The sequence below is a fragment of the Nomia melanderi genome, chromosome 7 (genome assembly GCF_051020985.1).
Source record: "Nomia melanderi isolate GNS246 chromosome 7, iyNomMela1, whole genome shotgun sequence".
Taxonomy (NCBI): domain Eukaryota; kingdom Metazoa; phylum Arthropoda; class Insecta; order Hymenoptera; family Halictidae; genus Nomia; species Nomia melanderi.
The window spans coordinates 16,858,567-17,135,570 of NC_135005.1; the positions used below are offsets into that span (position 1 = coordinate 16,858,567).

General features: G+C 45.9%; 9 protein-coding genes and 1 long non-coding RNA gene across 38 annotated transcripts; 6 read left to right on the top strand and 4 right to left on the bottom strand.

The window, feature by feature from the left end:
- Positions 1-10,792: 10,792 nt before the first annotated feature.
- DIP2 (disco-interacting protein 2) lies at positions 10,793-61,254 on the top strand. The gene is made up of 18 exons (XM_076369467.1): positions 10,793-11,014; positions 13,623-16,132; positions 16,668-17,581; positions 22,802-22,873; positions 29,392-29,583; positions 36,074-36,211; positions 42,602-42,796; positions 44,243-44,735; positions 45,576-45,912; positions 46,113-46,926; positions 47,560-47,990; positions 48,613-48,844; positions 49,965-50,095; positions 50,734-51,120; positions 51,354-51,689; positions 51,761-52,057; positions 52,139-52,692; positions 52,816-61,254. Exons 2-18 carry the CDS (start codon positions 15,240-15,242, stop codon positions 53,066-53,068), a joined length of 6,669 nt encoding a protein of 2,222 aa, XP_076225582.1. The 5' UTR covers positions 10,793-11,014; positions 13,623-15,239; the 3' UTR covers positions 53,069-61,254.
- A 2,535-nt stretch (positions 61,255-63,789) lies between these two features.
- On the top strand, positions 63,790-134,573 carry Ae2 (anion exchange protein Ae2). 12 transcript variants are annotated; one of them, XM_031972437.2, is made up of 10 exons: positions 63,790-64,290; positions 96,419-96,612; positions 119,336-119,522; positions 120,119-120,200; positions 120,636-121,004; positions 125,852-126,539; positions 127,525-127,587; positions 128,785-129,379; positions 129,483-130,593; positions 131,111-134,573. In XM_031972437.2, exons 2-10 carry the CDS (start codon positions 96,559-96,561, stop codon positions 131,781-131,783), a joined length of 3,822 nt encoding a protein of 1,273 aa, XP_031828297.1. In that variant the 5' UTR covers positions 63,790-64,290; positions 96,419-96,558; the 3' UTR covers positions 131,784-134,573. The 12 variants fall into 12 exon arrangements, with proteins under 12 accessions (XP_031828297.1, XP_031828300.1, XP_031828304.1 ...); XM_031972440.2 differs by lacking the exon at positions 63,790-64,290 and adding an exon at positions 64,456-64,743; XM_031972444.2 differs by lacking the exon at positions 63,790-64,290 and adding an exon at positions 77,374-77,535.
- A 430-nt stretch (positions 134,574-135,003) lies between these two features.
- On the top strand, positions 135,004-136,561 carry Mos (proto-oncogene serine/threonine-protein kinase mos). 2 transcript variants are annotated; one of them, XM_031972476.1, is made up of 4 exons: positions 135,004-135,231; positions 135,294-135,481; positions 135,563-135,945; positions 136,005-136,561. In XM_031972476.1, the coding sequence occupies exons 1-4, from the start codon at positions 135,158-135,160 to the stop codon at positions 136,308-136,310; spliced, it is 951 nt and encodes a 316-aa protein (XP_031828336.1). In that variant the 5' UTR covers positions 135,004-135,157; the 3' UTR covers positions 136,311-136,561. The 2 variants fall into 2 exon arrangements, with proteins under 2 accessions (XP_031828336.1, XP_031828337.1); XM_031972477.1 differs by having other exon boundaries at positions 135,390-135,481.
- Positions 136,344-137,041, bottom strand: LOC116425164 (U6 snRNA-associated Sm-like protein LSm5). The gene is made up of 3 exons (XM_031972495.2): positions 136,853-137,041; positions 136,576-136,772; positions 136,344-136,458 (listed from the first exon to the last, which is right to left on the bottom strand). The coding sequence occupies exons 1-3, from the start codon at positions 136,896-136,898 to the stop codon at positions 136,426-136,428; spliced, it is 276 nt and encodes a 91-aa protein (XP_031828355.1). The 5' UTR covers positions 136,899-137,041; the 3' UTR covers positions 136,344-136,425.
- A 158-nt stretch (positions 137,042-137,199) lies between these two features.
- Positions 137,200-175,364, top strand: LOC116425155 (uncharacterized). 10 transcript variants are annotated; one of them, XM_031972468.2, is made up of 7 exons: positions 137,200-137,661; positions 138,785-139,513; positions 158,307-158,415; positions 170,135-170,467; positions 171,513-171,745; positions 172,496-172,813; positions 173,404-175,364. In XM_031972468.2, exons 2-7 carry the CDS (start codon positions 139,215-139,217, stop codon positions 173,627-173,629), a joined length of 1,518 nt encoding a protein of 505 aa, XP_031828328.1. In that variant the 5' UTR covers positions 137,200-137,661; positions 138,785-139,214; the 3' UTR covers positions 173,630-175,364. The 10 variants fall into 10 exon arrangements, with proteins under 10 accessions (XP_031828328.1, XP_031828331.1, XP_031828330.1 ...); XM_031972471.2 differs by having other exon boundaries at positions 137,205-137,223; XM_031972470.2 differs by lacking the exon at positions 137,200-137,661 and adding an exon at positions 137,670-137,765.
- A 1,619-nt stretch (positions 175,365-176,983) lies between these two features.
- Positions 176,984-185,690, top strand: LOC116425163 (lipopolysaccharide-induced tumor necrosis factor-alpha factor homolog). Of its 3 annotated transcripts, XM_031972493.2 has the most exons (5): positions 177,049-177,133; positions 183,369-183,421; positions 183,769-183,922; positions 184,632-184,776; positions 185,111-185,690. In XM_031972493.2, exons 3-5 carry the CDS (start codon positions 183,787-183,789, stop codon positions 185,211-185,213), a joined length of 384 nt encoding a protein of 127 aa, XP_031828353.1. In that variant the 5' UTR covers positions 177,049-177,133; positions 183,369-183,421; positions 183,769-183,786; the 3' UTR covers positions 185,214-185,690. The 3 variants fall into 3 exon arrangements, with proteins under 3 accessions (XP_031828352.1, XP_031828353.1, XP_076225241.1); XM_031972492.2 differs by lacking the exon at positions 183,369-183,421 and having other exon boundaries at positions 176,984-177,133; XM_076369126.1 differs by lacking the exons at positions 177,049-177,133; positions 183,369-183,421 and adding an exon at positions 181,666-182,090.
- A 253-nt stretch (positions 185,691-185,943) lies between these two features.
- On the bottom strand, positions 185,944-187,323 carry awd (nucleoside diphosphate kinase). The gene is made up of 3 exons (XM_031972562.2): positions 187,052-187,323; positions 186,426-186,527; positions 185,944-186,341 (listed from the first exon to the last, which is right to left on the bottom strand). The coding sequence occupies exons 1-3, from the start codon at positions 187,229-187,231 to the stop codon at positions 186,102-186,104; spliced, it is 522 nt and encodes a 173-aa protein (XP_031828422.1). The 5' UTR covers positions 187,232-187,323; the 3' UTR covers positions 185,944-186,101.
- A 439-nt stretch (positions 187,324-187,762) lies between these two features.
- Positions 187,763-204,350, top strand: sxc (O-linked N-acetylglucosamine (GlcNAc) transferase sxc). 3 transcript variants are annotated; one of them, XM_031972560.2, is made up of 12 exons: positions 187,763-188,368; positions 191,268-191,418; positions 191,498-191,741; positions 191,898-191,966; positions 196,809-197,005; positions 200,110-200,199; positions 200,277-200,457; positions 200,572-201,174; positions 201,491-202,005; positions 202,089-202,542; positions 202,629-203,005; positions 203,115-204,350. In XM_031972560.2, exons 1-12 carry the CDS (start codon positions 188,245-188,247, stop codon positions 203,311-203,313), a joined length of 3,204 nt encoding a protein of 1,067 aa, XP_031828420.1. In that variant the 5' UTR covers positions 187,763-188,244; the 3' UTR covers positions 203,314-204,350. The 3 variants fall into 3 exon arrangements, with proteins under 3 accessions (XP_031828420.1, XP_031828419.2, XP_031828421.1); XM_031972559.2 differs by lacking the exon at positions 187,763-188,368 and adding an exon at positions 190,116-190,692; XM_031972561.2 differs by lacking the exons at positions 187,763-188,368; positions 191,268-191,418; positions 191,498-191,741; positions 191,898-191,966; positions 196,809-197,005 and adding an exon at positions 199,054-199,548.
- A 328-nt stretch (positions 204,351-204,678) lies between these two features.
- Positions 204,679-235,646, bottom strand: LOC143174715 (uncharacterized). 4 transcript variants are annotated; one of them, XR_012998956.1, is made up of 3 exons: positions 233,104-233,990; positions 232,845-232,969; positions 204,679-206,219 (listed from the first exon to the last, which is right to left on the bottom strand). XR_012998956.1 is itself a non-coding variant. In XM_076369127.1 (3 exons), the coding sequence occupies exons 1-3, from the start codon at positions 234,045-234,047 to the stop codon at positions 206,012-206,014; spliced, it is 366 nt and encodes a 121-aa protein (XP_076225242.1). In that variant the 5' UTR covers positions 234,048-235,646; the 3' UTR covers positions 204,679-206,011. The 4 variants fall into 4 exon arrangements, 3 of the variants coding, with proteins under 3 accessions (XP_076225242.1, XP_076225243.1, XP_076225244.1); XM_076369127.1 differs by lacking the exon at positions 233,104-233,990 and adding an exon at positions 234,015-235,646; XM_076369128.1 differs by having other exon boundaries at positions 233,154-233,990.
- A 23,329-nt stretch (positions 235,647-258,975) lies between these two features.
- On the bottom strand, positions 258,976-260,322 carry LOC143174704 (uncharacterized). The gene is made up of 3 exons (XR_012998929.1): positions 260,036-260,322; positions 259,827-259,966; positions 258,976-259,709 (listed from the first exon to the last, which is right to left on the bottom strand). It is a non-coding gene; the product is annotated as an uncharacterized LOC143174704 (long non-coding RNA).
- Between the last annotated feature and the right edge of the window lie 16,682 nt (positions 260,323-277,004).

Consider the following 277,004-nt stretch of genomic DNA (forward strand, 5'->3'; position numbering starts at 1 on the left):
CCACGTTACACGCCGCGCGCATCGGTGTGATCGTTCTATAAATAGTGAGAATATTATCGCCGCGGAACAGGGTGGTAGTTGTCGAGGATCCATAAGCAAACAGGCTAGGCTCTTCTCTAAACCCACGAATTCTGGAGCAAAGCCGCTCAGCGTGCCCACCTTCGCTATTCTCATACAGACCGTCCACTGTTTACCGGATCCTATTAGCTCAACGATTTCCGCGTATCAGGCGGAATCTCGATCTCCGGGGAAACCGATTCGTATTATTAAGTCGTTCAGCAGGTAGACCTCTCCCGCTTCGCTCCTTGCCGCGCCTCGACTTTTGTAATTCTCATTGGGGTCGGTGCAGCGGGCCGCTAGCAGACCGGGCGGATTTGTCCGGCAGTGGGCAGCCAGCTGAGCGTACAGGGAAAAAGAGTAGAAAGCGATTTTAACGTACGGTTTCGCAACGACCGTGTCATTACACGCAGTTAACACTAGAACTACCAGTTCAATTGATTTTTTTACCTTTTTATAGAAACCCCAGTAGTGCATCCGTCGCGATTCCGATTGGCTTACAGTTCAGTTCGCGTATCGTCGAATCGATTCTTAACTTTTCGATGGTCGCGATAGAAGAAACCTGGAATGATTCATCTCGATCCGTTCGGCTTAACGGCGACGTGGACCTCTGTCCAAACAGCATGAATCATTATCCCGCGGTTGCCCAATGCAATCAGCTTTTCCTTCCGCGGACGCAGAAGCGCGATGGTTCTCGGCGAGCCGGGGAAACACGGTTCGTCGGCGGACCGGCGACGTCCGGTGAAAATCATGTCTTTGTCACGATGCCTGGACAAGTCGGGTAACGAGCAATTACGGGCGTCGCCGACTTGCGCCGCAGCCTCATGAATAATTCGCATTGTAGCTAATAGCGTTCGCTCGTTTTCGCCGCGAGCCAAAGATACGCGGCCGATCAGCTCGGCCGTTTTCGTTGTAATTGGCCGCGCGGACCGGCGGGAAAAGAAATCCTGGCCGGCTGACGCTCGAGACCGTGGATTATTCACCGCCCCTCGTGATTCATCCTTTTGGTGTCCCATCACCGACCAGTTTGGCCGTCCTATTTCGCTCTATTCGGTTTTATTTCGAGCTCGCCGCGACCTCTCCGTCATCCCGAAGGTTCCTCGAACCCTGGAAAGTATGTGGAAATGGTCGGGCGCTACCTCCTCCATGGGCGAGCAGTCGTGATCCTGTTTTATCGCGCCGAATTCGGCGGAACGATAGTCGGGAGTACGTCGGGACGTGGTCGGACTGCGAACGAACGCTTCGATAGTTTCCGCTCGTTTTACATTTCTTTGTGTTGTTCGAACAATGGTTCGGCTAACTAGGGCAGAGTCTTACACGATCATTCGTAAATCACGTTTCAGTGAATTTTTTACCGTTGTCCGGTGGGTTTTCGAACCGAGTCCGTTTCGTTTCGACATTCTTCGGTAATATACAGGTTGAAAGGAGCCACCGCCTTGGGAAATAGAAATATTCCTGAAAATCGACGCGTTCTCTTTTTACACGTCGACTCCGATAGCGTTGAGAGCTGCTGGACGGATCGTAGGTATTTACGAGCCCTTCCGACGAGAAGGTCGCTGACCCAATTCCAGGGCAGAATTAAAAAGGCATTCGGGCCTCGATATAGCCGGTCAACCTTTCGTCTGCAGCGATCAAGTGTTATTGGCCGCGCTAATCTTTATATCTTTTAATTTGTCGCTCGACGGTATGCGACCGTCCGATCTAATCTGATCCGTTTCCTCTCGCATTATCGGCGACGATTGGGGATTTCTGTCGGCAAATAGAGCTTTCGCGTTACAGACACGCCGCGTACGCTCGCGTCTTAATTCTCACCGATAAAAATACTTTTCATTGTCCCACGGAAAGAATGTTCCGACAGAATTTTCCTTTTGCATTAAACAGTCCCCGAGCGCGTTAGAAAACCGGGCGTCTTCGTACGTTGCTTAACCTTGCTTGACCTTGAGCTCGGGGTCGTCGACCTCGTCGTGGGTGGAGATGCGGCCGTAGGTGTTCGAAACGCTAATACCTCGAACAGGGTTTCTTCTAGGAATATCCGAGAAAGCATTTGAAACATTTGACGGTTAGTCTTTCGAGCGCGTCGAAACCGAAAGCGTCGAGGAATCACGAGTTGATCGATAACTTAGGATAAATTGAAACTTAATAATTCTCCCTAAAAATTCTTGAGTATCCATTCGTCTGTACCGTTAGGCTCTGAACCAAACCGAAGATTGAAGCGTCTAAACTTAACACTAAAACTACCGAGCAATTGAATTGACTAGAAATTCCTCTTTAGAAACTTCAAGAGTATCGAGACTAATCGATTGAAAATTCAGTTTTCGTATCGCTGAATCAATATCGTTAATAAGTTTTCACAGAGACATTTGTTACTTTTTAAATCGTTGTAAGAAGAAATCAAGAACAGCTCATTTTGACCCTTTGGTAGTTCTAGTGTTAAGATATCAATAACTGCGAGACAAAAAACTCTCGAAACCGATCGTTTCGACTGGTACGGTAGTCCTAGTATTAACAGGTTGTTCAACAGCGCGGTGAGTCGTCGAGGATCGAGAAATCGGGCACCAGGTACCTACTTAGCGTAACCTACCAGCGAGTTTCGCGCATCGTTCGTCGCCGATCGGCGGCTGCCGCTTCTCGATTACAACTGGTCGACGCATTATCGGCGGGAATTCATCGGAGCGACGAGAGGCGCGTGGAAATCAGCCGGCCGGGGCCCACCGGCCCTTCCGCTGACGTCAGTTCTCGATTACGAAGTCGTTACGACGATTTACGTCGCGCATTCGATCCGAGCCCGCGATTTCCGCGCGGCGCGCGCCGCTCGCGAAGGCTAGATCCGCGTTTGGGCCGATCCTCCCGATACTTTCCAGCGTCTTCGCGGAACTTTCGTAATTAAACGGACGTTGGGCCGGCAATAACGGGGATAATGACGATAATGACGGGTTTATTACGTGTCAGAGTTACGGCAACTAGCGTGAGCTGACCCGAGCAAACATGGCCACACGGTTTTGTTTGGATAACCCGCGGCGAACAATCCGCGGCCGGGAGAACCTCTGCTACGACGGTCGAACGGAACGGCCTCGTTAAAATCGTCGTCAAGCTCCGATGGTCAGGGTACAGAGTTAAAAGCCGGGAATTTTATTATTCTAATAACAAGAGATTAATATAAGTTTCGAACACTTTCGGAAATTTCGCGTTGCCGTCGAAGTTTTCTAGTTCGCTCGGCGGAAAGTCGGTTAACCCGGTTTCTCTTTCTTCTCCCTTGCTCAAAACGATTTGTCCTTGCCGTCGCTGGAAAGTATCGAAGCCTTGGTTAATTGGCTCAAGGCTTCTTTTCATTTCGGTACGTTCGTCGCAACGAAAATGATCGTTTGTACCGTTGGAATTCCGGAAAAAAGGGACAAAGACGAAAGGCACGGTCGGTTTGTACATTTCGTTGCGCGTGTCGGGGATCGGGTTTCGTAATCACGCGAGGATTCGCCGCTGTCTCGCGTATTCTGTCGTGGGCTGGGACGCTTTTTCACAGTCAGGAGTTACGCAATCCGGCGGTGTTTCGGCGAACGAAAGCGGACGTCGTGCTCGTAATCGCAGGGCTAATAACAAGTTCACGAGACATGCGCGCCACGAAGGATCCTCGATCGGCTCGATTCGTCAAGGGAAATGGCGCTATTGCGGCGCAGCTCCGCAGCGCATCGTACAATCAAAACAGACGCGATAACGTCGTAGATTCCTATCGGGAGATTGACTTTGCTAGTCGCTATCAATCCGCAATGTCAACTGTTGCAGTGGGAACAAATTTTGTGCGACACAACGCGAGATATCGCTGCTGTTCGACTAGATATTCCAAGACCTGATATTTTTCACGGATCGTCCGCTTCGAATAGCCTTAATGACTCATTTCTCTCGTACACTCGATTATTAAAGCTTTAAAAGGAATGAAAGCGACGTTCGCGATTACAGGTTATCCGGTAAGATAACGGGGATGATGACGGATAAAACGGGCGAGGTTCAGTTCGCTTTAAATTCTGTCGTTATTAACGCTAGAAGAATCGAGTATACTATATTAACAATTAAAACAAACAGTGCGACTGCTAAGTAGTTCCAGAGTTAACCCAGCCGTAGAAGTTCTTGTTGAAGTACGTGACGATAGAGCGTTTAGAGCGACAGACAAATCTAACTGAAACCCGAAGGGATTGACGAAGGGTGGCGAGAGATGATAGTAAGGGTTAAAGGTGGTCGCCAAAGGTAACCGGAGAGGTTCGAGGAATAGGAATTAGAGACGGTCGAAGGGGTTCAGCAGGGACGAGCGAAGATGGCCGAAGGGGTTGCGGAAGGGTCCCGAAAGATGGGCTGAAGGGGTTGGCGAAGGGTGGCCAAAGATGTCCGTAGGGGTCGAGAATAATGGAGCCGAAAGTGTCCCAGGGGGTGCAGCAGGATGAAAGCCAGAGGTTGCAGGAGGAGTTCAGGGGGGTGCGGAAGGAGTCTGTAAGGGATACGGAAGAGTTGGCCGAAAAAATCGGGGTTTTCATGCGCGGAGCCGAGCCAAGGGGTGCTCGAGTTCTTTGAACATAATTTATCATATCAAAGCCATCGAACAGTAGCTCCTCAACCCTTAGGTATTGTTCGGATAATTATCATATGAATATTCTACGAACGAAAATGCATCAACGTCGCCGCTCGATAAAAGAAGCTTGCTTACGTCGTAGAGTACATTAAATTAATTGGTGCATTTAGTAGTAAGAAAATATGCTTTTACAAAATGAGCAATATATGCTTATTGGAAAAAGTAACTAGTCAATGATCGAGAAAGGTTCTCAAGCGTTAACTGTTTGAATCTACGATTTCAGAAAACTACCCAAGCTGCACAGAATTCGCTACACAGTCTTAATCACAACAGACCCAACCTACCTTTCGACTCGTATAAATTTGTTTCCACTTATTCACCGTTAGTTCCTAGCATTGCCAACTGTATGAAGTACTTAAAAACATTAAACTCTATACGAGTAATAAAATGCTGAACAAAGGGTGGGACAATTTTCAGCCCATCCAAGACACTCAAGATAACGTGTACGCTTCTCGAACGAAGCTGTCTGGTTAAAAGTAACGTTTGTTTCGCCTCGTCGGAGCTATCTCTCGCGAACAAAGCGTGTCTGATATACCCACGAGAGCGTCGTTGTCCGGCCGATACCTTAATCCCGGGTCTACGTTCGAAAGTACAGCGACACGGGAGGAGGGCGGGCAGGAAGGGGATCGAAATCGATAAACGTCCGATGGAAATGAAAATTTTCCGACAGGCGCGGACCGCGCGCGCGCGCGCGCACAGGTGCAGTTGCACCCGGCCGGAATGCATCCATCGGTGTCGGTGCAGCTGCTGTCGCGGCTCGCTCGTGGACCGTTTGTAAGATCAAGGTCGCCGGTTTCGTGGGTAAACGTCCTCGAGTCGCCTTGAGTTGCACGTTGCACCGACGCGCGTTGCATGCACGCGTCGACAAAGCTTATCGGCTATTATGTCCCTCCTCCGCGCCTTCTGACGGTACCGATGCACGATAGAAACCTTCGGGTTCGAGCCGTGTCGCCTTTTATCGATCGGCCGGCTCCCCGATCCACTGTTTATCGATTCCACGCGATTTCGTTCAGTTTTCTACGCGCCCGATCGGACTTACAGCCTTGGAGAAAAAACGTTCGACGGTCGGGAAACGTTCGGAAAACTGCGTTACCCAGCCGCGATCGGTTCATTCCGCTTCGAGGTACGATCTCCCGTAATCTAAATCGTTCAGAGTCTTACCCGCGAGCGCAATAATTCGGATTCCTGTTGCTCGGGGCGCGTACGATCGAATTTTGCATACTCGCTTCGAAGAATTCTCGATTTCCGTGGACCGTTAACCGTCCAATTAATCGGTTGCCATGCGATTTCTTTCTGAACTTTCGTTTTGTTATCGATACTAGAACGCTAGCAGTTGAACCGATTTTTAAACGTTCCTTTTATAGAAAGCATAGAAATGCGTTGATTATGATATCAGTTGAGTTATACTTTAATTTGTATATCAGTAGACCAACTGTTTTAATCATTTCTCGAAGAAGCATTCGTATGTTTCCAATAATTGTGAAAGAATAAACGAGAAATCGGTCGTTTTGATGCATCCGGTAGTTCTGGTGTTAATAATTTATTGAAAATCAGAGAAAGTTCTAGTCTAAGGTATAATCATCGATAACAGAGAAATAACATATAACTTACATTCGAACAGATTGAATTATAATTATACTTTCACCGCAATTTTAACACGTCACAGTTAAATACACCAAATCGATTTTCCGTGGATCTTTTGCTCTAAAAAGAAATGCGCGTCTAATCGTTTACAGAGAACGGTGTTACACCCTTTTTCACACGCATTTCCAGCACCGATATTCGGTGCAATCGCGCAGTGATCAGTCAATACGATAAGCAAAACTTACCGAGGATACTTGGCTCGCCTTATAACCTTTCCTATAAGCTCATACTACTCGAATCCGCAGCTCCCCTCTCGTTAAATCCGCGAGGAATACTTGTGTCGGGTATTTTTGGGCTAAACGGACCGCAGGGACTCGTCCGTGTTCCAGGAACCGCGAACAGCTCGTACGAGCAAAATTAGAGAGGATCGTAGCGTGATCGGAGACCGTCCGGCCGCGGTTTTCCGCGCGGGCACGTCCGACGCGATTCTTACTCGGCGCAATTCTGTTTTTTTTCGAAAGCGGGTCGAAGAAAAATCGCGGAGGCGAGCGGGCGAGCGAGCGAACCGCCTCGGTACTTTCGCTGAATCGTGTTCCCGTGGCTCGGTGTATCGGAAATAATTGAAGGTTGCGCCGGCACGCGACGCTAATGGAAAGCGAATCGTCTGTTAATCCTCGGTCAAGTTCTCAAGAGTGCATCGACGAGGAAACGTTCGAACGGCGCTCGCTCTCCCGGCGATCCCCGGTGTTGTCCAAGGTTCATCGGCTGCGCGAGCGAAGGCTTTATTCTCGTCGCGATCGCGAAATCGATCGCGCGCGGATAACTGTGAATGGCCGGCTCGCTTCTCCTCGTATACAGACCGAACAATTCATTTTCTCGGGGAACTTGTCGGGGAAACCTGATTTCCTCGGACCCGTGAGCCGCGGTAAGGTCAAGAGAGCAATCGCTGTGAAAGGTCTTGACCTTTCGGTGGCTGTTTCGATAGGAATATTGCGCCGATCGTATGAGTTATTCGACGAACACCGATCAACGTGTTAATATACCGAAAAATTGGCCCCTAACGATTCGGCTGAAGGGTCCCTTATCTCGGCGATAAGCCCGCGGAAGCGTGGAGAGGTCGGACGACGCGTGATTTCGATTCTGGAGTGGTGTGGTCAGATTATGTCATCGATTTCGAGGGCGTGTGCTGGCTACCCGTCGACGATGATTCAGTTCAGAGACCCTCCGCGATACTTCACGAAGTTTTTATCGTGTTTACAGTGGCCTCCGGTGTCCACATTTTGAAACGTTTAACTCGTGCAACGATATCTTTTCCGATATCTCTGTCGCCCTCGTGTTTTCACTCTAATGTAAATCTTAATGCGCTTTTACCGCGGCCAGCCTTCGAACAGCCAATAATTCACAGTCCGCGGGACACTCTCGAAACTAACTTTCCAAAATTACGATCGAGATACCTCGCGTTTCGTCGAAATATTCAATTCCCTTTCCACGCCACGCCTCGATTCTCCGGGCGAATCGGCAACAAAGTTTTGCTCGCCGATTTCCATGGTGTCCGGCCGAGGGTTCGATTTCCTCGCCGGATCCGTGCTACTTGCGCGGCGACGATCGAGCGTGGGCGTACCAACTTGTATTCGTGGAAAGTACGAACGCTCGGCGATGTTCTCTTCCTTTCTCTCTCCCCCTTTCCCTTTTCGCTCCGTCCCCGGCCGTTGGGTCCGCGGCAGTTAAGGGCCCGTGGGCTAGCGCGGCGCGCAGGGAGTGGGAGGTCGGAGAGCACCGAGCAATCAACCCGTCAATTTAAAGCTTTTTTTCCTCGTAAAACGAACGTCGATGCTGCGAGCCGCGCGTTACGGTCGTCGCTCGCGGTTCCGATTCAAATTGGAAAAGGAAAGTCGTCCTGGCATGCGGAGAGACTTCTTCCCTCGGAGCGCGCGTCGTTGGGGTTTACCTCCGTCCCCTTCCTTCCTTTCTTTTTCAAACGTTTCCCCGATTACGCGTCGTTACAAGCGGATTTATAGCGCGTATCGTTGTATCAGGTCGGGCGAGAATGTCCCCCGGCCGAGGCCGCTCGGAACGGTCGCAGCGTAAAGAATCGATGCCGTTCGATTCGAGCGTTATCGGGTCGGAAAGTAAATTCTACGTGTTGCTCGGGTCTTATTGATTCGCGCGAAGGTTAAGGCACCCGTAAAGGATGCCACGCGAGAGTAAGGTTTACGAGGCCGGCGTAGAAATACGCGGGGCTTCGTATTTTCCTGCGGCCTCTTCGCGGAAGAACGTCGCGATCGCCTGTGAACGTTAAACCTTAACTCGCTGGTGGTTTTTCACTCGCTGAGCCTTTAGAATCATTCATGGAAATCGTCTCAGCTGTGCTGTGGAGCGCGTTGTAGGTTCCAGGGATTGTAAAGGTCCCGAATACAACTGTTCGGTTGTATAACCAACGTTGTATCGATGTTACATCCGTATTTCGCTCCTGCGATCCCTTCAGAACCAAAAACAAGCAATCTCGATGGGGACTCGGTGCTTCTGTTATAGGGATTGCGACACGTGGAACGTAAGCGTGTTAATGGCGCTAACGTTTATTAAAGCCATTATTTCTTCGAGTTACGCAGCCGAGAAGACGCCGCGATCACGCGTTGTTATAGACACGTTTGTCGGTTTTGAAATGCTACAGTACTTTGTGCAACGAAATATTCGACTCGGAATTGAAAGTTGCCACATCGAGAGGAAACCGCAGTGTGTTAAAATAGCGTTCGCGGAGGAGGGCCGTATATGGGACGGGGTCTAAAATATTCATACTCGAGAACAGTTGCGATCTATTCAGTTGATACGTTAAACTTAACGAGTGAAATGAAGACTGACGCTAAATAGGAGCACGGGATGAAACTGTTAACCGGCTCTTAGACGATATCGCGAGTACGGAGTGGTTCCCGGTTGGTTGCGGGCGTCACGCATTGCGTGTCACGGGGGCCAAGTAATAGGCAAGCCTAGGTCGCAAACCCCGGGACACGCGTTGCGCGAGTCGGACACGGCGCTGGAATCCCGGATGGGAAACTGGCAGACCTATTTTATATCAGTGACACACCATGGCTTCTGCATGGCACGGGGCGTACAAGAATAACTTGGGACCTGCCGTTCAACGACAATTGAGCTACTAATTTACCAAAGTGGCCAATTCCACGAGAGTATACAGACATTGGCTGGAACTTGGCGAGCAAACAACCGATCGAATGTCTTAACCCCTTAACTGTTGATCTTTCTATACAAGTCATCCAGCTACCCAGCGTAGCTTTACAAATCTCAAGCCACCGCGGACTGATTCACGACTGGAACGATGCTATCGGAGAGCTGTCGTTGCACGGTCCGACTAATGTTTAGTAACACACCGCGGAGACAATGCTACAAACGACCCCGACGAACGTTAGGGCCACAATCCTACGTCTGTCGGAGCAACGATCGATTTCCAACTGGACGCCGTCGAATACGCCGTCCAACCGCGGTAACCGCGCTGCCTGCCGAAAAAAGCTCGCGAGGGCATCACACCCATCGCTGGAGGATTCTCCGTCCGATTCACGGATCTTTGCGAGCCCGGCTCCGCGCGAGCGAAAGACAAGGCGATGCGAGGCAAGGCAAGGCAAGGCGGTTGCATGGGTGGAGGCAACGTGGCGTGGTCTCGCGATCGGCCACGACGGAACGGGACGGAGAGATCGGACGTGTAGCACGAAAATGAGAAAGAAAAGCCAAGAAGAGGGAGGTCTCTTCGGGAACACGCTCGCCTCGCGTACATACAAGCTGAAGAGATCTACGCGGTGGACGGAGAAAGACCTTCGCCGCTAGAGTCGGAAGGAGACGAACCTAAAGAGAAGGGAAAGGGACGGCAAGGGGCATCTTGGAGAAAAAGAGAGGACACGTGTATCGGCGGAGGCGGTCGAGGGGCGGGAGGGAGCGAGGGACACTGATAGAGAGACAGAGAGAGAGAGGGCCAGTTGGAAAGGGAGACGCGAGAGAGAAAACGAAGGGCACGCGGAGGAAGACAGAGGAGAGGCTAGAGAAGGTTGGAAAGGGAGCAGAGAGGTTGAGAAGGAGAATGGGATGCTGCGAGAGAGGAGAGAAGCCAGAGAGAGGAGAGCCCGGCGAGTTGTGCCGGCGAGAGTGGACGGACGGCATACCACCACCAGCTCCTCGCCTCTCTCTCCTCCCTCTCCTCTCTGTCCGTCCTCGTCTCGCGGCGTGACTTTTATTCGCGGGGGCCCGTTGCTTCCCAGGCCGCACCGTTGCTCCTTTCTCTCTCTCTCGCTCTCCCTGTTTCTCTTTCTCCTTCTCCCTCTCCCCGTATCTCCCTCTCCTCTATCCGACTCGCTCGCTCCGTCGGTCGGTGTGTGTTTGGTCGAGTCCGTGGTGGTTCTCGTCTCGTGAGTCAGGGAGAGGTGCAGCGGCAGCGTCGAGAGCTCGCGAAATGCCAGTGATTCGACGCGACTTCAGCTACGCGCACTACGAGAGTTTTTCTCCTCGCGAGACGAGGGGACCGGAGAACCGCCGCCGCCGCTGCCGCTGCCGCCACCGCCACCGCCACCGCCACCGCCGCTGCCACCGCTGCCGCCGCCGCCGCCGCCGCCGTCGCGCCTGCCTGCCTGCCTCGCTGGCTGCGACGACCGCCAGCTTCTTGCCTGCTGCCGCCTCGCTGGTTCCCCGGTCCTACGTGCCGACTCTGATAAGGGTGGACCCGCGTCGCGACGACCCGCGTCTCCTCGAGTATACTTGGTACCGACACTAGTGACGGGGACCAGCTGCGGATCGGTGATGGCCATTTGAAACTGTCCGGAGGTTTTTATTACGCTGTGGAAAGTCGAATCGCTGCGAGCGTGATCTCGTTCTATGGATCTATCGAAGGTCTTGGCCAGATTTCAGGGGAGTTTTGTGCTTGTTGTTCGCGTCGGCGAGTTCCGCGGACGCGGATGGCTACCGGTGCGATCGAACGTGGAGACGATCACCGACACTGTGATGCTGAGGAGAGTTGGAGAAGGTTTCAGAGCCTGATGGCTAGCTGTCCTTTTCCGAGTAGCTGCCGCGAGCTGCTCTAGGAAGCGTTTCTCGCAAGTGGATAGCGAGAGACTCTTTCCGGAGCAATCGATTGCAACTGGACACCTAGCTTCGGCACCTTCAGGGTCTCCTTGCAGGACGTTCGTGAGATTCATAGAATCGAATTGTACTCGCTGCGATTCGCATCTTTCACAGATTCGAACCGATTCGAGATGCTTCAAGGTCCATCACTGCTGCAGTACCACCTCTCGCTGATCCTGGACCGAGGTTCCCGCTATCCCTCCTCTCTCTCTCTCTCTCTCTCTCTCGCTCCCTTGCTCCCTTTGCTTCCTTCGCGTTCTCCAACCGTCGAGCAACGTCACTCTGTCCGTGGTTCCCTCCATCGGTCCTTCTCGCCAGTTTTTCATTCGAATCTCGCGATAGACGCGGTGTTTACGTGCGCTGGATTATTCGGCTCGGGGGGACGCCGAAAAGTGGCGTCCAGGTTAGAGGACGATACGAGTCTTGTGTCGGGAAGGATACGCCGCGCGTCGGAACCTTGGATTTACGTGAACGCGAGATCGAAGCTGCTCGAGTGAAAGAGGACCCTGTAACCGGCGCGACTCCCTCGCCGGGGAATTACGCGAGCTCCAGAGATTTCTGAGGAACGCGGCAGGTAGGTGGAGGAGCCGAGCGGGATTGGACCAGTGTTTCGTTGCTCGCGTCGATCTCTGTGCCTCGGGATACACGTCTGATCGCTTGGATCTTTCGCTAACTTTCGTGGAAACTCGTGTTCTTTGATAATCTCGACCGTTCTATCGATAGTACTCCTTCTCGAAGAATCAAGTAATCTTTTCCATGCTCCAAGCCGACTTGTCGACTACAAAGAGCTCTGTTGCGCAACGAAGCTCGGTCGAGATGAAAAAGATTCGAAAATCGTAAGCGTGATTGCATATAAAAATTCAGTCTAATATCATTCACGCGTCGAGTGAACGTATCGAAGCAGCTGACACGGGAAATAAGCTTCTACCAAAGGAAATTCGCTGTTTTCGCGAGTTACACCTAGGAAAATTTTCTTTTCGCGTACGCAACAACAATCGACGCAGCGAAACGTACGCGTAAACTTGTAGAATTTCATTCGCCTCGCTCAAAGACGTCGACCGCGTCCCACGAGCCGCTATTTACTCGGGAAAACAGTGGAACATTGGTCCAACGATGCAGGCCTCTCCGCCTGCGCATAAAGTTTCACCGGAATCAGAGTGGCGCGATGTTACGCGACGTCCTCCCTGTCGTCGTGAATGTGCACGGAGCAAGCGTAACGCGAAATCACGCCGGTCGACGCAAACGTTCAGATTACTGGCCGATGTCGACGACTGGGCCATCGACGACAACAAATTTCCGATACATACTCTTCCACCGAGCAATACTTAGTAACTTCAAGTTCGATTATTATCACGAGAAAAGGTTTTACAGACGAAAAATCGAGTTATAGAGTCCTCGCGCTTCGAGTTGCGGAGGTTTTCACAGAAGAGTGGAAACGAGCGAAGAAACTCGACGAGTTACAGGAATTTTCGTGTTAGAGGCTCGACCGTATTATCGCGGGGCATAAATTTTCGTGCCGGTTGAAATCTCGGCTTTATTTACGAACCATCGACGCCACTAGACCTTTCACTTAAAGCGTCCACTCGAAATTGTTTCTGCTTTTCAGTCACGATACCGTTTATCGCCTAGCCCGGCGAGCGCATTATATTATCTCTTTATAGTTCCTGTTAATTGACCATGGAATTGCCCCTTATTAAAACCTCGTGGATGTAATCCGATAACCGGGCTCGCTTTGCGCTATTTTTCACCGGTGGTTCGATGAACCGTGCAGCCCCTCGCGCGATCCCCTCTGCCTTGACAAAGTGAAATTTCGCTTAACGCCGGTGATCGAAATTCGAACCGCGACGCGGGACAACGAGATCGTACCAGATTAATGAACCGCGGACGGTGTATTCTCGTTTAGAAAAAAAAAGAGAGAAAAACGATCGGCTACAACAGTGAGTTACGATAGAAATCCGGTATCGCAACGAACGTTTCCGTTGAAACTTCTGCTCTAACGACTTTCGTGCGATTGCTATAAATCCGTAGAAATCGTGCAGCGATTCAGCAACGTTCCATGAATATTTATGAAACGGCTAACACTCCGACGACCCGAGAAACAAGACTCCTCTAATCGGCGAAAGAAAAGAATCGAAAGAATCCAGCGGCGAACACCGCGCCGGGAGATTTCGCGTTCCCCAAAAATGGCGGTGCGTCGAGCGTGCCACCGAGGCGGACCCGTGTGACCGCGGTTCCTTCGTGTTTCCAGTGAGACCCCGGTGTGTTGCGTGAGGTTCACGGACCGATCGAACGAACCGTCTTCCACGAAGACGAGAATCCTCGGAGGAAGGACTGGCCAGAGTCCGATACGCGGGTGCATCGCGTGAAAGACGTGAAGGAGCGTGTTGGTTGCGATTCGTCACGTTTTGATGGTTCTACGGTGGTGCAACGTTGGCAACGTGTATCGTGCAGTTTCGATTTTTCGATCGGCCGGTGTACCGTGGCGGCGTCGCGTTTCCCGCCGCCTCGAAATAATAAACACGGGACGAGCCTTGGGCGGCGGGACGAGGGGAGGCCGAAGAAATCGGTGTCGTAATCGTTCGAGGGCGGAGAAAGTATCGTCCAAGATCTTCTCAGCGATCCGAGATAGTTTCGAAGGAGGCGCGTGCACGGAGAACGGTATCGCGGCCCGCTCGGCGGATCGAATCTCTGAGAAAGTGACTAAAACCAGTCGCTAGAAACGAGACTGCCGCGCGTCGAGTTTATCCATTGGACACAGTGCCGGAGGCTCGCGAAAAACGGAATCGACGGAACGAAAAGTCGGCGATCATCGCGAACGGAAACGCGTCGTGTTCTCGAGGGGAAAGAATACAAAAGGGGCCCGGATAGATCCGCCCGGAGCTGTGTACGGCTGATATAACATCATTAACTTTCGAAGCCGCGAGACAACGTTGCAATGTGAATCGGATTCCCTGGACGCGGAACCAACCGGGGAAGATGATTCCACGCTGAAACGCGGCACATCGTCGCGAATCGCGCTTAACGTCGTTTTCCATGCGGCAAGCCGAGTGCCGAATCGGTTTTTGTCGAAGGAGGATCCTGGCTGGCCGCAGGGCGGAGGGAAGGAAAGCGACCACGGTAGCGGGAGCAGCAGAAGCACAGGAGAAAAGGGAGGAGAAGGGCGATGAAGAAGAAGGAGGAGGAACGGCGCGGCCACGGCACGTCGAAAAAGGAAAGCCACGTTGATTCGCGACTGGAAGGCCTCGGTGTTGCACCTTAAGATCGCAGAAACGCGCAAGCGTGCTCGCCCGCTCGCTGGAGAACCGGGATCGAGAGAGGAACGAGCGCCGATACGAGCGGATGAGAGAGAGAGACGGCTGGAGAACCAGTGCGGAGAGTGCTCGCGAGGTCTCTCTCGCGTTAGAAGGACTCCGGGAGGACGCGTGGCTCGCTCGAAGGGCCGGAATCGAGTCCCCGATCCGCGAGGAATCCTCCTTCGGCCGACTCCTCTTTCGGATTCGATCCCACCGGCCGATAACTCGTCGGATGTCCGAATAATACGGGGGAATCGGTTCGAAATTTATTGCAACGAATGTACCGCGGCGCGGTCGGCTCCGACGAGATACAGGATCGTTGTCTTCGGTGAAACAATCGGGACGACCGGTCTCCAACGAATTTACCGAAAGCGGAAACCGATCGATCTCCGGTACGACGTCGCCTGAGGAATTCGAGGTTCTCGTTTCCGTTCGGTCGCCGAGGCTCGCCGCACACATGAGATCTCCGTATTCGAAGAAAAAGTCCCGGAGACGCGCGAACGGCTCTCCGAATGGCAGAAACGCGGTGACGCGAGCGGAAGGACACGTCTGAGCGACGAAGGGCCGAACCCATGAGGCCATTGTCCTTCGAGAACTTGAGGAGGCTCGTGGGCCGCAAGAAGGACCGTAACGAGCCGTCCTTCAAGCGCAGCGAGTCCTTCAAGCGGATATCCATCAGGAAGAGCTACCTGGACCGAGGCAAGCGGCGCAACAAGCTTCAGAAGAGCCTGGAGCCGACGGTGCCGCTCGCGGTCGATCCGAACTCGAACAACGAGAAGCCGCTCGAGAGGACGATCATCAAGGAGGATATCATTAAAAAGGAGCCGAAGAGCATCGCGGCGAAGGACGATGTCTCGATAAAGGAGCAGCTGAAACCGAAGAAGCTGCAGGACGATACTCTGAGCCGCGAGTCGATCAGCTACGACGAATGGCTGCAGGGCGTCAGCTCGTCATCGCGGGAGAAGCTCGACGAAGATCAGCCGCAGATCAAGTCGCAGCAGCAGCAGCAGCAGCAGCAACAGGGGAGGAACAAGAACAGCAGGCTCTCGGCGAACTCTCAGAAGTCGAGCGAGGCGGCCGACCACGTGGCCGAGGATCTGAAGGTCCTCGAGCTGGAAGCGTCGCCCGTCTTGCCCTCGAAACCGTTCCGCGCCTCGAACGAGGCTGTCCAGGAGAAAGGCGGCGAGCAAGAGATTCTGCAGGCGCAGGAGCCCTCGGTCGAAGGACCCCCCAGCGTCAGCATCAGCCTAGGCAGGATCTGGAGGGACGCGGTGCCGGTCCCTTACCCTTCCCCCTCCGGCCCGTCGGTCCACCATTCGCTGGACAGCGCTCTCAAGGAGAGGAAACCTCAGCCCACGGTCGCCAGGACCGTTTCCGCGCCGGAGAAGACCGTCGCCGGCAAGGATGTCTCGTCCGCTTTCGGCTTCTCCCTCAGGATCGCCAAGCTGGCCGACTTTCGTGCAGGGTTGTTATCCGTCGTGTTCTATTCTCGTCGACGATGAAATTGCTTCGCTGGCCGGGTCTGTTTTCAAATTTCCGTGGAACCCCTCTCTCGGGGGAAACCAGTCTCGTTCTTGTTCGAAGGAAAGTAGAGGACGGTCCGCGCGATCGAATGGGGAATTCAGTTCGCGACGGGACGTTCAGTGAACGCGGTAATCCTAGCTTAATCGACGTAGGCTTCTCCAGTGGCATCGAGAGTGAGGCACGTCCAGTGTGAATGGAATCGAGGGAAAAGATCAGAGTCACTCTGCGAACCGGCGAGAGAGCGACTGTGCATCGATTGCGCGGGGAAAAACGCGTCTATTAAGCGAGGATGACTGTGCGCGTTCCGGAGTGCGGGGAGGAAATTGAATTTTCGATTCGATCGGAGATCGTCCGGCAGACGCGCGGACGGCTAACGTAGTGATTTCTCAAAGGAACCGCGAAAACACTCTCGGTCCGGCCAATTTCATCGTTCGACTCGCGTTCGAATCGAAATGGAATGTGTAACGTGGCTACAGGGGCACGAGGAACGGCTTCTTCAATCGTCGAGCGCAGAAGCCGGCGCCGAGCGTCAGCGCGGACGGCTACTTCAAGCGGACGAACGCCTCGAGGCGGTCGAGCTCTCGGCGCCGCGGGAAGCGGACCTCGCAGAGGACGAAGAAGACGCAGAAGCAGCAGCAGCAGCAACAGCAGCAGCATCAGCAGCCGACTCGTTCGAACAGCCCGGTGTGGTTCGTACCGCCGGAGAGGCGGCGATCGCGTCGTCAGCGACGAGTCTGGCGGGAGATCAGGTACTTCCCGGAGACGGAGGACCCGGTGATCGAGAGGATCGACGACTGGTCGTCGAACCTCTCCGACGACCAGTTCGACGATCTGAAGCTCCTGCTTTCCGGGGACTTCAACGACAGGCGGGACGAGGGCGCGCTGAACTCGCTGGTCTCGTCCTCCGTGGGCTCGTTCTCGGCCACGTCCTCGTCGTCGTCGGCGACGGCGACCGCCTGCACCGCGCCGAAGATCAGCGACTTCAACGAGGACAAACTCTTCTCCGAGGAGCTGCGCACCAGCGGGCTGCTCGCGCGACGTACCACCTGGCAACCGGCCACGTCCAACTACTTCGCCAGCAACCAGTTTCTCAGCTTCTTGTCCAAGGGACAGGGCAATCTTATCGGCAAAGAGAAGAAGTCGCGCACGGAAGCGACGTACTACAGGTGTCTGTCGTCGACTGATACCGATACCGAGACCGAGGACGAGCCCAGTCGCCTCGGCGCGGAGCGGAGGAAGAGTTCGCACGCAGCGCAGAGGCAGCAGCATCTCAAGAGGCAGAGGTCGGGATTGAGGCGGAGGCCTCTCAGACGGAAGTCCCAGCTGCGGAAGGCTTCCGGTCAGCCGGTCTTCCTCGTCCGGAAGTGCTCGTCTTTGAGGAAGAGACCCAGTAAGGATTAGAATGCGATTGATCGTTGCGTTGATCTTGGGTTGGGATCGATTGTCCTTGATTGTCTGAAGAATGATGCGACGTTCGCGAAGCTATTCTTCTTTTCAAAAGTATCTCCTTTTTCTCTGAATCTTACATCCATTGGGTGGAAAGAATGATTCCTTCTAGAGCCAGCCTAGCTGGATCCATCAGCGACGAGCGCGAACTCGGCCCAGTAACTCGGAATTTCCACGTGTCTCCGGGCCGTCTTTAAAACCGCCTGGCGACCCGTCCCCCGCTGCGTCGCCAGTAATTAAGTTTTTATCGACTCTCGAATTAGTTGCGCAAGCACCGAGTATCTCGGGCCGCCTGGAACAGTTCCGTCGACCGTAACTTCGCGAACGATACCCGCGAGCCTTCGAGTAAACAGTTTTAGTGCCCTGAATTAGCATAAACACGTTCCTCGCGAGCGGACAAACGCTCCGCGAGACGTTCCCACCTAGCGACAGATGCCGGCCGGCCTCGAGGATCGATCTGTCCGCCTCCGTTGTCTCCGATTCGACTCGCGATCGGCGTTAATTACGCAACAAGCCGGTCCGGTTTGGCTCGATCGCGGTTTTTGTCTCGCGTGGACTCGATTCGCCGCGCGCGCGCGCGCACACGTCCTGCTAATCGGCAACGTTCCTCCACTTCTTTCGACGTATTTTCCCGTTGGACGCGACACACTGCCCGATCGCCAGTCCCCCGCACGAGTTCGTTCTCGTTTGAATCAGGAATTCACGGCTGTACGGGGGTTGGATATGCTGCGTTGCTCTCTTTCTACACAACAGACTTTCTTCCACAAGCAATTTCTCTACAATTCGAAGAACATGGTTTTCGGAAAATCGGTTAGATCGAAATGTCCTCGAAACATTCTTGCTACCAAGCAAGCTACCACTATCCTCTAACCCTTTGCAGTTTGACGTGCTCGTTTCTCACTTTGAGGTTTACGTCGACAGTTCATTCAATGACAGCTTAACACGTCAAGCGCCATGTCAGTCACTGGTGACTGACGCTTCTGAATGACTAAAAACCAATCGTAACATACAAGGTAACCGATGTGAAATAAAAATGTTTAACAACGCAACTAAGTTGATAATAGTGTAACGCCAACGGTTCAACGCCGAACAATTCATAACTATTCCTTCTTTTCTTTGCTACAAAAGACAAACTCTATAGGAAAATGCTTAAGATTTGGCGCTTAACGTGTTAATATGACGCTCTATTTATTTATTCAAGAATATTCGGAAGTCAGTGAAATGTTACCTTTAAATGGTACAGTTGTGACGCTACAAATAAACATAGAAAAAATTGTTAAAATAGAATGTCGAGTCTGACTCGACACAGGACTGCCAAGGGCTAAAGTATTCAGCACCGAACTATTCGAATCATTTACCGTTGATCCTCTTCCTCTTCGACGTCCGCGCGCTTCGCGAACAGGGAACGTCGAAACGCTCTCCCCGCGTATGCAACGTAAACAGGAGAGAAGCCGCGCAGCGAGCAAAGGGTTAATCGTCTATCTCGATGTCAATGTCCTAGCCGCGGGTTAAACGGGCAGCTTGTGCTTAATAGGCGCAGGATTCACGCGCGCTCGGCAGAAAAATTCTTCATCCGCGCGCTGACCATAACTCGACCGTGCAATAATTCCCTTCGACGTGTGCGCATTCGTGGGCCCGACCGCCGCGGAATATGCACTTCGCCCGGAGGACCAGTCGATCCGCGTACCGATAATTTTAACTAGCGGCTAGATAGCCCGACGAGCTGCAGTCCCGAGACGCGCTCCGAGCCTGGAGTCCTTCGTTCGGACTCGCGTGGAACCGTCGCCGCGCCAATTGCCCCATCCTCTATCTCGAAACATCGGCTTGGGACTTTGAATTAATAGAACTAACGAGCATTTAATATGATGGATATCTAATGATTATAAAAATTGTAGCAGTGGATTATTTTCAGTTTCTCGAGACGTTCGTTGTAGCATACGAACCTATTTATGTTTGAAATATATGCTTTTAAGATGTCAATCACTGTGAAAGGAAACCGAGTCATTTTGATCGGTAGCTCTAGTGTTAATCTGCTGATTTTCGAAAGAATTCAGTTAAATAGTCGCCGTTGTTGATAGATTTACGGACAGGTTTCAACAGTTTATTTGATTGTCTGAGAGAAATAAGAAAACAAGAGATAAACGAACGAAGGAAGCAGAGAAGACAAAAGGCAAACTGTTGGAAGGGGAATGGGAATTCTCCCATCGGTTGATAACGCGTTAAGATGCAAAATAACCGCGCCCATCTCCCGGGGGAAATTCCATCGGGCAGATTTCAGTTAATTCGATTCCCTTGCCGATCAATGCGAGGATCGCGCGAAAGCGCGTATGTTTTCTAAACGAATCGAGCGATAATGCCACCGCGTGGCCCAGTTCCGTTCTATGCCGGTGCTCTCGCACCTGGAAAAATCGTGTCTCGGCCGTTAGCCGATCGATCCTAGGCATTTTCTCGAGTTACGAGGCGTGACGCCGGCATGCCGACTCGTTTCGCGTCAGCCGAGACACGTGGGCAAGCTTGTTGCGCCCCGTAGCAAATTTACAATGCGTATTTCCCTCGGTTGAATTTCACGAACGAGAAACCCGTTCGTTTCTTTCTCGCGGAATTAATCATAGTTCCTTGAATCGCTGGCCGGCAGCGAGCACGGGATCGAATGCCTCGGAAACATTCGCCGAACGATCCTCTTAAACGGATAGCACCGATCCCTTATGCTTTACGCCGCATTCTTCGGGAGCTGTTTGCACGAGTGTTGGCGCTAGATCTATCGTCCAATTAGACCGACTTGTCCGGGATATCTTGTAAAAGTTCGGAGAGTTTATTTCCCGGGATTTCAGTGCTTGGTCATTTGAACGTGTCGGGCGTTGAGAACTTGAAAATTTGAGAGGTTGAGAATTTCGAAATTTGAGAAGGTGAGAATTCAGAAATGGAAGAGGTTGAGAATTAAATTTGAAGATCTGAGAAGTTGAGAATTTAGAAATTTGAGAAGTTGAGAAATTAAAAACTTGACAAGTTGAGAATTTAGAAATCTGAGAAGTTGAGGATTAAAAAATTTGAAGATCTAAGAAGTTGAGAACTCAGTAACTTGAGAATTTGAGAATTTAGAAATTTGAGAAGTTGAGGATTAAAAAATTTGAAGATCTGGGAAGTTGAGAATTTAAGAATTTGAAGCTTTGAGTGGTTGAGAATCAGGAGATTCGAAGATTTGAAACGCGAAGAGTTTGATCATTTGAAAATTGGAAATTTTCAAATACAAAGCATTTAGGCGATTAGAAACTTCCATTCGGCCCGGCATTTCTCCGGAGCTTCCGAGTATACATTTCAAACGTTCCATTTAGCCGCGAATGAAATAGATACTCCATGAAACTTTGTCGTGGAACTTTGCATCTCGCTAAGTCATCCACGGTATAAACGCATAAAACCCCAACGGCCTGGGTCATAAATATTAACGCTTGCGCGCGCGCGCGGGGCAGATAGATTCCCGGCGGAAAGCTGCGCGCTCGCGCTCGCGCTCGACCCTTCCTTTGGAAGCGCATTCTTCTCTCCTTTCGCGAATCAAGAATCTAACGGCGATTCCTCGAAGCGGTCGCGCCGATATCGGAATTTCAACAAATCTCGCGGAGTGCTTTCGAGTATTCCGAAGTTAATTAGAGCCCGTTTCTGCAACGCCGCGCGGCGGCTCGGATTCCGATCGGCGAAACCAGTTTCCCCGTCGAATCATTGAATCAGAATCGGCTCGGATGATATTAATTGTCATTGGCCGGCGGCGGAACACGTCGATCGCTTAATTAATACGGTAACTGAACCTCTGCTTCTTCGCGCTTTGACACGGTTACCGTCATCTTGGAACAATTCCGTTTCCATTCAGGGAAAAGCTCAACCTTGACGGATCATCGAGTTTTACCTATCTCCATATCTGTTTCTCAAATAGAAGACATTCATTTTCTCAATTTTATTTCTTAACCAGACTTCCTACCGACTCAATTATCAATTAATCAACTCGACTTCGAATCTCTATAGAAACTTCCAGAATGCATCTACCGATTCGATCGATTTAAATCGATCTCCGTTATAATTCCTCGGAGAATCATCTGTTCTTTTCACAAATGAAACACGAAATCAAAACCTAAGCAACAAACTCGAAGACTTATAGTAACCGATCAGGTAATACGCAAACTAGACAAGTCGATTGAAATCCGAACAAAATCACTCTTACAGTTTCTCTGAAACGATTGAAAGATCTCGATGCAACAGAGCTCGGTGCTTTCATCGTTAACAAGAAGAAAAGCCTCGCGATGAACCTTGATCAAAAAGTGTTCGATTCGAATCTGTACCGCTGCGTCGAAGATGTTATGCACCTCCAGAGATTTGCTCGCTCGGATCAGCTTCTCCGTGCCCCTTTCGGTCGGCCCAGCCTAGCCGGTCGTCGTCTCCTTTTCCGATCGTCGAAACCGGCGACGATTTCCAGCTGCGAGCGTTCACCGATCGTCCTCGGGATTCCTCCCGGTACGCGTCGCAATGCGGCGACAAATTATCCTGAACGAGACCGGCGCGAGTCTATCGAGAGGCAGGCGTCCTTTTTCGGCGTCGATGGAAATCAGCGCGGCTTGTTGAGAAATTGGCGTCTCTCTATTTAACCGGCGGGTCGAGGGCGAGATAATCCAGTCCGCGGCGATCCTCGCGCGTTCCCGCAACATTCTGAGCGTGTCGGGATCCAGGAGATGGACCGTAGCTATAGTTTGTACATAGCGTCCGTCCACGGTGGGTAGTTCACCCTCGATTAACGCGGCGAGGTAAACTATTTCGAAGCGATTCCATTTCTCGGCAGACTATAGATTTCCATGCTACCTTGCGAAACCGCGATGCAACTTCCGCGTGAATTATTCCGGTAGATCCCCTGTATCAGACTATAGAGTATTACTATTTCGTTATGTTTATAGACAATGGCTGGAAAGATATCCGAGGTAAACCTTGAGATAAGGATTTCCTTGGGACAACAGGTTTCTTTCCCTCGTTTCTTAATCTGTTGCTCTACGATTCGTTTTACTAGCGAATATAATTACTCGGTTGCCAAAAGTTTGGTTATTTGAAATCTTGAGTATTCTATTGCAACTGAATATTCTACTGTTTATCGATGCACGTAACTTGACTAATTCTGTTCTCTTTCCAGGGGACATAACGCAAAAGGGCTACGAAAAGAAAAGGACACGTCTACTTCAGCAGTATGCCTCGAAGCAGCTGGGTGAGTCTGAAGTTTCCCGTAGCTCGCAGCATATAGTCTAGCCTACTTTAATGATCATTGCTCATCGTCATCTCATTCGGCAGGCCAGGCCGAGCAAACGCGCGCGCGCGCGCGCGGACGAGGAGCCTCGCGAGACGAGACCGTACACCCGCGTTTCTCTGAGGCAGTCCGCTTCCGCGGCGCGGATTCACGCGCCGTTTCCTTGGCTCGTGTTCGCTCGGGTTTTACTTTTACCGTGGAAAACGGAGGCGCAACGACGCCCACGGCCGCCGGAAACCGTCCTACCTCGCGTCTCGATTCCATCGAACGATCGTTCGCAAGAACGTTGGCCGCGGTTTCGTCGTTGCTCGCGCTAACGTTGCAGGTTCTTATCTAAACTCTTTCGCGTGCGCGTCAGGCGTACGGATAACGTCGATGTAGACGCATCGGCAGAGCGATCGACGTTCAGCTTTCCAAACTCTAACCCGAGATAGCGATTCTATCAAATCTCTCAACTTCTCTATCATTTCGAACTGAGCTTCAGGTAGACGACGATCGAAACTCGGAGGATCTTTGAAATGCTTCGATTCCGTTTCAAAGTATCCCGCGACGGATGCTAGTGTTTCCGTTACTAGAACTACCGAGCAATTTTTATATAGGAACTCTAAGAACGCTGACATTTCAATCGACGATTCGATTCGCGTATCAAGAGATCAATTTCCTTAGTAATTTCGCAGAGCGTCTGTTCTTTTTAATAACCGAGGAAGAATTTACGAGTAGGTCGGTTTCACGCGTTTGGTAGTTCTAGCGTTAAATTCGGTGTCCAGATCGGTCGAGTCTAAGTTCGTCGATTCGGGGCATCGATTGTTCGATTCCGGCGACGACTCGCATTTTCGATTCGTTCCGAAAGGCTCCCGTCCTCGCGCTCGGCCGCGATAATCTCGAGGCGGCGCGCGTTGCGCCTGGACGTGGCGCAACGCGGCCGGCCTCTCCCGGCGTGGTTGGCCGTAATATTAATCGCGTTCCGATTCTCAAGAGACACGGGCTCGCTTTCCGCGGCGCACAATGCCGGCAGATGCAATCGTAATGGGAATAAACGGAGGAGCGAGCGGACACGACCGTCGTTCTCCGTTCGTCGCCAGCCACCGGTTTTCCTCTGTTGCGCAACCGTCGCAGCGCGGAGCTTATCGCGCAGCGAGCGCGCGCGCTCGGACCTCCGTTGTCGCCAGCCATCGTTCCGAACACTTTTCCGCCGACTCAGCGACCGTGTCGCGCGCGACCGCCATTGTTGCGCAATTCGAGAACGATCGAACGCACCGCGGATCTCCTTTTCCTTCCTTATCCTTGGATGCCATTCGGCCCCCGACGACGCACGCTTCGGTTGGGTTATTAGTCATAGTTCTGTTCGAGGCTTTCGCGCGAGAGCCGTGTCCTGGAAGAAATTTATCCGAACGTTTCGCCACTATTGCAGCCGGCTTCGTTGAAAACGCACCGGCGACGAGGGTCGCCGGTCGTTCGCAATCCTACGTCGAGCTATTCGACGTTGAATTTATTGGAATAGCTAAATAGTCGATGGATTTTTATCTGTTGTGTATCATATACTCGTAACAATTGGAAATATCAGTCCTCGAGCGTTCCCCGCGAGAAAGCAACGTTCCGTTCACGTAGTAGCTCTCTCGCGGAGGTTCAAATTATATCTTCCTGCCCTCCCTGACCCTTAGATACCAGCTGGTCTCCGACGATCGCATCTTTCCTGCTATTACAGATACGTAGAAGATAGAAATCTCCGAGGATTCGGGATCCACCGCAGTCCCCGCGAGAAAGCTATGCTTGCGCTCGCGGAATAGCTCTCTCGCGGAGGTCCCAATTATGTTGCTAACGCTTCCCGAACCACCGATTCTTATCCGCGTACACTCTTCCGTTTCACGACAGCTGCAGTTAATGACACCACTTTCCTATCGGGAATTTCACAGGCGATTTCCAATACGTTATCAGTGACACCTTTCGTTACTTTACCTTATCATCGGTAATTGCGAAGGGGTGTTTGTTCCGCTTGAACTTCAGATTGCAGTTTCCTGTGTATAACGTGCAGGGAAAGATTGTAACAGGAGCGTTAACCACCGAGTTTCAGGGTTTTCGAGGAAAGTTTAACAATTATCAGTTGAATCCAGTGGGTTTTCTCGACGTAAAATCTGAACAGCGATCGAATCGTTGGAACGGTTGAATGCGCCTGTTAGATGCGTTTTCTTCGTCGACGTATTCTCCGAAATAGTTCGATTAATAGATCAGAATGGGATACATTACACAGGGTATCCCACAATTTCTTTCAAACCGAATGGAACGCAGAATCGTCAGATTTCCAGCGTGGCCGAGCAGCGCACTGGCTAGCCGCGAGCACGGTCGCGGTTGCGACCGCAGCTGCAATCGTTCGAACCGCTGCAATCGGTTGCAGCCAACATACTGTTTAACTGTACCTGCATGCGGAAGAGCCACTTCCGCGTTATCCGCTCGTTATACGCGGCATACATCTGCTATTGTTGCGTACGCGACACGAAGCAATTTTCCAGCGAGCCTTCTCGACGCGTGCCGAGTTTTCCCTCGGTCTGGTCACTTGGGTGATCTAATTATCGATTCGTTAACCCCTTGCTTCGTAATAACGCGTCAGTCTCGTGGTGAAGATTCCAAACAGAATGTTATTCGATTCTTTCCAATTGAAATTAACCCTTTGGCTAAAGACTATTAATAGATTCCTCGATAACCCTACTATATCGAAAAATAGTTTAACCATTCCTAAACAATAATCCTAAGAAAAATTATTGACAACTCCTCGGTTAATTACTAATCGTTAGAAGACTAGATACCAAATAATCGCAGCAATCTTCTGTAATCGATCATTACGACTTAGAGCAAACGTGAACATAGTATATGCTCAGAATTCTTCTCTTCTCGATGAATCGTGAACGACAAAGTAGTTGAGAAATAGATCGCAGAGCAAGGGGTCAATCATTTCCCCAATAGTTTCCTCGGCCGCGTTATCTGCGATCTGCTCGAAACACATCGTTGCTCCTGGCCCGTTCCTCTTACCGGGACTCTTCGAACCGTACCGGTTTCATTGTAGCAACAATGCTCGGGTCGCAGCTCGCTGAATACACTTATTCGACTATTATGCATTGTTCGCGACGATGGGAACTAATTCGATTATCGTTTTTAAAGACTGCCAGCCAGTTCCGGGCCGCCGATACCGTCATTAAATCGATTAGGTGTCTGTTGTTCGAAATCGTTTAGCCGATAGCCTATTACGGGTTACAAACGCTGTTCAAATAGAGCCGGGTTAAGAACTCGTTAACACGTTCACTGGCACAGGAATCTTGACCGTTTAATCTTCTATTCTTTCTCGGCGAGGATCAACAGAAACAATCGTTAATTATATGATATCGAGACTCTTCCGTTACACTGTTATCTAGTAACTCGCTCCGTTAAACGCATTTACCAGACGTGTAATTGTTTCCGAGCGAATCGCTAACTGCGATCATCGATTATCACATTAACAGCGAACGGGTTAACGAGATACTGTCCTACCTAGTATCAAAAATCATTTGCATCGTGGAAGCGCGCGCAAAAGGGAAGCTGCCAACCGATTCCCGCTAACGGTGTAGAACATTAAGAGCACGTCCGTACGACGAGCATACTCGCGTTGTTAATCACTTGGGTCGGAAGCTAATCCGCGCGTATTTCTGAAAATAAATCTATTTCGTTCTCGTAATCACGTTAGTGTAACAGTAATCTAATATTCATATTTTCTTCGCGCAAGCAATCGAGAAGATCCGGCTTTTAGCAGTCGCATCACGCGCGAAATAAGTAATTCCAAGCTAAGTGGCTGAACAGCGTTCGTCACGCGTGCTTTTCGCTGAAAATTAGTTGGATATCGAGTTCAGACGAGACCGTTGAAAAACGGTGCCGAGGCAGATGATTCCATTTCCCCGACGAACCTCCGGAATTTCAGTCCGATGATCCGTAGTGCCTGTCGCGCGTGTTCCAGCGGGCGCCATTTGTACGGGATCGGCGCGCTCTTCGTTTCGACGCGCGTATACTCGCTCGGCGCTGTTCGCCGTTACTCGAGCGGGCATCGAAAAACGCGCCGACGGAGTCGAAGCTCTCGTCGATAGTTTACTCGCGATCCCGGCGATTGGCTGTTGTATACTTTCGTTTCTCGAGCGCGGACGCCGTTCGGGCCGGCGGCGCGATGTGGAAATTGTTCGCGGCGCGTCGGACCGCAAAGCGTTAATTGGCGGGGAATTAAAAGATGCAATTAGAAGGTAGATTTCCAGCCGATCCGGGGAGAGAACGAGCGTCCCGCGGCCGATCCCGGTTTGATTCACGAGCGTGTCCCAAGACGACCACGTAACCGCGAACAAAAGAGCCTCCACCTGACGACGCGTCCGACCGATGATTATCCCGTCGCCCGCCGTCATTGTGCTCGGCTGATCGGTTGCGGCAACCGGGCTCTTCCGCGGTCGGTCTCGAATGCTTGGCACCGGGCCGGGTCAACAGTTCACGTTTTGCACGCGACCGGATCGCGTTCCGCGGCTTACGAAACCGAAAAAAGAAAGAAAGAAAGAATACTGGAATTGTTCGTCGCGCACGCGAGTCGCGGGAGAGGGGAACAAAGCAACGCGTTTCCAGCGGTTCAACGGATGCTCGTTCGCCCGTTGAAATCGACGTAACCGTGCCATGCTGTCTGCTGCGTGCTTCAGTTTGTCTGTAAGTTGGAAATGTTGTTTGGAACGTTGAAACGAGATTCGAGGATCTCCGAATTCTCTTTGATTCGAATCATCCTGGAAACAATAATGTCTTATCTTCTGCACTGCTCGGTTCGTCCATTGAAACATTAGAAAAATTGAAACGCGTAGATCGACAATTTTTATAGTTCCCATTCGAATCATCCTGGAACTAGAGACGCGATTTATTCGAAACAATGCATGTGCATTGCTCGATTCATCTACACGTTTGAAGCATTGTCAAAATTGAAACGCGTAGACTGTTAACAAGCTTCCTGTAATTCCCTCCGATTCGAACAACATATTTTGCGAATGACTCGAGCAAGACTGGCGATACGAAGGTAACGAACACGAGAAAGTGATGGCGTCCACGTTCGCCCGTAGAATCGAGCGACGCGCCGTGTACCCGAGGAAACGAGGCATTTGTTCGTGTAAATCAATTCCGTCGATCGAGCTCGGTCGCGTACGCGGCCGCTGAATGGACCGAGAGTTCGATTTACATTGGTGGTCACGATATTGTCACGGTCCGACCGCAGCCCGCTCGGACGTTATTAAATTCCGTGGAGCGTGACTTACGCGTGAACATTAGCCTATTCTAATAGCGTCGAGTCAGATTCGAGCAGACCGTGACCGCAACCGTATTACGGGCATTCCGTGGCAGCGAGCAACAACGGTATAACGCAACACGCCCGGAGAGCGCGCGCGTTTCGTGTATCGTTTTCCGATAGTTCGTTCTTCCCGCTTTTTCGTTCTAATTGCGCGGCACGATCTCATCCGCGCGAGCACCAGCGCGCGGCCCGCTCAACTTTGCACATTCGGTTCGCCGATATTCCCCTCGTTAACCTTTGCGCCGCGAGCCGATGACTGGAAATTTTACATCCGAAATTCGCTACTTTTCCGGCGAGGCTTCGCGGCTCCGCCCCGTGAAACTTTAGACGACGGCTCCGCTAATGGCAGTTCCAAATGGACTCCGGATTCGTTTCCCCGCGGAATTGGAATTCCAGATTGCACGGGGAAAGTAATTATCGGGCCGCGGATCTTCATGCGCTTATGGCACGCGTGAATTCGTAAGACACAAGAAGACGTTTAATTCGACTGAGATTGATCGCTCGTCGAGTCCATTTAGATCGAGCTCTGAATTTCCTTGCTCCCAACTGCTTCGCATTATTCTATTTGAATCCTTGTTAACGCAAACGTCGTCGTTATCGTTCGAACGAGCGCACGCGATCGAAACGAAAAGTCCGTTGACCCAATGGAAGCAACGTTCGTTTGACACAGAGAAACCATCGAGATCCTCGATCCATTCCCCGGCGCAATTGATGAATCCCGACACCTGTCCAGCATCCCGAAGAACCTCGGTCTCGAATGCACGAGGAGCGCAACCCCTCCGAGGGAAGGACCGTTCGAGGGAAGCAGCGAATTTCCCCGTGGCGCGCGATTTTAATTATTAAAGCTCTAAAAATATAACCGGTGGCTGGCGTAAACGCGCGGAGCGGAAAGCGACGCCGCGCGTTCCCCCTTCGTCCGAGAATCGGAACGAGAATAGGTGGTAGTCGGAGGGTGAGAAAAAGAAAGAGAGAGAAAGAGAGCGGCTGCGAGAGGAACGCGAGAGGGAGGAGGAGAATCGACGCGCGAGTGTGCGAGAGGGGAGCGAAGGAGAGAGAGAAAGAGAGAGAGAGAGAGAGAGAGAGAGAGAGAAGGAGAGGGAGAGAGTCTGGAGAGGGTGGCTTTTGCATATATGCACACGTGTGTGGCGCACAGGGGCTGGAAACGATGGAGGAGGTGTCGGCGTCCTCGGTATCGAAAGGGTCGAGAGAACCGGGTATGGAAGCGGTGGCGGAGGCGGTGTTGGTGTTGGTGTCGGCGTCGGTGTCGGCGTCGGTGGCCGACCACAGCCACGTGCACGCCGCACGCAACGCCGTGTCACGCACAACGAGAAGCGCTATCATTCAGGTAGCGCGACGCATTGCACGAATCAGCGTGTAGTTTACTCTACTTTCTAGTTTTCTTCTCTCTGTTGTTTTTTCATCGTTCTCGTTTCATCTTTCTTTCGTTTCTCTTCTTATTTCCTTCTTGTTCGTTCATGTTTCTCTTCTTTTTTTTTCTTGTCTACGGTAGGCATCTCGCGTCTCGGCCGGTTACTAACCGCGAGTCAAAGGGCATAGGTGCGAGGAGAAGCGTGTCCGCTCGGTCTAGCGTTGTCTGCCACTTGAAGAGTGTTCAAACCGAGAGCTAAATTCACTTTTCGAAATGTCTCTGTGGAAACTAAGTCCATCTATTCAGAATTTGATTGATTTACAGTTCAGTTTGATGAAACATCTCTTATCTATTTAAAAATTGCGAACGGAAGAAGTCAGGAATCATTCTGACCTGCTTGGTATTTTTGTTAATCGGTGAATATTCATCTTTCTCGTCGTTTTCTATGTTAATTTGCTGTTCGACTATGTAAACAGATTGACGAAAAAGGGAGTATTGCTCCTGTACCGCATAGGTTTCAAGTGGTAGACAGTTACAGCAGTGACCCCTGGGTCGAATTCGTATTGGTACAGTTGTACAATGAAACGCTGGAGAAAGAAAATAGAAAGCGAGATGCATAACGGAAAATGAAGAAACAAGCTAGAGCGAGCGAACGATTTCCCTTGCACTCTGCACTTTTCGCTTGCGACCTGTCGGCCAGGACGCGGGAGGTCGACTATACGTTGTTTCGTTTGTTTGATTGTCCGCCTCGTTAACGTCACACGCTTAGAGAACTTAGAAGCGTTCTTTAGAAGCTGAGGCTGACGGAGGCACACACGCCCGTACGTCTAACATCGTTCGTCATCGTTCATTCATTAGAGACACCGCTAATAGTGCCGTTCATTTGTCATTTTTCCGTTTCACTCCTCCGTGGTGACACTGTGGTCGTTCCGTTGCCCGTTGGGGATGCGTTTTGCCATGCTCACCGAGCAGTGTGCATCTTTCACTGTGTGGACTCGACACTGTACACGTAGCTGTCCGTTTCAACTGTTCGTTCGAACCTTCCTTGTTTCACTACCTCTCTGTCGATTCACGTTTCCTTTCGTTTCTGTTCGTTACGATTCGTTTTCGATCGATCGCCGCGAAAGCTTCCGTCGGTTACTCGAAACCGTTCGAAATCTGGCTTCCCAACCGAGAAACGTCTCGATTTACTCGTTGATTGAAATTTTACGGAAGATTTATAGTTTAGCGCGAAATATATCGTTCTAAAAGGTTTATATATCAACCCTTTGCCGACGAATGTCGTTTCGAGATGAAATGTTCATAGAAGACTAAGTCGCAAATGATTTAATTACTCGAACGAGAGATCAGTAGCTTCCCGTTCTATTAACGAAGCGAGTGATATATAATTTAGCTTCGTCTGTTTTGTACATTTCAAAGAATCTTCGTCTGCAAAGGGTTGATTCGTTTATTTATCTTGTTCCCGTTAAACTTGTTCCATTACAATGGGGTTACGAGCGGAAGAAGTAAGGAGGAAATTAGTTGGCTAGTTGAAAAGAGTCGTCGTCGGAGGAGCGACTCGCAGAAAAGCGAAAGAGGATCGGTTGTCTTTACACGCGACGGGAAGGGGGCGAAATTGTACGGGAAAGGCGAGCAAACATCGGACCGGGAGCCGCGAATCGCTGTCAGCCCGTCGAGCACTCGTCGTGTAATTGCGATGCCGTTGGTCCTCGTCTTAATTAAGCGCACGCGTGGACCCTCGGGCTCCGCGCGCGGCTCGTTCGCGAATTTTTCTCGCGACTGCCATTCACCGGTGGGTTTTCCTTGGGGAAACGCTTCGAAATTACGTCGCGTGGAATCACTCCGCGTCATCTTTTTTTATTCGTCTCTTTTTCTCAATTAAATCCTCAATCGGGAAGTCAGATTTCCAGCGGAAATTGTACGTATCCGATATTTCCGTCGGACCCAAACGCGAATTACTAAGTTAACCCAGTTATGCCTGCATTCCTTTTTTTCAACGCTAGAACTACCGTTCCTAATCTCATCCTTCATATTTCTTACAAAAGTACACGTTCCTTGAGAAATTACCGGACAAATATAAATCAATTAAGATCTCAATGAACGCGCGTTATTTCCCGGAAGAGACTGTAAAAAAAAAGTCAGTCGAAACGCTCGTTAGTTCCAGCGTTGAAGTTAATTTCGAAGGTTTCAGTAAACAGAAATGAGATCCGCGCGTTATCGTTAGCCAGCTTTCAAAAGAGCACGGTTGAAAGACGAACCGTCGAAGACTGAAAAATCGAATTGCCTCTAAATCGTTGTACCGGAAGCGTGATAGGCGTATCTGGGTTAATGGACGCCGGTGTGCCGCGAAAACGCGTGTAAATAGCGTGCCAGAATTTGTTTCTCGATCACCGAGCCTGTGTTGTGAGTGTGCACGGTTTAGACCATCATCATCATCATCATCATCATCATCATCATCATCATCATCATCATTATTATTATCATCATCATCATCATCATCATCATCTTCATCTTCATCATCATCATCATCATTACCCACGCACGTAGACACATCATGTACAGTAACCATTGGTCGTCGACCGACCAGCGAAATTTCGTTTGATCGTGTTTTCTCCAACGTTTCAGTTTGCTTTCTCCTGTCCCCGGTTCGATTCGCGTTCGCCCAGCCCGTGCCTCCTCGGCGAAAGATTAATTCGCGGAGGATCACGGGACGCGGACGGCGCGTCGTAGCTTAAGCCATCATCATCTCACGTTTCACGATTCATCCCGTAATTAATCTCAGTAATCCGTAATCCGTAAATCATTCATTCTCATCAGTAGTTGATCAAGCGTACGTGTGATTCAACCTCTTCGCGTCCTGTACGACTCATAGAGCCGGATTCACTTTTAGCCGGAGCTTCATCCTTATTCTTAGAGTTTACGTCCAGCTGTTAGAGCGAACTTCATACGTCATTGTTCATGTCTCATCTGCAACGATGTTCCCTTTCTTTCTGCCCGAAGAATAGATATGCTAATCTTTTTTCATTCTTTGTGCTCGGGTGGTCCTTTGCTGGTGGAGTTATCAAATTTTCACATGGAACATGATCATGAAACGTATTCACCTGATCAACAGAATAATCCAGACCAGTATCGGAAAATCTAATTTCTTGATTACATCCATTAACACGCTTATTAAGAAATTAGATTCGATCACCGTTCAGCGAATCGAAACGAATCCGATTTCCTGCATCGGATCGATCTCCATCGGACCACCACCAATGGAACGCCCTGTGTAGTTTGGCCCAAATCCTCAACAACCTTGCGCCGAGAACTCGACTCGACGCCTAGTTATCTAGATTAACAGTTACTGTAATTGTATGTAAATTACCACACGTTGCCGTTACATAGAGAGTAGCACTAGAACTTAGATGTTTGCATCATAAACACAGCGACAGAATTTCAGACCGAGATTCCGTAGATTCCGCTGCGTTCCGCTGGCGACCAGCAAGAGCTCTGCGCCAGTCGACGAACGCGGGGGACGCTGAACTGAAACGACGAAAATCCACCACGAGAAAAAGCGTCGCGTCGCGTCGCGCCGCGCCGCAAACCGCGGGGTTTGAAGAGGTTGACACGTGTTCCTTGATCGTAGCTCGCTTGCTTGTAAATCCCCCGCGCGTACCGATTCGAGCGGAGACGCTTTTACACCTTAGATACCTTTGTAATTCGACTTAGCCGGGACCGGTTGTTCCACCTTCGAGATTGCAGCCCGGCCATTCGTCGGCATTCTTGCGACTCGGCTCGACTACGCTCGACTCGGGTCGGCTCCGGGCCAGAATCTCTCTCTCAGCCCGGAGTCGCGGATCTTACTCGGCCGCGCAACACCTTCATTTTTCCGCGACGGCCATTAGCCCTCCCGCGGCTCGGCCGTTGATCGGGATCCAGATAAATTCCCCCCCCGTTCTCGGTGAACGATGATAATCCCGGGGACTCGTGATAACGTTGCAACGATGGCTTATGAAATATATCCAACGTCCCTCTCCTGTTTCTTCCTTTATCTTCCAGCTTTTTTTTTTCGTCTCTTCTTCCATTGACGCAATGATTTCGTGACCAGACTGGCTAATGCTCTGGATCAGGGACTAAATGCGTGACTTTGTATCCTCTGAATGGGATGGTAAACGACGGATTCCACGGAGAACGAAATTGCGATCGGGGGAGGAGTGTATTCGTCGAAGTAATCCAAACTTCTCTGAATAAGATATGGCGAAGCTTGAATTGTTCGGGAAAAGTTGTTCCCGCTTTCGCAATCTTGTCCCCCGTGGAACTCGAGATTCGTACGGCGTGTTCTCGAAGTCTGATAGGGAATCAAATATTAATAGTTTCCGCTCCGCTGGAGATAATAACGGCGTGGGAAGGAAAACGCAGGGGTTACTCGTTTAGCGTCTATCCTTGACCTCCATCGCTCCGCGTGGAAAGTCTGTACCGCGTTTTTCTAGACCGGTGAACGCGCTCCGCAGATCCGATTGTAACAGTCGACGATGAAAATCGTCAGACGATCGTATCGTTGCACGCGTACCACTCTCGTCTCGTAGATCGATGATCGTAACGATCGAATCGACGTTTCTATCATTGTCAAGCCCGACGCGTTTCCTGGAATAATTCCCTTCGCGAAGCTCCGATGAAATTCCGTTTTGCTTCGTTATTCGCCGTTAATGTTCCGCGTCGATCAGAATACTCCGAATATTCAGAGAAATAAGCTGTAAACAGGGGAGAAAAAAGCCGAGTGGAATTCCATTCACGTTTCCACGTTATTCTCTCTCTGAAAGAGTTATGAGCGCGTGAAAACCGCAGTCTAGTAATAACACGTTGTTGCGGTCGCATTTCGAGTCGCGTTGCATTCTCGTAAGATTTTTCTCTCGCGCCGTAGACTCACTGGGAAACTCGTTAGAACGCAGCTTTGACTAATCGATTACGTTCCACGAGGTTCCAAACGGATTCCAGTATGCCAGCATAGAATCTCCGCGGAACAAGTACAATTCGGTGAAACGACGTGATTAATTAACCGTCTCACTGAAATTCGAGGACATTCGAAAGCCGGGGTTAACCGGTTTGACCCGCGAATGACTCGTGCGTCGGTGTAGGCTCGAGTCGACGCGTGTCTCTAATTTATTTTCAATTTTCGAGCGTTCGAGCTCGACGCGTAACACGAACGCGACAGGACGCGAGGGGGTTAAACGCTGTCGAAGTTGAAATTACGCGTGGGAAGTCGTTGATCGAGTCGCGCGTCACAGACCCACCTCCTCGTCCGACCCTCCCCGCGCCACAGAGAGACCCAGGGCTGCGAACAATCGATAAAAGTGAAATCGTCGTCGCAGCTTCCGAAGGTGGAACGACCGATCGTCGTGGTCGTCGTCGTCGTCGTCGTCGGCGGCGGCGCCGTCTATGGCCGCGCCTAAAGAAACGATCCCATTAAAATTCATTGCAGCCGACCGGCCGCGATTGCGCGTCTATTTCGCCGGTGGATCGACGCGCCGGAGAACGTTTCGGCTCCGCGGTAAACGATTCGAGATAAATGGCCCGACCGGCCGCTCATTCCTGCCGGAATAACGCGTTTCCGGTCTGTCGCGCTTCGCGGAGGAATCGCTTGTCGGATCGATGTCGCTTTCGCGTGAACCACTCGTCGGCCGAATCAATGGCCGACTGCTGATCAAAAAGTAGAGAAACGTCGTTCGGTATACGATCTTTGAAATTTCCTTTGAAATGGGAGATCGAGGTTATGGAGTATTTGATTGTTTTACCGGATATATCACGAAATTCAATCAGTTATTGTAGAGAGAGTCAATCAATTATAAGATCTGGAAGAAATCTAGAAAGTTAACTAGGCCGATGAGTAGCTTATACATCTATTAATACGGTAGTGTTACTAAGCGCTGCAGAGCTATGAGCTATAGTCAAGAATCAAGATTCTCGAAAAGTAATGATTCAGTGATTAGTATTCCATGGGTGTTGGTTGGAGCCCTCGCTAGCCCACGCTTTCGTCAGTGAAAACAGAAAGTCATTCCCCTGTCTCTCTAACACATCCGAGTAGAACCATTTATCTCGCATCGTTCTAACAAAAACACTCCAAGAATCTAACATGTAAATAACCTAACAGCGAGCCTCGGATTAGTGTAACGACTGTCCCCGGATTAGCGTTACTCGAACCTTCCCCGTCACGTTCTTTGCTCACCGATCACTGCCAGACGCACCTTATTCGTCCCTTATGCAAAGAGTGTCGAAGGAATCTTGAAACCGTCCCCGGTTTAGCGTCGCCCGACCTCCCCCGATATCGTTACACCAATCCAGCGAGGCGACCGCCTCGCGGCGTCGTTTCTTTAGGCTGGTCCCGTCGCAATGTCCATCGAGGGGACCGAACACGTAGCACCCTGCCGATCCCCGTAGCGCTCCTTTCTCTGTCTATGTGGCGTTGTTGTTGTTGTGTTGCATGCAGGAGGCCGGCTAGTACCTGGCGGGATCGCTAGTCCCCCGGGATCTGGCGGCTCGACCGGAAACACCGGGAACTCGAATTCGGCGGCTGCGAGACGCGGCAATCGCAGACTCACGCGCAATGAGAGCCGCTATCATTCCGGTGAGTACATCACAGCTGGGACGATCGAAACGGTCCGATGCGGCGATCAATGAGGAAGGGAGAAAAAGTATATTGACACGTTCAATGCCGAGGAAAAGATCGGTTACTCGTATCGTTTCATTGTCGACCGGAAAGACCGGGAGAAGTCGAAGCAACTAATCGACCAAGCAATTCTAGACTCTTTCAACGAAATTAATCATCGAACGCTTACGAAAGAAATCCTTCATAGACGATTGATTTCAATGATTACCGAATACATTCATTAGAATTCATAAGCTTTCGATGGTTTTTCTATAATTCCGACGCGATCTCGTTACGCTCTCGTTTGTTCGTAACGTGCACCGCCAAGGTGTCTCGCGCGGCGAGATTTCCCTAGGAAAATCGGCGCGCATCGCGGCGGTGCACGCGGCACTGAACGTGTTAACGGGTCCTTAACCCTCGGACGACGCGGGCTCTTAACCGTGTACTTATTCAAAGTATAGAGAGCCCGCGGGACGATTCGCGGGCCGTTTCCCCGTTACCGTCGCTCGTCGCAAAACCGGCTTCGTCCTGCCTCGCAGTTTTCCGTTTCGTTCTTTTCCTTGGAGATACGCGCGCGTCGCTCGCCGATTATTCCGCGATTACGCGGCCCGTTAAACGATTACGTTAACTCTCGAACGGGGAGGGGGGACACGCGATTCATCGAGGTTTATCGGACCGACGATTCCCGCGTTGTTTACGAACGCGTATCTCGCGCCGTAAGCGCGGATTCGAGCGAAGCCGAAACAACGCTCCTTTTCGAGCGTTAACGTATCGTGTTCCACGGCACACCCTGTGTATCCGTCGATTCGCTTCGCTGTTTCCTCTTTATCGTCGCGACGGTGCATCGTTGTTGTTTCACCCCGTAGATCCGCGAGGTCGAGAGAGTAAAAATCGGACGGACGGGCTACGGGGGCACTGTTGTTCTCTTTTATTTATAAGATTCGGAGTAGCCATTTAGCTCGCGTCCCGAGCGGGATGATTCTCGGAGCGCGCTCTCGAGCCTCGCCGAGGCGAGGCCGCTTCAAGATATTCAAATTTTATGGAAGAATTAGCAACGAGGCCGCCGGTGTCCAAGGGTTGATCCGGAAAACGGGAAACTAGACTCGGCGGATCCACGATCAGTGAAACGCGACGCTGTTTTTTTCTCGCGATCCCGTAATATCTTGCTCTAGAAACGGAACAGTGGTGTCGCAATAACGATCTGTCGTTCAATCGTGGAACGATAGCTGTAACGGCTCGTTCAATTACGAGAATCGCGTGATAATAGATACGATTGGCAATCGTTTCAAATAACTCGGAACTCTGTTCGAATCTCTAGAGTCTCGTATGGAATCGCTTCCCGAAAACTTCCAGCAACGAATGCACCGAGACAGAGCCGCGCAGTTCAATAATGATTCGTTGCACGCATGATCGCTCCGAATCTCGAACAACCGTTAACGTTCTTGCGGGCATTTAATTCGCTCTCGCACCGGTCCCATTCGAGCGCGGCTAGATTCGATTATCGATGGCTTATCAGCGAAGCTTATCAGACTGATCGAGGGTCGGTCGATCGGGAGATATCGGAAGGAGTCGCCGAAGTTGAAGTTGCTCGGGAGCTTATAAACTTGCGGCGGATTCCGCCTCGGATCTCGCTTGTTCGGGCTCGCTCGGGAATCGCGACTCGCTCGCTGGCCAAGTAATTGCGCAACATTAAGCTCGATTAGCTCGGCACACGGAAACATGGTCCGCGAGTGCGAGGAATGTGCTTTCGGCGCGAGTGCTTTCTGCTCTGATAAAGCGTTTCCTGCGCGCGTTAAGGCGTGCAGGCACGTTCGTTCTCGGCCGAGTCGCGGCGATAGCCGCGGGACGCGAAAGAAACCGGCCGCTTTTCCCGGGAATAATGCACACCGATCCCCGTGAGATCGTAAATCCGGAATGTTGCCTGTAATTGCACGAACCCCACCGTCTCGTAAAAACTTGCAGCACAAAATTCGTTTCGACCCGTGTCTCACCCCCTTAATCGTTCGATCGATGTTACACTGTTTTTCCCTTGGACGTTCCTCGACCAATTGTTCACCATAGGATTATCGATAGTTAATGTCATTGTCGATTAACCTTTCAATTTTCATGAAGAGTTCGTCGTATATCGTACAGCATCGAATTCGTTCGATCTTCTCGTTCTAAGCGAGGAGAAAATATTTTATTTTTTCAGTACTTCCGTTCTCGATGGAACTTCAATTTAACACGTTGAATGCCATGGGTGTCACCGGTGACCCCAAGCAAATCGAATTACTATAACACTCAATGAAACGATGATTATTCGCACACATTTCTGTATTATAGATAATGCTATTCATTGCTGTGACATTCAGTTTGATGAACGTGCAATAATAATCCAATTCACTCAAATGATTTAATATTGTACTTCGGTGTTTCTTTTACTTTTCCATCCTTGGTACCATACGCGAGTCTGGAATATATTGAACGCGTGAAACGAAGATTCCCTTCGCGAGTAGATTCGACTCGCAACGAAAATCAGCGTCGAACTTTCCGAAGTTGGTATCTTCTACGGCGCGGTGCTCGCCAGAACGGAACGAAAACCGAACGGTTCTCCGTTCGGTGCGTAAAAGTCCGCATAGAAACTTCATTTATCCAGAGGCAGAGCGAAGGCAATCTCGCACCTGGTGCACCGTTACCGGTCGAAGAGGACGAACATAGCTCGCGGAAGATAAGTCGCTGCCTGTCCGGGGAGCGTCCTCTTCCGCGGACACACACGAACACGCTCGCTGGTCGATCCTTCGAGAAAGAAGCTGCTCGAACGATTCTTCCCGTGCAGCTCGTTGCCGAAGGATTTCACTGATTCGGCGAAAACGCTCGGCGAGAAACAGAAAATAGTATAAGTCCGTTTCCCTTTCGCAGAAATATTCTCCAAACTATCATCGACGCGTTGAACGCCGCGCGATTTCACAGAGCGAAATACGGAAACGTGGAACTGTAATATTACATCATTCTGGTCATCACCGCGTTAGGTAGCATTATTTACAATATAGAAATATCTTCAGATAATCATTTAATCGAGTGAACTATAGTAATTCGATTGGTCACCGGTGACCCACGGCGTTCAACGTGTCGAAACTTTCGAAATTCTCGACAATGGACAACGGTACAAAGTTAATCAAGCTCTTAAGTTCCTTTCGTTTAGAATATCCGAAGAGAAAATCGAGGATTACGAGTCGTGAAATCTCGGGAACGTCGGGAATCCCGATTCGCTTCGATTCCATAAGAAACCCGGCCTCGCGAAAAGAAGTTCGAGTCGTTATCGCACAGCCGGTCTCATTACACGTAATAATCACGGTTCCGCGGCGGTTTTTCCAGTTCGGGAAATAAATGAAAGTAAGTTCCAGCGCGAGATACGCCGGGGCAGGGTCGATGGGGCAATAGTTGCCGGCTCGAGTGATTGATGGTGTCCGTGGCGAGCCCCGTTTCTACGGTTGCTGCTCCACTGGTTCAGATTTGTGCGAGGTTGATTTAAGAAACTTCCGTCGCGTTACGTCCACGGCGAACCGCGGGAATTCCGCGCGACACAATGCCTGCCGCTCGTTCGACGATTCGCGCGCGCTGAACCTCGAAGTCAGTCACCGTTCCGCGATAGCCTCTCGACAGTTCGAAACAGTATCCTCCTGATTTCGGCGAGGAAACGGGATTCGCGCGAACGTCCGCGGACCACTCGTGACTCTAGGCTGACACGGAACGCGGCTGGCAGCTATCTCGACCGATTACCGGCACCGACCCGCGCGAAAACGCTCGAACCCTTTATTTCCCGGGGATACTTGAATGTACCGCGTTCCGCGAGACGTCTGCGATGAATCAAATATATTTAGCCTGTCCGTGGACGTAATTCGAACCTCTCTAAACAAATTCTATCTCTAGAAACGTAACACTTGTATCTACCATGCAGACATGCTATTCGAACACTACCTCTATTCGAAGTAACGGTGAAAGATGAATATAGTCTATCAAACGCAGAGTTTACGAAAGCGGTTATTAAAAGAAAGCTACACAGCGTCCGAGCGGAAAGAGAAAATTGGCAACTATATTACGCGTATCCGATCTATTTCCAATCGCCGAGATTTTCCGAAGAACGACGGGAAGCTAGAAGAGAAACAGTGTTTCGTAGATCGCCGAAACGTTTTCCCAAGCGCAACGTCGATAGAGAATATATAGAAACCGAAGCGCGGCGCGGATTCGGTGAGCGGATCGCTGCATTTCCGGTCGGGGCGTATTTGTATCGTTATTACGACATCGGGCAACATCGGGACGCGGTTTGTTAGGGCAGGCACTCGCGCGATCGCACGCCGGAGCGCAGCCGCGTGCAGCGACGGGAATAAGACGATTCGACGCGGTGCTTCCCTGAAAAATTCCGGAATAAATTGTTCCCGGACGCGCGGCGAGCCTCGATTCGCGGGACCGTTGAATATCCCGAACGCGTTGACTGCTGCGTCAGCCATCCGCAAGCGGCGATCGCGGATTATTCTCGCCGAGGAAACGGCTGATCTTACTCGGAGCTCTCTTCCGCCCGGCGGAATTGCAACACCGGGACGAGTGAAGTCGAATAGACGCTCCATGGGACGCGGACGATTGCAAGCGGGGGATTCCTTTCGGACGATTGTTCAACGCTGGAACTATCAAGCTGCCTCGAATCACTTGTTTAGAGAATTCGAGAACGTTGTTTACCGCGGAGTCCGATAATTGACGACGAGAGTAACGTTCAATCGGTATTCGGGAGAATCGAGTGTTCGTGCTTGTTAACCGCTTGCGCTCCGACTTTCCTCTTGGAATTTCTATAACGAATGTTTTTATTACGATGTCTCCTTTGAAATGCATTTGAGAATAGTTCGTGGAGAGCGGTGTAAACGATTGTTGCTAATAACATCGAAGATAACGTATCTGTTTGGAAAATATCTTGACGAGGAGTCACACCTGCGAATAAAACTGTCGAGTCAGGTTCGACGTAGGAGCGCAACGGGTCAAGTTTCGAAACGACTTTCGCCGTCTTATCTGTATAGACTGTTTTATCCACTTCTCGCAGTGACTGCTCGACGATTTCAATAACGGCCGGAGCAGTCTGAAATGGGTTATTTTAACTATGACGTTTGGTAGTTCTGCTGCGTTAGATCTTTTACGAGTGTCCTCCACGGGCGTAAATAGCTGGCTCGCTCTCCGCGTTTCCTAGATGTTGCAATTTGCATTCGCACCGGTGCCTCTACCGGGTGTCCCGCTCGCGAGACGTCAGATTCTCGACGCGTTCACTGAAATCTTTTTCGACGAGGTACACCCTGACGCGGAGGGTAACGGATGTAGAGCATTAACGCGTCAGCAGTCAACCTGTTCGGGATTCGTCGAGCAGCTGGCTCGGAAGGTCCGGAGATAAATTAAGAGAACCCGCGTACGTAGAGCAAGTAGTCGCCATGAGCTTGAACGGCAAACGGAATCGTTGTGTCTTGCGTAACTGCTTGGACGCGTAGTTCAAGGTACAAGCCTCGTGTACCTGAGGATCTCAGTGTTGCGCGTTACACGGAGTCGAGGAGCTTCTTCCTCTCGTCTCCGTGTAACATAGGTTGCCCTGCGAGTCTCTTTCCTACCGGGCAATGCATCGATGACGATCTTCTCACTCCGAGTGTTCCATTACGGTTCGATCTTACGTGAAACACGATAGAAATCTCTCTATCGTGCTATACGAAAAAGAGTTCCCAATTTACTACCTTAACTCTAATCTAATTTCTACTTAAGTTTGATTACTTCATATTGCATTGCTATAAGTTTCCTGATTTTTAAAATTTGGGCCCTATAAACAGGAACAATAACATTTTAATCATTCCGTTAACACGTTAAGCGCCACGAAAATTTCAAGCATTTTCCCATAGAGTTTGTTTGTAGCAAAGAAAAGCAGGAACGATTATGAATTCTTTGTCGTTGCAACGTTTGCGTTACACTATTATCAACTGAGTTGCGTTAAACATTTTTATTTCACATCGGTTGTCTTGTACGTTACGATTGGTTTAGTCATTCAGAAGCGTCAGTCACCAGTGACCGACACGGCGCTTAACGTGTTAATTCTCGTAAGTCGCATCGTGGCATTCGTTTCGGAAGCACGTGGTTAGGGTTAAAATTACTATATACATAACACCAATTCCATCTGATCAATCGATCGATCACGATCGCCGCGAGCATGCAACGAACGTACCGAGATAAAAGAACCTTCCGGGGCAACCTACAACGCTGATCTGCTCGAACGAACGTAAGAACGTAAGAGCGTAAGAACGAGCGTACGCGAGAGGAACGTTTTAGAGATGGTTTTGCTCGGCTGATCGTTGGACATTGAATGCACAGAGGTGCGGCAGGAGGCGGTACAGCAGGCTTTGGCAGCGATGCAGGGCCGGCCGAAGCCGTCGTTGCCGATGCCGTCGAAGAGAACCTCCGTGATGGCCAGGAGCCCGGACCGGGAGCGCCGCGACAGCGGCGAGTCTAGCAGCGACGAGGACAGCGTGGTCACCGAGGAGAGTCCCGGTGCTGGTGGTCCGACGGGTATAACCTTCGAATCTCAATTTTATCCGGCTTTCGGCCCGTGACCGGCGCGTCCCTCGTAAATATCGTTCGGTTCCAGAGTCGGCCCGGCCGGCCGGCTCCGCCTTATTTCGCATCCGCGTGCGCGGCGGCGACCGGATGGAACTGGTCGCGCGACTATTTTCATCGAAGCAGCCGCCGCTCGGTTTCGGTTTATATCGGTATCGTTAATGCGGATTTGCCCGTTGAGATACTGCGCTCGTCCTTCGGCGCGCCCCCCCTTCCCCGTTCCTATGCTGGACGATCCTTTGAACCTTTCAGTCCCTAAGCTACTGATGTATGCAGCTTCCGGGTACCGGCTGGGACTCAGTCAGCCGTTAACGTCGGGAAACGGGACACCTACTTGACGCTTTTAAGGATTTCCTCGTCGGACTATACGGACGAGCGTGATTATTACGATCGCGGAAGTAGAGGAATGCTGTTGTTCGACACGGAGCTGCTCGAACGTTCGGTACAGCGATGCTCGCTTGGATTTCAGAGAATCTGCTCGGCTAAATTCCACTGCATCCTCCTTAATTCTTCGTCGCTGCCTCGAGCTTCGGGTAACGCGATCTCGGTAGATAGGCGTTGAGAATTAGCGAAGGAGCGGAAACGAGGTAGACGCAGATTTGGAAGCGTAAACGTGTAGTAAAGGAAACTTCGGTTGCAATGATTTTCACCTGACATTCTTAAAATGAGCCCAAACACGACGTGAATCGGTTTCGATGGAAACGAACCTTTCACTCTTACATCTACTCGATAAAATCCTCCGATTTCCATCGTGTTTGTACTCACTGTAATCACCAGAATCTCAGAAATTCACTGTAATTAACGCATTGCGTACCGGTAACGAGAAATCTCGTTTCTATGTAAAGATACTTAGCTGTGCAACTTCGCTAATTACCACAGCATTGAAAGAAACAAAATTTAATTCGAATTGATTATCCATTTAAAATATATTACATAACAATTTGATATCTGAGTTTTTCTATAGTGATATACCTCAGTGAAAACTGCCATCCGCACAATTCAGTTTTCCGAAAATTAGCCGGTACGCAATGTGTTAAGCATCCAAAGTTAAACTCAGCTTCATCGATTCTCGAACTGTCTACCCCGCGTCCACTCGCGATATCTACCTTTATCCCGCTCGAGTCAACTCTAAACAGACAGCTTCCCCCGTTCCTGCTCGGCTAAATTTCACCGCTCAGACCTGAAGGAATTCAAGCGAGCATCGCTGTACCGTTTCGTTCTCCGCGAGGATCGCGTGTTCGGAGCCTTCAGTTCGACCTCACGACACTCTGTCCCACCATACAAGCTCCAACCGTCGTCGACCGCGTCGCAAGACAGTCCTGCGTCCCTGCGATTACTCGGGAAACGATAGTAGAGGCATATCGCTTGTCGGTCGAGGACTCTACAATGGACTTTTAGGCACAGGACTGTCGGACACCAGCAGCACCGGTTCAGCGCGGGACACGCCCCCGCCCCCGAGACCACCGGCCAGGAGACCTCCTGGCGCGGACATCACGGACATCGCGGAGTACACGCCCCATGCCTACTGCAACATCCAGCCGCCGGACGTGACGCACACCAGCAACACGCCGGCCGCGCAGCAGTCGACCAGGCGGCCGGGCGCCGATCGCGTGAACCGGTACCACGTGGTCGAGGATCAGAACAACACCGGGACCACCGGCCGGTGGAAGGTGTCCGCGAAGATCCAGCAGCTGCTGAACACGCTCAAGCGGCCGAAGCGGCGGCCGCTGCCCGAGTTCTACGAGGACGACGACATCGAGCTCGAGATCGCGGCCAACCCGAAGGACCCGAACGCGCCGAAGCCCGAGGGCGGATCCATGACCTCCGCGGTTGGCGAACCTGCCTCGGTGCCCGCGGGTTTGCCTAGGTCCCTGGAAGCCGCTATACAAAGGTGAGCCGACCGGTCGCGGTCCTCTCGATCTCGACGCGAATACTAATGCGGCGGCACCGATCGGAGAGGAAATCGCTGTTCGAATGTTTCACGTGTCGGTGACGGTAGGAACCGTTCCGGAGAACTGAAACGAAGTTACCGATGTACCGGTATTACGTATATCGGTCGTGTAACTGTTGCGTAGATTGGGGTTGTAACTCGTGTAAATTAGAGGCTCAAGATCGGAGTACCTGTTTGTTTAACGCTAGAACTACCGAGCGTATAATACGATTGATACGTATGAGAATTCTAACGAGATTATTCCGAGTTTCCTCGGACGTTTATTATGGCGTTCGAGTGGAACCGTTTGGTTCGATCGTTTCGTATATTCGATGGTTCGAAGGTATCGATAATTGCGAGAACGGGAATCGGTTGTTTTGATTGATACGGTAGTTCTGGTGTTAATGAAATCAATCGGAATCGAGGAACACTTATGAAGTAACGTTTACGAGAGTCCGGAAAACTAGCGTTAATCGAAGCAAGAAATTAACGACTCGGCCCGTTAGATCGTTTAACGCAACGGCGAATGCAACAGTGAGTTCATTAATGAAATCGCCGGCGAGTCGACTATAAAGTGACAATAGTGAGATAAGAAGTGACACTCGTTCGTTCGACCAGATAAACTTCGAGTGTAAATAAACTGAAGACGAGACGCTCCGCCGCGATCGAGCCGAGATAATGCGGGCTCGCTGAATGAACGGAGTCGTCCGTTTCTAATATTAAATCGTCGATTAAACTTTCCGACTCTTACGCGGACATGTGAATAGTACACTGTAAGTTGACGATACTTTATGTATCCAGGTACGGCACGGCAACATGCAAAGCGCCGGTCGCAACGGTCCTCGACCCGAACGGCAAGTTCTGCGTGACGCTGACCTACGGGAAGCTTTTAAGCCGTTCCCATAAAATAGCTTACACGTTGCTGAACAAGGCTCTGAGTCGCAGCGGCGATTGCTGCCTGAAGCCCGGCGACAGAATCGCTCTAGTTTACCCGAACAACGATCCGATAAGTTTCATGTGCGCCTTCTACGGCTGCCTGCAAGCCGGCATCGTACCTGTGCCGATCGAGGTTCCTCTGACGCGTCGGGACGCCGGATCGCAGCAGATCGGCTTCCTCTTGGGAAGCTGCGGCATTCAGGTGAGACGAGACACCTTCAGAAACTGCCTTCCATCCTCATTCTTGCTTCCCTCGAAGCCTAACCCAAAACGGGATGGAACATCGTGAGAACATCCTTGCATTCTCATTCCTTCGTTCTATCAAAGAAAATCTAAGCCAATCGTCTTTTAGCGTCACGGCCCTAACGATAAACCTATCCTGAAGTATCTATTGATTTCCAGGTGGCATTGACCAGCGAAGCCTGTCTGAAAGGGCTGCCGAAAACCGCGGCCGGCGAAGTAGTGGCGTTCAAAGGCTGGCCGAAACTCCACTGGTTCGTGACAGGACACTTGGGCAAGACGCCCAAGGATTGGCTACCTCCGCCTCGGTTAACCGACGACACCCCGGCGTACATCGAGTACACGACCGACAAAGATGGCTCGGTGATGGGCGTGACGGTGACCAGGTCGGCGATGCTGACGCACTGCCGCGCCCTGACGCAAGCCTGCGGCTACACGGAGGGAGAGAACGCGGTCTGCGTGCTGGACTTCAAGCGGGAGGTCGGTCTATGGCACAGCACCCTGACCAGCGTGTTGAACGGGATGCACGTCATCTTCATCCCGTACGCGCTGATGAAAGTGAACCCCGCCAGCTGGATGCAGATGATCACGAAGCACCGGGCCAGCGTGGCCGTGGTGAAGTCGCGAGACCTTCACTGGGGCCTCCTCGCCACCAAGGATCACAAGGACATCTCGCTGTCCTCGCTGAGGCTGCTGCTCGTGGCCGACGGGGCGAACCCCTGGTCCCTGTCCTCTTGCGACCAGTTCCTCTCGGTGTTCCAGTCCAAAGGATTGAGACCTGACGCGGTGTGTCCCTGTGCATCCTCCAGCGAAGCTTTGACCGTCTCGGTTAGGAGACCAGGCCGCGCTGGCGTCAATGCTACTGGCCGAGGAGTGCTGTCCATGTCCGGGCTCAGCTATGGAGTCGTCAGGGTGGACCAGGAGAATTCTCTCACTTCTCTCACGCTTCAGGACTGCGGCCAGGTCATGCCTGGCAGTAAGTTTCATACTCTTCGCGTATTATAAGCGCAACGGTTTCCAACCTGTATGCTACTGTCTTCCTAAACGAATGTTCTTCTCGCGCTTACCTGTCTTTCAACCTTGCCTCGTGGTGAACATTTTGAATAAAATATAAATATTGGCACCTCATGTGGCAATAGTCCAGACTCAGGTTGGAAACCGCGAGTGTGAGATACAGTGGAGGTCGAAAGTTAGCTAAGCCTTCCTTTGGTTCAGAAGTGAAGTCCCCTTGCTCTTCACTTTTAACCCTTTGCACTGAGAGCCTTTCAGTCGCCATTTGATTTGACCCAAGAGAATGATGAAACTGAAAATTCAATATTACATTTTTATATAACATTACAACACATGGAACATCAAAATAAAATAGTTCTGTCACTCTATGCAAGGTACTTCTTTGTTAGTTGTGAAAAGTATCATTGATATTTCATCAGAAAATGAATATTTGCTGAGGAAAATATAAAAGAGTAAAACAAGTCCCGTTTCAAGGGGCATTTCGAATGGAATATTGAAATTTCCCAGTGCAAAGGTTAAACTAAAGGTCGTCCAACCCGCGACTTCCACAGTGTCTGTGTGTAACGTTCAAAGATATAAACGTGCGTGTTTGCGTCAGGTATCGTGGTCGTGATCAAAATGGAGGGGCAGCCGTTCATCTGCAAGACGGACGAGGTCGGCGAGATCTGCGTGCACAGTTCAGCAACTGGGAACCAATACTGGGGACTGCAAGGACTGACGAACAACACGTTCAAAGTGTCTCCGTTGCAAGCTGACAGCAGCCCGCTCGGCGACGTGGAGTACACTCGATCGGGACTGCTGGGATTCCTAGGTCCTGGCGGCCTCGTGTTCGTCTGTGGGTCGCGTGACGGCCTCATGACGGTCACGGGAAGGAAGCATAACGCGGACGATATCATCGCCACGGTTCTGGCCGTGGAGCCTATGAAGTTCATTTACCGCGGGAGAATAGCTGTGTTTAGCGTGCGGGTGTTGAGGGATGAGAGAATATGCGTCGTTGCGGAACAACGACCAGATTGCAGCGAAGAGGAAGTATGTTTTTCGATGGTAGCGAGAGTCTTTTAGGCGAGACGCGGAACTGTTCAGAATCCGAGCGTTCCTTCGATCTCTTAACCCCTTGGCCTACGAATTCCTTCTCAACTCTGACTGATACGGCTACTTTGTCGTTAATAATTTATTGGAAAAAGAGAAAAATTCTAAGCATGTGTTATGCCTATATTTCCTTTTAAGTATGATAGTTGATCACAGAGGAATAATATTTACTTCGAATTCGAATGAACTGAATAATATATTCGTTGAATCATGTTGAAAATCTTCACCACGAGTCTCACTCGTAGGGCAAGGGGTTAACCGTGGAATCTTCTCGATAAACAGTGTCATTCGGGAACATAGAATTACCCTTTTAGCTACTACTACGGTGGATTTAGTCATCAATAGTTGTGCACATTATAGTCTAACACAATCATAGAGTGGAGAATTATATCTGAAATGCAGTGATACGAAGAGAAACATTAGTCTCGTTTCCCATCTGCTTATGAACTGTTGCCATTCGATTCATGTGTCGCGCCTAAAAGATCTCTAACGTAGCAACTGTTCGCAGATGAACGTTGACGTTGTACAGAACGAATGTCCGGTACGAGTTGTCTCGTTGCAGAGTTTCCAATGGATGTCGCGCGTCCTTCAAGCGGTAGACTCGATCCACGCCGTTGGTATCTACTGTCTAGCTCTGGTACCGCCTAATTACCTGCCGAAGACGCCTCTGGGCGGTATACACCTGTCCGAAACGAAACGACGTTTCTTAGAGGGTACCCTACACCCGGCTAATGTTCTGCTTTGTCCGCACACTTGCGTTACCAATCTACCGAAACCACGCGAGGTCCATTCAGGTAAGCGGTCGCACATTCATCCGCGAGTACTATGCCCCCGAAACCACCAGGTATTACCGATCAAAAATTCACCGACCGTCAATGAATTACATGAATGTCAGCAAGTACAAGGATTTATATACACTTCTTCTTCTCTTGGTTGTAACGTTTACACCACGTTTTATTTCTGTTTTCTGCGCAATCGAAGTCGGGCGGCGGACCCAAGGGGCCGGCGAAAGATCCCTCCGACCGGTCGCGAGAGAGGCGATTCGCGGGGAACAGGGTACGAGGCAACACGGCGAGAGTCTCGCGCCCTCTCCGCGCGAAAACTTTTCGCCGGTTTCTTGGCTCGCGTCGCCCGGGTGTTTATGAGAATGATTAATGAGAGAATGAATGGAGCAATTGTCCGGACTCGATACATCTCGAGGTCCTCGATTAACGCGGAGGAACCGTGTAACACTATTTTGCGCTTCTCTATTCTCGGAGAGTCCGTCAGTAGGCTTCTAGCAACTTAGCACAGATGTACAAAGTATATAACCGTCTCTTGCTACATATCATGTATTGTTAACCCACCCTGTACCACCACGTACCACATTTTACTTTAACGCTTCGCATGTGTTTCTATTATTTTTCGCCCTTCTTTCTTTTGGCTGAGCTCCGAACGCCCCCAGTAGTAGCGGTCCAACGGCTATAGAAGAATTGTACATAGCGATGTGAGATTTTCCTCGAGCAGCGCAACACTAACGAACCGACACGATTCGATTAACGGAATCGTGGTTTTACCATGGACGGTCTCTCTCTATCTGTTCGCTTCGCTTTCCCACCGCTTCGATGATGAATTTCACATCGCTAACGCATCTGTACTTCTCGAGAAGCACTGAATACTTTTTTCTATTCCTCTCTTGACCTATTTCTCTCCGTTCTTTTCGTTTTAACCGAGTATGTACAGTCCACGGAATGCTCCGGGCACGCCCGTACAAGGACGTGGCTTAACCGCCTTCCGACAATAACGAACCAACCAGTTCACGAACCTATATAGCTTTGATTTTCCGGCCTCAGTCAGGGGAGAGTGTGTGAGCTACTCATTATTGGGTTGAGTGTTTGTGTTGGTTTACTAACGGAAAGGTGCGGGGGCGTGTAGCGGGGGATTCTGTTGCAGACGTTGGTCCGGCCAGTGTCATGGTGGGCAACATTGTTCAGGGTAATAGACTGGCCTCCGCCCAAGGACGGGACATGGGCGTCTTGGACGAGGACAGTGATAACGCTAAAAAGGTTTGTACCTCGATTCATGCTCACCTGGATCCTCTAACTGCCAGTCAAACCGAACGAATATAGAAGAAACTTTTCGAATCGAATTTAACGTTTTCAATGGAAATTTCTGTTTAATCCATTTTATCCTACAAACAAAAGAAACTGGATCTTTCTTATTGAATATAATTTTAGAGAATCATGCATTTCACACTAGATTTACATTTATTCTACTTTATTCTATTGTTCTTAAGTACATTGAGGAACAATGTTATTTTATTTCAATATTCTTCGAATCGATTAGTTATGCAGGGTGTAATATTAAATATCGAATTTTATAGTTTTACTGTATGAAATCAGATGGTGAGTCACCTCTCGAATGCGAAAGGTTAAAAAACTCAGTATCCGTGAAATTGACGGGTAAATCTAGTGTTAACTGTTTTGAAAATATTCCTACACGTTCATTTAATAAATAGTATTTAAAACTAGTAGTATTTAAAGTAGTATTGCTAGTATTTAAAAAATTAGAGTAGGTTCGGTTAGTCGAAAAATACAAAAGAATAGGACGTAACATAGTGATACTGTTCGGAGTTTGTCATTCTGCTTTCACAGAATATTCTGATTTCTGTTTCATGGCTTGTCATTGGTCTGGCGGATTTCAGTATCAGTTCATCTCGGAGATCCTACGATGGCGGGCAGTCAGCACCTCCGACCACGTGATATTCACGTCGTTGAACTCGAAGGGCGCGGTCGCTACCTCTTTGTCTTGCTCGCAGCTGCACAAGAAGGCCGAGCGGATCGGGAATCTCTTGTTGGATCGCGGCCGGATCAATACCGGGGATCATGTGGCATTAATATTTCCTCCTGGTACGGACCTGATATGCGCGTTTTACGGCTGCCTCTACGTTGGAGCCGTGCCAGTTACTATCAGGCCGCCGCATCCGCAAAATCTCCAGACCACTTTGCCAACCGTTCGCATGATCGTGGACGTTAGTAAGTCGGTGCTCGTGCTCACCAATCAGAATATCCTGAAACTCTTGAAAACAAAGGTACATCCATGCACTGTCGTTTAAATTGCGTTCTCGATAAAGGGCGGTTCATTTACCAAACACGAATAGAAAGAGACTTGTGTCTTCGTCGAATGAGAAGCGAAAGATAAAGGACAAATCTATGAGAAAAAGCAGTTAGATTATTTGTAAATGAATCACTCTATTATATTCTCTTACGGTTTATCATTAGCTTCTCTGAATACTTGCAAATAAACATCACCACGCGTTAACAGGAGGCGAACAATGTGGTCGAGATAAAGAGCTGGCCGACGATTCTCGATATGGACGACATGCCAAAGAAGAAGCTACCTGTTATGTATCGAGCCCCGACTGCGGAGATGTTAGCTTACTTGGACTTCAGTGTTTCCACCACGGGCATGCTAGCAGGAATAAAGATGTCCCACGCGGCGGTGACGTCTCTGTGCCGTGCCATGAAACTCGCCTGCGAGCTCTACCCTTCCAGGCATATCGCTCTCTGCTTGGACCCTTATTCTGGCCTGGGATTCGCTCTATGGTGTTTGAGCAGTATATACAGTGGACACCATTCTATACTCATACCGCCATCAGAGGTTCGTCCCATGAATCATTGAAATGATTTAACATTCGAAAGAGCTACTTCTAAACACCTCAATATTTACAGGTGGAAACGAATCCAGCGTTATGGCTGTCCGCCGTCAGTCAGTCCAGAGTAAGAGACACTTTCTGTTCGTACGGCGTGATGGAGCTATGCACAAAGGGTCTAGGATCTTCCGTTCACGCTCTGAAGGCGCGCGGCGTCAGTTTAGCCTGTGTGAGGACATGCGTAGTAGTAGCCGAGGAAAGGCCACGGATCGCCCTCACCTCGAGCTTCAGCAAGCTCTTCTCCGCTCTAGGACTCAGTCCTCGCGCTGTGTCGACCTCTTTCGGTTGCAGAGTGAACACAGCCATCTGCTTACAGGTACGTACCCCCTTGTTACCTCTCGTGGAATGTATTCTTCAATGAGGAATCGAGAATTCGAAGAACTGACATTGTCGACAGGGTGCATCGAGTCCAGAACCGTCCACCGTGTACGTGGACCTCAGAGCTTTGCGCAACGACCGAGTGTCCTTGGTCGAGAGAGGCAGCCCTCACTCTCTGTGCCTGATGGAATCAGGGAAGCTGCTGCCCGGTGTCAAGGTGATCATCGCCAATCCAGAGACAAAGGGGCAATGCGGGGACTCCCACTTGGGCGAGATTTGGGTGCAATCCGCCCACAACGCGAGCGGGTATTTCACGATCTACGGCGACGAAAGCGACTACGCGGATCACTTCAACGCTCGCCTCGTTACCGGGAGCACGAACGAGGTGTACGCGAGGACCGGTTATCTCGGTTTCTTGAGGCGCACCGAGAGCGTTCAACAGTCGGTGATCAGCGACGTGCCCGGCGACACATCCGCGGCAGAGGCGGATCTCGTCCCCGGCGACGCCGAGCTGCACGACGCAGTCTTTGTCGTCGGCGCTCTCGACGAGGCTATTCTACTCAGGGGTATGCGGTATCATCCGATCGACATAGAAAATAGCGTAATGAGGTGTCACAAGAAGATAGCGGAATGGTGAGTAAATTACAGTAGAGGATTGATAGGCAGTCTATTGAACAAATATAGAAATTAATGGAGAAATTACATAATCTCTTGTAAACGAACACTTGGATCAACGATTACTCGTACGTTTCACAGCGCCGTATTCACATGGACCAACCTGCTGGTAGTGGTGGTGGAGCTAGACGGTAGCGAGAGCGAGGCTCTGGATCTCGTCGCTTTGGTGACCAGCGCCGTTCTCGAGGAGCATCACCTGGTGGTGGGCGTGGTGGTCGTAGTGGATCCCGGAGTGGTGCCGATCAACTCGCGCGGCGAGAAGCAACGAATGCACCTGCGGGACGGTTTCCTGGCGGACCAGCTCGACCCCATCTACGTCGCATACAATATGTGAGCGGTGTCGGAATACCTGGCTGGTATCGTACATTCCAGTCGCGTTGTCTCCGCTCCTAGCTACCCCTGGCCGGAGGTCGCAAGCTGCAATTCGAATTCGTATTCTTCCTCGAAGAAAACGGTCTCCCGTTGGGGAAGAATCACCCGGAACGTATCGCAAGGACTCTACGTATTTCTCGAACGAACGTCGTCCCTAAACGGTTCGCGCTCTTCGCCCGAGAAGGGCGAACGAGTGCTAGGATTCCTCGTCGCATCAGCGCCGGTCGGAGGCTGAGGAATTCCGTGACGGATCAAGAACCGGAGTCACACGGTTACCAAATGTTCACCGTTCACGCGACGAACTCCTGTATCCAACATGGAACATCGATCGCCACGCGTAACCGTCCCTGCACGGATGAGTAAATAAGGAGACGGAACAGGGAGGAGGACCGTCGATTTTCAACGCGAGCTCGCGCGCAACGGAGAACAATGAGAAACGATCACGGAACAATACGCACAGTGCATTACCGATGCTTGTAGAGGGTTAACGAGAGCTCACGCTCGCGTAACCGTTACGTACTTCTCACCAACGAAGCGTCCGCGGCGATCCGCCGCGCCCTCGGACACGAATCCTCGGATATCTCGAACACTCAGACTGCCAGAACAAAGCATGCGCACAGCTTGGACCGTGCTTTTATATAACGTCGTATTATCTGACCGTCGGAGCAACGTCGGCTAGTAATATCACATCGGTTGTTCGTCAACGACATCGGAAACGGTAGTGAGCTTTTTTACCAGTGAGAGAAAACGAAACCGGATACCGAAGAAGTTATTTTAACGGGTGAACGGGGCGCCGACGAGCGCGCGCGTTACGCCGTGCCTCGGGTAGGACCGTCGTTCCCGCGAGTACTATATTCATGTATACAACTGTCTCTGGTGTCTGTTAGAGAAAAATGGGGAGCGGGGGGGACAAAAAGAAAGGAGGAAAGAGAGGAATGAATTTGATACACTTTTGTCGTAGACCCGTGGTAGCTTAACGGATTTTTTACTACGTAAAGAGTAACGATTAGCCAACGTAATCTATATTCTATCGTAACGTGAAAAGTTTTAACTGTCGACAGTTTTTTCTAATGTATCGCCGCTGAAAGACACACACACACACACACATATACATACACAGAGAACAGACATGAACATACGTATACATTCACACTTACACACATGCATACATACATTCATTACAATATGTAACATAGGACACGTGTTCTTGACGGTAACGATGTTGAGAGGTTTGCTGACCGGCAATTACCGGCGGGTCGATAACGGGTATTGTAACGGTAAGAAAGTGACACCGAGGCCAGTGATGCGCGAACCAGCTATCCGATAGCTTAATTAATTTCCTTTCGAGATCATTATGCACGCATTACAAGCGCTCAAGGCGATTCCGATCCTGGCCGAGATAACCGAACTGGACCCGCGAGAGGTTCGCCTGCCTCGCCGCATCGTTACCCTTAGGTCGTGCACACACGGTTCGCTATTGCTCTGACTGTATCTGATTTAATAGGATTTCGTTCCGAGACAGTTTCTACGTTGTTGCTGCTACTGTACAACGAGATTTCGACGCGAATCGATTCGCAGGCGAGGCCACTGTGCGGGCTTTAACGGGCCTGCGAGCTGGCCGGTCCCGTCGGTTTAACGATATTTAGCTGCGTCGCGCACAACACCGCACCTTTTATACCGTAGACTATTTATTGTATTATATTCCGGCAGCACGCAATCAAATCGACGCGTGCGTGTGTCCGTTTTACTCTCTGGAAACAGGTCAATTTTCCTTTTTTATACGAGCATTTTACTTAGTCGAGCCAGCGAGCAACGTGGAAACGATTTGTTGCGTGCTGAGAGAAAAGGGTACACTTTTAACGAGAACCACCTGAAAATCTGATACCTATACAGCGCGTTGCTGGGGAGTTGGCATCTGGGAGGAATGCGGCGTCTGACTGGAGTTCGACGATGATCCGTTGTTTGTCAATATCGTGCGATAATTAATCAATACGAAACAGGATCTAATTTGATGCTACGTCTCGTCTCCGGCGCCAACTGTTCAGCAACGCGGACCACTCGGCCGATTTTCCACCGAAGGAGACTAACGATCACGCGAATTCGCATCTCTCAGGGTTTTAGCTCGTTTGTAACGAACGGTGATATACTGCGCAAGACTATTTAGACCGATCCCCAGTTTGGACGACCCTTAAACAACGGACAAAAATGTAAGGAAACGAATCGCGGCGCTTTCCCGTTGCGAGCTCGCTACGCCGAACCGTCAACGAGCTTACAGCGCGGCGATCGCTGTTGACTTGCCCATACAGAAAGCAACGAACGTGTGAAAGTGAACAGAGCGTTTCTTTCGCGGATAGAATTAAATCTGAATTCGGTGTCAGGGGTAGCGAAGTAAAAACATGGGGTAACTCTACGGGAGATGGCCCGCTTCCTTCGAACGAACTGTTACGCGAGTATCATCGATACCCAACAAATAGAACTATATATTTATGAAAGTAAATACGTATAAAAAGGATGGTTATATAGGCAAGATTCAACGTACCCCTAACAACCGGAAATATAGATATTCGACGATCTATGGGGACCGGGCCATCTCGCCGGGAATTACCCGCGGGAAACGGAAAAGCAGAAGTTTAGTACAAATGTCGAGCGAACTCGTCGCCTTGGAGTAGCGGGATTGAAACTCGCAACGGGAGAGCGCCAGGCAGCACACAGAATTCCAGCGAAAGCGTACACAGTCGAAGTAGCTATGCTCTGACAGCTGTCCCCGGCTGTTCACGTCGGCAGACGGAAGAAGAAGTTACCCTCGAAACGCGAAACGCGAGCGTACGCGCGGAAAGATTCACGCGCCGACTTTCTCCCTGCCCCTTTTCTTTTCTACTTTTCTAAGCACAAACGCGTTCTCGCCGCGGGACATGGCTCCCCCGTCGACCAAAGCTCAAAACCACACGTTCATCGACGGCGTCGTCGCAACCGTCGGCTTTCGGGTTGGAACGTGCCCTCGTTGGTCCTCGATGCTTTTATTTATTCGATAGAGCACAGTCGTCTCGCGCGTTACTCGTTACGCCTAACCGGTGATCGAGAGTATGGCTGCTCCGGCGAATATCCGCGGGAATTCGAGAATCCGTCTCTCCGTTTTCCGACGGAACGCGAAAGCATTCGAGAGTTGTTGATGTTGAAACGCTCGAGTACCGCGATGGCTAGAAAAGTTTGTTTTTTTCTCTTTTCTTTTTTTTATTTAACGTTTGATTTCTTGATCACGAGAACACGTTGTTACTGTATTGTGTATATTTTATATTATCGATTGCCCTTACCGTTTTATTCGCTAACGAAGCTCCTTGCGCGGAGCGAAACCTCTTTTACGTTTACCGGTTTCCCCGCGCGGGAACCCTTCCGTCGAGACGTCCAGATTACAGATGGAAGAACGACAACGAGCGAGTAACCGTGCAGCTTATCCTTTGGCCTATCGCAGTCATTTGTCGGGCGGACAGAACTCGGAAGACGCGGCGCAAGATCGCGAACCGATCCCGACCCGAAAGTCGATCGCGTCCCTTCTCGTTTCCTTGGAGTTTTATCGTACCCCCGAGACTTTTTCTACGGATGTGTATATTTGTTGATAGTTTTCTAATTTTTATATTCTTATTTTACTAGAATGCTACACGAGCGCTGCCCCAGGGGGCATCGGCGCGCCGACCGTCGATCGGGGCAAGCGGGTCCGTCGATTTTTCGCGGTGGTCGTTGTCGCGAGCCTCGTATTCGATGCTGAGCCGTTCCACTTTCCTTCGTTTCGCCTGTTAATCGACTGAACGCGACTATTCGGGAAACGACTACAAACGAAACGTAGACTAGCTGACGAAGAAACACGAAATTCGTTCGTCCGAAGAGAAAATTCGTTTGAAGACAACAGAACTGCTTAGGTGCATTTCAGAGTAAATCTAGTTGCTCTACAGGTCATTTCTCGCGAATGATTGTTGCGTTGACAGTGTCTAATCGAGGATACTGTCATCACTCTCTACATAGTATTGACTTGTGACAAATGCTCCCTAGAGCAACTCGATAGTGTTACTCTGAAATCAGCACCTATTTAACAGATCCAAGGCTTATCTTCATTTAGACGTCGAGGTTATCGCGACTGAGGAGACATTGTGTAGCGTTGCTGAAGTTCCCTTATCAGTTTCGTAGATTTTCTCTTCCGCGAACCGTTTCGCAGGTGTTCCTCTACGTCAGTGGAGATCTCTCTGAAGTACAGTCGTCGTCGAGATAAAGAAAGGTCGTGAAAAGATTAGGCTTGAAGGATCGAAGGATTGCAGTCCTCTTACAATCGTTAACCTTTTGGGGACGAGGATTTTTTGGAATATTCGAAACCTTCGAATGCGTATATCGGCATCTTGTTGATTTATTTCTTTTCGCATCCAAAGTGGCGAATAAAATTAAATAATCGATTAACTGCAACTTTTATACGCTCAGGCGTGAAAGTTTAACGTCATTGTAACTTGAAAGTTACGAAACTATTGAATACATTGTTAATTCGTATTCATGTGTGGATATTTATTAATTTTCTACTGCACAGATTTTGTTACAATCGTGAAAAATTCAGCTCACAGAGGGTTAACGTTAAATGCTGACGTCCTCAAAGGGTTAAAAGAGTAACAAAAGCTTCAAAATAGAAGAGAAATCGATTTACAGTAACACATCTGTTAAAGGAAAGCGATATATATACCCAGTGGCAGAATTGGCTAAAGTTTCATTTACCACTACTCTGGCTTGGCGACGACTACAAAATACCGTGACGTAAGATTCTTGGATCGCGTCGGTGTTCCCGACTGCGTTCCTCGTGGTTGACGAAATGATAGTCAGCGAGACCTTCACGGACGGCTAAGAGGATTAAAGGGAGGGTGGCGCGTGTTGCTCTCGTGCTCGTTGATCCGCGTTGCGCAACGTTCTTCCCGGTGACAGGGAACACGCGCGCGCGCGCGAGCGAGCGTGCGCGAGAACCGGTTCCCTTATCAGCCCTAAACTCAGTAATTGAACGCGTCGTCGGTTTCCATTTCGCGTCCCGTCGATGGAAAAGCGAACGAGCAGCAATTGAAAATACGAGCCGCGAACGATCGCGACGTCGACCGGCTTGTCCCCGCCGATCGATGGTCCCGAAACAGCACCGTTTGTCGTCCGTTTACAGGCGTCTTGTAAATACGTATCGGATGCAGGCGAATTAGGACCCGTTTCTTCGACACTTTCGTACGTTTTCATGAACCTCTTGCACTCGCTCGCGCGCCGGTTACAAGTCTTTCGCTCGCTTCTGCGGACTGCCGCTGGAACTACCGGGTGAATCGGTTGACTTTTCTTTAGCTCTTTCATAGAAACTAAAAGAGCATTAACCCTTCGGGCTCGAAAGGTTCTCGCTGGAAATATTCAACATTTTCGAGATAGACGAGATTGTTTGAAAGTAATCTAATATAGTTCGTAGATGAATCAAGTAACGAAGCTGTTTTATTTGAATATTTCACGTAGCGATACAGAGTTTCATTTAAAGTACTAGCTACTGAGTCACCTCTCGAGTGCAAAGGGTTACTTCGGTGTATTTTAGTTCATCGTTAATAAATCGTCGTGTTTAATCATCGCCGAAGCATTGGCAATTTTATCGTTTCTCTACGTAGCATTCGTGCCTTTTCAGTAATTAGGGGTTAATCGTTTGTGTTCGTTTTCTATGATTGTTTCGAACTTCGGTAGTTCTAACAGGGTTGTTGCGGGTGTCTTTGTTACTGTCTAGAATCTTTCTCCAGACCGATCTCTCCGTTCGGAAATAAGAATGGCTTTCAGTTCGCTCGAATCGCGAGAGGCGATCGGTCGATCCCGCTCCGACTTCGAAAGGGTGACGCGTCGCGAGTGCAAAGGGTGTCGAGCACGGCTCTATCGATCCGTTCCCCCTTGATTTTTTTAACGATTAAGGTCTCGTGCCATGCCACCTTGCGTTCTTTCGCGCTTTCGCGCACGAGGAAACGATCGTGATCGAAACAGCCGGCTGCCGCGCGTCCTTCCGACAACTGCTACGGTTTACGAACTGAAAAACGCCCGTGAAATCGGCCAGGAATCGTTTCTTCGCGCGTGAAAGATCCAAAATCACTGCGGTGCACCTGAGTCACGGTAGGAATGCGCAGCGTTGGGACACGCGCGTGTCATCGAACTTCTTTATTCGTCACGTTGAGACTCGCTTTTCAATAAAAATAGTTTAATTCCCGTTGAAATTCACGTTCGAAACTCTCCGAACGAATATACTCCGAACTCATTGAAATCGTTGCGTCCGCATTTCCCCAATTTCCATTTCCCACAGTCTGAACTGGCTGCGTTTAACCCTTGGCACTCGGGAGGTGACTCTCACCACTTGATTTACAGTGAAGCTATAAAGTTTATTTAATATTGTACTTCACATAATTCATCAATCTGAGAAATATTCACGTATAGCTTCGTCCGTCGATTCGCGTGAATTTCTCGTCGAGTTTCACGAAATATCGTCTTCGTCTGGTCAAAAAACGTTGAAATATTTCTAGCGAAAAACTTCGGAGGGTTAACCCTTTGCACTCGAAAGTTTCTCACTGGAAATATTTGACATTTCTCGACGAGATACAGACGCGACATCGTTTAAAACTAATTCAACGAAAATTCGCAGATAAATCAAGCAAAGCTATTCCATTTAAATACTTCCTATAACAAAGTTTCATTTAAAATACTAAACATTCAAGTTCGTAGTTTCGCTGTATCGAATCAAGCGGTGACTGGAAGTCACCTCTCGAGTGCAAAGGGTTAAAATTCGCTTCTCGGAGCGCCAGGCTCGAGAGTGCCGCGCGAGTTCTCGGTAGCGTTTGATTATTTCGATTGATACGCAAGGGAACAACGGCTGGAAGGAAGGAGAGGTTGGCAACGTTTCGCAATTCTACGTGCACGCGCGCGAACGAGCGAGGAACTTGGTTGTATTATGTATAAATGTTGATAAATAGTTGATAGGAATGTGGAGATACTTGTCACCGTTAACGATCGCGTATTGTCACGTTCAGAGAGAGAGTTTGAGAGAGAGAGAGAGAGAGTTTGAGAGAGAGAGAGAGAGCCAGGACGTGGAGTAAAGAGAGAACCGGCGGAATTGGATCGTCGACGGGTCCACGGATCGATCTCTTTGTGCGTCCTGGGCCGTGTAAATAATTGCCCCGTGCCCTAATCCCGGCGTTAGAGGTTAACTAAGGTACGATATAGTTTGTACGTTGGAAGTATATATACACACACTGTATAATATATACATACACACCATGCATACGCGTATGTATATCTTATATGGATATATACACAATATTACCACAGAAATAATATAAACGGTCACTGTCCTTACCAAGCCGTAGCGTTTCGCCTGTAACAAGTCGGAGAGGAGACTCGCGGACCACGGGTTTTTCCGCGTGCAAGGAAAAATCTCGAAAATATACGATTCCATAGAACGCACGCTGTACGAGACATATAAACGAAAGTGTAGCAGTTTCTCTAATATTCATTAGGAAGGGAACAATCTTAATCGATCCTCTATAATTTCAGCGCTGTCGTTTCTCCAGTTCGCTAGAGATATTAATTAGATCCTTGGAAATCTACGTTCGCGCAAGGATCCGTGGTCCGTTCATTACGGTCGATAGTTTTCGTGCGTCCATCCCAGAAACCCCTAGAGCCAACAGTTTCATCCCTCGTTTTCTCCTCGGCGATGAGGAACGGCGAGAGGGATGACAACGCGCGAGTCGGAACGGCACGCAGGCGTCGCGACAGGAACGAGAACGACGACGACGTAGCAATTTGTTTGCCGGTGGTCCGCAGCGGGCTCGCGCTTGTTCTTTCGTTTCTTTTCTTTTTCCTCGTTTCCATGGCAGAGCGCGAAGCGGAGGAGGAGAACGGTCAAACGAAGAAAAGAGGGAAATGCGTGCGTGCGAGCGGGCGAGACACCGGCGTCCCTTACGGACGGTTGCGCACACCACCCTAATCGTACCCCGTGCTGCGACGTAAAATTACACACACCCCCCAGACCCCATTAAGAACCGAGCGCCTCTTTGTAATCCATTCGATATTTCACGAGGAGCTTCGCGAGCTGACATCAATAAACGTAATGTACATTTTTTGCAACGAGCCTCTCGACTCTTTCACGCGCACACCCTCCTCTCATCCACGCCTCCAGCCAACGCTCGTTCTTCTTTCTCTGTTTCTCCTTTCGTTCGGATTCCCTGCCAAATCTACGCGGTTATCGGCGACTGAGATTCATTTTCATTACAGTTCGATTAACCCTTTGCGCTCGAGAGGCGACTTTCAGTCGCCGCTGGAGTCGACCCAAGAAAATTATGAAATTTCAGATTCAATATTATATTTTATGTAGTGTATCGACACGTGGAACATCGAGATAAAATAGATTTGTCGATTAGTTTATACAAGGTATTTCTTTATGTCAGTTGTAAGAAGTATCAATGAATATTTGTTGAGAAAAATATTCTCGAGTGCAAAGGGTCAATTTATTGGCTGACCTTTTGACTAGAAGCTACAACTCTACGACGAGGTTTCACGCGGTTTATCAAATATCACTGCGATTTGAGAATTTTCTAGTTTGATCACGTTTAGACTGCGATGTGCACGGCTATCGATGATAGAGAATTGCGCTATAATGGCGTACCGTTCCAAAAGGTGATATGCCACTATAGCGGTAGCTAAGTTAACGCAATCAATTGATTCGTCGATTCTTTTATCACTTAAATACTCTTACAACTATAATTTATTTCTCGCGGAATAATAAATACGCGGTATAAGAAATTCCAGATGCATCCGCAGCTCTCAGGAGCAAAGGTTGATGCGAAGAAGGATAAAACCTCGCCGAATGTACATTAAATTTCTTTTTCCCGTTCACGCACGGTAATTCGAACGTTAAAACGAGGAGTTCACGAGGATCGCGTCAACCGCGTTTGCAAGTATGCAAATCAGAAGATAACGATCGCGGTGTTTATGCGCGTTGTCGGCCGGAGCCGCGTCGGAAGAAAGTTTCGGCGAACGTACTGCCTTGTAAATTAGATTGACGCGCGACCAGTTCGTAACAATCTGTAGATCACGTAGCCGCCTTGATTTATACGGGCCGTTAAATGTTAGCGCGCGGCAACGGCGAAATGACCGACCTATGCACTCGCGTTTCGTAAGAAAGCCAAAGGCGCGTGTCTCAGTGATCGCGAATGTGGCTTCGGTCAGTGAATACAGCTCGTTTCATAACGTGGGATCTACTTGAATTTTCTTTAATAACCGTTAATAATCGGTAATCAATCGGGTAATAATTAATAATCGATCGGAGACGACAGTTCGTTCGAAACTACGGGTAGCCATCTTACAGCACGGTTTCGTTCTGACACGATAAGATAAATTGTGGAAACCATTGTTGAACACGTACCGCGTGTCACCGGAAATTTCGGTTATAGGAACTGCTTATTTTGAAAGTAGTTTAATCCTTAGCACTCCAGGTTGTTTTGAGATCTATCAGCAACTGCTACTAATTTTTATAGTACTAGCGAAAATGAGAAATGCTTAACATTTCTTCGACTTTTTATTTTCCTTCTTAGTAAATTTGCATGTGTGGAGAATCGAATAATTTTGGGGGAGTTTCGTTAAGATTCATTGAAATATTTAATATTACAACTGGTGCGATATCGGAGCCAACAGAGTTCAAAGGGTTAAGTCCGTTTTCGAAGGGAATCGAGTGAACCGTTATAGCAGTTACAATTCTGCATCTTCAATGGTTCTTTAATGGTCTCTTAATCGTTTCTAAGTAGACTTATGCCGCTTTCAAAATAAATGGGTCGTATATTGCTTGTAAAGTGTACCGATTTTTTAACCGATAGATTAACCCTTTACACTCGAGAGGTGACTCTCACCACTTGATTTCATACAGTAAAACTATAAAATTCGATATTTAATATTCTATTTCCTATAATGCATCATTTCGAGAAATATTCAAATAAAATAGCTTTTAAATATCAATTAAATATCAAACTTCACAGCTTCGCTGTGTCAAATCATTTGGTGACTCAGGGGAGCCTCTGGAGCGCGAAGAGTTAACACGTTGAACGACGATTTCAAGAGGAAAATACACGCTCTTTAACAAATTGCGTACCGGTAACGAGAAATCTCGTTTTCATATAAAGCCACTTAGCTATGCAACTTCGTTAATCACCACAGATTGAAAAAATACAAAACTTAATTCCAATTGATTATCTATTTAAAATATCTCACATAACAATATATCTGAGTTTTTCTATGTATAGTGATACAAGTTGGCCTCTGTGAAAATTGCCATCACAATTCAGTTCCCTGAAAATTAGCCGGTACGCAATACGTTAACAGAGCTGCCACGATATTCAGAAAAACAAGAAAACTGTCGAAAAACATCCAGAACCCGCAAGTGAACATTAGACGATTTAAAAACCGTTAGCGAGCGGCGGTGGAACGCTTTAAACCGCGTGTAGTTCGGTGGTTTACAGACCGGCCATCGGAGCGCCGCGATTGGCCGACGCAGAAATTTGATTCTGTTCCGTTCGTTCCTTTTCTCTTCTTTCTCTATCCCTCTAGCCGGTGGCCCGTCGCTCCCCCCTCCCTCCCCAGCTCCCCTTGTGCCCCGCGTCCCTTAGGCGAGTTACTGTTGATCCGCCGCGTCCACCGGTCGCCGGCGTGTTCAAGAAAGAGACCGAGCAACGTGTTTCCCCAGGGAAGTCGGTGCGGTAAACGGCGAGAGTCCAGAGACGCTCGGTGCCCGAACAGTCCGTCAGTGACAGTGCGTTCGCGAACACGGATTCCCCGGCGGCCTGTTGGTCCGGATCGGCTCGTAAACTCTCGAACCAACCGTCGTCTCTCCGCGCCGCGTGCCCGCCGCGCTAGAAGAGGAAGGGACACGAGAGACAGACACAGACCGCTGGTGTTCGCTGGAACGCCGACACCGTGTGTGTGCTTGTACACGGTTCGCCCTCCTGGCAACGCGGTGTCGCTCGAAAACAATGCCACGAGCACGTCCGAGTGGTTAGACGCGTGACCAAGGGAATCATCACCGGGAAACCGTCGAACGCTTCTCGCTACGCGGACCGGGCCAGACGGCCACGCTGCAAACAGGAACGGCTCGCCGCGCATCGATTACACGCAAGGGTACGTACACCGTTTTCGATTTTTCTTTACCCTCGATCGATCCCCGCCGTTGCACGGGGAGACGACGGCGACGAGTCGGCTCGATGCCGGTAAATCTGGAAAGTTCGAGCGACGCTTCGATCCGGCTTCACGTTCCTCGCCGGACGACAGAACACTGACGCGGTCTCGCGATTAGGAAACTAATCGCGTGGCCATTTTAGTTGCCGATACGTTCGGCGATCGTTTGAATGATTTTCACTCGCGACGGTAGAGGGAACGTTTAATGCGACCGTTCGTTTCGATCGTTTCGAATCGATTCGTGGGAGATTCGAGATCGAGGTGCCATTCTGCGAGCGGACTTTGGTGCTTCTTTTTCGTAAGGGTGCTTTGTGATATGTTTGATATTGCCGTGATAGTTCGATGCTGCTCGCTATTTGAAGAGAGAATCAATTCGAGAATCAGTTCGAGAATCAGGTACTAATTAATTTTTGAAGTACTCGATTTTAATGGGATATGGAGGAAGTATATAGTGCCTAGGTTATGTGGAATGGCAAAAACGTGGCTCGAGTGGTTATGGAATTTCCCGTGCGAAATGAATCGTTCCGAAAGGTAGCCTTAACCTTAATGATCAACGACTCCCGGTACGAATCGTAGCGCGTAGAAACAACGCCAGAAATATCAGTGGCCGTCACCTAATGAGTTCCCGAGTGTCGATCGGCCGCGTCACGGCGTCACGGAGATCTGCCACGGTCTTTCGGACGTCGTTCTTTTTTCGCGTGAAAGTGAGAGCGAATCGAGCCGGGTTGCGCGGTGCTCTCTCGCGTTGCGAAACGTGCTCTCCGCGAGCGGCGCCGTTGAAAAATCCATCGGGCACCGTTCTTTTATTTCAAAGTTTGGGCGTGACATGCGCCGACGTGTCTGCCGCCGCCGGCATTCGAACGCCGTTCGCGTTCGTGCGTGCATAACCGTACAAGATGTACCCGCTACACGTTTTGCCGCGTGAAACGCGACGCGATCGGAATTAACCAGTTAACTGTGTTTGACGAGTATACACGTCGCCTTAAAACTCTTATTGGCGCTAACTTTTCCGACGACAGATTATTTATTTTTTCACGTAAACCTGTAATTCTTCGTTTCGCTTCAGTTTTTCGTTAGGATATATTTTAACCTTCTATAAGCCCGTGTAACATTGAAGTCACACATCAATAGACTGGGTTAAATTGATTTATTTAATTTTTTATTGCAAAATGACGGATGACATTAAATGATACAGAGAATGATTATTAATTTCATACTGCGTAAATTTTGTTATAATCACGAAACGAAATTCGGCCCATAGAGGGTTAAGTGCATTTGGCCTGCATTTAATGATTATACACTTCATTATTTCATTTTATTGCGCGCACAATGACAGATTTAAATCTAAATTAAATCTAAATTCCACACTTAGCTGGTCAAGTGACAGAAATAATTCCGTCGAAGCCGTAAAGCATGTGTATAACGGGAAAATCCGTGTCCTCTCGTTACGGCGTACCGGGAAACACGGAACGCAAAAGAAAGTTGCGAACGGCGGAAACTGTAACGGACGATGATCTATTTTTGGCTAGTCCCTTGAAAGAATGGTCATCGAGCGTTTTGGGTTTTCACTTTTTTTTAATCGGTCGGATTCTTATCGCTGTTTAGTGCAGGTATTATTGCGGGGAATTATGTTTGTGTTCTTGGCGTGTTAGATTAGATTTTATGAGATGCATTGTAGATGCTATTATAGATACGTGGAACAATGGAACGATGAACCACGTAGTCGCAACGGACGTGCTTGCCTTTGGGCTTGGATTGTATTATCGTTAATAATTCTGTGAATTAATTGCCGTGGTTAAATTGATGTATGCCCTTGTGATATTATTTGGACACGATATTTCGTTGTTGAACAGAATTTTTAGCTTAATATTAGATTAGGTAAAAAGGACTGTAATTAATTCTGATATCTGTTATTTGAATATAGTATTTTATTGTTGAGAAGAGTTGTTAACTTAACATTAGATTAGGTGGAAGATATTGTAATCAGTTTTAATATCTATGGTTTTGTACTACAAACGCCATATTGAAAATTTCAGAAAAATTCAGCTGGGGATAATTAAACATATTATCGCTGCTATGATTAAAAAACATGGGATTCGATGTTAGAACAGGTCCCGCACGGTTGAAGTATTCTAAAAGGGTTTTAATTATGCGAAAAGGTTTTCAGCCGGATCTGTTAACGTATTGCCGCGAGTGCGACGTTAAATCGATAGTCCTTGCTCATCGGATAATCTAATATCTTCTCTGGTCGTTTAGAGGTCTCGGCCGAGTGTTTGTCGATTGCTCGTTAGCACTAAGAAACGAATGAGCTGACGATACAACTTCAACAATTAAAAAAAGAAGATAATAATAATGAAAACTTTTTGTTTCTTCTAATACTAGACGTGTGCTGCCACTCGCAATTAATTAGAGACCTGACGCCATTTTGAATACGCTTTTTCTCATTGTAGGATGAGAATATTTTTAGAAAATTACAAACATTACTCTTTAACCACTTGAGGTACTATTCACTTTCGCTACTAAACTCGTATATTTTACTATCAACAATTTAGAAATGCAACCAAATTTTTCATTCTACTTCAACTGGAAATTCCATTTGAAGATAATACATTGATAATAAGACAATATTTGTTTCCGTGGGTAATGAAGAACATTGATTGCTATTAAATTAGTCTAGAAATCTTAATCACTTGCACTAAAATTGTTAACCAAAATATTTTATTTAAGACACTACATCTTTCGTACACAGTACAAATTAAAATAAAAATATTTGTTTCGTGGGCAATGAACAGCATTGATCGTTAAATTAATCTATAAATCTTCATCACTCGTCTCACTCGTCATTGCACTAAAATTGTTAACCAAAATATTTTAAGACACTACATCTTACGGTATAGATTGAAATTCATTTGAAATGTTTTGGTCATCTGGATTCGATCTACCCGGTGAGCTCCGCTGAAAGTATACAATAGACCGAAACGAAAAAATTGAACCGACATACTCTGTAAATCGTGAATGAACACGTTGCGCGTGTACCGCGAACACTATAACTCAGGGAATTCGTTGAATAGGCAGTTAACGGTGTTCGCAAACGAACGTTTGGCAGTCGTCCTTATCTGCGTCGCTGAGTAACCATCGGTTATCGGCGAGCAACGTTGTTCCAATCGCCGAACATTCTGCGCCTTGCGGTTTATTTTAATTGCCTCTCTACATCCTTCCTTTTCCACTCGGTCGTTACAACGTTACATTGTTGCAACGCGACCGTATTTGTTTGTCGACACTCTAGGAATACGTTCTCCATCTGCAACATCTGCGATCAAATAATCCAGCTGTCTCTTCACAAACTTTAACCCTTTGCACTCGATAGGTGACTCCGAGTCACCATTCGATTTGACACTGCAAAATTATCAAGTGAATATTTAGTATTTTAAATGAAACTTTCTGAAATATTCAGATAAAATAGCTTTGTTGTTTAATTTATCTGTGAATTATCGTGGAATTAATTTCAAACGATGTCGACTGTATCTCGTTGGAAAATGTTGGATATTACCAGGCAAAAACTTTCGAGTGCAAAAAGTCAATTCCTTGTCACTTCCATAGTAGCAAAGGGATTTAGTGCACGTTCGAAAAATACAGAGAAATCTCGATCAGATTCAAGCTTCAAACTACGAGTCTTACAGTTGCTCAAATTTCAGCTACTAGAAACGCGAGCGTCGGTGATTATATTGATATATCTTTAAACATCAATCGAACCGAAATTTGTAACATACGAGAAGGAATACGGAATACTTTACCTTTCATGGTAATCGCCATGTAGGTCCACGGTGTTATAATAATAACGCTAATCGGCACACTTTTGTCAGGCCGTATATTCGGACCGCGTGTCGAATTGATTGCGACAAATCATTCGGTATTCCCGGAACGCGCGTTAAGGCAGATTTAGATCGCCGGTGAAATTGGCCACGTGGCACCCCCGCAGCCTTGACGAGAAAAATTCGTGGGCTCGAAAAACACCGCATTTCAACGAAATCCACGCGCAGCGGGCAAGATCGCGGAATTATCGGTGCTCCGTTTCACGCAGATCAATTGATCTTCCAGCAATCATGAAATGTTCTTTGGTAATTCCGCGGAAAAGTGATAATCGTCTTATATAAAGATTATATGTAACAATTGAGGATTATCGCTATTAGTCAAACTACTTTATTATCTCATTAGTCAAACTACATTATTACTTAATTAGTCAGACTATATTATTACCATATACGACTTACCATTAACATTTATTACTACTTACATTTATGCAAGTACATGTGCATTCATTATTCCTCAAGTAACTCGCTATGTCTATTATTAGTAACTTCATTTTCTAATTAAACAAATCATTCCCTTTCCGTAAATCCAGTGTTAACTAGATTTCATTCGAAATCAAAGTAAATATTATTCCTCTAATCAACTGTTACACTTAAAATATAAATATAGGCGTAACGTATGCTTAGAATTTTTCTCTTTTTCCAATAAATTATTGACAAAGCAGCCGTGTCGACCGGAGTCGAGAAATATATCATAGGTCAAAGGGTTAACCAAGAGACATCGATACCTTGTCACTGTTCGGCGGCAAATTCGAAAGCGGCTTCGGTTTGTTTACACGGAAACGAGGATGCGAACGGACGACAGCGGTTCCACCGTCTCCGCATGTAAACAGAGGGTTTACACGTGGCCGACTGTAGGCACTCGACGTGTTTTCATAGACGATTCAACCTTTGTCTACGTTGGTCTTTATTGCGATTCGTATACCTGTCCCCGACAATGATCTCAGTCCCCGTTACGAGGGTCGACGATGTAATTATAGTAGAAGACGCCTTCGAACGAAAGTTAGTAGACGCACTGTTAGCTCCTTCAGAGAAACAGCGCGTGGTCCATTATAGTTTCTAACGGTAAGCTTCGAATTAACCCTTTGCACTCGAGAGGTGACTCCCAGTCATCACCTGATTTGACGAAGTAAAATTATAGAATTTGATATTTAATATTGGACCGTGTATAATGCATCTCAATTTACTTATGATTTCTCTTTGAGTTAATTTCAAAAAATATCACCTTCGTCTAGTTAGAAAATTTTAAGAATTTCTAACGAAATACTTTCGAGTGCAAAGGGTTAACCCTTTGCGGACGAATGTCAACGTTTCAGAGATCGAATTTTCATAGTTGGAGCACTGAGTCACAAATGATTGAGTTACTCGAACAGCAAGAGATCATCACGTAATTTCCTTCTTTTACATTAATTATACATTTGATATATAATTCAGCTTTATCTGCTGAAAGTTTTGTACATTTCAAAGAATCTTTCATCTTCGTATGTTTCAAGAGACTCGTCAAAAGCCGCGCCACCTCGCGATTCATTCGATTCCCGTAACCCGCCATTGAGCAAAAGCGTACACGAAATATTCCGAGTGTGACACCCGGTGTTGATCTTTTTCGAATGGCGCACCTCGCGCGTCATTCCCTATTACGCTTTCGGCCAGGTACCCCCGATTGTGTCTGACACACATCTGCTCGTTTGTTCCTTTGAATCGCCAGAGAGGACCGTAAGAAACTTGCCGGTGATGTAAACATCTGCGTGTTACCCGCCGTTACGAAACTGGAGTCACGAACAGACACATAAAAGCACTCGAAACACAGTGCTCCTCATTATCCTCGTTAAAAAGGAGCATTTTTTAATATTAGAACTACCGAACGGCCGAGTTGACTCAAGATTTTTCTATAGAAACTTCCAAGAGTGCATCTATCGAGACTTCGATCACTCTTAACTTAGAAATTCTAATCTCAACCCTTAGCACTCCAGATGGTTTCATAGTGTCAGCATCTCCTAGCAATTTTGATGGTGGTCCTACTGAAAATTAATAATTTTTAACGTTTCTTAGACCTTTAATTCCCTTGTCAGTAACTTTGCATATCTGGAAATCTAATAACCTTAAGGTAGTCTTAAAATTCATTAAAATATTTATTACAACTGGTGCAATATTGGAGCCTACAGAGTTCAAAGGGTTAACTTAGAATTTTAGAAATTTCTTAGAGAAGCATCTATTATCTTCTCGATAATTGTAAAAGAATTTAGATCATTTCGACGCATGCGGTACTTCTAGTGTTAATTATACTCTTATCATTAGGAATACCGAATAGTAGAATTAGCTTTTTCGAATTTTGGAACGCCGGTTTTATATAAAACAAGCACAGCAATGTTTTCTAGTATTTTACTCGCTGGTTTCTCGATTACCGAACAATCCTCCGCCGTCGCGAGCCATTTTCCGAGGCTTTTTCGATCATTAGCCAATTAGAAGCCTCGCTTGAGTCAATAGCTGAAGACGAGATGAGGAAATTGGGCTCGTTACAGCTCCAATTAGCATGTTTCATTATTTTTACCTCACGACTAATCGCCGCGTTTTCCACCGGGACAATAATTACCGCTAGACGCTGCGGATGTTTATACAAACACACCTTCCCGTCGAATTATTTCAGCGGACTGACGCGGAGGACTTATTATCTCGTCGAATAGCCTCGCTCTGTAATGAAGACAATCGTGTACACGTTGAACTTCGTTGTTCTTAAGAAGTCTCGACTCTTACGAATCAGCCTACATTGTTCGAATATTCGAACTGTGATATATTTACCCTTTGCACTCGAGAGGTGACTCTCACCACTTGATTTCCTACAGTGAAGCTTTTTGATATTTAATATTATACTTCATACAATGCATCAATCTGAGAAATATTGACGCAAAATAGCCTTGTCCGTCAATTCGCGTTAATTTCTCGTCGAGTTGGTTTTACGAAATATCTTCATCTCGTCAGAAAATATTGAAATATTTCTAGCGAAGAACTTCGTAGCAAAGGGTTGATTGCGAAAAATATCATTGACATTCCATCAGAAAATAATGAATATCTATCGAGAGAAATATTCTCGAGTGAAAAGGGTTAATATTAAATCGACACGTTCCGAGCGACTCGATTCGGAATACGTGCACGCGCGAGCCGGAATTCGAATGCAACGTCCGTAGAAATAAACGACGACAACGGTCAACGTTAAACTAGCCGCGAACAGTTTCGCCCCGACGAATCGTCACGGCCGCGCCGCGAGTAGATTATAATGTAACGCGAAAATATACGCGGCCCGCAGCTGGGCGTCGTTAAACACGGAGCTAGAAACGGGTAGGTCTTAATCGCCGACGACTTACGATCCGCCTGGAATTCATCGCCGGACATTACGGGATGATTACCCGAGCGGAAAGATTACGGGGCTCTTAACGTCACAGCCGAAGCTCGCGCGTCGACGCAGCTGTTAATTATCGTCCGCGAATGGGAACGGAGCCCGTCAACCCCGAAAAATGTGGATCGGCATCCGACGACGTGAACCGTCCCGTTGAGCGCTAGAACTATCGAACAATCGAACGGACATTTTCGAATTTTTCTATCGGGACTCTGGGAAATACACAAAATGAACAAATATTAAATCATTCGAATTCGAATTGCACTCCGCAGAGGATTAAAATGTTCACTCGTTTCTTCGTCTGTCCTAGGTCAGAATATGTTGCACAATAATTTCAGAAGCCAAAACATTAATTTCCTGAATTTTTCTTCAAACCCCATTGCCTCCGGAGTTACTGAAATATCTGCAACGACGTAGTTGCGAACGGTGCGTAAGGAAAAATCATTTTGATAAATTTGAAAACGACCTATTTCCGAATTTCTGACGTCGCGATTATCGGAATTGCAAAGACACTAGAGGACCGTTAAACGAATTTGTGCTTCGCGCGGATAGAGCAACGACAGTACGCTCGGCCGTTGAAACGTGGGAGAAACGTATCTGTCCAGTTTCTCGTGAATCATTCAAACATTAATTGCCGGTCGCGGGACGGACAGTCGAAGCGCAAATAAAAGTTCTGTTTACACGATTTTGCACCCCGGCATCGGCTGTTATTCATCGCGGCTCGTTCGATCGAACGATTTGCCCGTGGCACGAGCCGCGTCCACTCGTGCGATAGAAACGATTATCGGCTAATTCGTTTGATTCGTGTTTTATGTGTTTGCGCGGCCGCACCAGTCACGAGTTACGGTCTCGTTTTCAATGAGCTTAATCGAGTCGACCGCAGCACGCGACATGTCCCGCAGCGCTGAATCATTCCCATCGATGGCTCGGGATTTATCCGGCGATCCCGCCGCATCATTCCGCGCGTCATCGTTTTCCCTGCGAGAAATCGATCTCTTTATAGATAACAATCATCGCGTAGAAGATAGAACAATGTCTAAGATTTTTCAAAGTGATGGGAATATACAATGATGTAATATAATTAAATAGGAATCTAGGATTACGTTAAACTGTTGGGATAGCATTTAACCAGTTAACTGTAGAATTTAGTTGGAAAAACTTCTCGTTCTCGTAATATAATAAAAAAATAGAGCGTGTACTCGTCGAACGCAGGAGGAATGTAGAGTATATTTTAATGAACGATCAAAGCGAAACGAAGAATTACATGTTTGTCTCAAAAAACAAATGATCCATCGTTGAAAAAGTTACCATTAAGAGTTTTAAGATGACTCGTCAAACACAGTTAACCGGTTAATCTTAAAATCTTACGCGATTCTCGTTCGCGCAAAGCGAGCCACGTGGAACGGATTTCCGCGCAAACCGAGGGTCAAGAGTAGTTACAACTCGTGCACACTTTTGTTACTTTTACGCGGAGGTTTATAAACGTGGCTCGCCGTAGGATACGCCAATGGATGGGGCTACGAATATCCAGAAATAACTCGGCATGAATTATACCTCGAATCGATTGCTTTAAAAGTTGGTAACAATGTTCTGTGTCCATGCTGCTCGCGATTAAGGAGAGTAGCTATAAATTTCGTAGCGTCGGATTTATGCCGGCGGAAAGTATTCTGCACGCAACGATCGCGATGTACCGAGCGGCCGGAATGGTTTCTTCTTCTTTTTACGAGCAGCGAACAGCGAGTCGTGGTTGCTTAATGAATTCTCCGTTAGAATTCGCTAATAGATCGCCAGATAATCTGGTTACATATGCTACGGGCGATAGGGAAAATTGCTTTCACGCTTGTGTGCCCGCGATAATGCCAACGTTCGATGTGCTGTCGACCGGCCGTCGTTGGGTTCGCGCCGCCGTTCATGGAAACGACGTTAATTACCATTTTTCCGGTCCGGCGATTCGACGTCTGTCCCGTTTGAAGTTCAAACGCATTTCTCTCGCAGGAAATGTCGCGGATTTTTTCGCGGTTCGCGTCCTTTCTGACGTAACTGTATCGTTTTTAGCCGGCGAGGCGGCAGCTCCGAGCACCGGAACAGTGTAATGATAGTTATTAACTGTTTTCTTTATCCGCGGGAGCGTTCACGGTGTGTGATCAGGTGACTGTTGTCACCGTGATGTCTTAATCGATGACTAGAACGCAACACCTGTGCGATCGCGTTCGATTTTTCCATGGAATCCACGTTTTCTCGTCGTTTTAGAGTTACTTGTTTGTTTTATAGAATATCCAGGGTTTACGGTAATGGGAATCAGTGTCGATTTCTCTGAATTGTGTTTCCTAATCAACGTAGTTGAACGTTAGCGTACGCGTCGAAGCACGCGTTCTCTAGTCGATGCGTTATCTCGATTCGAGTCGAGGGCAGCAAGAAGCCGAGACTGTCGAGGAGTAACAGTCTCCTCGGCGATGATTTAGACACGGTTCTTCGAAAATTGTGTTCGAAACGGGAACGCGACGGCGCCGTCAAGGCCTAAGAAAGGTAAACGACTAAATTACGAGCGATCCTCAGCGTCTTTGACATCGTTACAGTCTATCCTTCGCTGAGACGAACATCGTCAAGGTTGAGGGAAGAGAATTTCGTCTTCTAACAAAGGTTTTAACCTATTGCACTGGAGATTTTAAGATTCGGAGATTTATCGACGTCTCGCGCAAACATTCGATGATGAGATTAAGACGATATTTCGTGAAATTAACTCAAAGAGAAATCACGTACATCGTGGAACAAAGCTACTTTATTTCTATATTTCTCAAACTGACGCCTTATACATAGTATAATATTAAAAATCAAATTTTATAACTGTATAAAATTAAGTGGTGAGTGAGAGTCACCACTAGATTTGATATAGCAAAATTATAATCTTATATATAACACTGTGCTTCGTACAATGCATCGAAATGCGACATACCGAAATACAATAGCTACGATTCTTAATTTACGTTAAATGGTAACCCAACATCTTAACGTAATCCTAGGTTCCTATTCAATTATATTACATCATCGTACATTTCGATCACTTTGAAAAATCTTAGACTTTGTTCTATCTTCTCTGTACGCGATGATTAGCACAGTTAACTTTAATAATAAACGAACACACGCATTCGAAACAACTAAAGAATATTCAATCGAACGTCGTGTGTCGAGCCTAACACGAAACCCTGAGGGAGGCTCTAAAATCCGGATCTTCCGTTCGACATCGGCATCGGGATTAAGGGATACCGAACGACGGCCATCTGGGATCGTTGGACCGCGCGCTCCGAGAGTCGGCGGCCATAACCATCGGCCGTATATCAACCGGAGATACCGGTTTGTGGCAGTGCCCGTTGAAATCCTCGGAAATATTAACCGTCCAGATTTCGGGAAGCCTACCTGTGCCTCGGTAGGTCTGATTTGTGTTTGTCCGTTCACGCCTCGCGCTCTCCGTTCCCCAAAGGAACCCACGGCGCGAGAACGAAGCCGTGTTTTTCGTTCTCTTTTGAACGGGGACGAAGGCTTACGCTCCCGGGGAACCTCTAAAGATGCGCTTCGCTGAATGCAGGGGTGGAAGAACTTGAAATATAAGCTACTTTCTTTGTTCGAACAGATTATTCATCTTCCATACACAGCCCGTGCGTTCACGCTGTAAGTCTATCGACAATGGCTCGCGGTAGGCTTCTGCGAGAAAGGCGGCCATTCTTCGGAACTCCTTTATTTAGCAGCTACTCCACCAATTTACCAGCATTTCTGTTGTGTACTTTGAAAGTTCTGCTGCGCCTACTGTCTCTATCATAGTCGCTGAATATTTCACTTCTAATTTACTGATTCTGCTACTCGAGGATTCACTTTAGTTACTTGTTAGTTCCTTCAGAGAAATAGCGCGCGGTTCATTATAGTTTCTAACGGTAAGCTTCGAATTAACCCTTTGCGAACGAATGTCGACGTTTCAGAGAGATCGAATTTTAGTTGGAGCACTAGTTACTGAAACAGCAAGAGGTCAGCTCGTGTTTACGTTCTATTAATTAATCAATCGATATAATTTAGCTCCGTGAAGGTTTCCTACGTTTCAATGTCTGTCTGTCATTGAATACTGTGATAGGGCAGTGTCCTTGACAAATCAGAAGGCTAAAACGCTCAGGGTGTTGCTATAGTTTTTTAACCTAAGCACATTACTAGTAGTGGAGGTAGGGGGTACATTGTCCCCTCTGACCTGCAAAGGTACCGGTGGCTGTGCGCTCGGGGTTGAACTGCTGTCTTTCTATGATACGTGTCTTAACCGAATAAACCCTGCCGGGACAAGCGCTAATTCGCCCCTTTGGTTATCGGAGCACGCCGCGTATTTGTAATAGGAATCCCGGATCGATCGGCGACAAGTATTGTCACGGCGCTGTCGGGGAGCGGAGGGGTCGCATTGCTTTTCACGATGCTCGGATACGCAGAAGCCGATGTCTGCGATAATCGCGTGACAGCGGGCCGCCGCGCGGTCCCGTTTTAACGGGCCGCAATTATTTTAACGAGCCGTAATTCACGGTAAACGCGATTGACGGTGATTACCGGGCCATCTTGGCGCATCGATCGGGAAAGTCTTTTCGGTGCACGGCGCATTGCAATCACGGCGGTCTGATATTCGGTCCGTACTTATCAATGAACGCACGTACCGGGTGTCCGATAATTCCCGGTTCCCACGGTCCGCGATAGGAACGATAATGAAGGCACGATATTTCCGCGTACTCGACGTCTGTTTTAATGTTTAAGCAGATCGAGGGCAATTGTTTAACTTCCGCCTGTAATTCCATGGCTTGCACAGGCGCAGGTCGATTTTTCTAAGCAAAGAACGCAATTATTCGTTATCTAGCGTTGCAATCCTTGTTATTACTAACTTAGTCACGTTATTGAACATTTCCATTATACATCGATTATCCTGCATGTTGCGATTATTATCAATTAATCCAGAACCGTCACGTGTATAGGGCTAATAATGAGTTCCGAACAGAAGGAAAAAAAAGGCAATTAATTTTTATAGTATTCCTAGCGAAAACGAGAAATGCTATAACATTTCTTTAATCTTTTATTTTCCTTGTTAGTAGAAAATTTGGATGTGTGGAGAATCGAATAATTTTAGGGTAGTTTCCTTAAGATTCATTAAAATATCTAATATTATTCCTGGTGCAATATTGGAGCCTACAGAGTTCAAAGGGTTAATAATGAGTTCTGAACAAAAGGAAAACAGTTCCTTCGAATGAATCAATTCTCCGATCTACCTCTGATCGCCCGATTATCGTTACATTCAATTCTAAGTAGCTCCTCTCCATCGGCCGGGTATTTTTAGTGGAATCGGTTGGCGCGCGGATCGATGCGGTCGCCGCGTATGCAGCAGCTCGCCGGTGGCTCGTTTGAAATGTATGAAAACGGCGAGGAGGTTCCCGGTCGCATGCGAGAGCAGCGTTCGTTTATTGTCACGGTAACTTTTCAGGCGGACACGGATGATTTATTAGGTGACCCGGGGTCGTCGGACTCTCTCTCTCTCTCTCTCTCTCTCCTCGCGCGTCCACAGCGCCACCCCGAACACACGCGCGAAAAATGCAAATAAATTTCGCTTATGCAATCGCGCTACGATCCGGCCGGCAAACGACTTCCAATAAGGCGTTATTAAGAATGGAGATTTATTGCTAGACCGGTGTTCCTATTCGTCGATCGTGCGTCCACGCCATGGATTTGTTGCCGTTCGACTCGGCAGAGGAACAGGGTCTAATTGAGTGCACGTTGGACGGTTACACTTCGATACCGCGACAGAGTTCGGCGTCGGCGTGTTCCGACCACGTTTTCCAGCTTCCCGAGGATTTATGACGGGGCTGCGACCTGCGTTAGGGATCAAGAGGACCAGCTGGACGCTCTAGCTGTCGTCAGGTGAGGCTAATTATCCTGTTCGGATGAGTTGTTCGTCGTTGTCGAAGTGCTCGGTTCAAGCAGGTCAGTAGAAGGTAGAAATGGTAACGATCCGTTGGAATACGAGAACGTTGCTTTAGAGGGTTTCACCAAGAATCGAAGAAGATGTGTCTTTTGCTGAGATTGTTTGCTATTGGACTAAGAACTTAGAGAAATCTCTGATATTTCTGGTATATGTCGAAAATACAGCAACTTCTTCAGTTATTCTTCCATTTCTCGCTGAGAACCTACAGAAATCTCTGATATTCCTGATACATATCGAAAATACAGTAACTTCTTCACTTATTCTTTCATTTCTCGCTGAGAATCCACAGAAATCACTGATATTCCTGATACATATCGAAAATACAGCAACTTCTTCAGTTATTCTTCCATTTTTCGCTGAAAACCCATAGAAATCTCTAATATTCCTGATACACATCGAAAATACAGTAGCTCCTTCAGTTATTCTCCCATTTCTCGCAGCCAGCAGTTGTAATTAAAACCGACAAAGCATGGTCGCTGCCCTCGTATCCGCGTTTCCCGCAAATACGCCGAGTAGACTAGCGAAGCGTTGCGAAAGGGAAAGCTCGACTATGGTCCTGTGCGGTGGCTCGAGTCCGATTCGATCACGGTGGCCAGACGGTATATAGAATCGCCGATCGATTCTGAATTCTCGATGCACGAGTGGCTATCGTCTTCGAGCCTCGCTGCTCTTGCCGGCGAGCTGCATCCCTGCCAGTGTGTTTTCACTAAATATACATTCGCTCCTTTGATCGATCTTCTTGCAATCCACTTTGGTCTCTCCGTTTATCTTTCCCGTGTTTCTCTATCGCGATCGCCGCTGGAGGAGCTAGATCAGTGCCAGGCTGCCGTCTCTCTGAGTAGTCCGTCGACTTCTAAAAATCTATCGTTCTTTGTTCATCGGAGTGTCATGCGTCTCGGACGAGAACCAGCTGTTTTATTTCTAATTTCGATCGGTAACTATATCGACGAATAGCAGATCAGTGTCGAAAATTTTCGTCTAACGATTCTCGCGTAACGTTACTCATCGTTCGTTCCTCGTTTTGGGAGCCGCGAGTAAGCGGAAACGCGAGACAATCAATGACAGACCGGGGGAACCGGCGGTCAGTTCGACAGTCGAGCAGCGACAGGTGGAAATAAAGGTGTTTGCACATCGCGAGTGGCGATCGATGATAGCCTTAGCATTGTCCGGCCGGTGGCATGCACGATCAACCGATTAGCCGTGACCTAGCCGGCTCGGTGTTATATTTGCCGCGGCGCTGCGATCCCTTCGGTATTCCGTCTCGCCTCCCTTTCTTCTCTTTTCCCTGTTTTCTCCCATCGATTCCTGCCAGCGTTCGACTGGGGGCGTTCACGTAACTCGGCTCTCGGAAACGACTCGTCGAAGATCATCGTATAGGAAACGGAATTCTCGTGAAGAATTTCAGTGTACATACGAATTAGCGTGTAAGAAATATTAGTAAGTTCCGTATGAATACGCAACGAACGGACAACCGGAGCCAAAGGTTCTCCTCGTTAAAAAGTATCGTTAAAACTTCATTCTGCTCGCGTCGAAAATGGAGTAAGGTCGACCACGGAGTTTTAAATAATTCTTGCCTCCGGTGGTCCGACGGTTGACGCCCCCAGCGGCGAGAATCGCCGGAGCACTCTCTATTCTCGCTCCCAACCATTGAGACACGTTCGGAATGCAAATTAGCGTCGAAAAAAATCTGCGAGTCACCGAAGGTCTTGCATAAACGTCGCCCGGAGACTGTCCGAACGAAATATCCCGTGTTCCCGCTGGCGCGAGGTAACAACCGAGCCGTGAAGCGTTCGGTTCTTGTAATCGATCGCTTTTTCCGCGCGATAAACGGATTTATTCTGTGCCACGGCTATCCGAAACTCGTCGAAGCATGCGGGACACGTTTTTGTGGCTGGAAACTCGTAGGTGGACGATTCCCGGCGCGAAGCGAAGCGTTCAACCTTGCGCGGCAAGGTGTGCGACTAGTTTCCGATAGGGCGGCCTTGGAGGACGCGTCGTTTCCGGTGCAAAAATCGCGAAGCGATACGGTGCGTGGGCGTTTATCGGCGGCACGGGCGTGAAATCGCGCGGCGCCGCGGTAGCGAACGAACCGCGTGAACTAGAATACCTCGTTTAACGGTGGAATATGGGTCGAACCACGCCGCGAGGGGAAACTACAATTGGAGATCATAGAGAAAAAGAGAGCGCAAGGTTAGGCGCGTGCACGCGACAGATACGAGCCTCCCGTCGACATTTTTCTTGTGAAAACGCGGACAATGCTACGTTCACGCAGAAATATGCCCGTATCGAGCGTTGTGGCTTGTAAATGGGAATGGATGGAACGTCGGTTTCGCTGTGAAAGGTTTCGAGAAGTTCGACATTAAATAAGGATCTGGCAATGAGCAGTTATCTTCTATTAAATTTTCTAGTATATTATAAATGGGAATGGATGAAACGGTGGTGTCGCTGTGAAAGGTTTCGAGAAGTTCAAAATGAAATAATCTAGCAATGAACAGTTATCTCCTATTATATTTTCTAGTATATTATAAATGGGAATAGATAAATCGTTGATTTCACAAAATGTAATGTTTCTGAAATGTTTCGAGGAGTTCAAAATGAAATAAGCTAGCAATGAACAGTTTATTATATTTTCTAATAAATTATAAATGGGAATAGGTGAAACGGTGGTTTCGTTGTGAAACGTTTCGAGAAGTTGAAAATGAAATAATCAACCAACGACCAGTTATCTTCTATCATATATTCCATCCAATATTCATCGTTCTCGTACGTTACAATTCGAGACGTTCGAACAACCGAGAAACTTTCAGCTGGATGTTCGCATTTCTCTACAGCACCGCGCAGAAAAACTGCAACGCCAGTGAAAGATAAAGTAACAAAGATAAAGCGACCGTTCACGTGGTGGTACGGGCTTGATATTAAATGTCTCGCTCGCGATTCGCCGTGTAGTTTTTCATCCGTGAAGTGGTACGTGACAAAAGCTGTTCGATTCTGCTTGAATTTCCCTTTACGCTGCAATATTTCGCACGCCGGCGACCGCGCAGGTTCCCTGCGAACCGGTGTGTTACGTTATAAGCATAGGTCGACGGTACTTGTGCGAGGCCGTTCCTTTGAATTAAAGAGGAAGCGTATAGGTCAAGGAAGTTCAAGGTTGCCCGATCTTTTCAAGCCTCTCGTTCTCTGCCCCGTGTTTCGGGGATCATTCACGGACTCGTTAACCCCGTGTCGATCGTGTGCTCTTCGAAATCGAATCGTTACGGAAATATTACGAGATACTAAATAGTAACAACGAGTGAGACTTGCGATGAAGATTTTCAACGTGATTCAACAAATATATATATTACTTAGTTAATTCGAATTCGAAATAAATATTATTCCTCTGTAATCAACTATTATAAATGGAAATATAGGCGTAACATATGCTTAGAATTTTTCTCTTTTTCCAACAAATTATTAATGACAAAGTAGCCGTATCGATGACAGTTGAGAAAGAAATCATAGGCCAAGGGGTTGACCCTTTGCACTCCTAAGGTGCGTCACCACTCGATTGGTACTTCGAAATTATAAAATTTCGTATTCAACATTAAGTCTCGAGTAATCTGTCGATACGTGAAACGTGGAACGGAAACGGAGGAAATGAACGGAGGAAGAAAGGTCAAGTACCCTAGCACAGTGTTCTTTCCTGGAACAGGCATCGTTTTCCGCCGAGTGCAACGACGCGGGTGCACTGTGAACTGCGTGTAACCCGCTTTAATGGCACTATAGATCGGGCGTGCAACAGTTCCATTATAGATCGTAGATACCGCGGAAACTATTCACCTTCCGATGACCTTATCCTCGATAGAAGTAATAACATGATTCCACGTTAAAACACGAGCACCGCACGGGGACACATCTCTTATCGGATCGATTTCATTCGCTTTTTCTCTCGGTGTCTCCGTTCTGAAGGAACGTCGATCATATACATAAAGCAGTCGAACGTTATCAACATAATTACATTATTAAACATTTTCATTTCACATCAGTTATCTTGTACGATTGCTTTCTAGTCATTCAGAAGCGTCAGTCACCAATGGCTGACATGGCGCTTAACGTGTTAAAAACCGTATCAATCGAAAATTCCGCTTATGGAATGTTTCAAACTGGCGAATTCCTCGATCCGCCTGAAACCGCGCGAAGAACGCGTTCCCCGGAGAACTCCGGGAAAGAAGAACGCAAGCACCGAGCGCGGATAATGCGCGGACGTTCCGTCGTTAATAAGGGAATAAAGAAGTTCGGGTAATCAGAGCAGATTCGCCGGAAACCCGATCCGCTGGAGCGAATTCTCGGCCAGCGAAATAATAGTGTTTCTAATTGAGGCGTTTCCAGACCGGCGAGCGTCCGAGAAACGATCAACGATCGTTTACGATCGCGAGCGAGCGTCACGTGGAAACCGTTGATGAGGCGGCCCCAACTGTTTCCAATGCGAGGCCGGTGCGTGTTTGCCCTCGGCGTCATCGCGCTCGCGCGCGCGTCGTCATGTGACATAATTAAACGGCATCGGTAACGAAGTTAAGAGCCCGCGTGGCTCGGCCGACGACAATTGAGGGTGAAAAGCTCGAAAGACGACACACACGCCGTGTGACACAGCCACCGCGTGACACAACCATTTCTCGTCGACGACGGTTTAATAATCCTGTTGATCACACCCATGCCGGAGACCAACTAATTGGACCAATTAAACTCGATGGTGTGCCGGAGCCGATTGCGTTCCCCGACGAAATTTTTCGTCCGAATTGTCTGCGCAACAACGCCCCCTTAACGCATTGACTGCCGAATAAACGCTCACCAAAACCGTCACGCGATCAAAACAATTTTCATAATAAAACAAACTGAAAGGTCAAAATTCTTCACGATTGCCCTACTGTTCTTTATGTATTTAATACATCTAACAAAGTTCAGTTCGATACGTCGCTAAGAAACTTCATTTTTAAGTTGACGGAAAAAATGCTGTCACCTGAATTCGAGCGACATGACAGGTAAAGTGATAACTATGGAACTGACTCGCGCCGAGTTCTTAACGTTTCTCTGTGGAAACTAGCATATGTTTATTAATCCTTTGTCGAACATTTTCGAAACTTTTGGAAATCGTTTTCAAAGTAGCTGAGCTGTGTATCGGAATATTAGATAAGAGAAGACTACATATCAATGTTTCGTTAGTTGAATCGTTACAATTGTTTGCAGCGTTCCAATTTAGATATCGAAGCTCGAAGTCGCCACTATGGCGGCGTTCGGGGAACGGTTAAGGTTGTCGGTGATTTATATTTCAGTTTGGGTATCGCCGAAGCAGATTCTTCGACGGTTTCTCGGAGAAGCGTCTGTTTTCTGTTGAGTAATTGCGAAAGGAGAGTTCAGGGATGGATAATTTCCTCTCGTTCGGTAGCTCCGCGTTGATTACCTTCAGTTGTCAGTCGAGCCTTGACGGCCTCTAGTAATCCGTTTAATTCTTTGCAATTGACCGTGTCCGAAGAATTTTCGAGCTGAACATCTCCCAACGACTGAAGCTAATTAGAGGTTTTACATTCGATAAATTGTCCGTTTCGGTATGCGTTAATTGAATTGTTTTCACGGAGTTCTCTAATGGCCCTACGCGCTGCGCAGCGAATCATGGAGGATTTTCTGTACTCGGCATTTCCGAGCGAGCGGTTCGGGCAGGGCCTATCAGCTTCCAAAAATATCGCGAGAATTTTCAAGTGGAACGTTCGGAAGCCCGCGTTCCGGTCTCTCCATTGGCCCGAAACTAGCGATCCGCGACGGGTCACGAAAGCGTTTGTTCGGGTCGAACGAGCCAGACGGCGAAGGGAATCCGTAATAGGAGGTTGGATTTAGTGGGAACGCTGCTGAAACCACGTCGGAACTTTCGCGTCATCGTTGTCCTCTTTAAAATAAAGATTTTACCTGGCGAATACTTTAACCCTTTGAACTCGAAAGGTGCCTCTCAGTCACCACACGATTGGTGCTTCAAAATTTTAAAATTTCGCATTTAACATTAACCATTTGCACTCGAGAGGTGACTCTCACTCACCACCTGATTCGATGAAGTAAAATTATAAAATTTACTATTTAATATTCGACCGTGTATAATGCATCTCAATTTACTTGTGATTTCTCTTTGAGTTAATTTCAAAAAATATCATCTTCGTCTAGTTAGGAAATCTTGATATTTAATATTATATTTCCTATAATGCAACATTTTGAGGAATATTCAAATAAAACAGCTTTGTTCTTCAGTGTACGCTATCGATTTGGTTTCACAAAATACCTATTTCATCTTATCAGAAAATCTCAAAATATTTCCAATGAACAGAAGATGTTCAGTTTATTCAGGGACAAAGTGTGATCCGGAAGAGGATAGATCGCAGAATCGATAGAGACTCCCGGTCCAGCTCGCTGGAGTCGATGTTTGCGAGAGGATTCGAGTGCTCCGTGTACCGCTCGCGCGAATAAATCGTCGAAACAAAGCGATCAGGCCGGAGAGAAAGGAGCATGCCGGTTTCTCCTCTCCCGCGTGCCTTTTGTGGCACAAGGTTATGCAAGCATGGGGACCCCGAGGTTTTCGACCTGATTTTATAAATCTCTTTGATATCTCCGGCTCGCATCGTGGAAACAGCTCTGTTCTTTCTTTCTCCTTCGTTCCCCCTGATCCATTCATCTTGTCCTTGTACTCTATCTTCCCCGACGTCGAGAATCTCCTCGTCTCTCGTCAATGACTCACGAATTTCCCATGGAGAAAATTTTCTACCACAGAGAGCGAAAGTGTTTTCTTTGTACCTCGAGAAACTTCCCGTTGGAACAATGAGATGTTACGCAAGTTGTTCCTCTTTTACTTGCTTGTACTTCTATCGTCTAGGCTCTGATCCTTAAAAGGCGATCGCAGGCGTTAGATTAATAACTGCTACTTAATGCGTTGAATATTGATCATCCAACAATATTGGGAAGATACGAATTTGTTCCCATTACTTTGTCGAACGACTGAATCGACGCTCGTAAACCGAGTTGTAGTTCGACTTTAACTTCTCGAGTTGCTTCTCGTAGCTCTCGTAACTTAAGGGAAAGGTCAGTGCGTCGTAATTTCCAGTATCGAGTACTGTACGCACAATTAACCAGGGATACATGCTGATCCTCCGAATGACGTTGCATAGACAACAGTATATTCTTTAGTGCCGGTGAAAAGCTTGCGATTTCTCTGTAATTTCAAGCTTACAGGTAGCTCGGCGAACGCACAGCGAACAAACGGAAGATTTCTCGTAACTATTAATTAAACAAACATTTCAGCAATCCCAGATTTCTGCGCGCCATTTTGTAGAATCGTCGACGAGTCGAGGGAGAAACGCAATCAATCTTATCGTGAATCATTTCATTGACGCATACGCATCACAACTGTTCATTAATTCATGGAATAGGTGAATCACACGAAAAACCGCTTCATATCCCATGGAACGGGAGGGGGATTTAAATTAATACGGAGGGAGTGGTTGCCTTATCTCAGGAAGCAGATTAGACTACCGTTTGTATAATATTTAGACGTCGTCGAATGAATTTGTTATCAAAAACATTAACGAGCTTACTGTTTGCGCAGCTCAATCCTGCGATCTCGCGAAATCCGTGGCGCAACAAAGATCTGGCGCGTTCAACGCGTTCGCGGACAGTGAAAATTTTAATGAGCCGCGGAAATAGAAGAAATGCAGATTCAGTTCTCTAAGAGTTAAAGTGCGTGGAGATTTCGAGAAATTCAGGCTACGTAGAATTAAATGCGTAATGATGTCGCTTATAAATTTGAATGTTACGGCATATCCAAGTCATTTCGCATCGCGATGAAGATGAATACTGTAGCATTCACGTTCGCGAATAGTACAAATTTTAATGAGCCGCGGAAATAGAAGAAATGCAGATTCAGTTCTCTAAGAGTTAAAGTGCGTGGAGATTTCGAGAAATTCAGGCTACGTAGAATTAAATGCGTAATGATGATGTAGCTTATAAATTTGAATGTTACGGCATATCCAAGTCATTTCGCATCGCGATGAAGATGAATGCTGCAGCATTCACGTCCGCGATCGTGTTAATTGAAATCTCTCGAGAAGACGAAAAGTACGCGCGAAGCTCGCTGGAGTATCTTGTCATTCCGTTGCAGAGTTTCCCAATTAAGAACGTCCCGTGAGCAAGGGAATAATGGTTTATGGATGACGCGGCGTTAAAATTGATTCGCGCAATTTCACGGCTATCAGATCAAAGATGGCGTAATCTCCGACTCGAGGAGTGCGAACGGAGGGAAAGGAACATCGTTTCTGAAATATTTATCGAATGAAACTTCTACAACTTTCGTAAAGTTCGGAAATTTCACAGATTTCCTGGTGTAAATGTAATTTCCCGTTTAATTTATTACGTCAAACGAAGTTATTGTTCACGTTATCGGTGCAATGCCGCCATGAATTTTACTTATTAGTCCGAATGCCCTGAATATGTCCGCGTAAACTATTAGATTATTTTTATCACTGTTGTTGTTGCGTTATTCACAATGAACACGTGAAATATTGTGCCAGACCTGTTTACTTATCTTACGTAAACTTGGAATACTTTAAAACTACCGAGCAGTTCAACTGACTGTGAAATTCCTATATAGAAACTTGAAGAGTGCATCTATCGAGACTTTAATTGATTTACAGTTCAGTTTTCGGTGAATCAATTTCTTAAATAATTTCTCAGGGAAGCATCTGTCTTTTTAATAACTGCAAAACGAGGAAATCAGGAATAGGTCGTTTCTATCTAATTGTAATCTAAGTTTTGAATAATTTCTCAGAGAAGCATCTGTCTTTTTAATAACTGCAAAACGAGGAAATCAGGAATAGGTCGTTTCGATTTAATTGTAATCTCAGTTTTGAATAATTTCTGAGAGAAGCATCTGTATTTTTAAAAACTGCAAAACGAGGAAATCAGGAATAGGTCGTTTCGACCTAATTGTAATCTCAGTTTTGAATAATTTCTGAGAGAAGCATCTGTCTTTTTAACATCTGCAAAACGAGGAAATCAGGAATAGGTCGTTTCGATGTAATTTTAATCTAAGTTTTGAATAATTTCTCAGATAAGCATGTGTCTTTTTAACAACAGCAAAACGAGGAAATCAGGATCGAAGAAATTTGATCTGTATAATAATTTCATTGTCGAGTTAGGGGTTAATTTCGATTCTATTTCGTTCGTCCATAAAGTCGATGTCTCAGGTTAATAGCTATTTTCGGAGCACCCGGTGCGAAATGTACGCGCGACGTTCCGCGGCGTTTGAATATTTAAAACGGAGGTAGACCGTAAAAGTTGACGAGGTGCACGGAACATGCCTACGCCTGTCACTACGTAATACAGATTTACTTATTCATCGGCTCTTACTGGGTCATATTCGTCTGCGTACTGCATTATACATGCCGTGAAACATTTACGAATATTATGTTGCTCCGTGCCGCTCGCGTACGCTATGTACACATTGTTACGCCGGTACATATGTACATCTCGCTATCGGTATTCGCTTGTGCTTCGTCTAAATGGAAATCAAGTTCCTCTTCCGCTGGTTCCTAATACCAACTGTCTTTTCCAATGTTATCGACTCGTACATTGTTCCCCAGTTGTATTCCCTTTGATCAATTTTTCCATTCATCCTTCGAAGCGACGGACGGACGCAGAACTTGGCAAGAACGCGGCGAATTCCTGTCTAAACGGAGAGTCTTGCAATGATACTAACAAATTAACCCTTTGCGGACTTGGAATTGTCGAATTTGTTAACGCTTTTCAACGTTTTCTATGATACTTATTATTCTTTCATAAAGGCAAGTGATATTAGAATGAATTTTGAACACTACAACTACCAGATGCGTCGAAATCACCCATTAATTAACCCTTTGCGGACGAATGTCGGCGTTTCGGCGAGATGAAACGTTCATATTTGGAGGACAAAGTCGCTGACAAGTGATTTAATTACTTGACAGTTAGAGATCACGTAGTTTCCTTTTCTTCTATTGATTAAACCTTTGCACTCGGAAATTTCTCAATAGAAATATTTAACATTTTTTCACGAGGCGAGGACGATATTCTTTAAAATTAACTCGAAGGGAAAACAAGTATATTGACCCTTTGCACTCGAGAATATTTTTCTCAACAAATATTTATTTTCTGATGAAATATCAAAGATATTAACACTAAAACCACAGAACGAGTCAAATCGACTCACTTCAGAATGGTTATTTCGCAAATACTAAAATTCTAAAAGCATTTTTCCAAAAGATTTTCATTTACCCTATATATTTGCATAGATACAAGACTAACAAACCTTTCGAGTCTCAAAAAATTCTATTCATTATAAACAGTTGGAAATAAGTCACTCCGCTTGCTAGGAAGTTTTAGCGTTGAACTTGATGGAATTTCGTTAGAAAGTTGATCGATGCATGAATTAAAAGTTACATGTAAATAATTTAGTGCCTATATAGCCAGTAGTTGGTCACGGTTTCGTTTAAACGAATTCCAGGCGGTATCGGTGCGACTTCTTCTCGAGGCCGCGCGAATTCGAAAAGCTTACGTGTATCTACTGAAATGCAAATTCCCCTTTATGTATGCGTGTACGATCGATAACGCGTGATATCGGTTACTATAGGGGTACTGATCGCCGAGGAAGATATTAATGGCATTTAAAGTTCAGAGCTGGCCGTGTTTGTTACACGGAGGAAGCTTCGCCGCTTATTTTTACACGTGCCACCTGCCGGTTCGGCTAGTGTCACTGGTCAATTTCAAGGATTCCGGTGGAATTTTCTCGTGAAATTTCTTTCCGAGTTTCCAGCGAAGGTCTCTCGCTTTTCCTCTAACATTTCCGCAAGCTTCGATGCTGTATCTCGCTTGAAAACCCACGGATGCACGAGCGAACGAGCAGTATTTCGAATGCAAACTCGAAACCGTCGCTCCAGGTATACTCGTCATTGTCTCCGCCATTTGCATACCGGCTCAGGCGATTCGCGTGACTTCCGCAACTTATTGCCGGTCGGAATCGACTTGTTTTCGTGCATCGTGGAATCTAGATTCCGTAAAATATCCACTTCTTAAACGATTTAACCTGTTAGCGATAAGGAATCAATTCCTCGTTTCCGTCCGCTTTTTCGATATTTTTATCTGTATCTCATTTGCTTCGTTGCGTTTCATCTTTAACCCTTTGCACTCCGTAGGCTCCTCTCAGTCGCCATTCGATTTGGCACAGAAAAATTATGGAGTAAATAGTTGATATCAATAATTGCTAAATAAACAAATAGAAACCAGTCGTTTTGACTGGTACGGTAGTTCTAGTGTTAACCATTCGACAATGAAGCTAGCTAATCAGTCGATTGATATTAACCCTAAATACCACGTTATGGATCTCCTTCGTCTTGAATACAACAGAATCTTTATCATGTGAGTTTGAGTCACATTAGAACTTTTTACTTAACACTAGAACTAAGTCAAAATAACTGGTTTCAATTTTCTTGTATAGCAATTATTGATATCTTCGAAGCGTTGAATATTCGAAATGATTTTGAAAGTAAATAGCTTCATTTTAGTACTATAATGAATGTCTGAAGAAACTGAAAATAATCTATTGTTACAGTTTTTATAGAAATTGCACATTAATCGTATTAAATGCTCGGTAGTTCCAGTGTTAAACTTCTTCGCTATTTCATATTGCATTTCCAAAAGTTTGTGCTTCTAAAATTTTGGGCCCTATAAACGAAAACAATACAATTTTAATCGTGCCTTTTATTCTCATAAGTGGCTGAGAGTCACATCGTGCTACGATTCGTTATAAAAACACGTGGTACGATTAGAGTAAAAACAGATTACACAGTCAATCGAGTTTCGTAGAGATTGAACAAGTAGTTCCTATAAGTCATGAGCTTTCGAGTTTCTATTTTAGTAAATTCACTCCATCGATGTCGGATTCGCCCGTGCGTAACTCGCTCGACGACGCAACGGAATTAGGCACGATAATATTAATTCGCGCAATTAAGACGCAAGCGGAGGACACCGAGGCGAGGCGTCGACGTGGCGCCGAAGGTGCAGCAGAAGAATACGCGGGCAAAAAATGGAATTCGACGTAACACACCTCGAAGACAGATGGCGCGTGAACAAAAGGGCCCCCGTTCCTCCGAGCGGCGACAAAAGAGGCTGCTTGTTTCCCGCGACATCTTTTCAATGGGACATGTTTGCTGGATCCTGCATCGGAGTCCAGCTCGGCCCGCGGAGTCTTCGCGCGAAGACGGTGATGAACGCGTCTGTCGCGTAATAATTTCCCGTTGTTATTCGCAATTAGTCGTCGGAGACGATCTTCGACGCGACGTTTCTCTCTTGAACACTGTACACTCGCGAGTTTCGTTTCGTTCCAAGTATTTCGAGGACCAAGAAACTGTCTATGGATCCTCGTGCGAGATAAGAGGTAATTCCAATTCGAATTTAACACTACCGAGCCGAACTGATTCGTTGGAATTCGTAGAGAATTAGTTTAGAAACTCTAAGAGTGTCGAGACTTTAATCGATTCAGCTCGGAGAAACTTTTCTCTTTTCGATAACTGCAAAAAGGAAGACGATCAAGAGGACGAAAGAATAGTTTTAGCGTTAAATTGAGATTCAAATGAAAATCACATTCAAGTTCGAACGAAATTTCCGACGAACGCGGCTCAACGGGTTTGTACACTTCCTCGGTAGCTCTTCCAACGATGACTCAGAAAGTTGCTCCAATTAGGTAATCGTTCGCCGAGCAACTCAGGCACGCAGTCAACTGTTTATTTTTCGTTTGTAACGGTATGTTGTTTGTTCGCCGAGATCGCGAGGTCTTTGTGGAAGGTTCCGCGCGCAGATTGTTTACAGATTTCATTCCTCCGGCGAGGAGTATCATTTTTCCCAGCGGTCCCGAACGAAGTTCCTACTTTTTACACGCTTCTAGATACATTCCTCGTGCCGCGGATTCGTTCGTTCTAGCCCGAAGCTGTTCGCTATTCCGTGGACAGCGCGTTTCGCGGCTCCGCCGAGGATTCGTCTGTCCCCGAACAAATGGCGGACGCCGCGGATTAGATCCGCCGCGAAGGAGAATAATCGAATCGGCGTTTCATTAAGCCTCGCCCGTAAATCACGCGCCGCGGCGGTAAATCAAGCCAGCGAGGGAAAAAGAATCCGCGGCCCTCTCGGCTCGTTTTTTTTCGGGCTCCGGGCACGATCCGAAGATACACGGTGACATTTAAATCACGTAGCGTGTCTTGTGACTCGTGACGTCGGTCGCGTTACTGCGCGATTAAATTTCGGGGATTCGGTTTCTCGGTTACGTCGGGCGCGTCACAGTTCCTGTCCCGTTACCCGCGCCGCGCGACTCGAACGGGAATAATCGCGCGGTGAAGGTGAAATGTGTTGCTTCGCGGCTCGTTCGGCGTGGCACGGGACCAAGTGAGAGAGAAAGGTGGCACCGTAAGTTTCGAATTGCTTTCTTCTTCTTCCTTTATTACTGAGAGATTTTATATCGACGAACGTGCGATGGGAAATTATATATTGATTCATTTCGTAGAAGTTTGTAGATTAACATTGTTCTTTTCTCCGATGGTTAAAAATGGATCGTTGAACTGTATCCATCTGTTAACTTCATCTTGTTCTTTGATTACTGAGAAATTTTCTTTCAACGAACGTGCGATGGGAATTTATATATTGATCCATTTGTTAGAAGTTTGTAGATTACTTTGACATGGTTCTCTTCTCCGATGTTTAAAAATGTATCGTTGAATTGTATCCATCTGTTAACTTCATCTTGATCTTTGATTACTGAGAGATTTTCTTTCGACGAATGGGAAATTCTATATTGGTCGATTTGTTAGAAGTGTGTCGCCGTGAATGTCTCAATTCCGTTGTTTCTACGTAACAGCGTTGGAAGAACAGTTGTCACAGAAAATCCTGACCTCTCAATTGAAATTTCACTGAGGGAATTGCTCCGACTGTACAAGAGCTTCATTAAGTGCCGATCCTCGTTGCGACAGCGTGAGAATTTGATATATACTAAGCAATCGATCTCCGAAACATCGTGAACGACACGGTCCTCCGACACAATAATTAGAAGAGCCAATTACAAAGGGGTCCTGCGTCACGGCGGCAATTAGTGTGAAAGTATCGCAGCTATTTTCGCCGCCGGACGATCCAATAAAGCCGGCGTTAATTTTAATTTTCTATTATCCGCTCGCGGACGTTAAACACGACCTCGGAGGCGGGCTGGGGCGTTGTTGGAACACGCGAGCGGTGACCGGCGGCTAAAGGCTTCTCCACACCGCCACGTGCCTCGCCGGCGAACACCTTTCTCCGGCAGATTTTTCTCGGCGAAAAAATTCCTCTTTCTCCGGCGGACCACGCGCCAGGCATTTCGTTGCGTCACGCCGATCGGATCGCGACGTGTAATTAGAGACGAGCGAAAAGATCAGCGACGCCGAGCCTCGCGTTTCAACGCCGCGTTCCTTTAACTCTCTTTGTGGACGGGGACGCTTTAAAGTACGGCAAACTTGTAACGTACGAAGGTAAATTATACGTCGAACGCTTAAATAGAAAATTAGGGAACTGTGCGCTGATCTCTTGCTAATCGAGTAATTAATCCTTTGCACTCGAGAGGTGACTCTTAATCACCACTTGATTGGATGCGGTAAAAGTATAAAATTTGATATTTAACCCTTTGCACTCCGAAGTTTCTCACTAGAAATATTTCAACATTTTCTGCTGAGGTGAAGACGATATTTCGTGAAAATATTTCTTAGATTGATGCATTATATGAAGTATAATATTAAATATTAAATCGGTCACCTCCCGAGTGCAAACGGTTAATATTGAATTGTGTATAATACATCGGTGTATGAAATATTCGGGTAAAAAAGCTTTGTCTCTCGGTTCACTTGTGATTTTCTCTTTGAGTTCATTGAAAAAATATCGTCTTTGTATAGTTAGAAAACGTAAAGTATCTCCAGCGAAATACTTCCGAGTGCAAAGGGTTAAATCGTTCGTCCGCGACTTAGCACTCCAAATACGAACCTTTCATCTCGCCGAAATGTCGACATTCGTCCGCAAAGAGTTAACGTCGACGAGTCGTTTAGCTAGCTGCCGATGGAAATGCACAGAAATCCGATCCACGACCAAATGTGTAGTCGCTCCAGGGTCACCCGGTATGCGATCATTCGTTGAACTTTCGAGACCTCGTACCGGCGATCGACACATTTTTATTTTGCCTTTACCTGAAAGATTCTTTAACCTTTCGCACTTCAGAAGCGCCTGTCATCCAAATGATTTGACACAGGAAAATTGTAAACTTTGATATTCAATATTAAACTTCGTATAATGCGTGAATATGTGAAATATTGAAAGAAAACAGTTTTCCTCGTCAAAGTAGTAGCGAATTCTTGACAAGTTAATTTCAAATGTCATCTGCATCTCATTAGAAAATGTTGAGTATTCCCAGTGGAACACTTCCGGAGTGCAAAGCGTTAATTCGATTCTATTCCAACGTCGAATGAGAACAATTGCACGGTTCGCTTGAAAAGTTTCAATTTGACCGGTAAACTGTTGCATCGTAATTTTCATCTTCACCGCGACGACCATTATGTTCGATGACTTACGGCCGGCGGTATATCACGAAGCCGATTTCGCTGTCCGAGGCGGCAAGAGTGATTCGCGATAATTCAAGGCGAGGCGTGAGTTATGAGCTAACCGCGAGCGTTCGCGTAAATTCAGGTTTCCGCGGCCGACTCCCCGGTAACTGGAAATCATCAGCTGAACTTGTTGCGATCGAGTAATCATCGAGGCGAGTTAGAATCCCATAAAACCGCAAGCTTGCGAAATTCCGGTAGGAAACTCCGGGGATGTGGAATAAAATCTGGAATATTCCGAAGAGGAGCATCCGGCGAAACGACGCTTCGCTTTACGCTGCAAAATGGAATAACTTCGTGAACCGATGGAAACAGACGTTACAGGTCAACACGCTCGAGTAATCGAAGTTCATTAACACTAAAACTACCAGGAAGCTCAAAATAACCCATTCCTCGCGTCCCCTTTCCTTAATTATTACAAAAATAACATACTCCTCGAAGAATCTATTAAGCAAATCAGTTCAGCAATAAACTGAATGATAAATCAACTAAACCCTCAATAAACGCTCTAAGTTCCTACAGAGGGATTTCAAAAAGTCAATGTAACTTAGTATTCCCTCAAAAAATAATCATCTCAATACCGTGCTTCTCGAAATAACTTCAAGTTCACCAATACGATCGAAACCGATTACTTATTAATCCACTCTTCATAAATTCTGCTCATAAAAGTGAAGCTACTCAAACGACGAAAAGAATCGACGATACCAAGACGTTCGTTCTCGAAACGTGAAGCTTCTCGGGAGACCAGCAACGCGGAGAAACGTCCGGCCGATCGGCAAGGCGCGTCGGTGCGTTCCGCCATTGATACGGCGAGCGTAACGCCAGCGGCCGAGGCGGCCGCACGTTATTCATCGAGTTCCATTGGAATCGGTCCCTCCGGATGAACGTGTCGCGTTGCCGGCAGCCTCGAACCAAGTCAGTCGGTCGGTCACTGTCGTCGTGTCGCCTCTCCGTCGCGATCTTGGGCGACTCGTCGGTCCGCGAGAGATCCCCACGATCCTTTAGTCCGCGAACAAGTGTTCTCGTGATCGCTCGCGATTGCGATCTCCGTCCCCGTGACACGCTAGACACCGACGTTCCATTTAAAGGTCTGTATGCCCCGCGCCTTTTCTTGTCCCTTCGCTCTCTTCTTTCTTCGCCCCTCCCCCCCTTTCCTCCATCGCGAGCCAATTATACGGCAATTTGCCCTTCTCCTTGGGAACACTCGATCGCTTCGTGTGCTCTCTGTGAACCTGATGCAAACGTTTTTCTTGCGTTTCGCGAACGTCAGCTGTCCCTTCGGCGTCGAAGTCATCGTGACAGCAGGCTTTTGTGTCGACAGTTGCCAGCGAATGATTCGATCCTTCGTATAATTAGACGATTATGTGCATAATGTATATTTACATAGAGAATAATTCGTGTTTTACACGAAGATCCGTGCCAAATAATTCACCTACGAATGAATGTTTATAATATCCTTCGGTGCTGCTGAAGTTCGAGTAGATTATAAAATGCGATATCTGAACGAGCTGAATACTGAATTAAATATTGCTGGTTCGTACCTGTAATGGTATCATCTTTTCCACAAGCTCTGAAAGTGTGCTTTGTATCTTGAATGACTACACCACTTGACCCGATTAAACTAGGGCATTTCAGCACCATGGAAATCTGCTTAAATTCATTGCTGATTAATATCTTCCCAATTTGGATCAGTTCAATTCGTTGGTGCGTCGACAAACTTGCGCGATGCGTTCCTTTTCTAGCCTTCGGGAACTATAAAAATGATTTTAATATCTTCAGAAATCCTAACATTCGTTAACATTCAAAAACCAGAGTGTAATGCTCAGTTTGTTTCCATTTTCCCATGTTTATCCAGTCTCCGTTTCTAATGGATTCATTTCGTACGGTGTCTTAGTTCTAACGACATTCTCGCGAGAGAAATGCGCCCGTCGGATCGTGTGACGTTCATTTTCACGGAAAATTGCTCGTTAGCTGTGAAACTCAAAGCCGCCTAATTTCCGGATGACACCCGCTTCTTCCGTGGCTTCCGGTTCCGCGATCGGGGCGAAACGTTCATCAGTCTCGCGTCTCCAGAAATGTCCGCGCGGAACGAGAAGTGGCTCGTTAGCGATCGAGAAAATTCTGTTCGCCTCTTTTCCCAAGGTTTTAATCCGCCTCCGGCTGCTCTCCGCGTCGCTTCCGAGATCGTACCGCTTTGAATCGCCGCGCGGATTCACCCTGAACGTAACGTCAACCAGCGGGAAGCCGTCGCTCGTCCTTTTTCCCGTTCGGCTTTCATTTCCGGGACGGTAACCCGATATTCGAATCACCGCTCCGTAGAGGGAGAATCGTCTTTTATCGATTCCAGGTACGCTCCCGGTGCTCGAATCACCTGTTTCTCTTTATCGGAGCGGCGAGCGCGCGCTCCTCCGATTCAACCCTCGGCCCTCTTATCAATACGCTGCGGAGTAAGTGGATCGCGAACGAACGCTGGAAGCCATTACCATACGACCGTGCATTCTCTCGAACTTCGGGAAACCTCTATTTTCGTACTCCTTTTCGTGATTATACGGAAACGGAGCGGAGGCAATTTATTCTTCAATTTACCAGGGTTAACCCTTTGCACTCGGGAGGTGACTCTCAGTCATTATTTTGTTTGACACAGAAAAACTTCCGAGTGCAAAGGGTTAATGTCGGTCAAAGAATTCGAAAGGTTAGATCGGTGTTGGACATTTTTCTAAGAGAATTCAGGGACAGGTTTGACTTCAATCGATCGAAATTTATCGAAGACTTTACGTAATACTTGATACAAATGTCGCACTGATCGTTTCGATGAAACTTGGTTAATCGAACAACTTTGGTTCTTCTGTCTCTATTGAACTATTGGCAATTTATTCTTCTATTTGCTAGCATTAATATCGATCGAAGAAGAAAGATTCAGGGACGAGGTTTACTTTAAGCGATCGAAATTTATTGCAGACTTCACTTAACGTCTAATACAAATGTCGCGTCGATCGTTTCGACGAAACTTGTTGTTGAACTATTGAGAAGTTGAAGTAATTCTGAAGTTATTCTTTAAGCCACAGAATGATTTACAGGCCTGACTGGCTAATGATAACACTCGGTAATTATTGTTGAACAGCTAGCAGAACGGAGCTGCCATCTCAGCGACTCCTCCACATGTGGACATCGCCGTCCCGACTCAGGATCGGCCGAGCACCCAGGAAAAAGACGACACCTTAAGCTCTAGCTGCTGCCGGCAGCTACCGCGACTGGTGAACAATGGAGAGCACCAGGAGGAAGCTGTCCTTCCTTGGCTTTGGTAAAAGGGTATCGGTGAGTAGTCCTCTCTATCTTCCATTTACATTTTTAAACATCGATCAAGCCGAAATTTTTAACTTACGGAAAAGAAGAAACGTTACATGAACGTAGGATTAGCAATTAAACGATAGACTAAAAATTACGCAATGCGTTAACCCTTAACGAAAGTGTTCCAAGTTCACTTACCAAAAAACACAACATATATACCAAGCGGAAACAAATTCACAGCAGTGACCTAACGATACTTAACACTATAACAACCAAACGAGTCAAATGGATCCAATCCTAAATTTCATTCTCAACTAGTAACAGAATAAAATTCACTTAGAAACATGCAAACTGATCATCAGTTGAAGCACCAACAGCCGCATCCTCAAAGTTCCTATAAATTTGAAAATATCCATTCGAGTTTCAGTGTTATCCTGTTAACTGTAAATATAACAACAGCGATAAAAACAATGAAATAATTGTTGCCACGCAGCATTACTCAGTAAATAAAAGCACCTCCGTCAGCTTCGCTCCGTTAAGAGTTAACCTTCGAAAAAATTTTAAAAAGAACTTAAAAACAAGAATACTACGCCCAGTTCGCTGTCAAACTGATAGCGTATTCAAATGTTCGCACGGCCATCGTAGAATTTGCATGATGATTCACCGTATCCTGCGATAATTCATCATTTTCCCCGAAGCATTGCGACATCTTTAATCCCCGGCCTGCCGCGATAGCGTTATTTGCTCTCGCGGCAGTAGATAAAGCTGGCCTCTGATCAGACCCGCCACTGTGAACCGTCTATTTCCAGCATCCTCTCATTCGTTCAACTCTCCTGAACCTCCATTGTCGCCGCGGGGACATTAAAAGCAAAAACAAATACTCAGACCCGGCGAGGGCGTTAATTGCTTTTTCTCGGGGCGCGCGCCATTCTACTTGGTTCAACCCTTCGCACTCCGAGCAGTTTTTAATATAACCTTTCAGCAACTCCGAATCGGTTTTAACCCTCTGCAGGCTCGTGTGACTTTGAGGTCACTTTGGTTTATTCCATTTTGCAGTGGAAATGGCGAATAAAATAAAGTAATCGGTTAACTTCAACTTTAGCACGCTCAGGCGTGAAAGTTCGTCATTCTAACTTGAAAGTTACGATATATATTCGTTCGATGAAATTATTGAAACTATCGAATACATTCTTAATTCGTATTCGTATGTGGATATTTATTAATTTTCTACTGCATAGATTTTGTTATAATCGCGAAGAAAAATTCGGCCCATAGAGGGTTAACACTAGGTTTACTGGCATTTATTGTACAGTTTATTCTATTGTTCCTGGGGAAGTTGATATTCGTTCATTTAGATTTTGGAAATTGTAGATGTAGGCAATCAGGATTCATATTCGTGTAATTGGATCAATGAAAACCGATTGAAACATTTACCAAAATAATGTTTACGAGCGTGCCTCTGTAAAAGATTTGAGACCCTGCTTTGTCATTAAAAAAGCGCGTGTACATTTTAAAGTTATGTTCGACTGAAAACGAAGTTATAAACTTATCTTACAATGTCGACAAAGGAGACAAATGGCGACAGAGGAGTGCAAAGGGTTAATTCGCGCCTTGCGGAATTCGGACTCGACCGAATTCTTTCCGGTTCACGGCGGAAACGCTGTTGAACAGCCTCGTCTCCGGGGAAGAAAGCGATTTCGTAGAACTGGCTCGGGACGGGACGGTTCTACCGCGCGAAAGGAGTTAATTAACACGTCGCACGTGATTGCACGCGTCGCCGATGCAACGTGCTGTATACTGCAGCCGCGAGCTCGTTAAATTGCTGTTATTTCCTCGTGACGATCGTGCGGTGAACCGCATATGTGCCATCTATATTTAAGCTCGCGGTTGAATTTTCGTCTTCGTTTACTCTTATCTTCTCGGGGAACGCGTATTATCTGTCTGTGTTTGTTCAGTAGATTCTTATTAGCGGATTTCATCGATTTTAATAGATTCTGCTGGAGTCTCGAGTTTACTGCTGTAGGTTTACTACTGTAGTCTTGAGTTTTCTGCTTTATGTTCTACAAAGATAGAACTATTATCTTGAGTTTTCTGCTTTATATTCTACAAAGATAGAACTATTATCTTGAGTTTCTTGTTTAATACTAGAACTACTGTACCAGTCGAAATGACTGGTTTCGATTGTTTTGTTTCGCAATGATTGATATATTAAAAGCATTGAATATTCGAAATGATCTTGAAAATAAATAGCTTCACTTGAATACTGTAATGAATGCCTGAAGAAACCGAACATAATCTATTGTTACAACTTTTATATGGGTTACATATCAATCGTATTAAATCCTCGGTAGTTCTAGTGTTAATTTCCGTTTCTTTAGTTGTTCTCTTCGTGAAACACGTAACGGCTCTGTGCTCGGTAGATTCTTATTAGTGGATTTCATCGATTTTAATCAATTCTGCTGGAGTTTCGAATCTACTACTATAGTCTTGAGTTTCCTGCTTTATATTCTACAAAGATAAAACTACTATCTCGAGTTTCTTCTGAAATTTCCTTCTCTTCCTTCGTTCTTTTCGTGAAGCACGTAACGTCTCTGTGTTTAGATTCGCCAGATTCTAGTAGATTCGATACATAGATTTTCCTTGGAACATACAACACCTCTGTATACTCGTTTCGCAGAGCACAGTCGCAGAGGTCTGTTTAACGCGTTGATAGACGTCGGAATATGTATTTTGCATATTTGGGTCGATCGATTGGACCTAAAGAAGCATGCGTGCGCTCGGGATTGCAGTAAGTAGATACGGCGTGCAATGGCCAGACGCATTGGCCGGTGCCTATGCGACAGAGCGCGAGCCGCGAGCGAGGACTGTGAATTGAGTTTAATCGGTATGGATTTTATATTCGGTCGGCGTCGATGTTCGGTCCACGACAAAATGCTGTCCAGAAATATCCGTGACAAGTCGAATCTACGAATACTGTCCACGGAATCTGCGAATCTGTCCAAGATAAATACCTGTTCTCCAACGCAAACACTAAATATAAATCCTTCGTGTGAACACAAACTCCGTTTCATCGGCAGGAAACTATCAAAGATGGAATATAAGTCTTTCCACTACGCCTTTCAAAAAAATCGTGAAGCAAGGAATTCAAGATTTAACCCTTTCCAAATGATCGTAGACAATTTGTTGAGATGAAACTTCCATGTCTGTAATACTGAGTCGCAAACATATGATTTAACTACTCAATTAGGAAGAAAACCGTACATAGATTTTTCTATTCTATATTATTTATTCATTCGACGTATAATTCGGCAGGATCTGCAGGTTTTTCAAACTTTAACGCTAAAACTATCGAACAGTTGAACTGACTTCTCGCGATTCTTCTATAGAAACTTCAAGAGTGCATCTACCGAGACTTTATCTTCCTTCTTAATATAAAATTTGCATGTGAGGAGAATCTAATAATTTTGGGGTAGTTTCTTTAAGATTCATTCAAATATTTACTATCATAACTGGTGCAATATTGGAGCCTACAGAGTTCAAAGGGTTAAAGATAAACTGGAAAAGAAAACATCGCTTATCGCGATGCGTCTCGTAAATTATTAACGATTTCTCCGCGAAAGGCTCGTCCAGAATTCACCGTAACACTCGAGCGAGTCCTCCTCCCAGAAAACGATCCTTGGGTTGCCGGTCGTTAACCAGCTGCAGGATGTAGTCAGATTAATAGTCCACCGGTCGTTAACCAATGGCGAGAAAAAGTCCAATTAATAGGCTTCCGGCCCGTGAAGCGTCGGGATCGCGAAAAGAGCCGCGAGACACGCGAACCTGTCGAAAGAGGAGAGGAGAGCGGGTCGATGGAACGCGGGGAACCTTTGTTCCCGATCGATGTCACGCGTTTCTATTAAGTCTAGAACCACCGGGCAGTTCAAACTGACCCATTTCTGAATTTATACTCCAAATGCAAAAACAAATGCAACGTGAGTTGCAAGTTTCTCAAAGAGAGATCAGTTATCTTTTTAACCCTTTGCGGACAAAGATTCCTCGAAACATAGAAAACCTTCAACATACGAAGCTAAATTCTATATCAATCACTTAATTAATAGAAAGAAAGAAAACTACGTTATCTCTTACTATTCGACTAATTAGATCATTTCTCCACGACTTAGTTCTCCAAATCTGAACATTTCATCTGACCGAAATGCCGACAAAGGGTTAATAATTGGAAGACATTAGGAATGGGTGGTAGTTATAGTGTTCATGATTCATTCTAATATCACTTGCCTTCATGGAAGAATAATAAATATAGAAAACGTTGAAAAGCGTTAACAAATTGGAGGGATAGCCAAGAGTTCGGTGTTTTCTTTGTTTCCATCGTAATGGAAAAGGAAAGATCTGCCGTTAGGTGCGGCGCGTCTCGACGCGGCGCTCCGCCTCGCTCTCCGCGTCTCCCGTTAAATGGTTATTGACCTACGACCGTCAACAATCAGGCCAATCAGGCGGCACGAGCTTGTCCCGCTTTTCGAATTCATGCCGGAGTTTAGCGTAACGCGGCGCAGCGTTAATCCGCGGCTGAACGTCTCGCGTGCGACGGTCTCCTCTGTCTCCGGCTCGGTCTTACTCCGCGCTCTCGACCGAATCGCCCATACGTTTGCTGGAAACGGCGCCTTAACACGCTGTCTCTCGAGTCGAGGATCGTTACTTAACCCTTTGCAACCGGGGAATCCCAGAAGTATTAACCCGTTGCATTCCAGAAGTTTTTCGCCAGAAATACGGACGACAGTTTCTTAGATTGAATTAAGAAATCTCACATGCGTCGAGGAAGAGAACTATTTTCTTTCAATATTTCGTACATTGACGCATTATACAAAGTTTAACATTAAATATCAAAGTTTACAGTTTTGCTGTGTCAAATCATTTGGTGACTTAGAGGCGCCTCTGGAGTGCAAAGACTGGTTTCGATTTGTTTGTCTCGCAGTTATTAACACCTTAAAAGCATTGAATATTTGAAATGATTTTGGAAATAAATAGTTTCACCTGAGTACTACGATGAATATCCAAAGAAACTGAGAATAATCTATTGTCACAATTTTTATAGATTACATATCAATCGTATTAAACACTCGGTAGTTCTAGTGTTAAAATCCCTGTCTACAAAGCACTAAAAAAAGGGAAATCTACCAATCTCGCGCTGGTTGACACTAAGTTTACGAGTCATTGTCTCATTTCGAACTTCATAAGGGAGATTACAGAAATCTATTAATTATGAAATATCTAACAGTTTCATTTCTAAGATCATTGCGTATAATCGTGTCGTCTAAATTCCTTTTTCAAGAAAACGCACGATTGTATTCAAACTGACCCAAGCCGATGCAGATAGGTACACGAAAATGGTAAATCGGTCGTCAAGCAGGTTCGGTTCTAAAGTTCAAGCAAGCTCTCGGTAGATTCGACGATGGCGGAAGAAGCAAGGTTTATTCAACGCGCGTATTTCACTCGGTGCTCGCAGCTCTCGAGTACCGTTCCACGTGGACGAGCGTTTACTTTTCGCTCGGTCGGATGTTCCAGGCGCGTTTTTCTCCGGTTGTTTTCGAGCGCGATCGGAATTCGTTCGGGATGACAGAGCAAATGATATTTGTTCAGCTCGTTGCATAAGTCCGCGGGATTGAATCCAGATGCGCGTTGATTATATTCCCGGCGATCAAATATAGCGTCGCATCATTGGGTTAGGAGTTTAACAACAACACTGCGCCGAGTTTACACGCGTTTTCTAACTTGTGTCTCGTTGTTTACTTTATCCTCGATCCTCGCGTCTCGCGGTCGCATCTTTTCGCCACTTTTCGCGACTGCGCGGCTGACCATACTTCGTCGCCCGCTGTTCGCTAAATTTTATATGTCATTTTCCGTCCTGCCTAATGTCAGTAACAGCTTTACTTTGAGTTCGCTGTTGAAATAAAACAATAATATAATTATGATTCACCAACAAGTGACTGGAGTATATACACGGCACCCGTCGCGAAAGGGTTAACTGCGCGTTAGAGTCGCAGAGTGATTCGGGGAGATTTATTCGGAAAATAATGGAAGGATCTCGTCGCGTTCGCGACGCTCGCGACGGATTATCGGTCGTCCTGGAATTTCTGGCACAATTCCATCCTCCTGAATCGATATTCATAAGCGGCTCGCGGTTGCACGCGTTGACACTCGACGGAAGTGATTCGATTCCTGCGTTCGCTCGGCAAAGAATCGACGACGGTGACGTTTCTCTCGCGGCAATTAATCTGTTCGCTGAGGATCCCGAGTGTGCTCGACATTTATATTCGTTTCCTTTATCCGGCTAGCTCTCTCGCTCTTCTTATCTATTCAGTAGACATAACTCTCGCGTTAAATTCTGTCAATTCTGTCAATTCTGTAAGTTAACCCCTTGCACTCGAGAGGTGACTCTCTGTCACCACGTGATTCGATACGACAAAACTATGAATATTTAATATTTCAAATTAAAATTTTCACAAAACACCTTTGTTACTTAATTTATCTATGAATTATCGTCGAATTAGTTTCAAACAATATGACCTATATCTCGTCAGAAAATATTGAATACTTCCATTGAGAAACTTTCGATTGCAATGGGTTAACACTTGATCGCGAAGTTCTAGATCATTTCGATTCATCCTCCGTTTCAAACTGACATTTCAGCGTCGACTCGATAACAAAGATTTCAAGTAGAATTCGACGGATGTAACCGCCGAATTCTTCTAAGCGAACATAAACGCAGAACAAGCTTGGAGTTCTCCTCTTTTCCCCGTAATCGACTAAAAACACAGTCGTTTCACGGATCGGAGCTCGCAACGGAATCGCAGGGCAATAGGTTAACAAGTTAACAGCGTTGTCGACGCGTCGACGGACCGCTGGTTTTTCTTTCGCCGGAAATCGAGACTCGCCCGACGTTTAATCGATTCGAACGGAAGCTCCGCTCGGACTCGCCGCGATTGGAAGCAGATAGACCGGCGAATTGGATTACCGTCCCCGCGGAGAACGTTTCTCTGCCCTTTTTAGGAGCGAGTGGCCCGAATCGCAGTAATAACCTCGGACGTCGCTTCCGATGAAGATCGGAATCGAATCCACGTTCCCGCGCGAATTTCGTTGAATTAGGGGATCGCAGCCGGTAGCCATTTTGAAACGGGCCGGAGCTGCTCTGGTCAACTGTGAAACGAACCACTCTGAACACTTGGATCTCGTTTACAGCGTACCTAAGGTTTCCGCGATAGAGTTGTCGCGAAAGGAACAGACAGTTTCGAGATTTCATCGGAAATGGATTATCAGAGATATCAGATGTTGAATCGATTCGAGACTTTTTTCGAAACATTTTGCATCGCTGTCAGGATCTTAACCCTTTGCGGACGAATGGCGACATATCGAGATGAAGTTTTCATGTTTCGAAGATTAAGTCGTAAACAAATAATTTAATTTGCTCGGAGATGAACAGAAAGGATCATTAACTATTTAACGCCAGATTAACGGAACGAGTGAATTTCACTAATGTTCAATTTTACAAGCATTATTTGGTAAACGATTCGGTCGACTTTTATTAACGCAGTTATGCAAATATGTATCCTAATTGTCTACTCTCTTAAGCTCCTAATTTCCAAGATCCAAATGAGATAACAATTCTAAGAACGATACAACAAACTACAGTAAATGTCGGTAAATCTAGTGTTAATATTGCGAATCTCGCGTAGCGTTATCTATTTACTGTTCCAAAGCTATTACAATCAGTAATTAAATTCCGTTATCATTGCTGCGCGTTCCTCTCGGAGAATACCACCGGTTATTCATAATACAATCTTTCAAATAAACATTGTCGGGTTACTAAAGTAAAAACTAAGTCCATGGTCAGGTTAAATAAGGTAAAAAAGAGATTCTAACGAGGAACGGCGACTAACTGTTTTTCCTGAGCTGCTTTTCTAAAAAGAACTCTTCAGACGAGGGCGTACGTGACCCAGGTCATGGTGGTCCCGTTGGTCATAAATTTGTCAATGGGCCTGGACTATCTCTCAGGCCCCCAAGTATCGACGCGCAAAAGGAACCGTCTACAGCATGTAATCAACTGAACCATCGCAATTCCTTCTTTTTGAAATTTTTACCCTGAAACTACGCCACATGCAACCACCTACAATCATATCAATGACACTCTACGACTCCCTAGATAAATCCTGGTGAACGGGACCGAATATCCCTGGTACAGGCATCTCCCACTCGAGAGAAAACCAATTGAAAAAAAAATTCCATTTAGTACGGTTCACCGATGACTCCCATAGCGTTCGATCCTTCGACAAAGACTCCATGGGGTCTAATGGACAGCTGTATCTAGCCTGTCCGGGTTAAGTCGCCGCTGTTCCGCGTCCTCGTCGGCGAGCATCGCGGTTGAGCACTTACGCAAGGCCGGAAGCCGTAAATTCGATTACAAGACCGGTGTCAATCGCGGCCGCAGTATCATAAAGGTTGATTGCGCGGCAACGTTGAACGAAAAGCTGCCGGGTCGGTCGCGTTTATGGGAGAATGCTGTTGCCCGTCGATCTGCCGGAGGAGGGTCCATTCCATGGTGACGCCTGCACCAGCCAAGGTGACTATTCTTTCCGCTCGCGTCAAACGATTCGACGAGCTTCTTCTCGGGCAGCTTATCGTGCGCTTAACACGTTCCGTGGCGCGTACGCGACGAAGAACTTTTCCGAAACTTACCGTAGAGTCGAACATAGGCATCTTAACCAACTAACCCCTTAACTTGTACGCTCGAGTTAATTCGAGCGCGCTGAACAGGCCAATAGCGTTGTATATTTTATGCTGCTATAATTTCTCACACTCGAATATAATCGGGAATTGAAACTAACAATGTGAAAGCGAAGAAAAAATCGTTTTATTGATATTTATCATTTACGTGGGATTGTAAGCTGTAATACTTATTTATTCAAGAATAAAATATAGCCTTTTTCCATGGAACAAAAGCGCAGTACATCAAAATTGATTTTTTTTTTTTTTTAAAACTGTGCGTTAAGGGGTTAACTGTGGACTTTATAGTTGGAAACGCTTCTGGTTCTGCGCGATAAAATCGAAAATGCAGCGTGTACTCGCCGAACGCGGACGAACGCGCGTAGAGTATATTTTAATGAAAGATCAGAGCGAAACAAAGAAGATGTTTATGTGAAAGAATAAAGAATTCATGAAAGATCAGTATCATGTCAAGTGGTCTGGTAATTAGAAAACATTGCCATATAGTTGAGAATTAATGTACTTATTGATCACTTCACTATTTTTATCAATTTCGAGAATTCAAATGGGAAAGAGTGGATATTACAGCACCGGTGTGAACGTGTTAACTGGTTCAAAAACCTTGCCTACATCTAACTAGAAAGAATCGAAAATTTCAAGCGAAAAGCTTTCGAGTGCAAAGGGTCAAATGTCTAGTCAAACTTTCGACTGCAAAGAGTCGAATAGAATTATTTTCGAGTTGCCGATTAGTAGAAAGTATAGAAAGATGATTACTATATAATCGAAGATCGACAGGACGCGGAAGATGCGAGGAAATCAGCTAAGAGTTCGCGTGTTTCGCGAGGGAACAAAGGCTAATCGAAGCGTTCTATATTCCCAGCGAGAAGCCGGAAGGGCAGCGACGTACCTGAAGAAGGTCAGTTCGATAATGAGAGCACGGATCATCGGAGAGACGTTATTTTTACCACTCGGCTGAGTGGAGTCCTTCGTGTCCCTCTCTCTCTCTGTCGCGCGGCGCTCGCCGGTAGCCGCGGGCAACAGCGGAGAGTTTCTCTTTGTTGCGGGCCGCTGGAAGCCGTGAGTGTGTCTCGAAGGAAATAAAGCTGCCTTTCACACCGTGAAATTGATTTTGCACGAACGAGCAGGGCCCCGGCGCGCGCGACGCCGGTGAAAGAAACAGGAGCGGTGGGAGTTTCCGCGAAGGAAAAGAGAAAACAATGTTTCCGCGTGGTTGACACAGTATCGGGTCACTGAGCTCTCTTCCATCGGGACTCGCGGATTCGGAGTATCGATGCCGATCGAGAATATTCGAATAACGCCGATACTGCCTTCGCTCGCGGAGAAACGAAGATAATTCGACGAGACCGAACGATGAAAATATTAACCCTTCGCGGACGAACGTCGACATTTCGGCGAGATGAAATTTCCATATCTGGAGGAGTGAGTCGTTTGTTTGCGAGTTACTCTTCCAAATATGGAAACTTCATAGTAATGAATTAGTAATTGAATATTTTGTTTGCAAGTTAGTTACTCAAGCAAGAGATCAGCACGTAGTTACCTGTTTTCCTATTAATTAAGCAATCGATATATAATTTGCCTTCGTCTGCTGAAGGTTTCGTGTATTTCAAAGAATCTTCGTCCACAAAGGATTAAAATATCGAAAGTTTATATATATATCTATTAAAGCGGATTGATTTCTATAGAAAGATTCAAGCATGTTTCGTCGCGCAGCAGCTTTACAATGCAAATGACAGTTTAATGCGGCCTCAGGACGATAAATAAATAAATCTCCTCTGTGTCGCGCGCAGGGAGATGATGGCCGGCATTAATTAATGGTTTCTAACGTTCCATTAATGCCGTCGATGATCGATTGATCGCCGAGAAGAGCGTCAACGCCGGTGACCTATCGGCGCGCGCGGTAATGGCGCCCTATCCGCTTGCAATCTCGACGTCAAGCGGGAGAGATTCAATTCACTTTGATCGAACTGTGATTATCAAAGTCAATCAAAGGTCCCCTCCCGTCGGCACTAATAGCGTGACGATCATTACCGGCTCGGGCGCAACGTTAGGATTAGTTTCCGACGCTCGGGTCATCAATCGTTCCGCGTGTGTCTCGGTATCTGCGTCGTGCGAGTGTCTTCTGGATCGCACGGGACTTCTCGAATTGTCGATTGCAACCCTAAAGAGGTCACCTTGTTGTAAATTAGTATCCCTTAACACTAGGTTCACGGACGTTTATTGTCCGGTTTATATTGTTCCTAAAAAAATTGATGTTCGACCATTTAGATCTTGGAAATCAGGGATTTGAAATTAGGTTATTAAAATTAGGTATCCTTGTAACTGCATCAACCAAAATCGACAAACGTTTGCCAAGTGATGTTTATAAAATTCAGTATGCGTCAAATTGACGCACTCCGTAAACCTAGTGTTAACCCCTTGACCTACAATATCGTGTCAGATTCGTGAAACTTTTCAACTCGCGAAATTTGAGAGTTACTTTGCTTAAATATCAATTAATGTTACTTGTCTATTATCAATCTTTAACGTGCATATGGAATAGACATTAAAATCGTTTCTTTCCTTGATAAATTATTGATAAAACAGTTGCGTCGCTCATGGTTAAGAAACGAAGGCAGGTGTAAAGTAAAAACTGTAGCCGGTTTTTCGAATATTCGCTCGGGTAAAGGGGGTCGCCGAGCGGAAAAGTTCGAGAAGCCCTGCGCTACGGGGTCGCGACTGCAACGATAACTTCGTGAAATGTTCGTGGAACAATAGCTGCTGCGATGAAGTTGATGGACGGCGAATTCGGTTCGGAAAGTAGTTATAATGCGTTTAGCGGGGAAAACGTTGAACTTGCGGAGAACTTTTCGACACGGTCCCCCCGAGTATCGCGGTGAATTACGTTCGGTTGATAAATATTCGACTGGACACCCGTATCGCGAAAACCACGAGAACAGAGCAATACTTTCTATCAGTTTCCTTCAGTCTCCGCAATCTCCTCTACGACTGTAATCAAGATAATTACGAGAAACTGCGAACAACTCTAAGAAGTACAATCGAATAAATTGCATTCCTCCCTATTAGATTAACTCTTTGCGCTCGACGGTATTTTCCAGTATAAACGTACATTATTTTCTGACGGAACGTTAATTACTTGCAACTTACGTAGAGAAACATCTTGCCTAAATTTCGAAGAATTCTTTTATCTCTATGCTATGTTGTATTATCAATTTCATAATTTTGATGTTCAATCAAACGATTGAGAGTCGCCTCTCGAGTGCAAAGGGTCAAATTTAACCCTTAGCAGTCTATTCTATTGCAACCTCTACCTGTTTCAACAATTTTCTCTATATTTATCTCTACTATCACAATTGTACCATTTGAAGGTAACATTTCAATGGCTCCCGAATATTCTTGAATAAATAACAGAGCGTCATATTAAGCTGTAATTGAATGAACCAACGTTGAACCTCAAAGTGAGAAACCAAGAGCACTTCGGTCCCCAAAGAAATCGAATGAAATCTCGCGTAGATCATCGAGGAAACCCATTTACTCAGCAAGGTTATCGAGCAGTAGTTCGTTTTTCCGAAGAAGTTCGACGAGGAACTCCACGCTGGTACCAGCTGCATCGAGTGGACCAAGAAAACAGCGAAGAGGAAGATCGGGGCGAGCGAACGCTCTTGCCCCAGAAAGAAAATGTGAGCGGCTGCCACGGAATAACAAACACCGCATCGATTTTCATCCAGCTTTTCAGCTGCGCGGCGAGAGGTCAGGGGAGGAGGAGGAGGGACAGCCAGCGGTGGTGAGGCTGTGTGGTGGTTCAGGTTCAAGGTCGCTGGAGCAGGAAGCGTGGTACGTGTGCGTGCGAACGTACACGTCGCCGTTCGTCGAGGTTGCACCCCGGTCGATTGTGGAAGAGCTGTCCTCTGTCTCCCTGTCTCTCCTCCACCCTCTCGCTCTTTGGCTCGCTTCTTCATCCCTCTCGCTCCCCTTCCGCGCTGGGATGGTGCAGCGCCACCTCGGCCGCCTGCCGGCCACCCCCTTTTCCTTCGAGCGGACCACGAAGTCGTGTTCTCTCGGTTTTTCCGCGGAAGGCGATATCTTAAGCTTGGGAAGATTAAAGGATGAAGGTTCTAGATGGTTAATTATGGGGTATTAGGGGTGTAATGTAGTGTTTATCGAACTTGGTCTACTTTTATCGAATGGGGTTTATTGCAGTTGGTTTAGTATGCTTGGGAAGATCGAGGGATGAAGGTTTTAGGTGGTTAGTTATGGGGTATAATCGTTGTAATGCAGTGTTTATCGAACTTGGTCTAGTTTTATCGAATTTTTATGCTGGTTGGTTTAGTATGCTTAGGAAGGTGGAAGGGTGAAGTTTTTAGGTGGTTAGTTATGGGGTATAATGGTTGTAATGCAGTGTTTATCGAACTTGGTCTAGTTTTATCGAATTTTTAATGTAGTGTTTATCGAACTTGGTCTAGTTGTATCGAATTTTTATGCTGGTTGGTTTAGTATGCTTAGGAAGGTGGAAGGGTGAAGTTTTTAGATGGTTAGTTATGGGGTATAATGGTTGTAATGTAGTGTTTATCGAACTTGGTCTAGTTTTATCGAATTTTTATTGTGGTTGATTCAGTTTGCTTAGGAAGGGTGTAAGGGTGAAGGTTAGAGACTGCTAATTATAAAATATGATGATTATAAGCAGTCGTTTGCCTAGTTTGGTCCTCTCTTAAATACTTCTCGATGTATTTTCAAGTAGTCTCCTCTCTTGGGAATATCGCGTAACTAAAACTGTATGAAAGTACTGCAATTTAGTCGTGCAGAGTGTCCCAGTTTAATTCTATTTTCTCCGCGAGTAAATATCTCGGAGAATACAGAGGAAGATGTTTCTAATGTAAATTACGGTGTATAAAATTGAATCGCGTTTATTGGACCTTCGCGATGACCTTCGATGTTTCCGTAAGAATCATTTTTGGAATTTTCGACGTTCCTTCGCGTTGGAACCTTGATACCAGGCCGTGCATTTATTTATTAAACGAATGGATTGTTGTGGTAAATCGTGTTAGGGGTTTCACGGTCGAGATGCATTATGCATAGCCGATGGAAATTCGTGGGACGGAGCCCACTGATTCCTGACGGAAGTTGTCCCCGTGTCAGTCAAATTTCCTGGCATCGACTCCGCTCCGTAAATAACGTTCACCTTTGCCACGGTCTATGGGAACATCCGATATGGCCCATAATTCATGTCGCGATGTCGATCAACTTCATAATTCACTAGACCGCAGCTGTGCGCCTGATGCGATCGATTAATAATGTATCCGCGGAGTTTTGATTAACCGTCGCCGGGGCTCGCGTCTATTCGTTCCCTGCTGGTCGATAGCATGGACTCGCGGGACCTTTCTTCGCTTTCCAAACAGATTCTGCTAATTTCCAGACCAAAATACTCTTCAGTTTAATAAAGACCCTAACTATTAACCCTTTGCACTCGGAAATTTCTCGATAGAGATATTGAACATTTCTTGACGAGGCAAAGACGATATTCTTTAAAACTAACTCGAAGGGAAGACTATTTTATTTCAATATTTCACATATCTAAGCGTTATACAAAGTTCAACGTTAAATATCATATTAAAGGGTTAAACTCTGAACCACATCACAACCCCCGATTCCTATAAGATACAAAAGACTGTACCTTCGAAAGATTAAAATCGAATGCAGATTCTCTTGAACTCATAAAACAAATATAAAACGATCTTGCTCAATTCTTGTGGATTGCAAGTTCGTCTCACAAATCCTCGATCTACTTCAGCATCCTCAAAAGCATCGGCATTAATGACATCATCCAACAAGGTACCTTTCAACGGCGTGTACATCTACAACTCGGTGATTCATTATCCTTAGTGAATTATCCTTCACAGATAAATCCGGTGCCTCGACTAGTATCGACGGCATCTCGAAAATGGCCCGAGCCCCGCGAATAGCCATCGCTGCCGGTCGATAAGCCAGTATCGCGGGAGAGCACGCTAGGCCTAGGTCAGGTTGAGCTGGCCCGCGTCTCCATCAGCTGCACCGCCAGCTGAGAGAGCTTTCTCTTTCTCTGTTTCACCTGAGACGCGAGCGAACCGCTCCACCCCTGCTTTCGGCCCTTCTCTTCCTCTCTCGCTCTCCGCTCCCTTCTTTCCCTCCGCGCTTCGAACAGCGCGCGAAGGCCCCTCTAGGGGCAGATTTCACGGCCGACTGACACTTGTTGCATTCAACAGCGCCGACCAATGGCCAGCCGCCTTTCCGTACACCAGCTTCCTCGAATATCCGAACCATGTTCCTCCCTTCTTTTACGAAATGGCTATTTTAGGCGCTGGCGATCACCTGGCGGAAACGGACGCTCGACGGAACCATGACCCTCTGCACAGTGTTTCCCAACGTGGGGCCAATTTGATTTTTAACCCTTGGCAGTCCTATGTCGAGTCAGACTCGACATTCTGTTCTAACCTCTACCTGTTTTAACAATTTTTTCTGTATTTATCTGTAGTATCACAATTGTACCATTTAACGCTAGAACTACCGGACCAGTAAAAATGACTGGTTTCGATTGTTTCGTTTCGCAATTGTTGATGTCTTAAGCCTTTGCGGACGAAGACTCTTTACAGTAGACAAAGTAGACGAATTATACATCGAATACTTAAACAGTAAAAATTTTCCTTCTCAGTACAAAATTTGGATGTATGGAAAATCGAATAATTTTAGTAGTTTCTTTGATTCATTAAAATATTCAATATTGCACCAGTTGTAAAATTATTCGATTTTTCACACATCCAAATTACTATGTACTAACAAGGAAAATAAAAGATCGAATAATTTTCGCTAAGAATACTATAAAAATTAGTTGCAGTTGCTGATAGATTACAAAACCTAAAATGCTAAGGGTTAAGTAATGAGTGTCATCCATGGTCCAGCCTCCAACTTCAGCCTCTAAGTCTGTGAACGCTAAAAAAAGTCGCAATATCAAAGTACAGAGAGGTTCGATTCTCCTTTTTTTCATTCGCCATTCGATTCGCGTTCACTCGCAAGCGGAAGAAGGGATTCTCGAGCGGAGCGGTTGGAAATCCGAAGCTGTTTCCGAACTAAAATCAATTCCGAGTGAACTACGTGAAATTGCATCATATCTGAGGCCCCCGGAGGAATTCCGAACTCGAGGCAAACAGTTCCGCGCTGGCTGAAAGTTTGCCGCCGCGGGAGAACGGAGAAATCGCGAGATTCGATGCGAAATCGGGGCTAAATCGAGACCGACCGGACGACGGAAACGCATAGGGAAATCTTTCAAAGAACCCCTAAGAAGATTAAATCGAATAATGCCCTAACGCCGCGTGACACCCTATTTACAAGCGGTTATTTAACGGCCTTACAAAAATTTCTGTCGCGAATCTCCGCGTACAGCAACCCGACAAATCATCCGGCGCGTCGTAATCTAATAACGTCTTCCGATGTATCGTCATTCAATGGAACATTCCTATTATGACACGGTTCTCGAGAATCCTATCGGAATTGTATCAAAATTAAATCGATTCCATTTAACTCTAGATCCGCGGGCAATTGTTCTACAATTTATTCTATCGTTCCTAGAAAAATGGCGATCGTTCGATATACGTCTAATCGGCGCATTCCGTAGTGGCAGTATTGCATCTTAAATGCCATCGTGTTAACCAAACTGTCTTTTAATTGTTCGGTAATCAAATCGCTGGAACAGCGTCGTTCCAGTTCGAAAATTCGTTCGTGGAAACGTGTTCCAACGGAAAAATGCCCCCAGGACGATTCGAGCGTAGCGCTGTTATTACATACAGTGGCGTACAAAAGTTTCCATCCAGTCGGAACTTTTTCTCCGTTCTCCAGTTATTAAAAAGATTTCAGATGCTTCTCTGAGAAATGATTAAAGCGATCGAACGATACGTAAACTGGATTCTAAACCAATTAAAGTCTCGATAGATCCACTATTGAAGTTCCTATAAAGAAAACCGAAAAAGTCAATTGAAGTGACAACAAAAATTCACGGAATTGGTCTAGCACAGTACTCAACGCGTGAACCCCTTGCCCTACGATTTAATTTCGATAAATTTTGTTTCGAAAAAGAAGAATCGTCCACAAATTCTTCGAACTTATTTTGTCAACTCTTGATTCGATTAAAAGGAACAAGTATTTTTCACTGGAAATATTTCAACATTTTCTGATGAGATGAAGACGATACTTCGTAAAACCAACTCGTCGAGAAATTCCCGTGAATCGACGGACAAAGCTTTTACGTCAATATTTCTCAGATCGATGCATTATACGAAGTATAATATTAAATATCAAACCTTATAGCTACTGTAGGAAATCAAGTAGTGACTCTCAGTCTCCCGAGTACAAAGGGTTAACTGTAAATATAGCAAGAACAACAGTAACGAAAATAACCAAAGAACCCCCAAGCAAACTGGCACAAGCCAGTTCCAAAATTCCCGACCCGAGAACTTTTGAACGCCGCTGTAGGCAGCCAGCACACACAGGTCGTGGGAATCGCGTTTCGCGCAGGCGAATCGCCCGGCCGTTTCCCGGGAGGACGGCGATCGGCCGTGGAAGAGAAAGGGGTAACCTTTCGGTGGATCGGTCTATCCGCGCGTCGTATGGGGTTGATATCGACCGAGGGGGTAGCCGTCGTCCTCCGTTAGCTCCCCACTCCGACGGCACCGCCGCCCCTCGTTTCATCCCCGGCGCGCACCGGTTCTCCGCGGGCTCTCTGTCTGTTGGCCGGTGGCGGCGCTACCCTCTCCGTCAGTTTGGGTTCCCTGGCTGCGAGCGCGAGCCGACCGGCCGGGCATCACTTCGGCCCGGGATGCCATGCCCGAGGCTGCCGCGAACTCCTCCGGGAAGTCGTTCCTCCAACGGGCGTCGGGAAAGGTTCTCCGTTGGTTGCGCCGCTCCCTGCGGACGAGCCACCAGGTGACAGCTTCGACGCGCTCCCCTTTCCGCGGCTCGCTTTGTGACTCGACACCGATCATCCCCTATCGTCGTTCCGACTGCTCCAGCTGGTGTTGTTCTCTGTTATCGTGCTGGTGATGATCCTCTTTCATCCCTCTGCCTAGTGCTCTCGATTCGTGTGTTGTCCCGGTTCCTCGCGACAGGACTAGCTATCCCCTAACGTGAGGATGGTCTTCGTGCCTTCATTCTGGCTAGTGCTCTCGATTCGTGGGTTTGCCTGGTTCCTCACAGGACTAGCTATCCCCTAACGTCGAGGATGATCTTCGTGCCTTCATTCTGGCTAGTGCTCTCGATTCGTGGGTTTGCCTGGTTTCTCACAGGAGTAGCTCTATCCCCTAACGTCGAGGATGATCTTCGTGCCTTCATCCCTCTGGCTAGTGCTCTCGGTTCGATTGTCCTGGTTCCTCGCGATAGGACAACTAGCCCCTAACGTCGAGGATGATCTTCGTGCCTTCGTTCTGGCTAGTGCTCTCGATTCGTGGTCCTGGTCCCTCACAGGACTAGCTAGCTTATCCCCTAACCTCAAGGATGATCTTCGTGCCTTCATTCTGGCTAGTGCTCTCGATTCGTGGTCCTGGTTCCTCACAGGACTAGCTCTATCCCCTAACCTCAAGGATGATCTCCGTGCCTTCATTCTGGCTAGTGCTCGGTTCGATTGTCCCGGTTCCTAGGACAACCAGCCCCGTCCTCATTCCTCTAGAATGTTCCTGCATTCCTATTAGCTTCGACGCAGGTGGATATTCCAACTTGATCGTCCAGCGAGAATCTTGTTGATACGAAAATCCTGTAGAACCTGGATGTTACTCGATAATCAGGGAGGATGTAGACCCGGAGAGACGGCGATCGAGGTCCTGCTGCAGTTCGATCCTCGGTTGATCGACCGAAACCAGAGGCCACGTCGCGACTGCCGTTCGGGGAGGCAGGTGGTCCAGGTTGACCGTCGTTTCGAGTGCACCGGAGCCAGAACGAGAAACATTCGGCGCGAGTGAAAGGAGGGAAAGGTTCGAGCTGTCCCGCGTACTGGTGGGGGACAACTGCGCGTTCATTAAGCGGGGAAAATGCGTGTTTTGATCGGGAACCGCTGCACCTCCTAGCTCGTCGATCGAGAACTGTCCGGGACTCCCGAATTTCGGGACAAGTCGAAGGGAGAGGAAGTCCAGTCTTCGCTGGCAAACGCTCGGGACCGCCGGCCGCCTCTCCGCAACCCCCGTCCGCGGCCGGAGATCAGTCGTCACGGTGAAATTGCGCCAGTTCGCTCGGCCCTGTGGTGTTTCGGTGGACCAGACCAGACCCGCGCGCTTTGGACTGTTCTTCCGGTAGCTCGCGCTGGTGACCCTCGGTTCTTCGTGTCCGTGAGCGAGAAGTGATGTCCTTTTGAGAGTTTAGTCGATACTCACGCTGGAACGTTGTGATCGCAATGTTCGTTAACGATTGAATTTCCGAGCTATCCAATCGACTGATCTGTGACTCGTTGTAACAGTTTCTGGAGTGCGCTTACTGAGATTTCCATTGATTTACACGTAATTTCCCTTCAATTATCTGTTCAGCTTGTGATCTCCAAAAAAGCTACTTTCATCTTTTTACTAGCAATCGAATCGACTGGTCTGTGACTCGTAACAGTTACCAGAGTGCGTTCATTGAGATTTCGATTGATTTACACGTAATTTTCCTTAAATTATTCATTCACCTTGTAATTTCCGAGGAAAACACTTCCATCTTTTCACTACCTGCAGAGGAATTCTAAATTAGGTCACTTTGATCCGTCTAGTAGTTCTAGTGTTAATCTACCAACGATCTCGTCTGAAGGGTTGTTTGCCACTCGAAGTCCTGACGCTAGTGCAAAGTTTGTATTCTTTCGAAATTGCAACTTTTCGAGGAGCAGCGGATGAAATGATCGAGTGTACAAGCTAGTCTTTAGTCTCTATGAACGTTCTTTACGATCAATGCGTTCCGCGGGGGACGACGAAGTCTTTGCTCGTCGAACTTCGAGTAGGCTCCTCTCAAAGAACAGTGAACCAGGATCGGCAATGATTCATATCCAGAGACATTTAGTGTCGCTTCGAGTCGGATGACAACCCACAAAGTGCCTCGGGCTGTCGCCCACACCTCCAGGAAATAAGTAGGGCAAAATCCCTACGAGAGGTGGACCGAGAAGCTGAAGTCCACTCGACTCTCCTAACCGCAAGGAATTTTTCTCTTGGGAATTTCTTCGCTAAATAAATTACCCGAGCCCATCAGTGGGACTCTAGTTACCGGGAGACTGCGGGACCTTTATGAAAAGTAAAGTTTCCACGGTGCAGTTCGCGGAGCCCCGATCTAAATTCAGTTCAACATAATAGAGTGCCTCGCGTTCATGAATGTTTGACTTTTACAAGTAAATATACTCTTGAACTACTTCGGTGAACGTATCTACGATCTTATGCAATTAGAAAACTCTCAGCAATAAAGTGACACAAATGATAATCATAATAAGGAACTTTAATCGCAGAGAATCACGACGCGAACGATTAATTTATGATAAGGCTACAGCAAAGGCATCGAATCAAATTTATTAAATATCAATTTTACCCAAGAATCCGAAATCTGATCGTTTCCATTAACCCTTTGCGGACGAAGATTCTTTGAAATGTACGAAACCTTCGTGAGATTAAGATAAATTATATACCAATTGCTTAATTAATAGAAAAAGAGGAAACTACATGCTGATCTCTTGCTGTTCGAGTAGTTAAATCATTTGTCTATGACTTAGTCTTCCAGATATGAACATGCCATTTCGCCGAAGCGTCGACGTTCGTACGCAAAGGGTTAAAGATTAACATTCAAACATTGATTCCGACATTGTCAGACACATAGTCCACAAAAATCAAGACCACTGGCCAATCCTGAAACCGAAATTCTCGGGGAAAGCGAGCGTCGCTCCAGCTTCATCCCCAGTTCCAGCTGGTAGCCGTGACGTAACTCGCGCCCGCGAACGATTCATTTACGATAACACTGAAGCAAAAGCATCAAATCAAATTCGTCAGATACACATCAATTCTATCCGAGATTCCAAGATCTGATCGTTTCCATTAAAGATTAACATTCAAACATTAATTCCAACATTGTCATACATAGATACGTCAGATACATAGTCTATATTAACGATTATTTTATGATAACACTGAAGCAAAGGCATCGAATTAAATTTCTTAAATATCAATTCTACCCAAGATTCCAAGATCTGATCGTTTCCATTGAAGATTAACATTCAAACATTAATTCCAACATTGTCAACATAGTCTACAAAAATCCGCGAGACCACTGTCCAATCCCGAAACCGAAATTCTCGGGGAAAGCGAGCGTCGCTCCAGCTTCATCCCCAGTTCCAGCTGGTAGCCGTGACGTAATCCGCGGCCGCGAACGCAACGGCGTTGCAGCTCCGCCGAAGGTGCACTCTCCCCGACCTCGGGAATTTACGCAGTGCGCGAGAACGCATGCATCGAACCCGCCGCCGACAGTCGCGGCCAGCGGGTGGCCGTTCATCACTCGCCGCTCGTTAACGACCGCGCCGCCGTCTCGCTGACGGTATTAATTTCCCGTTAGTGGCCGTTCCGGCGATCGTCGGCGCGATACACTCGCGTTATTATCGTAATAGAACGGCCGGCTCGGGGGCGGGACGCATCGGTGAAAGGGAGCTCATCGTAGAATTCGGGACGTGGATCTCGAAAATCCGCGAGGACTGCGCTAAATCACGCTCCATTCGGCGCAGTTCGATCGCGCGAGAGATCCTCTCTCGCGTAATCGTTTAGGGTCGCTCCGATGATTCTTTCGATAGTGCGAGTGGCTGGCTTTTCGATGAGTAGGGGAGATAATTTTCTGAGAATCGTTCGAGATATGTAATTGAGTTGCTCGGAGGCTAATGAGGTTAAGTGCAGAAAGGAAAAATTCAGAGCTAATGGTTCAGCGTTTGAAATTATTGTAGGATGCACTGGGAAGCTGTAACGAAGGGATTTTTGACGTAGAAAAAGGGAGAACGAGTGAATTCTTGTATTAAGAGGAATATTATTTATTGCATTTTGGGATTGAGAGAAATGAGGAAATATGGAAAATGGACTTAACCGAATTAGCTTCCGAGCGAAAAGATTGATACGGTTATGGTTGCACTTAGTATAATCGAATTCGTAGGTAGAGAAGCTTTTACAGAGACCGATCAAGATTTCGATGCAGAGGAGGAAGTTCTTTGATGCGACGCGATTTCCCCTTGTGACGATAGACCAGCCCCCGAAGTGCATCGTTTGTCGGGTCATTCGCTCGAGAATAACGAATCGTTGCCTCCGCGGACTTCGTTGGCTTTGATAACGTTCAATCGGTTACGAGGGAATTGCATCGCTATCAGTCGACAGTGATTCGGATAGAATAATCAACAATATCTCATTAGTTCATTCAACAATAATTGCGTCTTCTATGTTATATCTTACCTTATCTTGTACTTGCTACATTTATTCCTTTGTCTCTTCGATTAACCCTACTATATATCTGTTTCGTGTGTTTAACCCTTTCCACTCGAGGAATTCAGAACGAAGCTGAAAATTAATCATAAACTATGACTAAAGACACCTATGATTCTTCTACGACTACTGAAATTCCACCGAGTTTCTACTATAAATGAAACAAATCTTCGAATGCAAAGGTTTAGAAGCTTCATCGTTTAACCCTTTGCACTCACATAAAATTTGATATTTAACATTGAACTGTGTATAGTACATTGGTGTATGAAATATTCGGATAAAAAAGCTTCGTCTCCAAATTAATTGTGATTTCTCTTTGAGTTCATTTAAAAAAGTATCGTCTTTGTATAGTTAGAAAATGTTAAGTATTTCCAGCGAAATACTTCTGAATGCAAAGGGTTAAAATGAACGAACAACAACAACAGGAATATTCGCACTCGACGGAGTGCAGCCACCGTTATCCGAGGCATGAAGGAAACAATCGATTTTCGTGTTATCAGGTCGACGGTCATGGCGCGGAAACGGGACCGGAACTCGACGAGGAGATGGAGAAGGTTTTCGCGATGGACGCCGGGGAGAAGTTCGACGTAGCTCGGCTCGGATCGCCCTCCGAATCGGCTGGATCCGATCGAGATCGAGATCGGGACCGAGGACCACCACCGCGATATGGCGATCACGATCTCAATCGTGCGTATTCTTACGATTCCCTTCGACCTCGCGTCCGTTCGCTTCTCTTTACATCGATTATCCGAGATATCGCGAAGGATTACGTAAATCGATTCTTCTTGGAACCCGAGGCTGAGGCAATTCCATTTCCCGACATGTCGCGGCTTTAATGCACTCTTTCGATGATGTTGTGCAATTCCAGTGCAGTTTAACACTTAGGCAACCGCCTAAAAACAACTAACTACAACCACTTCCATTATCTTCAATTGAACTCGTTCAATTTGGTTAAAAACTTTGTTTTGTGGAAACGAGAACCTTGTTCGAATTGCAAATAGTCTCACTTTAAGACTTACTAAACAACAAAAGGAAAGATAAACAGAATAAAAGACAATACGTTGTTAAGTGAAGAGTGGGAGATCCCATTCGGTTGGCTAAGTGTTAACACCGTTGTTTTTTTTGCATTGTTGCAACGACCGGCGTAAAATCATTCCTTCGCTCGATGTTTCGCGAGACTCTTATTCGAATTTATGCCCCTGCGGCTCGAAAATAATCTCGTGATTCACGTTCCGATGGAAATACCTTCTGAACGTGGCGTTCTTTGTTTCTCCTCGTTGCAGAACACCGAAAAAGAAGTTACCCACATCCGTACATGCCCCTGAAAAGCCTTCATTCCAGATCTATGCGACGGCACCTCTCACCGTAAGTTAATGGACAGATTCTATACGGAAACAGAAGCTTCTTCCGACACCTTCGGTAGAAATACAGTCATGATTTAACCCTTTGCGCTCCAAAGGTGCCTCTCAGTCACCACTCGATTGATGCATCAAAATTGTAAAATTGTATTTAACATTAAGTCTTGAATCTGTCGATACGTGAAACGTGGAAATAAAATACCATTGTTCCCCTTATTCTGTGAATAGATTCCTCGTTAAGTTAGTTGAAAGAAATATCATCTGATCAAAATAAATTCAATATTTCTGGTGACAAATTTTCGGAGTGCAAAGGGTTAATACCACATGTTTTCCATTGTGCATTTCCCTCTGAAATCGTGCGGCGTTCAACGTCTCAAAGAATTAGCCGCGAACTCTCGGAGCAAAGGGAACGTGGAAAGAAAGTGTCGCGGATGTTTTACAGCGAAGGATCCACAGCGGAAGTCGGGCAAGAAGAGGAGAACGGACAGGTGCAGGTCGGAAATGGCGGCGGTCAGGAGGGAGAGACGCAGATGGACAACGGACTGTCGTCGAGCAGCGTGCCCGACGTCGACGAGGAGACCGCGGAGGAGATGGAGAACGTTCTCAGCAGCGAGAGCGAGGCGCCGATCTCCGAGAGGGCTGCTTCCGGTTTCAGCGACAGCCCGCCGATCGGTAGCCCCAGGGTTCAGTTCGAGAACATCAAGGAGGAGGACGTATCCGCGTCGAAGCAGGACGAGGCGCCGGCCGTTGGCGCACCGGCCGGCCACGACGAGGACCGGAAGTGTCGAAGGCACCAGAAACACGAGCACAAGTAAGTGGAGCAACCCCTTCTGCGATACCTGTCGCGATATACGCTCGCAATCTTGATAACAGAGATTCACGATTATTACTAGGATTCTGTCCGATTACTCGAGGTTGGCGTCAAGGTGTAAATTGTTGATTGTTATGGAATTTTTGAGAATATCACGAGTATATAGAATTTATTAATTTTGTATTTCCTGTGTACTTAAATTGGGAATTGGTCATTTCCACCCATTTGGTAGTTCTAGTATTAGATTAAAATACTTAGTATTTATAATTAGTTCTTTTAGCGTTAAATACGAAAGTGAAACGATCTAAATGAAACTTCGATATACTTTATTTATGTTATACATAATGAATTGAAATGAAACTTTAGACGTACCTGTTATACAACTTTGAATAGCTTGTTTTCGCGATATCTTGTATTGTCCTATGTTTCGAAAATTGAAATGGCTGATGCAAGTGGAGATACGAGTTAATCCTTTGCTACTCTCACTCACCAATTGATTTCATACAGTAAAACTATAAAATTTACTTAATATTAAACTTTGCGCAATGCATCGATTTGAGAAATATTCAAACGAAATATCTTTGTCGCTCAATGTGTGATTTCTCGTCGAGTTAGCTCCACAAAGTATCGATTTTATCTCATCGGAAGACGTTAAAATATTCCTAATGAAAAACTTCCGAGTGCGAAGGGTTAACAAGGAATACGCGAGGTCGGATTAGAAGGTGTTTTGGTGCAGATAAGCTATCGCTGTCGCGGGCAGGCTGATCCTCCCCAGACGCGGTATGCCAAGTGACTGTCACCCGCAATCGTCGCGAAGCCAACACCGAGAATCTATTCGAACAATGGTGTTACGCTCCGATTCGTCGTTTTAAAGGTTCATTATTTACGATGCTAGTGAGTCGCCTAACCGGCCTCGGAAGAACAGAGCTCGTCTATAAATAGTTATGTAGACTTGCGTCACGGTTATTAAAACTGCGCTAACAATTTCTGGTGACAGTAGCCGTCAGAGATTCGGAAACACCATTTCTATACTGCGATTAAATATTCTCTCTGTCGGATCCGTGATACTTCGTTCGAAATTTACGAGAAACTTTTCGGAATACTCTCTCGCAATTTATAAACTGGGTTAACCCCTTATCGTTCACTTTCACTACTAAGCTAAGTGTAAGATTTCACTATCAATAGTTTAGAAGAAACGCAACATTCTCCACTGTACTTGAAGTGTATTTCTTTTGAAAATAATACATTGATAATAGCAGAATAGTTGTTGACTGTTAAATTAGTCTAGAAATCTTGATCACTCGTCTGACTCGTCATTGTACAGCAAGGAACTACCTAAAATATTTTATTCAAGACACTACATCTTATACACAGTATCCATGGGTAATGAACAACATTGATAAATTAAAATCTTGATCACTCGTCTCGCCCGTCACTACAGCAAGAGGTTAAAATATTCTATTTATCATTTGTACACGGTACAGATTCAAATAACTGTTTGATCCCTGGGTAATGAACAACATCCTCTAGAAATCTTCACGACGAGCACTAATTCTTACATGTCAAGGGGTTAATTATACATTCCAAAGTGTCCAGGTCTAACGTAGAAATAGTTGAGGGGAATTCAAACGATTTTCGAATGTCAGACGCTCGCCGAGCCATCGAAAAGAATTCGAACGAGCCGACCTTGCTCGTAATGACTGATTGAAGAAGACCGTTCCCGTCTAATTCCCGTGCCGCACGAATTACGATTGTACGCCGCGCGTGCATGTGTGTGCGGCGATTACGTGCACGAAAGCATTGATCGCGACCGGCCGTATCGTCGCCGACGAATCTGCCAGTCAAGTTTAACCGCGACGACTTTAATACCGTCGTGCCCGAGCCCCGATAACTCGAGGTCGGTTATCACTCCCGGCGCCAGTCGTTTCCAGCCCCCTTCCGTATTCACGGCCGCGGAGCGAGGATCGCTTAACCCTTTGCACTCGAAAGTTTTTCGTTGGAAATATTTAACCCTTTGCACTCGAAAGTGTTTCATTGGAAATATTTAACCCCTTGCACTCGAAAGTTTTTCATTGGAAATATTCAACCCTTTGCACTCGAGCAAGTTTTTCATTAGAAATATTTAACATTTTCTGACGAGATACAGTCGGCATGGTTTGAATTTTAATCTAATTTAACGATAATTCACAGATAAATTAAGCAACAAAGCTATTTTATTCGAATATTTCACATGGCAGTACGAAGTCTGATTTAAAATACTAAATATTCAACTGTATAGTTTTGCTGTGTCAAAGTGGTGATTGAGAGTCACCTCTCGAGTGCGAAGGGTTAACCCCTTGCGCTGGAAAGACGTGCCACGCACGTCGAGACTTGAGTCGCTTAGAAATTAACGCGGTTGAGTCCATTTCTTGATATCTTCTGATTTCTGTAGATTTTCATGGAATAAATAATATTCTCCTTAGTTATTAACCCTTTGCGATGGACATTTCGAGATGAAACGTTCACATTTGAAAGACACTAAGGCGAACAAACGATTGAATTACTTGAACAGTAAGAGATCAACACGTGGTTTCCTTTTTCTCTATTAATTAAGCAAATTCCCTAAATTTCCCTCAACTCCACTCAACCGCATTTGCTCCTAAGCTCCGATTCGGTGAAAAGTTAGCACAGAATCTCTCTCGCAGTGCCACCGTTATATTTAACCCCGCGTCGCGAATAACAAGAGCCTCCGAAACAATTCGATAACCGAAAACAAGAAGATTCAAGCGCGAATAACCAATCGCAAATGAAAGAACCCGTGAAAAAGCTACTCGAGCGTGTCGCGAACGCGAAAGGTGGAGGCGTCCGGTAGTTCCGGGTCTCGTGAGCGATTCAGGTAGTTGTACTCGCCCGCGCGACAGCAGCATTAGATAATTGCACGATGTTTAGCGGGCGGGACGCGAAACAGCTCGCAATTGCTGTCTAATGTCATGGCCTTCGGCCAGAGATTCACGTTGTCTCGGCGAGCGTACCAGGCAGTCTGATAGACGAGGCCACTGGCTTCGCGTTCTTCTAATTAGTCTCGAACGCGGCTCGGTCTTCCGCGGGTTGGACCCTCGCGGACGGATGTGACGATCGGCGTCCGCCTTCCTTTCGCCCTTCGACGATGTTCTCGCACTACGATGGCCGGCCCGACCGCTACAACATGGACATCGGCCGCATCAGGCTGCTCAAAAAGTATCTGTCCTCTCTCTGGTAACCCGCCACTCGCGATCGAACGTCCCGATCCCGGTGACCGGCGACTCGCGGTTCCCATTGTCGAGACCTGCTAGGTGTAAGTCCTCGACGAAGCTTCACGTTCGACGCGAGAACTCTGAACGATCATCGTGCACTGTTTGAGCTGCAAACTTTCGAACTTGTAACCAGCATTGACATTCCGTTCGACGAATCGCGAGCGATCTAATGAAATTAAAGTATACACGCGAAACTCGGTTGACTCGTTATATCCTCCGCGAGTTCACGGCTTACACCAGACAGGCTCGACAGTGCCAACCACGCGATTCAGACTCGTCTCGAATGGTACCGCGTCACAGCTTCACTGAGAACTCTAACGCACAGATGTCGAGTTCGGATGCTCTGTGGGATTGTGCATGGGGGAAACGTGATAGACACAGGAAGGTTTTCCTCACTCGTCAGGCAAAGAGACGCGGTCGTCTGGCCGGGACTATCCGTTGGGCGAATACCTGGTCGCGGCCCGTGTCTGATCTTCATCAATGGCAAGACCAGCCGGACTGACTGCCAGGGTCAAGCACAAAAACAGCTCTGGCACTTGGTCGCATGCCTCGTGTCAACAGGGATGCTATTGTTTATAGCTTTCCGCTACGCCGCTGGCTGAACCGACGTATATCATGCATCCACGCGTGTTGGAAAATTTCGGCTGCCGTCTTTTATTAACTCCCGGCGGGAAGTCACGTTTCGCACGCGGTTGCGTAGAGGCTTTCCGCTCGGACGGGGAACGAGGAATATCGCTCGAGCGAAATGAACTCTTCGAGTAGAGCTGTCTGCGCGGGTGTATAGGTTTTGGGGTTGAATGATTCAGAGGAAGGTGGGTTTTCTTTGGAATTCGATGGAGGTTTCGACGCTTTGACTGCTACGTCGAATTTCGGTGACGTGGTTTTTTAGTGACTATTTCTTTGGATGTAGTTAGATATTCATTGTTAAATACAAAATGGATGAGCTAGCCTTCCTTTGATCAGCACTTAACCCCTTGCGACTGAATTTCGTAGGTGTAGGTACTCTTTCTATGTCTAGATTTAGTGTAGATCATACGAGTTGCTAACAAGAACAACGAGCTGCTAGAGTAGTCTTCAACACTAGAACAACCGAGCAGTCGAATCGACATTTTCAAGTTTGTCTATGGGAACTCTAAGAATACAGCTACTAAGATTTCAATCGACTTATGATTTATTTTGGGTATTACTGAATCAATTTCTTTAGTAATTCTGAGAAGCATCTGTTATCTTTTTATTATTGGGAAAGAACGTTGGAACGGGTCAGTTTGACCCATCTGGTAGTTTCAGTGTTAAAGAGTGAACCAAAACATGCAAGGTTTCCTCATCAGCAACCAAAAACACAGTAAACAGTCTCAATCTCCCATAAACAATCATCAACCACACTTCGAATCGATCAATCCACGTGGAAATTCTCAATTGCAGAAGATACCACAAGTCTCAGAAATACTCGCTGCAGTCCCCATAGCGATCCATGACGCAGTAAACAAAATAACAGTCCCACAGCCTCAATCTCCCATAAACAATCATCAATCACACCTTGAATCGATGAATCCACGTGGAAATTCTGAATTGCAGAAGACACCACCACAAGTCCCGGAAGTACTCGCTGCAGGAGGACCCGCAATGGCGGAAGCGGTCGGGAGCGGGTCTCCCGGACGGCTCGAGCGTGTTCGGTCGCCGCGTCAGCGTTCAGCCGGAGGAAGCGAGCACGCTCCAGGAGCTGGACATCGACGACCTGGAGTCGCACAGGAGCGACGATCCGCGCGGCATGAGGCGGCACAAGGCTGCCTACTCGACCGTGCAGATCGGCCGGAAGAAAGAAGGCGGTATCCCCCATGACACCTTCAAGAAGATGTACGACCACTCGCCGCACGAGGTGTTCGTGCAACTCGACGAGCTGCACGGTGTCGGCGAGGAGCGTGAATGGCGGGAGACCGCTCGATGGATCAAATACGAGGAGGACGTCGAAGAAGGCGCGGACAGATGGGGCAGGCCCCACGTAGCTTCCCTCAGCTTCCACTCGTTGCTGAACCTGCGCAGATGCCTGGAAACCGGCGTGGTCCTGCTCGACCTGGAGGGCAAGGATCTGCCCGGCCTCGCGTACCGGGTCGTCGAGCAGATGGTCATGGAGGAGCTGATTCTGCCGGAAGACAGGGCCGTGATCATCAGGGCCCTGCTGCTCAGGCATAAGCACGTGCACGATCACGATCGCGGCTTCCGGTTCGGCGGCAAGAGGAACTACTCCAGCTACAACAGCCTTCAGGTAGTTGTCCGGTCCAGATGCACGCTCGTCCGATCGCGGTTAATCCTTCGAGCGTTGCGTGAGCTCGAGAATCGGGCTTTCTACGGTGTACCCTCTGCGCGTTACGATACGGTAATTGCAGGAGAGATGGCCTGATCGGGATCTTATTCGCGAATGCTGTAGCATTCGTTTTTATCGTGATGGGGAATGATATGGATGCTGTAACCTTTGAAATTATAAGACACTTTGTGTATTCAATTCTGTATATCCTTAATTTATTGAAATCTGTATAGAATAATCTTCGGGGTGCTGCGAACGTGTTAACTGTCGGATGTCTATATTTTCAACTGTTGGTGTACTGATTTTTAGAGGCCTGTTTAACTATTGTTCTATGTGCAGCCGAGTGCTGGGAAGATGGCACGTCTTGGGACATCGCTTCAGCGACTTAGCGAATTATAGAACTAGAATCGAATCAATTAGACGAGAGTGGTGCTAGTTTCCTAGCATTTGACTTGCTATGATTTTTATATGATACAATGATTTTTCTTACAAAAACCGGGCCATCTTTCGCGAACTGCCCGTCGCTGAAACACGCACCGACGCCAGGCTTCGTGATATATGTTTCGGTACGGATTAGAAAGGTCTATCGTAACGTGTGGAGGTGTTCGCAACCAGTTACACGTCACTAGATGTATTTGTTATTAACTCGAATACTCGATCGCGTCGCGCCGGTTGCTGATCCGTCGGATACGCTGTTCTCTCGCAGATATCCGCGGATCGTTCAATGTTAATGTTCACGCCCGTGACGTGTACGTACCGTCGAGTTTGAGTCCTGTGTACGTTCCATTTGCATCGCGGCGATTAACGTTTGCTCCGCGCTAGATACGTCCGACTAACACCGCCGCTGCGTGAGACACGGGTCCTGTCACGAAAAATAATCAATAGAAATCCGTAGAGGAGACGGGAGAGGCCTGACTGACGGTGTGTCCTAATGTTGTTTCCACAGTCCGTCGGTCTGGAGGAGGAAGACGCTGCGCGGGAAGCCTCTGAGAACCATGTAACCGAACATGTAAATCTCTCGTTTCCCGAAAGTCGATCGCAGTATTTTCAACCTTACCTCGCCTATAGTGTAGCCTCGCCCATCGCTAGACCGCTAAACCGTCGCACGTTCACATCTCTGCGCATGAACTTACAGGGCAATCTTCCCAGTGTCCCTCGTTAACTTCTAGTTTGTTTCTTGCTTACTTAGCCGTTGGTCGCTCGAGAATCGAGAGTTTTCATTCGATAGAACGAAGCTGGACCCTAGGTCGCAGACGTCTAACGCTAGATCCACGGTAGATCTCAGGTAGCTAGATCTACAGATCAAAGACAGTCGAATAACTCTGTCTAACTAACCAAGATGGTTGGTTCTCGCGGAATTTCCGGTGAAAAGACCGCGTCGGATAGAAAACCGGCTAGCCGAGTAGCTCTTAGAACTACGACTCTAGTCCCTGTAGGATTTGCCTAGAACGCGACACCTGTAAGTCCATGACACATGTATGTCGCTCCTCTCTGTGGCTTGCGAATTTGTCACTCTTGTTTCTTTCTGTTCTGCGCTTTACTTTCTCGCCCTTACTGTTCCACGTGCGAATCTGTCACACATCGTTCGACAACGGTCACCGCCCGCTTCAACCGTTAGTCCCTAATTGCACCTCTGTCTGTCGAGACCACCCCTGTAGTTCTCGTGTTACATACATCGCCCTACAGTAGTGTCATCCGTCGAGTTTTATGATTTTCATTTCTGAGATGTCTCAGGCTTCCAGACCTCATCGCGCGCGTAGCATCTCGAACCTCGCGTGTACGAATCATCGACTCTCCCGGTGCCATCTTGGGTGTCTTCGTTGCTTCGCGAGAAACAGAAAGACATCTGGCATGATGTATTTTGGGAGGCACGCAGACACTCCGGATGACCGGAACGCGTGATACATCCTGTATATTCCGAACGGAAATATCCTTTTCGAAATTGCGAACAGAGGCGGATACGCCTTGTCGCGCGAACGATCAGCGATCGAACGTAGTAATAAGCTTTATCATCGAAAACGAGGGAATTCCCCAGATAATCGAAACATCCCCAAGATTCCGAAACAGGCTGTCCGCCTCTGAAGGAGAATCTCTAGCTTATCCGGGCCGAGAACCTTATGCCTGACTCAACGCATCCGTTCGCATACCATCAAAGAACCATCGAATTGTACATTCCGCTCTAACTAGTCTTTCCTTCCGCCTGTAGAATTTGAACGACGCGAAGCCGAAGATCGTCTCGTCGAACCTGGTTCTGGACACCAACCACACGGTGGTCGACATGAAAGAGGAGCTGACGTACACCAGCAGCAACGAGGACTTGAAGAAGAACCAGAACGAGTACATCCTGAAGAGAATCCCAGCTGGCGCCGAGGCGACGATCGTCCTGGTCGGCGCGGTCGACTTCCTCGACCAGCCGACGATCGCCTTCGTCAGGCTGGCGGAGGGTGTGATCATGCCCTCGATCACGGAGGTGAACATACCGGTGAGATTCATGTTCACGTTGCTGGGCCCGAGGAACGCCGACCTGGACTACCACGAGATCGGCAGGTCGATCGCCACGCTGATGGCCAACACGTCGTTCCACAAGATCGCGTACAAAGCGAACGAGAGGCGCGAGCTGTTGTCGGCCATCAACGAGTTCCTGGACGACTCGATCGTGTTGCCCCCTGGCGATTGGGAGAGGCAGGCGTTGCTGCCGTTCAACGAGCTCAAGGCCAAGAGCGAGGCTATCAGGAAACGCAAGGCCAAAGCCCTCGAGGAGAAGAGTAAGCCTATACAGAGCGAGGCTGCGGTTAAGAAAGGTGAGCTTCGTATTTAGGGTATATTGATTCAGAGATCAGACGATAAACAGATGATCGATCGGATAATCTCAGAGATATTTCTAACGATCCGCTATTCCCTTAGCTCTTCTCGCTGGCGAGGAAGAGAAGAAACCTCCCGGCGACGACGATCCCCTGCGCAGAACGAAGCGGCCGTTCGGCGGGCTGATCAACGACATCAAGAGACGCTACCCGTTCTACCTGTCCGACTTCACGGACGGCCTGAACTCGTCCTGCCTGGCGGCCGCGATCTTCATGTACTTCGCCGCCCTGTGCACGGCGATCACGTTCGGCGGTCTGATGAGCGACAAGACGCACAACGTGATCGGTATATCGGAGACCCTGGTCTCCGGCTCTTGGACCGGAGTCGTGATGGCTCTGTTCTCCACCCAACCCCTGGTAATTATCGGCACGACCGGCCCCCTGTTGCTCTTCGACGAGAGCTTGTACAACTTCTGCCTGGCGAACGAGCTTGAGTTTCTCACGGTGAGAGTCTACGTAGGGGCTTGGATGGGGATCATCGCGCTAGCCATCGCCAGCGTCGAGGGATCGGTACTGGTCAGGCTGTTCACCCGGTTCACCGAGGAGATCTTCACCGGGCTGATCTCCCTCCTCTACATCGTCGAGACCTTCATCAAGCTGTACAATTACTTCGTGAAGAATCCGCTGCTGGAGGAGTACAGCTTCGTCCCGGAGACGAACGAGACCATGTACTGGAACACGGAAGTGAACGTCACCGAGATGAAGGTGGTGTCGCCAAACACCGGCGAGTCGGTGGTCATCCCGATGGAGGAGCCCGAGATCTTGATACCCGGCCGCAACGCCGTCGGTTTACTGATCAATCAACCGAACACCGCGCTGATGTGCACGATACTGTGCCTCGGCACGTTCCTGGGCGCCTACTACCTGCGAATCTTCCGTAACAGTCATTACCTCGGCCGGAGCGCTAGGAGGGCTTTCGGTGACTTCGGTGTGCCGATCAGCATCGTCGTGTTCGCGCTGATCGACTACGTGGCGAGGGTGAAGACGGAGAAGCTGTTGGTCCCCGAGGGACTGTCCCCGACGATACCCGGGAGAAGCTGGATCGTCTCGCCCGTCGGAGTCCATAAACCTATACCACTGTGGATGGCTATGGCCTGCATTGTGCCAGCGTTGCTGGTTTACATTCTCGTTTTTATGGAAACTCAGATCTCCGAGTAAGATTCCCGCAGCAATATTCGCGACGTACGATCCCTGGCAAAGCTCTCTCGCCTCGTATGATAGTGGCCAACGGATTAGAAAGAAATCGGCTGCGTATTTATGCCTGGCGAGACGGTGCATAGTCGATAAGCGGTATAGTCCGAGCACGTCACTGCCTACGTAACGAAATTTTATTTATAAAATTATTTGCTCGCGATTATCGCTCGCGTCACCGATATATTCATAGACGTCGATCGCTGTTTTATCGTTTATCACGTCCGCTATTATTTTAGTCGGAGAATCACACGACCCTGCAATGCGAAATTCGCGTGACGTAAATAGGCGCCATATTGAATATATTCCGTAAATAAAGTTTCGTTAATAGGAAAGCGATCTTCAAAGGCCATCGACGATTATAATGATGACTAGTGTCTAACTCGACTAAACTATCAGCGTAGTGTATTTCAATTCCATGGTGTTTTCTCTGCATAGCAGCGTTCCATCTGAATACTAACGTCTCCCCTTGATTTTTAGGCTGATCATCGACAAGAAGGAGCGAAAGCTGCGGAAGGGTAACGGCTATCACATGGATATAGTGGTGGTGTGCTTGATGAACGTTGGGTGCGGCTTGATGGGCGCCCCATGGTGTTGCGCCGCTTCTGTCCGTTCGCTAACGCACGTGTCGGCGGTAACGGTGATGTCCCGCACCCACGCGCCCGGCGACAAGCCGCACATCGTCGAGGTGAAGGAGCAGAGGGTGAGCGCCCTGCTGGTCGCCATATTGATCGGCGTGAGCGTGCTGATGGCGCCGTTGCTGCGGCGCGTACCAATGTCCGTCCTCCTGGGAGTGTTTCTCTACATGGGCATCTCGTCGACGAACGGTGTGCAACTGTTCGACCGGGTGAAGCTGTTCTTCATGCCGGTGAAGCATCACGGGACCGCGAACTACGTCCGCCGGGTGCAGACGTACAAGATGCACATCTTCACCCTGATACAGATTCTGTGCCTGACCGTGCTGTGGATCGTGAAGAGCACCAGAGCAGCACTGGCGCTCCCGTTCTTCCTGATTCTAATGATACCACTCAGGGCTCAGATGAGCCACTTTTTCACCGCCGCTGAGCTTAGGGCACTCGACAGTAAAGGTTCCGAACATGAGACTTTCGAGGACGAGCCAGACTTCTACGAGGAAGCTCCGTTACCTGGTTAGATAGTGCCTTATTCGACTTACCCCCTCGAGTATACCTTTCACCTCGTATTTCTCTTCTCCCCCCGTCCCGTTCCCCTCTGGCTACGATAGAACCTCGGTTAATCGGCTCGCGATTATCCGAACACGCGATCGTTCGGATCGGATTGTCCTCGGATTCTACCTCAAGGTATCAGGTTTTAAAGACCCCTTTTGGCTTTTAAACGAAACACATCTGCCTAATGCGAATTCAATAAGAACAAACTGCCAGAAACTAAAACTATTCTCCGTGTGAAATGAAAACATTCAGATTCGAGTCGTACCCTACAATGTTTTATGCAATATGACGCGACTCGTCAACGAAAATGATTATCGTCGTGCGAGATTGGTGTGATATAGTATTTTTAAATGGAATCTTTTATCCAGCCTGTTTGTCCACCGGTTCGGCGGGTTAATGGAGGTTCTACTGTACACACTTACCTCATTTGTTCCGTTCCCCTCTTCCCTCTCATGTCTCCTCTCTAGCTTCTTTTTTATGTCCGTTTCAGTTGAAAGGATTTCCTTGTATTTTCGTCGCAATTTTCGTATTCTTAGTAGCGTCTGCGTACGCTCGCGTGAGTTCGTCGAGAAGAGAGAGTCTATTTTCATGAAGAGAGCTGAGATATGTATACCGATGAATTAAGGATGAGCGTAGATAAGGGAATAGATAACAGAGGGTTGTTCTGATGCCTCACAGAGCTGCTGGTTAACTCGTTAAATTCGTAAAGATTATTTTGTACTGCAAAATTTGTACATAATCGATATATTGTGTAAGGTGAAACGGCGGGATCTCTTGTTACATGTATCTTGGATGTGTATGGGTACTCTCAGATATCAGCGTGTAGATTTCGTCGGACTGTATCGTTCGAACGTAATGCAGCAAGTTTATCCACGATCGTACAGAATGATGATGATAACCTGTCTCCGAGGAGGAAGATGCGTTAGACTATACAATAAACTCATTATTTTTGCTAGAACATTTGAAATCACGCCAGATGAAATAACATATTTATACATATATTCTGTGAAATCTTAATATTTTTCGAGCATCATTCGAATTATACTGCCGTGCGTAAAAATTGCAACCGAAAAAGAAACTGAGGTAGCGAGGATGAAAGAAATATTCATACGCGATACTGAAGTGTCTGTTACGCAGCCGACTCGATAGAGAACTTCTTTCGTATCTTTTCGTGCACACAGATCCGGGAAATGTTGTTCAGTTCTGTTACGTTTTCATTGGAGTTGCAGTTTTTGTTGCACGGTGGTATGCAACTCCGAGTATATACACGGAGTACCTGTACGCTATCTAATATATATTCGTAATCGACATGCACGACGCGTTTCACCCTTCCTGGAGTTGGTAGGAAGAAAAAGGTGCCTCTGAGTGCCTCTAAAGAACGGTGATGAACGACACGTTGCTCAGGAAAATTTTCTGCGTTAAAACGGCACAGGATTTACGAGAGTGCCAAAAAAGAAAAAAAAATCACAAGGTCGCGGATTAATTAATGGTGCTGGTCCGTCCACGTGGTCCCCGCGTGGACGAATGAAACTGAATCTTTTATAAAGAGATATGTCCGGTTAGTAATTCTTGTTATAGTTATTCTCATATCGATCAACATTAAATATCTAATTTTTCTTTAGGACCGTGACACACATGTTAGCACTGCGTGCGAAGAATTACAATCATTTTAGCAATATCTGTTGAATATATACGCTCTAAAGACGTGTTATTACTGCTTTTCCTAGATGGAAACCGGTATTTTCTAAGTGACTTAAAAAAAGGTAATTACCTAACAACTGTTCGCGAATCGTGGGAAAGGAGAATCCTTGTTGTAAATGATACGTGAGCAGTTAAGGGTAAAAAGTTTATTGTTCCACCGTACCACCGATCAACCCTTTTCCATCGAAATTTACTTCGTCGCTTGTGAATGAAATCCTCCTTCGAATATTCTGGGTACAAAGTTAAGTCATACGCGTGTAAGTGTACAACTACTAATCAATTAATTCCCTTTTTTCGTTTTCTTTTTGACGAGCATTACGTTGCACGAACTAGAAATACAGCCACAGATATGTATGGTACTCAAAGAAACAAAAGGAAATATATTCAGAGACGTACCTGATAATATCATATTGAACCCAGGGAAAAGAAGCTTACAAAAAAGAAATGAAGAATTTTCTGAACGACTTCCGATTAATGTTTGGGTCGACATTTAATTCGCCACTCACTCAAAGAACGTCTTAACATAAATCGATCGTGTACTTATTTAAAATGAAGAAAAATAATAGAATATAAGCATACTTAAGTAGTGGACAACTGAATGCGCACGTATTGAGCTCCTACACATCTCTCCTTTGTACTTTAATTTCAGAGTAAGAAATGATCAGTATTGATAGATACTTTTGCCTCAATAACTATTAATTTTACGGTAGACGTTAGTTTTCTCAAGTGTAAAGTTTCTACACTTTTTAAAGAGACCAAGTTATAATATTAAATCCTCTATACATATATATATATACATAATAATATCGTATATCGAGATACGTGCAACAAAGGGGAAAAAAAGAAGAACGAAAAAAAAGAACACAGATATGAATATTTTGAGCGCTGTTACAAAGAGAAAAGACATTCTATTTTAATTCGTTAAAATATTTTACTAATCCACTAAAAGTACCTTGTCGAATAATAACGAATCCTAATCTTATCTATTTCCGTAAAGACGAATGTATTGTCGCATTACTTACTATTATTAATTTATATGAAACACCAATTTCGAATTGAAAGAAGAAAAAACAGAACACTGTGCTATGTAATTGTGATAGAGAGATTCAGAGTCGCTGTAAGAAATACTGGCAGTACTTATGAGCATGTAGTATTAGCATCAAATTTTTAACACGGAATTTCATTAGATATGTTTATGTCCTAGTACATTAACATGTTATTATATACATACCACAGATATTACCTATATTGAGAGATTATTGAAATAAGTATCGATTGTTATGAGTTCATTAAAGAAAACAAAAAAAATGTAAATAATCTAGTTATCGTACAGTATTAAAGAGTAATAATTAGTAATAGATTCCTAGTAGATGGTTCACGCCTTATATTAGACCATGGAAAAATAAAAATATTTCAATGGCCCTCTACCTTATGGTCTTCTCACATCCTTGGAATTTAAACTATAATCATTCCCACCAAGATATACGTCCACGGCCACATGTTACACGCCTTTATCTGTTTACACCTTTGACTGTCACCTGATCTCTACATAGACTCGTTTGTTTTCATTATAATGTCAGTGGAGCTATAGGAAGGTGGTGAAGTTATATGTTGCTATTTGTTGAATATCAATTTATAAATGTCTTCGCCACAGAGACTAGCTGTTAAATTGTGTAGTGTGTCGCCTAACGCGTTGAAAACTGCTGAAAGAAGGTAATTCTTCTTTAACGATTTTAATTGAATAATGTAACGACATTTCACCTGCATTATTATAGTCAATTCTTAAGTCCAAAAACGCCAGTTAAAGCTACATATAGAAATATCGAAAATAACGGTCGTTTGTCTCCTTTCAATCTTGATACCCCTAACAGAAGGAGGATACTAGAAGATGGTCTTCCAAGTAAACATGGTACAGTACTCGGTAGTGGTGCATTTGGTACCGTGTATAAAGCTTCCTATAAAGGTACAATATTGGTTGTTAATGGATCATAAATATAATCCGCTATAGAGATATTTCATTGCTGATACATTAAATATTTAATAGGTGATCAGGTAGCAGCTAAAGTAATGCAAACTGCAAAGTGTACAGGTGCATTAAATTCTGAAATGCACGCTTCGTTTTTAAGACATTCCAATATAGTGAAAATCCTCATGATAGAACAAGGTACTTGTTTATCTTTAATAACAATGGAATTGTGTGGTACTACTTTGCAAGATCGTCTGGATAATACAGCATTGAGTAAAAATGAAAGGGTTTCCATACTGAGGGGCGTCACGTGTGCGCTGCAATTTTGTCATAACGCTGGTATCGTGCACGCAGACGTGAAACCCAAAAACATTCTAATGTCTGCAGATGACCAACCAAAACTGACTGACTTCGGTAGTTCTGTACTAATAGGGGAATCGGATGAAACCTTCGAATTCCATGTATGGCTAAGTTATTTGATTAGTTATTTTTTTTTTTATTTACGAAAGTTCCTTTTTAGGGTACTCCCGGTTATACAGCACCAGAAGTATTGAAAGGTTGTAAACCAACACCCGCAGCAGATATTTATTCTCTTGGTATTGTAGCTTGGCAGATGTTATCTAGGAAAATACCATTTGCCGACTTGCATAGCCACACAGTAATATATCTTTCTGCAAAGGGGAATCGTCCTAAAGATAACCATTTGAACGATGAATTCAGTGATGGTTATAAAGCTTTATACAGGAAAATGTGGTCACAAAGTGTTACGGAAAGACCTACGAGTAACCAAATCATTAGAGAAATCGATACACTCATAGCTCAATAATATTCGCTTCGTATAATAATTCTAAAGACCAGACCCTTTCAATTTTTTTATTATATGTATACTTAAATTAATGTTTACATTTTTATTATACAAAATATTAAAAAAAAATATTATTTTACGTGTCAGGCATTTCTCCACCAGGTACAAGCTGTAACAGAAATGTTCGAATGTAAGAACTGTAACAATAATTTTACGCAAAAGACTGTACCTTGGTGAAGTATAATCAAATATACAAAAAATTGATTCAGATATATCAATCACTAACCATCGTGATATTGCTACCGTTGAGCAAAATCATATCAAGCTTGGTCACTCTTCGTCCTTCAGGGGTTGCCTCGCTTTCCGTCACATCCTCCAGCAACATATTTACAAAGTCATCGAAGCCCAACAGTGTACCAACAATTTCCTTGTCATTTTTCATAATAATGTGTATCCGGGAACCGATGCATTTGTCAACCAATTCTGTAAATACACACGGCGGGACATTGCGATATTCGAATAAAATGAGGTTAGAAATTCGTTAGGAAAATAGCACCACTTACCTAAAGGCAACAAGGTCGATGGGTTTGTACTGACAGAACTCGTCATAGCGAAAACACTAGCAAGGTACAGGATAATTAAAAATAAAAATGATAACGCAACAACACTTTGTTTCTATTCCATCGAGAAAAAGCGGGAATGACACCGGCTCGGTTCTATGTAAATATTCGAGTTGACCAGCGCCATCTGCAACCCATTAACAAACCCTATAACAAACGATTTTACCAACCGCGTTAAATCACGATACAATCACTGCCATCTGACGCAAAACCCTCGAAACCGCAACGAGCGCGGCGCTATCTAAAGAAATGCGCGACAACTACCATTTTATTCCCAGTTTCGCCTATTTTGCCCAGAGTGCTCAGAGCCTGTGGTAATCACCGGTTCATTGATCCCTTGTCAAAGAAGTTCGCAGGATCACGATGGTCCATTATTCTCCGCGCTGTAACACCTTCGTTACTCCATCCAGTATTCTCGGAGGCAACCCAGTGTGTCGTTTCGCATTCCTCGGAACGCCGGATACCAATCGTTTCACTAAAAACCATCAGCTAACCTCTTTTTTGGAAAAAACATTTCATACCGTACGATCCGAGGAAGTGGACGATTGTGATCCGATCTGTTAACGTACAAAAATGTCCAGATAAAAATCGCTTTCGAATTGTTCTCGAAAATTCGAAGAGTAACAGACGTCCGTTAGGAATCCGGTGGAAGGGAGAAGGGCGAAGGATCTATTCGCGACCCTATTCCGTCCAAGGGACGTTCATTGGTCAATGCCGGCGTGTACCTGCAGCGAGCGCGCAGTAGCGGGCAGGTATGCGGCTATCCTTTCCCGCATGCCCCTTCCTTGCAAAAGGACGAAGCAGCGTCCGTTGGTTCCCGTTACGGCACTCTTCGGTCGTAGCTCGCGAAAGAAAGGTCGAACGCCGGAGAAAAATCTAGTGGCCAGTGGTGTTGTCGGAATTGCTCGTTGCCCAGTGTCTCGTTAACTCCCGCCGCGCGAAGTGGACGATTCCGGGCGAACTGTAGAGTGTGCGTGCCGTGTGTTGTTCGGCCGCGCATGGTCCGTCGGGAAGAACCACCCTGCCTCCTTCTAATTACTTTAATTACAAAGAGACCAGCTCGCCCGACGGGAGTGCGCGTCCGCCCGCCTCGTGTCCCGGTATTCCTCGGCGCGTCCCAAAGGTGTGCGACATTCGTAAAATCGTGGAACAATAATGGCGGCGTGAATCTCCATCGGTGATTGGACTCGTCGATCGTTCGCCGCCGACGAATCGAATGGATTCTCTTCGCGATCGGTGCAAAGGTGGATTCGCCCGTGACGAATCCTGTTCGTTCCGATAACGGGTCCAGACTCGTCGCGTCTCTTTCTTTTCTTTTCTTTTCTTTTCTCTCTGATTTATCCAGGCTAGCGTCTTGTCATTTCACCGAGTAACGTTCGAGGAGCACACGGTTATTTCGCGAGATCCGTAATACGGTCGGTAATGCGTATAACGAATAGAAAAGGTCCGTTACCCTCGTGGCATTCCGCGCGACGTCACGGTGCTCGTTACCCTCGTCGGGAATCGAGAAAGTGTGCAGCGACGATTTGAACGGTGATCTCTCGATAATCGAGTGTTACTTGAAACGTTGCGCCGGTCACTGGAGCTCGTAGATCGCGGTGTTACGTATCGAGAAATCGAGACGGCCCCCGATATATTCGCAATCAACTAGAACGGAACGAACGGTGAATTTTAGAGAGGATACCGGTGTAACACGAGTGACGGATGAATAGATGATTTAAAACGTGTCGCGGATCGGCTTGTCGTCGCGCGGCACTTCCGACGAGACCACTGAATAGATTCCAACGGGTCTGACGAAAGAAACCGTAGCTAGACGAATAGAAAAGTGAATTATAACAGTGATGTAGAGCATACAGTTCGCTCATCGGTTAACAGGTTAACGACCAAGACGATAGTGACTACCGAATGACACTGAACGAGAAACGCCGATAGGATCGATTCTACTGAAACAAGGTCATGCAACGCAGAATCATTACCGTTGAATTAATAAACGTACCAGAACGTGTTTAAGAATAACCATAATAAACCATAGAATCAGTATATCGATACACGCGAAAAAGGGAGGCAGAGAAAAAATCTCGAGATGAAAATCGGTGGATCGTGCGACGAGTCTGGGACGTAGTCGAATGAGAGGTAGCAGGAGAAGAGAGCTTGTCCGGATGGGAGTAGTTGCTAGAACGTCCATTCCTTCGGGCAGCTCGAGGTCGCGGCAGCGAGACCAACGGGAGGGAAAGGGACAAACACCGTGTGTTGTTGATCGAGTCGGGACGTGGAAAAATCGCGAGTGCAGTGCTCGGGCCGCGCGATGGCGGCTACCACCGGCAGATACGGTGGTGGTATGGAGATGAGGCACTCTAGAAGCGAGGATCTGCTCGGCGTGATATCCGGTTCGCGTTCACCGAGCCCGAGCGTACCATTGACGAGCACCGCGTCCGAGGACGACCTGATCGCGGCCAGCGCCCTCCACGAGGCCACCGACACCAAACCACCGACGTCGTGCTCCCTGTTGTCTTCTAGGGTCGCCAGACCGGCAGGTGTTCCCGCGGATCGTATCGATCCCGAGGATTCCATCAGGGACATCGTCACCGAGAATGACCTTTATAGGTTAGTACATGTTTTACGTCTCGTTCGCTAGTACCGCGTGGCTCAAAATGACATTCCTAGATTCTTCTGTAGCTACTGAAAGGAATGGATGCTTCTTAATGAGTAATTCAATTGATTTAGAAATATGCGAATTAAATTATAAATCGATTGAAATCTCGATATACAATATACATTTACGTTTCGTCGCTAGTACCGCGTGGCTCAAAATTACACATTCTTAGATTCCTTTGTAGCTACTGAAATAAATGGATGCTTCTCAGGGAATGAGTAATTATATTGATTTAGAAATATGCGAATTAAATTATAACTCGAATAAAATCTCGATAGACGATATTGGAGTTTCTATAGGAAAACATGAGTCGTCATCGTCAGTACAAGGATAGGTTATATTTTATTCGTTCAGATTGGAAAAGTGGCGCTAAATTTGGAGAAGCGGATTTCGTTGTGTTATCATAGTATCGCTTTACCGTTCAGCCGGCTAAGCCGTGGAAAAGCAAATACGAAACGGTCGAGAACGAAACGCTTTTGAACTCGGGTTGGTTTTCCGTATCACAATGCTCGCCCTGTTTGCCCCCTTCACTTGACATCCCGGGAAGTACGCGATCCAGCGGTGCTTGTGTGTTTTACTCGTGAACGCGTTCTGTGTCCCTTTGATTCGTATTACGAGAACATGCGACAATATTAAAAACGCCAATTAATTATGCCCGTTGAACGGAATGTTCGTTAGAGAATTGGAAAGCCAAACCGACGCTTCCGATAAAAAATGGCGGGAAGGTGTTTCGAACTTAACCCCTTGTCCTGCAGCTACGAGTAAGACTCGTGGTGAAGATCTTCGATATGATTCAACGAATATATGTATTACTCAGTTCATTCGAATTTAAAATAACTATTATCCCTCTGTAATCAACTATTACACTTAAAGGGAAATCTAGGCGTAACATATGTCTAGAATTTTTCTTTTTTTCCAATAAATTATTAATAAGTAGCCGTATCGATCAGAGTCGAGAAACTATAACTACAAACTTCTTCGTTATCTTCGATTGATCTCGTTCAATTAATTCGGTTAGAAACCGTGTTTTGTAAAAACAAGAACCGTTCTCGATGAATTGCAAATAATAATCCCATTTCAAGACTTACTGAATAAAAGAAAAGATAAACAGAATAAAAGGCAATTCGTTGCTAAGTGTTAATCAACCAGTCATTTTGACTGATACGATAGTTCTATCGTTAAGAAAGCCAAATAGATTTCCCATTAGCGCAAGTAAAGCTATAATTCCTATAAGCTATAATATAATAGTTATTATATTTTACAAGAAATTAAGCATATACCCATTGACCAAAAGAAGTGCGTAGCCAAGAAGTGTCGCCATTAAAATTCTATGAGTCAAAGGAAAATGATGTCAAAGGTGTGGCACGCGAATTGCCAATCGTCATTTCACTCGCGTCGCTGGTCGACGACAGCCACAGTGAATTTTTCACTAGTCCCTAGCTTTTTTCCACGAGGAAATCGTCTTTCACCGTCTTTTACAACCTGTTACGATCGTTCTTTCCGGCTCGTCTTTTTCTACCGGTTCGCGCGTCACCGTTTCTTGTTCCTCGGTCTTTCGACTTTAACCCTCTCGTACCAGGATATACTAATTAAATACTTGGTGTATCTAAATTCAGTAAATTTGATTGTTTGCAAACATCATATTCTCACAGCCATAGTCGACCTCTCTTATCAAACTGTGTTATCAGAAAATAAAGCTAAAGATATTCAAGTGGATTCAGGAATAAATAATTCGTGATCGAAAGAGAATTGCAAAATTATTGAATTGATTCGCAGCGCCAGTTGTTTAATTTCAGGAAAAACTAATTAGTGATCGGAAGAGAATTGCCAAATTATTGAATTGATTAGCAGCGCAAGTAGTTAACGCGGACGCAGGGCCGCCATGCTTCTTGTTTGCGTGCCTGAGATCATCAATGCTTATCGATTTTTATCTCGATCGCTCACGTTCGGTTTGTCAACACCGAGGCGTCCAAATTTCCGAGTACGTAAACCGTTATCTTCTCGTCGGGTCAGCTCGATCGAGCGTGTCCAATGTACGAGATATCGTGGGACACGAGTTCCTATAAACTTCCTACATACTTTTCGCGTTAGACAACATGAATGCAATAAACACTGTGCGAATATTATCTAACCTATATCTGAACCGCATTGCAATGGGTAGAGACAAATTGTCGAAGTCGATTCTTGTCTAACCGAAACCTCGAATTCTATGGTTTTCTATATTCTACTCTGTAAAATTCAAATTTCTCCTTATTTTTAATTATTTCGTTATTATGTATATGTATATATATGTATAATATAATGCATATTTAAACTGCATTGCACTGGGTACAGAACAAATTGTCAAAGTCAATTCTTGTCTAACCAAAATCTCGAATTCTATACTTTTCTATATTTTACTCTTTAAAATTAAAATTTCTCCTTATTTTTCATTATTTCGTTATTATATATACATATCTGAACTGCATTTCACCGGTTACAGAAGAAATTGTCGAAGTCAACTCTTGCCTAACCGAAACCTCGAATTCCATACCTTCTTTTCTACACTCTGCTCTATAAAATTCAAATTTCTCGTGATTTTTTCTTATTTCGTTGCTCCCCGCGTACACGGTGCACACGGAGCGCGGCATGTAACCATTACCGAACTAATATCCTCAAAACTGTGAGAGCAAGAAGGGAAAGTGGCGTTGCTCGCGGGACTTAAAGGTCGCCATTGTTTCGTAACCGTATAGTTAGCCGAGTGATTTTTCGATCGTAAGCATCCGTGCACGTACACAGACTTAATTAATGATGAATAAAATCTATCCGTCGATGATTTTCCTGCGATAAACGCGAATGCACCGCGGCATGACTGTTGCGCAATGTGATATAATCATCGTAGACGGATTTAAGGTGCATATTTGGTTTGATATCTACACCGGCCGCAATGAAACCGAACACACGCGCATCCATTCCTTAGAAATAACGTTACGAGTTCTTTTATTAGCCACGTTTATTGCAGAACAACCGAGTACTTCGTTTATCCGATAAATTTTTATTCAACGGATACCGAGAATAAAACGTACAACGTCGATTCTGATTGAACGTTGATCGCGAACTTCTCGATCGTGACCATCGTCGCGAATGTATCGACGAAAGAAACTATATATTGTTTCATACGACACACTATGGAACGAAGGTGTTCGAGATGCACGGAAAATGAGCGCAACCGAGATGTACTATTTTCCGATAATTTACGAGCCAGCGGGGACTCGTTTCCAATCCGATATTACAGATTTGCAAGTCGTGCCACCGGAGATCCGGGATTCGGAGTATGTGTGTTGACCGTAAACGCAGACGAGCAGCCAGTTACGTGGGTTTACGATGATTTCTCGTATTTTACGACGGGACGTAAAAGAGGCGAGTGCGTATTTTCAGTACCCTCGATTTAAATGTATCTATGTACTGTTCGGCCCCGCTTATTGGCCATCCGAACGCGGAATCGGCTCGATATCACTTGTGCTCCGTTCGGTACGCTTCTCCTTTGAGTATCGACGAGATTTTCTATGGTCCTTCCATTTCCCTGTAGAATAATTCACCTTGAACGAGATGTAAATTAGTCGTTCGACGGGTTAATCGCACTTCGAAGCGTCGTGCGAAGTAGACGAAGTACTCGTGTGAAAAATGTGCACCGATCACAACAGGTATCGCGTTTCGTTCTGGCGACTCGTCTTCGGGAAACGTAACACCCGTGTGCAATGTCAAGATCACTGTACATGCAAAAATACTGTAATGCTTAGGTCTCGAGTGTGCAAGACTTGCGACGTTTGCGTTCTCGTAGTGTTGAGAAATCGGCTGACTCTCGTGTTCCTGGGTGGTTTAACGATAGAAATGGAGCAGTATCTTTTTCATGATATTAGGTGTTTAACCCTTTGCACTCGAAAGTTTCTCACAAGATATATTCAACATTTCCCGATGAGACATAGATATTTTTTGAAACTAAGGAGAGACACATGAGTCAAGAAAGTTATTTTGCTTGAGTATGTCACACGCATCATACAGAACTTAATATTATAAGATCTAATAACTTTGTTATATCTAATCAAGCAGTAAGTCGCCTCTCAAGTGGAAATCAAAGGAGAAAAGGAAAAAGTTTCCATACTCCGATCAAATTGATCAAACGAACACATTCAGACCCAATGTATCAAAGAACATTAATTTCCTCGATCTTTCTTTTCTAAGCTGAATCGCATTGGCTTCCGAGCTGATTTATGTCTCCGATTTAAAGTGCTGCTGCCATCCTCGGCTTAACGAGCCTCTTAACGAAGAAACGCGTTTTTCAATCAAATCGAGCGCGGCGAAGGGATCCTCGGGAAAAAGAAAGGACGTTGAATAATTACTGTTAACTAGCCTTGATCGAGGATTCACTGGTCGGATCCGCGTTAAAAGTCACAGACGGCCGTCTAGAATTTTCACCGGCGCACCGATATATAAATACTCGGCCGTGCTAATTATAATTCTAATACGAACCGGAAGTACCGTAAAACCGTGTCTCGTCGCGCACAATGGGCGCGTAGACGAGAACTCGCGTTTCCGACTCCATTCTTCCATTGTGCGTCGGGTTTGATTTAGACGAGATGGTTGAATCATTGACGAGCTATTTTAACGGCCGGCATTCACCGGGTATTTTCCGAACGCGACGTGTTCCCTTGAAACGCTTAAGGCTCGGTACACACCGGTTATCGAATATCGATACACACGCCGAGCATTTTCGTGCGGGCTACACAAAGTTCGAATGTGGAGTAGAAAGATAGCAGCCTAAGTTTAGATCCTCTATATCTTGCACACGTAACGCTAGAACTGCCAGATGGATCAAACGCAATCAAGATTCCTCCGTTACAAGCATTACAAAGATACCAGGTGCCTCGCTGAGAAACGATCGAATCACTCGATTAACACCAGAACCACCGGGCATTTAATAAGATTGGTACGTAATCTGTACGAAAATTGTAACTCATCGCTTTCTTCGCGCAATTCATTATAGAACCTAAGAGAAACTATTTTTAGAATCATTCCGGACATCTGATGCTTATAAGGTATCGGTCATTGCGAAACCAGAAAACAGTCATTTCGACCTGTAGTTCCATCGTGAACCCTTTGCACTCCAAAGGCGTCTCTCGGTTGCTATGTAACGAGGTGTTTCAAAAGACATTTTGAAAAACCAGAATCTACTCGTATATGTAACAGGAAATAGGACTTTGATTCAAATGAGTTAGACCACTTTGAGAATCAAGGGCGCGCATGCAAAAAGTGTAACTCTCCGAGCAGAACTCTCCGTTTGAGAGAGAGAAATCATTCGCCGTCGTAATTCTATTTGTCTAATAACGCCCTCAAAAATCCGAACTCGTACGAGCCTCCGCAGTCTAGTAATGCCGGTAATAATGACCGGCGAGCAGTCGTGCGGCCGAGAAACGAGGGGAACAGCACGAAAAACGGATCACGGTGCGGTGAGTCTCGTGAGAAGGCTTCGCGTGTGCGCCGCGCCGCGAGCGCGCGGTTTCCGCTAGGATTCTCTCGCGTGCGGTTTGATTTAGTCGGGTGACGTTGAATCATTGGACAAAGTATTCGAGTGGTGGTTGTGTGGGCGAACCAGCGAGCGAGCGAGCGAGCGCGCATTTAAAAACGGAAAGCGAAGAGCGTTCCATTTTTAATGACGAAGGAGCGGCTTCCGTGGGATCGTGCGTCTATACGCGCACGCACTTGCGTTACGGCGCGTTCCCTCTGTGTTCTCAATGAAAACTGCTTCAAACGAAATTACTCGGCTGCGCCGCGCCGCGCCACGCCGCGCCGCGGCTATGAAAACGCGATTTAATCAATGCAATTAATCAACCCCGCGTTCGTTACGGTAACTCCACGATTCTGCATCGCAATTACCGAGCACAAGTATCAGGCGAACTGAAATATCTTCGCGCCGAACTTGAACGCGATGGCTTTCTTCCTGCTTTTTCTACGCGAAATCGTGGAATCTGAATGGAAGCGAGTCTGTGGGGGAAAGTAAGACGAAAATATGGAGAACAGAGTGTTCCGGGAGACTTTGAGCTTGGAATCATCGGGTTTCAGAGTTTAGACGTTAAGTCTTTGTGGTCGAAGACTGTTTGAAGAACAGTTTGCGATGTATGGAGGTAGATTGTACGTGGAATGTTTGAACGATGGAAGAAGAAGGATGCACATTGATCTCTTAATATTGGAATATTTAATATTCAAATATCGAGCCATTTGAGTGACTTATTTCCAATTTCTTATCAAAGGTAGAACAATACTTCTTGAGATTCGAAGGATTTAATTGGATATCTCTCGCAAAAATGGTAATTTATATACTTGCGAAATAAACATTCTGAAGTGGGTCAATTTGATCCATTCTGTAGTACAAACGTTAAATCATTCGTCTCCGATCGAAGGCTTAAAGTTTGCAAGGAATGAGATAGTCGTAGACAAAGTGTATCAGCTCGTTCCTTTAAATGATACATTCGCTCGATAAAGTTCCAAACGAAGCATTAAACGAACGTTACTCTATTTTTCATTGAATTTTCCACACAGGATGCTTCCCTTTCGTTCTACTATAACGTTAAAAGCGCGCCGCACTTTTCTACGCGAGAACGCGTCTCTTCTCTCCGGTGAATGAAAACAAATGCCGCGAAGATCGGTTCTCCGGTGCTTCGAAGTCGAGCGAGTGTAACCGAATTACCGGGGAAAGGAAATCGCAATTACGTATATACTTGTATACACCGAACGAAGTAATGGTCTCGTTGTATCTGTTTACCCCCGAGGCTTGTTTATGCAAATGTTGCAATTAAATAATAACACCTTTCGGCCGATTCTCGACGGAAACGTCTCGAGCGAGGCTAACCAGCTGGCGCGCGCAGCGATTTAACGACGCTTCTCGTCTATTAGGCTTAGAAGCTATCATCGGCGAAGTTTTACAGCCGTTCGGTTTCCGGAATTTTCTACTTAATTAGCCGAACGCGGGTACGAGCGACTTCCGATGGATGAAACGCGTTTACGACACGCATCGACGTGCTTTATCCGTTGCGTTGAAAGAACCCCCGATACAGGAAATTAATTCCTACGCCGCTTCTCTTGTGCCGCCGAATGAATTTGTATGGACGCGGCTTAGGCATCCCGAGCCGGCCGATAAGGCCGTGCAACGAGTTATGAAAGTTAGAGAAAATCGGAGCAGGGTTGCTATAAATCATTACTTAAAAATAGATTTCTCTGAGGATGCAGCATGCAACTTGTGATCTAGATAAAGCCGTTTAAACTGAGAAGAATATATCTGCCGGCGGTTCGGTTAATCGGGAATTGAGTTGGAACGGAAGTCCGATCTTCCGAACGGCATCTCGATCTTGCTTATCGGAGCAGGATCGAGAATCGCGTCAGGTGCGAACGTGGCGAATGGGAAACTATTAATCCCTTGTCTCGCGATCTCATCGTGAGTGCGCCGCAGTTGTATTGCCGTTCATGATTCGCGTTTCGTTCGATCGGTATCGATAGACGATGGAATCTTGCTTTACTCTAGTTCCTCGAAGTTCACCCTTTAGACGGAGATTCTTTTAAATATACAGAATCTTCAATGGATAAATTATCCTGTTGCACTTCAATAACCACTCTCCAGTGACCACTTAATTAAATTCATATAGAATTATAAAATTATTTAACCCTTTGCACTCGGAAGTTTTTCACTAGAAATATTTCAACATTTTCTGATGAGAGACGATATTTTGTAAAACCAATTCGACGAGAAATTCACGTGAATTGGCGGACAGCTATTTTACGTGAATATTTCTCGGATTAATGCATTATATGAAGTATAATATTAGATATCAAACTTTATAGTTTCACTGTAGGAAATCAAGTGGTGACTGAGTCACCTCCGGAGTGCAAGGGGTTAATATTAAACTATGCATAATGCGCCAATATGGGAAACATCGAAACAAAAAGAACTTCGCTGAATCTCTATATGATTTTTCGTTAGACAATGTTCAATATTTCTAGCGAAATGCTGTTGGAGTACAAAAGGTCATCAATTGCTTGAATCGTAGAAAAAACAGAAAGTACATGCCGATCCCTCGTCCGACTAATTAAATCATTCGCGACTTAGTCTTCGAAACGCGAACATTTCATCTCGAAACGTCGACATTCGTCCGCAGAGGGTTAATTATTCACGTGAACCGATATTAATTCAGACGTATGCAATTTCTTGGATAATTAATCGAGTTTTAAATCGGTCGTTGGACTCTCTCCGTCCATCTATCTCGGTACGGTTGCATTTTCGCCGTCGAGTCGTCGCGGAACAGGGATCGCGAGCTAGACGAAATGAATTTCACGCGTCGCGAGAAGCTCGGAGGCTCTCGCGTATGAGACGAGTCAGTTATTTCGAAAACGCGCGGTTCTAAATAAAGCTTCGTCGCGACAGCGACGCGGCGGGGCTTCCTTGTTCCGAGTGGAAAGGTTAAGGGAAATGGAGCTGGAGATCGGGGACGACTGTCCATCTGTTTCGCGTATTTCGGTTGAGGTCGAGCGCACAATGGATAAAAGCCGGCAACAGGGGCGGGGGACGGGTGGAAATAAATGCAGGACATCTGAGAGACGCTTTGAAATATTTGAAAGGACTGTGGGAGAATGTTCATCCCCCGGCAATCTCTTGAAAGCCTGCGTTCGCTTCGTTTCTGAAACATTCCCAGTGATCCATTGGAGACGGAGCAGAGAAATCATGCTGCTTCTCGCACGGAATTATTTAATCCCCCGCAGTCGAAGGGTAATTCCTAGTTGCTACTCAATTCGACACACATCATGAACTTTGATATTTAACATTGATCTTTAATGTTTTCTGAAAACATCGCTTGGTTTCTGAAACATTCCCAGTGATCCATTGGAGACGGAGCAGAGAATCATGTCGTTTCTCGCACGGAATTATTTAATCCCTCGCAGTCGAAGGGTAATTCCTAGTTGCTACTCAATTCGACACACATCATGAACTTTGATATTTAACATTGATCTTTAATGTTTTCTGAAAACATAGCTCGTGTCTTATCAAAAAAAGTGAAATATTTCTAGAGGACAATATCCTTATTAAATCTGAAACGCTTCACTATTTCAAGGTTTATAAAACAAGAGTTCAATTACAGGATGAAATGAGTCGCTCAGAAGTCCAATTCCCCGATTTTCGTAGATTTTCATAGAATAATTAATATTCTCTTCAATTATTAAAGACTCTACTCGTTTTCCTAGGTCAGCCCTTGTATAGCTTCTGAGTATATTGCACGATTATTTCAAAAGCCAGAACATTTTCCCAATCTTTTACTAACTTACCCGCATTTTCTGAGCGACTCATAGCAAAGAGGAAAACGCCAGAGCCGATCCTTCAGAATTCCTTTCGCGGCAGCAGCATAGAGGACGCACGATTAAGTCGAGCAGAAAAAAAGGTTGCAAATAGGACGTTACGTTAGCCTCGGTATTGGTCCTTGACAAGTTGACAGATCGAAAGGGGACACCTCGCGCAGGGGATCGGCCGAAGGAAGACGCAGGGCGCGCGAGTCGGCCGAGACTGTTCGAATATCCGCTATCTTTAGCACCGTTCCTTCCTCCGCGATAGCCGAGGCGTGGAGACACGGGCTCGAGTCAATGGTCACGCATCGCGGAACACGTTGATCGGCGATTCCGATTCGGTGGCCAGGCCGACAACGTTGCCGCGCGCGGCTGTTAAGTCCTCGAAAAATGTCGTCGCCGTCGCGATGGCCGCGAAACGACGCCGAGGGAACTGGGACGCGCGGCGCTTTCCTCTCGCGGATATTCTTATTCCCGCGGAGAAACAAAACGTTCCGGCGTGTTTCGCGTCGAACGGCCGCGAAAGAAATCTAATATAGATAAATCGGTGGGAGTGACGATATCCTGCGGCGGAAATCGGAGCAGTAGGCTAATCGAACGTGTGGGCCGGCGAAATGGAGACTTCCGTGTTTTATTGATCGTCTCATCGAACGGCCGGCTAAAAATATCGCTTCTCCTCCTGTTTTTCCTTTCCGTTCTCGAGGCATAGCGCAATTCCGATCCGTAAACGAACCGCGTGGAAACGATGCATCCGGTAATTGCTACCCGTTTTCACGCGGGAACCCACCGACCGTTTAATACGATTAATATCCGATCCGTATAAACACTGTAACAATAGATTTCGAAGTGAAACCATTTATTTTTATAATCATTTCGGATATTTAACGCTTTCCAGGCTTGGCTAATTGCGGGACGAGAAAACCGACGCCGGCCATTTTGTCGGGCGCGGTGGCGCTAGTGCTAATAAGTTGGATGGAGTAGGGTAGACAGGCAAATAGGATCACGGAGCACAGTTTAGAATGAAAATTTTTCATAGATCTCTTTTTAATTGACATTCAGTTTCAATATCGTTCAGCTCGAATATTATTCGCCTCAAGATGCTGGACTCAGATGTTTCTCACTTATCAGTGTTTCGCTTAGAACACGAAGGTTCTGAAGTTTCTTGATAATTTCTCTCACTGACATTGAAGCTGAATGTCTTAACAAGAAATCTACGAAGAAGTTGACTCTAAGTTTCAACCATTAGTTCTTCGCTATTAAGTCTGTACTGATTCCCCTCGGTTTATCCTATCTTTTTATCTGTCCAAGGAATATCGTATGCTAATGACTATAATAATCAGTCGAACCTCTGCTGTATTATTTGCAATGTTTGTAGCACGTCCCGAGAGAAACAGTTCTCCGTGGGATTAAATCGTGTGCCACATTTTCGGTGGAATCGAAGCCGCGTTCGATCGAGAGGTGGAAATCGAGTGTCGTCTTGCCAAAAAGCCGAAGCTATTTCTGGGTCACACGTTCGCCGTAGGTACTTTTACCGTTGACCGCGCGCACCGCGATTTTCTGCATTCAGCTCGAACGGTACCGTTCCCATCGTATTTACCTCGGCGAGGCACAATGCCGAGATTACAGATTTTCCATTTCGTACCCGTGAACCTTGTAATTTGAACAATTCGAACGCACCAGCCGGTGGAACGCCGCGGATGGCAACAATCAGGGATAAACGATTGCGGAAGGAGGAGTCGAGGGAACGACGGAGCCGGATTAAAACGTGCGCACGCTGCGCCAATGATTCCTGGTTAATTAAAGACAACGCGGCGCGTTCGACGCTGAACTTTATTAGCCCCTGGATTTCAATATTCGCTTTTATGGGCGAAAAAACGGACACATTTCTCGGAGGAAAGTTAATCTAATTCGACGCGGCGCATCGGTTTTTTGCCGTAAAGGATCCCCGCCGCGGATAAAAAGAGGCGGTTTAACTACCAAACGCTCCGTTTCGAGTTTCTCCGAACCGCTGCCAAAAGAAACAACTCCGAGAAAGTAAAATTTTCCTTCGGGTCTACCGCAAAGTTTCTCGAACGTTGTTAATCACGCCAGCCGCGTGCTCGAAGTACGTGCCCGCGATTCGATATTCGAGTCGTTCGCGAATCAGCTTTGCTTTTCGAACGTTCCCGTATCTCAACGGTGAAACCCTGGATTCCTTCTGCACGGACGTTCCATCGAATTTCTCCGGTTCTCGTATCCCGAGAGCAGCGATCTCTTCGACGAGCGAACTCGGCTCGTTCGATCCCGTCCGTCGAGGAAGGAATCCGTTACAGCCGATAATTCGCCGATTTTTCATGCATCAGCTTGTACCCGCTATTTCCAGCGGGTTATTTATTTATCCCGCGAGGCGAAATTCCAAAGGTCTCCCGCCTGGGAAGCATTATCCGCCGAAGTTCTCGCCGTTAGCGATTTATCGAACGTCCGATGCTAACGCTGGAGCCACCGGAAGCATCGGAATTACTCATCCGGGAACGTTTGTTTTACAATCGGAACTTTCTAGCTTCTATAATAAATTATTAATCCTTCGCGAACGAAGATTCTTTGGAATATAAAAATCCCCCAGCAGACGAAGCTAAATTATCGCTTATTTAATCGATTGCCGATCTCTCGCTGTTCGAATAGCTGAATCATTCGTTCGCAACTTAGTATTGCAAACATGAAAATTCAATCTCGTCGAAATCTCGACATTCGTCCTCAAAGGGTTAAGCCTCGCTCGTTCTGTGGATACAATAGGGCTTGAAATTTCGATTAATACATTTTTTCTCATCTTCTCGAGACATTGTGAAGAAGTCACGCTAATTGCTCGCTGGTTTTCCGTATTAACGATGAATATTCGCGAGACTCGCGCTCGGTGCCGGAAGAGTTTCGGCCGTCTCGCTCGCGCACGCCAAAAACCAGCCGAGAAATGGAAGCGGCGAGTGTTCGCTTTCTTTCGCGCCCGTCCGACGAACGATCTTTTGAAACGTTAATGAGAATCGAGAGGGGGGGAGGCGGGTTGAAGCCCTTTTGTGTTCGGTCGTCGCGCCTTCGACCGCGGTTATTCAGCGTTATTAACCCTTTCACCGGGTACCCGGCTTAGAAAGTTGCCTGAAAATCCTCTTTGCACGCCCACTGAGTGCCGAACGAACGAACGATAGAGCGAGCGAGAGAACGAACGAAACGCTCCGCTCGTAAGAATCGTCGAACCGATTTATACCTGGGTTTCTCCATTGACGGCCGGGGCCGATTTACGAGCGGGGCTCGTTGACAAAAATATTTATCGCTCGCGCATTTCCCTTTTCTCGAGGCTCCGCTCGCTGCGGATCTCTCGGAAGCGTTCCGTCCGTTGGAAAGCGTGGTTTTTCGAAGACAAGTTACATGCATTATTCATCGAAGTTCATTGCTGAATCGTATCGAATTACACGTTGCTCACTGCGTTTGGCTTTAGGTTAGTTTCTACTGGATTTATCCGTTTGTAATCGTTACTCCTCCGTGAATTCGAGATGCGAAGCTAATGTTAACCCCTTGCTATATGATTTACTCCTTAACTATGAACAACGTTGTCCTTAGTGATTTATTAGTAAATGAAAAAATGTTCATTCTATCTACGTTTACTCTAAAGGTTAACAATTGATAATAGAAGAGTGACGCGTAATTTATACTGAAAACAAAATAAATAACACTTGGATTTCCCAGAATCGATACAAAATTTTCACGAGTCCGACACGATATTGTAGGTCAAAGGGTTAATCCACCAGTGAACGTTTTCCTAGCTTCATCGTCGGATGCTCCGGCATTTTGTTGCCCGATTTGGAATGCCTTACCCCGACGCCATCGACGTATGAACTAGATTCCTTGTCGCATGCTGGCGTGCATCAAAATCGGCATGCGAATAGTTTACGACCGGCGACGCGTAGCTTTCTAACGTCCATTTTCTTTCGTTTCCAATAATAGAAACCGGAAGCGAACTGTTTCTTTTGTCGCAACAGCTCCGCGACCGGCTCGAGCAGTGGATCCGCGCCGCTCGAATCGAGGTTTATTCGGAACCGCGTTCCATTGTTCCGCGCGGAACGCGTTAATTAATCCCCGGCGACCTTCGGCTAATGGACCATTGTTATCTCCGATATTTTCGTTAGCGTGCCGCGCGAGAAAGAATAAGGAACGCGATTTCATTAGCCGTATAACGGCGTCGGGCCTTGAGACCGCCGGGAGGCTTCATTGCAGAAGGAAGTCACGTTCACGGTGAAGAATGTTCGTCGGTGCGCGTTCTTTTATTGAACACCATCCGCGGTGGTCCTTGAATATTCCGTTCCCTTAATGAAATCTTCGTCGCGTGTTATTAACGATACACCGACCGGTTCCCTCGAAGCAAATCGTTCTTCCCTTGTTCGGGGATCCCTCTAATTTCAATGAGAATGATAAACGCGTGTTATTCCCGAGTTATCTGATTGAATCCCGTTTCGCAGCGAGGGTGAATAATACAGGTAAGCGGTGCACAGTAAAGAGAATGTACATGCGAGTGGCATAAATAAATAAATGAATGAATAAGACGGATCAACGCGTTGCCGGCTGTAAGTCGAACGGACTATGGGGTGTTAAATGGTCCGCAGGACGCGGAGGTGTATCAATTTATATTCTAGGCGCTTATTATTTCGCGATTATTTAATAGAGGCGATTACTCCGCGTTTAATATTATCATTAACGTGTTTGCGGCGCCGTAACGCGAATATATTCGCGAAAATCTATCGATTTATCGCGGTCGTGAATTAGCCGGGGCCGCGCTGACTCCCCGTAACCCGGCGAACGCCGCGCATAAATTACGGGGTTAGGAAAAAGACGAGGAGAGCCGCTCGCCGAGAAACGTGGCTATAAATCGATGAAATATCGATGAGCGAGTAAACATGTAGCCTCAAAGTTACGACGTGTCGCGGGCAGCTCAATTACGTTTCATTTATTCATTTACGCGCGCCGGAGAGAACCCGTTCCCTCGTCCGACTGTGTTTTGCACGGCGAGATTAATAACAGACCGCGCGCGAGACAGATGGAAGACAGCTCTCGGCCTATTAACAATTTCCTGCGGCTCTGATCCGGCGCCGGCGATAACGGCGCGAAATTGGTTCGATCCTCCCTGTCCGCTTTCGAGGATGCAAATCCTTTCGCAACGAGGTCGGCGAGACCAAAACGAGGCAGGGTATAATTTAGACCGGGGTGAAATGCAGATGCGTTTATCTTACCCGTGATTTTCTCTATCAGCAACAGTCTTTTCCTGTCGCGTCCTGCGACGGCGTTCCGAGTTCTAGCAATCATCAGCGCGAGCACCTCGGGAAATTGAATTTCAGTTGTAAATATAGAAAGATCGGGTTAACCTCGATAGGTGACTCACCGCTTGATTTATATATATATAAATATATAATAGTATAATATAAATAATAAAGTAATAAGATAATAGTAAAATTATTAAGTTTCATGTTTAATACTAAACTGTGTATAACGCATCGTTACGTGAAATATCGAAGTAAATTACTGTGTCTCTTAATTTATCGATTAAATTACATTAGTCGCAGCAAGCATATTTTATCAAAGAGCGTTGAATATTTCTAGAAAAACTTTCGAGTGCAAAGGGTTAATATTAAATTCCGTATAATGCATCAATCTGAGAAATATCGAAATAAAATACCTGTCAAAATATCCTCAGAAAATGTTCAAATACTTGAAAAACGAGATCATTGAAAGAGCTTCATATCCCCATAACGAATACAATACAACCAGCACGTATCTCTACACCTCGCAACTATTCAAACAATTCGTTTCCACTCATACTCGTCGAGTCATCGAGTTCTGAAAATGGTCGAACGCCATCGAAGCTCGAACAATGGATCGAACAATGTCGCTGGATCTTTCCGACGGAACCACTGACCCAGATCATCCTTCGCAGATCGATGGTATCCAATCAAAACTAGTCCACAGCCGATCGATGAGTCACACCGTGCGCTTTCGAATCGCTCGTGATCGGGGCCGCCTCGAATTCGACGCAAAGGTCCCGCTCGCGATCGACACGGCCGATCGCGAGCCGGAGATCCGTCACCTTCGGGACGCGGCTAGAATTACATACATCGGTCGGACAGGTTTCGCGCGGACGGGGGTGCAAAGTGAGGCGGGCGCGCGCGTTTTCCCCTCCTAGAGCCGGCTGGATCTAGGATCATAGCCGGAAGAGAGGCGAAATAGATCCATTCGCGGATCCGGAGGCGCGGGAACTCGCGGCGCGGCGCGGCGTGGCGTGGTGCACGTCGAAGTAATCGTGAAAGCGAAAGTTCTCCCGAGGCGCGAGAGAATGGACGATCGTCTGCCGTGGCGTGCCAGTGTCAGTGACTGAGAAGCCCGCCGAGAAAAAGAGCCGGAGAGAGGAAGTTTCGGGGGGACCGGGAGAGAACACCGAGTACCAAGCGGAGCTGGAAAGAAGCGGCCGGAATGCGGATGTAGCGATCGTTCCAACTGGAACTTTGACTTCTGTCGCGCGTGCCGATGGAAGGAATCGATGGGTATAAGGACGAGGCTCTAGACTGGACGTTGAGAGACGCGTGCCGGAGGTGGTTTATCGAGGAGGACGATGGAAATTCTGTTTAGAGATAGCTACTGTATGTTCTGCGTAACTGCGCTGGAATCGTTATCAACGATTCGATAGCCGAGATATAGAAGCTTCTGTTTATATGGCGTTGAAGCGTAACTGATGTCTGATTTCAACTGGGGAGTGGTAACCTTTTGCCTGAAATCGTGAAAACGATTGAACTATATTGAATCAATGTGAAATATTCATTTAATATACTGAGATGTAATTGATAGGATTCACTTGAAAAGCTTTGCTGCAATTGTCGAGTAGACAAACAGTTAAGTTTAATTTCCTTGTAAGATCTTCGGAGGATAATGTTGTAGGGCAAGGGGTTAAGTGAAATATGTAACGGATTGAACATGCACTCTTGGCTCTCTATTTGTCGAAACGGTTGCGTATGCTGATCAGATCTCAAGAGTAATCAGAGCGCACGGTAATCAAAGTAATCAAAGGCACATCGTATGGGCTTCTTTCCAGCTTCGCGGAGTGCACGGAGCATCTCTGGACGCGGAGAAATCGATCGAGGAGAGGAAAGATCGTTTTGAGGAAGGAGTGGACGATCCGCAGCTGGCCACCATGACCGAAAGGTCGACTCCTTTCGACTTCTCGCCCCGGTACCGCCTCTGCTCTGTTCTTTACCGCGATTCCGTGGGACCCGGCCGTGTTTCCGGTTTCCAAACGGCTGCATCTCTAACGAGAGATTGCGGAACCGTGGCCCTGCTGGCTGGTTGATAGGCAAATGAGAGAGGAGGAACGGGTTTCACCGAGAACCACGGGATTACAACGGTTTTAGAGATCGTTCGGTCTTCCACTAAATTCGGCTCGCGTTTCAATCGATGCTCCTCGTTTTGTAGATCGTTGATGATTCGTTGAATGCCAGTTGAAAGTGGTGGTTACGTGTTCATGAAGTTAGATGTTCATTCAGCTTCGAGTTCGAAGCTTGTAGGACTGGTTTATTTTAATATTGTTTGATTATATGTTATGAAATATGGTGTTGAATACTGTATCAATTTTATGATTGATCGTTGATGATTGGTTGAATGGCAGTTGAAAGTGGTGGTTACATGTTCACGAAGATTAGATGTTTCTTGAGCTTCGAGTTTGAACCTTTTAGACCTGTTTTATTTTAATACATTAAGTCTAATTATATCCTGTAAAACATGATATCGAATACTGCATGAATTTTATAATTGCTACATTAAACCAAACAGTAACAGTCGCCTCTCGAGCGCAAAGGGTTAACGCTGAGCCTGCTTTATCCGAGTTTTCCCACAGAAAAGTACTTTCGCTTGATTGATCAACGGCAGATTACAAAAGAGAAAAAAATCGTTGGGAAATGTAATCTAGCAGAGATTATCAACTCTCCTTTCCCCGGACAATTGGCTGAAAAGTGAGGAAACAATGTCAGAGGAAAAATTAGTTATCATTTGTGTATGCGCTTAACGATCTTGAACAATCTCGCAGGTGGAACAAAACGATTGCAGTTGTGTTTACTGTCTCCGTTACACGGGCCATTATCTCGTTCGTCGTTGTGTACTCTCAGCCTTGTAGACGAGGCTCAATCTTATCGGTATCGAGTGACTGTCCGTGACTGTCGCACCGTTCTATTGTCAAAAACGTTTCGAGGCCGTTGCACGGGCCGAGGTCCTCGGACTCCTCGAGGCGTTAAACGTTTTCGCCCAAGGTGTTCCGTCTCGGGATCCTTCGCTCGAATCGCGCGCAATTCTAAACCCCGTTATCGGACGATCGCCGATAGATTAATTACCGGACGAGGAATTACAATGGCGATTACTGGAGTGCGGATTTTATGCGAATACGCCGCATTCTGCCGCGCGAAACGCGATAAACGAGCCAAGGCGAGGTTTAACAATGTCTTCATATCGCCTTTCTTGCATCGGAACCGCCGGTAGTAAAAGCTAATTTATTCGTAACAGTTATCGTGCGGGATCTAACAATAAAAATAGGGATTTGCATAAAAATCCGCAGCGTAACGATCGCAGGAAGAATAAAGGAATCGGTTTTAGAGTGGCAGCCTCACCTTGCTCGCTTTTATTACGGCAATATTCTTTCGGCCGCCATCGGCGGTCGCCGCGCGTTGCGTCGACCGCCATCTTGTCGCGTCGTATTAAATATATTCGCTTATATTTGGGAACCGTTTCAATTTGTTCCTCTTAATACAAACTGGTACACTTCTGGCAGTTTATTCTTACTCTGTTTCGTTAGATCTATACAGATTTGCATTGTTACTTTTTTCGAATCGAAAAGGTTCCTTTAATATTATTAATGAATTATTCTTTCCTGAGCCCACTTGAATGTGCTCCCAAAAGGCTTTAATTTTATTTCGTGATAACACAATTTGATAAGAGAGGTCTACACCATCGAATAGAATCTATGGCTGTGATAATACGAGGACGTTTACGAACAATCAAATTTACCGAATCTGAATATATTCATTTAGTATCTCCTTATATGAGGACGCCATGACCGAAACGGTCAAACTTCGTACCTTATCTTCTTCCCGGAAGACTGAACCGCGGACAAATCGTTGTCCACCGCTTGTCAAAGTCGGGAGAAGGAAAAGCTCGGCCACGATCGGTTTCCGGGTCCGCGTCCTTTACGCTCGGACAGGTTCCGCCGATCGGATTTGCCGATGGAAACACGCGTATCTCTTTCGCCGGGGCGACGCGATGGAATTACGTAAAGCCGGGATATACCGACAGCTAGCTGACACTCCGCTGACTATTTTCTGTTCGCAGGTTCGTGCTGTTCAAACGCCACTATGACAAGTACGTCGCCCTGGCCGCCAAGTACGAGGAAGCGAAGGGTATCGCGTACTACCTGGAAGAACGGTATCACGAAGTCAAGGTACGTGGAACACGGATTAGCCGAGTCTATCTGGGAAACTCCGGCGAACGAAGGCTGTCCGCGAAAACACCGATCGCTGGAATCTAATCGGTTCACCCGTTGCACTCGAGAGATTCTCACTTGAAATATTCAATATGTTCCAATTAGCTGTAGACGAGATACTTTGAAATGAATTTATTAAGAAATCACATGTGAATTATGGCACTAAGGCTATTTTCTTTCAATATTTCACGTATCGACGCAGCATACAGAGGGTAATAGTAAATATCAAAGTTTATAATGCTGCTCTATCAAATCATCTGGCGACTTTCAAGTGCAAAGGGTTAAACCATTCGAGACGCGGATTTTTTTCTGTCTCGGGGTTTTCCAATTAAGTTCTTTAAAATCTCTAGACGATAGTCATAAAAACCGTTGACGCCTAAAGGTGCTTGAACGATTTGGTTTCGACGTATTTTTGGCGACAATATTATTTCTAATTCAGTTACATCTTCCGTTAGTCGTACGTTATATGAACATGACTATTTCAGATTGGTTTAATTTAGTTCAATACAGTGTTCCCGTGGTGTCAATACATTTTAGTTGACAAAATTCCGCCGTAGCCGAGGGGTTGATCGCGTTACCATTCGTCGAGATACGAACCGTTCAGAGTCTCAGTTCTGCGCAACAACTAGCAATGCTTAGATTCTATCTCTTACAGAAGAATCTCCGAAACAAGCATCGAATTATTTCTTCTCAAGCCTCGTTTTATCTAGACTGTTAGTCGGCCAATTAAATCGGATAATCGGGGCTCAACTGTAATTGTTTCTCATCCAGTTTAACGGTCTCGCGTCTAGATTTTTCTGCTTGAATTCTATAGCGCATAATTGGCAATAAGCTGACTCGCGGTGTGCGTTCGGTCGCCGAATACAGCGGCGGATTCCCATGAGTCCCTCGCGGAGCTGGGTTAATCGTATTTCGCCGCGCGTTCTTCTGAATGGAAAGTAGAAGCACAGCTCATTGAACAGTTATGTAAAGAATGTGTAACAATGAAACAGCGCGGCGCGAATGTCCTGTTAGCCAATGAAACGTCCTGCGCCGCCGCCGCCGCCGCCGCCGCCGCCGCCGCGCGAGCGCAACGATTCCCTCGTCCTGTGTGAAGCACTTGTGTCGTGTTTCCTCTCTATTGCTCTGGATTACGTGGACGGCTAAAGTAGAATATGTCGCAAGATTAGACACCGGATACGTCGAAACGGAGCGACGTAAATGCTGAAACGCGACGAAGCCAAAAAAGCGACGTCGATCGTTGGCTGGCGCGCGAGCGCGGACGTCGCGGGGTCTGGCCGCGATTTCGTAAACTTCGCGTGAAACGTCGCTGGCTTTGGTCGCCGGGGCCATTATGTGCTGTTACCCGTTTACTTCGAAAGTAACTTAAGTCCGTTCTTCAAGAAAATCGAGTCGAGCGTCGCGATCGTTACGATTCTGAATGATCCTTTCATTTGAATCTTTTCGTATTGGTTTTGCGCTGGAAATTCACCCCTTTGCGAAACAATTGCTTCTAATATATATATCTATCTGTATAATATATCTTCTATATATATTATATATTACTATGTTATACTATATACTATATTATAATATATCTATGTAATATATCTTCTAATATATATATATAAATGTATATATTATATATTACTATATTATAATATATCTATATAATATATCTTCTAATTTATTATTTATTATTTAAAGAAATATCGAGTGTTAATCATTTAGTGAGGAAGTAACAATTTTATTTCGAAGAGGTGTATCGCATATTTATTTCAAAGTAGAATTAACTAAAATTATCACAAGGCACAATAAATACTATTGACAGATTACATACAATGTTTAGCATGTTTGTTTCTTAAAAAAAATTTATGTAGTACTTGACTTGCAAAAGGGTGAATTTGGTGTGTAAAACTTATAAAACAAATGCCATCAAATATAAGGTAAATTCTTGGTGAAATACGGATACGAGTTCTGTTTGCAATAGCTGTCAATTTACTTGCGACAGTGACAGAAGAAAATAGGAGTGCAAAGATTCCCGCGAGCCTATAAGAAGAAAATGTCGCAAGTCTCTTGCAAGTGTATCTACACCTGAACGCAAACTTTCATTAGACTGTTCAGCGTTGGTTTTGAAATGGCAATGCCTTGAGTCACGAGCAAACGATAAAATTGCCACCGGGTTATAACTCCTATGCAAATCGTCGTCGTTCGAGTCCCATGTTCAGCTGGAATTCATTTGCAACGTGCGCGCTTTCTTCGTCTCAAATCATGGGTGCGATTAATAATTTATTAGACCTTCGTTCGGTGCGACTAACTTATTTTTCTACCTCGACAACATTGAAATCGAAACGAGGCGGCGTTAACTCGACGTTCGAATTAAAGCTGACGGTGGAAACTGGAGACGAGCGTGACGCAAACCGCGCGCGTATCGCACGTTCGTCCGTTATGTTAATCTCATTCGCTTCTAGTCGCGATTTTCGAAATGTCTTTCGGGAAACACTCGGTTGAAAGGTTAACGCTGGAACCACCGAACAGTCGAGTTGACTTTTCGGCATTTTTCTGTAGAAACACCGAGAATCTTGCATAAATTAAGAGACAGAACTGTTTTATTTTTACGTTTCACGTATTGATACCTCACCCAAAATTGAATATTGAATTTAAAATTTTATAATGTTACTGCGTTCAATCGAATGGCGACTAGGAGTCGCCTCTCGAGTGCAAAGGGTTAATATTTCAAATTAAAGTTTGCACTGCTACGTGAGATATTTAAATAAAACACTTCCGTTGCTTAATGTATCCACGAATAATCGTTAAATTAGTTTCAAACGATATGACCTATATCTCGTCGGAGAACGTTGAATGTTTCCATTGAGAAACTTTCGAGTGCGACGGGTTAAAAGTGTCTACTTTCCCGAAAGAACGAATTCGCTCGAATTCGAGCGAAGCATCCGGAGAACGGTACACGATAATCGCGAACAATGGAACAGAAAGGATCAAACGGAAGGGATAAAACGGCCGAAACAATGGCGCGGCGAGGAATTAACGCGTCACGTGTCCCGCAGTCTGTTTTCGAGCGGCCGTTTCGATTCGCCGAAACATTTCACAGAAATTCACAGGCCGGGTGCCGGGTAATGGCGCAATTAATCCTCGAGACGATTGCGGAGACGCGAGACGGCTCTTCCGCGATCTCGTTAGTCCGCGCGATGATTATCTGCAGCTTGCGCCCCGGCACCGGGCAAATCAAGATGCAATCTCGAGCGGTGCGCGACTGAAACTTTATTCGAGTAACGATAACGAATAAATAATTAACGCGTTAAGTGTCATTGCAGTCACCAATGATCGACGCTTCTGAATTACTCGAAGACAATCGTGATATGCGAGATGCATGCAATTCCAATCAATATCCTAGTCCAATGAATTTTGACGATATTCGATGGGTATTGGATTTCATAAACATTAGTTTGGTGAATATTTATGTCGGTTTTGATCGATGGAACTACGCGGATACGTATCCTAGTAATCTATTTTTAGATCCCTAATTTACAAGGTTAATAATAATGTAATGCAACGATTGTAACGCCGAATCATTAACTGTCCCTGCTTTTCCTTGCTACACAGGAATAATTCTACAGGAACACAATATTTTCATGACAACGTGTTAACCAGTTAAGTGTGGAATTTAGTTTAAAAAATCTCTCATTGTGCGCTCAATCAAATCAAATAATGAAAACTAAAGCGAAACGAAGAAGAATTACGTTTGTCGCAAAAAATAATCCATCGTTGTAAAGGTTAGCACCATTAAGAGTCTTAAGATGACGTGTATACTCGTCAAACACAGTTAACTGGTTAATAGTTGTTCCGTGTTCAAGTTGTTCGATTGATAACAAAGCAGTGACATTCACGTTTCTCGAGTTACTATCTTCAGCTAAAGTTACTCAAACTAAGCAAGAATAACGAATTCGATTTACTTATCCGTCAACTAAATCAGATTGAATTCACTCGTCCTTCGTTTTGAATAACTTCTGAATGTCGAGAATATCATAGAAATCTCCGAGTGAAAACGGAAAGCTTTCCACTCGAGATTCTTCGAGGCGAAAATAGAGGCGAGGAAACGAAGAAAAATCTGTCGATAAGACGCGCCACTCCCGTCGTAGAGGTAGAAACTTTTCCTTGGAGTATCGACTCGGAAACATTTGCTCGCGAAATGGGGAATGCCATCGCCGCCCCGTAGCATGGAAGAAACTGTAGCGCGTCGTCCGTGGATATCGCATATAGCCGAGTTCCAGGCGAACTCCTTTTTCACGACTCTGTAATAGCGGAGAGATCGCATTTTCTCGTCCGGAGAAGGATTCCGCGGCTTTCTGTCGCCGTTTATTCCAATCATTCCGTGTATAATAATTACTTAATGCCGACTTCCGGTGTTTACGCGCACGCGTTATACCTTGGACTAATTATCTTACCCCTGGATGAAATTCTTACCGACTCGTTCCACGTGATTCCTCCCAAGATGGCCGCTCTTTACTGCTCGCCCTCTAATTTCGTTTCCTCCTCTCAAATATCATTCGTATCAAACATTCCTCTCGTTGATGCCAGTAATCTGCCGATCGTAAAACGTTTCAAAGTTCCGATAAAGCGCGAATGATAACGATTCGACGCGACTAACGCGTCTTCCGCCATAGTCGACGGGAACGTTCGCTTAATCAAGGACTTTCTTGGTAATTTCATGGAACGTTTAATCGTCGATTTTAACCACGATCGATCGAGCCGACGTGAGAAATTGTGGCCGAAGATTCGAACGATTGATTGGCGTTGAATTTGATGGGACGGTCGAGTAATTACATTAACGCGCCCCGAGCTATTTTTAGCTGGTCGCTGGGTAGGGCTGCAGGTGGTGCCTTGATCGAGACAAGGGTCGAAACGCCACACGCTTTTAACTTGGAAGTCCACGATGGTCTTCGCTCGTCCGGATAGGGGACATTCTTGTAGTTTCCTTTACGCGTCGAGCGCGATAATGAAACGCTACGAAATTCATCCCAACATTCGGCCGAGGTTGATAAACCTTAACGGGTTAACTGTGTTTGACGAGTATACGCGTCATCTTAAAACTCTTAATGGTAACTCTTTCAACGATGGATTATTTATTTTTTGAGACAAACGTGTAATTCTTCTTCGTTTCGCTTTAGTTTTCATTATTCATTCAAAGAATGTTAAATATTTCTAGTGAGAAATTTCCGAGTGCAAAGGGTTACCACTGAAACTACCTAGCAGCTGATTTGACTTTAACCTCGTAGAAACTCTAATACATCTATTGAAATTTCGAATCAATTGTAATTCCGGGCATTACTGAATCAATTACCTTAGTAACTTGCTAATGAAGCATCGAGTACCTTTTCAGTTGCGAAAAACGAAATCAGAAATCGGTATTGTTGAGTGTTAAGTATCGTGCCAAGTCATTTCTGTGAATTTCTCTCCGCGTGTTGTCTATGTTGCGGTGTTTCTCGATGGCAAGTCGGCTTGAAATACTCTCAGTCCGTTAAGGGTGAACGTTAACATCCGGCGCACCTCGATTTCCTCGCGGTGTCAGCCGATCGCGGGTCTCAGAAGCGAAATCTCTCTCCCACGCGGCGCGCTAAAGGTCTCGAGCGTTTTTTCTGGGGCTTTCGCACGCTCCGCGCAGAGAAATTTGATAGCGACTCTGTTCCGTGGAAACGGAGGCCGCCGCACGCTAACATGGTTAACCTAATCCAGATTAAACAAAGATTTGTCCGATACATTCGATACCCGCGACAACTATAGAATTACCAGAAGGGAACGGTCGGCCGTCGTCGCTGTTCGAAACTCGGGAAAATGGGATTCCTTTCGTTTCTTTCTCGGTTTCGACCACTCACCGCACGAGTGTTCTCGATGGCCAAGCCTCGAGTCGAGTGTTAACCCTTAACCGGAAGTATTTCAAGTTTACTTACCGCGAAAAAGTACCGTAGCATAGATAACAAGCGGAAACAAATTTACGGAAGTGATTCGGCGCGATACTTAACGCGTTTAATTATCAAAATTACAACAATGACAGCGACGAGACTAACCGAACGATATTTGGTATCATGCCTCCGTTAAGGGTTAACATTGTCCACGGTTAATTATCAACGCAAACACGATACCGTTCGTGACCTTCCCATTTCCAAAGGTCCGTCGTATTCTTAAATTGGATGAATTAATAAGGTTCAATACTGTCTTTTGCGAGTCCACGGCACCGCAGTTAAGAGGTTAATCGCGGCATTCTGCGAAACCGTCAGTAAATTATCATCCAGGAAAATCTCGTAAGGCTTTTAGTGCTTCGCGGAACAGGACTCAGGTACGGCACTCGAAGCTTCAATCCGTGCTCCCGGGATTCTCGGGTTTACGACACGTTTACGGCCATCGAGTTTAATCCTCGAAATCCTCTCCGAGGTACTCGGCGTGCTGTTTATAGATGAATTAAACAGCTCTAGGACCAAGGAGCTTGCCAATGCGAGGTCCCTAAAATAGGGGATGAATCACGTCGTAAACGGTAACCGAACGGCACCTGGCAGTCTGTGCGGACGGTACCACGCTGTGCAACCCTGAATTTTCGGACGAAACTAACGGGAAACAGTCCCCGACCGACGTGTCCTTTTCACGGCCAGGCTCCGGAGCTTTCTCTTCGCGATTTCAATGAACAGGCTCGTTTCCAGGCATGAGAAATCCCTTTGCGTTCGACTCGGACGCTTCACGCGCTCGTTACATCACGGACTATTCAGATTTCTGCTGCTTTGACTACGCTTTTCGCAATTCTCCTTTGAACCTCACCTTTCAGTTGGGTTCCTCGGTTATTTTATAGCGCTGTTCGCTGCTTTATAAAAGGAACGATAACTATAGAAACATCAGACGATAGAAGTGATCAACAATATAGAAATATTCCGCGGAAAGGCTAGTACAATTTTTTAAGAATCTTCCCAGTATTCAAAACTTAGCATAGGAAGTTAAACCATACAATTAACCCCTAAATATTAGAAACAGACTCTGCACTCGTCTTACTGTTCGAGTAACTAATCATAGATTATCGAGTTTTTCCAATGACAATAGATCGCGATTCCAACGTTGAATAAATACAGAAACGGAACCGATGAAAATTAGTATTTTCCAAATGAACACCATTTTGTATAACGGTAACTGCTTAGCAACACCTTGGTAACCTTCAATTTTCCTCGCGCGAACAGTCGAATTTCGGGTTTCGTCCGCAGACGGCACTGCGCGCCGTATCAATGGCGTCGCGGCTCGGCGACAGCCCTCGCCGGCCAACCGGTCTCTCCTTGGCCTTCCTCCTCCCGCGGCCACTTGTACGTCCGCCGATCTCCCTGCGAAACCGCAGGATTCAGGCGCAGAAGGTTCAGACCGCAGCGAGCGACGCCGAGAAACGCGAAGTGAAAAGGAGAGGCCCGTGGAAAAAGAGACGAATCGGTGGCGTTTCGTTGGCGCAGGTTTTTCCCTCTGCGGTCTCGCGGCGTCTTGTCTTTCCGGCGTGTCTCCTCTCCCTCACCCCCGTTTTCGCTCCACTCTTTTCTTCCCGCGACTTTCTTCGGCTCCCTGGCCGGCCGACGTTTCCGTTCCGCCCGCGAAATCTGTTTCCCCGTCCGCCCCGTGTGACGGCGTTCATCAACCTCTCCGCGGCTGGCTTTGCCCACCTAAGTTGACCTACAATGCGGCATCTAGCGCGGTGCTAGACGCGCCTCGCCTCGACCGGTTGAAGGCGGATCCACAGTCGCGGACAATCGCAACTGGAACGTACGCCGATCGTTTTTCGAACGTGCCGCTCCGCCGAGAGGCGGGTTCCGGCGAGCATCTCGTTTCCGTTCGACGGTGTCGAATTCGAGGAACGATAGAGAATTCAGGACGAAGATTGAAATGTATGGTACCTATGGACGAAGTTAAATTAGATATCGATTGCTTAATTAATAGAAACTTGTCTGCGGCTTAGTCTTGCATAGGAACATTTCGAAATGGCGTTCGACCGCGGAGGGTTGAAACGTTAGTGTCATTTTGAAAGATTGTGAATAATGCTAATAAAATGCTCTAATAATAATACGAATAATACTAATAACTACTATACTGATACTAATCAAAGTATTCGCGTAAACCCTAATAAAATGATCGACAATCGACTATCTTTTTCATTCATCTATCAGTTTTCTTGTATCGTGCAATAGAATCGAAAGATTTCGAAGAATTCCGTAGCTTATCGATGGACGATAATAAGGATGACGATAAACATCGATCGGCCGAGCGGTCGAGAACACTGTTTATTCGGATAATGATAGATTAGCGCGACATTTAAATTGAAAAGAATCGTCGCATCCGCCGCGAAAGTATGAACGCGGCTTAAGCGGCAGGAGCAGCGCGCCGATTGATTCCTCGTCGTCTTGTTCGGAGCCGCGTTAACTCGAGCTAGACGTATGTATATACGCCGCCATCGATGGCCGGCCAGGTCTAGGATGATCGAGACGCTGAATGACGACCTGTTTGCGTTTCGTCGAGACACGGCGTATCGATGATTAACGAGTGATCGTTTACGCAACACGGCGAACAAGTTTCACGCGATTCCGAGGGGATATTCAGCGATGACGCGTTGATTTCTTGATATGTTGAATATTCCGCGAGGTACTTGATACGAAACGAATCCTGTTACTCCCGTCTGTGTATGATTACGTGTGATTTATTTCCTTCATTTATCACGCGCACGTCCTTTCACCTCAGGAATCTTCATCAACTCGCAGTGTTTCAACATTTATCAGAGACTGATAGACACCAGCGATTAACGCAGTGCTCGGTTTACCATGTGCGTTGCAATTATTACTGAAAAAAGGGAACGCATAAACTAGGAACAATTTTCCTATGCTGCTATTAACCCTTTGCACTCGACAAGATTTTTCATTAAAAATATTCATTACTTTCTGACTAGGTATTAACGATATTTTTCGCAACTAACACAATTGATTATCTTATATAAATTAAGAGAACTATTTTACTTCGATGTTTTATGTGTTGATACATTACACAAGGTTTAATTGAATTGAAAATTTTATAAGCTTGCTGCGTCGAATCACGTGGCGACTGTAAGGCGCCTCTCGAGTGCAAATGGTTAAATTCGAGAATTAACTTCTGGTTGGAGATCAATATTAATTTAACGTAGTCCTCAGTTCACCTTTGAAATATTACTGAAAAAAAGGAACGCAGAGTCTAGCAATAATTTTCCTATTAAATCATGCTACTAAATCCAATAGTTAACTTCTGATTAAAGAAACGGAGTAACGCTAAATAAATGAAAAATAGATCGAGTTGGAATAGGAATATTCATTGAAGACACTCGAAGGTCTATGTGTCTCGCAAGGAAGAGAAGATTAAGATTGTCGATCGCCGACGGATCGGCCAGTATAGGCTAGATGACGCAAGCTCGTTTTAATTGCACGTTAGTGCTGTTCCGATCGGCGAGGTGTCCGGATGATTCACCGAACAGAAATACACACCGGACGCGCTTACGCGATCCGCAAAATGCTTCCGCGGGCTGTACGGAACAATGAAATTCGCCTCGGAAGCGGTAGCGCTGACCTTTCCCGCGTGCAAACATCTCGGAGCGTTCCTCGGAGGAACAAACGGATGCATTTCGACGCAACGGGCATGAAATTAGATGCAATACTGGATGCGTTCTCTTCTATCCTCTTTTTTAATTAGGTTTATTAACTCGGCTGGCTCGAGGCTACGCGCCGTGAATTCGCAACGCGGCTACGGTTGACAACCACTGCGTCGGGAGATTATCATACTTTATTCGAATCCGAACTGTTCGCAGCGTAATTAGACGAGCGGAATTACGGCGGGAAATACCTTTTCCAAATGAGTACCATAAAGAATACTACAGTTTGGATATTTTATATATTATCTCGTGTGCGTTCCGTGTAACGTTGCGCGTTCGAGTTCCCGTAAATGCGTGAAAATCTACGTTAATTTATGAATCCGTAACGATCATCCTTGCATTATCGTACTCCACGCGGACGGATTGTAACTTTCCGCCGACTGTTCAATGGTAGTCAGTAGGATTCGTTGCGTGCATATTTATAAGCGCGTTTGTTTCCCTCCTCTTTTTACTTTTCTTTTTTATCGGTCGCCTCCAATGGAGTCGGTGCACGTAATAAGTTCATCTTGTCGCGTGATTTTCGTGCCTATGTCAAGTATGCGATTACGTCAAGACGCCGTTTGCCCTGCTCGTGTTCGCGGTATCTAATCGGAGACGATAAGGAACACCTCTCGATTCGTTCCTCGGTGTGTCTTGTGCCACTGATATCGTCGATCGATGGTCAAACGTCGTCGATGGAAATATCGTACGCTCTCGATGCGATCGGTGCAGCGGAAATAGACGACTTTTACCGTCCCGTCGTTCCACGGAAACACGAAAAACAAAGCTATTAATAGTATCGGTGTACGGTACAAAGCGCATTGTCGCGTCCCGTGCGCGCCGGGTGCCATTTTTGATCCGCGAACTAGGTGAGATCAGCCGGGAAAATGAAGTCATGTTCGCCGCGAGGTCGCGTTTGCGAATTGCACTCTTGTTAGGTGATACGATTTAGGAACTGGGTCACGTCTCGGTAACATCTTTCAGTCGTTGCGGCGTATTTTACTTTATATCGTGCTTCGAGCCTTTAACGCGCTGCACGCGGCGCTCTTTTCGCTTTGCATTCAGGCGGCACCGAGAGATTGCCATTTTACAAAAGGTAACGTAACGCAGAGAATCGGTTCACAGTGCCTCGATGGAATTCATTGCGAAGAATACGAACTAATTCTGTAATATCTAATTTCATGTTATTCGCGTTGTGTATAACCAGCAGAAATGAAACAAAGGCTTTATCTCGGATTTGAATGAATCAACCAAAGATACAAATCAATACAAAGATCTAGATAGACAAAGACAGGCAAGAGAAGCAATTTTTCTAATTAGTTGATTCTCGAGTTCGATCAAGATAGTATCGTAAATAAATAAATAATTTATTTTAAATATAGGACGGCCGATGACGTCATCTGCACCTAGATTCACAAGCATTGCACGTCTATAGACAGCCTTTACGTCAACGCGTTAACACTTTGACTTCACGTAAACACTCATGAAAACTCCCATGTACTAGAAACAGTTTCCCTCGTTAACCAGAAACTGAGAAGTCAAGATTCTTCTTAACACTTTGACTGCCAAGGAAGCACTCGTCATAACTGCCATGTACTCGAAACAGTTTTCTTCCTTAAGTAGAAACTAAAAGGTCAAAATTCTTCGTAATAATTGCTCTGCTATCTTTCTTACATCTCATACATCCAACAAAATTCGGTTCGTTCGATACGTTACCAAGAAAATTCATATTCAAGTTTACGTGAAAAATAGTGTCACCAAAATTTGGGTGACGTGGCAGGTAGTGTTAATGATTGCTCCACTGTTTCTTACATCCCACATATCCAAGAAAATTCCGTTTGCTCGGTCGGCGAGAAAATTCACGTCCAAGCTTCCGTAAGTAACAGTGTCACCCGAATTCGGATGGCGTGCCAGTCAAAGCGTTAATCTCCCCGAAAAGCCTAACAGCGAGAAGACGTTCGCGACGCGAGCGTCCCGGCAGCTTAAATGTCCCTGACCCGTGACGTTCTTTTCCAGGCCGAGAGGGACAAGTTGGAGGAGACTCGACGTGTCCTGGAAAAGCGGCTAGAGGGCTGCGAGTCGGAGCTCCGGGGCAAAGAGGACGAGCTGTTCCTGCAGCTAGAGCGGAGTCTACGGCTGGAGGAGGAGACCGAGCGGGCGAAGAGCGAACGGGACAGCTGCGTGGCGGCACGGGACCGCCTGGACAGGCAACGCGAGGTGGCTTTGCGCCGGCTGCAGATGCAGCTCGCGGAGAACGAGATTACGAGACAGACTCTCGAACGAGCACGACAGGATGTTGTCAGGCAGGCCACGGTGATTCGCGCCGAGCGGGACGCTCTCGAGAGAGAGGTGAAAATGCGGCCAGTCTTTTAGGTGGATGATGAACCAGCCTTCGTTAGAATGAATTATCGGGTGCATCGATTCCAGCATTCGCGTTTCAAACCGGATTTCAACGGAATTCGCGCGTCAGGTTGCGCAGGATTGTCAAACGTATTTTTTTGTATCGCAGAAGACGTAACTCGTGCGATTAGTTTTAGTTCGGAGAAGTTATTTAGGTAGTTAGGTATGCGTATGATTTGAGACTGATAGAATTTCCCAGTTTGTGATTACTAGATTAGACTGCAATGTGCAGCTAACGATGACAGGAACAGAATTGTACCGCTACAATGGTGTACCGTTCAGAAAAGTTATTTAGGTAGTTAGTTAGTTAGGTATGCGTATAATGATTTGAGACTGATAGAAGTTCCCACTGTGTGATTACGTTAGACTACAATGTGCACAACTGTCGATAGCAACAGAATTGTACCGCTATAATGGCGTACCATTCGAAAAGATACTTAGCTACTGCACGCAACCATAGTAGCTTTCGTGTATAATCAAGAGGTTCAGGTATAATATTCAAACCTAAAGTGCTCCCTTAAGAGGATTGCATCAAGTAGGATGGAATGGTAGCTGAACCTTACAATATCGTGGCAGAGTCGAGGAGATTTCTAATATGGTTTAACAAACATAAATGTCATTAGGTTGTGTTCAAAAACGAAACATTATTGTTTTTGTTAGCAATGTGTATGGTTTACACTGAACCTAGGAAAGAGCATGTTATTGCAACCTCTACCTGTTTTAACAATTTTTTCTATATTTATTTGTAGTATCACAATTGTACAATTTAAAGGTAACATTTCAACGACTCCTAAATATTCTTGAGTAAATAAATAGAGCGTCACATTAAGCTGCAATTGAATGCACTAACGTGAACCTCAAAGTGAGAAACCAAGAGCACTCGGGCCGCAAGGGGTTAAGGGTTGATCAAAGGAAGGCTAGCTCATTCGTCGTTTCGTATTTAAGAGAATAAACTTTTTTCTAACGAAATGTACCGGTGTTGTTTTATTTTCAGAACGAAGTGCTGAAGGAGAAGCTGCGAGTGGAGCAGGGCGAGTTAGGGGAAGAAAGACGCAGGCGAGAAGAAGGCGTCGCAGCCCTGACCCGCGAGACGATCACGCTGAGACACGCCGCGAGGCATCTGCGCGCCGCGACTCTTCACGCCACGTCGTGTCGTCGTCGTCGCCGGTGTTCCGTTTGTTTGTACGCGCGTCGCACTTTCGCGGAGATTGATGACTATCGCGACGAGTAGGTCCCATTTTACTCTGTAACCATCCTTTTGGCTCCCTGTCGCGTGACACTTTTAGAGTTCCATCGAGTAAACGCCGCGCGCCGAGCGAATGGCCACTTTTTAACGCGCGAGCGATCGACGAAAGAGATTTGCACGATTCCGCGCGTCATCGATGCGGCTCGATCAAAGGTTCTTTCGAAACCGTATAAATCCGCGGGCCGTGCATCTCTCCGCAATAAGAAATGATGTCGCCATTTCCTCGCCGGAACATTAATCTCGAATTTCTCAACTATGCATGTCCGTGACACGGTACATAATCACGAAGCACCTTGTTAACAAATAGAATATCAAGCGTGGTTTTCCTGCTCTGTGGGAATACCTGCTAAATGAACATTGTGGAATCATAATCGTCTCGCGTTATGGGAATGGGACGACCATTATGGAAACATTAACCAAGTCTTTCGATGAAGAATTTAAAGAATTCAAATAGAAAACTTCTGTTTTTATACGAAAACATTGTAAATAGCGCGATCGTTCCGTTTTCCATTTCTAAGCAGCTAATGAAAATAGAGAATTAAAAGAAGACATATAAATAAACTTTGATTCTACGAGCCGATAGAATGGCACTTTTAGACAGCGTACACTTGCACTTACTTAATGGAACTCTAAGAGTGGTCTTACTGGAACGCGATTCTGTTATACGCAAAGTCAATGGTTTGACCGGTGACCGATAGTCTGGGTAATACAGAAGTGATTCGCAATTTCAGCGGCAATCTATTCAAGTGCCTTCAAGCGCCGCTGCAGGATCTGCGCACCTGGCTGCGACCCAGCGCAACGCCGACGACGTCAACGTCGCGCGGACAGAGGACCAATTCGCCGTTGGCCGACCGAGAAATAAGCTTCATCGACGATTCCAGCGTGGACAGCAGCGCCGTCGGTAGCAACCGCAGCAGCAGCAGCACCACTAGCAGTAACAGCGCTTCGGACGACGAAGCGTATCCGAGTACACCGGTCGCTGAGATCTCCTTATCGTCGGCTAACTCTAGCGCCCCAGCTACGGCTAGAGCCTTCTCCTCCGATTCGGGGTATACACTTCAATTAACTCGCTTGTTCGGTACAAATAAAACACCTACTAACCACTAACACGTTCAGTATCACGTACCATGTATAGTACAATTCCTGTAAGAAAATATTTTTAACGCTAGAACTACCAAGCACTTAAACTGACCTTCCAAATTTCTATAAAACTTTTGCGTTGGTTAAGATTCAATTGGTTTATGTTTCAATGTATTACTAAATCAGCTTCTTTACCGATTTCTCAGAGAGGAATCTGTACTTTCTCAATGATCGCATAAAAGGAAATCAGGAATCATTCCGACCCATCTGGTAGTTCTAGTGTTAAGAGACTCATGGTCACGGATGGTGATATGCATAAAGCAGCTAGAACACAAAGGAACAATATCACAATATACAGAACTCGCCAGAAACTTGAATATAATGTTTCATCAAAAATACAGTTCATAAGGAAAATATAATATAAAATCTCCGTGGCACGGAACCTGTTATCTGTATGTACCTACACGCCCAGTTCCCTTAAGATATCACGTTGAATCGTACCGCGTCGATAAGATAGAGTTAAGCAACGGTCAGACTGTTAACGCAAGATCGGTTTCAGGTTTTCCTCAGAGATCGGCGACCGAAGGTCACGATGCTACGAGAACGGAGGTAGCAGCACGAGCAGCAGCAGCGGAAAGAGCAGGAAGATCAGCGAATCGCTGAGCTGCAGCGAGCCGGACGAGCAGAGCACGCCGGCGTTCACGCGATCCAGATGGACCTCGTCGTTTCGCAAGCTGCTCGGCCGGAAGCCGAAGTGCAAGCCCGCGTCCGATCGTTCCTCGTAAACGCACCGAAGACTGAGAAACGCGTCGAGGCACCGTGCACGAAACACGTAGTGCGAAATCACCGTGAAATTTAGTGCTCCCCCCACGCCCTCCCTTTTCTCGGCCTCGTCGTTGGTCCATCGAAATTATGCCGCTTTGACCGGTGACAGTACCGTCGAACATTCCTCGCGAATACCGTCGAAACGTAGACACCAATCCGACAACTGCCAGCGTATTGATATTTATAAGACCGCGAACGAATACCTTTCCTATAGCTGAACCGAGCGATTTGGGCTCCGCGACGCGTACGCGCGAGCAGAGAGGCGTGCGATTATAATTGGCGTCGCCTAATAAACTCGAAGGGCTGCCATTGGTCTAGCAGTGAAATTGTTAGTTTTCAATGATTAGCAGATACAATTAGGTACGCGTGCTGCAAAAGACGGTATCCAAAAGGAATGCGAGTTTGAGTAGCCAGAGAGGAAGAATTCTTGATTGTTGCATAGTAATTTGTTGGACAGAGCACAGCGAAACTCTTGCAATTGGATACCGGATACTGTCTTTTCCGTGGCGCGCGATAGTTGAAGTTTGCGAGAACGCCCTTTATCTAACCGTTACTTCCGTCTCCCTTCCGTCTTAGCTCCTTCGACAAAGTTCGGGCTCGTTCGGTAAAGCTATAGCAGTAATATCGATTACGGAAACGCGTTAACGACCAGAGATTTCGAGCTATACTTATTAAATATAGAATGTTTTCCTCGAAAATGATCGTCGCCCTCCGATCATTTTACTAGTAGATTACTGTCCATAGGTGTGATACACTTTGGCTAATTCGTCGACCGTCAAGCCTGGTAACATTACGTAGGAATTGAATTTTTGAATGGTTATCAACGACTGATCGGCTCGAATCCGATTCGTTGTTTATGATATTAAATCGTAGATGGAAAAAAGTATGTTGACTAATATCGAAAGTTCGACGCGAAATTGTTTAAATCACTTGTTTCCAATTGGACGTTAAAACGATGTTTGTTGTTCAGCGACACGTGTTTTGCGTTGTTGTATTTGTGCTGTTGTTGTTAGGGTGACTTGTTGTATTAGCCAAAGAACAATTAGTGTACTTTATAGAAGAACGGACGCTGGAACGTAATCAATAGACGGCCGTCTGATTCTTTTCGATAGGAAGTGAAGTTATTAAACGTTGAACGGTACAATCCTTTTTCTAGCGTTCTCGAAATTTTGGGGGAGATTCTTCCCGTAGCGAAGGTGTTTGTCCAAGGAATTTCATGGTTTTGTATACGATGGTATACGCGTACGTTAATACCAAATAGACGAGTTTCGTTCTTGAAATGGGACAGAATCGATTAGAGTGGGAATTGAACGGTTTACATATAATCACCGAATAACAAGAAACGTACATTAACCGATTGTCGCGCGATAAGTTCGCATTCAGGGTAACAATGGATTTGGTTCAGTGTCGATAGAAATTTACTTCACAGTCGCTTCGGTTCCCGTATAGATATTTCGGTTACAATGTGTTTACTTGGGTTCCTTCATAAATTTACTGCTCGCAAAGAGACTATCGCATATTTTGTACATATTTTTTTATTCTATTTATGATTCGAATGTTAATGATCCAGAGGAAAATTCCGAAAAGAAATTGTAAAATTGAGACGACTGCCTGAATACATGTTAAGTTAATACGAAAGTCGTGGAATCACTTAGCATAGATAAATCATCAAATATAGATGAAATATAACACTGAGTCGTTTACTTAATTTTCGTTTGTAAGAAGACTGAATCCTATTATTCTTCCATCCACTTAAAACGTTAAGATCAGCTCAGTAATAGATAAAAAGCAATTGAACATATTACCGCGTGATATAATGACACGAAAATAATTAACTGATATAATACTCATATCAATATACATTCCTGGTAAAGGTTGCTAACATTATCCAGGATTGTATCTCTTAATCTTATCTCTCATTCCTAGAAGCTTATCTTGTTAATATCTTTATCTCGTCTTTATTCATACAAATTAATCGCTATAATTAGAACATTCTTCATTCTATTTCTGAATTACCCAATTCTCCCTAGCTCCCTTCTTTCCAGCGTTGTATAACGCTCGTTTCCCTTCAGTGTATGCATATTTTTAACAATTAACGTTATTTTCTATGTTTGCATTGGAAATTAAATGAAACAATAACCAAACCAACTGAAGATAAGGCCAAGGAAACTTTTAACAGATAAAGTCTGTACCCACTTAATCCTATAGAATCTTCTCATCAATCTAACCTCTGCACCATTTCGATATTATGTCCGTTGTTTCATATAACTTACCAATTTAAGCAAATTAGTAGAAATAAATCTTGTATACTACATTCGTAATATAAGGAAAAAACATGGAAATTTAATGGAAATCATGTTTGTCGATTATAACAGTTCATAAATATAATTTCTTTACATTTGCTCATCGTTATTCCCTTCAAAATACTTATCATCTGTTGCTTGAAAGAAGTCTCCCAGGATGGCACAGGGAAAGAGGGCTCTCTCATTAGAGATTTCGTTTATAGTTTTAATTAGTTATGTAACCGTATTAACGAATAGCGAATTAGTATAGAAAATGAGATAAAAAGGTGAAAGCTGACCAATGCGATCCGCATTCCTTTCAGGTGCCTTCTCGCGAACAACGCGGAGTACACCTGAACGATAGATACATTTTACAATAATCCTCACGACCTCTGCTTCGCTAAACACTTCACCCCTCGAGATACTGTTAACGCTCATTAACAAATTCTAATCTACTGTTTTCCTTTTCCAGGGAATCCCCTGTTACGTCATAAAGTCAACCTAACAGGTAGCTATCAGAACCATGCATACAGAAGCATCGACATTCCTTGGCACATTTCCATGCCATTAATACGTAACTTTTGTATACACTACCTATATAATTAACTGACAACCGTAACTCTTGTACACACTGTCTACATAATTGACAACCGAATCAGTGGTCCATACAAACACGCCAACGTCTCTCGTGACGTTTCCCTCCGAAAATGGTAACATTCAATCTGTAATTTCCATCCCATTGATACCTAACCTTTGCATACACTGTCTATGCAATTAATCGACAACCGAATCAGCGGTCCATACGAATGACAACACGCCAACGTCGCGCACGACGTTTCCCTCCGAAAATAATGGTAACGTTCAATCTGTACATGGTATTCTTTCCCCGTCGAATCGTAGGAGCAAAACAACCATTGTCTTCGCAGGAAAAATCGCGGATAACCAGACACTTACGTGTTCCCCGACGTCACTTCGCAGAAGCCTGATTCGAGAAATATAACACGCCTCCCACTTTTCGTCCGCGGCGCCGATAGCAGCGTGCCGGCCATGTACAAAATTTGAGCCGCGTGAAAGCCGACGAGTTCAAGCCGCTAGTCGGACGTCAGCGTTCTATCTATCGTCACGCCGCCGTACCTCGCAACGATTCCGCGTGTATAGTGTGTGCATCCGTCGCCGTAACAGGTATTTGTGCGAGAGGAAAACAACTGGTGAAATAGCGCACCGGATAATTTTAAGTTCAACCGGCACCGAATTATCAACGTGAACCGAATGCTCGAAGTACCATTGCCTGTGTTACCGTTTCTGTGTTCGTTGAATCGTGGCACCCGTTCGGAACACCCGGAAACAAATAATCCTTTTCAAGAATCCCACGACCGTTATTTCTACAGGTTTTCTATTTCGCTGCTTCTCCTTACGCGAAACTTCCGTTCACAGTTGATAGCGTTGGCGGATCGCGACAGGATACTGCGACTCATTTATTTATCACGTGAAACGTTGACATCTTTGTTTCATTTTCTTTCCTCGGAACGATTACACGTGTGATGAAAAAGTTATTTCGATTATCGATCGTCGCAAGATACGAGTCGCGGTGTACAATTGCGCGTAGGGTGTATATAATTTCTCTTTTTGGTGTCACGTTGCTTCTATGGCTAACAGTGGCGCAAGAAATGGCGCTGCCGCGAAATGAATGCACGCAATAACAATTGAACGAATTATTCCATTCCTCTGTGCCGTCGTTCGTGATTGCTTTAGCTTCTTTTTTTTAATACCGCTCGACTTTTCGAGCGTAAACACTCGCATGGGCGTAACGTAAAGTCGAGTCGATGCGATTACGGTTCTGCCGTGGCAAAACTGTACGAAGAATATTTCCGTAACATGTCGTGTTATACGGATAATTCTATTGATCGTTAATTGAATAATCGTGAACGGAAAGATTGATGTTTAAAGTCATGTGAAGAGTTAAGTATTTTGTTTTCCCGTATAAACCGGTCGACCAAGGTGTCAGTTGGATGCCAGTCCTTGTAAAAATAGCTTGGACAACAAAACAACCAGTTTTCGAAGGCTGCCCATCCTGAAATGTATAACTCTCGTAATTACCGCGTGTCTACGGTGTCCCGAAATTGCAAGGTTACACGTACAATCGGCCAAAATAGCGCTTCATTAAGATTCACACTGTGACGTATTCGAAGAGAAACAATAAACAGATAGATACAAGGGAAACCGATTTATATTTACTCGTTAGCGATTAAATGAAATGGAAATGAAACATTGTTTATTTCGATGACGGTCTCCTCAATTATATTTCTTAATAAATCTAAACGAAATATTAGAAAACTGAAACTGAAACGAGTCATTGAGTTCTTAACTACAATGTCACAGTTTATAATTTCTAATAAGAATATAGGATTAACGCTAAATTTATTCTATTGTTCCCAGAAAGATCGATGTTGGTCCGTTTAAATAATGTTTATAAAATTCAATATAACTCAAATTAGCTCGTGAATCTAGCGTCAATTTCACTTTCATTATATAAAAATACAAGATCACGACCGTCACAAGTATGTGACGCTGGTAGCGAACGTTAATGAGTTCATATATAAAAAGTAAATTAAAACATGTCTTCCTTGCATTAAGAGTTCAAACGGATCTCTCATGCGATCAAGCAGGAAAAAAACGTCGCTAAATAATTCTCTTGACGTTAAATATTTTAAGGTCACGAATTGTATAACGTTTCGTACCTGGCTGTGCATATCGTCGTGACGTCATCCCCATCTGTTTCGTTTCTTTCGCCAATATATTCGAATTTTTGTTCGTTCTCATTTAGCCTTTAACCCTTCGCACTCGAAGGACATCTTGCAGTCGCCACCTGATTCGACGCAGCAAACTTATAAAATTTTCAATTCAATGGTAAATCTTGTGTAATGTATCAAAACATAAAACATCGAAGTAATATAGTTCTCTTAATTTATAGAAGATAATAAATTGTGTTAGTTGCGAAAAATATCGTTAATATTCAGTTAGAAAGTAATGAATATTTTCAATGAAAAATATTGTCGAATGCAAAGGGTTAAGCCTTGTTGATCGTTTAAGTTCTAAAGAGCACGAGAATGACGTGTCTCTTCGTGAAATGTACTCTTACAATCTGCTGAAGTTGATTCATAATTAAGCGAGCCACGCTCGATCACTTGGAAATCCCCGAAAACACGTTACTTCCTGAAGGAAAAAGGAAATACACGTATATAATGCTTTTTCCTCGTTGGCAGTGAAATTTTTGTATCATTAAGTTGCTTTCGCCGCTCGGTGTGCTAATGATTTTGAAACCACGCGGCGTGCTGGCACAACAATGACGTAAGGTCACTCAGGTGTTACGAAGGAAATGATTTTTCCTCCCTAAAACTGATGGATGATCTCCACTCTGCTCTGATACTAGGACTACTATTTTAATCTACTGTTTTTAATACTAATTAACGCTAGGACTCAGAATTTTAAGGGTTAAAGGTTAACCCTTTGCGGACGAATGTCGACATTTCGAAATGAAGTTTTCATGTTTCAAAGATTAAGTGATGAACAAATAATTTAATTACTCAAACACCAAGTGATCAGCACTTAGTTTCTGTTTTCCCTATCATTTAAGTAATCGATATATAATTTAGCTTCATCTGCTGAATATTTCGTATATTTCAAAGAATCATCTTCGTGTGCAAAGGGTTAAGTATCTGTAGCCCTTTATTGGTAGTGTCAGAAAGATCACAAACGCAAGCTGGATTATAATTTGATCTCAATGCCACACACGCGACAAGGAAAATATTCTGAGATTTCTTTGAGGGACCGAGGTAGAGCTTGGTATTTTCAAGGTCGCGCATCGCGTGACACGCACCATTCTAATTCTTGGCAGTCGAAATGTAGTCCTTGCCGAATCGATCGATAAACATCGTCCCATAAGACCACACCTTGTTCAAGATATTTTCGAGCACGTTACATTCCTGCCGGCTGACTGGTGAGCGCGCTTTCATGGGGAAAAAACGTTTATCGCGAGTTATCTTATCTGTTATCGTTTATTCTCCGTACAGCAGTCGGATACGATATTGAATTTTTAATGTTCCCGGAAAAAATATACGATCAGAGGAAGACTCGATCGATTAGGCCGATTAAATCTACAGGTTCCGCAATTGCGATAGAATTATCGCAGGGAATTTAGTTCGAAAAATGCGAACAACGAGGTGACACATTTGAACATTTGACAACGTTTGACATTTGAACACATGAACACGTTGAACATTTAGTATTTTAAATTACACGTTGTGTCGCTGTAGGAAGTATTTAAATAAAATGACTTTGTCATGACGCTCTACTTATTTATTCAAGAATATTTCGGAGTCATTGAAATGTTACCCTTAAATGGTACAATTGTGATACTACAGATAAATATAGAAAAAATTGTTAAAACAGGTAGAGGTTGCAATAACATAGAATGTCGAGTCTGACTCAACATAGGACTGCTAAGGGTTAACCCTTTGCACTCGAGAGATGATTCTGAATTAACACTTGACTTGGTGCAGTATTAAAAAGTTGAATACTTAATATGAAACTGTTTACGGTGCATCGATAAAATATTGATACGAAACAGCTTTCGAGTAATAAACTGTTAAGTGGAAACGGTGAACGCTGTGAAGGTCGTCGATCACGTTTTCAAGTTGCTTGACAACAATTGCAATAATCACTGATGATTAAGAGTGTTGAGTTCAAGTATCATGATAAATAGGAATTGTAATGGTTCCTAGTCATGTTTACTAGAAAATAGTGACGTATAATACACTCGAAGTTTATGCCAACTACTATATAATAAATATATATAAACAGTGGTCTCTTGTTTAGAAACAGAAACGACCAATTAAGTGCACACGTTACCGCAACACTTAACGCTAATTGCAGAAACACGGATGATATCACCATAGCTGGAACATCGAGACGCGTCGTAATATTTTTACGAGACTCGAAATGTTTATCAAGATATATTAACGATAACGGTCATAAAAGTTTCATTGCGCATCGCGACGCAGTGGAAAGGTATATAAAAACAATTGATAGTAGTAGAGTCACACGTTTCAAGTGTAACTGAGAACGTAACTTTTACATAGTATTTTATTATATAATATATACAAAAGCTTCATTAAAATGTTGATACAACTCGTCCGATTTCTCGTGTATTATTCCTGCTTTCTCATTAACTATCGGCTGCTCTCATTCGCTGCTGATTCCGTTCGAACACAATACCGTAGGCGATTAACGAAGCTCTGTTCTATATTTACGTGGCGTTATTTTAAAACCGGACAATGTCTCTCGCGATTTGGCAAGCTACCTGTATAATCGACCGAAGATAAGCTCGTATCGATCGTGCTCGCTGTTATTTCATTAAACAGTCTATTCTACTGCGAATATTCTGGGATTTATAGTTTAACCCTTTGCGGACGAAAATTTTCGTATTTGGAAGACTGAATCGCAAATAAATGATTTAATTACTCGAACAGAGATCACACTTATTTTCCTTTTTTTTCTATTAATTGAGCAATTGCGTTTCATTCTGTGTTGCAACATTCGCATGTTGCATTCAACGTAAAGAGAATTAAATTATTTCTATAAATATTGTCATTTAACGTTATACGCTGCATGATATTTGGAGACTCAACGGCTCGTTTCAATTTCATTTGAATATTTTCGTTAGATTTGTTGGATTCAAGAGAATATTATAATTGTAGAGATCGAAATGAACGCTGCTAGCGTTAAGGAAACAAAGTTCCGAAAACCGTTTCCAACCGTTCGGAACACCTCCGCAGTACTTCCTGAAATGTCAACAGATTGCAATAATCAGCGATAAAAGTAGAAGTTATCAGTTTCTGCAGGATTTCTGGAAAAAGTTCAGAGGAAGTGAATATTCGTTATCTGGTACACAAAAATGTATCGTTTCTAAGTATACCGAATGTTTATCGTTCGAGGGGGGAGCGTGGAATGGAAACTAATAATTAGGTGCACGCGTACTCGGAAGATACGAGCGAAATCATGAACGCGCAGCTTGATTGTACCTCGCGTTCAATCAGTGCGGTTCGAAAGTCATATGAAAGTTATCGTTGGAAGAGATCAGGTATCTTGGTATCATATTTCCGCAGCCTGCTTTTTAACGCTTGGCCTGTGTAGTTGTGCATACGTGGGTCAAAATGATCCGCTCCGGAAATTTCGTTTCAATGATTAACCCTTTGCGGAAGAATGTCGACATTTCGAGATGAAGTTTTCATGTTTCGAAGATTAAGTCGTAAACAAGTAATTTATTTATTCGAACACCACCTATTTTTCCTGTCATTTAAGTAACTTATGTATAATTTAGCTTCATCTGCTGAATATTTTGTATATTTCAAAGAATCTTCGTCCGCAAAGGCTGAACTCTTCGCGATCGGTGCCACCGCACGCAACACTTGTTCTCGACGGTGCCGACAATATGGCGGCCCGTTCTTTTTCCTGAGTAGTGTTGTTTTACGATTGAGAAGCATTGTACTTGTTATTCTTTACAGAATTTATATTCGATGAATTCTTAACCTTTTACTCGAAATATTCACTGGAAATATTCAACATTTTTCGACGAGATGTAGACGATATTGTTTGAAACTAATTTAACGATCATTCGGAGATAAATTTAGCGACGAAGCTGTTTTATTTGAATATTTTCATTTAGAATTAGGAAATCACGTTGCTTCGAATCGTGAGAAATATACTCTTCTGATTCTTACGAGAAATTATGAACAAGCTACTCTAATTAGTCGGTGATTCTGGTGTTAATAATATTTAGCGTGGCGTTCGCATGCGACATTGCCACTTGCGACTGTACACGTGGATTAACATGAAGCAATCGTTCACGTAATTGCATTAGGATTGCCTTAGGATAGGAGATTGCTGACATTATGTAATTGTAATCATGCTGGCAACAAAAACATGTTTATCCATGATGAAATTTCTAACAATATTAAACACTGCGCAGAATATTTGCCGCATTTCGATGGAATTTCTAATATTAAACGCCGGGCGGAATATTTTCCAGTAAATATTTGATAATTGATATCTTTCTCTACCCTTTAACCCTTTAGCATCTAGATTGGGACTATTAACTATTAGGAAATAAAATATTTATGTACTAAATATTTATGTATCTAGAATGTTTATCGTAGCTTAGGATATTTTTAAGAAGCGTGAATGCGGGCATGAACCTCAGCAAGAGATTTCTGCTTTATGTCGTTTTTTCCGAGTGCAAAGGGTTAATTGAATGAACTACAGTAACTCGATTTGGTTGGTCACCGTTGACCCCCGTGACATTCTCCGTGTTAACCCTTTGCGGACGGAGGTTTTTAGAAATGTATAAAACCTTCAACAGACGAAGCTAGATTATCCATCAATCGCTTAATCAATAGAAGAAAAGGAAACTAGGTGCTGATCTCTAACTCTCGAGTAATTAACCCTTTGCACTCGGAAGTTTTTCAGTAGAAATATTTGAACACTGTCTGATGAGACAAAGACGACATTGTTTTAACTAATTTAATGGTAATTTACAGATAAATTAAGCGACAAAGCTATTTTATTTAAATATTTCACATTGCAATACAAAGTTTAATTTAAAGTAGTAAATATTCAACTTCATAGTTTTGCTGTATCAAATCAAGTGGTGACTGAGAGTCACCTTTCGAGTGCAAAGGGTTAAAGTCAGCAAAGATATTTCACGTGCAAACGTTAGATGACTCGCCCTGAATAATGTTTTTCTTTATTATGTTATGCAGATAAATTAAAAAATCCCAATGGATAAAAACATGCCACCACCCGGGCCGGGTTTCATAGACCCAGGGGCGCCTCCACCACCTGTATACAGCCCACCGGCAGGCTATGGTGTACCACCTCCAAGCTACGGCGTCGACCCACCGCCACAGCAACCAAGTATGCTAATTACATCGAATTAACCCTCTGTAGGACCGTGTAACTTTCAAGTCACGTATCAGTGTATTGGCATCTTGTTGATTGACTTCATTCTGCACTCAAAGTGGCGAATGAAATTAAGTAATCAGTTAACTTAAACTTTCGTACACTCAGGCGTGAAAGTTTAACGTCGTTGTAACTTGAGAGTGACAAAATATAATCATGAAGAAAAATTCGATCCGCAGAGGGGTGAGGTAGACAGCATCGCTACTACAGTTGAAAGAAAATTAACTGTCCGCTCAGTTTCTTGCGCCTGCATAGTAAACCTTGGATAACTGGAACGTGTCAGAAACCTTTAGCTTCAACGACCAGTTAATTTTAATGGAACTGTAGCTAGCGGCTGTGGATAATCCGGAAGACTGCCAAGTGCAAAGGCGCGTAAAACGAATTATCGAAACCTGACCGTTCGCGGTTCGAAATTCGATTTGAGTAACTGTCGATCATACGTGACTGTACGTAAATACTCATGTTTAAACAAACAATTGTGAAATCACTTTGTCGTTGACAGTTTGTCAATTAACTATTTATGAAAGTTTGGATCAATTTTAGGATTATTCTTAATAATTCAAATTGTATCAGGATTATTTTTATCATTTCATTATTGTCCAAATATCAATTTAGCTTTTAATTTAGTTACTGTATTAATGACAGAATTATCTTGACATTACAGGTGTCGTCGTCCTAGGAAGTCAAAACTATGGATGCGATCCACAGCGTATGTCATGCCCCTTTTGTCACGCTAACATCCTTACACGAGTGGAAACAGAATCAAACATGAAAACCCATCTTTTTGCGCTACTGCTCTTCGCTATCGGGTAATTATGTTATTAGTAGGACAAGGAATGTATGACAAAGGTATAGGATGTCATATGAGATGGAAACTGAATTCATGGAAATTGTTGTTACGGTCGGAATTCAGTTTCTTTAACCCTTTGCATTGGGAAGTTTGTCACTAGAAATATTTCAGATTTTTTCACAAGAGAAAAGTGATATTTATAGTTTTACTGCGTCGAATCAAGTTACTGAGTCACCTCCCGAGTGCAAAGCGTTAAATATTGACGTATAGTTTTAGAATAGGATATATACATGTTGCATAATAATCAAACTCTCATTTATAATAAGACTAACTGGAGTAATAATTGGTTGCAGATTTTGGTGTTGCTCGCCCTGCCCTTATTGCGTCGATTCCTGTCTGGTGAAGAACCACTACTGTCCTTCTTGCAAAGCATACTTGGGAAGGATGAACAATTAAGAGAGATATTTAATTATAATTACGTACCGTAATTATAACGCCGAACTGCCCTCCAGCATTTGTCGACAGGGCCAGAAACTGTCGAAAAATATGTTTGCATATTTGCATAATTTTGTTATTCAACATACGCGCACATTCTACAAAGGTATTATATATAATCAACGAATTGAATGATTACGAAATCGATGTTTGTCCCAACGAACATTATATAATCCTATAATTGTATTTAAGACGTGTAAATTGTAACTATTTTCATAATTTAAAATACTATTAAATTATAAGCATGCAAAGGTTTTAAGAAGTCCTCCCCAAAGAATAACGTACCGCTATTTTAAGTACTTTTACGTTAAAAATAATCCAATTGCTGCTAGGGGAGGTCTCTACCGAACACATTTTTATATGCAATTCAAATTTACAAATTGTTTATAAGAAATCTTTTATTAATATTATGTTCATACAATAAAATATAAAACAGTTCGTATATCTACAGTTCTTCCCATCTGGAACCCGCTGAGCCGGATATCGAATTGAGGGACAAGGAAAGACGTCCACTCGCCGCGCTCGGCCCGATTGTTAAATATTTCATTAACAACACAGAAGAATAGTCGTGTCTAATTTATTTCAAAAACCGTTAAGATGATAACTTTTAAGAATTCCACTTCCTTATCCCGAATTGGTGGCGTCACCTATTGCGAGAACGCTCAAACTTCTTGACATTAATCCTTTGAAGGCAATTTATATAAAGATTTATTATTTTGACACAAAATTATATACAGCAACTCTTCTGCACTGCTTCAATGGCAGCATACATGGACAAGGTACAGTATACAAAAAAAAAAAATAGGCTGTATGATGAACAGTTCTTAATATTAAATTATTTTATGCAATTTATTCGTATATCCATTTCTCTGCCCAGGATGCCCAATCAATAACTTCCTTTTTCTTCTCTTCTCCGAACCACAATTTAATTTCTTTGTTTGCAGAGTCAACAGAATCTGAACCATGGATGATATTACGACCAACTTGAATACAGAAATCACCACGTATTGTTCCAGGTGCTGAGTCCTTTGGATTTGTTTCTCCCAACATTACACGACCAGTTTTCACTGCATTCAAACCTTCCCATACCTGAAATGTAATAGAACAATTTAATAACAGACTTAAATGTATTCTAATGGAGCATATGTTACCATTAAATATTGTGCTTATTACCATGGGTACAACAGGACCAGAACTCATATATTTAACTAAGCCTGGGAAGAACGGTCTGGCTGCTAAGTCTGCATAGTGTTGTTTTAACAAATCTTCAGATGGCTAGAAATAAATTGGATTATTTCATTAAAATGATTTATTAGATTATAGTACACTGAACAGTGCAATCAATATATTGAACTAGATATCAGCTTTATCTTCAGGCTGTGTGCCAATATTGCATTCCAATTGATCAATTACTAATATCTAACTTGTCTTAATAAATGTATAAAAATAGCTCCATTGACAGTCCATTGAAATTCTGTTAATGTATCTTCTATATTTTAAACGAGAATGCATCAGAAATACTGAAACTTCATTTCAGTCATTTTATCTCGACATGAGGGATTATAATGTCGTGCAGTTGAACTAAGGTCATCGCGATAATTACAACTTGTCTCCCGATCGAGAAAACAAGACAGGTGTTTTAAAATAAGAAGGTAAAATACTTTCAGCGATAAATAACGAAGAATTCTAAGATCTGACAAAACCAGCATCCACGTGGCTACCCGACGTCAGCGTATGTACGTCTTTTTCCCACAAAATGTTCGCGTGTTCGTTTAAACAATAAAAAAAAAGAGACTTACCCAAACCATCTTCATTGCTACCAGCTTAAACCCTTTATCCTCGAAACGTTGGATTATTTTCCCGACGAGTCCACGCTGGACACCGTCGGGTTTTATCATAATAAAAGTACGCTCCTTATTCTCGGCCATAATTAATTTGCAAACTAAACGAAGTAAAGTTAATACTGAACACAGGACCATGCAACACCGGCTAGAGCAGCGGAAGAGTGAGAACGAAAAATCGGTTTGTGCTTTCACTTATCCGGTCCATAGACTCGAAACCAGCTCAGACGTCCAGTGTAATTTAATTTTCTGATCGTGCCACTGAAGTACCGACCGAGCGAAAGTTATCTTAGTAAACTAGCGGAATCTATTAAACGAAACGGTCAACTATGGAACTACATAAAATCGCAACATAAAAAGTGACCCTTAGGAGGTTAACTTTTACAACATTATTGGCTCTAAAGCGATATTTTCAACGAAAATACTTCAACAATTCAAATACTTCAACATCCACTATACAGATTTATATACCGTACCCGTAATTAAACTCTAACTTGGAACCCTTGATAAAAGGAGAAACGAGTAAGCGTCGATCCTCGTTAAAAAAATGTTAATTACAAAAGTATCAGGCCTCGGGAGATACGATAAAAGAAACTTGTACGCTTTGTTTATCGGCTGCGTCGAATGACGTATTTCCCGCGCGTGGAGCTGAACGTCTCTCCTATCCGGAATACGCTCATCGATTGGTTTTTCGCGTCGGCCCAGGTTACGTGCCTCGTGGATCACGTTATGTCCGAGTTTTCATATCGTTGACGGGTCGCTGCTCGTGTAAGGTTCGTCTAATCGAGACCCTCGGGACTTTCTTTATCAGGGAATCTCAAACGACGAGACAACCGGCAACCGTACGATTACTGGTTCACGTAATTTGCATACCGCTCTTGATCTTGGGCACAGTTTGAAGTATAGTGCTTGAAAATCCATGATGGCGGACGTTAAAAGATCGCGCTAGTGTATGCCCTCACGTAAGAGAGACCAGCGCGTATCTGTGTTTTTGTTTCGGCCTCACCGAAACCACACAGTTACATTCAGATTTTTTTTTATCTGAATTGTCCCGAGTACGATCAATACTGTTGGTATTGGCAGCGTACTTATTCGAGACGAATAAGTAGTAAAATTCTCTCGGGCCATTCTTGTTCGCGTAACATTTTTTTATGGTGGCCGTGATCATGCAAGCACAGCAACAGCCGCAGCAGCCGCAGCAACAGAACCATCAACAAATTGCTGGTACCAGTGTCATCCTCAAGATGAACGAGATACAGCAACTTTCGACAGTTGGTACGTAGCCTAATAATCTTAACGAGGTTCCGAGCCAATGGAACCTTCAATGTTTTATGAACGAAGTTCAAGTGAGTGGGCTGTGCAGGCCCTATGGATCGAATGCCACTGCTTTGCATAAAACTGTACAAGATTTCGAACAATTGGGACAAATATAAGCTATGAGACAATAACTGTGTGGTTTCTTCGACGTACTTTAAAGATCGAACTGCATATGTCGTTACTGACGAAATCTATCCAACGGAGACCGAGCTTGAAATTTGATTCGTGTCTACCTTATAAGTAAAAATGAATTTCAGATAATAGTAACAATTGTAGAACAGAATCCTACGTATACGATCTCACGTATGGAAAACTCTTACGATTTCGTATGATTTATTATTTATTACGTAATTATGTTCGCTGCGTTTTTCTGCTAAGTACAATAGAATCAGGTGTTTTCAATAAAGCGACATGCAGGTTTTTCGTTTTAAAACTGTCCAATGATTTTACATCTTGCACAAAGGAGTATCCCAACTGCCTAATTAGTATCGCTTGATTGCCTGAGTTCATTTGGACCCCTACAAGTGTTATTGGTATACATCTATTTTTAATGGAGTTTTTATTACAAAAGTAACAGTTATAATCCGAGTCCGAATAGACCCACGCATCGATAGGCGAGGGTTAAGCTACCTTCCTTCGTCTGTCGCTCCCCAATTCGCCGTCCCCTCTTCGTCAAAGTGACGATGGAATATTCCACTCCGTACCTATTCCATCTGCTTTCCGCGCGAGAGAGTGGGGACAACCGTCCCTTCGTATACTTCAGTGGTTCTTTGCAACGCTCTTCCCTTTTCACAGAAATTTTACGAATCAAAACTTTTTGACTCCATTCCAATTTCCCTGCACGGAATCTATTGTAATCCTCTGCGGATGAGAATGGTTTACGATATTAAACGTCGGATGGCGAAACGTCTGACAGGCAGATAAACCACGAGTTATTTTCAATCCATGATAAAATAATCTATGCATCGGCAATTAATCTATTTCTTTGCCTTTCATCCGAATATATTACATTTCATTTTCAACCGCTTCTTTTCTCATCGGTGAAACTATAAAATTCCGTTGAATATCAAACATTTAATTTCTCTAAATGAAAAGATGTACCGATCCAGTTAGGTACTTTTCAAGTACAGCATTATTTATTGAGAATATTTCGCTTCGAACGTTAGACACGTTTTCTTAACATCGATTGAGAACCACTAATTTGGCTCCTTTGTTATGTTCTCAGTCGCGTATAGCAGGTCATAAAGCACCTTAAGAACCGTCAGATTTCCTACAATCATCCGCTGACATTTACAGTTTCATTTTATATATGCATGGTATATACACAGTCAGTGATACTTGAACAAATAACGTTATTCGTTCGAGAACATAGACTGATGGAAGCCATATTTAATTTCGTTAAAATATTAAACATTGTACCAGTCGAAAATGGAGGATTGTAAAACTCAAGCAAATACTACCCCTCCGTCTATCCCTCACAAAACGATCAACGTTTAAGGAACGTTAGAGAAATATTCGTATATAATACCGATACATTCTACTAGCTTTAAATTCTCCATGGAAAGCTTCGAAACGTTCTGAACATTTTCCCGACAAACCGCGTGGCACCACGTTTGATGTTAACGCTCCTGAACCGGGTATCTTCTTCTGTTCCCTCTTCCGTCTTTACCGCAACGACGCAGGAGTCCGCCATAGTGGTCGAGTAGACCAATCGGCTAGCTGCTCGATCTGGCGGGGATAACCTGGCCGTAACGTAACTTGTATAGGAACACGGCAGTGTATACAGAAGCGCGGAGTACTTTAGTGTCGTGTAGAGGGAAACGTGACAGAGAAAAAGATACGTGGATGACACGCGTGAAAAAATCGGACGAAAACCGTCGTGTGGCTTGCGAAAGATCGGTCAGAGGGTAAATCCCGGGGAAAGAAATATCTTGGTTAGAGATCGGTGCGCGTCGGAAGCTCTTGAAATTAGTCGAAAGTTGCTCGCGCGTTGTAACGGCGTTTGTGCGGTGGTGTGCATGCTGGGAAGAGCAGCAGAGCAACGAACTAATAGAAATTCGCGAGCAAAATGAGCCTGAGACTAGCCGAGAAGAAGGAGACTGTTCTGAGGAACACGAACGGAATAATCGCGAGCGTTGTGACCAACGCCGATGAGATCTCCAATGGGACCGGCGACTGGCAAAACGGACAAAATCTGCTGGTTGTTACACAGGACACTCAGGGCAAGGAGCTGATCGCGATCGCCGACAATCAGGCCATAAATGTCGCCGTTGATTCCTATTGTTCGTATTTTCTTCGTTTTTTAACATCTGGTCGCATACAGTGAGAAAAGAAAGTGTTCGTACGTCGCATATTTTACCTCCGTAGAGTTTCTATAGATTTCGCTTCGCACGAAAACATGGGGGAATAGAAATAATACAAATAAACAGCGGTGTACGAATAGTTTTTTATTCCGTTATATATATATCCCATCCCCTTCCCCATTTATAACAACCGGCGAACGTTAACGCTAGAAAGGGCATATGTCCAGCTGTTACTAGGATTTTCGTAATATTTCGAAATCAGTCTTTTTGTGTAATTATTGTATCTAATTGTATTGAAATGATACTTGAGAAATATAAATGCACCTACGATGAAAAAAATAGAGAAATAAGACGTTAATCAGGCTTTAAATAGGTTAATCGTGATCCGGCATCGCTGGAATGAGTGTTGAATGGAAATCGATGTGCGTTAGAAAGGAATATTATTCTTTTATATATAGGAAATGGAAAATGTAGTTTATTATGTGTACTCTTGTATATTTATTGAGTTTTGGTTAATTATTTTTGTATAACAGAAATTTTACATCTGTTTCCAGGGCTGCTGGAGCTTGCTCACAGGGAGTATCAAGCAGGGGACTATGAGAATGCCGAACGACACTGCATGCAGCTGTGGAGGCAGGAGACAAACAACACGGGGGTCCTCCTGTTGTTGTCTTCGATTCATTTTCAGTGTAGGAGGCTGGAAAAGTAAATATTGTTTTGCTCCAGTAACTTATTCCACTTTTTATTTTCCCTAGGTACTGATACTTTCTTCTTGGTATTTCAGATCAGCTCATTACAGTAGCATGGCAATAAAGCAAAATCCTTTGCTAGCAGAGGCTTACAGCAACCTTGGTAACGTGTACAAGGAGCGCGGTCAACTGCAGGAGGCATTGGAAAATTATCGACACGCCGTTAGGTTGAAGCCAGACTTTATCGATGGTTACATTAACTTAGCAGCCGCATTGGTTGCTGCAGGAGATATGGAACAAGCGGTTCAAGCATACGTGACTGCTCTACAGTACAACCCCGTGAGGAATTCAACTTAACATTAGAATAAAATCCCTATTGAACAATCCATAACAAATTGCATCATATATCAAATTCATTTTCTAATGATTTTCAAAGGGGTTCATAGGTGATGTTCATTCGCATCGAAACGTATCATGCGTTTCTCTGTGTTGCAGGATCTCTATTGCGTGAGGAGCGATCTCGGTAATCTTTTGAAAGCATTAGCAAGACTTGACGAAGCCAAGGTAGGTTTGTTTCTCGATTGTCAATTAATGTAAATTAATTCGACATGTGATGCACATATCCGGATGCATTGGTGCGCCCAGTCGAATATTTCCAATGTCGGCCTGCCGCTGACGACCGAGTCATTTTTATTCTTAACGACAAGGCACCAATGCATTTCGTACGATGTGCACGAGCGCTAGTAAGCAGCTCCGCGGAGTGGCCAGGAATCGAGCAGAGTATTCGCATCATTCAAGCGGAAAACCTTTCTTGTTGCGGTACAAGAATTGGCGCGCGGCGCGCGATGCTCCGCCATCGAAAGGAATCACGGGTGATTATTTTCTTGTAGACGCACACACGCAATCCGATCAGAAGTGAAATTTCGATAGAGCGGTCTGCATCGCGCGCGTTTTTCCCCCCTATCCAACTAATCAACAATGCCGCGTTTGAGTTCCCTAGTCTGTCCTCATCGGTCACGGATAAACGGGACAGAAGCGATGTCAAACGCGGCATACGAGGGTTTTAATCTAAAGTCGGCTGGAAACAGGTTTGAAATCCCTCTTGGCAGTGCGCGTCTTGCAATAACACCTTCACGGGCAATGATGTGAACGGTTTCCCCTGATCTCCCGGTGTTATTGCAAAATCCTAACCACAACTGCCGGTCCTATTACAGCATGATCGGTATTACTTTCCCTTTCTTTTGGAAATGAACTCGTATCCATGCGCAAACAGCAGTTCGTTTCTTTTGTTTTTCTTATGTTCTGACATTTTTCTTTGAAACGAGACAAGCTAGAATAGGGCCTGCAGAGCGCGACCATAGCTGTTAAGCTCATCTCATTTGATTCAGCTCATTCTGAATGTGTATTTGCCTCTAGGTATACTGATCCGTTACATATACGTGGACAAATGCGACCTTTTCTTTCCAACAACAATTTCCAACTTCTGAGAGTAACCGAATCTCTGTGTGTACGGTGGTATATGATAAATTTGCGCGAGATCACTTGACGAATCAATGTGTTTCTCTTTATTGTATACTATATATTGAGAAGAACAAATATCACTTTGACTAAATGTCTCTTCGTTCTTGAATCTTAAAGGTCTTTCTCCTTCGGTTGGAAGCTCACGGGATTTTCTCGTGGTCCCAAGGGTTTCGCCGAGTTTATACGACAACAAGTGTGCGTACCATCCGAATAGTCAAGTGGTCTGCTTCTCACATTGCAGCGCGGCGCGGCGACTACCTACGAGCTTGTGACTGCAGACAGCATACGGCTCCTTTGGATTCAAGCTCTCGTTCTTTGGTAAAATGTTGTTTCGCTCTTCCTTCACGTGGACCCCACACGATGGCCGGGTGCTGTCTACAGGCAAGCTTGTCGGCGAGTATCAAACGCAACAACGAGAAAGGCTTTCCGTTGAATTTCCTGCCACTCTTGAGCGCCGTCTAGTCCGCTCGTTCGTTTGTTCGCTCAGTACGTTCCGCCACCAGAGAAATACACAAGCGTGCAAGACAGAGATGGGCAAACCTCGCCGTTCGAATAACACGTCTCCAGCGACGAATATGAAAGTCGACAAGCTTAACGTTCCATGATAATATATACCTTTTCGAATGGTTCAAACATCAGGACGCCGATGAGCCAGGATGCTAATTCTCCACGCGTTGTTCAAACAGAACCGTGCCCATCTCTGTGTACAGAAAAAGAACGAATTTGCATTGCAAGGAAAACTCACGCAAAGGAAAGCAACACGGCGATCTTGAAAAACATTCGGCAGCACCGATCCAACGGATAAACAAAAATACAAAAAAAAAAGATTATTCGCTTCTTTAGCCGACGAGAGAATTCCTCTGTTTCGTAACGCGCTAGAGTGACGCAACCAATGCAATGGCACTTAAATGTCTAAAATACATGGTGGCTGACGATCTCAGCGAAGCGTGCCTCACTGTCGGCACGCACCACTTAGGTACCTCTGTTCACGTATTTACAAAAAAAAAGAAAAAAAAAGTTCTATAAAAAAAAAGTAAATAAGTAAAAATTAAAAAAAAAAGACAAAAGTTGAGGCGAAGAGTATCAGTGAAGAGACATTAACGCAGCTGTCTTATTGTTGTGGATGGGATGATCAACTCTAGGAGGGGAAGTCGGAGCAATGTGATTGGTCTCGGTTACCATGGGTTCCTTCGTCAAATGGTGAATCTGAATCTGGTTATTCAGTAACACACTGTCTCTCGGTCTAAGTTTATTATGAGAGCTTGCGAGCCGTACCTACCGTCAACCTACCGAAGGGTACACTGCAGGTAAAGTAATTCCCGAAGGCCGGTCTCTGAACGATTTCCATCAGACCACCGACACGCCGGTTGTTCCACTGTTTCCGTGCGACTTCAGTATCTTGTTCCTTTAACCTGCACGACGTGAACGGCTGGAGAAAGCTGTACTTCGTTTTACAACCGCGCGCGCGCGGTACCTTTCTCTGATCGCTTTCCCATTTCACCGGATCACGGTCTCTCTGGCATTCTTTCGAATTAGGCAGGAGTGACGGACTTAATAATAGAATATTATCTGTACACACTGACTTTGATAATGCAGAATAATCGATGCTGAATTTATTCTTTCTGATAGCGTGGAAATAGTTTTGAACGTTGGAAACACTTGTTTAGTTTCAGAAGACCAGAGTTAATTAGAACACGTTCCGTGCCATGTGTACCATTTATGGTGAGGATTTTTTGAGATATTTGTGAGAATAATAGTACACGTCGCGAAACAAGAAGAACGTAAAGAATTAATATGGAAATGTCTTAAGGAAGCTGGAAACGTTAATGATTTGTTACTCTTTGTACTAATTAACCCTTTGCACTCGAGATGCGACTCTCGCTTGATTCGATGCAGTAAGACTATAGAATTTGATATTTAATATTCAACTGTATACATTGGCATGTGTAATAGGATAAAATAGCTTTGTTTCTCAATTTACTTGTGATCTCTTTGACTTCATCTCAAAAAACATCTTGGTTGTCTAGTCAGAAAATTCTAAATATTTCTAACGAAATACTCCTGAGTGCAAAGGGTTAACCCTTTGCACTCGAGGGGTGACTCAGTCACCATTCGATACAGCAAAACCATGAAGTTAAATATTTAAAGTAAACTTTGTATTGTGAAATATTTAAGTAAAACATCTTCGTTGCTCAATTCATCTGTGAATTCTCGTTAGATTAGGTTCAAACAACGTCGTCAGTATCTCGTCGGAGGATCTTGAATATTTCCAGTAAGAAACTTTCGAGTGCAAAGGGTTAAAGGGTCAGTAAGCGTGACACTCGGTCCGCCAGTTCGTCACCCCTGAAACCCACGACGCGCTGGATCAAAGGAGAAGATCTGAGAACGGTTTCGGTCTGGAACTCCTAAACGGTGTCTAAAGCTCATCCAAATTCATTTCCGTCCCGTTTATCCCGGTTCTTCCTTGAACGCTAATCGACCGAGCTCTCCGTCCGTCCCTTACCTTTCACCGTGTCCCGCATAGAGATCGGCCGACTGTAAATGCCCTTTTACTTATTGTTTAGGTACGGATTACTCTGTTTTTACATGATGCAGCCCGCCTCTCGGCACGCGCGATGCACATCCCTGCTTGACCCTTAGGAGCGTCGTCACGTAAAAATGGGAACATGAAAATTATTTCTTTTCGCTACCTTGCCACGAAACAATGATCTCTCTCTCTCTCTTTCTCTCTCTCTCTCTCTCTCTCGATCCTCCGATAATTTACAACTTGTAGCTAGATTTTTTTCTTGGTCGATACATGTATATGTAACTAAAGGGGACGTCGGGCGTGGTGAACAATGATTATCTGTAACACTCGCTCACTCACAACACACATGTTTGTTCAAGCTCGTCGAAGAACGGAGAATCCTGAACGCCGGTGAGAATTGGCCTCTAAGCGACGATGACGAATGAGATGACGGGGTGTGGCGAGGGGCGCGTGTCGCGTGCCGTCGAGTCCACCGGACGCATTCCGGAGAATCGATGGACACGAGATCAGACGCCTGAATCGCTCACGTTTCCAAGATGACGTTTCTAGCGCGCACCCAGTTACCTTTACTCCTGTTCTCAGACCAGATCCCCGGCCCCGTTACACGAATTCGCAGAATGTGCTTCGTCTTCTCTGTCTCCGTTTCGTTCTACGCTCCCACCCCGGGCCGACTAGATTCTCCGTTGTCCAAGAGGAATGTGAAATTCGGACGTGCGACGCGTTTCGCTTGCGAGCCCACCTTTGGTCGGTATCTTTTTTGTTCGAGCTAAACGAAACCTGAAGCGATTACAGCACAGACTTCACTTGATTCGCGTCGATTGAGTTTTCTAATATGATTCTTTTTCTCTTATGTTTCACAGCTGAAGTGCAACGCTGATTTTGAAATCGTCATAGAAGATAGTTCCTTGAGAAGTATGCGACATGTCAAGTAGAGTTGGGGTACACGTGAAACTATCTTACCCAGAACATTTCAACGAACTGCCTCATATGCGAGTTTCATGACAGTCCAAGTGTTGCACTTCAATGCGCCCTTCAGTTAATAAGATTTTTAATACCGCGCCGGAGATGGCTCGACGAAACAGCTCCATCGAAATTACTGTTGTACCGCGTTCAGTTCCCCGTTCACTTTCTTCCCCGCCGAGGGGGAAGCGGCGAAGTGACGGGCGAGACAAGGGAGGTAGCAAAAGAAAGGAGACAGATAGGGCGAATGTGAGAATAGATGTGTTTTGCTCTCTGAGGTTTTCGAGGATGGTGAAGTGTGTGAAAGCTGCGGCGCGGCGAGGAGAGGTCGGGCAGTGCGCGCGGCGCGTCCCTGACAGTACGCGAACCGTCACCTCTAATCCGTGGTTTGTCTGTAGGCATGCTATCTAAAGGCGATCGAAACGCGGCCGGACTTCGCGGTCGCTTGGAGCAATCTTGGCTGCGTGTTCAACGCCCAGGGCGAGATATGGCTGGCGATCCATCATTTCGAGAAGGCGGTCGCGCTCGACCCCAACTTCTTGGACGCGTACATCAACCTTGGCAACGTTCTCAAAGAGGCCAGGATCTTCGATAGGTAAGGGACGACGGGGAAGTTGCGTTGCGTGCGAGCTTTTATCTCCGAAGTGCTCGGATCTTTGGCATTTCGCTTGGCACGCGCTACGCCGTTAGAATTCAAACGGCAATTATAGAGCGACCGTTGGCAAGGTAACGGCGTTTCACTTGTGAACAGCTCGTGGACAAATTCATATTTCCTTGGGATTTTTTTATAGATTACTTGGACTTGGTTATCGACCAGAAAATGAGCGTTTTCAGTCTTTACATGAGATACATGAAGCATTTCATACTTAAGAAATTATAGTTATTTAATAATCTATTTGAGAGTATCGAGCTAAGTTTCCTTACAAGCCAACGAGCAATGCACTTATTTTTAATTGAATCTCAAGTAGTGCATGTACTTGTACACGTTCTATTTCAACATTGTAGTCGAAACCAGTAGCAGGCATCTATATTAGAATTAAGAAACGTAATTGATGAACCGATTAGCTTAGTAGGTAAGGCGATAGCTTATCAAACGGAAGACCTGGGTTCGATTCCCGGTTCCAATGTACCAAGTTTTAGATATTCCATTTCTCGTTAAATTCTAATGTGGATGCACAGTTTGATCAATCGTCGTCTTTTATTCAGATTGGCGTCGATTTTAAAGTCTGTGCTAGAATAAAAACAGTGGCTTTAAGTTATTCCCTTAAATAGCCCAATCGAGGCGTTAATGGGTAGTACAAAGTCATACAAAATTCGGTACAATTTTGCCCCCAGCGACTTCTTCTCAGAAGTCACAAGTTTTTTTCATAGCACCTTTGTCGATTCAGTTAAGCGTTTTCCCATAGAGTTTGTCTTTTGTAGCAAAGAAAAGTAGGAATAATTATGAATTGTTTGGCGTTGCAACGTTCGCGTTACACCATTATCAACTGAGTTGCTTTATTAAACATTTTTATTTCACATCGGTTGTCTCGTACGTTACGATTGTTTTTTAGATCTTAAAAAGATCCCGTAAAAATAACTCTTTATTTTCGACACAAAGTCGGGAGAGGTCGCAGCGCAGGGTTTCACGCATCCGTTCCCGAGCGCGTATGCTAAGGAGCCGCGATCAAAGCGCATGAGCCGGCTTGTAAACATGGAATCGATATTCATGCAACGTCCTTTCAAGTTCATCGTCCCCTGTCTCTCTCCCCAGAGCGATGCCCGCCGGGAACCTTCTTTCGCGCGACACGTATTCTCGGATGTTGCCTGATCTTCGTTTCAACCGAACGGGAACCCGTGGATAAAATTTCCTCGATAATCCGTTACTTCGACTCCTCTCGATTCGTTTCACCGCTCGTTAACACGTTAAATGCCATGTCATTCGTCGACTGACGCTTCTGAATTACTCGATAACAATCGTAACACGCAAGGTAATCGATGTCGAAAATGTTTAATAACTAAGATGATAGTGTAATGAAAAAATTGTAACGCCAAATAGTGAATAATTATTGCTACTCTTCTTCCTTCCTAAAAAGGATAACTACAGAAAATAGTCGAGACTTTCGTGGCACTTAACGTAACGGTAATTACTTGAACCACTCAGCTAATCTAAAAATAGGACTAGAAAGAGAAGTTCAAAATTCACCAGGTCAACAGATATTTTTCTAGGTCAACAAAATATTGATTCCATATACAATCTCATTCAGCAGAGTCCATTATACACTGGTCTCGAACCAATAATAATAACGACAACAAGATGCATAAGATCTAGATTTATACTAGAATCCTATTAGTAGGTTATAATAATTACAATCTATTACACACTAGACTCCAGTCAATAATAATAACATCTAAGTTTATGCTAGAGAATACTACTTCTCAGAATACCTTGAAACCCACTCGTTACAGAATCCTATTAGGTTATAATTAGAATCTATCACACTCTAGACTCCAGTCAATAATAACATCTAGGTTTATGCTAGAGAATACAACTTGAAATTGAAACCTGAAATGAATTGACCTTGAAGCCCACTCGTTAGAGAATCGAGCAACATCTTGGCAAGCGGGAAAATGAACCACCCCCGCGATCTAGGCCAGACTCATTCACGCGTAGTCGCGGTCCGAAGCCGTTTCTCAGTCGTTACGCACAATACACAGCGGGCGAAACTCGTCGTACTATCGATTCCAACACTCGCTCCGCCCCCACGGGGGAGAAGAACCCTTTATTCTTCGTGGGAGAGGAGGGTGCACGGTCCTTAACGGGGGGTGGTTGGAGGATATTACCAAAAACGTGGTGGTGGCTAACGGTTTTCTCGACTATATCACTTGTGCCACAGGCGATCGTGGAGACGTCTGTTTGCACGGGACGGACGGACGGTCTGTCGGTCCTCTCCTACTCCTGTTTGGTAAACGAGCATTTATCGGGATCGAAAAGCATCGAAATGGGGAAGGAATGGACTGCCAGTGCGTTGTCGTGTACACGGTGATCACGCCCTCGGCCACGATCGCACCCCCTTTACGCGCGCGATTACAGCGAGCGTTATCGCGTTCCACGAGCCCTGGTGGATGCATCTCTTGGTTTAGATATAACGTGAAAAGGTTAATTCCGACACTGGTTTATCGCATCGTAACTCTTGCCGGCCGGTCCTCTGGTAAAGTCCTCGTGACAACGGCCTAGCGATATAGTATAACCTGCTACCTAGCACGTGTTCGATTTGCGGGTGTGGTGTCCGCGGACTAGTGCCACCCTCGAAACGAGCAATCGTGGTTTCGGCTAGATTTCTACTTTTCTTTAACGCGTACAGTGTCATGGAGATTTCGGTGATATTTTCATTATGAACTGTATTGATGTTTGAAATAGAATATTGAGTTGTATTCGAGTCTTTGGTAATTTTTATATAATTTGATAGTGACAGGGATTTTTGATATAGAATATTGAGTTATATTTGAGTCTTTGGCAGTTTTTATGTATTTTCATATTGTTTATGTTTAGTACACGTGGCACTGAACGTGTTAGTCGTTTGCATTTGTGTTCTTATGTTGCGAGAAATTAATCAATTTTTCGAATTTATTGATGACCAGTAAGAAGATTGCTTAATTCTTGTTGTTGTTTGGAACGGGAATATTTATTAATGATACGTTATACTTGTTTGTTGACAGAGCTGTAGCAGCCTACTTGCGCGCTTTGAATCTCAGCCCCAACAATGCGGTGGTTCATGGAAATTTGGCGTGCGTTTACTATGAGCAAGGGTGGGTACAACTTTTCCTTTTATTTCTCTTTGCGTTCATCTTTTGAGCCGATGTTAATTAATGTTTCTACGTAACAGGCTCATCGATCTGGCGATTGACACGTATCGCCGTGCCATCGAGTTACAACCGAACTTCCCAGATGCCTATTGTAATCTGGCGAACGCGCTCAAAGAGAAAGGGCAAGTGGTTGAAGCCGAGGATTGCTACAACACCGCCCTTCGTTTGTGTCCTTCGCACGCCGATTCCCTTAATAATCTGGTACTTATTAATATTTGATTAGACTAGACGTGAAAGGAAAAAAAGAAGCTAAGGCAGAATTTGGCGATGCATACTGGTATATTCCTCTTTGTAACTCGTGTGTTCTCCTCACAGGCCAACATAAAGAGGGAACAAGGATACATCGAAGAAGCAACACGACTGTATTTGAAAGCGCTTGAAGTATTCCCTGAGTTTGCAGCAGCTCATAGCAATCTCGCTTCCGTATTACAACAGCAAGGAAAGCTAAACGAAGCACTGATGCATTACAAGGAGGCTATTCGTATTCAGCCGACTTTCGCGGATGCTTACTCGAATATGGGCAATACACTGAAGGAAATGCAAGATATACAAGGAGCTCTTCAATGTTACACGAGGGCTATTCAAATTAATCCCGCTTTCGCCGATGCTCATTCCAATTTAGCCTCGATCCACAAAGACTCCGGGAACATTCCTGAGGCGATTCAATCGTACAGAACTGCTCTGAAATTGAAGCCCGATTTCCCGGACGCGTATTGCAATTTGGCGCACTGTCTGCAGATAGTGTGCGATTGGACCGATTACGAGGCTAGAATGAAGAAACTGGTTTCCATCGTGGCGGAGCAACTGGATAAGAACAGGCTGCCCAGCGTGCATCCGCATCATTCTATGCTGTATCCACTATCGCATGAATTCAGGAAAGCCATCGCTGCTAGACACGCCAATCTGTGTATTGAAAAGGTTTGTATTTGTACCTACTTGCTTCCAATGGATGTAATAGAGTCTTGAATTTATGATAATTACATAAGCGTTTATTATACAATTTTTAACACGAATGCCATGGGGGCCACTGTTGATCCCCAACCAATTACTATAGTTCATTCAATGAAACTATGATTATGTAAAAACATTTCTACGTTATAAATAATGCTACCTAATACGGGGACATTCAGCTAGATGAACGTGTGGTAATCATAATGCGATTCAAACGATTTAGTATTATATTTTTTTCCATTGTGTGTATTTTGCTCTATGAAATCCGTTTTAATTGTTTCAGATTCACGTTCTGCACAAACAGCCATACAAATATCCTCGCGAGATTGGTACCCGATTGAGAATCGGCTACGTTTCATCAGACTTTGGAAATCATCCCACTAGTCATCTAATGCAATCGATCCCAGGACTTCATGATCGGCAGAGCGTTGAAATATTCTGCTACGCGCTAAGTTCCGACGATGGGACAACTTTCCGAGCAAAGATCGCGAGAGAAGCCGAACACTTCATTGATCTTTCACAGATTCCGTGCAATGGAAAAGCTGCCGACCGTATTAACGCGGATGGCATACATATTCTAGTTAATATGAACGGATACACAAAAGGCGCCAGAAACGAGATATTCGCTTTGCGACCGGCACCGATCCAAGTGATGTGGCTTGGTTATCCGGGAACGTCGGGCGCGAGTTTTATGGATTATTTAATTACGGACGAAGTTACATCGCCGTTGGAGCTTGCTAGTCAGTACAGCGAGAAGCTTGCGTATATGCCGCACACCTACTTTATTGGTGATCACAAGTAAGTTTTCATGGAATTCAATTAAATTAAATTTATATCCTCGGATAAATTACATTGATATATTTATTTCTTTTCATTATCAGGCAAATGTTCCCGCATCTCAAGGAACGCCTTATTTTAACGGATAAATTAAATATGAAAGGTAAAGTGGCGGATAACGTAGCCGTTATAAATGCTACCGATCTGTCACCGATGATCGAGAACACTTTGGTGAAAGAAATCCGTGAAGTAATTGTACCTGATTCCAAAAATAAGCCTGTTGAAATATCGTTGAAAGTCGCGGAATTGCCAACGACTACTCCCATCGAAACGATGATCGCTTCCGGCCAGTGTCAGATGTCTGTTAACGGCGTTGTAGTTCAGAATGGCATGACCACCACGCAAGTGAACAATAAAACAGCAACGGGTGAAGAAGTGCCTCAGAACATCGTGATCACGACGAGACAACAATACGGTTTACCAGAGGACGCGGTTGTTTACTGTAACTTTAATCAGCTGTACAAAATTGACCCACTCACGCTTCACATGTGGGCACATGTAAGTTTGTGAATTTTCTGATTGCTTGAAAACTGAGTAAAATCAATGTAAGCATCGTTTGTGATATTTCCAACCGATTGTTTCAGATTCTGAAACACGTCCCAAATTCGGTGCTATGGCTGTTACGTTTCCCAGCCGTTGGCGAGCCAAATTTACAAGCGACTGCTCAACAGTTAGGTTTAGCTCCCGGCAGAATTTTGTTCAGCAATGTTGCAGCAAAAGAGGAGCACGTCAGACGAGGACAGCTAGCTGATGTATGTTTGGATACGCCGCTTTGCAATGGTCATACCACTAGTATGGATGTTTTGTGGACTGGAACTCCCGTGGTTACACTGCCAGGAGAGACATTAGCATCGCGTGTTGCTGCCAGCCAATTGAATACCTTAGGATGCCCTGAATTGGTAGCGCGAACGCGACAAGAGTATCAAGATATTGCAATTCGTTTAGGAACAGATAGGGAATAGTAAGTAAATTGTAGTCTTACAATGGAAACGGAACAGATGAAATGAAGAATGTATGAATTTATAAATGAGTAGAGACTTTCAATAATCGATTTTATTTGCATTTTTCAGCTTGAAAGCAATAAGAGCCAAGGTATGGAAAGCCAGGTCCGAGAGTCCTTTGTTCAGCTGCAAATTGTATGCGTTGGGTATGGAAATGTTATACAGAAAAATGTGGGAACGTTATGCACGAGGTGAAAAGCCTGACCACGTAGCGGCTGTAGATAAAAACGAGAGAGAAAAGATAACGACCATGTCCTTATCACCGTGAATCGATCATCGCTGCTCCCTACGTTTTAATTTATATATACACACAGCTTTAATTCCGTAACCATCTGTTTTCTGGGGACTTAGCATTTATATAATGACAGATGATTATCGACATCCTATTTCACCCGAGATACGATTTTCGTATAAGATTCCGTACTGCGTTGGTAATTACTGTTTTGTACGATAAAATCATCGAGCTTAGACTTACACGTAGAGAAATACTAACCGTCGGTACCACGAAAGTTCTACTTAAGTACGTGACGTATGAAAGCAAATTATGGATTGTTAAAAACCATATGAGTCATAAGAACACAATTACGCCCGCTTCCTATGTTGTGTATCACACTTGTACATCATTCAGCTTGTTATTTATATATTACAATTTTCATATGACTGTCTCGACTTATCTATAAAAAGACACACAACTGTGGTGTGCCCATCATTCAGTGGTTAGCTTGTCGCAAGGTCAACGGATAGGGATTATTAAGTAATTTTATGTAAAAGGTGCACAAGCATACGTGTATAGTGACGGGGTTGCTATCACCAATTAATTTTATAACATATAGCCGACATTACAGTTTCGATTCGAATGTTTATTTCATTTCGAAGATACTGGACACGTGACTTCTGAACAATGTTAAGAAACTACGAGGATAATTTTCTAATTGCTCTTCGTAGAAATTGTACGCTAAGTTATTCGTGGTTTGTTACGAATACGATTGACTCGTAAACAAAAAAAGAAAAGAAAAGAAAAGAATGATATACTTAGGGAGAAGTCGGAAGTAGGTTCTACGCGTCAAGATGTTAATTAATTAGCAACTACTGACAACAAAGAACGCAAGTTGTATTATATACAATCGGTTAATGATACGCCTGTAAATATTTAAAGAAAGAAAAGGTAAACGTTAGTTATTATATTAGTTTGATAGTGAACTGCGTAAATTAAGAACGAGATATGAATTGCGTGAGGTAGCGAGGTGTTGACTGTAGCGAAACTCCTAATGTACGTCTATAGAATAAAAACAGTTACGAATCTAATTTGAACGAATGTGGACATAGTGTCGTTAAGATGCTTCGATGAACACGATAGGTACGTAATGTTCCTTTTTGTTTTTGTTTATCAAACTATTTACTCGGTCTTTCGATGTAGAGTCCGTACGTCAACTTCAGATCGCATATAGGTAAACGGATAAAAATATTGAATTCAATCTTTGTTTTTTCTGTGATTGTCTTTTATTTTGCGTGCGACGATTGAAACTTGAATTTTAGTTTGCGGTGAGCTCCGTGTCGTAATCCATAATAACATTTCAAACGATTAGGAAAGCCGTGTGATATCCTATTAAATTTTCTGTATATGTGACCTCATCCGCCCACTGTATATTATCAACATTGCACGTTCTCGATAACGAGTAACTGTCCCATTACGCACAATTTACGTCGCAGATACAGATGTAACGTAGCTTTTAAACAAAACCCTCGTTCCCTACTTTCTGTTTCTGGTATGCCAGTAGAAACAAGTGTATCGGACAAATGGGAGATTAGCGAACGACTAGACTGGCGTACAATTCGAATTCTGAACATTAGGTAATGATTTTTATAATTCATTGGAGAATATGATTATTCGTTTTGTAAAGGTATATCAAATACGAAAGACGATTTTAATAATTACGGATTGAAACGAGATGTCGTGACGAAGTTCTTTGCAATTTATGCTCAACAATGTGTTATAAATATAGGCGATGAAGATTTCAACAAGATATTTTTAATATTGAAAAGAAGTCTACAAATTATTGCTAAAAATCATTTTTCAAGGCGATTGTGACTTTCAGTTTTATCTTGGTCGAGAATAAATAGTTTGTACCTTATTCTGCCCATTCGATGTTCGTCTCTATGAAGTGTTGTGCATGCTCCTCCATTAAAAGTCTACACCCATGAGTCATGAAGCTATTTGTTCTGTCATTGATCGTTGATCTTTTTATGACCAGTATACTGATCTTTTCACCTACGTTGTAACGTAATGCTTTGATAACTATCACGTTCGTAACTAAACAAAGTTCATTTTATATAAAAATTCATGGTAATTCTCACTGAGCACAAATGACATGTCATCAAATTACTACTTCCTGTAATCCAATAATTCTCTCATGAAACTCCAAATTCTCCATTGCATTTCCTCAAATACGTTTCTCGATACTGCATATTCCTATATTTCTAATATACGTTCACATTTATTACTTTCAAACGACCTTCAAACGACCCTCGGCAATTTATTGTTCCTCGGACAAATCAATTGACCCTTGGAGGGTCACTAGCGGACAGGATGAGAACCTCTGAATCAGCTATAACGTCTCATAAATGTAAATTGTTACAAATAGACAGATGTTTATGTAATTTCATATATTAATTTATAGGGATAAATTTCACAAAATTCATAATAAAAGCTTTCCATTGTCTGAAGTGATATATACATATACCTAATAATATATACCATTAAAATTTGTGTTCCAATAAATTTTGCAGGTTAGGACTTACCATAAACATATAAATTGCTACGATCCTTACTAGAATTTTCGAAATTTAACAAACATAACAGTTCGTAAAACATAAATCGTGTTACCATTGTAAAACTAGGTCATCCATGGGAACGTTGCAGATTTAGGGAGAAAATGAAAAAAGAAACCGTCGTCGGGGCAGGGATTCTAAGAGAAGTTGAGTGATGTTATTCTGCGAGACTCTAATTGCTGCTTCTGCGCAAGGCTAGAGCGATAGCAGGTTTCGTGGTGATAGAGCACGGCATCGTGGCCCTTAGCCGCAGTATCGATTGCTTGTGACGGTGCCACCACCATGCGAGGGTGAAACTGGGTCGAAAGCATCCTCCACGGGTTCTCCGGTTCTGTCCTGCTCGCTCTGAAAAGAGCACCGAAGCTCCATCTTCAGTCATCACTTGTCACTAGCGATGGCCATTATTTAAATGCCGCTCGTAATCCACGTTCTCAATCATAGAGCAGGCATTTCCTTTCGAAATATACTCCGAGGCCTCGTTGCTTCTTCGATAATTTTAACCTCGTTACAATAACGCTCATAAATAATGCTAATAACGCTCCCATGCGATTTCTCGGATTCGTTAGGAGACAATAAAAACACAGCTACGCGAAGCTTCGAAGGAAGACATAACCTATTTCCTGTATATCGACATTTAACCCTTTGCACCCGAGAGGCGAGCCCTTTTGATTGAACGTAAAGAAATAATGAAATGAAAAATTTGATATAAAATGTTGAAGGTATTGAAACAATACACATGTCAGTGGCAAATATTGTTAATATTTCGTTAGAGGGTAATGAATGTTTGTCATGGAAAATAGTATCGAGTGCAAAGGGTTAATAATACATGTAAGAGAATTGAATTAGTCGTTTGCAATGTCGACGAATGTCTTGGAATAACAGTATCGTACAGTTCAAAATGGTGGCTTTCGAAGAACACGGATAACACTTCCGGTTTAGACACATTCGGGTTTCCGCGTTGATGGAAGGAAGTTTCACAGAGCCATTTAAATCGAACGATTAACTTTTATTGAAACACCCGTGGCTGGCTGTGCTCGAGAGAGTCGGGCTCGTTCTGCTCCGGGAACTGAATTTCACGTCGCGTTACTCTATTCGCATAGATTCTCGGGGATTTCGCGGTAGCGGCGCGCTAAGAGCTCAATCTCGTCGCGTTTGATCTCGTTCCTTTGCTGGAATCGGAGGCAGAGTCGGTCGGCGTTAAACTGTAAACTTATATAGACCGTAGGAACTACACCTTCCTCGATTCTCATACGTAAAAGCAAAAGTTCATCGAGCCTGGAGTCTCTCTCTCCCCGCCTCGTCGGGAAGATGAACGAAAAAGAAACAAAGTTCGAACTCGTGCGAAGCAGAAAGTGTCAATAAACGGATCAGCTAAAACGAGGTTAGGTTGGAGTTAAATTGGGTTTCTAGGGTTCGGCTGCAGTACCGTACAAAGAACCAAAACTTTTAGGCGAACAAACTGTTTGAAAGCTGCGATATAGAAATCCGAATGCTCGTTGCTAGTACTTCGTTAGGGTGGTTAGGTCTTGGTACAAAGAACCAAAACCTTTAAGCGACCAAACCATTTGAAAACTGCGATACAGAAATCAAAATGCTGATTGCTAGTACTTCGTAAGGGTGGTTAGGTCTTGGCACAAGGAACCAAAACCTTTAGCGACCAAACCATTTGAAAACTGCGACACAGAAATCGAAATGCTCATTCCTAGAGCCTCATAAAGGTGGTTAGGTGTTGTTCAAGCGTTGGCACAAAGAACCTCAACCTCTAGGCAACGAAACCATTTGAAAACTGCGACACAGAAATTCGAATGCTCATTGCTAGAGCCTCGTCAGGGTGGTTCGCGTTTGAGTTCGCGTTTCGAGCTTCGAGGCAGGAGGGGATCCTTGACATAAATAATCAGCAGTGGAGCACCGCGGTACTGCCCCCGTAGTCATGGTAACACCATCGATCGAGGCCTACTACGAAGTCGAAACTAGCTACCCTCCCCGCGCCACACGTACACACACACACACACACACACACACACACACACACACACACACACACACACACACACACACACTTCTTTCTGATTCTCATCCTCCCTTTTCTTTCGTTTTCTCTGCTTTCTTTGCTCGGCGCTCGCGCGTTTCTTTTCGTCGTTTCCTTTTCGCTCCGTTTTCTCACCTCTACGGCACTTACGTCTCTCTCTCTCTTTCTCTCTCTCTCTCTCTCTCTCTCCCATCGCTTGCTCTGCAGTTCTTTTCCCTTTTTCTTTCATTTGTTGCGTTCCCTCCCCGTTGGACGTGTTCCCTTCAATTTCCTTGTGCTCCACTTTCCCCGGACCTCTTCATTCTAACCCCCTTAACATTCTCGGCAACCTTAGTCGACAAGCGCCACTTGTTTCAGTCGCGTTTCCAATTCAAAAATTTATCTCGCCGGCTAGAAAGGTTCCATCACGTCCCGAACGTTTTTCTACGGGCGGGTTTTATATCCTAAAAATACGATCGCCTCGAATTGCTTTTACACGCTTTCACGCTGATCTATTCAGGCACTTTGACGTTTAGTTACAGCCAGAGTTACGGTTACGGTTCGATCCGATTACGTTGGACAGATCTGAGTTGAGTTTAGTGTAAACCACGTTCGAGCGAATTAGACGTTAGCCTCGCGTTGAACATATGTATACGTAGAAACACGTCGGTATCGGTTAAGTCTTATTTCACTCTGTTGCATCGTTCTTGTCCTTTAACCCCTTGCCCTATGATTTCCATCTGAACTGTGATCCATCTGACTACTTTGTTATTCAGAATTTTTTGAAAATAAGAGAACATTCGAGTCTCGTTCTATGTCAACGTCATTGATAACAGGAATAATATGTAATTCTCATTTAAACAAATTGAACAATATGTTTGTTAAATTCTATTTGAGATCTTCACCGCGAGGCTGGCACGATATTCTAGGGCAACGAATTAAAACCTCGCGAGTTTACCTTAGTTGTTCAAACTAAAAACGCTAGAAGAGTCGTGGTCCAGCTGCTGAAGCTACTTTTCCTATGTAGAACAAGGAAGAACAGAATTTCACAGTCTAGTTGTTATGTATCTAATACCATTCTACCTGGCCATCATTCATTTCCAACCGCGTGCCACAAACAGTGCCTCGAACTTATGGGATAACTCGATATTAACCCTTCGACGGCTGAAAGTTTCGTATGTTGCGAAGACCGAGTCGTCAACAAATGGTTTAATTACTCAAACACCAAGACATCAGCGCGTAGCTTATTTGTTTCCATTATTTAAACGATTGGTATATAACTTAGCTTCGTCAGCCGAAAGTTTCGTACGTTTCAAAAGCACCAAGACATCAGCACGTTTTTGTTTTTCCCATTATTTAAACAATTGGTATATAACTTAGCTTTGTCAGCTGAAAGTTTCGGATGTTTCAAAAACACCAAGACATCAGCACGTAGCTTATTTTTTCCATTATTTAAACGATTAATATATAACTTAGCTTCGTCAGCCGAAGGTTTCGTACGTTTCAAAAGCACCAAGACATCAGCACGTTTTTGTTTCTCCCATTATTTAAACGGTTAATATATAACTTCGCTTCGTCAGCCGAAAGTTCCGTACGTTCCAAAGAACCTCCGTCCGCAAGGGGTTAAAAGGATTAACGCTGAGACCGGGCTCGGCCCGACGTATTCGTTAACCGAGATACGCTTCCTCCTTCGCGTTACACGAAACTCCTTTTAGACGTAACGAGGCGCACCGGTGCACCGGTGACCCTGATTGAGGAAAGCGTTCCCAGAAAGCTAGCTGGCCACGCCGATGCCATCACTTTTATCTATTTTTATCTATCGCCACGCTTCCCGGAATCCGTTGCGCGATACGGTACGCCGAACGCGCTCGCCGCTGCGACCGCGAATATCTTTTCGCTGGAACCGTTCGCCGATGTGTTCCTCCGGGTTTCCGCGAACCGGAAGCCGGCCAGGCTCCGCTGAAATCCCGAAGCCAATACGTTCCCATCGGGCGGCGTCGATGACGTATGCACGCGTCGCGCTGATACAGGGGTTCCCTCGATAAATTAACAGGCACCGACTATTAATCGTCGATATCACGGGCCAGATAAAACCGACCGGCCGGAACTATAAATTACGTTATTTCGTGAGTCCATTCGTTTATCGGTGCCAGGAACTCCTCGCGCCGATCGGAAGCAGAATTCGGATTAATCTCGTTGCTGCACGTTGAGGCTTCGGTTCGAATGAAAGGCAAACGTGGCTGCTTCTAACATTCTACGTACAATCGGTTAGAAGATGTTCCAAAGACAGATTCACGATCGTCAAAATACTAAGTTTCAATACTATACCCCAGTGTCGCATAATTGCGAGATTTTCAGTCTAATTAGTCCTACGTTAACGTGACATTCTAGATATACATAGAAATCCAAAGTAAAATTACAAAATCCAATTCTTTCTCGTAAGTCAGAAATTTCGATTGGATATTGAACGATACATCACCGCGTCTCTAGCAGCTGAAATTTCCTTAACGTACGTGTTAACAAGCGATCGCTTGAAAAGAACTATAACTACAACCTCCTCCATTATCTTCCACTAGTCATTCAATTACGGTTAGAAACTGTGTTTCGTAAAAATAAGAACCGTTTGATAAATCGCGAATAATCCGACTTCAAGCCTTATCAAACAACAAAAGCAAAGGTAAACAAAATAAAACTCAGTACGTTGCTAAGTGAAAAGTGGGAGATCCCATTCGGTCGGCTAAGCGTTAACATCGAATGATTAGCAGGCCTGGCTTCCAAAAGAATTTATTTATTAATTAAAAATAGAAGACCGAGTATATACATTCGCGTAAATTTAGCAACCGTTCTACGCGAATGCTCGTTCAGAACTGTTGCTAAATTTACACGAATACATATACTCGGTCTTCTATTTTCAATTAATAAACAAATTCTTTTGAAAACCAGACCTGCTAATTCAACAGTTAACATCGACCAGTCCCAATTCCGAGGATTCAAAATTCCATTTCCAACCTCTACAACATATCCACCCTGTCCAGCTGCCAAACGAACGCCACAAGACACGAAAGACAATGAACAAACATCGTCGTTACCTAGCCGCGCGTGAAACCGAAGGGTCTAGAGTCCGCGGGGCGCAAACACCTGAAAAATCGATGTCCGTCGAAACGATGCGATACGCCGGAGGACGCGCGCAACCGAGGCTACGCGAGTAAGAACCCCGTCGATCGACGGAGAGCACGGCGGACGCCGGGCAACGGTATTCGGCCGAGTGTATCGGTATTCGCGAGGAAGAAGACGAGGAGCCGGTGGCGTGCTCCGTCCACGTGGGAAAAAGATCGGGAAAACCGATTCGATGTGATCCGGCGAGCCGTGCGTAGCTGTCCGTGCGCGGAACTCGTGACAAAGCTGGCAGCGGCGCGTCTCAAGGCTGAACGCCGCCTCCTCTGTGCACTCTTCTTCGTCTTCGCCGATCCGTTCGCCCTCCGCTCCGAACGATCGAGCCATCCTCTTCTTCTTCTTCGTCGTCGTCTTCTAGTTTTCCCTGTTCCTCGGTATCCTCTCGCGTCCTCGTCACCCTCCCGCGTTTCTTTCGTTCCGTTTCGTTTCCTCTCCGGCCGTTCGTTCTCGTTCCCGTTCGCCCGTGTTCGTCGCTCGGTCCGCGCCACGGCGGAGCTATCCTATCGCATGACTCTGCAGCGTTACGCAACCAGCAGAAGGATACGTGGGCGACGCGAGCCGCGGGGACAGGGAAGAGTATGGAAGAGCGCGCATGATCGCTCTATAACAGTGGTGCTCAGCTGGCCTTTGTCCCGATGCTTTAACCCTTTGCACTCGGAAGCCTTTCGATGGAAATGTTCGACACTTTCCGATGAGGTATAGGTGATGTTGTTTGTGACTAGTTTGACGATGATTCGTAGGTGAATTAAGGGACATAGGTGGTTTGTTTCGATATTTCACGTGACGATGCGAGGTTTAATTTGAAATGTTAAATGTTCAACTTTATAGATTTGTTGTATCGAATCAAATGGTGACTGAGAGTCTCCTCTCAAGTGCGAAGGGTTAACCCTTAGCGGTCCTATGTCAAGTCAGACTCGACATTCTATTTTATTAACCTCTACCTGTTTTAACAATTTTTTCTATATTTATTTGTAGTATCACAATTGTACCATTTAACGCTAGAACTACCGTACCAGTCAAAATCACTGGTTTCGATCGTTTCGTTTCGCAATTGTTGATATCTTAAACCTTTGCGCACGAAGACTCTTTAAAGTAGACAAAGCTTGGAATATTTGAAGCTAAGTTATACATCGAAAGCTTAAACAGCAGTAAAAAGGGAACTATACTCTGATCACTTGCTGATGAGCGAACGTCCATGCTAATTCGATGATTGACATCTGCACGTGTGACAGGTTATTGTAAGTTAGTCACGTTATTGTAACTATGATTAGAGTTGTCGAAGTGTCGATGGAACTTTAGCTTTGAATCTATATTAGATTCTTAGGATCGGTTTTCTGTGCTGTTCTTGGTAGACACAGAATACTCTTTCTAGGTTTCAACAGTAAAGCTCCGAAACGTCTCGCAACATTTTTCTTTTCCAACACGATCTGTTAGGATCCAGCGATCGAGTCCTCTACGGAACACTAGCTCGTTCGACTAGAAAGTAATCGACAGAAGTAACAGGTAATCCCTGGCAGCAGGGGAGCACCACTGCTCCACGCTCGCTCGTGGATCCGTGCTCGCGTGAACGTGCGTGCACGCACAGAACGCGATAGACGTGGCTTTGTTGCGCCTACTTGGGATCGGTATTAATTTATGAGCGGAGATCGGTAAATGTAATCCTCGTATGCCCGCGCGTACGCTCGCAACAGCTGCGTTACAGGTATATATACATGTATACATATATATACCGCTACGCAAGCGCGGCGCGTTGCGCCTTTCTGGAAACGGTGCTTAACGAGCATCGGAATTTCCGTGGTCAGGCAGTTTTTCCTATCGCGTGTCCGCCGATCGCTCTGCGGTTGCGTTCTGTGTGTTCCTATTTCGAACGGAGCGCACGCCGCAGCGAAACGGCCAGCGACCAGATGCGGAACGCGTAGATACGACGATGCTGACGCGATTTTCTCATTCCGGAGCTTTTCCTCCTCGTGGCTAGACTCCAGAGAGGAACGAAGGTTATCTACTGTTGTTTAACACTTTGACTGTCGAGTAAATAACCAAAACTGCCATGCCATCGAAACAGTTCTCTTAACACGTTAAGCGCCACGAAAATCTTAAGCGTCTTCCCATAGAGTTTGTCTTTTGTAGCAAGGAAGAGTAGGAATACTTATGAATTGTTTGGCGTTGCTACGTTTGCGTTACACTATTATCAACTTAGTTGCCTTATTAAACATTCTATCTCGCATCGGTTGTCTTGTATGTTACGATTGTTCTTTAGTCATTCGGAAGCGTCAGCCACCAGTGACTGACATGGCGCTTAACGTGCTATTAAAGCAAAAACTGAAGAGGCTAGATTCTTCGTAACGATTACTTTACTATATTCCTTATATCTCACGCAATTAATAAAATTTAGTTCGTTCTATACGTCACTAAGAAAACGAATGTTCAAGACTACGTTAAAAATGGTGTCACCCGTATTCGGCACCCGTGTCCACCCGTGCAATTCGTCAAAGTTCTTGTTTTCATAGAAATTTCTAACCAATTAATAAGCTGAAAGTTATATAGTTGTTCTTAGTTGCACAAGTGTTAAGTTGGCAAACAGTCATTTTAATTGATACAGTAGTTCTAGAGTTAAAAACTTAGAGAAGGTCAAATTCAAAAGATATTTCGACCTGGTAGCCCTAGAGTCATCAAGGACTTAAAGATGGCTGCCTTGGCGGTCCATAAATTCGTGGCATTCTGTTAGGATTTCGCGCCTTTATTAAGACCGACCACCCTCGTGAGAAAAATTCTGGGCTCGAGCAATTGAACGGCTTAATTGAATTTCTCCGCGCGTTGTTTTCGCCGACGATCGCGACGCATGTCCACGCGCGCCGTTCATTACTTTCAATTTGACGACGCTCCGTCGCGTCCGGTCCCTGATCCGCCGCCGCCGTTCGGACACGTGTAGCAATTATTCACCTGCGTTGAGACCGCTAACGGAGCCCAGACGGAGGACAGAAAGGAACGGAGTCTCGTTAAGCCCCCGTCTCCGTCCCGCGTAAGAACCGTTTCGCGTTTTACGCGAGGAATTGCTCTCGGCGGTCCGGTACGGCGCGGACACGCGCGAAATTTCGCTCCTCGTCCCCCGCGCTGAATCCGCTCGAGCTTTTTTCTCTCCGTGGAAATCATAGCCACGGCGAACTCCTTTGTCGGCCCGCATACCGTTACGCCGCGTTCCCACGTGGGCAGTCGCCGGACACGTGGAACTTACAGCTGTAAACGTACTCGAGACAATGCGTCTCAATGATTCGTGTTGTTCTCGGGGAGTACACTGGCGGAGGATAAAAACAGTTATGCGGTGGTCGCTGGAAACACTGGCCGGCGAGTCTAATTTAAACTAAATGCGGTGTGTTGTCGCTGAGACACGATTTCAATCGGGACAAGTATGTATACGTGTATGAGTCGCTTAGACGTTGACTAGGCGAAGTCGATGTTTTGATATTTTCGGATTTTCGTTGATTTTCATGGAATAGATGATGTTCTTGTTAGGTGTTGAAGGATTTACTCGTTTCTTCGTTTGTTCTGAGTGAGAAGGCTCTTCTTTTTATGGTTCCGAGTGTGTTGGATAATTGTTTTAGAAGGTGAAACTGTCGTTTTCTCAGTTTTTTGTCTTTTGTTCATTGAATTCTGAGTGACTCGTGTGGAGATATGGAGATATAGTGATATAGAGGTATAGAGGTATAGAGATATAGAGCTATAGAGCTCTAGAGATATAGAGATATAGAGATATAAAACTCTAGAGATACAGAGTTATAGAGCTATACAGAGATAGAGCTATAGAGCTATAGAGCTACAGAGCTATAGAGCTATATAGAGCTATAGTGCCATAGAGATATAGAGCTCTAGAGATATAGAACTCTAGAGATATAGAGATATAGGGATATAGGGATATAGAGCTATAGAGCTATAGAGCTATAGGGATGTAGAGCTATAGAGATATAGAGACATAGAGATATAGAGATATAGAGATGTAGAGATGTAGAGATGTAGAGATATAGTGACATAGTGATATAGTGATATAGAGATATAGAGATATAGAGCTATACAACTGCAGAGCTATAAAACTATAGAGCTATAGACCTATATAGACAAAAATACAGAGCTCCAGAGCTATACAGGTACAGAAACACAGAGATACAGAGACATAAAAACAAACACAGATATAATTTCCTAGATTTCACTGCTCCCACCCCCTCCAACAGGAACTACCAGAAAACTGCTGCCTCCGTTTCCCGAGAAACTTTTCATCGACTCCAATTACATCGGACACCCTAACGAATAGTCGTCGGTCGACAAATCGCAAAACGAACAATTCAAACGGAGCGCTCCCCTTAAACGAAAAATCCCTTCAACGCCTTCGCAGCCTGCCGAGGTGAGACACATTCACGGTTCCACAGAATCGTAAAAGAATGGGCCGCGAATGCGCAGCGCGGGTCGATCTTCGCGCGGCTGGAGCCGAGGACCATATCCAGGACGACAGGCTGGGAAGTTCGTTCCCGAAGAAATAAGCATTTTTAGCGGGAATTGCCGCGGTAATGGGGAGGTAACGAAGCCGCGCGCATTTAATGTCGGCCAGGAAGATCGCGGACGGAGGACGGAAAACTGGAAAGTGGAATAATTACGGGGAGTAGGCAGCGAGAGTAATTCGTTCTCATCGGTGCTCGTTAAAACAGCCTGGGAGGGGGGAGGAGAGGAGGAGGAATCGTCGTCGACGTCGTCGGCTCGATGGCTGCCCCTGCCCTCGAAAATTAACGATGATCCGCCGCGAGCCAACCGAGCCGAAAATCCCGCTTCCTCGGGAACGGTCCGCGACCGGTATCTAATAATCGTGTTTCCGCTATCCGAACTCTGGGATTCTAGAGTCTCACACTGCGCGTCGAATAATACATCTAATCCGCTCTTCGATCGCACGCCGCGAGCGTGTTCGGATGAATTCTAGGAGATTCGGTATGTATTTTATTCATATATATATATGTATCCAGGTATTTTCAACGTTGCAACCATGTTGTCGAATAGATTGTTCGACGATAAGGGTGCTGTCTTGAAGGAGACAGATCTGTTTTTGAATGACGCTACATGTGGCGTAGTATGTATCTAGAAATGAAAGATCCTCGTGGCTTTTCTGACAATGGTCCTCTGTTTTTTAGAGAAGTGAGTGTTAAGTTTGTGTGTTGCTGTGATACGGCGGTGAATAATATTACAACCGTGTTGTCGAATAGATTATTCGACGATACAAGGAGAGAAGACAGGTCTGTTTTTGAGTGAAGCTACATGTGCGTTGTAGTATATATCTAGAAATGAAAGATCCACGTGGCTTTTCTGACAATGGTCCTCTGTTTTTTAGAGAAGTGAGTGTTAAGTTTGTGTGTTGCTGTGATAAGACGATGAATAATATAGCAATAATGAAGTACAAGCTGTTTAGAGATGATAAGTCCAAGGAAAACGAAGAGAAACGGGGAAAATGGATTCCAAGCATGGAGGAACTTACCTCTGCGTCGTAGCCGTTACCATTGCTGCTACACTTTGTCGCAGGCTTCTAATCGTCCTATTATAGTAACATACAAACCTAACACTAAAACTACCGGGCAGTTGAATTTCTGGAATTTCTCTATTGAAACTCCTAGAGCTTTAGACTCGGGAGGTGACTCTCACCACTTGATTTCCTACAGTGAAGCTATAAAGTTTGATATTTATATCGATATTGACGTAAAATAGCTTTCTCCGTCAATTCGCGTGAATATCGTCTTAATCTCGTCAGAAAATGTTGAAATATTTCTAGCGAAAAACTTCGGAGTTCAAAGGGTTGATTGATTTACAATCCAGTTTCCCTATTGGTAAACCAATTCTTTGCCAACTTCTCAGACATCTATCTTTCGAATAATTGCAAAAGAGGAAATCGGTAATGGGTTATCCTGACCCGTCTGGTAGTTTTAGTATCAACCGAGCTCCTGGCTGTGTCTGCGTCTACCTCCATACACGTTTATTCTAATATTCAACCAATGCATGCAAAGTCTACTTCGCTGGTTGCCGGTGCGTTGAAAAACAATAGATTAAACGTCGGCTAAGGTTCGTTTCGAATTCGCGGAGGCGGACAGGCTCGTGTTTTTCCGAGACTAGGCGCGTCTAGGCGGCGCGCGTGATCGCGGAGGTTTTCGAATCAGAATCGGGCATGCGCCTGCGTTGGCTCGACCGGCCGGTAACCTCGCGTATCCATAATTGCGTCGCTTCCTGCGCATGAATACGGTTGTCCCACATTTCGGTAAGTACGCCTACCGGCTCGCGTTATTTTGCGAACTGGGTCGAACGGCTCGAGCCGGCCACCGTACGCCGCGCTGCTCGCCGTTCCGCGCGAGCCTAATCGGCCGCGTTCCCGACACCGTCTACACGTTCGCTGCGGATCGAGACTGTGAGTTCCCAAACAGACCGAATCCTTGTTTTCTGTTGATGCTATCAGCTGTGGTTACAAGACGGGACAAGACAATGTTGCGGTTTTTGAAATCAGTAACTGCAGTTTCCGAGGCAGTAATGGAATTTCAAGATGACACTGTGCTTGCTAAGGCGACACTGTAGTCTTCAAGATCTTTTGGTTCGGCGATATTGTTGCTCTCGAGATAATACTTTAGCTCTCACGATACCGTGCTTTCCAAAACAATATTGCGATTCCTGAGATACTGTAGTTGCGAGGAGGACACTATAGTTTCTAAGATAATGCTGCAATTCTCCAAACAGATCGAACCCTTGTTTTCTGTTGATGCTATCAGCTGTGGTTACAAGACGATGTTCTCGTTTTTGAAACCACACTACAGTTTCTAAGGCAATACTGGAATTTCAAGATGATACTGTGGTACCTAAGGCAATACTGTGCTTATCAAAACAATACTGTGATTCCTAAGATATTATAGTTGCAAGCAAACCACTCTAGTTTCTAAGACAATACTGCAATTCTCCAAACAGATCGAATCCTTGTTTTCTATTGCTGCTATCAGCTGTGGTTACAAGACGAGACAAGACAATGTTGTAATTTTCGAAACCACACTGCAGTATCTCAGACAATACTGAAATTTCCAAGATGACACTGTGGTTGCGACACTCTTCAAGATCTTTCGGTTAGGCGGGATTGTTGCTCCCAAGATAATACTTCGGCTCCCACGGCGATACCGTGTCTCCCAAAACAATATTGCGATTCCTAAGATATCGTGGTCGCGAAGAAAACACTCTAGTTTCCAGGACAATACTGTAATTCCCCAAACAATGCTGCAGCTCCCAAAGAAATTGTATGGTTACCAAGGCAGCGGTCTCCAAAGTAAGCGGGGGATTCGCTCTTGGAAACTACCGTTCTCCCACCCATTCCCAATGCGCTAAGCTTCTCTCTGCCTTCCGATCGACCGCAGAATTTTATCGGCAGCGCGCTCTTATCGTGGACGAGGATATGCGTCCCGCCGCGCCGGTACGCGTCCGCGATCGTAAACAGGATACCGATCTCTCGCCGGGCAAGGGTGCACCTATGCAAACTGTACCAGGACATATAATTTCAGTCGTTATACCCTTTACGGCGTAATATAGTTTAACGTGTCCACTGTTTTGCGATCCATTCATGGGCCGTAACCGGACTGCGGATGTTCGTGCGGCTACCAGCTTCTAGCGACGTGTCTCCGAGGCGTTACGTTCGATTGCAAATTGATTTCTTTAGAAAGAACTTCGACGCATTAGAAGCGGAACATGAATTATATATTCTCGAGGATTCAGTTCTATAACACACAGAATTCTCGAAAATATGTAATTAATATATATATATAATTCGTGCGGCTACCAGCTTCTAGCAACGTGTCTCCGAGGCGTTACGTTCGATTGCAGATTGATTTCGTTAGAAAGAACTTCGACGCATTAGAAGCGGAAAGCAAAATTAATTAAATATTTTCGAGAATTCAGTGTGTTACAGAACTGAACGGCACGTGTCACTTCTGTTTACTCTCGATTTTCGATTCTCTGCAGCTACTATTTATTATTAGGGAAGTGTTTAGCATCGTTAATGCTAGTCTTCGTTGTAGTTTAAAGATAAAGCTATGAGTTAAAAGTACAATGGAAATTACGTATTTTATGCTGAAACGAGTGCGTTAAGATAAGGTTTGCTATTGTTGCTGATAGTGTAAGTAATACGCATAGAACGTTCAACATTCTCGTAGATTTTCGGTTCCCTGTAGCTATAACTTATAATTACAGAAGTGTTTAGCATTGTTAATACTAGTCTTCGTTGTAGTTTAAAACTTAAATACAGGTAAAGCAGAATTAATTAAAAGTACCAATGATATCACGCGTTTCATGCTGAAACGAGTGTGTTAAGATAAGGTTTGCCATTATTAATGATAGTATAAGTATAATATCGAATGTTCGACATTCTCATAACAGTGAACGTGTTACTAATGATTCAATAGCCGATTAACACTTTGACTGCACGTCACCCGAATTCGGATGATTTTTTACAGAAACTTGGACATTAATTTTTTTGATGACGTACCGAACAAACCGAATTTTGTTGGATACATGAGACATAAGAAAGATAGTGGAACAATTATTAAGAACTTTAATTTCTCAGTTTCTGGTTAACGAAAAAAATTGTTTCGAGTACATGGTGGTTTTGATTTGTGTTTACGTGGCGGACAAACTGTTAAAGGACGCGACGACAAACACACAGGACTCGAGTCGAAATAAACGCGAGGTTATCCAACAGGCGACACTTTTCACGTGGAATCCGGACTCGTAATGGTTCCAGCGGGTTTCCGCGCTGGGAGTTTGACGAACCGATTCGAGGACCGTGATTACGCGAACACTTTGGAAGGTAATGAACGCACGGGAAGCAATTACGTTCTTCCACGCGGGGCGGTTGGAAAATTGTTGCTAGCTCGGGGTTGGAGCGGCAGCCATAGCTCGAGAGGGAACGCCATGCTAATTTCTCAAAGAATACCGGCCTCGGGGGAGGCTCGGTCTAGTTGGGTTCTCCTCGGGAAAATGTCTGGTGAATACGGGAACCGATGCGAATAATATCGTGCTACGATCGAAACGGAGAAGCCAACGATTGGATAATATTTTACTCGATCGAACGGACGATGTTGTCGCGTTGATTATTAACACGTTAAGCGCCACGAAAATCTTAAACGTTTTCCCATAGAGTTTGTCTTCTGTAGCAAAGAAAAGTAGGAATACTTATGAATTGTTTGGCGTTGCAACGTTTGCGTTACACTATTATCAACTTAGTTGCTTTATTAAATATTTTTATCTCGCATCGGTTGTCTTGTATGTTACGATTGTTTTTTAGTCATTCAGAAGCATCAGTCACCAGTGGCTGACATGGCGCTTAATGTATTAAACATTAGAAGATAAAGATACAGATGAATTCGAATGAAATTGAATTAAAAGATTGGCAGACCGAGGCGAATCTGATCAATGAGATTTAACAGCGGAATACTAATAGTTCAAATTGAGAATGACGTTTGTTTTCATAGATTTCTTACTAATAGACATTCAGCTTCAGTGAAAAGAACGATTAAAAAATTTAAAGATCTTCGTGTTACAAGTGACAAACTGGAAAGTGAGAAATATCCGTATTTCTCAGTTTTCAGCTTTCTGCTTATAACACGAAGGTTTCGAAGTTTTCTAATTTCTTTTATTGATATTCAAGCTAAAGGTCTACTAATAAGAAGCCTATGAAAGAAACAGTTCCTCCTCAGTTTCAACCATTAGTTCCTCGCCCGAGAATGCCAGGCAAACCCGACTCAAACAGATGATCCCGCTCCTAATACAAAGAACATCCTTCGACATCGCGAAATTCAAATGACATTTCATTCGTCCGTCCACGGCGCGTTATTTCGCTGTCGCCTCCCGCAGTCACAGCCCATTTCCCTAACGACGTGATCGCGCTACCCGAAGGAACGATTGAACCGTTCCAAAGGCGTCGCTGGACCACACCGGTACGTCCTCCAGCAAACACATAATAAACACTCTAAACGCATCGGCCGTGCATTGAAGCGATAACACAGTGTCCGTACCGGTGATTACACCGTCAAAGAAGTCCGCGTGCACCGTGGCAACCGGCAATTATTCCCTGGCCGCGTTCCACCGCCGTCTTTATCCGGGAATTTCCGTGAGAGGATTTCTCGGCGAGGCGCGCGACTCGGAATTTATTAGGAATAAACATCTGAAAAATACGGGGAACGCGAACGGAGGTTCGGTAGCTGCCGTTCCACGGCGCGCGGCCGGCGGAGGGGGAGCCGGCGTACAGAAGAAAAGCAAAAAAGGGAGTAGGAAAAGAGCAATTTACGAGCGAGCACTCGAGAAACGCGACCCTAATATTCAACCCCGCGGAGAGCTGAACGCTAAAGTTGATCCAGTAAATTTGCGCGTCCGTTTGGTAGATACGCTGGCCCAGTTTGCTGCAGCAGCAGCAGCAGCAGCAGCAGCAGCAGATACGAGAGCAAATGGGGCTGGCGAAGGGGGTTGAGGAGAGGGCGCGATATCTGTGTCACTGCACAAGCGCGGTGCTCTCGGCCGGCCGTGTACGATTCGCAGCGGTGTTCTTGGCCCGCTTGCGAACCCGCGGCGATCCGCAGACCACCGAAATACCATCCATCAATTCCGAAGGCCCACCCCTTACCCGGCGATCCGCAATTCCGCGCCAACGGAGAATATCCTGCCTTCATCCCCCTGTAGGCGAAAGATCGCTCGAGGAGCTACGCGAGCCTTGGCAAATACGCGATAAATTCCGCGGACCTTCTTTCCACCCCGGACTGATCGATAAATAACCCGAGCGTCGTTGCGACGGGGCTGGAATTTTGCTAAGCTTCGGCTGTTAACCGTTCGCGCTGAACAGCTTTCTACCTGGAGATCTTCGATAGTTTCTAATCATGCATGAACGACGATCTTTCTATACGTGAATAATAATTCACGTGTGAACTAAGAAACTGTGTTTCTTTATATTAACCCTTTGACGAAGATTGTTGGATACAAAACCTTCTGCTGAATTAAGTGCTTATATCGTAGAGAATAAGCAAACACTGTACTGATTTCTTATCCCAATAGTTAAATCATTTATTCGCAACTTGGCTTTCCAAGCATGTCAGTTTGATCTCGGCAGAACGACATTCGTCCGCAAAGGGTTGAACTTCATAATTCCGTTGTATTCGTTGTTCCTCGAGTGCAGAGGGTTAAGCGACCGTTTCGTATTTAAGTGCTTAACGAACATTCTACAGATTACTCCGACTCTTCCAGAAATCCGAGCCAGAAACTCTCCAAAGGACTGAAATTCTAAAACCATATTCGTCACATACCCGGCGAGCCCTCTTTCACCCGAGAATCTTTCCACCGGCTATTGTATAAGAATGTTCGTGTAGCAACAAAAGGCTAGAGACCAAGATTGACCGGCGCGAATCGGACTGGACGCCGCGTTACCGGCTACCGCGATGGCGTTCCACGTAGAGTTCCTGCTCGCAGCGAATCTGTCCGCAGAGTCCACTCGTCGGATCCCTCGAAATCCCTTCCTCTCTTTCTTTCTCTAGCTCATCCGGCTCGTCCGCTCGACCCTGCTGCGATAACTCGCTCTCTAGTGGAGCGCTTACGTAAGAAAGACGTATACCTACCTACCTACCTACCAACCCACCTCCTGGCTATTCAAGGGATCAAGGCAAACCGGTAAGCAGGCAGGCAGGCAAGCAGGCAGGCAGGCAGGCAGGCAGGCAGGTAAAGCTGGCAACCAGAGAGCAGCCACTCTAGGATGCAGGTATAGGTGAGTGGGTAGGTGGGCACATGTCGCGCGAACGAGCGCGCATGCCCTCGGATAAACCTGCCAAATGGATAGACCAACGGAAATACCTCCGCTCCACCTCCGCCGCCTTCTGCCCTTTCCTTGCCATCTTTCCCTTTTCCTACTCCTCCTCCTTCGGCCATAATACACCTGACTGGCCGTTCGCTTAACCTTTACACACCGCGTAATTACTTTCGTCTCCGTTCCTCGGGACTCCGCTTCTGGAACGAAACTGGACGAAAGACGCCGAATTTCGCGTTACCATTGAATAACGGAGATTCCCGCGGAATAAAAGTTTCCGACGCCGGGGGACAGGGGTTAAGTGGGAACTAGTTCCATCGAAAGTCTCGGCGCGTTGGAGATAAAGTAATCGACGTTCTTATCCGTCCATCTAACTCGGTTAATGGAATGTACAGCGGGAAGAACGGGTCTCTGTTTAACTTTCCTTTTCGCGAGTCGCTACAACACGAGGCTCGTATGTTTCACTTTAAGGGTTAACGCGGCCGTCACAGGCGAGTCGATCATCCGTGTTCGTCCGCGACCGCGTCGTTCCGTCTCATCCGCGGGGAGTGTTTGGGAAGAGACGACTCGAGGTTGTTGCAGGAGTAAGAATTTCAAGAGTTTGCACTGAATAATTCTATAGAGGAAACCGCAGCAGCCTCCAGCCAGCAGCGATACACTCCGCTCGTTAGCTCCGCGCGGATACTCCTCTCGGTCTTCCTTATTCTTCTCCTCCGCGTTTCCAACAGACTATCCCGCACGACACGATAATCGCAGCGTTACGGCACGCATTATGTAACTGCCGACTCGGTTTCGAGGATAACGAGGAATCGCGGGACGGGGAGGCGTACTTAGAGACAGGTGAGGACGCAGTTCGCGGAGCCGCTAATGAGTGGAGCGCGGATGTTCGTGCATTTACGGGCGCCTCAGCGCCGCAGAGTTTCTGCGTAACATTTCAGTAAATTGTTATTCAATCTGGAACCTAATAAACCCTTCACGGGAAGATACGGGCTCCTGTTTCACCCTTAACCGCTGTAAACGTTCGCACTTTGTTGCTAACGCGATTTCATAGATCGTTAACGCTTGTCGCGGTAGTTCACTCATTCCGGTGATCCGTTTTAGAATTTCTTAATACTTTAATAACGCGCCAGTATTAACTTAACAGCACCTTAACGCTAGATTCGCGTCGATTTAACTTTTTTCAATATTATTTAGCAAGTTTAAGTCGATCTGGAGCCGTGCAATTACGCGCAGGGCAATACTCCAGTTTCGAAGCCATAACTTTCACAATTTATAGACGTAGCTTCCCAGGAACAATGGAACAAAGCGTAGAATAACGTCCGTAAATCCAGCGTCGAGTCGTTCGAATATTTCGATAAATGAAAATTCGGGGCGACTCCGTAATGGTCAAAGGTTAACCCGCATTGTTGCACAGCGCTCCTCGAAACTGCATACCTCCATGAACTCGGAGATGAAATAGCCGCACACGTTCGCCGGATAGCTCGGGAATTGTTTAAAGATTACTAAATACAACGGCCGGCGATAAATCATCGCGGTCCCCCCGTCCGTTGTGCAACGCGCTCGAAACCGATGTTTTCGTTTCCGCCGTAATGTCCGCGAGTTTCATTTTATTCCGCGTTCATTCCGCGTGCCCAAGGCTAGCCGAGCACCGAGAGCGAAGATGGATCCTCCATCTCTGTCCCGATGCCTATAAGATCCTCGCAACCGAGGCACGTTATTCGTACGCCTCGGCTCATAGTAATCTCTCCGAGCACTCCGAAGGAGCTGTACCTCACTCGTCATTGTTATGATTTCACTGTACCCCGGTGAGATGCGCGGCGTACTCTCTTCCTCCGCGTCCTCCCATTACTTTAATTCCATTCCTTCCGAGACGCGCTCTTTGTCCTCCTTCCCCGGCTCGAAACGTGCCTCGCGTTCTTCCGCGTTCGAGCGGAATTCGGGGACGCGACGCTTCGAAAAACTTGGGAATTAATCTCCATCGCGATTCGTCGAACGAGAGTGAATTTTACTTACATCTTAGGACACGACGAAGCTTACGGTAGAACCACTGTGCAGTTCAATCGACGGTGAAGTGTTCTCTGTTTTATCGTAAAGATTACAAGAATTCGTTTATTGAGTTTTCAGTTGCCCGTTTCAATTTTAACGTATCCGAATCGATCTGTTTGATGATTCCTCGCAAGTGTGTCGGTGACTTCGACGACTGCTTAAGGAGAAATCCTGAACGAGCCATTTTGAAGGATCCGGTGGCGTCAAGAAAGTAATGGCAACGATGGATCGTAATAAACAGAGTGTTAACCGGCCCCGGCGATCGTTTCTTTTCCTTTCATTTGCGGTTTCTTCCGTCTCAATTCGCGCTTTCTTAGCGCGGCGCAATCATGGCGGCACGCCGCCGACGACACACATCGCGGAATATCGACGATATTGCCCGCAGTTCGAGTAATTGATCGTTTCGAGCGACCTACAGTCCGTATCGTTTGTTTTATTATCGGAAGAACGAAGGTTGGACGGACGAAGTTACGACGTACGGACATAATGGCGCGTAATGGCGGATGGCGAGGGTTATTTGTCACGCGATGGGAAACTTTTTAGCGGCGATAACGTCTGAATTACCCCGGCGTTCCACAAAATCCAGTTCCCCCGGCATTTATCGACCCAGACTCGTAAAACGAACGTCTTGGCGGTCCTGGCGATAACGTTGCTTAGATGCACCCGACGCGAATCACCTGTCTGGATTATACTCACGGAAATAGTCCTACGTACCCCTATAAATTACTTCGATAAACCACTGGACAATCAACGCTGCGGATCATACATGTAATCCTTCCACTTCTAACGGAACTCGAAGCAAACGTCGGTTAAGAATATCAAAAACTTTGACAATACGACGAGCTTCGAACCTCAGGAGGTGTAAACTTTCAATTTTTTCATTAAACTTTGCAATCGATCTTGACGATCCACAAGATATTATGAATAGTCGCCCTAGTTGCTCGGTGGTAACATTTATCGTCAGCTGAAACGATCTACTCCGCAAAATGGAAAGTATAAAAATTTGAAAATATGAAGAATGTGAAGCATTTAATAAAACAGAATTAATAATTTCGATCTGTAAAGTAGTAATTCTTCTTCGTTTCGCTTTAGTTTTTCGTTAGGATTGATTTTAATTGCATTTGGCCTCCATTTAACGAGTATACACTTCATTATTTGATTTTATCGCGCGCATAATGAGAGACTTTTCAAACCAAGTTCCACGCTTAACTGGTTAACACGTTAAGCGTCATGAAAATATTGTGTTCCTGTAGAATTATTCCTGTGTAGCAAAGAAAAGCAGGGACAGTTAATGATTCGGCGTTACAATCTTTGCATTGCACTGTTATTAACCTTGGAAATTGGGGATCTAAAAATAGATTACTAGGATACGTATCCGCGTGGTTCCACGGTTAACAAGAAATTCCTGGCGAAAATTCTTCATTCCGATCGACCTGTTCGATTCTAAATCGTCTCGTTCGAGTTCCACGGGTCTTTGAAGCGCGGCAGCCAGCGTAGCGTTCGCGTTATCGAACAGCGAAGCGCAGGATGTTACACAACCACCGGTTATAATATATTCCGCATATATATCTCGGAATACACGAGAGGCGCGGTGTTTACCGGAACGAGCGGCGGCCTGGTGCCGGGAGGTCGAGGTGTAATTAGGCCAGTGAAACGGGTCGATCGATTCCGCCCCGAAAAAGCTTCTCCCTGCTCCGAAAACCCATTTCGCCGTCCCGGGCACAAAGGAGACGCTCGAGCGACGCTAGCCCCGTCTCTTTGTATCCTTCTCCGCTGTTTCTCGCTGCGCGCGTTTCGATTCCGCAACGGTTCTTCTCGCGTTGCAACTCGCTCATCCCTTGGTCGTTGCACTTCCGCCAGTGACACGACTGTTACACCGTGTACCTCTGAACCGCGATCCCGCGAACTTCCGTTCCCAAGAAAACGCGTCCGCGGCGATCGATCGGACAAACGGTGGCCGTGATAACCCTGTTTCGACGGGATCAACGGAACAAATTACGTGGCACGAAATTATAGTATCGGCACGCTGGTCGATCGACGGTGAGTCAGCTGCTGAAACGAGTCATCCACGGTTCTTATTTCGCTACGATTCAAAACACAACGGATGCTTCTCTGAGAAATTCACTTGAAAATCAACGATCGATCTCTTGGAACCTGCACGAAAACATTCGAAAATAGTTACAGTGCTAAGAGAAAAACACAGGAAAGTTTCGAACAGAAGTTGTCAATTATGAATCGTACTAGACGTAACCCTGTAACAAGCATATTCTCCTTTCTTTCCAGTGAATCATTAACAATGAAGCGGTCGTATCGAGCTGGGCAAGAAAAAATCATAGAGCAATGGATCAATCGCGGGACTATGAATTATTTCGTTAGAATAAAAGCTCGGCGCAGATCGTATCGTTCCTTTGTCCGCGAGGAGAATGTTCAGGAAGGCTGGGACTCGCGCGGGGAGCAAATTAACGCGACCCTGACGGCGTTACGCAATTTCCGGGAAGAAGCGATCGTGGGGCTCGGCCGGCTCCTATTCTTCCTGAAGGAGTGGGTATCGGTGGCCGTCCTTGAAGCGCCCTTGGCGCGCTCGCAGGCGAAATCGGCCGCTCGGAAAGCTCGCCGAGGGTTGGGCGTGGTCTAGCGCGCCCGGTGACCTCCTAGCCGGCAAGGCGGCCATCTTTGAGCCGGATCCGATTGTCCGGGCGTGCTGCGAGGGTGAAAGTTGGGGTGGATTTTCGGCGAGGCTCGGGCCACGAGGCGAGCCGGGTAGATTCCGCTCGGAAAGGAGACGCCCTCACCCACGCCTCGATACCTCTCTTTCCTCTCCCGTCCTCTTCACTTTCGTTTTCCATCCCCTTTCGCCCTTTTTCTTCTTCCCTCTCACGGCACCGGGCATGTGCGTGAATTCTTGACGATTCGGCTACAAGATTTCACGGAGCGCAGAGTTCCCTCGAAGCGCAAGGGGAACCGTGGTGTCGGAGGAATGTCGAAATGAAGGGAATATGTCGTCGATATTAATAGAAATCTACTCGCCGACGGACATTCGAGTTTTCCGTGATACGAGAATTTTCTGAATACAAAGGAACGACGGTAAGAAACTAGTTTCTACGTTCGCAATGGCGTTGCCGAGTCGTTACGAGTGTTTCTCCGTTTTATATTCCACGCGGACAATCTCGTACGAGCGGCTCAACCTCGAACGGATTCTACTTCTCGTACGTCTACGAAGAGTAAAGTTGTTCAGGCGTTATCGTTTCGGTGCTCCGCCCTGTATAGCGGGCTACCGACCTTGAGAACACTTTTGGTAGAGTCGAAATAGGCTCGGCTGCGAGAAAGACGGTACATGCAGAGCTCCGTCGTTATGCAACACCGCGATCGGATTATTCTAAGACCTTGGATTTCATTTATGAACCAGCGAAGATGCGTTGAATCGTTGTGTTTCCTACAGGAATCTCGAATTTTCTCGTGAATTCTTCTGGCTCCGCGTACCCAGACGTATCGACGTACACGTCGGCGAGCAAGGATACACTCTATCTTTTTAATTCGTCCGCGCAATAAGATCGGAAACGTTGTTCAGCGTGTTCGGTCGTGGACCGAGAAATAATTGATTCGCGAGCGTAAAACTGTCGTTCTCGTGGGCGTAGCTCGGCTCGGGCCTGTGGGCCGGCGATAAAACCGGGACCGAGTCCCTGGAGGACGGTTAGGAGAGCGGCTTTATTTCTTCCGAGTTCGAGAAACGAGCAATGGACACGCATACGGTCGCGAAAATATCGTGAACATTTGAAATTTAAATTCGTTCCGCGGTCCAGCGCGAACTGGCGCAAACTGCCGATCGATACGCGGCCACGTGTGCGAATCTCGCGTTACGATCGCGCACGGGAAGGTGATAATCCTTTGTAAGCGGCTCGACTATCCTCTTTCCCGTCAATGAGATTATTCGCAATTATCCTCGGCGTTCCGAGCGTCAGCTTCCCAAATCGTACAAGACGAACCGATCGAATCGAGAACAATAAGTTACTCGCGCTCCGGCACCTTCGCGAAACTTCTTCGAAATTTCACGGACATCCTAATAAGCGATCCGTGTCGCGACTACATTCGATGATCCGACGATAATCGACAACGTTCCTTTGTCTTCGAGGTCTTCCTTCGCTGCCTATACTCCATTCGTGTACCCTACTGACGCGTTTCCGGGAAAAATGACGCGCGTTGCAACGCGAATAAAGCTGGCCCCGCCACGTGTCGACGTCTCGTTTCGATACTTGTTCGATGCAGTCGGCGTCCATCGCGGGCAACGGGGGCCGAGACGGAATGATGGAAGAGCGAGGAGCCGTGGGGGGAGGGTCGAAAATTTCTCGGGCGACGGATCTCGGCCGAATTTTGCGAAACGTTATGAAGCGGTAGTAGAAACAGCATAGTCGAAACTCCGCCGCTTTTTCTTCTTTTTCGCTTGTTCAAGGCCTCACCACCCGGTCCTCCCCACCGCTCGATTCCCGTGCTTATATCGCATCACGGTTCCATTCTCCCCCCTCGCCGCCCGCCGTCTTTCTCCACCCCACCGCCGACCGCCTTGCGATTTTTCTGCGCCTAGACCTCGGTCGTTCTCTTCTCCTCGCATTTCTTCCGTTCTCCGTCTCGCCCGTTTCGCTCTTCAGACTCACTCGACCTGTATCTAGCTCGTATATGGTCATTCGATTCGATGCCGAAGCTTTTCCGAGCGGCCCGCTCGTTTAACCAGTTAATTGTGTGTTTCACGAGTGTACGCGTCATCTCGAAAGCCAAACTAACGATACGTTTTTCAACTAATTCTTCAGATTTTCATTGGTAACCTATATTTTACCATCGTCCGCGTAATAGTAAAGACAGTAACGCGAGAACTCATTTCCTTAGTTCAATCCTACGGTTAGAACGCAGCGGTAAACGTGACTCAAAACTTTCTTTGTTACAAAGTAAACCACCTACGAAGCGCCGCATGCGCGACTGTATGAAGATGTTATCGAAACGGAAATTTTCCTCTGTATTTGCATAGAATCATTAATCATGAATCATCTTATAATAAGTCGCAACACGTCCGCTTGGCGTGTTGCGCGCGAGAACTTATTCGGCGCTCGAAGTTTCAATTGAAGGTAGAAAGAGGAAGAACCTCCGAGCGCGAGGCTTCGCAAAGGGTTCAATTGTTCGTTTATAACGTTGGCGTTACGCATTTGTTGCATATTCGGACCCTCGCAACCCATCACTAGCCGTGTCTCTTCCTCTTCACGCTCGCCCCCGCTGCTCCCCGCGCACCGGCACTCTCCTCTCCGTCCCCACCCGCGCGATGATCCACGATCTTTACGGATACCCCTTTCGCTCCGCCGTCCGGCCATTTCGCAATGATGTCATCCGCAACATTGGCGCAGACACAGACGAATTTTCAAACCGTGGCCGGCACGGGAAATTGGATTTCGGGGTGTCACGCAGTCCCCGTGGCTTCCTGGCGTTCCATCTCGCGCAAAATCCTGGCAAAAGTGCTATTACTGTTAACATAATCGCCGATGGAATCAACCGGGAACATACATTTATCGCACGACGCATCGTGACGTTGTAATTCGCTGTTATTTCCTGTGTTCTCAACGTTCTTTTCGAAGTCTGCCTCGACAGAGCTACGTTGTACATAGAAAATCGCGCTGTGCGAGACATCGTACATTTTCGAAGTTGAATGATACAGCAATGAAGCTTCGAACGCGTCAGTTTCGTTGCATTTTACTTTTCTTTGTTCCACGTTTCGTATGAATAATTAAGGATGAAATAAAAGTGTCGGTATATATATGTGCATATATATATTATTACCATTAGTGTTCGAGGCCGATAACGGCGGAAACGAAACTTTCATTCGAGGGATTAAATGGAAACCCGAAGCGGACGGGTCACGCTTCGCGGGTATCGTCGTTTTAGATTATTCGATCCCTTTAAAAGGGGTTTAACCCCTTCTCGGAGTCGATAATGCGATTAACGGGGACGAGGGGCTCGGGCGTTACTTTTAACGAGAACGAAAGATTTCCGAGCTTCTTACGGGCCGGACGCGTATCGACGCAATGGACGGCGGACAAAGGTAACCGTTCATAATTGAAATATTCATTTTTTCCCAGCGTCCATTGTTCCCGGGAAAAAATTCGAAGATAAAACGCAAAGAATTCATCAACGGAAGTTAATGCAATTAGGCGGTTTCCTGGTTGCGATGATGTAAGATTAATTAGAGGAATTATTTACCACTGTTATAATACGATATGGGACCCGTTCGTATTCGCGTGATAACCCGCGATACGAAGCAAAACCTGATCTCTCTGCTCGAGGAGGAGGAGAGATAGAGCGAGACTTTTTAAACCTGATGCATCTTGCTTCTCATTCAATTACGCTTTCGCCGTTTTATTCGTTTTCGCGGCGTAACTCACTTGTCCACTAATGTTACTCGAATAAATTGATACTACTAGTAGTAGTAGTAGTTAAAGCAATAACTATCTATCAACATTCGTTCTAGAGTTTCTTCTTTTATAACTACCGAATGTAGCTACAGCTATTTTTCCGAGTGATTCTTAAATGAATCGATGATTATTTGAAATTTCAGTAAATTCGATTTTAGTTCCTATAAAAAAAATGAAAACTAATCGATTCAACTATTCGGTAAATAGTTCTAGTGTGCATACACGCAACCGTGCTGCGATAGGATGGTGCCATGTTCGATCTCCGTTCCGAAATGGCCACGGAACGGCAAATTCGGCTATTCTGAACGATACTGATCGCGAGAGACTCTTTTTGGAGACAGGTACCAGCACGCGATGAGCCATGGCGAGCGGATTCGAGGCCAACGAGTAAAATTAGACAGCGCGTGGATGGAATCCGAGCCAATCGAGCTGCCCAAATGGAAATGGAAACGCTTCGAGTGTTATACACGAAAGATGGCCGCAATGGGACGCTAGCCTTCTATAAAATGGCGGATGTTGACCACCCGCCGCTAGGCGGGCCGTCTTTCCACGGCTTTTACCCAATACCGAGAAGAATCCTTTTTCAACGGTCCGTATCCTTGTCTCGCTTTAAGGTCCTAACGGACTCGTAATCGTCGCCCGCCATTTTGGTTCTACTACGAAAAACGTCGAACGATGTAAATACAAGATAATGGCTGATAATGCTTACTTCCGCATAAAATGTCGAAGCACACAGTCATATATATACGGCTAACAAATAAATCTAATCTCCATACGGAGTTAACGATGAAACCAACTGAAATGAAAGTACATTAATTAATCTGTATACCCTTAACAAAATGATTGTAACGAATTCGGTGACAGTCTCATCTGAACCGTACGAGTCTAGACTGATCTAGGCGTTAAAGCCTTCTTTTAACGCACCGGAAGCGTTAATATATTATACATATCAAGATTTATCGCAGCACTTAATTCTTTTATATAACCGTCCCATACGTCGTGGACTTTAATCAAAATTGCTTACACGCATGTGCCTGTAATAATGTAACACGTGGACGATAAATTAAGATATCCGAGCCAGAGAAAGAGGAAAGAGGTTAGAAACAACCCGAGCACACGGAACGGGCGCAATTACGCGTTAAAATAATGGCTAGACCGAGTTAACGACTGTGGCGTGTGGGCCGAACTCGATGGAAGCGAAAAAGGAGAGAGAGAAAAAAAAAAGAAGAAACGAATCTGGGAATATTAAGAGACCGGTACAAACTATCGAGACTACAATCTCGATAGCGGTGCGTACGTACAAAGTGGCACAAGGCAAGCCAGTCCCACTTCCCTTTCCTCCTTGCGTGTGTGTATGTGTATGTGTGTGTGTGTTTGTGTGTATAAATGTGCGCGCGCGCGTAGCGATCGCTCGCGAACGCGCACAGTATATCTCGTTCCATCATTCTGTCTCCTACCTCTCCATTCTTCCCAAGGAGTGGTAACTTTCCAAACTTCTCGCTTCTATTTCTCCTTTGCAGCTTGATCGTCCGTTGATACGCAATACGCAAGGAATCCCGGACACAGTTTGGTAAATATGTACCTACAGCGAGAGAGAATAAATATTTATATGCAATTATCCTCGTAAACAGTGTTCCGTTGAATACTTTTTCCTGATTTAACAGCTATCCAATGTATACATATGTACATATATACATTGGATTAATTATAATTTACCAAGAGTCGCGACTAAGCATCCATGTTGGTTTTCATAAAAATGGCCTAACCTCTTCTATCAATACGGTACGGTGTGCGTCTCTTTGGGAACATTATCGTTCACATACACGTCGAATCTCAACAGTCCGATCCGCAAATAGTATGTGTCACTATCAGCATTACGTTAGCATAGTGCTAACAGCTCGTAGAAAAAGCAAATAGCGTGTGAACAGTTTTCTTTGAAACGGCATCGCGAGGCGACGCCTTAGGAAACTTTTATACGAGAGTCGTTCAAAACCACCGATCGGAGCAGCCGAGCTGCCTGTTGGTTTGCCTTTTTTAAGTTGGCAATTCACACCTGTAACGCACGACGCGTTAAATTAGCGGTTGCGAAAAGAACGGGTCGCTCGACTCCTCGACACGGTTTCTCCTGGCCGACACCAGAGTACAAGTTACACAGTGAAAACAAACACGTTCTTCTATTTACAGAAACGACCGACACACGCGGCCGTCTTTAAAACCTCCGTTCGTCGTTTCTGATCCTTCGCAGGCGCGCCCGTCCGTCCGTTCGATCTGCCTCTCGTCATGATTTCGTGTTATCACCGGGTATATACTGTGCGATCGTGTGCGTGTAACCCTAGAACTATCGCGCCGTTTTCAACGAGCCATTTCGGACGCGCCTCGCTTTACGATCGTTTGTAATCGTAAACGCGGCACCGTCGGAAATTCTTAAATAAACGAATTTATTCACGTGTATATTACAAAACGGCGGCTTTAACTGTTCCCGGTGGGTTCACCGTTAATGGTTTCTCGACGTATATATTCGTACAGGAACGAGGATACGCGTTACACTTTATCGCCGACTACGTATCGTATTAATTAGACCGATTCACGCGAGACTATTTTAAGTTATATGGTTCTTGTAGAATTACCCAAACAACAACACACGGTGGTTCGAAAGGCATTCTTCACGCTCGCACGGCTGCTGGTTTGGCGTACGACGTCGAAAAATGAGGTTATGCCGCCTTTCGAAAGATAATTCACGGAGCCGCGATATTTGCGCGCGGCGTACGTGAGGCCGGTGACGTGGAAAGTCGATTCTCGAGTCGGAAAGAGAACTCGATTCTCTACGATACGAACGCGTCGAAAGAAACTTAACCGACGTATTACAAACTTGGACACGGTATAGCTATGTACGGAGTGACATCTATTGACTCACGCGACTATATAGACTCGCGAGCAAACTCTGGCTATGGAATAACACCCAAGTGCAAACGTAGATCGCTTTCGTATAGAAGCCGATTGTCTATGCGTGAAAGTTAAAGTCCAATTTACCGGACGGTAGGAAATATAACCTGTGTGCCCATAAAATCCGTTTTCTATATCGAAATAAATGGCTACAATGGAACACGGCCGTGGAGAACGTTAGCCGTGTCAACGAATGGCAAAAGAAACGTTGGACACTGGTTACATGGAAAACGACAACGGACCGTTTTATTAAGGAGAAGAAAAAAAACTTCAGACCTGTAATCGCGGCAACGATCCGGTATGTACACGGCACGAGGCGGACGGTATTTGCCAAGTTACGAAAGTAAGCGGCTTTAGAAAGTATAGAAGTCTCTCGAGGTGAACGGCGCTCTAACGGCGGGGATTCTTGCACGGCAATTACAAAGTGGCTTTGCAACGACGATCGTGCGGCCGGAGCTCTACTCGCTGCGTTACACGTAAGAAACCAGGGGCCTGCTGTTCGCCGTAGCAGGTGCACACCTTCCATCCGATTTACGACACACGTCGGACTCGGCTACTAAAAACAGAGAATATACTGTAACGGTTGGGAACGACGCGTAGTCTCTCTCTCATTGGAAACGTTCAAACGGATGCTTGAACGCGGGACGAAAAATTTCTTTTGAAAAATGACAGAAACAGAAAGGAAAGTATCGTTCAAGAAAAAATAAATAATAAAAAGAAAAATAAAAAAGAAACAAGCTTTCAAGCTTCTTTAGGCATGCCCTTAATCAACGCGGATTTATTTCGGGAATGAAATTTTCCGGTCGGCGATCGCCCGCAGTAATTTACGCTTGGAACGAGCGGAAAAGTAGTTTACGTACTGCGAGGAGGTCTGCGCGCGCGCGCGCTCTCTCTCTCTCTCTCTCTCTCTCTCACTCTCTCGATCTCTCTCTCTCTCTCCTCTCTTTCTCTCTTTCTCTCGACCTCGTTCGCGCGACTGAAAAACGAGAGGGAACGACAATGAAGGATGATGATGCTCGATGAACGGTCAGTACTCGCGCAGTGTTCTCCGTGATCCCAGAGCCTTTTCAACATGTTACATTACAGCTGGGGGAACACGGTTTTCACTGCTGAGCCTGGTGCTCCTACATAATACCGATATACCCAACTGGTGACCAGTTTCCTCCGCTCTCTTTTTCTTTCGGAGGTAATGCTCTTGGCGTTCCAAAAATCGCAACGACAGAATGCGAGAGAGGCGTGTGTGTACGTGTATGCGTGTGTGCGCAGAGATTCTTCTGGAACGTCGGGGCCCGTTGGTGTGTACGCCGATAAAAGGATATGCCGCGAGGCCGATAGGAGAGAGAAAAAGACTGACTATCTGTGCACACAGCCAAGCCAGTTTCTCACCCCCACTGACCTAGCGACCGAGAAAAGATCGACGGCGTAGCCGCGCATCGGTGTGCCGGACGAGACGAGCCGCGGAACCGATGTAGGTGAAGAGGAAAAAAGAAACAAATTCTTCTTGCCCTTCTGCACTCCAGTCGTTGTTGCGTATCCTCCACCAACTGCCGTAACAAACGTTAGATCACACACTGGCCCAGCGAGAGCGGAGCCACGGTTTGATCACGTGACGACGGGTTGCGTCACAGTTGCCCCTCTCACCACTCAACCAACGAACCAACGAACGACGGGACCGCCATCTTTACCCACTGAGAGACCAAGAGAAACACGAACACGAACATCGCGACGTGCGAGCAACGTTTCGTTTTTTTTTCTCTCTCTCTCTCCGTTCTTTCTTCAACTGCACAAAGGACAGATATCTTTAATCGGCGGTGGGGAACCGGTATCCACAAATTCGCTAAAAGCTTCTTTAACCCGTAACACGATTTGACCATTGGGTATGCTATAATTAGTACGAAAAGCTCCGATTCCTATGTGCCGCGCTGGCACTTACCGCGACTCACTTAACCCGCTTCGAGTCCGACTTCGTCGGAACCGACCATTAAACGAATCGAATACGCTCGAGAGCGTTTCTCTCGTGTGAACGTGTAAGTATTGAAAATTCGAATATAATCGGAATCCGTAAAAAAAGCGAAGAATCTCGTAACGCGACGACGATACGAACGCTGACCTATTTCCATTTCCGGGTCAAATGGTTCCGAACTCGATGCAAATGTTCAATTATCACGACAGCGAACCAACTACTCGGGGACAGCGATCACTCGTCGAAGGAGGCCGGAAAAGAAGTGTAAAATGCACAAAGTAAAGTCGGCAGTCCAAGGTAACCGCGTGGTCCCACGGTCTACGGTACGAAATTCGAGGCTGATTTCCGGTTGCGTTCGGTCTCCAGACCACGCCACGGCGGCACAATGAGAATTCGAGGGGCTATCCGCGGCGGACACGTATATCGGTAACGCGTGATATGCGGCGACGGCGACGACGACGACGACAACCGCCTGTATTTCGAAGTCGTTCCCAGGAACGGTTGTAAGTCGGCACAGAACGCGGCTGGATCGGAACTGAACCAAGTCGAAACTCGGAGGAACTGTGTGGCGCGGTGTGGTAGCACCACGATGGCGTTCGAGGGAGAGAGAGTCTAGCAAGTGAACTCTCTGGTGAGCTCCGGGTAACTGCCGGTGAGAGAGGAGAACCCGAGAGCGTGAAACACGACCGACTCCGAAGGCGAGCAGCGACGAACGAGGATGCGCTCGAGCGCGTAGCCTATGCCGCACTCTCAGTCTATCCCCACTACCGGCCACGATCGTACATCCGGTGGTAACAGTGGCGCGCATTCGTGAGCACTCCTGCCCGTCGATTGGTGCACAGCCGTTGCTACTTGGCCCGCGATTGGCCGATTCTACTACACCACGAATTCCCGCGACGTTCACTATCCACGGGGCACACACGTACACGCGCACTACGCTACGCGTATAGACGGCAGGCGCACACGAGGCCACTCTCGGGGTCCAATACACAGAAACGATACTCGGCCGAGGACACCGTGTACACACATTACATGTATACGTATATACGGTTCTACAGATCATATGTATTCATATATATATACACACACACGCATGCATACACGGCTTGGCCCGTGGTGCGCGCGATCTTTACGAACACGCTATCGCGACGTATGTGGATTGTGTCTTTCTCAATGTATACGCGGCGCGTATATCTGTGTATGTGTTTGTACGATGAGTGCTGGGAGATTCCACACGCCCGCGCCTCGCTACGGTCGTATGACGGTCGAACAGGAACTGGCCGCAACCCGCGCGGAAACGCGCTACTTATGCTGCCGGTGGGAAGAAAACCGACGAATCAAGGCAGCCTTTATACCCGCCGCCTTTGGACTCGGTGCTCTACGGGTCCGAAGGGCCATCGTGTAGTGGTGCACGCCGCTTCTCCAATGCGAACGCCAGGGATGGATGTCAGCCAACCGCCCCTCTTGCTGCTATGCGCAAATCATCATCAATCCGCTATACACTGGGATTCTTAAGTGCCGAGCAAATCTAATCATCTTCCTTTATTTCGCGTCTTTAACGGGTTTCTTTCGTTTCCGATTTTCAATCATGCTCGATTAGTTAGCAGATTCTTTCCAACGGATTTCTGAAAAATTATACCTTCCAATCGTAGAAGTTAGGTTAACTTTCAGCTGCAGATCGGTGCGACGATTTATCGAGAATCATTTTGTACAACAGTCAAGTCATCGTAGATTCTCGCGACAATGGTAATCAGACCATCGTGACCACTACTACTACTCACGCCGAGACTGGCGTCGAACCTTTGACCCATTTTTCTATCGATCCTCCGCGTTTCGCATATAGGGCGCCGCGGTGGCCCCCGGCCATCAAGATCCGCTATTCCGGGCACTCAAGCTTCTGCGGTGACCTCGTGTTGGTCCAGCGAATACTATCTCTAGTAAAAAATATTTGATCAAGCATAGAATCTCGCCATCTTCGGGAAACGAGTGGTATATCCTTCAAGCAAAAGCTTCATGAAAAATCAATACCTTCCTGCCTAGAAGACCTTTCTTGGTAGTCTACTTACTTCCAAATGTCGTCTACTCTATTAATATCTATCATATTTCATCGTACAGTTCCGATAAAACGTATTCTACAAGAAGTATTACAATCCCCCTGACGTCCTGCTTCTCAATTCTACTTTCCAACGGTAGAATACCATCGCTTCCCGTAAATCGCGTTGATCCACGAGGCGGTTGGGTGTTCTCCCGATTATCGGGCTTACGTAACGTATCGTCCGTTTGTAATCGTCCGAATAACGTCCGCGGCACAGACCCGTTTCTGCTTCTCGGCCGAAAGCTCGGCGAACGCATCGAAACCGCGGGAAACGTGGATTGATTGATCGTTTCGCGAGAATAAGTAGATGGCGGTGTGCCTGCCGCGCGTTGCATGGAGATTTCGCACGGAGTCCACGGCGAGGTGTCCGAGAATGGCTGACGCGGCTCGATTTCGGCCGATCGGGCGGCCGGCCGCGGACGATGATGGAAAATCGTTACTGGACCCGAGATGATCGACGCGATCGAAGTATAAAACGCGAAAGAACGGTGCCGCGCGTATAGCGGTTAGTCGATTAACGAAGCTCGCGTACTGTAAAGGGGAAGGGGTCGGCTCGGGGGGAACATTGGGACTCGACTCGGTGTCGTCCTATTTCCACGCTCGGGAAGGTTCGTACGGCGAGCCGATCGCGCACGAAGCAACGGGGATATAAGTAGGTCGTACGGAGCCGCACGTGTCGTCCTTGACTCACATAGCGTGGCGCGCAGGCGCTCACCGTTGCCGCATTGCTGGTCGCTAGGGCTTTTTCTTTGTTCCCCTCTTTCTCGCGTGTGTGCGACACACTGTATGCGACGCGCGGCCGCGCGCACCGTGCGCGCGCGTGTGTGTGTGTGTGTACGCGGTGGCGTGTGCGTGACCATCGCTACACGAGCCTCTCCGTGCACTCTGCGAAATGAGACAGCGGCCGCGTAATCTATCTATCCCGCCTCTAACGTCGGCTACATACTGCCGCCTATAGTGGGAGAAAAAAAGTATTCATACATCACTGTCACTTCCTTTCAATTGACGGTACAAGTTTTTGTACGGTAGAGCCTCGGTTGTTGGAATTAATAAGGGGCATTATAAAACACTTATTTCGAAGGAAATCTTGCGAACGGCTGTTTGAACTTTTGGCTTGTCGCTGGTAGAACCGTAGAGGATTGTAATTAACGAGTAGAAATAGTCTTGTGACTTTGTTGGTTGTGCTCTAGATTATCTCTCCGTGTTTCAATGGTTCTTATATATACCGAGTGAATGCTCTTTCTTTGAGAACTCGTTGCTCGGGTAATGGGACAGCTTGTAATCAGCGAGAAATACAAAATGTTCTATAGTTCCGGAACAAGGTTGAATAGGAAACGTTCGGGAGTTCGCTTCTCCGTGGGCTGGCTCGGCCTTGAATTTGTACCCACGTATTACGGCCCCCCTTGTAGGTACAACCGCCAAGGGTTTTCGAAGCTTTCATTACTCTGTAACATGTATAAACCAAGAGTCTATGTAGTGATGTGGAAGGTTCATTCAACGAAAGACGTTAGAAGCATTCTATGCTATAGACGAAACGTAGCATCTACTGCTGTGTAAAGTATACGCATAGGATAAAATGAATCTTTACATATCATCCATCGGTATTTCTATATTTTTACGTTTAACACGTTAGCAGCGTTTATTCCGCTGACGGTCAATAATATTCTCTTTAATCCAATAAATCTAAACGAGATATTAGAAAAATGAAACCGTAACGAGTCATCGAGTTCCTAAATATACCGTCGTAGAATTTCTGATAATATCCACAAAATTAATTTCATTTTCATTATGTAAAACGCTGGTAGCGAACGCGTCAAGCATTCAGTCACGTAAGAAAAATCGCAAGAGATCGGAATGGCAACAATATTGCATATCCACAGGACTCCCGTACGTCGTCCAGCGGGTTAAGGTCCCGATAATCTGACGGCTCGATCGCGTCTACGCCGAGGAAAGAAGGATTCCGTGGATGAGCCCGATCGGGAAGGTCGAGAAAACGGGAAGCCGTGGTTGTGCAATTCCCAAGGCGAGTGAGCAAAGCAACACGCGTGTTGTGCGTTCCTGCGTGCCCCCGTGGACGCATATGCGCACGCCCGATGATAATCGACAGAAAGAGAAAGGTCATCGGGGAGCGAGAGAGGCATCGCTTCCTCTTCCTTGTAGCGATTACGGGTAGGTAAGCGGGTATCCGAAATTGCGGAGTGACGCAACGCGCAGCTGTACAGTACGAATTCTTGCAAAGCGAGATGGCCGCGCGTATGTGTGCGTGCATGCATACAGGATGTCCTGAAATTCGAGGAACAAATTTCATTCAAGAACTTCGCTCGAAAACGGAGGATTCCAAGAGATACTCTGCATGAAAACTAATCGGAGGTATCTTTGTATCGTACGTGAACACGAATACAACGAATATTTAACGTTACCATTGTAGATTAGACTGAGGAAATTTGATTTTGCATACGGACATGCTCTAACGAAGATGCACGAACCGTTGCGAACGAAAGTTTCATTGAATTCTTTACTATTCCGTATGATCTCTGCTTAGCTGGCATCAATTATTTTCGCACACCCCGTATATATCATCCATATGCGTGTACAGTTGTACAGTATGAGGACGCCGGCGGAAGCACGGTGCTGCACGACAGCAGGCCGTGCTTTCTTTCCAATGGCGAGCCGGCTTATTCGCGTATACCTGATCGATGACTTGAATTTTCTGTAACTAACCGTTGGCTCTCTAATCGTTAATGATTAAGTAAATACTCGTAATCGCACTGATAACGTTCGAATCGAGAGTTACGGTTAGCAGTCGCGATAATCGAGCGGTATATTCGTTCACTTCGGAAACGAATGTTACTGCCGTTCGTGCGGTTAATGCGTTCATGCAATACATATTTAAAACACAATAATCGCAGAGCAATTTGAAAGAATCGCGTGGCAGACAATGACGGCGGGGGAGAGCGGGGACAGCGGCGACTTCGCCGTGAATTGCTATAACACTCAAGGACAGCGACGCTTCGCGCGAAGACCACTGCGAAGTCGGGCAGAGCCAGCAGTCCGTGTTAGCTTTGGCATCGTGAGTATTGATCGCAACGGGAACTCAAAGGGGAGGCCACCACGTTAGGCTATTCGAACCCCCAATTGGATCGACCTACCTCGTGGTGTAGGGAACGGAAGGAAGGGGGCCGCGAGCGGCCTATTTCTTGCCCGTGTCCTATCGAGGTTTGTCACCGAAACGCTTGTTTTTAGAGATCTTCGAGGCCTTCACGGTCTGGATGCTCCTAGCCAATACTCTTTCAGGCGCACGGTTGTATAATGCATCGTCCCGTCCTTTCGGAAGTACGAGGGCCGTTCAAATATAACCACGGTTTTCTCTTTTGCCAATTTCTGGGTCAGTTATATTGGCCAACTAATGAGCAGACTGCGGGTCCCTGTTCATTTATAGACTACGGGAACGACCGAGCGACGACGAGGTGCAAAAGGATTCGTTCCTTAATTTATTTAAGCACACATTTTAATCCAATCGGAAACACATCGAATTCTTTGAGAGCGAAGAGAGCAAAGAGGGTTAACTGATATCACGAGGGTTAAATTAGCTAGGAAAAATTAGCTGACGCGTGGAATGAAATGGGTAATCTAGACGAAAATCGACCTAAGCAACGCCGCGCCGAAGTTCATCCTTTCAAAATGGCGTCTTTATGTAACGAGTCTCCAAAGAAACTACTACATTCGATATCTGCATAAGAAAAGTCATGCCACTGCTGGCACCGTAACAGCCGCCGCGGCTATCTTCGCGAAAAGCCAGATGACGCGCTGATGACCCAACCTGATTTTTAATTCGCGTGCTATAGTGGGAAAATATCGGGTCGTCTTGTCGCGTTCAGGAGAAGAAGACAGAGACGCGACGCGACGCGACGCGGCGCGGCGACGACTTTAGCCGCCGTATTTTTGGCGTCGAGCGGGACGCGCGGAGGGAAATAAATTGAGAATTTCAGGGCAACGATTATTGCCAGTTACGAGGAAGACCTTGGGCGAGTTAATTCCTTTCGGCGAGGAAACGGGCAACGCCGACGACAGCGCTGCCCCAAATTTTTCGCGAGGCGAACGAACTTACATAATTCCGTGCCGCGAGAAAGACGTTAACGTTGGAAACACCGCGGCGAAAAACGGCACTTCCGGCACGCACAGTTCGGAACGCCAATCAATTCACGATGCGTGAGGATAGCGGAAGGTTTCATCATTTTTATCACGAACATCTTTCAATCTTTCAACTTTCCATCAGCTTTTCTGGTTCCTCTTCGTAGAAACCTTCTAGCTTAAGTTCAAAATATCGACTTTCCAGTACCACTAACGACTGTAGAGAAAAGAGGAGAGAGAGAAAAGGGTCTAATTAAAAAAATATGTCATTAGGAGGTGCATGCACACACCGGTAGGCTTTTACCCAGAAACGAACATTGTTTTTAACGCGGCGCGGTCGTGTCGCGAACGGTCGTTGCATAACGCCATTCTTCAGCGACAATAACGTCGTCCTCAGAATGAAATAGCAGTGACGATGTAAATGGGAGAAGAGAAAAAAAAATTAGAGATTATCTACGCCGGAACGAGTGTGTGCGTCTGTCGGACGAGCTCCGCGTGCACCTGTGTGCATTCGTATACGTAATCAGCGTTACCAAGCAAGATTTTCTTTTATTCCTCTCTTCAACGACCGGCTCTCGATATTTATCACGGAAGGATATATTTTTCCGCGAATAACGAGAACCTGCGCGCAAGCGGGATCGTCGAAGTAGAAGATTATTCAATGTTCCGCTGTAAACACACCGGGTTCATAGTTCACCAGCTTTGCAATTCCAAGCGGAGACGGTTTCGCGTTAATCTGTTCCCCGCAAAGCTGTTCCTACGTTCCGACGTTTCACGTTCCGCTCGTCTACATGAAAATTGCCGGGCAAGGCCACTACTAATTACGCGATCAATTAAAGCATTTAAGAGGCGGCAGAGCGCTGGGAACATCGAATTCCCCGTTGGATAGGAAAAACAGAATAGTCGTCTCTTATTAACCCTCTTAATCGTTCTTAAAACAATCATTCGATACTTCAGAACTGAAGGAGAGAGAAATGCCTCTAATGATTCCAGTCCTCGCGATACTTGTTTCATCCTCGGTGCAATTCACTTCGTCAACATAAAAAAAACAGTCAAGTAAACATCCGCGTTACGCTAATGAGTGCACGAGATGGATATCGCGAGGATAAATATTGATGAAAATGCAAAATGCCGACCTCTCGGTCGCTTCAACCTGACAGAGACCGGCGAGGCGGTTTTTCTATTCCCCTGCGACTGTTCAGGCATCGCCGGGAAAACAGACGCATCCGTTCAGCCACGGATTTCATCGTTTACGATGGCCAATAAAGTTCGCAAAAATCGCGTCGCGACGGATTTCGTTCGCTCGCTCGCTTTCGTTTGCCGCGGCTCGCAAGCTACGGTTCTCCAGATAAGCGCGTTCTTATCTGCGCACGTACTTACGTAAGCAACGATTCGCTCGCGAGCCTTTACCCGGCATCGCGCCCTCTTCCTCCTCCGTCCTCTCGCGCTAACGTTTCCTTTTTGCCATCGCGCGAGTCTTTTGTTTTTTTTGTTGTCCGCCGCTGCTTCGCCCTTTTCACCGATTCACCTTTGCCTCGCGTTCCCGCCTCCTACTTGGCCGGCGCACGCGCGACCGTCTCGCTTCAGAATCGTATTTCGTTTCTAGACTCGGCTTCCCCGGGGCGCGATTCTTTCGATTCAGCTCTTTTCCATACTCTTTGAGCTCCTCCTTCGAACCCGTCTCTCACGATCCTCGCTCGCGGCTTCTGTTTGGACGCGGAGTCGAGAGATCCCCGCGAATTTTACCGCTGGGAAACCTGGCCTTCGCGGGTCCTTGGCGGTGTCTTCCGATGGGTTTTAATTAGAACTCCATGAAAGTGTGATGTACGCTGCGTTTGTAACTCCTCGCATCGCTTGAAATTTTCTTCTATAGAAGAATCGGACACTTTAGGTTGTTGTTAGCTTTGGATCGTGTTTGCCTTATCGATATCTCGAGTATTGTTTAACATATAGAAGAATAGGAATACGGTTTTACTCCGGAGGTTTTAGAACTCCGTTACGAGTCGAATTCGCTTTGGAACCGTTTGACTTCTGTCGCTTGGGAGCGATAAGACTTCGCGAAACAGAAAAGACGGAACTTTACGAGTCGTGGGTGAAAAGTATCGGTCACGTGGACGAAACGCGTGTCAGGAAACAGTCAGGAGATACGGGAAGTCTGATCTCACCGAGACGATAAACTGTAACATGTCATCTGGATAATAATACTCTCGCATATTTACTCGTGACGTAAATCACGACGGCAGCAGCGGCGGGAACTGTACGAGTTCCGCTGGAAACAATTATCGAGCAGAGCCGTTAATTGGTAGATTATAGAACGCTTTGAGATCGGTGTCGAATCCTCGCTCCGTCGTTTCTTCTGAGATGCGCTCGAAATCTTCGTCCGATTCTGTTGGCAACGGGTTGCTTACCTAACCGTGTTATTTCCCAACCTTAAGAAAGACCTTCTGCGTTTCGGGGAAGGCAGATCTAACTTGGTCTCCAATGGAACCACGGATCGGATTCGGACGTTTGTTTCAAGAAACAATCGATACCTCCGTTTGACCCACTGACACCGATTGCCGGTGTCCTGCTTCAATGATCCTCTAATATTCACTTCGTCGTTATCGTTACTCGCTCTTTCATTCGACTAATAACTACAGTACAGAGCAAAAGCTAATATATTTTGTTCCTTTAACCTTCTGCACTTCAATGGCCAGTCTCAGTAGCCACTCGATTCAGCGCACACAATGTTATAATATTGAATATTTAACGTTAAGCTTCGCGCAGTGCATCGATACGTGAAATATTCAATAGAAAACACTGTGCTCCTTAATCTACGTCAAAACATGTCGCCTGCATCTCATCGGAAAATGTTGGATATTTATGGCGAACCACTTCTATAGTGCAAAGGGTTAATGGTTGAGAATAGCAAAAAATCCGGCAAAAAATCCAGTCTTGAATTGCGATTGATAACCTCGAACATTCTAGTCTGAACCGTTGAAACCGTCGAACGTTGCCTAACGCCCCTCGAATCCGAATTATTATTGAACGTACACCACCGTCGTCATTACGTCGACGAACCGACACCATTATCGAACGTGACATCGATTGACCCGTTCTAATTACAATATTCTTACGCGTTGCGAAACACGTCTGCAGCGGACAGTTCCATCGTTTCGTCCGCGGTCGCGATCGAGGCGAACGGATCGTCGGGGATCGAAATCGTCGGGGGACACTCGCCGGAGCTGGAACGAGGGAACTCTCGCGGATCCGTGGGCCCGATTCGTACGCTCGTTTATCAACGGGAACCCGAGGAGTTCGAGGAAGCTGGAGTATATCGACGAATGCACCTTGGGATTCTTGTTACTTGGTTCGTTCCTTTGTTACACAACCGGCTCTCCCGCCAACTCGGCCAACTATCGACCCCACCAACTTCGTTCTCTCGCCCTGCCCCCCCACCCCCTTTTTCTTCCGTCTTCTCTCGCTTCCCCTCTCTATCGCTCCCTCACCCTTTCCTTTCTATCCAGTGTTCCCCTCAGTCTCTTTTATTCCAACCCCATCTCTCTATTCCTTCCTTTCTCTTTTGACAACCTCCGTCCTTCCACTCTTTTCTGTCGGTCGCGCTTGTGTCCTTTCTCTCCGGGGCCTAGCCCTACGTGTCACTTGCTCGGCTGTCGGATCCGCTGGACCCGAAAGGACCTTCTAACGTTCACGGTGTTACGCTCCGCATGAATGTTAACCCTTAACTACGGCGCGAGGCCGTTCGAAATTCTCATTCCTTTCTGTTCGGTCTGTTAACGCTTTAGCTATCGACTGGTTGGAATAGGAATACAGGAATTCTACTTTATTTTTCTGGTAGATACGTTAACGACAAAGTAATTCCAGCGTTCATCCAGCGAAGGGAATCAAGGTTCTTCGGAACGCGACATTCAGGAAGGGCGGAACAATTGGGAGAGACGGTTGAACACGGAAGACGAGTTAACTCGTCGCAACCCCGCTCCCTTCGGCCATTAACAGGTTAATGGTACGCGAAGCACTGACCGTTCAGAAGAGTTTCCGGCAACGCGAAAGTGGAATACGTCTGGTTTTCCTCGGAGCGCTATTCAAATTAGGCCTGTTTTTATTCAAGGTCTCACTCCAATTTCAAAGAAGCCTCGCCGGGCGTTATGGGAACGCGTCGCACATTATTTCACGAAAGAAATTTTCAGGGAAACGCTGTTTACCGCGCGCTGCACGGATCTCGACCAGTTCCGTCGCCATTGTTCTCTTTATCACGCACGATAGTTCGCACGTAAATACTGTCCCTTTTATTCTTTCCTTTACCTCGCATCGTCGCACAACGAAGACGAATCGTTATCGTCGTCGTCGTCGTCGTCGTCGTCGTCGTGACGGCCACGGAGGAAACGATAAAGAATTGAATGGCAACGAAGTTTACCGGAAACTAACGACCGAACGGTGAAGTTCGTTACGAACGACCTTGCGCGACCTTCGCGTAGCTCTGTTAATCTCGCGCACGGCACGGGAAACGGAAGATTCACGTCCGCGGACATTTTATTCCGCGATCGGAACAGTCGAGGGCCGATCGAATATTCGATTTGTTTAGCGAATCGCGCGCTGCGGCCGCGGGACACGATACTTCCCGCGCTCCGTTGCGCCATCGCCGCGATAAGTGGAAGATTCCGAAATAGGGTATGGGCAGCAATTTATCTTCGGGTGGCAGCGATCGCAGCACAATTTGTAATGACCCCGTAGGTGGTTCACGTCGCTGGCCGATTTGTTCGAGCCCGATCGAAATCACGGTTCGATTAGTAGACCCGGAAAAAATCGATAGAGGCTACCGCGAGAGATAAAGACTTATCCGGGCTAGCCGGCAGATAGCGTACTTTCGAAGAGACACGTTTATTCTCGTCGTTCGCAGCGATTCGCACAAAGAACACATTATACCCCGGTATAAGCAGAGATTCCGAACTGTTCGCAGACTATTTTATATTTCATACCTTCGAATAGCTGGTTCACTGTTGCTAATTATAGTAGTACAAACTCGACTCTGATTAATTATTCGATTGGAAGTTCGAGTCTTAACCGTCGAGGCGGAGACTCGGGGAAACTCGGGAAACTCCTTCGTCTAATTCTCTCGAGTTCTTGTCGGAAGTTCGCAGACTTACATAGAGCGACGTACGAAAATTCGGAGTTTCCGGCAACTGTAAACGGGCTCGAGGAATCGGCTAGATTTCCGTGGCAACAGATCGCCAGCCGCGTAGGCGTGTAAACGATTAATGCAAACCGAATGCAAAGAAGTAACTGTAAAAACAAGAGGTCGCCCGAATTTAAATAATTCGCACAGCCCTGGCGGGGTCTTCACGGTATGCAGCGGCTGTTTAGCTTCCCTTTTCGCAGCCCCCCTTTGTATCTTCCGCATCGGCAACCTTCGGTGTCCGTCTCCCTCGACCTCACCCTCGTCGCGGCGTCCTGCTCACGCTTTTGGGGAACTCGCCGCCGGTTCTCACCGATTTCCATCGTCTTCTTTCATAGTTGTTCCTCCCCCTTCCCCTATCTTCCCGTCCCGCCATCCCCCCGCGACGGATCTATCTTTTCCCCGTCTTTTTCTTCGGCAGCGTTCAGGGGACCCCAGGGACACGTGGTGGGGGGCCACGTGCTCCCGGTACCGAGTCACGCGAGGGTTGGACACGTGGTGTGTACACGCACGTCCGTCCGGATGCATAGGCGTCGGAACGTGTTTTCTCGTGGAGAGCAACGCGTACGAACGGTTTTACGGGCGTGCACGCGTGCTCGCGGTTGGCCGACGCGGAAGTTCCGTGCGGTTTCGGTTAGGAGACTTTCCGTGTAGCTTCGAATCGATGCCTCGCGTCGCGAGGGAACCACTGGAAACTCTATGCTTCGTTAGAATCGTCCGTCTCGTCGAATGTTCCATCGTCGATTTGAAATTTCGAACTCGACCGAGATCGCTCCGAGTGTCCCTTGAAATTACTCGTTTTCTTCGTTCGAGACTTCGTTTCGTCGAAAGTTCGGTCGTTCGTCTCCGCGATCGAAACTCTCGATCAGAGAATCAAAGCTGGAGGCATGGCTCGGCGAAAGAGGCCGATAGCTCGCCGTCAGAGGAACAACGTCGGCTTCCCGAGCATTTAAATTGGGAGTGGGATCGACGATTCGAAGTTCTCGATAAGAAGATCGGCCTGCGGCTTCGAGCACGGCGTTGCCGGGCGTTCAGTGGCCCCGCGACTCCGCGCGATATAGATTTTTTCCCAGATACTAGAGCATACGAAACGGATCGCGTTCCTTGCTCTCGAAAAAATGTGTCACCTTTTATCTTATCGGGCGGAACACGTGTATGAGTATAGATGGCGGCGTTGTGTGGAAGTATAGAAATTCGAGCGGCCGATAGGCGTTACGCGTGCGTCAGCCAACGAGACGAACCGTTCCGCGGTTCTTATCGCCTCGCATTGTTTCCTGCTTCGAACCATGGACTCTGCGGTGCCCGGCCGAGGAAAAGACGACGCCGTCTTCTTCCTCCGCGGCGGTACAGTGTTAATTGTTACGCGTTCGTTTCCCTTTCATCGCAGCCGAATTCGATGTCGATTGTGTCCGACAACCTTCGCGCGACACGGTACAGGAACTTTCTTATTTATTGCCTGCGAGCTCTATGCGTTCGCGGCGCACCTGAGCGTCTGGTAGAAGGTGAAACGAGTTTCCCGGCGGTGTTCGGGAAAGGATTTTTACTATCCCTAATTGGGCGAGCTGTTCTTGTCAAATCGCCTTGAAAGCTCGCGCGTATTATGTATATTTCAATTTATACTTCCACTTGTTACGCTCGTTATCGTTTCTTTTCTCCTTTCCTATAATTTCCTTGTTCGTGTTTTATAGTGTCTCCCGTTAACGAGACCGACCCGTATAATAAACTCGAGTAAGAATAATGAAAACACGAAAGGTGCATCCATTAAAAATGCTGATGCGCTCGGAAAACAGCGGAAACAGTGGTCGCGGGATCGTAACGTTGAATCATTGATCGAGAGGTTGGTTGTTGGTTCTGTATTATAGTTGCTGGCTGGCCAGCTGCACTTGACTCTCCTATGCAAGATAAATAGGTGCGGCTGGTTCCTATTAATAGCGGTTGGTTCACGTGGGGATTGCAGTGTTCCAGCCTCGGCGTAACTCACCAGCCGGTTCACCGTTCCGTCAAGAATTACTCCGTCCATATCGTAAATTACACTCCGGGTTACGTAACGGCGCCGGTTCGATCGTCGAAAATTGATGAATCTTCGCAGGGTCCTCAGCCGTCGGTCGATAGTAAATAAATTGCTGTCTACTTTCAAGGTACTGGTTACAGGAGATTAGATAGAATAGGGGTGGAATTGTACAAGCGTGGAAGGCAGATGGGAACGTGGAGCATCGAATATACATGCACACGTGAAACATAGAAAATTTATAAGAATAATAACCTTATGATAGGAAAATTACACGTTGCGTTTACGAGCAGTCAAAGACAAGGTGTAAGTTAACGTAGTGCACACGACCCTCGATTTACACGAGAGTTCGTTCCACGTGGATTCGAATGAAAATCGCGTGAGTCTGTCGGTGCACGAGGAGAGAAAATATTCGGAAGAAAAGTTAATGTAAGTTTTCGAAATCCTCACGGTAGGGAAAAGAGCGGTGTCGAAATTTATTCATTGGGACGTTAATTCGGAATTGCCCAAGTATTTCCGGAGCATTACGTATCACGGGAGCCGTTTCGAAACCATAATTTACGACGGTGGGATTGACTGGAGGACCCATTAAACCTCGCTAAGATTCTAAAACTGGTCCCTAAATGCCCCTTTTTTATTGCCCGGCCATCGACTTTTCACGGATAGTTATGCTTTTCCGTTGCGGTTTAACGACATTCATGCCAGCTTCTGTTCAACCCTCGGCTAACGATCGATGCTGTCGAATCGTGCTAACACCAGACGCCGCACAGAAAAATGTGGGTAAATTATCCGGCGCAAAAATTGCACCGCCTAATGAAGGTGAAAGCTATTCGGGGTGTATCGTGTCAGGTGCACTCGCGATTACCGTCGATTAACTACTTTTTGCCGGCATTGCTGCGATACTTCGCTCGCTCCATACTCGGCGAGGAATGATCTGATCGATGACGGAACGAAATATTTGGGACTGCGCCGTACGAAATCGAAATCTGGAGATGCTAACCCTGTAGCCTAATATTTAATTTATCAATACGCAAATTGAATTATAAGTTAATCACAGTCTCGACAGATGCACCCTAGAAGTATCTATAGAGGAATTTCAGAAAGTCAATTTAACTGCTCGATAGGTTTAATTATAATTTTAATCGAATCTTCGTAAGGGGTTAAAAATAATCTCAGAGGCGCGACGCACGATTTCCCGATAAATCTCGGATCGATGTTTCGCGTGTGTTCCATTAGTTGGTCAAACTAGAGGCGAACTAGGCGCGTGCGGGGCGAGAGGGATGAGCAGACGAAGAGAGTAGGAGTCGCGAGCGCGAGGGGAAGAAGAGGAGATCAAACAAAATCCGGTATAGGCGGGCAACGACCTTTAGGCACGTGTCCCATGCCACGTGCTGCATTCGACAAACTGTCGAACGGCCCTTTGCCTCTCTTATCGGCGACGGTTTCTGTTTTCACCTCGTTCGGCTCGAAATTTTCGTCCCGGCCGCGCGTACCCAGTCATCGTCTCCCTTGATCGAACTCTCGGTACCGTGACACGGCTGTGGACCGGTCTCGGCGCTCTCCCATCCTCTATTTATGGCCGGCGACGGTATCGACGGGACGGAGGTTTGCTCAGAAGTAGTCTGTAAATAGTAAACTCGCGGAGAGTGAACATCCACGACGGTTTCTGCCCGCGATCGTAGAATCGATGGAGCAGACGCGAGACGAAACCGACGTTTCCTGGTTGACGCTTGAATTCTCAGGAAATAATGAAGCTACTTCCAAGATGATCTGTCATTTACTCTAATAATTATTGAGAAGATATAATAGATCCCTTTAGAAACCAGTGTATACTGACGACGACGTTCTTTGAAACTGATTTAACGATCATTCACTCGTAAGTCAAGGAACATTATTGTTTCACTTGAATATTTTATGTAGCGATGCATTATGCGAAGTTTAATATTGGATATTGACCTTTGGAACTGTATGAACTCTAGCGGTGACAGAGTCACATCTCGTGTGCAGGGTTGAGACAGGACCGCAAGAAAGAATGAACCGTTCTGGTGGTAATTGGTGGCATTAGAAAAGTTATATAGTCACCTAATTAGAATAGTAGCTAGTAATGACAAACTTCCCCCTGTATTCATCTGCTATAACTCGGAATTACGCGGGTTTCGCAAGGTTCCGTTCGACGCGTGTTCCTTTTGCTCCGTCCCTTCCTTATTAAACGAGGAATAATCGTAACCGGATGCCGGGCGTCTAATTAAGGAGTTTTATTCGCGGATCGTTCGTTCCGTGCACGATAATCCTCGGATATCTAGGCCAATTTTCACCGGGGTTTTTCAAGCCTCTCGGCCAACGCGGGTATCTATAGATCACGATGACTCAGTTACGCCGGTAATTATTTATGTCGCGTCACGTGAGGAAATCAGCGAGTTGGCGTTGGCAGCTTCAAGGTGATCACCGCCTCGTGAACTTTATTGCGGCGATGACGGCGAGCCCTTGTTCGCCGAAGTGCAACGTAGAAACGAAAAATAAAGAATAACGGGACACACGTCGCGTTCGATTTTCCTGCTGTTCGTCGGCGAAGCGAACCGAAGACTTTCCAAAGGGAATATTTATAAGCTTACTTCGTGGAAATCGAGACTACGAAGCTGCGAAACGAGCAGCGCGAAGCGTTTGACCCGTTGCACTCGAAAGTTTCTCACGGGGAAACATTCAGCGTTTCCCGTTCGTACGAACTAATGAGAAAGTATACGGGAATTAGGAGAAACTGAGTCACTTTACTCTCAATGTTCGATACGACTTTATAATTTTCCCGTGTCGAATCTAGATGGCCGAGAGTCGAGGCTCGAGCGCGAAAGGTTAAAATAATCGAGAGACCGTGCACTTCGCTGGACGTCCACTGCGAATTCCATTCCTCTTACATTTCGCTTCAATGAAAAGCGAATGAAATTTTCCACGACTCGCCGGGCTCTTTGTCGCCGCGCACGGAAATTCCACTTGGCCGATGCGTGCGGAAAAGGTTACGGACGCAACGCGAAACAATACCGCGACCTACATCGCGGCGCAGCTTTTCATGCCGAAACCGCGCGATTATCCGACGCCGTTGATAAATTAAACGGCAAGATTGATGTCCCTGCAGTGTCATTAGCCATTATCCGCGGGTATCATTCGTACTTCCTCCTTCGCGTTTTTCGAAAGTCCTTCGACTAACGAACGAAAATTGCTAATGACGGAAGACGAGCGGCGGCGCGCGGCGCGAAGAGACACTTCGGAAACAGCGCTAACCAACCTAAACCTTCGACCGACGCGACAATGAGTCTCTCTTTCAAAAGTCTGTTAAGAAAATCTAACTTCCAAGCATGACTTCACGTACCTCCGAACAAAGTTTCATTCGTCCACCGTCATATCTTTGCTGACACCAATCCGAAAACCTTTCTTTACGGTCTTATTAAGTTTACTGCGGGTTTCCCGCAATGAATTGACTCCAATGAACCGGAGTGCTCAAGGCCCGGCGCACAATGCGGCCGAACGGTCGTTTTCTGAAGAAACCTCAATACCTTAAAAAGTATCACTGACAAAAACAAATGTTTCAGACAAAAGTTGTACAGTGCACAGCTAAGCACATGGTGGTTGTATTTTGCTCGCATTAAAGAGATATTATGAGATGCTTCCAATGACAATGGGTACCTTGCGTTTCGATTCTAACGGTATACAAACAGAGGAATGGAATTGATTTGCGGAAAACCTTCATTTTTCAAATATATTTATATATATATTTTAAATATATATTCTGTATAGCAGAGACTATTTAGCAACGCATTGGAAACCTTCGATCGTCGTTACGCGAACAGTCCGATTTCTGGGCTTTGTCCAGGCACTGTGCGGCGGGATAAGAACCACTGCGGAAGCCCAACCCAGTTAACGGGGTGCTCATTCGATTCCAGTCGCGTGGCGCGCTCGCCGCGCCGCGAGTCGCAGCCGCGTCCCTGAGAGCCCCTGCTCCACCATGTTTCTCGGAACGCAAGGTACGGGTCCCGTAGGTCGCATCGCGCTCTTATCTTCCCGCGGCGCATGCGTTCCATTTGGCTCAATTCATTTCGGGGCCGTTCCGTACACATATATCACCGTGTCGTTAACTTCGAGCATACGTGTACTCCGATAATTACCATTTGTCCCGTTGCGAAAGCGCGCAGGGAGGCGAGGATATCGGAGCCGCCGTAACGACGCGGCTGTAATGACTCGACTGCGGATTTCGTGCATTTCTCGCTTGCCGCGGGTTTTAAACGGAACAAGTGAACCGTGGAATGCGCTAGGATTGCGTAGAGTTCCCGGCAACAAGCGTAATTTTTGACGATGGAATGCGATAATGGAAATTAATCGATCGACGAAACGAAGATGGGGGATAATTTAAAATGAAACGAGGGGCGTGTCCGTAGGATTCCTTAAGATTGCGTAGAGTTTCTAATTATGCGGTAAGGTAAATTAACCGATCGATCAGAGGAAGACAGCGAATGACTTCAAGCAAAACGAGACGTCTATACATATCTAAAAAGTATTTGGAATTGTTAACTGAAACAGACAAAAATTCATTTATTTCCAGTTGCTTCATCAAATTTTCTTGGCCTCAATCGACAGAAACGCCTTGAAACAACCGATGGCACAGCGAGTGACAGATCGCGCTGAAATTTCGCGTGGCAACACAGTACAGTGCTACTGAATCACAGAAAGGAAATTGTGGCGATATCTTTCACGTGCGTCCTTCGAATGATGAATTCCGGGTACTTTTCACACGGAACGTAAAGCTCGTTGGAATCTCGTAGTTCCCAGTTACCAGAGAAACATCGAAAAACACAATTCAGCCGTGCAAATCGCTCGACGAAAAGACGTCGAACGACGTTAGATCAACGCGACGTTGATCTTCGAAGAGTTAAGGGTAGTTCGAACGTCCGCTCGCGTTCTCCGGTTCCAGCCAATAGGAAAGTTCGCCGTCTAACCGACAGCTCTCCCCGACGCCGTTCCTCCCGGCCGAGTTAATTCTCATTCAATTAGTTTGAGCAAGCAGAACCGATAGACGACGATGCTCGCGGAACAATAGGAGTGAACGGGTGACATAAGATGAGCAGCGCGAGAGAATAGTTGCTCTCCGTCGTTGGCCTCGCTCTAGAATCGTTCTAGATCACCGTCTAGGGTGCGGGCGGCCGCGGGGGAGGGGCCAGGGGAGGAGGAGAGCTGAGGTCAGCAGTACAACGCTGTGTAGCCGCTGTACCAGCTCAATACGAGCTCTGACCCATTTGGCAGTGTTCCCGAGTTCAAGCCGCGGGATTTCCCGGTATGAGATCACCGATTCAATTTTTCCATTTTTCCCTGTCCTCCGCCCTACATCTCTCCGCGCCCTTCCCCTACCTTTCCCGATGCCGATCGCGTCTTTCGCTCCCCTCGACTCGAGCCGCTGGAACTTCGTGGGAAAATGATCGCGAGGCTCGGGATTATCTTGGAAGAAAACGATGGGGTCGAAATAGATGGGATTCTCGGCTCCTTCGATCACCGAACAAGACAAAGCGATGCTTTACGCGTCCGACGTTTCAGAATGCGAAGACATAATTCGCTCAAGGAGCTATTTAGGTTTCGGAAGCCAATTAAGTTGACTTTTGGATATTTTCCGACTTAACGTTCAATGGAATATTCATCTTAGTTCAAGGATTTACTCGTGTCTTCGTTTTTTCTAGAGAAAACCTTTCTTTTTATAGATTCTGAATGTGTTGTATGCGTTGTTCGCGCAAAGTTAATCGTCATTCTTTTTTCCGTGTTATCTCCTGTTACTCGAACGAACTTTTGCAACAAAGGAGAACGAATCTCGTAAAGCTGAAGGCACGGAGATGGCAGGCTTACGAAATTCCTACTCGTTCGCTGTCAGAAATCGTCAATCTTCCCGGTTGACCCTCTCGAAGGTTTGCTCCCGCCTGCAAACTGTCACCGTTAGACCGCCTTCTCAGTCGCATTAGCGAATGGTTAACACGTGCTTCTACTCCATCCGCAATTTCGCCAGCCAATAAAAATGCACAGACGTTTCCCTGGGAGTACGAGAGATCACAGGGAACCCAGATCACGTAGACCGAGACCAGCGTTCGGCGATGCATATCAAAGTGCAGTGAACCCACAGCATCCTGAAATCCATTACCGAAATGCCCTAATTTAGTACCGCACCCGATGCAATTTATGGAAATACGGTACGTCGAAAAACTTCTGTAATTTAGCGGGCCAAAGTGCGCTGCAAAGTGCTGGAACAATGATCGTTCCATTACACAGACGCTTTTTTTTTAAACGCGTTCCTAAGGTATGTCGAGAAAGTTAGCAACTTAGCAGGTCAAAGTGTATAATTAACTGCTGCAACGGTGATTATTCTATCGTCCGAAAATTTCTTTATTGAAACACGTGTCCGAGATAAACTCAGATTTCTTGGGAGCACGTATTTTCGTTTGTTCAACTCCCAGACAATTAGTCTATTAACTTTCGCCAGACTCGCTGACGGACTGGTCGCTTTTCCAGCGCGCGAATCTCTCTCTCTCTCCCGTGCTCTCCAGTCTCGGTGAATCGGGCCGAGCTTTTCTGGGACGCTTCTGTTTCCGAAAGTTCAAACACGACGAAGGGATTACGCAAATATACGTGCCTCTATGATTAGATAGCGGATCGGCGCGCGGTGCCGCCGCGCCGGTAGTAGACGACGACGCGTGGTGTATATTTACTGCCGCTATCGCATTAAAACTGCCCACTCCGGGCTGCGGCTCAGATATTTTATTACGATTAATTCTTCCTTTCGTGGTTTTAGGCGCGCGATAAGGGGAGGAGGCCCGTATCGCGCCGGGGAATCGCGGATTTCGACTGAACTTTTCCACTTCTGCTCCGTTTCTACGTCTCTTACGTAGGAAACTTTTAAACCGTACCGCGTTCCGTTCATTCCAAACGCGGTAACAATGCCAGCAGTGCCAATCATCCCGAAAATTATTGATCAACCCCTTGCCGTATTATTCCCTTTCGCTGCTAAGCTCGTGTAACTTCATACTATCAACGACCAGGAAATTTTCCACTCCGCCGTAAGTGCTTTTGTAAATCATGTTTCACTTTTTCGACAAGCAGTTCACACTAGAACTACCTGACGAGTTGAAACGACCCAGTTTGGATTCCCTTATTCAATTCGATTCGCGATAGGTGTAATACACTGTACGATACGAGTCGCTCAGGAGCGAATGCGCTTACCAGGGAACAAAAACTGAGAAAATCTATCTTCTTCAAGCTTCTGCGTAAACATTTTCAGAAGCTCTAATAAAAAGCTTTCTAACCTAGGACATGAGGAATATCATTTATTCCATTCGAATTTACAAAGATCAAAAGACACAAAGATATCGGCTTCACGTGCAGAAAATACCTACGCTCCTACGCATAATTTTCCATAGGTCCGCGATAAACGCGTGAAAGGGAGGGGAGAAATATGCAGAAAGAGAGCCGATACTCGCTCGTTGTTTCCAAACTTCGCATTCTTCCCGTGTCCCCATTCCCAGCGGGCGCGCCACCGATAAATCTGGAGTAGATGGCAGAGAGATATTCGGCCGTGTAGCCGGCGACGCCGACGCCGCCGCCGCCGCCGCCGCCGCCGCGTTGCCGCCCGGTGAAATCAATCGCAATTGAGGCTTTAATTAATCGGAATGTAGGTCGGCCGGCCCCTCGTGGAAAATTCAACAACGGGAAAAAGACGCGCGCGCGGTTTATTTCCTTCGCCGCCACCTCTCCCGCGACCTCAGAGGCCGAAACTAGACCACGCGAAGCTTTTGGTAAATGTGTCAACTACCCTCCGCCGCGGGATCAATACTTGCGCCCTGGTTTCTCCTCTCTTCTCCTCTCTCCTTCCGTCGCAACCCCCTCCCCGGGCTGTTCGCCGGTCTCGCATACTCTTGTCCACGATCCTCCGGCTCGCACACGGCCTTCTCTCCCCTTCTGCGACTCTTATCCCCGCCCGGACCCCCGAGCAACCCCTATTGTCGAGCTTGTTACGGAACATTTCGTCCCGCTTTTCCGCGGGGCGCAGCTCGCCGCGCGTCTTTAATTGTCTACGCTGTCGCCAAGCCAGAAATTATCAGGCGGACCGAATCGAGAGACGATCGCTGCTCGATTATAGGAACAATCGGAATTCTTTCAGCACCGAGTTGTTCCTCGTTGAAATTTCTGGGTTGTGCACTTACCACAGAAACGACGTTCAAATCGGAGATTCTCGTGTATAGAGGAGGGTAAGATTTAGGGGTTGCGTCGCGGGTGAGGATGATCGATCGGTTATTTCCGTGGTTAATCCCTCGTTGTTTATCGCTGGTAATTTTCTATATGGAACTATACTGCCAATTCGACAGTTGCTCTTGAGGGGTTGAAATTGGAACATTGAAGTCGAGGGTAGGAGAATATTTTGTTTGCGGATAACAATTTACCATTACCCGCCTCCTTGTTCCCGATTCTTCCCACTGTTTTCATCGCAACCCCCATCCCCTTGGTATCCCATCGTTTCGCTTCTGATGCCACCTGCCTTCTGGAAGGGAACGAACCGCGCGGGAAGGGGGTTGAATAGAGGGACGAGGGGGCAAAGGGAGCTAGATTTCAATGGGGCAAAGGGAATCGAGCCCCGGATTCACCCCAACAGTCGCGCGCGCATGCCTCTCGGCGAAGCTACGGGTCGCACATCCTTCCAGCATGCCTGTGCGTTTCGTCCTGGCCGTAGAAGTCTGCGGCCCGTTTCGAAAATCCATATCGGCGACGAACGCTTCGCAGATCGAGGAAACGATTGATCGTGCAAGGGAATAATTCCTCGCGAATTGAATTTGTTCGTATTATACGAAAAATCTTAACTCTGCACTCGAAAGATTTTCTCCTAAATATATTTCTTATTTTCTAATGAAATACCGATTGAACTATCGATTCCTTCGAATAGAAACTATTTTACTTCAACGTTTCATGTGTAATTATATTATACAAAATATTATGTTGTACATTGGATTTTAGAGTTTTGCTATGTCAAAGTAAATAGTGGCGAGTCGTCTCTCGAGTACGAAGGATTAATATTCTCATTACTGATCGGTATTCAATGATGCATCGAAATTACGATTGCTGCACTGGCGAGCTTAGGCTACACTTGAATATCGAGCGTTATGTAAAACGCGTAGGCGTTTCCGCCGAAATTTAGTATTTAAAGTTTCCGATTATACAGTGGCATTATGTAAGGGATAGTAATAATATAAACGTTGGCCAAGGATACGGGAATCCGGCGTTGACGTTACCTCGTCCCATTCGCCAGGCGTCGTTTCCGCTTTATTCGGAATTTTATACAATTTCGTAATACAGATGATGAGCAAGTGCCGTCGGAATTTCACTATTTTTAGCCGGACATTTCCCCGCGATACGTCAAACCGTCGCCTGTTAGCCGCCGCGAGCAGACTTACACCGGCGAGACCGATTCTCTCGCTCGATAGAGCCTCGATCTTGACATTTCGGCGCGTACGCTTTCGCAATCGATGCCTGTGTCTCCTTTCCGCCTCCCCTCGGATCGACGTTTCAATTAGACCACCGCGAAATTTCCTTCGCGCGTGAAATCCTGATGGAAAACCGCACGGAATATGAAGGTTCGTCTGAAATTCTATACTCGAAAAAAAGAATCGCCGAATCGGCTCCGGTTGCGGACATTGCCTTCCAAAAATTGCACATCGCTGCGAAATGCAGCGAATCGCGTGGCTAGCAACCTCGTTTACCGAAACGAATGACGGGTATCTGGCGTTGCTATGCATTCTTCGAGCCGCCAGCTCGACAGTATTGCAGACGGTACGTTTTCTGCAAAATTATCGGAGACCCTGACGAAATAGCGCGGAAAGCCTTGAATTTGACGAGCAGATTCGCTCGCGTAAAAGCTGAACTGGAAACTGACGTATTCCGGACTTCTTTTCTCGCAATTATTCAGAAGACAGAAATAGGTATGCTTCTCTGGAAACAACTGGATCAATTATTCTAAGGTGAAACACAAGTCGCAGAGAAAAATGAGCCATTTCCTAAACAAATCTATTACACGACAAACATCGCTGATCCCAGACAAAAGCAAAAATATATTTACAAAATCAAATACACAGAAGAATAATTAAACGAGCCTACATGCGAGCTTCAATATACCAAAAACGAAGACCCAACCCTTTGTCCACAGCAGAATTTAGCTCGCATTCCATGGAAACACTGAATCGAACTAAATGAACCAATCTAAAATAGTGACATTCACGTAATACACGACTAGCGTAAGTCATAATTGTTCAATTACAATTCCCTTACGTCAGATCTAAACGAGCCTGGCCGCAATCATTATCAATAACATGTCACGCGCGCCTACGGTCGCCAAAGAGCGTACCGAAAGCAAATGTTTGAAGCGCCTTTAGGCGGCGACGGTAGCCTACTAGCCCGGTTAAGGGTTGCACAGGTATTTTTCCTCGAAAGCAATCTCCGTCGTTTCGCCGGAGGACAGAAGAATCGTTCGTGGGAGAGGAGCGCAAATAGCCAGCCAAATTGAAGCGTCGTCGTCGTCGGCTCGTTACGGAAATATCCGTAGTCTCCGGGGGTGGGTTTCCCGTGGCGGTCGGCTCGTAAATAATTAGTATCGGCCGGTTGGACGGCTAGGGGGGAGGGACGGGGGGTGGTCGAAAAGGAGAGGCAGAGTGGGTGTGATCGAAAGGGCCGAACGTATCTACATACCTGCACACGTAGACTTCTCCTCCGTAGAGCAGGTTTCTGCCGCGGCGAGGACGAGCCGCGCTCGACGCGGCTGAATTTTCAATAGTGGGGTTGGATCGATGGGAAGGTTGACCCAGTGACCTGGAACCCGCCGCGCGCCGGTTAGTTTACGAACTGCAGCCTCGATCGATGCCGGGATACACTGGATACCCAATCGCGATTGCATTCCCACCACCTCTTTTTCGTCAGCCCCGCGGCTCGCGAAACATTTTTCGTCTCGCCCGAGCCCCTAATGGGACGCCGGCCGCGGCCGCTAATTCAATTAACCGCCGAGAATTTTTCATCGGCCACGTAATTACTCGGACGCGACGGAATAAGGACACGCGCCTCGCGAGCGCAATTAATTTTCGCGCGTACGGAGCGTCGTACTTGACGAATTACGCGAGTCCGCGGCGACCTAACCCCTTCGCCGCTCGGCGTACGTACGTACGTACGTTGATTATGTATTTTTCTGTGCTGTCGGCTGACGTGCTCCAAGATTGATCTGCCGGGATAATGTAATTGGAGGTTTTAACGGCGACCTGTTAAGGGAATGAATGGTTGCTCGAGCTGTTCGCGGCTGTTCGTCGGTGTTGATCGATTCTCGGGGATAATTGCGGCCGATGAATTAGGTTCTTTGCGAATTTCACTTAATTGCGGGTATTGTGACGCTCACGCGAGACGCGGATGGGGTAATTGATCTGAAGTTTGGGAAATTATGTTTGCTCTTGAGACGTTCCGCACGGAGGGGTTGGTTTTTCCTTGAGGAATATAGAAAATGAAGATAAGAGATCAAGCTTGGAGTTACGCAGATATCTGGTAGCTATGAATTTCTTTTAGAAAACCACAATGTTCGATAATTTAAGAGAACGTTTCGCGTAGAGTTTATAGTACTTTCGCGTGTAGAGATATTCGAATGAACGATGGAAACTCATTTTTCACGTACGTCGATCTACCTGCCCAGCGGTGGGCGAGTTAATATTTATAACCGCGATAAGATAGACAATACCTGGGCGGCATTGTGTTTTCGCTCCAGACTACTCGAACGATTAGATCGTTATTTTTGCAATGCAGACTGCTCGATAACTCGGACGAATTAATTCTTATCGATCCATTTGCAGAGCTGAATCACGGGGAATTTATTTTTAGAGCGACTTGTGTGCACGTGTGTCCTGGCAGACGGTCGGTCTATAACTATCGCGACGATATTTTCGCGGCAGGAAATCGCGAACACGGCTAAGGACAAATGTCGCTCAATTACAGCTGTGAATGTTAAATTCCCTTCCACCTGTTGCCAATGTGTTTGCTCCGTTATAGATAAAAATAATGAGATTCGCCCGACACTTATATTATTTGCCGATCATTACTCCATATGTTGTACGGTGTTCGTACATTGTATTAACATAACACGGAATAATATTTATCCAGGAAACGCGCGGACAACGAGTGTCTCTAATGCTGACTCACTTTCCGCGAACCTTGCCTTTTACATTATGCAAATAAACTAGCATTCGCGAATGAAATGTTCACGCATTCAGCGTGCGCTATATAATTATCTTAATTGAAGTAGGTATTTACTCTACGCCGACATCTGCGCGATATACAGCTCCGCGCGGACATTTGCATTCCGACTTACTCATTCCCATCAATTAAGAGAATATTTAAATCAATAACATCATCTTCTGTATAACGAACTTTTTGCTCGAGAGCGTAACAGGTGATCACAGTATCGTCTATACTAATCACTAATCACACTACATTTTTTAGATAATGAATATTTCTCATTCCTTCGCTCATGAAACGATTCCAAGATTTCCAAAATTTCTTTTCACCTATACCGAAGCCTAGTGTCTATTTAGAAGAAATTTGCGAGAAACATTCATTCCGTCTTAACCCGTTGCACTCGAGAGGTGACTGACTTAATTCAACATAATCATCTATTTCTTACCTTCTATCTCATTACTCAGATTCAAAGAACACCAGCAAAAAACTTTGCAAATGGTTAACCATGATTGTTCCGCTGTCAAATCCGAACCGATTCGCCTCGGTCTAATTAGAAGAACAGGGTCAACAACTCGGTTCCCCCGTATCGTCTTCATTCTCCGCGATTTTCCCATAAATCCACATTCGCACCGAGTTTCCCATGAATCCACGAAGACGCACGAATGGCTAGAAACTTCGGGGGAGGTTGTCCGGCAGTTCGGAAATACCACCCCCTCGCTGCCGTTACGAGCGTCTCGTGACACGCGTCGCCGTGATTCGATTCTTTCGCAACCTGTGTGTTTAAACGCCACGAGCCCCGACAAAAAGCGAGTCCGAGCGTGTAATCCAAGTTGATTACAAACTTCGAGCACGAAGAAACCCGTTGCCGATTAAGAAACTCGCGGCGGAGGCGGAGGCGGCGGAAGAGGGGAAGGTAAGAGGCGACGGAAAAGAGACACGTCGAGTAAGATTGAAAGTAGCGCCATAAATCGAGCATTGACCCTTTTTGGGATTCTTCCGCTCGGCCGGGAAAAGTGGATGGACGAGCGTACGAGTGTGTATACACGACCGTTGAAGACCGTTCTCGGCCTGGAGAACGGCGTGTGTACAGATTCTGACTAGGAATCGTCGGAGGGGAAGAGGGGGCAGCGTATCGTGTCACCGCAGCCCTTCCTGTTTATTCTTTGAATAATAATATGGAAATCATCAATGAGACGCTCGTGTACTTCCGTTTCAATAGGAATGTACCTGAACTTTGGCAGACCTGATCGTTCATCGGAGCTTCTTGAACTTGCACTTGGGAGTGTTAGCTCATTAGGAAGAGGATTCTTTAAAACGACAATTAAATTGACTTTTTGGAATTCCTGTATAGAAACTTGAAGAGTGTCTATTGAGACTTTCATTGATTTACACATCAAGCGTTATGTCGGTCACTGGTGACTGATGCTTGTTAATGACTAAACAATTGTAACGTAGATAACGTCGAATGAAACTGTTTATCTTTGTACTCGACAATATTTTTCATGGCAAACATTCGTTATTGATGAAATGTTAAGAATATTATTTGCAACTTGTATGAAGAAATATCTTGCATAAATGGGGCAGAGTTGTTTATATGTTTGATATGTTAACAGCTTATTCAACGTTTTATAATGAATTTTTCATTTCATCATTTTGTCGCGTTCAATCAAATGGCTGCAAAAGGTTAGTAACGTAACCAAGTTGATAACAGTGTAACGCGAGCATTGTAACGCTAAATAATTAATAATCCCCGCGTTTCTCTTTATAAAAGAGCAACTCCACGGGTAAATGCTGCAGATTTTCGTGGCGCTTGTTAAACGTCGCGTTTCTCCAGGCAAATATTTTGATAAATACAGCATGTGTTTTCGAGTAAACGAAGGAACAGGAGGGCCGAGGAGAGACGAGGTTTTCATAAAAAAAAAAAAAGAAAAAGAAAGGAGTCGTTAAGGTACAGGACAAGCACGTGTAACACGAACGAAACAACACCGAAAGTTTCCCAACCCGCGACCCGTGGGATGAGTCCTCATGAATCTCCGAGTGTCTCGACCTTTTTTCTTCCTCTTCTTTTAAACCGTGGCCCCGCTCGGGGAACTCGTGTAAAGAAGAAAGTTAACGGGAACGTTGAATCAAAAATGACCAGATACGTCGCCGGCGAGCGCGGTGCGCGCTGATTTCCTCCTTTCTGAATTGCGAATGGACGGAATCGTTACGAAAACAATCGGGCGGAATTAGGGTCAGAGCTCGCGTCCTATCGCGTCGCCGCGAAACGGGGCTTTGAAATGTTACGTAATTCGTGCGGTGGAAGGTGGTCTCATAGGGGGTTTCAAAAGCGCTCTCCGGGTTTAACCCCTTCGCTGTAGGTTTCTTCGTCGCTCCGCTCGTCGAGTTCATTATGTCATTAACCCTTCGCATTCGACAGACATTCATTGGGAACATTCGTTTCTCGTGGAGTTCTAGATGGCATTCGTCGAAGCTAACTACCGAGAACACATCCAACTACATCGAATCGAATGACCGGAAGACTAACGATCCACGAAAACGCAAAGAAACGTTCGCTAAAAGCGCAAACCCAATTCCGAGGAAAAACATCGAGAATGAACTAGTACGTTCGACGCTCTCAGCCTGAGAGTTATCAGAGGCTTTCGGATTTCCCGTTTGGTAACTAGATTATCCCCGAAAGATTCGAACGAACGCGACCTTTCAGCCCGTGAAAGCATCGGATTTACTACTCTGCTATTCCAAATGTCTGCGCCACCGATATAAGTTCGCGCTTTCGAGAATCAGCTGATTTCCATATAGAAAATCGACGGGTTCGAGCGAGCAGCGGCAGCAAAATCGTACGCGAGTGTGCAACGAGTAACAGGAATTTTCCTGAAACCGATCTAAAGATCTTGACCAAGAGCGGCGTCGTTAGATCGCGAGGGGTTAAAGGATGACCCGAGAGGAACGAGCACAATGGACACGGTCGGGCTGCCCTCGTCCCGCGTCTTGCTCGTCGCTCGCGTTATGTAAGGCGTTCTCCCGCGGATAGGCACGAACACAACGGCAGGTGCGTACGAACAATGCCGCGCCGCTACGCCGCCCCCATCCGCCCACATGAAAATGTAATTCTATCGAACGCGTGGAAAATTTCCCGGCCCGAGTCAAAGCCCGCGGGGCCGATTCCTCGGCGGTTTCGGCACGCTAACGAGCCGATCGCGGGACGATATCGTCTCCGTTTCGCGTCATAAATCACGATAACAACCGCGGCGGCAGGTATAGCCGCGGAGACAAGGTAGGAGACGCACGGTCCTTCCCGTAATGAAAATGGCTCTACCTGTGCGTGACCTAATTAGAACACAGGCCGCGTTTCACGGGTCGAGCCGAGACGCCGCGCCGCGCCGCGCCGCGCCGGGGGACCGGGCCGAGAATAATTTCGAGAAACGAAAGCGTTAGCCTCTTTTTTTCCACGAACGAACGATCGACCACGACCGCCACGTGTTCTCTATATCGCCAGCGTCGCGACCGGTTGTTACGCATATCTTGACGGGTATTAAGCTTAGAAAGTTTCGGCTAGTCGAATTTCGTTCGGCTCCGCCTCGGTGCGACAGTGGGAAGATTAACAGTCGGGACTCGGGGAATTATCCACATATGTATCCGTCTTTGAATCCCTTCTTTCGACTCGTTGCGCTCGAGTCTGGTACGTCTCATCTATCGAAACGATCGAATTTCCAGTCGTGTCAAAGTATCGCGATATCAAACATTACAACTTCGCTCTACCGAATCGAACGGCGACTGCCGGTTCAAATGATTAACAAATTCGACGCGCGGCGGAGTGTAACTCGAAGAGACCGGTCGACGCACGCACAAATGTTTATAGTCGCGGCGAAAGTAACGAGTCCGAGCGAACCGAACGAATTGGAAAAGCAAACGCGATCGGAAGACACGGCGCAGAGTAAACGGCGAGTCGCGCCGCCTGTTTAACGGGTTAATTCCCGTCGAACGATAGGGCAAGCGTCCGGAGGTTCCGCGGTAATCCGCTAAATAAATTAATAGATCGGCGGGCAGCGAGGGGCGGATCGGTTAGGGGATGCAGCGAATTGTTTACAGATCGGCGTAGCCGGCCGGGAAAGTCGCGGAGGAAGAAATTGGAGTGGACGGAAACTGGGCGAAGCAGGAAAGTCGGAAGAGGAGAGGAGGGGGAGAGGCGCAGGAAGAGGACGAGAGGAAAAGGAAAAAGGGGGAGAGCGGCGGTCGAGCTGCCAGAGAGAGAGAGAGGGAGAGGGAGAGGAGAAAGATTCCTCGTCGGCCGGCGGAGGAATCCCTGGCCGCTGGTTGGCTCGGGAGGGCTAGAGCATTTCGTTTCTAGGCGAAAGGGGGCTAGAGGAGGACAGGGTCGACGACCCTTGCACGTGGAGTGCTCGGAAGTAGGCCACGCCGTGACATCACGCAAAAGCAAGATGGCAGCCGGGAAACGGGCACATTCTAGCCGGGCACGCTCGGCGTTCGGCGAGCGAGCCGGAGACGCGGCGACGCCCGTGCACTCGAATCTTTTCCACGAGCGAGGGTGCGTTCCGATATTCGCCGCCTTTTGCCACCGCGAGAGAGACTTCGCCCCCGCCCTCCGCCCTTGCTCCCTCTTCGCCGTTTTCCCTATTCGCCTGCCTTTCTTCTCCCTCCAGTAGCCGTGTGTCTTCTAGGGCTACGTCGGAGGCGTACTCGCAGGGACTTTCGCGATGGGGATGATTGATGGTCAACATTTGATTTGCTACAGGAAAATCATGAAGCTTCATGTTTAATATTAAACGGATGTTTCTCGTGGAGAACCTTCGAGCAGGAAGGGTTAATGCGCTTAAGTGCTTTGGGTTCTCTACTTTGTGAGTCGGGTTGATGTTCGATTTGATTACATTTGGATATTCTAGTTGCTTGTTTGACCCTTTCGGTTATGCCCTAAGAACATAATTAACTTGGAGCACCTAAATTCGGGAAATTCGATTGTAAACGTGCTCGTGTCACAGCTAGTTCTATTTAATAATGGTGTCGGCCTCTCTTATCGAATTGTGTTATCACAGAATAAAACTAAAGACGTTTCAGTGGACTCAGGAAATAATTCGTGACCGAAAGGGAGAAGGTTTAGGGGATATTAAGATTGTAGCTATGCACGATGAGATTGGGATGTGAATAATTGTTCGATGACTGGAGTGAGATCGAGTCTCTGTACTCTAATTTCCGGGGACGATCGAAATATCCAGCGTAATCGTAGCCTAAGAACGCCTCGATGCGTGCCAATACGTACTCGCGATGCATATCGGAACTCAGGGATTCGGTGCAGCTGCCAATGTTGTTGCATCAGCGTTCACCGAGCCGCGCGTTGTTCGAGGAATTTTTAACCTTGCGGAAAACTCAGCGCTTCCCTCTCCATCTCCCCAGCTTTCTTCTTTGTCCGAGCGCTTTGTGAGAAGTAAATTGATCGTCGTTGTCTTCCCTTTGAACTTTGCTCCACCCTCGTTCTTTCGTTGTTGTACCGCAGCCTGTAACCCTTGCCCACTGGAATTGGCTATATTCGCGTAGTTACGCTCGATAAGAGGAAGAAATCTACTTCCAAGCGAATTCTCTCATCTCGATATCGGGCAACGCGCATCATAGAGAGGTCGGCAACGAAGTAGTTAAGAAACGAACCCATTGTCGCGAGGACTCCGTTTAAAACCGGTCCGTTTCCGATCTTTCCTCGTTCCAGCAGCGGCGCGCGTCGACGGGCAGGAATAAATTGCGAACGAATCATCTGAAATGGAGCCACTATATATTCGAAAGGGCTGAAACAACTTCCCGAACGTTCGTACTTCCGCGGAGTCGAGCCTGTAGCGCGCGGATTAATTTCCAGCTAGCGAGCTCCACTCGGGGCCGAGCGGCGTGTCTCATCGATCTCGAGGCTGAAAGAAAACTGTAGAATTTTTCCGTGTGCCGGCGCGTTCGCATCGATTCAGTAACCGGCACGCGTTGCCGATACAACGAAAGCAATCCACTCCCGTCTCCTAACGACTGGAATCGTCGGAATTGCCCGGGTAGAATGAACAAAAAAAAAAGAGGCGAAACGGAACGCGAGCGAGCGCAATTACACAGCACGGTATCGGCCGAGCCGAGTAATCAGCGTTTACACGGGGGCGCGCGGCGGCACTCGACGCGTAATTGCTTCGCGATTACGTGTTATACAATCGCGAGTAAACAAAAACGCTATTGCCCGACGGTAATAGTATGACGTGATTGTCCGGCAATTACGGTTTTCTGCGACGAGGCCCGGACACGGCCGCGAATTGTTCAGCGGACTGGCACAGCCGGGCTGCTGCCCGCGGCGACGGCCGAACGGGAGAAGGCATTTCCGTGGGCTGCCCGAAAGAATTCGCTTCAAGATTTTTCCACGCAGATAATTCGAACGTTTAACGGGCGCGGAGTGGAATAATTAAAATGGCCAGAGCGCGAGGAAGTCATCGAGACTTCTTTCCCTGTTCCCGGTCGCTGGAGTAGCGGTAGGCTCGAGTGCCTCGGGAATCGCGCGAGAATCTGATCAAGGATAATACAAACTCTCTATGAAAGTATAGATTCGAACGAGTATCTCTCCATCTATGTAGGATTGATTAGGAGAATGTGGAACTGCCTCGTTCAAGCTGAAGTATTCATAATCAACCCTTTGCACTCTGATGCTTCTTACTAGAAATATTTAACATTTCTTTACGAAGACGATGTGCGAGACTAATTCGAAGAAATCACCAGTACATTGAGGAATTGTTTTATTCCATTGTTTCACGTATCGAGATATACAAAGTTTAACGTTAAATATCACATTCTATAGTTTTACTGTGTCGAATCGTGTGGTGACAGAGTCACCTCTCGAGTGCTAAGGGTTAATGGTGTACCAATGAATATGAGAACTTACTATCATATATGAACAGCAATAATCAAATGCGATCGAGAGTATTTGTTATAATACGAATGCAACAAACCAAGTGAAAAGAGCATTCGCAATTGACAAGCCTCCGTATCTTTCCCTGTTCCGGCAAGCAGGTTGCAAAAAGGCTCGATTTATTCTACGCGAACGGTATCCGATTTTTGCGAAAAATACCCTTGCAACCCGGCGCACGAGGTTTTTATGCAGATCCACGGATTCACGCGCGAGCGAACGCTCTCGGCTGGCCGTGGTGGTGCGCTTTGCACGGATGCAGTCCGCGCATCGAGCATCCTATACACGCGTTCTTTATTCGGAACGCGTGACCACGTGGAACGTGAGCACGCATACGACACCGCTGAATATTGGACGAAAGTCAAATCCATCTTGCATTATTTTAGCGTTCGCGGCGAGCGGCGGTGTATAACAGAAATACGCGTTCGCTCGCTCGCTTGCTTGCTCGCTCGCTTGCTCGCTCGCTCACGCGATTTCTGCCTGCATTTTAATTACGCTGACGTAAGCGTGTCCGGATATATGCGCGCAGTTTTCCTCGGCCGAGCCAGCTTTTTTATACTCTTGACGGTTTCTGCGTCCACGGTTTCATTCGAGTTCGAAAATTTCGATCGAGCTTAGGTAAAAACCTTCTCGTTTCGAGTACACGGGGAATACCGATGAAATCGGAACCGTGGAGAATAATCGTTGAAAATAGAAGAACACGGCGGTTGAATAATTTCACGTGGGACCATCGGTTGCTTTCGGTCGGTTTTCAAATTTTGATCCAGCTTACGAATAAACGTTTTTGCTTCAAGTACTCGAATAGTGATAAAATGGGAACTGCAGAGAATAATCGTTGAAAATGGAAGATAGAGCGCTTGAATAATTTCACGTGGGACCATCGGTTGCTTTCGATCGGTTTTCAAATTTCGATCCAGCTTACGAATAAACGTTTTTGCCTTCGAGTACTCGAATAGTGATAAAATGGGAACTGCAGAGAATAATCGTTGAAAATGGAAGACAGGGCGCTTGAATAATTTTCACGATGGACGATCAGTTGGTTTCGATCGAACGAGGTTTGCCAAGGGTAGTAGCAGTCGATACCGTGGAACGCAAGACATCGGTACATTAACGTAACGACACGAACGAGGTTAATACGTCAACGCAATGGAGAGCCGTAGGGCGCGACGTGCACTCGAGGCCGGTTAAAAATGTTTATTTGCCTCACGCGAAGCCCGTTAACGCTGAAACGATGTTAGCATTCTGATGTCGGCACTGATTATTGCGAAGATAGAACGGATAAAAAATCGCCGAGGCGATAAAACAGGGAAATTGTTTCACACAAAGTGCAAAGTCTATATTCCGGGTGCCCGTGTGTCGCGGACGTACCGTGGATTCGTAGTTGTAATGCAATTACGATGATGTAACGCGGCCTATCTTATCGGAAAATTCTGTTCGCCATGAAGTGAACGTCTAATTTCAGAGTGTCTTCTCTTCGTTGCACGCTTCAAGCCAATAATAATCACGTTAAGTTCCGAATAAACAGCCGACGAATAACTTTCACGAAGTTCCGTTATAGACTGATGAACATTTCATCGTTTACAGATAAAACTGACGGAAATGCCGGCTGCGAGAATTACTCCGATCTAACCTATCGTGCCATTTTTAACGTTCAAAGTTTGTACACGGCAGTTTTATAGGTGTAAAGTGGAGAAATGAGTTTCAGCTTGACGAGTTAAATATATGGGACATCATAGCTTGATTCTAGTATGGTGAAACTCGAGTTCGTCGCAACGTATACGCGTCCTAAATAAACGGATGTGACGTCATTGCATCCATATGATCGAATTTATTTTGTTACCCTTTATTGCGTTGCAACGGCGAGACTAGATAAGCGTCGCGGCTTTGGTTACAATATCTCGAGCCATGAATTGCTGCTTACTGGAATTCTACACTTGACTTCATCCGAGGGAAATGGGGATTTGAGAAAGAAATTATCAATACTCTAGCTGTCCCGCGAAAACGCGAATGCTAGCTTGCTAGTACGTAGCAGAAGCGTTTGATGTCGCGTGAAGCCGTTTAGGCGTGGGTGCTACCATTCGTCGTTAAACGAGAGAATTAGAATTTCCATACGAATGGATAACAAGTATGTCTACCTGTTCTGAAATATCAATTTCATGTTGTGTATAAACAATCTTTGCGAGAGGGGTTTCCGGTGATACAAAAATTAATAAACAATTCTGTAAAAAAAGTATCTCCTCATTGTAACGTTAATCCCTGAAATTTCTGAAACTTTTATATTTTGTTTGGTCAAATATACCACCTAAATTTTCTGAAAAGGCGTTTTACCATTGTAATATTACTCTCTATGATACCGACGCTGCGTAACATTGCGAAAGGTTAATGAAACGAAAGGTTATCAATACCAGACACAGTAGGGCGGAGGTGCTCGCTGCATCGATAACCTTATCCATAAAAATACCTAAGGGAATTTAATTCTGAAGGAAAAGGGAGAACAGGCTTCTATTTATTTATTATCATTTACAACATAAATCAGTCTTAGCATACTCTATATAGTTAGCGATCTACTAACACCAATGGTAGACAAAGCAGACTGACAATCCTATCTCTCGTCGGTGATTCATCCTATAAAATTGGCAATTTATCTTTGGATAAAGAAAGTTTCTTCTTTCCGAAAAACTCTTGATCACTTTACAATGTTCGAATCATTAACAAATAATTAAAATGAAGTAAAATCGTATCAAACATACCATGTAAAAATAGTTGAATATCTATTTTGCATTTCTAAATTGATAAATTGTAGAACAGTTTATTATTAATAAACAAAAGGTGCATTTGTTTAAGGAGAGTCTGTATTTTTCATTTAAATTTTCCAATATCCATTCAACGCCATCTACCATGGATAGCGTAAGCTACTAGCCAATTAGTAGTGTCTTTTGGTCATCAGATGTCGTCACCAGTTAAGTAGTACCTCCTTGGTCCTGATGCTTCACGAGTACGTACCAGGGACTGATGAGATGCTTTCTCGAAGGAGGTGAATTCAGGAATTCTATCTCTATCCTTGTCGCACAGTAGCTCTGTCCTTGTCTTACACATTACGAGGATAGGAAGAAGCTTCGAAAATGCTCTGCCGCTAGATGGCGATACTGTCAGCCGCTGAAATCTTATATCCTTGTCGCACAGTAGATTCGTTCTTGTCTTGCACATTAAAATAATTGAGAAATTTGTAAGATGTTATAAGAAGTTTACATTGTCTTTCCAATTATTGAAGTATATTACTGTTGATGCTATTTGTTTTAACTGTGCACTGGAATAGAGAATATATGAGAAATTATGCAAGTTAAACATCTGTCTCCATCATCTAGTAAAAACGTAGATATTGTCTAAGTACTATTTTCCTGAAAATGATCGCATATTTCATATTAAAATGATAAAATTATAAAATTATTGCAGCCGATTAGCCTAACAAAATCCTTCACAGAGGATATTCTAGTCAGGATAATGTTAGTTGCCCAGGTCTCACCTCGTGGAGGTTGCTGCGAGTGGAGACCCGGAGAGGTGGGTGGAAAATTCAATTCCACCGACCTCCCGTTCTACATCTAAATCTTATTTTTAATTCACTTATTCTTAACGCACTTATTTTTAACGCACTTATTTTTAACGCACTTAATAATACTCCCACGGCGGTTGTTTTCTTTCTTGAGTCTGAAATTGAAGAATCCCACGGCGGATGATCGATGTCTTCTTTCGCACGCTTATTTCTAACTTAGCTTAGCCTTAACGGATAACTTAAGCTATACAGTCATCGCAGTGGTAAGGGTAGCGAATCAAGGAAGAAGTCCTTGATTCGAGCATCATACTAATCAAAGAAGAAGTCTCTGATTCAACAAGAGCAAGATCAGGGGTTACAATCTTAATTCTAAGTTTAGCTTAGCGAATAACTTAGATTATTACAATCATCGCAGTATAGGGAGTGAATCAAGGAAGAAGTCCTTGATTCCGTCATTTCAATCAGAGAAGAAGTCTCTGATTCAACAATAGCAAGATCAGGGGTTACAATCTTAGTTCTAACTTAGATTAACTTAGCGAATAACTTAGATTCTTACAATCATCGCAGTATAGGGAGTGAATCAAGGAAGAAGTCCTTGATTCCGTCATTTCAATCAGAGAAGAAGTCTCTGATTCAGCAAGAGCAAAGTCAGGGGTTACAATCTTAGTTCTACCTTAGTTTAGACTTGGTATACATCGCATTGTACGCAGATATGTCGAGGAATTATCGGGCCAACAAGCAAAAGGAGTGAATCAAAGAAGAAGTCCTTGATTCGATAATTCGAGTAATCAGAGAAGAAGTCTCTGATTGAAAACAGGCAAAATGAGGGTGACGCGAAGCAAACCGCGATCAGACCAGCCAGCCCACCGTGCCGAGTTACGATGCTCCCTCCCCTACGGAACAGAGGATGATCTCCACCGGCGCCAGCGTTCCCCCATTAACTCCCCAACGCCCCGTCCTCAGAGAGGACTAGAGACGGATTACAAAGGAGTAGGATCTCCGTGACAATTATGGCTTCGATGGGCACAAGCGAACCGGTCGCCCTTCCCACAGAGTGCATATCGGCAACATGGTACCGATCCGGACTCCACCATCATGATCTAATGAGTCGGTCACACCGAGGTACGAGAACGGCGGAATGGCTGATGTGACGCGCGGCCCGATCCACTTGCATTGCATGGCTAAGTGAACCGGAATAAGGGAAACAAGCGGAATATTACATTAAACTAAAGAATAACTGCTCGGCATATTTAGACAATTTCGCAGCCATTGGCCTAGCAGCATCCTCGATAGGAATTACTCTGTCGGCGATGCTGCTAGTTTCCAGGTCTACCACGTGGAGGTTGCTGCGAGGGACCCTGGGAGGTGGGTGGAAATTCAATTCCACCGACCTCCCGCTCTACATCTAAATCTTATCTTTAACGCACTTATTTTTAACGCACTTATTTTTAACGCACTTATTTTTAACGCACTTATTTTTAACGCACTTATTTTTAACGCACTTAATAATACTCCCACGGCGGTTGTTTTCTTTCTTGAGTCTGAAATTAAAGAATCCCACGGCGGATGATCGATGTCTTCTTTCGCACGCTTATTTCTAACTTAGCTTAGCCTTAACGGATAACTTAAGCTATACAATCATCGCAGTGGTAAGGGTAGCGAATCAAGGAAGAAGTCCTTGATTCGAGCATCATACTAATCAGAGAAGAAGTCTCTGATTCAACAAGAGCAAGATCAGGGGTTACAATCTTAATTCTAAGTTTAGCTTAGCGAATAACTTAGATTATTACAATCATCGCAGTATAGGGAGTGAATCAAGGAAGAAGTCCTTGATTCCGTCATTTCAATCAGAGAAGAAGTCTCTGATTCAACAAGAGCAAGATCGTGGGTTACAATCTTAGTTCTAACTTAGATTAACTTAGCGAATAACTTAGATTCTTACAATCATCGCAGTATAGGGAGTGAATCAAGGAAGAAGTCCTTGATTCCGTCATTTCAATCAGAGAAGAAGTCTCTGATTCAGCAAGAGCAAAGTCAGGGGTTACAATCTTAGTTCTACCTTAGTTTAGACTTGGTATACATCGCATTGTACGCAGATATGTCGAGGAATTATCGGGCCAACAAGCAAAAGGAGTGAATCAAAGAAGAAGTCCTTGATTCGATAATTCGAGTAATCAGAGAAGAAGTCTCTGATTGAAAACAGGCAAAATGAGGGTGACGCGAAGCAAACCGCGATCAGACCAGCCAGCCCACCGTGCCGAGTTACGATGCTCCCTCCCCTACGGAACAGAGGATGATCTCCACCGGCGCCAGCGTTCCCCCATTAACTCCCCAACGCCCCGTCCTCAGAGAGGACTAGAGACGGATTACAAAGGAGTAGGATCTCCGTGACAATTATGGCTTCGATGGGCACAAGCGAACCGGTCGCCCTTCCCACAGAGTGCATATCGGCAACATGGTACCGATCCGGACTCCACCATCATGATCTAATGAGTCGGTCACACCGAGGTACGAGAACGGCGGAATGGCTGATGTGACGCGCGGCCCGATCCACTTGCATTGCATGGCTAAGTGAACCGGAATAAGGGAAACAAGCGGAATATTACATTAAACTAAAGAATAACTGCTCGGCATATTTAGACAATTTCGCAGCCATTGGCCTAGCAGCATCCTCGATAGGAACTACTCTGTCGGCGATGGTGCTAGTTTCCAGGTCTACCACGTGGAGGTTGCTGCGAGGGACCCTGGGAGGTGGGTGGAAATTCAATTCCACCGACCTCCCGTTCTACATCTAAATCTTATCTTTAACGCACTTATTTTTAACGCACTTATTTTTAACGCACTTATTTTTAACGCACTTAATAGTAATCCCACGACGGCTGTTTTCTTTCTTGAGTCTGAAATGAAGTATCCCACGGCGGATGATCGATGTCTTCTTTCGCACGCTTATTTCTAACTTAACTTAGCCTTAACGCACTTATTACTAACGCACTTAATAATAATCCCACGACGGCTGTTTTCTTTCTTGAGTCTGTAATCGAAGAATCCCACGGCGGATGATCGACGTCTTCTTTCGCACGCTTATTTCTAACTTAGCTTAGCCTTAACGGATAACTTAAGCTATACAATCATCGCAGTGGTAAGGGTAGCGAATCAAGGAAGAAGTCCTTGATTCGAGCATCATACTAATCAGAGAAGAAGTCTCTGATTCAACAAGAGCAAGATCAGGGGTTACAATCTTAATTCTAAGTTTAGCTTAGCGAATAACTTAGATTATTACAATCATCGCAGTATAGGGAGTGAATCAAGGAAGAAGTCCTTGATTCGAGTATCAGACGAAACAGAGAAGAAGTCTCTGATTCAACAAGAGCAAGATCAGGGGTTACAATCTTAATTCTAAGTTTAGCTTAACGAATAACTTAGATTCTTACAATCATCGCAGTAGAGGGAGTGAATCAAGGAAGAAGTCCTTGATTCCGTCATTTCAATCAGAGAAGAAGTCTCTGATTCAGCAAGAGCAAAGTCAGGGGTTACAATCTTAATTCTAACTTAGTTTACATTCGCAAAGCGGTACGTTTGACGCAGATATGTCGAGCAATTATGGGTGCTAGAAGCGAAGGGAGTGAATCAAGGAAGAAGTCCTTGATTCGAGCATCAGACGAATCAGAGAAGAAGTCTCCGATTGAAAACAGGCAAAATGAGGGTGACGCGAAGCAAACCGCGATCAGACCAGTCAGCCCACCGTGCCGAGTTACGATGCTTCCTCGTGATCGGAACAAAAGATGATCTTCACCGGCGCCACCTTCCCCCATTAACTCCCAACGCCTCGTCCTCAGAGAGGATTGGAGGCGAATTACAAGAAGTAGGTTCCCGTGACGATTTACGGTTCCGATGGGTCAGGCGAACCGGTCGCCCTACCCACGGAGAGCACACCGGCAACAGGGTACCGATTCCGGCTCCACCATCATGATCCGATGAGTCGGTCACACCGAGGTACGAGAACGACGGAATGGCTGATGTGACGCGCGGCCCGATCCACTTGCATCCATGGCTAAGTGAACCGGAATAAGAGACATAAGCGGAATTATTACATTAAAGTAAAGAATAATTATATTAAATTGAAGAATAACTGCTCGGCATATTTAGACAATTTCGCAGCCATTGGCCTAGCAGTATCCTCGATAGCAACTACTCTGTCGGCGATGCTGCTAGTTTCCAGGTCTACCACGTGGAGGTTGCTGCGAGGGACCCTGGGAGGTGGGTGGAAATTCAATTCCACCGACCTCCCGTTCTATATCTAAATCTTATTTTTAATGCACTTATTCTTAACGCACTTATTGTTAACGCACTTAATAATACTCCCGCGGCGGTTGTTTTCTTTCTTGAGTCTGAAATCGAAGAATCCCACGGCGGATGATCGACGTCTTCTATCGCACGCTTATTTCTAACTTATTTTAGCCTTAACGGATAACTTAAACTATACAATCATCGCAATAAAGGGGGTGAATCAAGGAAGAAGTCCTTGAATCAGAGAAGTCTCTGTTGCC

Coding starts and splice junctions, on each gene's coding strand:
- DIP2 (XM_076369467.1), top strand. CDS start 15,240: ATGAGGCCATTGTCCTTCGAGAACTTGAGGAGGCTCGTGGGCCGCAAG. Junction 44,736..45,575: donor CTGGAAGCCGCTATACAAAG/GTGAGCCGACCG, acceptor TTATGTATCCAG/GTACGGCACGGCAACATGCA. Junction 45,913..46,112: donor TGGGAAGCTGCGGCATTCAG/GTGAGACGAGAC, acceptor ATTGATTTCCAG/GTGGCATTGACCAGCGAAGC.
- Ae2 (XM_031972434.2), top strand. CDS start 114,208: ATGCCCGAGGCTGCCGCGAACTCCTCCGGGAAGTCGTTCCTCCAACGG. Junction 120,201..120,635: donor ATGCGACGGCACCTCTCACC/GTAAGTTAATGG, acceptor GATGTTTTACAG/CGAAGGATCCACAGCGGAAG. Junction 129,380..129,482: donor CGAGGCTGCGGTTAAGAAAG/GTGAGCTTCGTA, acceptor CTATTCCCTTAG/CTCTTCTCGCTGGCGAGGAA.
- Mos (XM_031972476.1), top strand. CDS start 135,158: ATGTCTTCGCCACAGAGACTAGCTGTTAAATTGTGTAGTGTGTCGCCT. Junction 135,482..135,562: donor GTATAAAGCTTCCTATAAAG/GTACAATATTGG, acceptor AATATTTAATAG/GTGATCAGGTAGCAGCTAAA. Junction 135,946..136,004: donor ATGAAACCTTCGAATTCCAT/GTATGGCTAAGT, acceptor GTTCCTTTTTAG/GGTACTCCCGGTTATACAGC.
- LOC116425164 (XM_031972495.2), bottom strand. CDS start 136,898: ATGACGAGTTCTGTCAGTACAAACCCATCGACCTTGTTGCCTTTAG. Junction 136,773..136,852: donor ATCGACCTTGTTGCCTTTAG/GTAAGTGGTGCT, acceptor GTGTATTTACAG/AATTGGTTGACAAATGCATC. Junction 136,459..136,575: donor ACGGTAGCAATATCACGATG/GTTAGTGATTGA, acceptor TTTCTGTTACAG/CTTGTACCTGGTGGAGAAAT.
- LOC116425155 (XM_031972468.2), top strand. CDS start 139,215: ATGGCGGCTACCACCGGCAGATACGGTGGTGGTATGGAGATGAGGCAC. Junction 158,416..170,134: donor AACGGTATCACGAAGTCAAG/GTACGTGGAACA, acceptor GTTCTTTTCCAG/GCCGAGAGGGACAAGTTGGA. Junction 172,814..173,403: donor GCCTTCTCCTCCGATTCGGG/GTATACACTTCA, acceptor GATCGGTTTCAG/GTTTTCCTCAGAGATCGGCG.
- LOC116425163 (XM_031972492.2), top strand. CDS start 183,787: ATGGATAAAAACATGCCACCACCCGGGCCGGGTTTCATAGACCCAGGG. Junction 183,923..184,631: donor CCCACCGCCACAGCAACCAA/GTATGCTAATTA, acceptor TTGACATTACAG/GTGTCGTCGTCCTAGGAAGT. Junction 184,777..185,110: donor CTACTGCTCTTCGCTATCGG/GTAATTATGTTA, acceptor AATTGGTTGCAG/ATTTTGGTGTTGCTCGCCCT.
- awd (XM_031972562.2), bottom strand. CDS start 187,231: ATGGTCCTGTGTTCAGTATTAACTTTACTTCGTTTAGTTTGCAAATTA. Junction 186,528..187,051: donor TAGCAATGAAGATGGTTTGG/GTAAGTCTCTTT, acceptor ATTTATTTCTAG/CCATCTGAAGATTTGTTAAA. Junction 186,342..186,425: donor CTGGTCCTGTTGTACCCATG/GTAATAAGCACA, acceptor ATTACATTTCAG/GTATGGGAAGGTTTGAATGC.
- sxc (XM_031972559.2), top strand. CDS start 190,479: ATGAGCCTGAGACTAGCCGAGAAGAAGGAGACTGTTCTGAGGAACACG. Junction 190,693..191,267: donor TGTCGCCGTTGATTCCTATT/GTTCGTATTTTC, acceptor ATCTGTTTCCAG/GGCTGCTGGAGCTTGCTCAC. Junction 201,175..201,490: donor CCAATCTGTGTATTGAAAAG/GTTTGTATTTGT, acceptor TAATTGTTTCAG/ATTCACGTTCTGCACAAACA.
- LOC143174715 (XM_076369127.1), bottom strand. CDS start 234,047: ATGCCTTTCGAACCACCGTGTGTTGTTGTTTGG. Junction 232,970..234,014: donor CACCGTGTGTTGTTGTTTGG/GTAATTCTACAA, acceptor CTCTCGCTGTAG/GTACATATTTACCAAACTGT. Junction 206,220..232,844: donor TCCTTGGGAAGAATGGAGAG/GTAGGAGACAGA, acceptor TGCTCTTTTCAG/AGCGAGCAGGACAGAACCGG.